This window comes from Carcharodon carcharias, chromosome 5 (genome assembly GCF_017639515.1).
Source record: "Carcharodon carcharias isolate sCarCar2 chromosome 5, sCarCar2.pri, whole genome shotgun sequence".
NCBI classification, from domain to species: domain Eukaryota; kingdom Metazoa; phylum Chordata; class Chondrichthyes; order Lamniformes; family Lamnidae; genus Carcharodon; species Carcharodon carcharias.
In genome coordinates, this window is record NC_054471.1 from 104,544,916 (window position 1) to 104,833,273 (window position 288,358).

Here is a 288,358-nt window from a genome sequence, read left to right on the forward strand (position 1 = left end):
CTGACTAAATTCATACCTGAAGAATGGCTACTATTGAGATTGGGGAGAAACTTGAAGGGGTAAAAAACCCAATCACATGAAAAACTTAGAAGGATTCCCAATAAATCACACATGTGAAAAATGTGAATATAATGTGAATTGTACACTATCCTTCATTTCTTTCATTCTGGGATATTTTTACCCTTTTAATATTTCACCAATGTTGAATGTTTTTTTTCTTTCTTTCAATAAAATGACCACCCAAAACGAGTCTGCCTTTTGCATGAAGTCATTTGGAAATGATTTGTTTTCTCCAGTTAGGCTATGATAGATCTCCCTGCCATCTGTACAATAAACTCCTCTCCAACAGAGCTGACAAAGATCTGTGCACAGAGTTTATTGCGGCAGTGGACGCTGTATGGTTTGTGATTTTAAAATAAAGAAGGTAAACAGGAAATGTGTTGCAGACCAGGTAAGGACGGTAGATTTCCTTCTCTAAAGGACATTAATGCAACAGATGGGTTTTTATAATAATCAGCAATGGTTTCATGGTCATCATCAGGCTTTTAATTCCAGATTATTTTATATTGAATTCAAATTCCACCATCTGCCATGGTGGGATTCAAACCCGGGTCCCCAGAGCATTACCCTGGGTCTCTGGATTACTAGTCCAGTGGCAGTACCACTATGCCATCGTCTTCCCTAAAGGGCATGAGATTGTAAACTAAGGACTCCACAAGCAAGATTGAACTGAGTAGAGTCTGTGCACTTGCACCACAACCACTGATTAGATTGAAGCATTTAGGAGGAAACTGGATTCATTCCTCTTTCGTCTGGTTGTGGGATAGGGGAAAGATGAAAAATGAGTCAGCTCAAATCCTGAAACAGGAGCTGGAGGAAGGAGCAAAGTGGATGGATTGAATTAGCCTTTCTCATTCCACTGCCCTTATGTTATGGTTTAAATCCAGCTAGTAACCAACCATGTGTACTCAAACAGATGTTGGCAGCATTAAATAGCTCACCAGATTTTTCTTTTATAGTTCAGAGAATCGTTTCTCATCACATGTAGAATGCCATGAAATAACTGAGAATAAAGGCAAAGCAATTACCATCCTTCCCTGCTGATACTGTACAAGCCTGAGGTGGTACTCAGCCATGCTGAACAGAGAGAACCACAGTTCATCCTCCAGTCAGTATTGATTTAGCTGATATCAGAGGAGGCCATTAGTCACAGTGCCAGTGAAGGAGGAAATGAACTAGGCTACCTGCTCTTTTGAATGCCACCCACTGGTTCCTGATGAAATGTGCATGTGTGCAAATGGATTTTGGGGGAGGGCAGAGTTGGGCTCAGTTATGACACTGCACCATCAGATAGCCTGTGACTTTTACTATAGGCAAGGACAGCTGTGGGGCTGTACACCGGCAGAAGTCACTTTGGACTGCAGAATAATTTAGTCAATTGTATTCATTTAAAAAAAATGAAAGCATAAGAACAAACTTTAACAGAAAACCTGCTGACTCGATCCTGATCTTTAAATTGATGTTCAAAAAATGAATAATTTTACTCTCGGTTGTAAAGGCCAGTTGTATAATTAGTACATATGTGTCTTTGTCCTGGGTTTGGGCAGTTATACTGAGTACTGCGTCTTATCCCCTCTTTCTGTCATTCTGAGATTTTACCCTATCATGTTTCACCTAAAATGTTTTGAATAAAATATAAACATCAAAAACAATCATGCTGTCATTTTGTAAACGAATATTTAAAATTATCGCCCCTTCCTCTTCGTTTTGTATTAGTTCTCTCCACAGACCATGTGATAACCTCTTTTCTCATAGAGAGTGTGGGGGCCGCAAGGGGCTGCCAAGGGTGTTGTGCAATCTAGAATAATGGATTGAGTCACTAACATGCAGGAAAGAAGTAAAATTCACAAGATCAGGGCAGAAGAATCAAGGAATGAGGTTATAATCTAAAGATGCCACAAGCTAAATTCAGCATTGAGACTTCGTTTCATACTTAGATTTGTTGGTTTGTGTGATTAGTAGTGATTAGGTTGCAATACTTAGATAGGAACTTGATTCATTCCGAAATCATCAGGAATATGAGTGTGGGATAGGGGAGAGAAGGAAAATAGTCAGTTCAGGCCTAGAAACAGGAGCTGGAGGCAAGAAAAAAGCTGCTGTTATGTTATAGCTTAAATCCAACTCATAACCAACAAGCAGGTGTTGGCAGCACTAAAGAGCTCATTAAATTTTTCTTTTATGAGTTCTCAGAATAGTTTTTCATTGCACGAAGAATGACATGGAGTAACTGAGAACAAAGGCAAGGCAACCGTCTTTCCCTGATGGTAAATGTGCAGGCCTGATGTGGAACTCTGTCGTACAGAAAGGCCCACAGTTCAGCCTCCAGTCTGTGCCAAGTTAGCTGATGTCAGAGGGACCAATTGGCTGCAGTGCCACTGGAGGGGGCGAATGAACCAGACTACCTGCTCTTTTGAACACCAAATCCTAATTTCGGCTGAAATCTGTACGTACCTGTGTAGATTTCGGGTGAATTCAGAACTGGGATCAGTAGTGGCATCCCATGCTTGGATAGTCTGCAGCCTTTACAGTGGAGCCTCACGCATTGACAGTGGCCACTTGAGCAAAGTAGGTGAGGGTTGCCACCCCGGAGGGGATTGTAAACCTGCACAAGTCACTTAGGATGACCGAATAATCTTGATAATTGCTGTTATTAAAATTGTGGAAATCAAAAGCAAACTTTGGGCAAATAGAAAATTTACAAATATTCACAAAACAGCACTTTTGCTTCTGAGTCATTAGGTTAACTGAGCTCCCAAGTACTGAAGGAGTACTGCACTGTTACAGGAGCTGTGTTTTGGATGGATGTTAAATCGAGGCCTCGTCTGTCCTCTCAGATGACCGCAAAAGATCCTGTCGCACTATTCCGAAGAATAATAGGAGAGCCATCCCTGGTGTCCTGGCCAATGTTTATCCCTCAACCAATGTCACTAAAACATGTTATCTGGTCATCATCACTTTGTGGGAGCTTGCTGTGTGCAAATTGGCTGCCGGATTTCCAACATTACAACAATGGCTACACTTTTGAAGCATTTCAATGTCTGTAAAGCACTTTGGGATATCTGAGGTCTTGAAAGGTGTTAGTTATTTTTTCAATTTTGCTTTCAGGCTTGTAAAGGTCAGCTATGTAAACTGATGTGAATTTAGCTCTTGATAAATTTGGACAGTTACAGTGAGAACTGTGTACTATCTTCCTTTCCTGTCATTCTGAGATTTTTTTTTACCCTTTTAATATTCCACCTAAATAATAATTAATAATATATAACCATCTAAAAGTATTGATGTGACTTTTATATAAACATATTTTAAACAATTTCCTTCCCCTTGTTTAAAAGTTCTTTCTACAGCTTCTTGCAAGAGCTGGCAGACGGTGTGGTATTCAAGATTTTAAAATAATGAAATGAATTATTAGCAGTGGGTAAGCAGGTATATTTTGCAAATTCCAGATAGGAGAATCATGGAATGAGATTATAAACTAAAAGAGCTACAAGATAATTAAATTTGGTCCAGTAATTTTTCCTTTTAAATTCTATAACACCAAGAAATAAAAACTATCGCATCAAAAAAAAGTGCTAACCCAGATGTAAAAAAAGTTAAGCATTTCTGACTTGTTTCACCTTTTCCTGTAACTCCAAAAATATATTTCAGCGTTATCAGTTTTAGGTGAGGAGGACATTTGGGAATAGTGCTTGAAAGTTGGAACAGTCAGCCACAAAAAGTGGACATTGATATAGAAATAGGAATTGCTAAATGACCGAGGGCCCATCTAATTTGCCTTCTACCATCCTGGTAGTCGCATGATCCTTTTTTTTATTGCTGTCCCTCAGCACAACACCAGCTGTAACTCTTTCGAGTACAAACACGTTTCCATCTGTTTCAGCTGAAGTTACATTGTTTCATAGTTTGCCATTGTGAGATTTAAACTCTTGATCTTGGGGTTACAAACCCAGTACCATAACCACTTGGCTATTTAGGCCAAGCCTAGTTGCATGATAATGGAGCTGTTGACTAATCGTAGCAATCAATCTCTCTTAATTAGTCTGGAACAGAGCCAAAAATGACATGAGGAAAGCCCTAGTGTTGGGGAACTTTGGGAACCATGGGTCCAAAGTCACCTCTCACAAGCATACCATGGTTTGCCACAGGTCAGGTTCCAATTTACCCATATATTGTTATGTAAACCATTGTGACTTTCAGATCAAATTCACCTAAGCCCTAACAGATTTGTCAACCGACAAAAAAGTTGGGGCACCTCCAGTACGTGAATGAGGAAACACAGGGAAGAAATTAATATCTCAAAATGCAGAGTCATTCTTCAGGAAATTAGGCCCTTAAATTTTTAGCAACGGCTTAATGAGAAATCTTCTCTCAAAACAAAGGCCTGTGGTGGCCTGAAAATGCGAATACTTCAAAACACTGGTCCCCTTCCAACTGATTTGAGCAAAGCCTAAACTATTCTTCTTGGAGTTTTTCTGCCAATGCAGGATTGACTCATGAAAACATCATGCAAAAATATTTCCACCATATACTGTCGGTTAAAGTGTCTGCAATTAATGAAGCCTTTGTGAGTTATTTGGTTGAAATATATAACAGGTTAGATGCAGTCTTTCACTGGAGCATCATGATGATTTCAGTCCAGAATGTAGTTTGCAAAGAAATGAGGTTTCAGTATGGTTTGTTTGGAAAGTTAAAAGGACCAGTGGTTAGTAAGAGAATTACCTTGAACCTGAGGGTTACCTAGAACTGATTAACCCTGAATTAACTCTGGGAAAAGAAAGGAGTTTAGCTAAATAGCAAGAGGAGGAAAAAGAGATTTGTAAGTAGCACATTAGAAGTCTCTGATAAAGACTGTCCTGGCTTTGTACATATGGTTCAAGTTACTAGTACCTGGCTACAACTTTACCTTCACCCTGTTAGCCCTCTGTCCCTCCCCTACAGCATATACAGAGTCAGTGCTGGCAGACAAAAAGACTGACAGCACCAGCTGGACCAAGAATGTGAACTGTGGCTCCGTCATGGAATAACATCACAACTCAGGATCTGGTTTCACTCCAGCGGTAAGCAAACCAAGAAAATGCATGGGTCAAGTTCAAATTACATGGGATGGTGTTCAATCACAATAATAGTGCTCTTTGAACAAACTGCCATCATCTGGACCTCTGAGCATGGAGGGCTTATAGAAATTCATAATAAAAAAAAATGTGGGGTTGATTTTAGCTCTACTTGCTCAGTAGAAACTGGATGGTGGGCACTTTTAAAATCAAACTTACTCACTTGGAACACAACTCTTTCCCACCATTTCTGATTTTAACTTACAGGCAGATGAAGCATCCAGGCAAGAGCTGCAAATCAGGGACCCATTATGTCAATGCCATTCCGATTGCATAGTCACTAAGTTCTGAGAAGAGATGCTGAGGATTTCTGGCCAGGTTGAAGCAGGTCGGCAGATAGAAAAGGCCCTCTAAGGTAAGTGTGAAACTTTCCTTTGTCTGCCAGGAAGAGCAGGAGAGTTCCTCTAGATCCCACAAGTCAAGTCCCAATGTCCCCCCTGCCCCAACTCTCTTCTCCTCCTTTCCCTCCTAAAATCTTCTCCCCGCCACATAGCTACTAACCAGCCAAGGGTTTCCCAATCTTTCACTGATGCTGGCAGTCTCTTTGTGCCCTCTTCTTATTTTCTCTGGCTGGAAAGTGGCCCAACGCAATTTAATTGTCTAGGTAGAAAGTACCTGGGACTAGAAACATTTCCCCCCTCAATGAAAAATTTGAATAAAATTGGAGACCAGCCATTTGTAGACCAGTGCTGCAAGTGACTGTTTTGAGGGGTGGCAGTTTAATTCGCAAATTGTATTTCCTTTTCCAACCCCGGGCCTGATTTTAGCTGTGGGCCAGTTTTGGGCGGGCAAATAGCAGCGTGAGTTAAAGTCTCTTATGCTGCTACTGAAATGAGGGGCAGGGCATCTCGACTCCCTGCCCCCTTTTAAATCTCACCGGCCGACTCCCCGCCCATTCCAGAAAGTCGGCAGAAAGGGACAGAAAACCGCACGGCTTGGAGGCACTCCTGCTCCTCCTGGCCTCGCAGGAAAGCAAAAACACTCACTTGTTTGGGCCTCTTCTGGCTCCGAACCCTTTTCCTGCTGCCTTGACCTGGCTGGAAAGGCACAGTGGCTTCCCGCACCATCTGCCCATTTAAAATGAAGTCATCGGGACATGACAGGTATCCATTCACACAGGACCCCGACGCCTTTCGGAAATGTACTTGAATCCTGTATAAACTGTTTACTGGGATATTCTGTTCCCTTTACTCAGCTTAACTTTTCCGCAAGTGCCAAATACAGTATCAAATGCAATATGTTCACTAGTGTTTGAAATTAAATGGCACTTTGAATAGTCTCTGTTCAGTGCCTTGATGGGAATAGATATTCTGTTACTAAACTAACTCAATGTTGAGTGAAATTTTAAATTAGACAGACAGAAGTCCTTTAGAGTTTTGATTAATGGGAGTCGAGCCCAATAACAATGACTGCTGGCTCTTAACAACAAAATATCAGTATAGCAGAATTTCAAAACCAGGTGTATTTCAAAAGTTGGCACATTGGGCACATTAAGAAATGGATGATGTACAGGTATACCTTCTCAATTCTGGCAACCTGAAAACCTGGAGATGTCCGAAAGCCGGACATTTATATTAACTGCCATATATCGGTTTTAATTCTTATTAAATGAGTAAAATATCTCAGCGGCTTATTCGACTAGGTGCTGCATTGTCATGCTGGACTAGTTATTGGCTTCTCACGCCGGTCATCTTCTGCGCTCTGAGTGGCCCGAGCGACCCGTGATCCCACCCAACCCGACCCGACCCGGCTCGATCCCCCTGACCTGACCCAGCTCGAACTGCTTGGCCCGAACTGCCCGATCCGAAATATGGCAAGATCCAAAATACGGCATGGACTTGGTCACGAGGTTGTTGGTTTTGAGACACTGCCTGTAGTAATCGCAAGTTGAAATACAGTCAAAAGCTCAGCTTCCAATTACAGTAGCTTTGATTAAAAACAGAAGGAGCTTGAAATACTCTGCTGGTCAGACAGCATCTGTGGAGGGAGAAACAGAGTTAACATTTTAGGGTGGTGATGTTTCTTCAGGCTGTTTTTATTTTATTTTCCAGTATCCCCAGTATTTTGCCTTTGTGTTGCTGTATTCTAGATGTTGATTCAGTTTCCTCTTTCGAGGCGGGAATTGGTGGCACACACCCAACATTGAGGAACATGAAGAAATGTGTAATTTCAACAAGGATGCCTCCTTAACATTTTATGTCTTCGCTGTGCACCCGGAGAACCCAGGTTACATGATTTCCCATTCTATTTAAAGGCTCAATTCCCTTGCAGTGGTAGAGGAGGCTTGGAGTTTTGAACATTATCTTGCATGAAACAGAAGCAGAGTAATGGAAGGGAGGAGAGCAAAGCCTGTTCCCAGGTTCAGCAAAGTGCCCTTGGATGTACAGTTGAGTGCAGTAGGAAGGTCCTGTTTCCCAGTACTGAGAAAAAGAAATTTGAAGTCACTACAGAAGGCATGGTCGGATGTGGTGCAAGTGGTCAGCTGTGGATCTGTCATCATTTGGACCTAATGCAGGAAACGTTTCAAAGATATGATCATGTCAGGACAAGTGAGCAAAGTTGCAGATTCAGCTATATCCCGTAGTGCACCCACATCTCTCTGTCTTGTCAACTGTACTTCATTTACATCACTCCTCATATGCACTCCACTTTCAGCAACACCCATCAGTCCATTTTTCAACGTACTTTCTTATCCACCCCTTCATCTATCAGCCTCTACCAGTCAGCCCAATATTCATCCAATTTGATAACACTTCAGTGCTCCCCCTTAATTCTTATTAGACAGTTCAAGTGGCACTCGACATGTTCCCCAAGTGCATGCCAGTGTCACTCGTGATGAGTCTGTCTGATTGTCTCCCATACCAGATAATTACCTTACAGGCACTGCAGCAACTTGTTAGGAAATAGAGATAGTTTAAGTTGTATTGGTATTTGTGGGTGTTAGGAATGAGTTTTAGCTTTAAAGTTTAAGTTTGATTTGTGTTTCTGTATTTGTGTGTTAAGAAAAGGTCAAATTGAGTTTTAGTTTCACTTTAAAATTTCTAATGAGAGTTTTACGACTGTTGCATCTAAGTTAAACAAACAAGAGTAGAGAAACTGTGCTGTTGCCTAACAATAGGGGTCCAGAGAAGCAGGTCCCTCTCATAGACACAAACACAAGAAACTAGAAACAGCAGTTTGATTTGAAAGCTGTTTGAGTTCAGTTGGTTTTGAAGACAACTGCCAGGAGAGAATGAAGCAAAGGGGGAAGATAGTCGGTCCTAAGCTAAAGAAAAGACTCCAAAATCCAGGGGAGTAGAACAGGAGAAAGTCTCAAGCAGACCTTGTGGTCAAAAGAAGGACAGGAACCTGGAAAAGGTTATGTTATGTCAAGTTAAGAGTGAAGGGCAAAGAGAAAAGCTCCAAGCTTCAGATTTAAAGAAACAAAAGCTGCAGAAAAACAGATTTAAAGTGAGAACAGCTTGTAAGAGGCAAGAAGGTCCAAAGAGACAACCAAAGGTCTGTAATTCTTTGCAGTGGGCATGTGAAGCAGTGTACTGTTGATGGCTGAGTCGGTGAGAGAGAGTGCATGAAGACAGCTTGAATGCATGTGGTGACCCAGGGAAGAGGAACATCGGGAGGAGAATTCGAAACCTTGGAAGTGTGGCCCCTTTCAGAAGGTTTCTGAGAGAAAACATCAGTTTGGGAGAAAATTCCAGAGTGAGTTCTTGGAGAGTGGAGGTTGGAAACCCCCGTGTGAAAGGTAGAGTCCAGTGAGACTGGTTGGCTAATGCTGTAACAAACATCTGGGGGGCTGGGGGGAGTTGATGAGAGATCCATAGCATCTGGTTGAGGTGGCATCTGTCACTTGGTTTCAGAGAGTGGTGTGTCTGACTACAGTTTGCCTTTTGGTAAACATGGACGGTGTACTTACTGTGAATATTAGAGTATAAAATAGCTTCTGTAACTTGTTTTATCCTTATAAATCTGTATATATCTGTAAAGGTTTAGCTGTGGGTGAAGGAGAATTGTAATACAGGTTAACAAAAGGGTAAAACATTTATTAAAAAGTTCAGTCATGATGACTCTGTTCAGTAGCCCCTTTCCATGTATCTAAACAAACAAATTAAAAATTAGGATCTATCAGGCTGGGTTCCACCCTGGAATCAGGCTTGTCCAGTGCTAACCTCAGCTGGGGATCTTAGCAAACTCACCAAGTCTCCAATGACAGCGCTTCCCAAACCAATAACCTCTGCCACCTAGAAGGGCAACAGCAGCAGGTGCATGGCAACACCACCACCTGCAAGTACCCCTCCAAGTCACATGCTGTCCTGACTTGGAAATCTATTACTGTTGCTTCATTGTCACTGAGTCAGTATCCTGGAATGCACTACTAGTGTTCCTTCTAAGCTGAGCGGCCACACAGCAACCCAGAAGTTTATGCACAGGCCAAGCACAAGTTGTTCCCTTTTGTATTTTAAGGGTATCTGGCATATAATGAGCTAATGTGGGACTGGGAAACAGTACTGCCCACCGTATGATGTAAAGGGAGACATGACCTGAGACGAGGGTAACTTATAGGCTGGACAGGGAGCTATGTAGAAGCAAGCATGGAGTTAGCTCATAACTTGGGTGATATCCTGTATATATGTACATAGTATTATGCTATCAATAAATAGTTAATATTCAACCATACTAGCCTCAGAGCCACTTTGTGAGACCTACTGAATGGACATAACAGATACAACACCTTTAAGTTACTGTGTGTGCCCAACCAGGCAAAAATAAATTAAAGGGCCTGTGCTCTCAGATGAATAGGTTGCACACAACAACAAAATAAATTAATGGGAATGTTGCTCACTACCTATCAACACTCTGGGAGTATCTGCACCACATGGACTGCAGCGGTTCAAGAAAGCAGCTCACCACCACCTTCTTGAGGGCAATTAGGGATAGACAATAAACGCTGGCCTAGCCAGTGACACCCACATCCTTGAAGAATGAAGAAAAGCCTCTCTCTATCTCTGCTGAAGCGACAGGAATGCACCACATAGGAATGCTAGTGGGAGAGAGAGAATGAGTTTCACTGAAGGTACCTTGCATGAATATTTTTGAAAATGTGTTAATATATTTAATTTATTAAGTCATATTAAAGTTATTACTTCACGACACTTTCCCGTGTTCCTCCATTCATGACAGGCAATTGTCAGCTCTGCTTTTCATGTGTTTATTGAAGGCATGAATTGACTGACAGCAATTAGTGAATGTGGAAAGAATAGATGGATGAAACTGCCTCAGAAGGCAGTGGAGGGAGGGGGTGAGGCTCATTGAATATTTTTCAAATGGACTTGGATAGATTCTTGTTAGGCAAGGCAACCAAAGGTTACTGATCAGAATGTGAAACACCAACAGATCAGCCATGATCTTATTGAATGGTGGAGCAGGCTCGAGGGGCTGAATGGCCTACTTCTGCTCCTATTTCATATGTTGGTATGTACAGGACTGATTGTGTAATTGGGGACGTGTGAGAATTGGGGAGGCAGAGGAAGGGATGTGGCAGATATTTTGCTCCAGTGCGTGTCCAATTGAACCTTTGAGTTATTGGAGGATCTGTGGTAGTTCAAGTAGCAAAGAGATCAGATGTTCTGGCATTGGGAATCTCATCTTCCTCCTCCTCCTCCTCCTCCACCTCTCCATTGGCATCCTCATCAGATGAACTGTGATCAATGACTTGTTCCTCCTGCACCTCCAGTCCTCACTGCTGCACTATGTTGTTCAGAACACAGCACACCATTATTATCCTCAAGACTCTTGCTGATGAGTACTCAAGGATGCTTCCTGATCTTTCCAGGACCTGAAGCACACTTTTGTATGTAATAGCTTGTTTGGTGGTACCTGGTTGTTGTTTGGCTTATGTTATAGCACTGTGGTGTTTTTCGGTTACCAGACCGCAACCAGGTTTGCAGGGGGAGGGTATCCTTTGTTTCCTAGCAACCACCCTCAAGACTGGTTCCAGGCCTGACCGCGTCAGGGATGTTGAACTGTTGCAATCTGAAAGCAGCATGGTCCACCTGAATGAACCTTTCTTGTGATTAGACGGCAGCTGAACATTGCTGGGATGAAACCCCTTGCCGTTGACAAATTCTCCTGTTTGATCTGGGGTGCTCAGATTGTCGTGTGTGCAAGTGATGGCACCCTGACTTTGGGAACTCAGCCAGAGACTCAAATCCCAGTGTTTGCTCATTCTGGCTACTGTTATCAGAAGGAAAGTTTACATACCTCCAACCCTGGCAAGCAATCCCTCCACCTTTTACATTTTATGTACACCTGTCCTATATATACATGTGAGTCGACTGCGGGACCCTTGCTATCTCTTCAATACCACCCTGGAAGGAGTTGGAGCTAAAGAAATTGGTGGTGACTTTCACAGCCACTGTTAAATGTGTGTCCACCAGGTCCAGCGGGGAGCAGATCATCTTCTGTGAGGCATTAGATGAATACCTGATGTGACAATCTCTACCTTCAGAAAAACATCTCCTTTGAAAGGTCAAGGAAGCTAAACCTCTGCCTGTGAGCCCTATTATATGGGTCTCCTTCGAGCTTCACTTTTCTGTTGTCCCCTCTCTGCTGGCTATGTGCAGCTCTGCTCACAGCGTGGCCTTGCTGCTGCTGACCCACATTCTCTTCCTAGTTCCAAATCAAAAACAGCCATAGTGTCAGCCATCATGAGTTTCTCTGTTTGAACAACTGTACTCTCTCCCAACCACTCCCTCCCACCAAGTATTGTCACCAAACCATGTCCCAGAGGGAACTGAGAAAGCAGTTACGAGCACTTATTAATCTCAGGACTCTGATCATTTACAATTTTGACAAAGAGTACCCAAGACCCAAGACTGCCCAACTTTGTCTCCATTTCCTGAAATCTATGCAGTAAGCTCATCAGCACCTTCTCAAGGGCAACAAGGGATTGGCAATAAATGCTGGCCCAGCCAGTGAAGCCCACATCTCGTGAATGAATTTTTAAAAAAGTAGCTATTTGTTCCATATACTCCTGGCCACACTATAGGAGCTCTATTTAAATAGGTTAATGAGCATCCCGCTTCTCTACTCTGGGGTTCTCTGACACTCCCAATATCTGTCACTGTTTTAAAAGAATGTACCTGGGTGCATTTTTCATATTTGATAGTTCAACCCCTCTTCCACTTTCCCATTTGTTGTGGGAGGGTTAATACCAAGGCCATCATAACTGTGAGGCAGACTGTTTGCCGCTGCCAAAATAAAGCATTACGTAAACTAATAGTCACTCCCAGCATGTTGGCAGAACAAGTGCTTGAGTCTGATGGTGTTGGATTTTCTGAAATGGTGGATATCGAGTTCTATGGCAAGTGTACTGCTGTCTTGGATGATTTTGATCTTTATAAGGACACTTGGACAGGCACCCTGACAAGAATATTCATCAAATATGCCAGAAGAATCTTTAACTCCCTGTCAAATAACCATGTGGGCTTTAAGCACCCATTCTATACCTAGAAGCGAATGATGCCTAAGTTTGGGTCACTGAACTGTTTTACATCCAGTAGTTTGGATTAGCCACCACTGGTATCCACATAAATTACTAAGCAAATAAATTACCGAATCTTCAAGGAAGAAAGCAGACAGTCAAGCCGTGAACTAACAATTGTTTATTAATCTTATGATTATAATTAATAGACTTAAACTTTAGTGTTCAGTTTGTTAGTCGATAGGGTTAACTCTTGGAATGAATAGAGAGATTACAAAGGCATTTAGGTTATTTTATGATATTTAGTGCTTGGTGATTATAAATTAGCATTTGCGATTTGTGTCTGAGGTTGTTGCACATTGGTCAGATTAATTTAGAATTAGACTCATTACATGGCTGAAAAGTTAACAGACTTTAATATAATTTAATACTATTTGCTTGTAGTTAGCAATGTTTTTAGAATTTATGACCATATCCATCAGGTGCCAGAGCACATGATCCTCGCCTTCCTCCAGAGGGTGTTGCTAACACTTTTCAGATGTCAGACTGATGAATGGTGTCTGTAGGGGAGCTTTCCATTTCTGCTGGACCCTCTGCTGCTGGGTAAATCTGTTATACATACTGATAGAAGTATCTGGATTAATTGCCTTAAATCTCTCCCCATCAAATTTGTGAATCATGTGCACTTCAGTGATACATTCTCTGTATCTGACTATTGCAGCTTTTATTTGTTTTTAGCTTCAGCAATCTCTTTCGCTGCACTCAGTGAGATGAGCTCTTTGATATCCTTTTTCAGGTAAAGAATAACATTTGTATCTCCTAATAAATCATCTCTGACACTATGACCTTGGTAGTCAATGAATTCTAGAATTTACAGGAACACGTTGTTCACATGAGTCTTTGTGACTTTTATTGGAATTTGCTCCTCTTGATTTCCCAGCATTCAGTCTAACTACTGACTCCATTCTGACGATACATGTAAGGTAACTCTTGGGGCATTTTGTCGACAGCTGCTTGACAGCTGTTGTGCCTGAACCCATTTTGGTGAGTATTCTGTCACACCCCTGCCTTGAGCATTGTTGAGTGTGAAGAGGCTTTGGGGGGAACCAGTCATCACAGAGGAACCAAGTCTCTCTTGTAGCGACAGTGTCGATATGGGTGATCCGGTTAATCTTCTGGCATATAGTGACCAGTAGGATGTTGACAGCGGTGGGAGTTGGTGGCGGTTGGAGGGGTGGGGGTGGCAGTGCTAAGTGCTGGTAGTGCTGTTGAAGCTCAGGGAGATGTTTGTTTGCTTTTTGGAGATAGGCACTTGTGTGCTTGTTGGTAGAGCTGAACTTACCACAAAGGGGTGTTTATGGTGGGTACTGAACTTCCAGTTAAAAATAACCCCATTACTCAGGACATTGTCTATACCCTATGGAGCTAGATATGATGCTGTCCAGCATTTTAATATAATCAGGAGTCCCCTAATGGTGCTAAAATGGCATGTCAGGAACCTTACCTTCACTGACAGAAATGTCCCTTGTGGGATGTGCAGGGCAATAAATCATCTTAAATTACTGGTTTAAAACTGTAGATGGAGATAAAATCTGGCAAAGTTGATTTTCTATTATAGAATAATAGAATTACACAACACAGAAAGAAGCCATTTGGTCTACCGAGTCTATACTGACTCTTTGAAACACCATCCAGTTTGAAGCACTATCCAGTTTGAAACGCTATCCAGTAACCCTGCAAATTTTTTTCTTTTTAAGTAAGTGTATATACATCATATATGTATATAGAAAATATCTACCCAGCTCCCTTTTGAAAGCTACCATTAAATTTGCTTCAACCATTCTGTCAGGTAGTGGATTCCAGATCATCACAACTCTGAGTTTGAGTTTTAAAAAATTCTCCACTAATTTCTTTGTGATTATATTAAACCTGTGTCTTAGAGTTACTGATCCACGTTGCTAGTGGAAAAAAATCCTCCTTTTGCATTATGTGTATTATGTTCATACTGTGAATGGTTTTATACTGGAATTTTCAAACATGGATGGATCTTATCACAATTGTTTTGAAGGACTGAGAGGGTCAGTCGGAGAACACTTTCCAGCCCTTGATCCATAGTTCTCTAGGTTCCGATACGTCAAGTGCATACCCAAATACTTTTTAAATGCTTATCTGAGGAAGAATGTTCTTGCTATAGAGGGAGTGCAGTGAAGGTTTACCAGACTGATTCCTGGGATGGCGGGATTGACATATGAGGAGGGATTGAGTTGGTTAGGCTTATATTCGCTGGAGTTCAGAAGAATGATGGAGGATCTCATAGAAACCTATAAAATTCTAACAGGACTAGACGGTGTAGATGCAGGAAGGATGTTCCTGATGGTGGGTGAGTCCAGAACCAAGGATCACGGTCTGAGGATATGGGGTAGACCATTTAGGACTGAGATGAGGAGAAATTTCTTCAACCAGAGTGGTGAGCCTGTGGAATTCGCTACCACAGAAAGTAGTTGAGGCCAAAACATTGCATGTTTTGAAGAAAGAGTTAGATATAGCTCTTGGGGTGAAAGGGATCAAAAGATATGGGGAGAAAGCGGAAGCAAGCTATTGAGTTAGATGAGTAGCAATGATCATAATGAATGGCAGAGCAGGCTCGAAGGGCCGAATGGCTTACTCCTGCTCCTAGTTTCTATGTTTCTATGTTTCAGTGATGGTTTCTGCCTCTGCCACCCTTTCAGGCAGAGAGTTCCAGACCCTCACCACCCTCTGGGTGAAAAAAATTCCTCAATTCCCCCCTAATCCTATGTCCCCTGGTTATTGTCTGTGAATGGAAATACATCCTTCCTACTCTATCTAGATCTCTTATAATTTCATACACCTGAATTAAATCTCCTCACAGTCGAACTCTGTTCCAAGGAAAACAGCCTCAGCCTTTCCAATCTTTCCTCATTTCTAAAACTTTTCCAAACTGGCAGCATTCTCAAGCCTCTATCCCCTTTCCATACAGTCACTGAGATTGTAGTTACACAGATCCTGGGCACTATGCAATGCGAAGACTTTGGCACTCACTGCTTTGCAGACGGGGATTGAAGCTTTGCTGATGTCTCGGGCATTGCAGTAGCTTTGGAATGGTGGCCATATCATCCGAACTATAATTGGAAGAAAATTGTAAGCAGCATTCAGGAAAGTAGCAAGGCTCCAAGATTTGAAGGTGAGTAATATTAACTTAATGTGTAATCTATGTACTGGTGAGATGAAATTTTATTTTGTTTCTTATTCTATTTCCATGTTTTATTCCTATTTTAAACTTGTTCCTTATTTAATTATCCCTCTTCCTGCCTTTTGTAAATTTTTCTTCTTACCTCTTCCCATCTTATTATAATCCATTTCTCCCAGTTTCTCCTTACTGTTTCCTCTGATGTTAACACCCAACCTAATCCATTTTGCCTCTCATCCACAGGGATCAGTGCATGTGGTTCAGTCTGTTCTATTAAGTGCAAACCAATGGCGAACAGGTATAGCTGCACATGCTGATCCCTGTGGAGAAGATGGTGCTGGTGATAATTGGAGTGGCCATCACTGAGGGAGTGGTTAGTTGCATCACTGAACCATCCAAAATGACTATATGTTCCTACCTAGTGCACCCTCTCAAATCTTATGTCACCATCATCCCACACCAGCTATGACTTCCAAGCTGCCAGGTAAGTGTAGCAGCTGAGTGTAACCATGCACCTCTTTCTCCCCCCATATCCCTCCACCCAAACCTCCCTTTTGCGTTTATGTTTTCACTTACCCAAGGACTGCCATGAGTGGTAACTGAGGCTGAAGATTTGGAGGAAGGGCCGACCTCCGAGCAAGAAGCACCAACATGTGATCTGACACTCGCAGCCACCAGGTCAGAAACCGTAGCACAGCTCGTGACTGGTGGGCAGTACAGAGTTTGGATCTGTGTGTGCTGAGTCACTGAGCATGAATGGACTAGTGACAGGCCAGGAGGAAAGGTCAGTGCGTGTGCCAGCTCAGCATAGGGCAAGGTCACAGACAGGTTCTGCTGCACAGGACTCGGATGAGGACTTTGTTACGACGTGGGCAAGGAGGAATCCAGCACAGGACTTGGTACAGATCTTGGAGCCCATCCTTTTCAGTGTTGAGAAGTGATGGCCAACTTTACGAGAACACTTGTGGACCCAAACGTTATGCAGCTCCTGAAGGCCAATGTCTCGACTTCCACTCAGCACAGTTCGAAGCTGCGCGGATTCTCAGTGCTGCATTGGCAGCTCAAGCTGAAGTCATGAGATTCATGCTTGTAGCCATGTGGACTTAGACTGCTGCCATCATGGCTGCAATACCGGTGCTCATAGCGACTTTCAGGATCTCAACAGTGCAGAAACCTGTGCACAAGCAGATTGCAGCATCCCCAAGGGGAATGGCAGTGACTCTGTGAACCACAAATCTGCTGTTCTTTCTCGGGATGATACCACTATTTGCCACAGCTCTGCTGCTGCCGCGAAGCCAACCATCCTAGACTGCTGCTGCAAATGCCAAAGTGGCACAGTCCAAAGCCAGGCCCAGAGTTGTTGGAGGGTGTCCTGTAAGGGCATCTGCTGATTCTCCCATTGCAAGTCAGTAGCCTTCCAGCAGCCATGCTACAACTGCTGGAACACTGGATGGGTGAAGGCCAAGGTTGGCATGGATTAAATGCACAAGGGTGATTGGTTGAGTATTGTCTGGAGCATTGGACATGCTGTTGGATAAAGTTGGCTTGGAATGGTTTTTTTTTTTGGTGTCTTTTATTCCTGGATTGTGGCCAAGAGGATGCTGTGTCTGTAACAGTGAATTGGGGAGGTGTTGAGCAACAGGGATTTGGAGATTCATTCAGGGGGGACTGGAGTCTGATGGTACCTTCACAAACAGCCCATCTAGAATATGGGTGTGCCAACTGCCTCCTCTCTCCATTCTCCTCCTCCCATTCCTCTTATGGTGGTAACCGAAGCCCTGGTGGTAAGATGTGTGCTCACATGATGCTCACAGGTACCTTAATGGCCATCCTTGCTTTGTACTAAGGCTGCCTGTTCAGCTCAATTCGGGAACCACCTCCTTGACGGTGCACCTGGCTTGGGTGGAGGTGGGAGAAATGATTGCTGAAGACCCAAAGGGGGTAAGACCTGCCTCTGTGACCAGTTTGTCCTTTGCAATCAAAAGGGGACTCCAACTATCACCCCCATGACTAAGAGCAAGAGGTGTACTCAGCACCCTTTCAGAATCTCTCAATTCCTTCCAAATATCCAGCACCACTCCCCGCAGACTTAAAAACCTTATCACAACTCCTCCAACAATGCAGTATTTCCAATAACTCTCCATCAGCGAGTAGATTGTCAAAACACCTCACTTCCAGATTGGATGATGATGCCTTGAGATAGACTTGGTGGTGAGGTCTCTCGTGCTGCAGAACACATGTTCAGCTGTGCATTTCTAGGAGAGGGCATTAACAGGAGTGGCAAGATCCTAAACAGCAAGTTAAAGTATCAGATTAGTGTTAGGCATTGACTGATGTCATGACCTATCTACTCAACATACGTTGCCACACGCATGGGATGCCTTTCACAACATCGTGATTGACACAGGGTTCATGCCAGAAGTTGGCACAAGGAGTCTTGTTTTTTTTTAACCTCAACTGGCTCCCATAGCACCAAAATCACAGGCATTACGGTCAAATTTTCCAGCCTCCATCACTGATTAACCCTGTAATTCTGCTGCCTTTGGACTGGCTGCGGGCTTCATGTGATGCTATCCAAGATATAGCTCCAAGTTCCTTTAATTTCATCCCAGAATAAAAGGCCTTAAAACTATTTTTTTATATAACCACCTTATAGTTAGTCAGACATTCTCAAGATTCAAAACAGTATTTGGTCACACAAATACAGTTGTCAAACAAGCAAAAGTGCAATGGCTTGATCCATTGGTAAGAATGTGGTTCCCCACCCAAGGATAGAGGAAACAAGCACATCAAATCTCCCAATCAATCAGGAGTAAAAAGGACATTTCCTGTAGTTTATAGTAATGAATTCTAATCCCATATGTGTGCTGTGATTAGCAAAAGAAAACCCATCATATTCTGAAATGATTAATTTTATCACTGTTTGTTATAGTACCAGTTTAGTATGAGAGCCGTAACAGAACCTCAAATTTATTATCATTTATCATTACTACTTGATTTGGCTCATATTATTTTTCTCTTTCCAACCTTGCAGGCATCTCATGTTATAGCACTTGGACCTTCAGTTAACAAAACATAGCTCTTGCATCTGCAGATGGAAATTATTGATGGAAATTTTCTATTTTATTCCTTGATCTGTTTTAATTGAAATAAATGTTTCAGCTTCACTGATAGCTGAGTCCTTTCACAACCAAGCTGTGTAGATCAAAAGGTCCTAGATCTGATTACCAATCAGTGAGGTTACATTTGGGCTTATTGTGTCGTATGTTCGGATTCCTGGTATCGACTGCTGTTCAGTGAACCCTATTTCAATACTGGGTGGAAACAAGATTGGGCTTTGCTGTGATTTCCCCCTGCACCCACCCCACCCCCTCCCCCTCCCACCATCTCCTTTCACTCCACGATCTGTTAGCTTGCTGATACTGATTATCAGGCTAATACATGAAGAACAATAAAACTAACTTGCATTTATATAGCACCTTTAATGCAAGTAAAAATTCCCTAGATGCCCCACAGTGATCATCAAACACAATTGACACGGTGTCACATAATGTTTTAGGACAGGTGATTAAAGTTTGGGAAAGAGCTGGTTTTAAAGAGCATCTTAAAGGACAAAATCAGAGTAGAGAGGTAGAACAGTTTAAAGAAATAATTCCAGAGTTTAGGCACCACACAGTTGAAGTCATGGCTGCCATTGGTGGAGTGATTAAAATCGGGGATGTGCAAGAGGTTGGAAGTAGAAAGGCACAAAGGGATGGAAGAGCTTCCAGAAAGAGAGAGGTGTGAGGCCGTGGAGGAATTTGAAAACAAGGATGAGAATTTTAATATTAAGGTGTTGCTTTGCCAAGGTCACCAAGCACAATAGAGATATATGAAAAGGACTAGCTGTGAATTAAGGATACCAGTCACGATGATGATGCACTGGACAATTACCCAAGTGTGGATCCATATCCTTGTGTGAATCATTGTCCTCAGCAGAGGAGGGAGGAAAAATGTAAATAGAATGAAAGACTGACCTATCTCTACTGCAGACCTGGAAAGTTAAAATCAAAACAATGGCCATTATAATCAGTGGCTTAGTGCCTCCATCTATTTGTAGCTTTGGTAACTATATAAATAGAAAGTCAGTCTACACGGCCGTTATCAGTTCAGCTGCCTGAAAGTTCTGCTGAAGAACTTTCAGTGTTGCAAATTCCAACATGTAGATGACTTTTTAAAGATAACACACTGATGCAGCTGAACAGTAAATGTCTTGGAAAAGCACAGAGGGAAAAACAGCCAGGAGGCAGAAACTTCAATTAGTAAGACATTTCTGAAACACTGACGGTAAGAAAATAAAAATTAGTCATGTTCTATTTGTAAGTAGGGTTGGGTGGAAGCGCAGCTGTTGTTAAGTAAAAAAAAAAATCTGGCTTTGAGTAACAAAGCTGTGCCCTTATGGGTATCATTCATCTTTAGCCTGTGCCCTTGAAGATTCCCGGCTTTTTCTGTTTGGGCTGTTTAGATTTTTGTCATCTTAAAAAGGTAAGTCTGCATTATTGAAAGCTACTAGATGTTTTTAATAGAATTAATTCATGTTTGGAAAACAATTTCAACAACTTCACAGCTCAACTGTTTCCTTTCCAACATTGGCTGTTTAATGGAGACGGTTCTCATTGCTTTGTACACAAAACTACATTTACATGGATTGTAATTGCCACCTGGGACAGGTGACCTATGCAATGTCCCTGAATTTGATGTGTTAGCAGCTTGGCACCTATGGCGCAACACTTAAAACACTAAAACAGTTGCGATATTTAAGCAGAACCAGTAATCATGAAGTGTTGCAGAATTCTGTTTGTTTATTTCTCTGAAGCAGCTTGCCATAGTGGCCAACAATCAGGTAAACCTCTGGAATGTTTTGTATTTCCTTTGAAAGTAAGTTTCTTGAAAGCTGTTAATGGATTAAGCCGAGAAACTTCACCTTTACGTAGGAAAGAATTGGGGAATTGTAGCATTGGAGGGGTTGTAAATTGCGTTGGGGTTTGTTCCTGTGCGTTTCCCCCTTTTGATAGCACCTCAAATCACAATGGTGGATGCTTTTCAGCTTGCCATCCCCATCCTGAAGTCAATTTTGGGGTTTGCATCAGGGGAGGGCAATTTATTTGGGGTCCTTCCGTGAAAAACTTGGATATGTACCTCAGTGCAGGAGGTAAACAGATGTAATGTAAAGGTTGCATGGCGGTCATATAGAGAAGTAAGCAAATGGCAACTGACCCTGGAGGAATTGACTGACATCATTGTGTGGGCTTCCCGTTAAGGGAGTAGCATTTTCTTGGTTGGGGAATCCATATCACCATTGGCCAACCTAACCTGTGCCTGCTCCCATAGTCTCCAAATATGTCCATTCCTCTATAGCAGTGGCACTGATTTGAGTGCCCACCCTTAATATATGAATAACCTGAGTGCTTAGGTTTAGGATGAGCCATGGTGGAGATGATATGGAAGATGGGAGATCCTTTAATATGTTGCAGAACATGACTAATACTTTCTAAGTTTCTTTGTTAAATGGAAACACATTGATAATGAAGCAACTTGTTGAATTTTTCCTCTAACATTTCAAACAAAGCTGAGGAGGCTCTTACTGCTTCATGAATGATGGATTTATCCTGTTAGGCAAAAAGGAAAATTCAGGGAAACTACATGGGTAAGTCAACGTCTCAAAGTGAAAGGTTTTTGGTGAAATCTTTTGTCAGAATCTATATCCAAGTTGGAGGAGTTACTTCCCAGGATCTAGCAAAACAAAGGGGAAGGGGAACAGTCAAAAGTTCACATTTCTAGAGTACTTTCATCAAAAAGCAGCTAATGGGTTAAAAATAGCTTGTAAATGCTGAAGAGGTGCAAAACCTTGAATGCTATATCAAAATAACCTTAGCTTCCTAAAGCAAAGAGAAAGGATGAGTCAGACATGGCTCCAAAATGAAAGGTGAAGCAGCAGAATTTGAGAACCCTAGCAATAAAAGTGGAGAAATAGCTAAGATTTATATTTAAAAACTTAAGTTTGATGTGTCGTGCCGTATTTGCTGTTATATACAGTCAGTCTGTTTGTAACCTTTTTGTTATCATATTTGAGGAATTGTTTGCATGTTTTTGAAGCATGTTCTTGCATCCACTGAGCTTATGCAAAACCATGGCTTGATGAGTGGATGTAAAATTAGAATTGATTTAGATACTCCATTCTTTGTGTAATTGTGAGGTTGAGTTATTAAATCTCTGGTGGTCCATTTCTAGAACCTTGGCCAACTATGGGCTATTCAAACATATATTAAATTTTGACACATGCACATGAATTTTCACCTTTATTTGGTGACCAATGGTAAATGTTACGAGTTGATTCCTGATATAGTGTAACAAAAAAAAACTCTTAATGGGTTGCACTGCAGCTATGATGTGGGCTAATATGTTCCATCTAGCTACTTTATTTATAATGAGTTCAGCTTTATTTTTAGAAGTGTTGTAAAGCTCCATAGTATGCTCTCCCCACCCCACCCCCCATATGGTTTCCTTTCTGTCCCCTTGGTCCTGTTCCTGCATTGAGTTGTATTGAATTCTCTGGAATCATTTGAGAATAGTTTCTCAATGCCACATTTAGAGTGAGATAGCTAAACAAAATACTTATACTCCCTGAATCTTTGCCATCTGCAACATTTTAAGAATAGTTGTTAATATAACATTAATATTGTATAGGACCATTAATATTTAATAGGACCTTTGAGGTATTCTGCAGGGCAGATATGTCTGAAATTTGACTGGTCATTTTATATCATACTTCATGATGTGTTGTTACATAGAGATGATTTTAAAGCTGAATATATAAGCAAGGGGCTGCAGGCCCTGATGATACACACCTTAGGTTGCTAAACCACATGGAAGATGTGTTATGCAGGTCAGTAACGCATACATTTTAAGGGCTGGGATTATTTCCATTGACTAGAAAGAGGTCCATGTGATGCTGATATTTAAAGGGTCCGAACATTGACATTGGATCATGACTTTTGTTTTGGGCTCTTCTCTGATAATGCACATCTCCCTAGCCCTGATTTGCTGAAATTAACAACCTTGCTGTTTTTCCAAAGCTTGGTCCAACATGCATATTTGCAATCATTGATAGTCGGGGTGGAGGGAAGAGTTGGTGGGGTGGAAGGAGAGAACCTAATGGAGGTATCAGGATGGAGAAGGAGAGCACAATGCCCTAGCCCTGAACGCTCACATTTTTCTCTTCTGTTTATCCTCAGGCCTTCTCTGAGATTATTTAACCATTAGACCAAACTCCTCTTCCCTCAATTTTACTCTGACTAAACTACTGACCACCCAATGTCCCTTCCTGGCTGCCATGTAGCTGATATTATTGTTGGATTTCTCTCCACAGGTACTGTCTCCATCCCATTCAAATCTGCTGTCATCACCTATCTCTTCCAAAAACCAGCCCTTGACACCCTCTGTCTTTGCATCTCCAATCTCCCTTCCTTCTTCAAAGTCCTTGAATGAGCTGTCACCTCCCAATTTGTGTTTACCTTTCTCAGAACTCAATATTTGGATCCCTTTGAACTGGTTTCTGCCCAACCATAGTACTGAAACGGGTCTTACCGAAGTCAGAAATTATATCCTATGTGACTATGACACTGCTAAACAGTCCATCCTCATCCTTCCTGACCTGTCTGCAGCCTTCCTAACATCTTCCAATATTTAGATAAAAGCAAAATACTGTGGATGCTGAAGAAGAGTCATAAGGACTCGAAATGTTAATGTTGTCTTTCTCTCCACAGATGCTGTCAGACCTGCTGAGTTTTTCCAGCATTTTGTGTTTTTGTTATCTTCCAACATTTAATTGGCTGTAAAGCAGCTTGGAAAGTCCTGTGGTTGTGAAAGGTGCTATATAAATGAAAGACTTTTTTTTTGGCATAGTTAACTACACCATTTCTCCTCCAATGCTTCATTTGTGCTCTTCAGCTAGTTGCTTGGTTCCATCATCATCTACCCAGTCATAGCCAGAGTGTTGGACTGTATAGCTAGGACAATTAAATAGAAATCTGGAAGCAGGATTCCTACCTTGTTTCAACATTGCTTCGATCCCAGCTAGAATACTGTGCCACTTTTGGTTAAGGAAAAATGTAAGATAATTCGAAGAGCTATAGTTTGGTGATGTCAAGCATTTGTTTCAAAAATCTTTAGATTTTAAGTGAGAAGAAAGATTTAAAAAGGGAAAGAATGTGACAACTTTTAACACCCTGGGAAAGAGCAAGTCAAAGTACGTGCAATGACTTGACATCAGTGTAGGGAAGGTTCGGGCGAATGGAAAAGTGTGTGAGGTGGTGTTTTGCAGCTTTGGAGAAGAAGAGATGGAAGTTCAGAGGAACACTGATCATTGCATTATTGATAAAATTGAGAAAATATGAAAGGTAGTGATGAGGGGAGATAGAATCATAGTATCATTACTGCATAGAAGGAAGCCAATCAGCCTGTAGAGCCCTTGCTAGCTCTCAGCTAATCCCATTGTTTGGCCCTTTACCTCTATTCCTGAAAATTATCTCCCTTCAGGTTCTTACCAAATTGGCTTTTGAAAACTTCGATTGAATCTACCCCCACCACCCTTTCAGGCAATGCATTCTGGATCCTAGCTACTCACTGCAAAAATAAGATTTTCCTCATGTCACCTTTGGTTTTTTTGCCAATCACCTTAAATCAGTGCCTTCTGGTTCTTGATTCTTCTGTTAATGGGCACAGATTCTCCCACCTGTTCTGTTCAGACTCCTCATGATTTTGAAGATCTCTATCAAATCTCTTCTCAACCTACTGTGCTCTCAGGTGAACAGTCCCAACTTCTCCAACATATCCATATAGCTGATGTCCCTCAATTTTGGAATCGTTCTTATAAATCTTTTCTGAGCCCTCTTTAAAGCCACCACATCCTTCCAAAGGTGTGATACTCAGAATTGGACAAACCAGTGTTTTATAAAGGCTCATCATAACTTCCTTGCTTTTGTACTCTATGGGTGAAATTGTCCCAGATTCACACAATGTGTATTTTAGCGGGCGTGAAAAAAGACATTTTACCTGCCGGCTACAATGGTGGATTTTCACACTGTATCGTCCTCTTCTTGCCTCATTAATTATGCAGCCACAGGAAACACGCTGTCTGCTGATAGGTGGCCTCTGGATCACCCACCACGCTGTTACCTCACCATTTCCTCACTCCGGGTCCATTATCTAAACTGCAGCTGGCCCAGGACTGCTGCAGTGAAGACATGGCCCTGAAAGCCAAGAAGAGCTCAGAGACTTGTCACTGGAATGCCTTTTTGAGGCCCACCGTGCCCTCCACCCCCACTCTGGCTTGGAAGGTGGTGGCGTTGGTGGTCAGTGCCAATGCTGCTCACTGCCAGCTCAAGGGACATCACCACTCACTCTCTCACACACATACTCACATCTCCATCTGGTCCCATCTCCTCTGGAGACTGCCTCCTCAGGCATCACCATTTTGAGGCCACTTGCACTTGCCAGGTGCACATCACTTATGTACAGTTGTGAAACACGCTGCCGTGCTCGGATGATCCAGCACAGGGGGATGATTCCGGTGAGCAGGGCTTATAATGAGATGCTAATGTATTGAAATTAGGTTCCTGACATGCGACAGCAGGAAACGTGGCCTACCGTTGATTGGTGGAGCAGCTGATCGCAAACTGGTTTCACGATAGCATAAAGGTGACTTTTGGCCTTCTCGCCATATTGCCCGCTCATGCCCGCCATGACGCCCTCCGCCAATGGGAGCAGTCGATTCCGCTCTATGTCTCTATAAAGCTCAGGATTCCGTATGCGTTCTTAACCACTTTCTCAATCTGTCCTGCTATCTTCAACGATTTGTGGATATGTACTCGAGGTATGTCACAATAGAATGTTTGCAGTCATCAATTAGTCCAATGGCTAAATAATATGGAGTGTGAACATTACAAAAAGTGCTGTGATTCATGAAATGAATTAATGCTAAAGAACCAATCTAAATTTGAGTCACAGAAGAATTATATGCATGTGCATGTTGGTTCAGTCAGTATGATGGTTTAGTTGAGGTCAGTTCCTAGTGCTGTATAGAAACTGCATTGTTGTAAACTGCCTTTTTGCGTGGATTGCCAATGTTTTTTAAGTACTGCCGATGCAATGTCATTTACTAATAAACACGTGTTCTTAATTTGTCAACAAATATGCACTGTTGCTCCAGAATGGCCCAGAATTTTTTTGTGTGAGAACAATGCATATGTAGAGTTCATAGTGTCTGTGCAGGAGGTATCTGGGTCTTAAATCCTGTGGAGTAGGATGTGATTACAATTCTCCTTCTTTGATTTATCCCTTTCCCTGAGATAGGTTGGTACTTTTCCCATCTCCAACCTCAAGTTGAAAAGTTTCTAGCTTTCATCTCTGTTTCTTTATTACTCTGGTATTTTGCTTTCTTCTATCAGCAACTAGTAGCATTAAGTTTTTATTCTTCCTAACTTAACCCTTCTTTGCCATACCCCCATTGTTTACCAGTATAACTGGAAACAACTACATTAAGTCATTTTAAAATTTTAATTCACTGTTTCCTCATCGATCTTTAGATACTTCTGATTCTTTCACTTGGGTTTTGCCTACATTCCGACAGTGTCTATACTTCAAAGTGTTTAATTGTATATGAAGTACTTTGGGATACCCTGAGGTCATGAACAGCACAATATTAAATACAAGTTATTTTCACCCTTCGTTTCCTTATCATTTCCCAGCTCATTGATCAGATTTTTTTCTTTATTTAAACAGATGTGCCATTTGTAAATATTTAGATTTTCCTTTTATTCAAAGCACTTCTGCAGTTTTTCCACTTCAGTATCCAAGTCTGTTTCTGCAGAGATCTTCCCGTACAGCTCTCCCAGTGGAGCTGTCCCAGCAGAGCCCTTCCTATTGAAATTTCTCCTTTAGTTCTCTGCTTCAGCCCTTTGTTTTTTTTATTTCTTAAGGCCTTTCTTTCTGTTTTGTAGCCGCCTTATTATCCATTCTGCTCCTTATCCCTCGGTTCCCCATGCTCTGACTGTAGTCATTAGTTATTATGTAGTACCTTTCTGAAGGCCTTTTGAAAACCCAAATATGACTGTGTCAACTGTGATTCAGCTGGTAGCTCTTTTGTTTCTGAACCAGAGTTCACTTCAGAGACTTCTTCAAACAATCAAGGCTGATACTGCAGTATGGTATTGAGAGAATGTTACACTGTTGAAGGTGCCATGAGATGTTAAACGCAGACCCATCTGTTGTCTCAGGTGGAAGTAGAAGATCCCATGGCACTATTTCAAAGAGCAGAAAGGTATCCTTGGTGTCTTGGCCAATATGTATTCCCCTATTCAATGTCACTTTAAAAAAAAAGTTATTTGGTGGTTATCATGTCGCTGTTTGTGGGAGCTTGCTGTGTACAAATGGCTACTGCGTTTCCTGAATTACAGCAGTGACCATACTTCAAAATTACATTTTTGGTTGTAAAGGGCTTCAGCACATAGAGGTTGTGAAAAATGCTATATAAATGTAAGTCTTTTTTTCTTACCTGTTTTGTTTTCTGTTACCTTTTCAAAAAAATTCAGGAAGGTTGGTCAAGCCTGAACTTCTCTTCTAAAATCTGTGCTGACTGCACATTATATTTTTGGTTTCTATTCCATTTCTGAGTGAAAATTCCTTTTTTTTCCTATCACCAACATTACATAACTGGCCTGTGGCTCCTTGGACTTGTACTACTTCCCTTTTTAAATATAGAAAAAAACATTAGCTGTCTGCCAGTCTTCTGGCACTATTTCTTTGTCTAAGGAGCTTTTAGCATTATTCCCTATATAAATAATGCTTTGGTATCTCTCCCCTTGCTTCTTTTCATATGCATGGATGTATTTATCCAGACCGGGGATTTTACTATTTCTTTGTCTAAGGAGCTTTTAGCATTAACCCTATGTAAATAATGCTTTGCTATCTCTCCCCTTGCTTCTTTTCATATGCATGGATGTATTTATCCAGACCAGGGATTTTATCTTTTCTAATTTTGACTAGTTTATCAATGATCTAGCCATTTTCTATCTTTGAAGTTTTTTTAAAGATTTATTCTTCTAATGTCATGTCAATTCTTCTAATGTCATGTCAATTCTGCTGAGGCAAAGTAACTATTAAATATTTCTGCCATTTCACTCTCATTACCTGTGAGTTTACCCTGTATATCCATTAGCAGCACTATTCTAACTTTCCTTTTGTTATTTATGTGCCTGCAGAATATGGTTTCTTTAGTTAAAACTTGATAGTTTAATTTTGTGGTTTCTTTTTTCTTCCTAATTGTTTTTGACTGATTTCGTGACCTCTTCATATTCCCTTTTTTAATATTTAAGTTCATTATTCATGCATTCGTGAATGCCCTTTTCTTTAGTTTAAAGTAAATGCTTATCTCTTTATTCATCTATAGTGTTTCATTATTGGTTAGTTTATTCTTACGTTTTAGCAGAATAAGTTTCTCCTGAACGCTCCTGATCAACTTTATAAATATTTCCCCCTGTTGTCTTATCTTTGACTAAATTTCAATTTATCTAGTTTCCTAGTTCCTTCTCATCCGCTGAAAATTAGTTTTTTTGCAATCTATTCCTTTGGTCATCCATAGCTTATTTCTTTCATAGCGTTACTGGTAAACTTCCATATGCTATGATTGCTATTGCCGGGATGGTTATCCACCAGATATCTCCTCCCGCCTTTCCGGTTTAAAGTCTTAGCCCTGGCCCTATTTACCATCTCTCTCTGTGGCTACCATTTTTTAATGGATCCCAAGCTTTTACAGCCTTTGGCACTTCTTGCCAATCCTGAATAGCCCGAGATTTGTGTGTGCACACTTGACATTTTGGCAATATCACTGGTTCTTAGATGGTTCTTCAGGCTGTTCTTGATTAGTGTTTTATCAAATATTTCAAAGTATGTTAAGGCCTTGGAGGAGATTTACTCAAATCATGTCAAGGATGAGGGGCTTCAGTTGGGTGGAGATATTACAGAAGCTGGTGTCATTCCCCTTAGATTAAGTACCGGTAGATTAAATACCTCAAATTCGGTCAGTGGTCAGGGTCAGCAGGGTGTGACTGCAAGTGAAGCAGGTAGAGGGATCCTGTGTTCAGGAATAGAGGAGCCTCAGCTCTTGACCTTGTCCAACAGGTACTTGCTCCCTGTGTAGATGAGGAACATGGCAGTAGGGAGGATGAGCCAGCTGACCACGGCACCGTGGCACAGGAGGCCATTCAAGAGGGGGGAGCAAAAAGACAAGTGGTAGTTGTAGGGGATTCTATAATTAGGGGAAATTGATAGCTTCCTTTGCAAGCAGGATCGAGAGTCCCGCATGGTATTTTGCCTGCCCGGTGCCAGGGTGACCGGCTTGAAAGGATATTGGAGAGGGAGGGGGAGGATCCAGTTGCTGTGGTCCACGTTGGGACAAATAACATAGGTAAGACTAGGAAAGAGGACCTGTTTGGGGATTATCAGGAACTAGGAACTAAATTAAAGAACAGATCCTCAAGGGTTATAGTCTCCGGATTACTACCCGAGCCATGTGCAAATTGGCATAGGGACGCGAGAACAAGGGAAGTAAACACGTGGCTAAAGGAGTGGTGCAGGAAAGAGGGGTTCCATTTTGTGGGGCACTGGCATCAGTATTGGAACAGGAGGGGTCTGTACCATTGGGACGGTCTCCACCTGAACCGATCTGGGACCAATGTTCTAGCGAAAAGGGTAGAACTCCAAGAAGTATGACTAATGGGAAACAAAGCAGCAGGTTAGCGTGTGGGTGGGGAGAGGGGGGGTAGTGGGGGGTGGATTCAACTTCATGGAAAATTATGAAAAAACTGAAAAGAAAAGAGAGCCCAGGAGAGTCTATTAAAGTCTCCAGAACACAAAATAGGACAGAGTGTTTGGAAAGGGCCAGGAATCTAACTTCTAACATCGGATAAAGGGACAACAATGAGAAAGGGTCGGGAAATACAGGACTGAAGGTGTTGTATCTGAACGCACACAGAACACGAAATAAGGTAAATGAGCTTGTGGCGTAGATTGAAATTGGCAGGTATGATGTGGTGGGCATCACGGAGACATGGCTGCAAAGGGATCAGGACTGGGAGCTAAATATCCAAGGATATACATTCCATCAAAAAGGTAGGCAGGTTGGCAGAGGGGGTGGGGTTGCTTTGTTAGTAAGAAATTAAATTAAATCGATAGCAAGAAATGATGTAGGGTCAGATGATGTAGAATCTGTGTGGGTAGAGTTGAGGAACCGCAAAGGTAAAAAAAACCATAATGGGAGTTATGTACAGGCTTCCAAACAATAGTCAGGATGTGGGGCACAAGGTACACCAGGAGATAGAAAAGGTGTGTAAGAAAGGCAAGGTTACAGTGGTCAGGGGTGATTTCAATATGCAGGTAAACTGGGAAAATCAGGTTGGTAGTGGATCCCAAGAAAAGTAATTTGTGAAATGTCTATGAGATGGCTTTGTGGAGCAGCTTGTGGTGGAGCCCACTAGGGAACAGGCAATTCTAGATTTAGTGATGTGTAATGAGGCAGATTTGATAAGGGAGCTTAAGGTGAAGGAACCCTTAGGAGGAAGAAACCATAATATGATAGAATTTACCCTGCAATTTGAGAGGAAAAAGCTGGAATTAGATGTAATGGTATTACAGTTGAATAAAGGCAACTACAGAGGCATGAAGGAGGAGCTGGCCAGAATTGACTGGGAGATGAGCCTAGCAGGAAAGACAGTGGAAGAGCAATGGCAGGAGTTTCTGGGAGGAATTTGGGAGAGACAGCAAAGATTCATCCCTAGGAAGAAGAAGCATACTAAAGGGAGGACGAGGCAACCATGGCTGACAAGGGAAGTCAGGGACAGCATAAAAGCTAAAGAGAAAGCATACAATGCGGCAAAGAGCAGTGGGAAGCCAGGGGATTGGGAAGCCTACAAAGACCAACAGAGGACAACTAAAAAAGAACTAAGGAGGGAGAAGATTAAATATGAGGATAAACTAGCCAGTAATATAAAAGAAGATTGCAAGAGTTTTTTTAGATATATAAAGGGTAAGAGAGAGGCAAAAGTGGACATTGGGTCGCTGGAAAATGATGCTGGAGAAGTAGTAGTGGGGAACGAAGAAATGATGGAGGAACTGAATAGGTACTTTGCGCCAGTCTTCACAGTGGAAGACCTGAATGACATCCCCAAAGTTCAAGAGAGTTGTGGGGCAGAGGTGAGTATGGTGGCCATTATCAAGGAGAAGGTGCTAGGAAAACTGAAAGGTCTGAAGGTTGATTAATCACCTGGACCAGATGGATTACACCCCAGAGTTCTGAAGGAGATAGCTGAAGAGATAGTGGAGGCGTTAGTGGTGATCTTTCAGGAATCACTGGAGTCAGGGAGGGTCCCAGAGGACTGGAAAATCGCTAATGTAACTGCCCTAGTTGAGAAAGGAGTGAGGCAAAAGATGGGAAATTACAGGTCTATTAGCCTGATCTCAGTCGTTGGTAAGATTTTAGAGTCCATTATTAAGGATGAGATTTCAGAATACTTGGAAGTGCATGGTAAAATTGGGCAAAGTCGGCATGGTTTCATCAATGGGAGATCATGCCTGACAAATCTGTTAGAATTCTTTGAGGAGGTAACAGGTAGGTTAGACAAAGGAGAGCCAATGGATGTTATCTATTTGGACTTCCAGAAGACCTTTGACAAGGTGCCGCACAGGAGGCTGCTCAGTAAGATAAGAGCCCATGGTGTTAGAGGCAAGATACTAGCATGGATAGAAGATTGGCTGTCTGGCAGGAGGCAGAGAGTGGGGATAAGGGGGTCCTTCTCAGGATGGCGCCCGGTGACTAGTGGAGTTCCACAGGGGTCAGTGTTGGGACCACAACTTTTCACTTTATACGTTAATGATCCAGATGAAGGAACTGAGGGCATCCTGGCTAAGTTTGCAGATGATACAGAGATAGGTGGAGGGACAGGTAGTATTGAGGAGGCGGGGAGGCTGCAGAAGGATTTGGACAGGTTAGGAGAATGGGCAAAGAAGTGGCAGATGGAATACAATGTGGGGAAGTGTGAGGTCATGCACTTTGGTAGGAAAAATAGAGGCATAGACTATTTTTTAAATGGGGAGAGAATTCAGAAATCTGGAGTGCAAAGGGACTTGGGAGTCCTAGTCCAGGATTCTCTTAAGGTTAACTTGCAGGTTGAATTGGTAGTTAGGAAGGCAAATGCAATGTTGGCATTTATTTCAAGAGGACTAGAGTATAAAAGCAGCTGCTGAGGCTTTATAAGGCTCTGGTCAGACCACATTTAGAATATTGTGAGCAATTTTGGGCCCCCGTATCTCAGGAAGGATAAGCTGGCCCTGGAGAGGATCCAGAGGAGGTTCACGAGAATGGTATCAAGAGTGAAAGGCTTAACGTATGAGGAACTTTTGAGGACTCAGGATCTGTACTCGATGGAGTTTAGAAGGATGAGGGGCGATCTGATTGAAACTTACAGACTACTGAAAGGCCTGGATAGAGTGGACGTGGGGACGATATTTCCATTAGTAGGAGAGATTAGGACTCATGGGCACAGCCTCAGAGTAAAGAACAGAGATGAGGAGAAACTTTTTTCGCCAGAGAGTGGTGAATCTATGGAATTCATTGCCCCAGAAGACTGTGGAGGCCAGGTCATTGAGTGTATTTAAGACCGAGATGGATAGGTTCTTGATTGGAGAAGGCAGGAGGATGGGGTTGAGAAACTTATCAGCCATGATTGAATGGTGGAGCAGACTTGATGGGCCGAATGGCCTAATTTCTGCTCCCATGTCTTATGATCGTAGAACGGTGCAGTTTTAAAAAATTCATTCACGGGATGTGGGCTTCGCTGGCTGGACCAGCATTTATTGCCCATCCCTAGTTACCCTTGAGAAGGTGGTGGTGAGCTGCCTTCTTGAACCGCTGCAGTCCACGTGGTGTAGGTACACCCACAGTGCTATTCGGAAGGGAGTTCCAGGATTTTGACCCAGCGACAGTGAAGGAATGTCAATATATTTCCAAGTCAGTGTGGTGAGTGGCTTGGATGGGAACTTCCAGGTAGTGATGTTCCCATCTATCTGTTGCCCTTATCCTTCTAGATGGTAGTGGTCGTGGGTTTGGAAGGTCCTGTTTTAGGAGCCTCGGTGAATTCCTGCAGTGCATCTTGTGGATGGTACAAACTGCTGCTACTGTGAGTCAGTGGTGGAGGGAGTGAATGTTTATGGATGTGGTGCCAATCAAGCAGACTGCTTTGTCCTGGACGGTGTCCGGTTTCTTCAGTGTTGTAGGAGCTGCACTTATCCAGGCAAGCGGGGAGTATTCCATCACACTCCTGACTTGTGCTTTGTAGATGGTGGACAGGCTTTGGGGAATCAGGAGGTGAGTTATTTGTCGCACAATTCCTAGCCTCTGACCTGCTCTTGCAACCACAGTATTTATATGGCTAGTCCAGTTCAGTTTCTGGTCAATGGTAATCCCCAGGATGTTGCTAGTGGGGGATTCAGTGATGGTAATGCCATTGAACATCAAGGGGCGATGGTTGGATTCTCTTTTGTTGTAGATGGTCATTGCCTGACACTTGTGTGGTGCGAATGTTACTTGCCACTTATCAACCCAAGCCTGGATATTGTCCAGGCCTTGCTGCATTTGGACATGGACATGCTTCAGTATCTGAGGAGTCGCGAATGGTGCTGAACATTGTGCAATCATCAGCGAACTTCTGACCTTATGATGGAAGGAAGGTCATTGATGAAGCAGCTGAAGATGGCTGGGCAGAGGACACTACCCTGAGGAAACCCTGCAGTGATGTCCTGGAGCTGAGATGACTGACCTCCGACAACCACAACTGTCTTCCTTTGTGCTTGGTATGACTCCAACCAGTGGAGAGCTTCCCCCCTGAATCAAATTGACTCCAGTTTTGCTAGTTTAAGCAACAGAAAATTATATTTATATAGCTAAATGTCCCAAGGCACTTCACAGGAGCACTGTAAAGCAAACTATGATACTAGTCCAAATTGGAGATATTAGGGCACATGACTGAAAGCTCGATCAAAGAGGTAGGTTTTAAGGAGTTTCTTAAAGGGGGAAGTGAGGTAAAGCAGTAGAAAGGTGTAGGGAGAGAATTACACAGCTGGGGCCTAGGCAATTATAGGTCTGGCTAACAATGTTGGAGCAATCAAAATTGGGGATGCTCAAGAGGCTGAAATTAGATGAGCATAGCTATCTTGGAGGGTTGTGGGGCTAGAAGAGATTACAGAAATAAGCAGGGGCAAGGCCATTGAGGGGTTTAAAAACATGGGTGGAAACTTTAAAATCAGGACATTGCTTGATTGGAAGACAATGCAGGTCAGCGAACACATAGGTGATGGGTGAAAGGGACTTGGTGCAACTTAGGGCACAGGCAGCAGAGTTTTGGACCACCTCAACTTTATGGAGGGGAGAATGTGGGAGGCCAGCTGGAAGTGTGTTGGAATAGTCAAGTCTAGCGGGAGCAAAGGCATGAATGAGGATTTCAGCAGCAGAAGAACTGAGACAAGGGTGAAGTTAGGTGAGGTTACGGAGATGGAAATCGGTGGTCTTCATGATGTGCGAATATGTGATTGGAAACTCATCTTGTGGTCAAATATGATACCAAGTTGTGAATAGCCTGGTTTAGTCTCAAAACAGTTGCCAGGGAGAGTGATGGAGTTATGGCTGAGGAACAGAGTTCGGAGTGCGAGGGAGGGATGAAAAACAATGGCTTTGGTCATATCAAAATTTAATTGGAGGAAATTCCTGCTGATCCAATACTGGATGCCTGATATGCAGTCCAATAACTTAGCAACAGTTGAGATGTTGGTGAGGTAGAACTGGGTGTTGTCAGCATACGTGTCAAAACTAATGCTGTACTTTCTGGTGATGTCGCCTAGCGGCGGCATGTAAATGAGAAGTAGGAGGGGGCGAAGGATAGAGCTTTGGGGGATGCCAGAGGTAATAGTGCTCTATCTTCCAGACTCATGTTAGTGTGGCTTAGAGATCAAAGGTGTAAATAACTTGAGAACTTAACCCAGGATTTAGCTTTCACTGAGGAAATTATCCCTTTGCAGCATCCAACACAAAATGGGGTTACACTTTTATTTCATTAGTAGTCGAAAATCAGCATGCTGGCCTGCATTAACCTGCTCCAAGCACCTTTACTTTTATTGGGAGATGAATGATGAATTGAGCTAGGATACCATCTTCACTCTATTTTTCACCTTTACAACCTTGATTCAGATCGATTGAATCAAAGTCTAGAGAACACAATAAACTGATTTTTGTTGACCATATTAAGCCCTATTCGATGCTGACTGCAACCAATCATCTAATTGTTTGGACTGATACCTGATGGAAACATCAGAAAACAATCTGTCGAGATGAATACAAAGTTACTTTTAAGGTAAATATAATAAGTAACAAGTCATGAAATGTGGTCATGTGCTTAGATGATTTGACATTCATATGATCTGTTATGTACTGCAGGACAGCAAATGACCTTGGGCAGAGGCACTACCACTTTAATCATCTTTGTTTTTAAATTCTTCCATGGCTTCTCAGTAGCCACCTCCAGCTATACAACCCTTTGAGATAGCTGTGCTTCTCCAATTCTGATCTCTTGCACATTCCTGATTTTAATGATTCCATTTTTGGTGTCCATGCCTTCAGCTGCCTAGTCACTAAGTTTTGGATTCTCCTCCCTAAACCTTTCCCCCCGTGAATTCCCTTTGCTCCTTTAAGGTACACCTTACTGACATCTTAGACCAAGCTTTCTGTCATCTGTCTTACTATGTACAGTGTTTTTGTTTAATAATGTTTCTGCAAGTTGTTCTATTAATCCTGATTGTAAATAAATAACTTAAGGCTATAAATTAATACTTGGAAACTTGGAAGATTATAATGAAGTGTGAGACTGGTTTTGCTGTTAGTCATGCTCACTGCAATCTAAATGGCATTTAGCATTTGTCAGTCAGAAGTCATTATCAATGATAACTGCAATATTATTCCATTTCAGTGAAGCCTAATAAGATGCGGAAGATTGTCTACTCTTCACTTCTCAGCTAACAGTTGCTCTGATGTAGCAGTGACACTGTTTTCTTTCACTATGGTTATATCATTTCATATTCCCATGCTCCTTATTGTTTTGTGCTATTACTTGGCAACCATGCCCCTCATTATAGTGTGGCTTGACTTAATACATCTCTCCCCCCACTTCAATGTTACCCTAAAACCTGCCTTTTGGATTGTGCTGTATGGCACCTCTCCTACCCTCCTCCACTTACCCACCCACCTTACTTTTATGTGGGTCTGATACCCAACTATGAATTAGAGGCATTATGTAATTGCAAGTGATTGCAGTTAAGAAGCTTTGTTTGAGGCATTAGCTTGGATTACCTCCCGATGAGGGGAAAGTCCAGCCAAGTTCACTTCTTCAATAACCATATATCAGCATCCACCTTAGAGTTGTGCTGACCCAGTGAGGTCAGGTTTATGGTGCTGGTGCCTGGAAATTAGAGTTCTATTTCCTGCTCTGAGACTCTGTACTGCCAGCATTGACAGTTAGGGTTCTCACTTGTGAATATTCCACAGAAACAAAGGGAAATCAGAGGGAAATGCACAAAGAGGGAAGAGTGTATCCTCCATGCACCTGCCAGTGTTGTTGCAAGTGGCAAATAATATTTGTACCTTTTGCTCAGATATCAGCCAGCACTGCCTGCCTTATTCATTGGCTGCATGCCTGTTTGGAGGGAACTGGGAATCTGGAATCTCTGAGCCTACTTCAAAGGCAGCCAAAACCTCGTAATGGAGAGCTGTATTCTGAGTTCCCACAACAGGAAGACATGGGAAAAGAGAAATAGCAGCAACAAGTACTGAGAAGATACAAAAGTTTTCATTTACTGCCTTGGAGGCCCAGGTGCAGGCAGTGGACAGGTGGAAGGAGATCCTTGTGCGCAGGGGACAGAAAGTCTTCCAGCCAACCTCTCTGCTTTCAGTGGGAAGGCGTCACAGAGAAGGCCAATGCCAGACTCTTAGCTCCCAGGACATGGCTGGAGTGTGATGGCACTTGTTAAGGTAACAGTGTTGCTCTCTTACTCCCCTCCAGCCTCATGCACAATAAGTTTTTTCCCAGGGTGGAAGAGTCAGTTTTTAGGGGACATAGATTTAAGGTGGGAGGAGAAAACTTTAGAGGAGATGTGCGGGGCAAGTTTTTTATGCAGAGTAGTGAGTGTCTGGAATTTGTTGCCAGAGGAGGTAGTGGAAGCAGGTTCGATAGTGATGTTTAAGTGGCAGCTTGACAAATACATGAATAGGATGGGACTAGAGGGATACAGACCTCTAGTTTTAGTTTGACAGGCAATATGATCGGCGCAGGCTTGGAGGGCCGAAGGGCCTGTTCCTGTGCTGTACTTTTCTTCGTTCTTTGTTCTTTGAATCCAGCTCTAACCTGTGTCAAGGATTTGTGCAGAATGTGGAATGGTGCACTTTTGTCCAACATGGAACAAGTAATCAGCTCTACAAACATGACAAAGCTGCCCACTGTCATGGAGCTTCACCTGACCACTGCCATGGAGCTTAGACAGTTTCCATTCTTGCTTTTGGACTCCCTGTTAACAGGAGCGCTCAGACTGTCATGTCACTCCAGCACTGCATTCTCACACAGTCATGGGAGTGCTAATGCCCATTCTAAGAGAGTTGCCTTGGCTGCATGGCAGAAACACCTCTTGTCCTCTGATGGGTGACAGCATGCCTGCATCCCCAGTATGCCCCATGTCAGTGCTGTAGTTAATGCTAACCAGACAGTCAGTGCAGACTGTCCCATCCCACACTGAGATGCTGCAGTCTACAGCTGAGCCTTTGACCCAGGGCTGTTCAAGGTCAGCCATCACAGCCATCTGAAGTGTCCTCAATGGAAACTCAGCAAACTTCCAGCTCCTAAACAGTAGTCAGTGGGAAAAGCACTTTGTTAGATTCATAATTATTCATGTTACCTGTTGGATAGAGATTGAATTGAGTTGTTTGAATTTGTTTTTTTTTACATAGATTGGATTTTATTGTTTGTTCGTAGTGAAGTAAAGAGACGATGTATAAGACTGGCCTAAGTTGGGTAATCAGATGGTATTTACATGAACAATGGTGATGAAGATTCCAGTACTGTTAATGTATTAGGCAATAAGGTTTCGGGGAAACACTCTCCAATGGAATGCCATCTGAGAGCTCTGGCAACCAGGGGCACTACTCTTCAATGCCTGCCACGAGGTCTATATGAAGTTGTATTTCTGCTTCCCACCAGATCTCAGCCTCTTAGTCATGTGGCATTGCATCATAGTTATAACAATAGTTATGTCAGTAACATTACTCTACATCTCCCTGCAAGTCTTTATCCCAACTATACACATCTTCCTACACCACACTGTCAAGACCCTTCAGAACTTTGCATGTCTCAATGGGATCAGCTCTCATTCTAAACTCCAGAAAGTGTTATGACCGGCCCCCGGGCGAGGTTTTCCCAATTTGTTATGATCTTGGCTGAGATACCCAAATTGTTTTGTTCCTGGGTGAGGAGGGATGAACTGGCTCCCCTAGATTGGTTGCAACAAGGTTAATTTAAAAAGGACCCTTTCCCCCCTGGATACCTTTTCCCAGTGCAAATGCATTTATGTTTTAGCAGGAGCCAATTTAACCAGGATTTCTTGAGTCAAAGAAAAAGTAAGTTTAATAGTTATTACAACCTGAGAAAAAATAATAAAAATGCAACACACATACACACAGATCAGAAATGAGAAGTTGAGACCAAAAATCAAAGTTAAAAAAGATATACGAATCAGTCTTTAACTTGTCCGTAAGGAGTAGATGGCGAAAAGTTGTGACCATTAATTTGGGTGATTCTGGTAGAGCTGACTTTGGTAGTTGAGCAGTTAGTTTGGAGACACTTGGTTCTATGGGTTAGCTGAAGGAGCTGTTCTATTTCCTTTTTGATTGTGGCTTTGCTGACTTGCTTCCAGCAACAGAGAAATACTTTTTTTTTTCTTACCTGCAAGCTGCAGGCATGCCTGGTTGATGTTCTTCAGCTGTGATCTTCATAGCACATGAGCACACCAGAACTCGCGTGCACAGACCAGATTTGCAGCTGGATTTTTAACCCCTTTCCTTGTGTATTCCTGGAAGGGAAAATAGCAAGCTTGTCTTTTGCCCAGAATCTGCTTTCTTTCAACTCAGACCATTTCCACATTCTGAGATATAACTCAACAGGAGATGGTTTCTGCTGAGATCTGGTAATCAGTCTCCATTGTCTCTGGAACCACAGGAGATTAGAGTCTTTTGCATTGCATCTCTCCCTTTCAAGTGTCTCTGAGTGAAGTAGGCCTTGACCCCTTTTAGGTGCCACATTCTGTTCTCTGGACTAATCGGTCAAGTGTAATCCATGTAGAAATTTTCCAGAAAGTGGTTACTTTACAGTCTCAGCCAAATTTTGCTTGCATGTGCTTTCTAAAAAACATATCTTCCTTTAAAAGTTCAGTATGCCCATAAGTAACTTAGGGCTGTGATCCACTGTCATGACAAAGTATAGGCCAAATTTACTCAGCCTCTCATCGTAGGACAGACCTCTCATCCCAGGGGATCTTCACTGTTCAACCTTCGATGCAAATATATCTTTTCCTAAATATGGGGACCAAAACTGTGCACAGTACTCTAGGCGTGGTCTCGCCAAAGCCCTGTACAATTGTAACAAGACTTCTTTATTATTGTACTCCAATCCCCTTGCAATAAAGGCCAACATGACATATACTTGCTTATTGTACCTGCATCTAACTTTGTATGTCTCGTGCAAGTACATCCAGGTCCTTCTGAACATCGCCTACAAGTTGCCGGCTGACTTGTACATTAATAATGGTGTGCGTCATTCACACACCATCACTTTTTCAGCAAAATCTGGGTGAAAAAGGTTCTTAGTCACAATCTAAAGTTGAGTCCATTTTGTAGTCTGCTTAATGAATGCTGTAAATCTTAACTATACTCCGCTCGGATAAAGTTGGAAAGGGCAGTAAGCAAATTTGAAGACAGGCTAAAAGGTCTTGAATTATTGTCTTGGGAAAGAAAAGGTTAATTGTGGAATAATCTCAATTCAAATGTATTGTTGAATGAACAGCTGAAATAAGTGCTAATGCAAGATAATTTCACAATAAAAACCAGCTGGAATTTGATATGAGACATGGAATCACTGGTAAAATGCAGATTAAAAAGAAATTCAATTTTCAAATTATTTTTGGGCTCTGAGTGGCTGGATGCTTAACATGGTCATATATTCGAGCTGATTTCCTATGGTATTGGTCAATGGTTTGGAGACTGTTCTGATGTTTAAATGCGAGTAATAGCCATGTTTAACCTGCACTGGCCTTTTGAGGTATCTGCTTAGTTACTTCCAGTAGGGAATTGGCACAAACAGGCAGAACTTGCCATCAATAGAAACTAATCACCATGGGAAGTTTCTGCAGACTGGTAGCCATTGTAAATCTCTGGCTGATCCACTTGGGGAAAGGTCATGCTGTCAAAATCAGAAAACCCATTAGGAACTCACTTCCTTTCTTCTTAGAATGTATTGCTAGCATTTTCAGATGGAAACAAAAAGAGGATGAGGTAGAGCAAGTCATGCTGAAACTGTATGTAGTGTTCTGGTATGAGTCTACTTTGAGAACTGTGCCCACTGCTGGTTACTGAGGCATGGAAGAGAGAGATTCAAGCATTAGAGGCAATTCAGAGAAGGGTCCAGAGGCTGATCTCTTATATAAGGTTTATGATATCAGGAAAGATGTGAAACCTTTTTAATGCCTCCCCAAATGAAACAGCTGAAGGTAATTTTATAGAGAAAGTATAAACAGTATAGAAAAGACTGGTCTAGACAATTCCTTCAAACTAAATTGCCAGATCAGGGCAAGGAAACATGATTTAAAATGAGAGAAATGTTTCCTCGAGGCCCCCATACCTGCTTAATTACAGATCAAACTAACTGGACTGTTTTCCTGCAGATTGACTTAGCATCCATGTTAAATTTGATAAGGAAAGAAACTTCCATTTTAACCCCAGGTATTTTTAAAATACTGTGTGGATATGAAGGTAGAAATGTTCCTTATTTCACATGGGATAAAATCTCTTATTTTGTCACACGAAGCAAGGAGCTGCCTGAGCCAAATGAGTTCTTTCATGAAATGCTTCTCTCATTTCCATTCTGTTATTCTGTTCTGTTTACACTATCTCACTCCATGCACAATTCTTTGAAGAGGACTGACCCATTTTCAGGTCCATTCACTGGAAGCTATGGTAAAGCAGTATTTCCTAACTTATCCTTTAAATTTCTTGCTCTCCTTCCCTCATGGGATGTGTGCACGTGCGGTGTGCGGTGTACGGTGAGCTAGATCAAGCTCAGTGTGATTCAACTCCCCAGATGATTAACCTGCTAACACTCGGGTGCTGAAATTCCTTTTCTCCCACCGTAACTCTGGGAGATCAGCAGAACCCCAAAATCAACGCTGGAGACCCAGCATAACCAGTGTCTCGCCAACCCAGTTTACCCTGAATAAAGACCATTTAGTCAAGGTCCTGGGATGATGTGGGCTTGAATACCCAGCACCTGAATACAATTAAACACCCAATTGGTATATACAATTAATTTTCACAATTGTGCAACTGACTTATTTATGACTTAATGCCCTCAGAAAAGAAAGTTCAGATAATTGGAATAAAATAAAACTGCAGTTTGGAGAGACAAAAGGATTTGGATTACTTGGACACAGTTGTTAAATGTAGAGATCTTAGCCAATGCAATACCTGTTGCTTCTGCTAAATTCTGAACTCTAGACATGTCATATTACTGAATGTGGGCAAGGAAAAATGCCTACGGAGTTTGGAACCAGCATTTGATGAGAAAATAATGGCGAGCTAAATGGGCACACCATTATTCGTGTGTAAATATTTGTGGTGAGGAAGAGTTACACCATTTGTTGCAAAGTGCTTGCCTTAGCCCTGCACTAACAGAAGCTCAGCATAAACCTTTGAGTTTCAAGAAGTTTCTGCATTTGCATTATTAAATTGAGGTAAACTCATCACAGAAAGTTAGTGTTGATATTTAATGACTTAAGAACCCTTTTAATGAGATTATTGTTCCAGCAATGCTGCTCAACTTCTTTGGTCAAGAAAGGCAACAACTGTGAATAGTTCTTGGAGGTTTTCAAAATTTAAATTTTTCTTTCTTACTTTTTCCCTGTTACATTTTTTTCTGTCTCTCTCAATCCAATCTTTCTTTGCCTCAGTTTCACTTACAGTATCTAATTTGACTTTAATTTGCCCGATTTCTTTTTCTAGTATCCCTCTGCTTCATTCTCTATCCTTCAATGTCAACGCTTAAGGAGATGTAGACGTGTATTTTTATCCGAGAGTAGGGTGCACAGTTGGGAGAAATCCCGGCTCTGTGACCCCAACTTTTTAAATATAGCTGCCTGGATGTCAGATGTTCAGTCTGGTGGTAGGTGGGTGTTGGGGGAGGGGTGTGGGAGTGTCAGGGATTGAAGAGGCTGCAGACTATATTAGAAGTCAGGTCAGGTGACCACAGAAGTAATGAGGAGGAGGCCAGGTGAGGAGGCTGGCTGGGTGAAAGGCCTGTCTTGGGGCTTCGACAATGTATCCTAAATCTTTTAAAGAAGAATAAAACAAGGAACATCCCTCCAGCCCTCAACCCCTTACCTCCTCTCCTCATAGGCTCCCCATGCCAACTCATGCCCTTACCCTCCCCATAACCCCTTGTACCCTCCATGCCAACTATGCCCCCTGTATCCACCACCATGATCCTTTACAGCCCCAAGGCTAACTTCATGCCCCACCCACACACTTTGTCCTTACCATGCCAACTCAACCAGTATACACCATGGGCAGACCTCTGGACACATGCAGAGATGCGATAAAATAAACTTCTAAATGTCTACTACAAACTTTAATATATAGAAAAACACACTCATTCATAAAAAAAATTTACTACATTTATATTCCTTCAGCAACATAAGCCTTACAGCAACAAACATTTCATTCAAGTGCACAATGGCTTATAACAACCAGGATTGAAATTCATAGCAACAACAAAAATACCTGGAAAAATTCAGCAGGTCTGGCAGCATCTGCGGAGAGGAATACAGTTAATGTTTCGAGTCCAAATGACCCCTCAACAGAACTAAGTAAAAATAGAAGAGAGGTGAAATATAAACTGGTTTAAGGGGAGGGTGGGACAAGTAGAGCTGGATAGAGGACCAGTGATAGGTGGAGATAACCAAACCATGTCATAGACAAAAGAACAAAGAGGTGTTGAAGGTGGTGTTGAAGAATGTGCTAATTAAGGATAGAAAGCAGGACAAGCAAGGTACAGATAGCCCTAGTGGGGATGGGGTGGGATGAAGGAATCGAAAAAGGCTAAAAGGTAGAGATAAAACAATGGATGGAAATACATTTAAAAATAATGGAAATAGGTGGGAAAAGAATAATCTATATAAATTATTGGAAAAAAAAGGGGGGATCGGAAAGGGGATGGGGATGGAGGAGAGAGTTCATGATCTAAAATTGTTGAACTCAATATTCAGTCCGGAAGGCTGTTAAGTGTCTGGCCGGAAGATGAGGTGCTGTTCCTCCAGTTTGCGTTGAGCTTTACTGGAACAATGCAGCAGGCCAAGGACGGACATGTGGGAATAAGAGCAGGGTGGAGTGTTGAAATGGCAAGCGACAGGGAGGTCTGGGTAATGCTTGCGGACAGACCGAAGGTGTTCTGCAAAGTGGTCACCCAGTCTGTGTTTGGTCTCTCCAATGTAGAGGAAACCACATTGGGAGCAACAAATGCAGTAGACTAAATTGAGGGAAGTGCAAGTGAAATGCTGCTTCACTTGAAAGGAGTGTTTGGGCCCTTGGACAGTGAGGAGAGGGGAAGTAAAGTAAGGGACAGGTGGTTGCATGGGAAGATGCCGTGGGAGGGGGTTGAGGTGTAGGTGGTGATGGAGGAGTGGACGATCCCTGTGGAATGCCGCCGGGGGGTGAAGGGAAGATGTGTTTGGTGGTAGCATTATGCTGGAGTTGGCGGAAGTAGCAGAGGATGATCCTTTGAATGCGGAGGCTGGTGGAGTGATAAGTGAGGACAAGGGGGACCTTATCATGTTTCTGGGAGGGAGAAGAAGGTGTGAGGGCGGAAGCGTGGGAGATGGGCCGGACATGGTTGAGGGCCCTGTCAACCACGGTGGGTGGAAAACCTCGGTTAAGGAAGAAGGAGGACATGTTAGAGGAACTGTTTTTGAAAGTGGCATCATCAGAACAGATGTGACGGAGGTGAAGGAAATGAGAGAATAGGATTTAGTCCTTAGAGGAAGCGGGGTGTGAGGAGCTGTAGTCAAGGTAGCTGTGGGAGTGGGTAGGCTTGTAATGGATATTGGTAGACAGTCTATCACCAGAAATTGAGACAGAGAGTTCAAAGAAGGGAAGGGAAGTGTCATAGATGTACCAAGTAAAAATGATGGAGGGGTGGAAATTGGAAGCAAAATTAATAAATTTTTCCAGGTCCAGACGAGAGCATGAAGCAGCACCGAAGTAATCATTGATGTACTGGAGAAAGATTTGTGGGAGAGGGCTGGAGTAGGACTGGAACAAGGAATGTACCACATACCCCATAAAGAAACAGGCATAGCTGGGGCCCATGCGGGTACCCATAGCCACACCTTTTATTTGGAGGAAGTGAGACGAGTTGAAGAAGAAATTGTTCAGTGTGAGAACGAGTTCAGCCAGCCAGAGGAGAGTAGTGGTGGATGGGGATTGTTTGGGCTTCTGTTCAAGGAAGAAGCGGAAAGCCATCGGACTATCTTGGTGGGGGATGGAGGTGTAGAGGGATTGGACGTCCATGGTGAAGAGGAAGTGGTTGGGGCCAGGGAACTGGAAATTGTTGATGTGATGTAAGGTGTCACAGCAATCACGGATGTAGGTGGGAAGGGACTGGGCAAGAGGAGAGAGAATGGAGTCAAGATAGCAAGAAATGAGTTCCGTGGGGCAGGAACAGGCTGACACGATCGGTCTGCCAGGACAGTCCTGTTTGTGGATTTTGGGTAGGAGGTAGAAGCGGGCCGTCTGAAGTTGGGAGCTGTGGAAGGAAGATCTTCAGAGGAGATGAGGTCAGTAACAGTCCTGGAAACAATGGCTTGATGTTGAGTGATGGGGTCATGATCCAGGGGGAGGTAGGAGGAAGTGTCTGCGAGTTGACGCTCAGCCTCTGCGAGGTAGAGGTCAGTGCACCAGACAACAACAGCACCACTCTTATCAGTGGGTTTGATGACAATGTGAGGGTTGGAGCGCAGCAAGTTCAGAGAGAGATAGGTTAGAGTGAGTGAGAGGAGCAGAGATATTGAAACAACTCTCAACATGCCAACAATTCTCAATGAAAAGATCAAGAGAAGATAAGAATCCAGAGGGAGGGGTCCAGGTGGAGGGAGAATATTGGAGGTGGGTAAAAGGATCCGTTGAACGGGAAGAGGACTCCTGCCCAAAGAAGTGAGCACGGAGACGAAGGCGGTGGAAGAAGAGTTTAGCAGCGTGCCGAGCCTGAAATTCATTGAGATGAGGGCGTAAGGGTATGAAAATGCGTCCTTTGCTGAGCACTGAACATTTAGCTTTGGAGAGGGGAAGGTCAGGGGGTATAGTGAATACATGGCCAGGGCTGGGATTGGAAGACGGGATGGGGACAGAGGGACAGGTAGGGGTGGAGGGTCCTGGATGGGTGTTGGTGCCGATGAGTTGTTGGAGCTTGCGTTCCTTAGCACTTGAGAGAAAGAGAAAAGGTTTCTTGTTGAGGTGTCGGATGAGACGAAGAATAAAATGAAACTGGGGGCCTGCGCAGCTTTGAAAAAGGTTGCGGCGGTGCTGCTGGAGGGAGAGGTCGAGTGTCTTTATATGGTGGTGAATGGCACTGAGTGTGGATCTCAGAATGCGACGAGAACAGCAGTCTGAGGAGTGTTGTATGTGCCGGAGATACCTGTAATCCTGGGTGGGTTCGAAACATGAAAGATGGAACGTCAGTTGGAACCCACGTGGGGTAAGTCAGAGACGGAGACAGTCACTGAGAAAGGAGATATGGTTGTGAAAGCGAGTTTTAGTAAACACCTTATCAAACACCAGGAGAGAAATAGAAAGCAACGAAGGTGAACAAGGCAAAAGAGAGATACGAAAATCCTGATGGAGAGAAGCGCAATACTTCAAGGTAGGCATTCCTTGAAGAGAAGTGGCGGTCAATTAAACACTAAGATAAAAGCAAAAAAACTGTGGATGCTGGAAATCCAAAACAACAACAAAAGTACCTGAAAAACGCAGCAGGTCTGGCAGCATCTGCGGAGTGGAATACAGTTAACGTTTCAAGTCCGAATGACCCTTCAACAGAACTAAGTAAAAATAGAAGAGAGGTGAAATATAAGCTGGTTTAAGGGGAGGGTGGGACAAGTAGAGCTGGATAGAGGGCCAGTGATAGGTGGAGATAACCAAAAGATGTCACAGACAAAAGGACAAAGTCATTGAAATTCATAGTCCCATTTCAAAGAGTCTATAACAACTTGTGGCTGTCAATCAAACTGTAAACTGCAGACACCCTACTGTGATAATGGATGGTTGTAAAATCAGTCATGCAGCAGTAATACAATAATGGAAGCCCTCAGGCTTGTGTCAATAGACAGAGTGCAATAGCAAACAATTATTTTTGTTTAACACTCCAGACATTTTTTTCAAAGATTTAATGGGCAGGAACTTTAAATGCCTTGACTACTTGACAGCTCCCTTTGACAGGTGCTTTTGAAAGTTCCTCTTGACACTTTTGATAGGTCCTCTTGACAGTGGCGTTTGATAGTTTTGACATTAATTTGACACATCTGTTGACAGTTCCAATGAGCTTGACAGTAAATGAGTTTATGCACTTTTTATACACGTTTTTACCTACTTTTAACAATTGCAAAGGGCACATGACACCCCTCCCCTCTCACCCCCAAAGGTTGTCCTGGGACCATGTCCAAATGGGTCATCCTAGCTATCTAAAAAAAAATGCAAAATGCTCAGACCTGCTCTTACCTGGCCAACTCGGCACACTTTGGGTTTCACACACCTGCCCTACCAAAATTCAACTTGAGTTGAGGCAGCTGCTGACTTAAATGGCCAGTTTCTTCTGTGAACCATGCACGTAAACCACCCCCGCAGAAAGGGTAAGTGCAGTACCGGGGGTGGGATTCCGATTTCTGTGCATGTCTGCCCTTTTTGCCACGTTGGCGAGGTGCTCTATTGTGGCAAAAATCCAGGCCGTACTATTCCTATTGTTCACTTAGATCCCAGATGCCGTGTTGCATTTACACTGCCAGCAATTTGCAATGCAAACTTTTTATCAGATGAAGGGTGAGGAGAAAATAAATCCAAAACTTAAGACATGTGGTGAGATGCACCACTCCAGCATGACCAGGACTAAAGTCTTAGTCTGCATTTTGTCTCCCTAGCGAAGGACCATTGAGCAACAAGCACTTTAGCTCTCTCTGAAGCAGCATTGAGTGGTATTGCTCAGAAACTGCAATAGAAAAATGGCAGTTAATGAACAATGAAGCCAAATTGTACTTTGTAAGAGAAAAAAACCTGACGAATGGTAACCACTGCCTAAGTGGCTTTCTATAGCCACCTGAGATGTGATGTGCAATGTGGAGGCTGGAGTGTTGCTAATAAAATAAGAGGAATATTTTACATGCAAATTGTTAGGCCAAACATATGTGACACAGGGCATGCAATATTACTTAACATAGTTATCATTTTGGCAACATTAGCAAAATAGATTTTTTTTTATTTAGCGTGTTTTTTAAAGATATTTATAAGTGTGACTATGCACTTGGATGTGTATGCGAAGGTTTGGGGATGCATTATTATCAGTAGCAGTGTTGCCTAGTTGTTTTGCAGAAAAAATGCCATGGTTCCACCAAAGATCTTGCTACTTAACTGGACAGCTTGGAAGCGTGAATCTTTTCCCTGGCTTAGCTCCCACCTCTCTCCTCTGAAATATGATCTCTGGCAGTTACTATGAAATTCAATGCAATAAAACATCCCACAGGGCAATAACAACTGGTGCGTCGGAAATTCCAGGCATAGTCATTCCTTACTTTGAACATTATGTTTGTTTGTCACCTTATAGGATCCTATAATTTATAAGAAGCGAGCCCAGCAGTGTTCTGCAATGAAGTCAGCGGTAAGTATTAATGAGAATCTACTTCAACCAACATTAATATTTTTAAATATCAAATACTGTGGAGGCACAGATCTAGATAATATTGAGTGTGATGCAAATCTTTCTGCAGCCAAACTCTGAGAGTGCAGCTGTTGACTACTCCATAAATGCCATTGATCCTCCTGTGTCGGCTTATGGTATTCCAGATAAATAATATTGTAGAGTTGCTGCAAATAAGTTCATCCTTGATGGAAGATATTTCTAATGCATTAAAGTATAGGCAACTGAATCTCCCAACAGCATACAGCTATATCTAATGTTGAATTCTAGAAATAAATTCAAACTATGCATTTCTGCCATGAGGCTTTGTAAAAACCTTTTATAAAGAATTGTAGTTGATTTAACCCAAAGGATTCCTTTTCCTAGTTAAGTTCATTGTGATGTGTGTCTTACCCAACTAGCACAGACCAGGTCTGCAAGTCAGTTTAATTAATGATAGAGCTAGGGTTCAGTTATTGTTGACTGTGTTATGGAAGTTAGGATTGTGTACAAATTGAATACATGAAGAGGGACTATCCGATCAGCAGACCATTATTGCTACAGTTAAGATATGGTATTAGCCACCTTGGAATTGATTATTGAAACATCTTTCAACGTGTGAGAGGAATTGGGAATATAAATAGCAGCTGAAGAAATTCTAAACATATCCATTTAAATATAAATGATAGAAAAGCCTATAACTATTTTATATATATGAAAATCTATAACTTTTAAGTGGATTTTAAAAAGAGAACACAAAGGCTTGTGTTTTCAAGTCATTGTTATTACCGGTAGATTTTGGTGCGGTTGCAGATGGTTTTCTATATTTTGGGCTAACACCTCTCTCCATTGTGGATTCTGGTGGACACTTTTCAGTGTTAATAGTTTAGATTTCAACCCAGTAGCCAAAGTTACCCAGTATTGCAGTCTAAGTGAAGCCTGTCACCTCCTGTGAGCTTTGCTCTTCAATTGAATGTCTTGTAAGAGTAGCTGATGAATGGAAGCAGGATTTAGATACACTTGGCTACTTACATTACCTGCAATTTCTTTTCTCACCATTTGAATGTCATGGCCTTAATTAATGCAAACCGCAGTTTCGTAAAATAATTGCTGCACAGTCTAGTTCGCAACACTAAATAAATACTGGACTGAGACTTTACCATCCAAACCTGCTTGGTTTTGGCTGCTGCTTTGCCACCTTATTTTATTTAAAACTTTCTTAAAGCTCATCTTTTTGGCCAAACACCTGGGCACTCATGCTTACCTCCCTGCCTCAGTTGTGGTCTACGAAGCTCCTTGGGATGTTTTATTACATTGAAAGCAGGGGATAAGTTTAAGTTATTGTAGCAGGTTTTTAATGGGGAGATCAACATTCTTAACATCAGATATGAAAGATGTAGAATGTACATGCAGTCGGGATGTGCACTGATTGGCAGAAATCACTGCCCAAAGCTAAATAGCCCACCGTGTACAAATAAAGCGGTATACATAATATTTGATTTAAAAAAGCATATGCTATAGGCTGCAATAAAAGCTGTAATTTGTCTTTGTGTTCAGAGAACAGTTATAAGCTCATCTGGCTTCTCACTCTTACTAGCGTCTTGGACCCCTTGATTAGATTCCGAGCTGTGCATGACTCGGAACATTTACCATGCTCCAATTTTCTCTTCTTGTGAGGCTGGGAGATACTGTCAAAGTAAACTCGGAGAGTTGCTGCAGTGCATTGTGTAGATAATAATGCTATCAGCACATAATGTTTGTTGGCTATGAAAGGACAGATATTGACTAAAGCAGCAGCAGCATTGGCAAAGCAGACTGTTCTGGGCGAAATATAGCTTCTTGAGTTTTGTTGCAATTGTACCCATCCAGGTGAGTGGCCAGTATCCCAATCCACTTCTCACTTGACCCCTATAAATGGTGGAGAAGCTGTGTCAGGTCAGGAGGTGAGCCACATACCACAATGTCCAAGCTTTGTCTTGCTCTTGTAGCCATACAGTTGCTGTGGCTGATACAGTTTAATCATGACTGATTCCCAGATAATTGTGCAGTGAAGATAATGGAAAAATGGTTGGAATTTCTCTCACTGGAGATGGTCGTCACCTGACAGTTGTGTAGTATAAATGTTACATACCAGTACAAAATGTTGTTTAAGTTGTGGTGTAGGCTGGCATTTGTGCTTCATTATCTAAGGAATGGTGCATGAAACTTGACACTGTGGAATCATCAGTTCTATTCTAAACTTGATGGAGTGTGATGGAGAGCAAGTCATTGATGAGCCAGTTGAAGGTGGTTGGACCCAGGATGCTACCTCAGGATGTCTGGCATTGATTCCCCCAGAGCTGTGATGATTGTTTTCCAAAAACCCCAACTATTTCCCTGCATAGCAGGGTTTAACTATAATCACTGTGGAGATAGGTACAATCTTTAGGCTGTTGTGGCTTTTAGAAAGGGGCAGAAAAAATTGGAAGGCAAGAGTGACTCTTGGTTCTACTTAATGGGAAGTTCAAAAGGCTATGGTGGCAGCCTGGAAGAATGTCATGAACTCTCCCTCCTCACTGCAGGTGCCAGGCATCTCCAAGGAGATGACAGAAGTACAACAGAGTAAAAAGGGAAGTGGACCCAAATATTCCCACAAAACCAAAGCTACAAAAAAAACTAACAAAATTCAAAAGTCAGCTGATTGAAATGACATGTTCTAACCTCAGATAGGTTCAAAAGTCAGAATGGTGGCTGCGGAATAGTTTGTTTGCATTAGAATACTAGAATATTAATTTATAGCTTGACCCATACCTTTTGGTTAGCATAGAGGCAGATCATCTACATATTCTATCTTTTGACACTATACAGTGGTGGATTTGAGAGCTATTGACCAGGGCTCATCTTCTGACTAGGCACTTTACAGCCTTCCGGACTGAATATTGAGTTCAACAACTTTAGATCTTAAACTCCTTCCTCCATCCCCACCCCCATTCTGTTTCTTCCCCCTCCCTTTTGTTTTTTCCAAAAATTTATATAGATTTTTCTTTTCCTACCTATTTCCATTATTTTTAAATGTATTCCATCCATGGTTTATTTCACCCCACCCCCACTAGAGCTACCTTGCTTGTCCTGCTCTCCACTCTTAATTAGCACATTCTTTTGGATAATATCAGCACCTTCAACACCTCTTTGTTCTTTTGTCTGTGACATCTTTTGGTTATCTCCTCCGATCACTGCTTGCTTGTCCCAACAACCCCCCACCCCCTTAAACCAGTTTATATTTCACCCCTTTCCCATTTCTACTTAGTTCGGTTGAAGGGTCATGAGGACTCGAACTTTGCTCTTCTCCGCCGATGCTGCCAGACCTGCTGAGTTTTTCCAAGTATTTCTATTTTTGCTTTGTTCAGGCTGACCTAATCAGAAAATTGGCCATAGGGGATTTCATTCAAGCATAGTCCATACAAGGGACCTCCTACCCTACTGCTTTAAACAGGGTTTGGGGGGACACCCAAGTTAGTGATTGGAAATTTGACAAAGTAGAAATTGCAATACTCCCTCCCACATCATTGCTGAGGTACTCCTAGTTTCCCTACATTAAAACAATGACCACGCTTCAAAAGAAAATAATTTCATTGGCTGTGAAGCACTTTTCAATGTCCTGTAGTCATGAAAGGTGCTACATAAATGCAAACTCTTTCTGTCTGGATTGGATGCATATCTCAACCAGTAGACTTTCCACTCCCATGAGGGAAAACAGGTAGGACTGATACATGTTCTAGTAATCAAATGTGTTGTCTCCCCCATTACACCCACCAGACTAAAAGGATGTGACATATGTCTTTATTGCTCCATTCCCACCTCTGGTTGCCATGTTGCCTTGTCCATAAGACCATAAGACATAGGAGCAGAAATCAGGCCATTCAGCCCATCGAGTCTGCTCTGCCATTCAATCATGGCTGATAAGTTTCTCAACCCCATTCTCCTGCCTTCTCCCCGTAACCTTTGATCCCCTTACCAATCAAGAACCTATCTATCTCGGTCTTAAATACACTCAATGACCTGGCCTCCACAGCCTTCTGTGGCAATGAATTCCATAGATTCACCACTCTCTGGCTAAAGAAGTTTCTCCTCATCTCTGTTCTAAAAGGTCTGCCCTTTACATTGAGGCTGTGCCCTCGGGTCCTAGTCTCTCCTACTAATGGAAACATCTTCCCCACATCCACTCTATCCAGGCCTTTCAGTATTCTGTAAGTTTCAATCAGATCCCCCCTCATCCTTCTAAACTCCATCGAGTATAGACCCAGAGTCCTCAAACGTTCCTCATATGTTAAGCCTTTCATTCCTGGGATTGTTCTCGTGAACCTCCTTTGGACCCTTTCCAGGGCCAAAACATCCTTCCTGAGATACGGGGCTCAAAATTGCTCTCAATATTCTAAATGTGGTCTGACCAGAGCCTTATAAAGCCTCAGCAGCACATCCTTGCTTTTATGTTCTAGTCCTCTCAAAATAAATGCCAACATTGCATTTGCCTTCCTAACTACTGACTCAACCTGCAAGATAACCTTAAGAGAATCCTGGACTAGGACTCCCAAGTCCCTTTGCACTCCAGATTTCTGAATTCTCTCCCCATTTAGAAAATAGTCTATGCCTCTATTCTTCCTACCAAAGTGCATGACCTCAAACTCCCCCCACGTTGTATTCCATTTGCCACTACTTTGCCCATTCTCCTAACCTGTCCAAATCCTTCTGCAGCCTCCCCGCCTCCTCAATACTAACTGACCCTCCACCTATCTTTGTGTCATCTGCAAATTTAGCCAGGATGCCCTCAGTTCCTTCATTTAGATAATTAATGTATAAAGTGAAAAGTTGTGGTCCCAACACTGACCCCTGCAGAACTCTACTAGTCACTACTCGCCCTCCTGAGAAGGACCCCCTTATCACCACTCTCTGCCTCCTGCCAGACAGCCAATCTTCTATCCATGCTAGTACCTTGCCTCTAACACCATGGGCTCTTATCTTACTGAGCAGCCTCCTGTGCGGCACCTTATCAAAGGCCTTCTGGAAGTCCAAGTAGATAACATCCATTGGCTCTCCTTTGTCTAACCTACTCATTACCTCCTCAAAGAATTCTAACAGATTTGTCAGGCATGACCTCCCCTTGATGAAACCATGCTGACTTTGCCCTATTTTACCATGCACTTCCAAGTATTCTGAAATCTCATCCTTAATAATGGACTCTCAAATCTTACCAACGACCAAGGTCAGGCTAATAGACCTGTAATTTCCCGTCTTTTGCCTCACTCCCTTCTTAAACAAGGGGGTTACATTAGCAATTTTCCAGTCCTCTGGGACCCTCCCTGACTCGTGTGATTCCTGAAAGGTCACTACTTACGCCTCCACTATCTCTTCAGCTATCTCCTTCAGAACTCTGGGGTGTAATCCATCTGGTTCAGGTGATTTATCCACCTTCAGAGTTTTCAGTTTTCCTAGCACCTTCTCCTTGGTAATGGCCACCGTACTCACCTCTGTCCCCCGACTCTCTTGAACTTTGGGGATGTTACTCGTGTCTTCCACCGTGAAGACTGACGCTAAGTACCTATTCAGTTCCTCCACCATTTCTTTGTTCCCCACTTCTCCTTCTCCAGCGTCATCTTCCAGCGGCCCAATGTCCACTTTTGCCTCTCTCTTACCCTTTATATATCTAAAAAAACTCTTGAAATCTTCTTTTATATTACTGGGTAGTTTACCCTCATATTTAATCTTCTCCCTCCTTATTTCTTTTTTAGTTGTCCTCTGTTGGTCTTTGTAGGCTTCCCAATCCCCTGGTTTCCTACTGCTCTTCGCCCCTTCGTCAGGGGTTACATACTTCTCCTTTCCACAATACCACTGAGACTGAGTTATCAGATATATATTACCAGAAAAACTAATTAAACATTTATTGCATAATGTGATTAAATTTTCAGAACTGGATGCAAAACTTCTCTTTTTTTCCCCCATACATGGGAATGTAAGAAAACATTGAATAGAATGTGACTGTTTAGCTCATGGAGGTTGCTGGACCATGAATAATCAGTTCCATCATGCCCCCAAGACCCCCTCACCACACTTCAAACTCCTAAAGTTCTGCTGTGGAGTATTTGATCTTCTCTGTTTATATTTACCCTTGTAATTGTCAATTCAATTCCTAACTATTTACTCATTTAACTGAGTTTTTTGAAGGAATTAGTCAACATGATATTAAGAACGTTTGCTGGGATTCTGTTCCACACATTTGCTCTGGAGAAAAATCTCTAGCCTTGCTGAAGCTCATTGATTGACACACATTTGAATGCCGAGGAAAAGATGTATACCTCTGCATTTGTCCGCTAATGGCTTGATGCATAACTCCTCTCCCATGCATTACACAGCAGGGATCAGATGCATAACTCTACATTTAACTGCAAAAACATTACCTCCTCACTAAACCACAAGGGATCCCTAATACCTGTTGCTGGATTTGAATTCACAGGATCTCCCTTAGGCCTCTAATGGCTGTACATATGCCCTATTCCTTTCAACTATTGACTATCAGCAAACAATTACAATCTGACCATTTGATACTGGGATTTAGATGCATAATGGTGGACCATTATAAATCAAATATACACACTCAGGATCGTGTCCTAGGCCCAACCATCTTCAGCTGCTTCATCAATGGCCTTCCTTCCATCATAAGGTCAGAAGGGGGGATGTTCACTGATGATTGCACAACGTACAGCACCATTCGCAACTCCTCAGATACTAAAGCAGTCCATGTCCAAATACAGCAAGACCGGGACAATATCCAGGAATGAGCTGATAGTGGGAAGTTACATTTGTGTCACACTAGTGCCAGGCAATGACCATCTCCAACAAGAGAGAATTCAACCATCTCCCCTTGACATTCAATGGCATTACCATTGCTGAATCCCCCACTATTAACATTCTGGGGTTATCATTGGACAGAAACTGAGCTGGACCAGCCGTAAAATACTGTGGCTACAAGAGCAGGTCAGAGGCTGGGAATTCTGCAGTGCATAATTCACTACCTGAACTCCCTCAAGCCTGTCCAACAGCTACAAGGCATCTAAAATAAATACAGAAAATGTTGGAAAACTCTCAGCAGGTCAGGCAGCAGCATCTCTGGAGAGCTAACTGAAGTAATCTCAACCCCAAAAACAGGTGGGTTTGGGTCAGTGAGCAGTTAAAATTTTACAAATTTCAAACTCTCACTAAAGCAGCCTGAAATTCGCCCACTTCTACTTATAAGAGAGGCGTGGGAATGCAATAGTTATAGGGGATTCATTTGTAAGTGGAATAGATGTGGCCGCAAACGAGACTCCAGGATGGTATGTTGCCTCCCTGGTGCTAGAGTCAAGGATGTCTCAGAGCGGCTGCAGGATATTCTAAAGGGGGAGGGGGAGCAGCCAGTGGTCGTGGTACACATTGGTACAAACGACATGGGTTAAAAAAAGGGATGAGGTCCTAAAAGCAGAATACAGGGAGTTAGGAAGTAAGTTGTAAAGTAGGACCTCAAAGGTAGTGATCTCAGGATTACTACCAGTGCCACATGCCAGTCAGAGTAGAAATAGCAGGATATGTCGGATTAATACGTGGCTGAAGAGATGAAGTGATGGGGAGAGTTTCAGATTCCTGGGACATTGGGGCTGGTTCTGGGGGAGGTGGGACCAGTACAAACTGGATGGGTTACACCTGGGCAGGACCAGGACTGATGTCCTAGGGTGAACATTTGCTAGAGTGGAGACTTTAAACAAAAATGGCAGGGGTATGGGAACCTATGCAAAGTGTCAAAGGAAGGGGAATCAAAGACAAGAACAAAAGACAGAAAGCGGAATAAGAAACGTGATAGAGAAATCAAGGGCAAGAATCAAACAGGGCCTCAGTGAAAAATAGTGGGAATGGGACAAGTAATGTTAAAAAGACGAGCCTTAAGGCTTTGTGCCTTAACGCGAGGAGCATTCGCAGTAAAGTGGATGAATTAACTGCGCTAATAGATGTAAACAGCTATGATTTGGTCGGGATTACGGAGACATGTCTGCAGGATGACCAGGGATGGGAACTGAATATCCAGGGGTATTCAGTATTTAGGAAGGACAGACAAAAAGGAAAAGGTGGTGGAGTTGCGTTGCTGGTTAAAGAGGAAATTAACGCAATAGTGAGGAAAGATATTAGCTCCGACGATGTGGAATCTGTATGGGCAAAGCTGAGAAACACTAATGGGTAAAAAACGTTAGTGGGGGTGGTATATAGATCCCCAAACTGTAGTGGTGATGTTGGGAATAGCATTAAACAGGAAATTAGAGACGCATGTAATAAAGGAACATCTGTGATTATGGGTGACTTTAATTGTATATGGATTGGTTAAATCAAATTAGTAACAATACCATAGAGGAGGAATTCCTGGAGTGTATACGGAATGTTTTTCTGGACCAATACTTGAGGAACCAACGAGAGAACAGGCTATCCTCGATTGGGTATTGTGTAATGAGAAAGGAATAATTGGAAATCTGAAACAAAAATAAAAATAGCTGGAAAAACTCAGCAGGTCTGACAACATCTGCGGAGAGGAAGACGGAGTTAACATTTCGAGTCTGTATGACTCTTCATCAAAACTGAGGAAATATAGAAATGAGCTGAAATATAAGCTGGATGAGGGGGGTGGGACAGGTAGAGCTGGATAGAGGGCCAGTGATAGGTGGAGGCAAAGAAGAGATTGCCAAAGGTGTCAGAGACAAAAGGACAAAGGGGTGTTGATGGTGGTGATATTATCTAAGGAATATGCTAATGGTGACATTAAGGGTAGAAAGCAGGATGACCAAGTGACGGACAGCCCTAGTGGGGGTGGGGTGGGGGGAAGGGATCGTAATAAGCTAAAAGGTGGAGATGAGAAAATGGATGGAAATACATTTAAAAATAATGGAAATAGGTGGGAAAAGAAAAATATATATTTAAAAAATATAAATTATTGGAAAAAGAGAGATCAGAAAGGGGATGGAGGAGAGAGTTCATGATCTGAAGTTGTTGAACTCAATGTTAAGTCTGGCAGGCTGTAAAGTGCCTAGTCAGAAGTTGAGGTGCTGTTCCTCCAGTTTGCGTTGAGCTTCACTAGAACAATGCAGCAAGCCAAGGACAGACATGTGGGCATGGGAGCAGGGTGGTGTGTCGAAATGGCAAGCAACAGGGACATCTGGTCATGTTTGTGAACAGATCAAAGGAGTTCCGCAAAGCAGTCAGCCAGTCTGCGTTTGGTCTCAGCAATGTAGAGGAGACCGCATTGGGAGCAGCGAATGCAGTAGAATAAATTGAGGGAAGTGCAAGTGAAATGCTGCTTCTCTTGAACGGAGTGTTTGGGCACTTGGACGGTGAGGATGAGGGAAGTAAAGGGACAGGTGTTGCACCTTCTGTGGTTGCATGGGAAGGTGCTGTGGGAGGGGGCTGAGGTGTAGGGGGTGATTGGAGGAGTGGACCAGGGTGTCCTGGAGGGAATGATCCCTGTGGAGTGCCATCGGGGGTGAAGAGAAGATGTGTTTGGTGGTGGCATCATGCTGGAGTTGGTGGAAATGGCGGAGGATGATCCTTTGAATGCGGAGACTAGTGGGGTGATAAGTGAGGACCGGGGGACCCTATCATGTTTCGGGGAGTGAGAAGCAGGTGTGAGGGCAGATGCGGGTGGAGATGGGCCGGACACAGCTGAGGGCCCTGTCAACCATCGTGAGTGAAAAACCACAGTTAAGGAAGAAGGGAAGACATGTCAGAGGAATTGTCAGAACAGATGCGAAGGAGGCAAAGGAACTGAGAGAATGGGATGGAGTCCTTACAGGAAGCAGGATGTGAGGAGCTGGAGTCGAGGCAGCTGTGGGAGTCGGTAGGCTTGAAATGAACATTGGTGAACAGTCTATCACCAGAAATTGAGATATAGAGGTCAAGGAAGGGAAGGGAAGTTTCAGTGATGGTTATATAATTACCTAGTTATGTGAGGCCCCTTGGGGATGAGCGACCATAATATGATAGAATTCTTCATTAAGATGGAGAGTGACGTAGTTGATTCTGAGACTTGGGTCCTGAATCTTAATAAAGGAGACTACGATGGTATGAGGCATGATGGAGTTAGCTATGATGGATTGGGAAATATTACTTAAAGGGATGACGGTGGATAGGCAACAGCAAACATTCAAAGAGCGGATGGGTGAACTGCAACAATTGTTTATTCCTGTCTGACGCAAAAGTAAAACAGGAAAGGTGGCCAAACCATGGCTTACAAGAGAAATTAGAGATAGTATTAGATGCAAAGAAGAGGCATACAAATTGGCCAGAAAAAACAACAGACCTGAAGATTGGGAGCACTTTAGAATTCAGCAAACGAGGACCAAGGGATTGATTAAGAAGGGGAAAATAGAATACGAGAGTAAGCTTGTGGGGAACACAAAAACTGACTAAAAGTTTCTATAGGTATTTGAAGAGAAAAAGATTGGTGAAGACAATTGTAGGTCCCTTAAAGTCAGAAACAGGGGAATTTATAATGGGGAACAAAGAAATGGCTGACCAACTAAATACATACTTTGGTTCTGTCTTCACAAAGGAGGACACTAATAACATACCGGAAATGTTGGGGAGCACAGGGTTTAGTGAGAGGGTGGAACTAAAAGAAATCAGTATTAGTAGGGAAATGGTGTTGGGGAAATTGATAGGATTAAAGGCTGTTAAATCCCTGGGGCCTGATAATCTACATCCCAGAGTACTTAAGGAAGTGAGCCTAGAAAAAGTGGATGCATTGGTGGTCATTTTCTGCGATTCTATAGACTCTGGAACAGTTCTTACAGATTGTAGGGTAGCTAATGTAACCCCACTTTAAAAAGGGAAGTAGAGAGAAAACGGGGAATTATAGACCAGTCAGCCTGACGTCGGTAGTGGGGAAAATTCCAGAGTCCATTCTAAAAGATTTAATAGCTGAGCACTTGGAAAACAGTGACAAAATCGGACAGAGTCAGCATGGATTTATGAAAGGGAAATCATGCTTGACAAATCTACTGGAATTTTCTGAGGATGTAACTAGTAGAGTTGATGAGGGGGAGCCAGTGGATATGGTTTACTTGGACTTTCAGAAGGCTTTTGACAAGGCCCTGCATAAGAGATTAATGCATGGGATTAGGGGTAGTGTATTGAGATGGATAGAAAACTGGTTGGCAGACAGGAAACAAAGAGTAGGAATAAATGGGTCTTTTTCCAAATGTCAGGCAGTGACTAGTGGGGTACCACAGGGATTGGTGCTGGGACCCCAGTTACTCACTATATATATAAATGATTTAGATGAAGGAACTAAATTTAATATCTCCAAATTTGCAGATGACAGAAAGCTGGGTGGGAGGGTGAGCTGTGAGGATGATGCAGAAATGCTTCAGTGTGATTTGGACAAGCTGATTGAGTGGGCAAATGCATGGCAGATGCAGTATAATGTGGATAAATGTGAGGTTATCCACTTTGGTAGCAAAAACAGGAAGGCAGATTATTATCTGAATGGCTTTAAATTGAGAGAGGGGAATGTGCAACGCGACCTGGGTGTCCTTGTACACCAGTCGCTGAAGGTAAGCATGCAGGTGCAGCAGGCGGTAAAGAAGGCAGGTGGTATGTTGGCCTTCATAGCCAGAGGATTCGAGTACAGGAACAGGGATGCCTTGCTGCAATTGTACAGGGCCTTAGTGAGACCACACCTGGAATATTGTGTGCAGTTTTGGTCTCCTTATCTGAGGAAGGATGTACTTGCTATAAAGTGAGTGCAGCGAATGTTTACCCGACTGATTTCTGGGATGGTGGGACTGACATATGAGGAGAGATTGAGTCGATTAAGATTTTCTTCACTGGAGTTCAGAAGAATGAGGGGGAGGGATCTCATAGAAACCTATAAAATTCTAACAGGACCAGACAGGGTAGATGCAGGAAGGATGTTCCTGATGTTGGGGGAGTCTAGAACCAGGGGTCATAGTCTGAGGATATGGGGTAGACCATTTAGGACTGAGATGAGGAGAAACTTCTTCACCCAGAGAGTGGTGAGCCTGTGGAATTTGCTACCACAGAAAGTAGTTGAGACCAATACATTGTATGTTTTGAAGAAGGAGTTAGATTTAGCTCTTGGGGTGAAAGGGATCAAAGGGTATGGGGAGAAAGCGAGAGCAGGCTATTTAGTTGGATGATCATAATGAATGACGGAGCAGGTCCGAAGGGCTGACTGGCCTACTCCTGCTCCTAGTTTCTATGTTTCCATAGCTAATTCAATGTCAGGAGGTGGATCGGTGGGTAAAAGTTTTATGGAGGCTGCGTGCTGTCACATTAGCATATGTTTAATTAATGTTGACCAGGAAACCCAACAGGAGGAAAGCAGGCAAGAATAGCTTGATTCATAAGGGAAGTGCCTATCAAGCACTGCTCGTGGGCTGGGGGAGCAGGAGTGTTTCTTCAAAAGCCAATGAGCAAGCTAGGCCTTGACTTCCTTCCCCAACCCCCAGGGATCCTGACTCCCCCCTCCTTGCCCCAGGGGACTCAACTTCCTTCACCTCATCTCTGGGATCTTTACTCCCTCCCCGCTGCCGCCATGAACCCAACTACCTACCTCTCACCCCCAAGGTCCTGACAACCCACCCCCCCACCCCATATCATCCCTGGGAGCCCTACTCTCATCCCCCCCGCCTTAGCTCTGGGATCTTGACTCCTAAACGCCATCTCTACCTCGCACCCATTAGAAGCTCCCATCACTGATTTCTCCTCCCCTGTTGCTTAGGTGCCTTCTACTGCTGTGGCCTTTTCCCATCGCCTGACAGGCAATCAGCCTGTTAATAACATTGGCTGTTGGGCATGGAACCTGAAGAAAAAGTGCAAAAGGTGAATAACATTAGGGAAGTCTGCATTTTCCATCCCTTAACCCTTCCCCCCAAGGCCCCATAAATATAAATATGCTTTCCCCAGCCACAATGGAAGGAACTTTCGATGCAAAATGATTTGGTGCCAGGAAAATGAACAGGAAGATTTTTGCTGAATTTGAAACATAATGGCTCTGAGTTGAACCGATGGGTTGAAATTTCTCCACCTCGATTTCTAACGATGAACACTCCGCCTCTACTTAAATGTCCTTCATTTCCTCACAGGTTGAACTTGGTCAACAGGCCGAATAAGAGGTTCAGTGCGACTGTTGATAGTTGAGCGGGATGTTTCATTTCTGTCATGATGAGAACCACAGTTGCAATTGCAGGATACGACAGTTTCATTTTTTTCACTGAGCTAACAAAGGCCCTTTGCCTACACTTCCATAATCCACCTTGTGGGCAAATATCCAATCTCACGCTTGTGACGGCGCTGAATGGAGGAAAGGTGCATTTTACACACATGAAGGGAAGGTCATTGGAAGCGCCCACCTATATTTAACTCTTGGCTGACCTCACAGAATTATGGCCAACACCTGCCATCAGACCCATGGACAATACCCTGCTAAAATGTTGCTGGCATTTTGACCCTAAAGGAAGATGGGAAGAAAATAAATTTAAATAACAGAGAAGAAATAAATCCAAAACCCAGCTCTGTAGCATTTATCAGTCCAGTGAACAAATTAAGCTGTTATCTTGCAAGTGCCGCTGTCATTCACACCAGGACTTTAGGTACACTTGAGCTGTTTACAAAGACAAGATATAAATAGAGGGGTAGTAATATTATAAATAGTCACACAAGTGAAACGAGCTGATTATTTACAAGGGACAACATTTCAAGTGAGTCTTTTCTCAAGACCATGTTATATTACACTCATATGACATTTATTTATTCCACCCATTTTCAAAAAAATGAAGAATATATATTTAAAATATTGTTCTTCAGAGACAGATCCCTTAAATATAATGCTAATGTGAAAGCAGCTATCCTTCCATAGCAAAATAATATTGTTGTAGAATTATAAATGATGAAGTGCAGGAGACTATTTGGCTCATTGTGTCTGGGCCGGCTCTTTGAAAGGACTATCCAATTAGTCCAACTATCCTGCCCTTCCCCCACACCCCCTGCAAATGTATCTAAATCTCTTTTGAAAGTAATTATTGAATCCGCTTCCACCACCCTTTCAGGCACAGCGTTCCAAATTGGCATAACACACTATGCCACATGAATTCTCCTCATCCCATTTCTGCCATGTTGCATTGTGGCATTGTCACTGGACTAGTAATCCTGAGACCCAGGGTAATGCTCTGGGAACGCAGGTTCGAATCCCACCACAGCAGATGGTGAAATTTGAATCCAATAAAAATCTGGAATTAAAAGTCTGATGACCACAAAACCATTGCTGATTGTCATAAAAACTGATCTGGTTTACTAATGCCACAGGGAAGGAAATCTGCTGTCCTTACCTACTCTGGATTACATGACAATGTGGTTGACTCTTAAATGGCCTCTGAAGAAAGGTAATTAGGGATAAAGTAGGGATAAATGTTGGCCTAGCCAGTGATGCCCACATCCCATGAATGAATGAAAAAAAGTCGGAGCAGGAAGAAGCTGGGAATCGAACACACATAGTGGAGCAAGCAGCTGAGAACACTCTAAAATCTACAACATCCCACACTCACAAACATTCCCTTCCCATAGCGATAAGTTTTTCTGTTGTTGCAGGACCTGACTTGTGGAAATACAAACATTGGACAGTGGTAATAGAAGGCAGGCCAGAACTTCTGATGTGATATTGTATTTATGCATGAGTAATACATATGTGATAAGAAAATAAAATCTTGAATTTATATATATTGCCTTTTACCTCATCAGAATGTTCTAATGTGTTTTGCTAATGACTAGCTGTTGAAGTCACTATTGACCTTTATTGCAAGGGGGATGGACAAATATACAGTGTGTTGGTGAGACCACACCTGGGGTACCTCATACAGCTTTGATCTTATTACTTAAGAAGGGATACACTTGCATTGGAGGCAGTTCAGAGATGGTTCACCAGGTTGATTCCTCTGATGGTGGGCTTGTCTTATGAGGAAAGGTTGAGCAAGTTGGGCCGATACTCATTGGAATTTCGAGGAAGGAGAGGTGATCTCATTGAAAAAGGTAAGATTCTGAAGGGTCTTGACAGGGTCCATGCTGAGAGGATGTTTCCCTTTGTGGGGAATATAGAACCAGAGGGCACCATTTCAAAACAAGGGGTTTCCTATTTATGACTAAGATGAGGAATTTCATGTCTGAGTGTCATTAGTATTTGGAATTCTTTCCCCCAGAGAGGAGTGGAGGCTGGGTCTGTGGATATATTCAGGGCTGAGTTGGACAGATTTCTGATCTACAAGGGAGTCAAAGGTTTGGGGGGGGGGGGGGGGGCAGGCCGGGGGGGGCAGGAGATTGGGTTAAGTGGCACAATCAGACCAGCTATTATCTTATTGAATGGTAGAGCAGGCTCGAAGGACTAAATGGCCTACTCCTGCTCCTGTTTCTTATGTTCTTATATGTCAGTCCTGGATTTCGTAAAACTTCTTCTACTCTTTGATTAGGGCTGTATAAGACCATAAGACATAGGAGCAGAAATTAGGCCATTCGGCCCATCGAGTCTGCTCCGCCATTTAATCATGGCTAATAAGTTTCTCAACCCCATTCTCCCACCTTCGCCCCGTAACCTTTGATCCCCTTACCAATCAAAAAACTATCTATCTTGGTCTTAAATACACTCAATGACTTGGCCTCCACAGCCTTCTGTGGCAATGAATTCCATAGATTCACCACTCTCTGGCTAAAGAAGTTTCTCCTCATCTCTTTTCTAAAAGGTCTTCCCTTTACTCTGAGGGTGTGCCCTCAGGTCCTAGTCTCTCCTATTAATGGAAACATCTTCCCCACGTCCACTCTATCCAGGCCTTTCAGTATTCTGTAAGTTTCAATTAGATCCCCCCTCATCCTTCTAAACTCCATCGAGTATGGACTCAGAGTCCTTAAACGTTCCTCATATGTTAAGCCTTTCATTCCTGGGATTGTTCTCGTGAACCTCCTCTGGACCCTCTCCAGGGCCAAAACATCCTTCCTGAGATACGGGGCTCAAAATTGCTCACAATATCCTAAATGTGGTCTGACCAGAGCTTTATAAAGCCTCAGCAGCACATCCCTGCTTTTATGTTCTAGTTCTCGCAAAATAAATGCCAATATTGCATTTGCCTTCCTAACTGCTGCGTCAGCCTGCAAGTTAACCGTTAGAGAATCCTGGACTAGGACTCCCAAGTCCCTTTGCACTCCAGATTTCTGAATTCTCTCCCCATTTAGAAAATAGTCTATGCCTCTATTCTTCCTACCAAAGTGCATGACCTTACACTTCCCCATGTTGTGTTACATCTGCCACTACTTTGCCCATTCTCCTAACCTGTCCAAATCCTCTGTAGCCTCCCCGCCTCCTCAATACTACTTGTCCCTCCAACTATCTTTGTAATCATCTGCAAACTTAGCCAGGATGCCCTCAGCTCCTTCATCTAGATCACTAATGTATAAAGTGAAAAGTTGTGGTCCCAACACTAACCCCTGCGGAACTCCACTAGTCACCGGCGCCATCCTGAGAAGGACCTTCTTATCCCCACTCTCTGCCTCCTGCCAGATAACCAATTTTCTATCTATGCTAGTACCTTGCCTCTAACACCATGGGCTCTTATCTTACTGAGCAGCCTCCTGTGTGGCACCTTATCAAAGGTCTTCTGGAAGTCCAAATAGATAACATCCATTGGCTCTCCTTTGTCTAAACTACTTGTGACCTCCTCAAAGAATTCTAACAGATTTGTCAGGCATGACCTCCCCTTGATGAAACTATGCTGACTTTGCCCAATTTTACCATGCACTTCCAAGTATTCTGAAATCTCATCCTTAATAATGGACTCTAAAATCTTACCAACGACCAAGGTCAGGCTAATCGGCCTGTAATTTCCCATCTTTTGCCTCACTCCCTTCTTAAATAGGGGGGTTAGGTTAACGATTTTCCAGTCCTCTGGGACCCTCCCTTACTCGAGTGATTCCTGAAAGATCACCACTAACGCCTCATATGAACTTTTACTTCCATCTGACCAGGCAAGTAGGGCTTAACTTTAATGTTTGGAGTGGTTGGTGGTGGAGTGAGGGCTGTAATTAGTCTTCAGCAGTAGCTTGATTTGGAGAAAGTGAATCAGCAGCCTGTTTTATAATATGCCTGATATTCTTTTCCACTGAAATCAGTGAGTGGAACAACTGTTGATCCATTATCACCCATTTTTACTACAGGCAAAGATCATTTTCACCCTCATTATCTAATCTAAGAAGTGGCACCTCCAATAATGCAGAAAGTCCCTCAGAATTGCCTTGAAGTGTGACCTTAGTTTATGTTCTTCAGCGTGGGGTTTGAACCTACAATCTTCCAATTCAGAGCTGCACCAACAGTGCCAGAAAAAAAGTCTTCCCAAACTTTTTGGTATCATTTGAAGCCAGGAGCGGTGCAGGGGGTGACAAAGTTGAACTGGGGAAATTGTTCAGGATTGGGAAGTGTCAAAATACAGAAAACACAAATTAAAAATGAAGAAAACTAAGAACAGAAGTCAGGCAGAGAGCCTTCACCTCAAACAGTGAGATAATAGTGAAATAATTTACTTAGGATAGCCATTAAACCATTCAGGAGATATTTCGATGTGTTTTTGGAAAGCAAAAAGATGGAATTGTATAGTTTAAAATTAATTGTTCATAGAATGTGGATGGTGAAGGCCGAGCTGCATTGTACCCTGTCTGGGTACAACAAGAAACAGCTTACATTTATCTAGTGCTTTTAATGTAGAATGCTTCATAAAGATGCAATGACAATGGAGACCAATTCAAGTAAGGAAAAACTAGGATCAAAGACTAATTCAAAAAAGTGTTTTTATTAAGGTTGGTTCTAAAGGAGGACAAGAAGGTGGAGGGGCTTAGGAATTTGATTGCAGAAGTTAGGGCTCAGGTGCCAATTTGGGGGCAAAGGAAAGGAATGTACAAGATAAAAGCAAAAAACTGCAGATGCTGGAAATCCAAAACAAAAACAAAAATACCTGGAAAAACTCAGCAGGTCTGGCAGCATCTGCGGAGAGGGACACAGTTAACGTTTCGAGTCCGAATGACCCTTCAACAGAACTAAGTAAAAGTAGAAGAGAGGTGAAATATAAGCTGGTTTAAAGGGGGGTGGGACAAGTAGAGCTGGATAGAGGGCCAGTGATAGTTCGAGATTGCCAAAAGATGTCACAGACAAAAGGACAAAGAGGTGTTGACGGTGGTGATATTATGTAAAGGAATGTGCTAATTAAGGGTAGAAAGCAGGACAAGCAAGGTACAGATAGCCCTAGGGGGGGTGGAGTTGGGTGAAGGAATCAAAAAAGGCTACAAGGTTGAGATAAAACAATGGATGGAAATACATTTAAAAATAATGGAAATAGGTGGGAAAAGAAAAATCTATATAAATTATTGGAATAAAAAGGGGGGGATCGGAAAGGGGGTGGGGATGGAGGCGAGAGTTCATGATCTAAAATTGTTGAACTCAATATTCAGTCCGGAAGGCTGTAAAGTGCCTAGTCGGAAGATGAGGTGCTGCTCCTCCAGTTTGCGTTGAGCTTCACTGGAGCAATGCAGCAGGCCAAGGACGGACATGTGGGCATGAGAGCGGGTGGAGTGTTGAAATGGCCAGCGACAGGGAGGTCTGGGTAATACTTGCGGACAGACCGAAGGTGTTCTGCAAACTGGTCACCCAGTCTGCGTTTGGTCTCTCCAATGTAGAGGAAACCGCATTGGGAGCAATGAATGCAGTAGACTAAATTGAGGGAAGTGCAAGTGAAATGCTGCTTCACTTGAAAGGAGTGTTTGGGCCCTTGGATGGTGAGGAGAGGGGAAGTAAAAGGGCAGATGTTGCACCTTCTGTGGTTGCATGGGAAAGTGCCGTGGGAGTGGGTTGAGGTGTAGGGGGTGATGGAGGAGTGGACCAGGGTGTCCCGGAGGGAACAATCCCTGCGGAATGCCGCCGGTGGGGTGAATGGAAGATGTGTTTGGTGGTGGCATCATGCTGGAGTTGGCAGAAATGGTGGAGGATGATCCTTTGAATGCGGAGGCTGGTGGAGTGATAAGTGAGGACAAGGGGGACACTATCGTGTTTCTGGGAGGGAGAGGAAGGTGTGAGAGCGGATGCACGAGATATGGGCTGGACACGGTTGAGGACCCTGTCAACCACGGTGGGTGGAAAACCTTGGTTAAGGAAGAAGGAAGACATGTCAGAGGAACTCTTTTTGAAAGTGGCATCATCAGAACAGATGCAAAGGAGGCGAAGGAACTGAGAGAATGGGATGGAGTCCTTACAGGAAGCGGGGTGTTAGGAGCTGTAGTCGAGGTAGCTGTGGGAGTTGGTATGCTTGTAATGAATATTGGTGGACGGTCTATCACCAGAAATTGAGACAGAGAGGTCAAGGAAGGGAAGGGAAGTGTCAGAGATGAACCATGTGAAAATGATGGAGGGTGGGAATTGGAAGCAAAATTAATCAATTTTTCCAGGTCCAGATGAGAGCATGAAGCAGCACCGAAGTAATCATCGATGTACCGGAGAAAGAGTTGTGCGAGGGGGCCAGAGTAGGACTGGAACAAGGAATGTTCCACATACCCCATAAAGAGACAGGCATAGCTGGGGCCCATGCGGGTACCCATAGCCACACCTTTTATTTGGAGGAAGTGGGAGGAGTTGAAGGAGAAATTGTTCGGTGTGAGAACAAGTTCAGCCAGCCGGAGGAGAGTAGTGGTGGATGGGAATTGTTCGGGCCTCGGTTCGAGGAAGAAGCTGAAAGCCCTCAGACCATCCTGCTGAGGGATGGAGGCATAGAGGGATTGGGCGTCCATGGTGAAGAGGAAGCGGTTGGGGCCAGGGAACTGGAAATTGTTGATATGATGTAGGGTGTCAGAGAAATCACGGATGTAGGTAGGAAGGGACTGGACAAGGGGAGAGAATGGAGTCAAGATAGCAAGAAATGAGTTCCGTGGGGCAGGAACAGGCTGACATGATCGGTCTGCCAGGACAGTCCTGTTTGTGGATTTTGGGTAGGAGGTAGAAGCGGACCGCCCGAGGTTGGGAGACTATCAGGTTGGAAGCTATAGAAGGAAGATCTCCAGAGGAGATGAGGTCAGTAACAGTCCTGGAAACAATGGCTTGATATTCAGTGGTGGGGTCATGATCCAGGGGGAGGTAGGAGGAAGTGTCTGCGAGTTGATGCTCAGCCTTTGCAAGGTAGAGGTCAATGTGCCAGACAACAACAGCGCCACTCTTGTCAGCGGGTTTGATGACAATGTCAGTGTTGGACCTGAGAGAACGGAGTGCAGCAAGTTCAGAGAGAGACAGATTTGAATGGGTGAGAGGAGCAGAGAAATTGAGACGACTAATGTCACGCCGACAGTTCTCAATGAAAAGATCAAGAGAAGATAAGAATCCAGAGGGAGGGGTCCAGGTGGAGGGAGAATATTGGAGGTGGGTAAAAGGATCCGTTGAACGGGTAGAGGACTCCTGCTCAAAGAAGTGAGCACGGAGATGAAGGCGGTGGAAGAAGAGTTTAGCAGCGTGCCGAGCCCGAAGTTCATTGAGGTGAGGGCGTAAGGGTATGAAACTAAGTCCTTTGCTGAGCACTGAACATTTAGCTTCGGAGAGGGGAAGGTCAGGGGGTATAGTGAATACACGGCCAGGGTTGGGATTGGAAGACAGGATGGTGACAGAGGGGCAGGTAGGGGTGGAGGGTCCTGGATGGGTTTTGGTGCTGATGAGTTGTTGGAGCTTGCGTTCCTTTGCACCTGAAAGAAAGAGAGAAAGTTTCTTGTTGAGGAATCAGATGAGACGAAGAATAAAATGAAACTGGGAGCCCACGCAGCTTTGAAAAAGGGTGCAGCGGTGCTGCTGGAGGGAAAGGTCGAGTGCATGGCGGTGCATGGCACTGAGTGTGGATCTCAGAATGCAATGAGAATGGCAGTCTGAGGAGCGTTGTATGTCCCGGAGATACCTGTAATCCTGGATGGGTTCGAAACATGAGGGATGGAACTTCAGTTGAAATGCATGTGGGATAAGTCGGAGATGGAGACAGTCACTGAGGAAGGAAATATGGTTGTGAAAGCGGGTTTTAGTAAACACCTTGTCAAACACCAGGGGAGAAATGGAAAGCAATGTACAAGATGTCTGAGTCAGCAGAATGGAGAACATGGCGTATGTTGGAGGATTGGAGTTGGCTCCAGCTGTTAGAAGAGATGAGACAATGGCAAGTTCAAACACAAGAATGAGGATTTTAACATTAAGGCTTTGAGGAAGTGGGAACCAATGCAGGTCACTGAGGAAAGAAATGATTGGCAAGTGGGACTTGTTACGAGATACAAGCAATAAAGTTTACAGAAGATGGAAATGAGCCAGCCAGCAGGGTATTGAAGTAGAGTCTGGAAGTGACAAAGGCATGGATGAAGGTAAAGCAGCAGATGGACTTTGGTGGTGGGGAGGTGGAGTCTAAATCTTAGGGTATTGAAATCATGATCAATCTGTTTCAACCTTAGATTGTGGCCAGGGAATGTGATAGTGTTTGTGGTGAAGGTATTAAGATGGACAATTGAGACTGGGACAATATTGAGAACTGCAGAGAGGACAAGGAGCAATATGATTAAAGAAAATGTTGTTTGTGTCTTGGTTAGGGCAGTTTTGCTGGTTTTGGAAGAATAGAAATGTGGTAGGACGGTTCTAACAGGGAACTTCAGAAAAATAACATATTAGGTATGTTTAGAGATGGAGCATTGGTAAGGGAGGACAGATAAATCAGTAGTCCTCTTTTTCAGGAAGGTGTAACAGTGAAAAATATGGAATTAAACGTCTGATGACCACAAAACTATTTCCGATTGTCATAAAAAACCCATCTAGTTCACTAATGCCCTTTAGGGAAGGAAATCTGCCATCCTTACCTGGTCCGGCCTACATGTGACTCCAGACCCACAGCAATGTGGTTAACTTTTAAATGCCCTTTGAACGAGGGCAATTAGGAATGGGCAATAAACGCTGGCCTAGCCAGTGATACCCACATCCCATGAATGAATGAATTTAAAAAAAAAAGTGGGTTTTGCAAGAAAAGAGGACGGTGACGAAGAAAAGGAGTTATTTACGTACTAGTTTGGGGATGAGGAAAGAATGTTGCTTTTTCAGAGTTTAGTGGGAATGGAGTTGACGGAACAGAAGGTCAATCACATAGATCCAATGAGTATTGAAGATGCATGGGGAAGATGGCGATAAACTAATGAGAACCAGGGCTTCAGGGCTAGGGTAGATGGGACCTTGAGAGAGGTTTTTCTTGGTGTGCCAAGCAAAATGTAGGATACTGCTGAGTGGCCCCTATTTGATAACAGAATAATCCATGAGCTCCATGCACTTGTTAGATGTATTTGGTGCACTATTTTTTTCAACTGATGCAGTACTTCTGTTGATAGTTCTCCTATGATGGCATTAGGTAGGCATTTGCAGGATTTTACCTACTGGTGATGAAGGAACGGCAGATATATCCTTATGTCCAACTCAAATGATGGGTAAAATCCAGGGATCGTATTGTTATTTATTATTTTATTATTACAATATTCCTGTCCTTCTCAATGGTGGATGTTGCTAGATGGAGAGGTGCTAATTAAGCTTGGTGATTTACTGCATTGCAACCAGTAGGTGATACATACTAGACCACAGCACATCAGTAATGGACCAATAGTTATTGAGTTCAGTGGCTGGCTACCAATCAGGTCGACCTCTTTGTCCTGACTGGTGATGAGAGTCTTGAGTATTGTTGCTGCTGTTCCTATCCAGAGTGAGTATTCCATGTTGCTCATGACTTGAGCCTTATCGATAACGGCGAACCTTTGAGGAGTTAGGTGAGGCACTTGATGCCAAATACCCAGTCTCTGCCCTTCTGCTGTATTGGTGGTATTGAAATCTGGTGCAGGGAGAAAAGGTGATATCTGAAAAAGAGATGGGTATTTTTGAGACATTAATGTCTTCCAAAATATTCATGTGTTCTTAAACTGCAGATGACTAAAGTCTGGCCAGATCCATGAGTTATATAAATGTAACTTAGCTTTTTATTGTGCCCTATTTAGTTAAAACTACTGGGAATTGTCAGGAATTTTATTATTGCTATTTAGTTTGCAAAACATCAGCTTAGGCCAACTTTTAGTGTGTGTTTATGGAGTAACATCTATTAGAATGCAGTGACTGGAGTTTAATACTTATTTTCCTTCTCTTCCTGTTCTAAAGGCCTTGACCTCTTACTGGAGCAAGGTTCCTTGGAGGCTGGGTGCCCTCCAATATCATCCCCTATCAGCCATTGCTCATATATGAACCTTAACAAAACTCAGCAGACATTTGACTACAATTGGGGGAACACAATCACCCTTTTCCTGTCCTCACCTGATTACCATACATATGCGTTTGCAGTAGGGGCCATTGAACAATGATCAGGAACAGGAATCCTGGCCAGTGTTACCCTCCCAAATTCGGGGCACTGACATCCCTTGTCCTCCCAAATTCGGGGCACTGACATCTCTTGTCCTAGCTGAGATTAACTAGAAAATGGGGATTGAACCTAGGATCTTTTGATTTGTATAATTAAGCTACTCTCCGAGCCATCACTGGAGTTTCAGGAACACCATTTTTCTATAACCACATGTGGTTCTCCAGCACTCTTGGTGCAGATCTTCATGCCCCAGGGATGTTTATTGGGAATTTGGACAAAGACCCTCTACAATTGTCTGTCCATCTAAACTCATATGCTAAGACAGAAACATATCCAATGATATCAAATGGAAAGTGCATACTCTCAAATGGATTCTAAGCAGCATTTCCAATGTATAACTAATGTAGCAAGTGATGTCTGAAGGCTCGAGTAATGTTACTGGAAGGCCCTTTTATAGATTATGGCCAATTCAGTGTCCTTACAGCCTTTCACTAATTCATTTTTTGCAGGAGCTTCTTTGGTATAACTTGTATTCAGCATTACAGTCCAACACTTGTAATCATTAGTTTTATGCAGCTACATTTTCTGTTAATGGAAAATCTGTACTTATTGTATTCTACTCTCAAACCACTGGTCATACAAAGGATTGGCAGTGTAGATTTATGTCTGTAGCCTTAAGTCTCTTTATCACATTGAATACATGCCTTGTTTAAAATGGGGTTGAAGTCTGTGAGGTTAAGTATAGATATAGATGACAGACATTCTGTGGAAGATAATGGTTCCCATAGTAGTGGGACTATGGAAAGGTGATAAAAGGAGTAAAGTTAGTCAAGATTGAATCAAGTAAATTGCAATGTTGAGATAATCCTTTGCAGCCTTTGATGGAAAGTCAAATAGAAATTTAACAGAGTCATTTACCTCTGTCACCAGATTCTAGATTGGGCAGAGGATGTGTTGGTGGAAATCTGCACATGATCTATTAGAAAGAATGAGCTTAGATACTGAATGACCTTATTCATATTCTGTAGTTTCTTAAATTCTGTTGTGACTAAAAACATATGGGCAGAATTTTTAGGTCGGCGGGCGGGTGCAGTTGGCGGGTCCTGGATCAGCTGGGGAACGGACTGCTGACCGCAATCAGCCCCCGACAGTGATTTTACACTGGCTGGCCAATTAACGGCCAGCCAGTGTGAAGTACATGCTGAAATGCTTGACACTACGGGGTGGGAGCGGGAGGTGGATGCTGACGTGGGCATGGATGAGCACTGAATGAAAGCTCCCTGAAGGCAGAGAGTTGCCTCAGGGAGCTGAAGACTGCAAAACAATTAAATAAAGTTTTTAAAATCAGGAGAAAAATGTCCAAGCATCACAATCAGTCACCTGAACATAGAGATGATAAAAATGCTGCCTATAGATTTTTATTTAATAATGGAAACCTCATCGTGCCCTTGAACGTCGGGGGTGGGGGTGTTGGGGTCTGAGCTTGGTGGGTGGGGGAGGATGTGCAGTTGTAGGATGTCGGGGGAAGGGGGGGGGGGGTGCAGAGGTGTGGGGGAGTCCCGTTGGGTTGTTCTGGCTCTTTACAATAGTTACCCAGAGGTTAGGAGAGGTTTTAATTCTTCTAACTTTTTCTGGGTAACTATTGGTATAATCCTGGTGGAACCATCTGAAGTTTGCGAGTTAGATCGCATTTTCAGATGGTTCCTAGCAGCGCAATTGTCCAGAGGAAGTTAGCATTTCTGGGCAATTGCTGTGCAAACCCTTACTTGGTAACTTGCCAGAGGGATTCTCCAGCGCATCTTTGGGGTACCCCCAAATTCGGCGCTTGGGAATGTGGAAGTTAGGGGCCATTATTTAAATAGAGAGAGATTGCTGAACTCTAAGGCACAGAGGGATTTGGGTGTCCTGATGCATGAATCAGAAAAGGTTAGAATGTAGGTACAGCAAGCAATTAGGAAGGCAAATGGAATATTGCCATATATTGCATGGGGAATTGAATATAAAAGTAGAGATAAAAACAAAAATTGCTGTAAAAACTCAGCAGGTCTGAGAGCATCTGTGGAGAGAAAGACAGAGTTAATGTTTTGAGTCTGTATGACTCTTCAGTCCTGAAGAAGAGTCATACGGACGCGAAACGTTAACTGTCTTTCTCTCCACAGATGCTGTCAGACCCGCTGAGTTTTTACAGCAATTTTTGTTTTTGTTTCAGATTTCCAGCATCCACAGTGTTTTGCTTTTATAAAAGTAAGGATGTTTTGCTACAGTTGTATAGTATGTTGCTGAGACCACATCTCGAGTACTGTGTACAGTTCTGGTCTCTTTATGCAAGAAAGGATATAAATGTGTTAGAAGCCATTCAGAGAAGGTTCACTCGACTGATACCTGGGATGGAGGTACTGACTTATGAGGAAAGGTTGGACAGGCTGGCCCTGTATCCATTGACGTTTAGAAGAATGAGAGGTGATCTTAGTAAAACATCTAAGATCCTGAGGGGACTTGACAGGGTGGATGCTGGAATTCTCCTTGTGGGAGAGACTAGAACAAGGGGACAACGTTTAAAAATATGGGGCCTTACATTTAAGATGGAGGTGAGAAGGAATTTTTTCTCTATAAAGATTGTAAATCTTTGGAACTCTCTTCTCCAGAGAGTGGTGAAGGAAGGGTCAATGTATAATTTTAGGGCAGAGGTGGATAGATTTGTGACTAACAAGGGAGTCAAACATTATCAGGGATAAACAGAATGTGGAGTTGAGGCCACAAGCAGATCAGCCATGATCTTATTGAATGGCAGAGCAGGCCTAAGGGTCCAAATGGCCTACTCCTGCTCCGAATTCATACGTTCATGTTAAGGTAAAACAATATGGTTACAACTTATAATTATCACAGTCTCTTTTGTGGCAGACCTGTAGTTTCTTAGATGAAGTTGATGCTTTAGTTGAAGTGAAAGTCTTGTAAAGACAAGGACTCTGTTTAAACTACAAAGATTCTTGTAGTTGAATTTCCAAGAAGTTGGTTCTCAGATGAAGCTGAAGTTAGAACAGGATGGAGGGTGTTCTTCTGCAACTTTCAAGATATTGCTATTTATTACCTTGGCTACTTGGATGACTTGTAGCTGGTTTGATGACTTTTGGTGGAGCTTTCCAAGAAGCAAGCAGCTTCTTCCAGTTTAACAGCAGACAACCAAAATGGTTTCCTCATCATGTAACTTCCAGCAGTGCAAGCAAAGGGCGATTTGTCTGCTTAACCCAATCATCCTATGCTGTCGTTTGACACCTTGAGAGTTTGAGACAGCCAGTGTCTTTATGTGTGAATGACCCATTCAATTTGAAATTACCCTTTTGAATTAATTTCAGGAAAGGGGGCATTGATACAGCATCAGTTTGGAAGGTTTCTTTTGTTCCCACTTGAGACAGGGGAATATTTTCAGCCCACAAGAGAATCAGGTGATTCTCTGGCAGCATCTTTTGCAGTCTTTGTTCAGTTTTTAAAAATATAAAGTATTGATTGAAAGTCCAGAATATGCTGGAACATGACAGTTCTATTTCACAATTGCTTTTTCAAGAACATTAAGGAGCCACCTCAATTGTGTTGCTGATGCTAGATAACTGGGATAAAAAACGCAAGGATGAAGCAACTTTAAAGATGTCAATACATCAGAATGTTCTGTAGATCACTGAGTTCTGTATTTGTATTATGGTAACTCCTGATCATAAAATTCCCATTTCTACCTTCCAGATGCCTATTTATTATATAAGTAATATTGATACTTTAAGCAGATTTATGCATTTCAACTCCAAACCTCTTCAAACAACATTTGGCTGTACCTCATTGGTTGTCTTCCTACATTGTCTATGTCAGCAACAAGCCTAGAGATCCTGTTTTCAGTCATTCTTCAGTCAAAGCTGTGTATAACAGTGATGCAAGCTCTTCCTTTGTGCAGATATCCTTAACAGCTAAATCATATGTTAAGATACAATGGTCCCTTATATAATTAGTGCAACAAAATGCCAATTTGGAGCCACCAGTATTCAAGCCCACACTGTGACATTTTAAGACCAGGAATTCTTCAGGGCTTACATAAAGCCCACTCAGTAGTTTACAAAAATAGAACTCGTCAACACAGTCCTCTCACGCAGCCTCAGCGTTACTTGTACACAAATTATTATTCCTTGCACTCCACGTGTTTTTTTTTTCCTTTCCGCTCACTGTACTACTTCCATTCAGCTGGGAAATGAAGACTGTGCTATAAGTTTAACACCGAGTCTCCAAGCTACAAAGCAGCTGAGAGTTTGAGTAAGTCATTACTTTGATGTGATTTGCTTCTTCACTAATACTTTGACCATTGGTATCTTGAGTGGCGAAAGTAAGCTGCTTTCTGTTTATTCAGTTTGTTTATCCTGTCTTCTGTAAAAAGTGAAATGAAATGTCACATACCCAAGCCATAAATTGTAACGTTCCACTTTTACCCATTAACAGTAACTATTTAATGACTGGCAACAGTCTGCATGCAACATATCTGTACACTGACCACTTTGGGGAGCTTTGTGTAAAAGTTTGTTGAACAATAATGCTAGAGCTGAAAAGAATTGCAAATGTCTGAAATAAAGACAGAAATTGCTGGAAAAGCACAGCACATCTGCTGGCAAATGAAAGAGAGATTTTCTGGTTGGAATCATTCATGATGTTCGAGTTGTTGACCCACCTACTGTCTTATTTCCAGAAATTTTTGTTTTATTTTGATTTGTCGTCATTGAATTTCAGGAGTTCAGATCAACATAATTTTAACTTGTGGTGATGGCAGAAAATGAATGGTAGCGATATCTTCTTGTTCGAGTTAGGGAGCAAGGGTTGAAAGTGGAGATGTGCCTTGTAAGCCGTCGAAACTTTAATTGGTGGCAAGATCCTTACCTGACTTTGGGTAGTGGTTGTTGCTGTTCTGCTTTCTCTGTCTAAGAGAGATTTGGGAGAGAGAATCGTGATGAGTAAGCCCTCTAAAAGTAGAACTCAGACTGCTTGGAGGTTCTCTAACTCTAGACCCAGGACCAATATTGTTTGGGTTAGGTGTGTTCCATGGGTGTTTCAACCACATGGCTATTGAACTTTTCCATAAGCAGGAGGAACAATGTATCCTTTTGTTCATCTGTGTGCTGCACGCAATGCTCTGTCCCCAGTGGGTAGGTCCACTATGCATTAGGATGGTTTTTTTGGAGATCAAAGTCTTGTCATGATTCTTATGGCTTCCTGGCTGGAATGGTCAGAATAGGAGGAGGCTCCCCTGGCCATTGCCTCTGTAGCAGTCATGCAGACTGGAGGGATTAAGCTTGTGAAATTTATATACACATTGCCAATATTTCATGAGAAAGTTTAGGACAGAATGTTCCCAACTTGATGGGTTCCGTGCTTACAGACTGGGGAATTGACAGTCAAATTTCAATGTCTTCTCACCCTCATCCACTTTTCCTTGCGGTGGGATTAAAGTCGAGCAGGGAACCCCCTTGGATCTGTCAAGTCAGTAATTAAGAAGTGGCTGTGGAAGCTAATAAAGCAAGTAAGATCTGTTTTAGCTCTGAATCCTGGATCCTCCAGCCAGAGGATCTGTTTCTTGACCTGCCAGCAACTCACCAGTGTCACTAAGCTGAGTGCACAGCAGGAGTAGCTTTTTCAGTGAAACTAACAAGCTGAGCAGGCTTTGATCAGTTATACTGAAGAGCTCCAGCCATGACCATTGAGAGGCTGCTGTTGAAAGCACTTCTTTTCTTAGAGAGTGCTTTTATTACTTGACAAGTGATTTCTAACTCCTTGGAAGGCACTTCATCAATCCAGAATGTCCCACACCTTTAGGTGCACTTCCTTGCTTGCCAGCCTTCCCCATGGCATGGGAACAGCCTATACGGCACTACTTTTCACCTCTACTGAGGGCAAGACAGAGGCTCCACCAGCACTAACAGTCTCATCAGCAATAGGAGCAACCCGAGCAGCAGCACCAGCTTTTTATTATTCATTCACGGCATGTGGGTGTCGCTGGCAAGGCCAGCATTTATTGCGCATCCCTAATTGCCCTTGAGAAGGTGGTGGTGAGCATCCTTCTTGAACCGCTGCAATCCATGTGGTGTAGGTACATCCACAGTGCTATTTGGGAGGGAGTTGCAGGATTTTGACCCAGAGACAGTGAAGGAACGGCGATGTAGTTCCAAGTCAGGATGGTGAGTGGATCAGCAGGGAATTTGGATGTGGTGGTTTTCCCAAACACTTGCTGTCTGCCATTGCTGTTCTAGGCTGTAGAGGTCGCGGTTATGAATCGTGCTGTCAAAGGAGCCTTGGCAAATTGCTGCAGCACATCACTCTGCACCACTTAGGAGGGAGTGAGTATTTATGGTGGTGGATGGAGTAACAATCAAAGAGAGGTTTTTTGTCCTGGATGGTGCTGAGCTTCTTGTGTTGTTAAAGTTGCACTCATCCAGGCAAGTGGAGAGTATTCCATCACATTCCTGACTTGTGCCTTGAAATGGTGGTCAGGCTTTGGGGAGTCAGGAGGCAAGTTACTTGCTGCAGAATTCACCGACTCTGACCTACTCTTGTAGCTACATTATTTACAAGGCTGGTCTAGTTAAGTTTCTGGCCAATAATAATCTCAAGGCTGTAGAGAGTGGGGGATTCAGCAGTGGTAATGCCATTGAATGTCCAGGGGATATAGTTTGCTTCTCTCTTGTTGGAGATGGTCATTGCCTGGCACTTGTGCGGCGAGAATATTACTTGCCACTTATCAGCCTAAGCCTGAATTTGTCCAGGTCTTGCTGCCACCGCCAATTGTCCACCACATGGACACAGACTGCCTCAGTATCTGAGGAGTCACAAATAATATTGGACACTGTACAGTCATCAGTCAGTATCCCCATGCCTGACCTTATAGTGGGAAGGTCATAGATCAAACAACTGAAGATTGTTGAACCTAGGACACTATTCTGAGGAACTCCTGCAGAGATATTCTGGGGCTGAGTTGATTGACTTCCAACAACCACAATCAACTTCGCTTGTGCTAGGTATGACTCCAACCAGTGAAGAGTTTTCCCCTGATTCCCATTGGCTTCATTTACATGAAGGCTCCTTGATGCCACCCTTGCAGAATTGCTGCTTTGGTGTCAAGAGCAGTTACTCTCAGCTCACGTCTGGAATTCAACTCTTTTTCCATGTTTGGAACAAAATCTGGAGCCAAGTGGCTGTGGTGGAACCTAAACTGAGCATCAGTGGGCAGGTTATCTCTGTGTAAGTGTCACTTCCTAGCACTGTCAATGACACCTTCCATAACTTTGCTAAGGATGGGAATGGGCCGATGGGGCAGTAATTGAAAAGATTGGATTTGTCCTGCATTTTGTGGACAGGACTCACCTGAGTAACTTTACACATCGTTGGATAGATGCCAGTGTTGAAGCTGTACTGGAAGAGCTTGACTAGGGACGGCTAGTTCTGGAGCACAAGTCTTCAGTACTATTGCCAGAATGTTGTCAGGGCCCATAGCCTTTGTTGTATCCAATGCGTTGAGTGTTTTGTGATATCATGTGGAGTGAATTGAATTGGCTGCAGACTTGCATCTGTGATGCTGGGGACTCAAGATGAGGCCAAGATGGATCATCCACTTGTGGTTGAAGATGGTTGTATGTGCTTCAGTCTTATCTTTTGCGTTGATGAAGGGATCTCCATCGTTGAAAATGGGGATGTTTGTGGAGCTTCCTCCTCTAGTTAGCTACTTAAGTGTCCACCACCATTCACGACTGGATGTGCTAGGACTCAGCGAGCTTTGATTCATTGCTTGGAATTTCCGTACCCGCCACCTCAGGTGTGATCGGTGGTGTGAGCAGACAATATGACGCGATTGGTTTCATGTTGGCATGAAACCAGTTTGTGATCATCCGCTCAGCCCACCACACCACGTTTCCTGCCATCAGATGTTGGGAACCTCATTGTAATACATCTGTATATCATTATTAGGCTAGCTCACTGGAATTGTACCCCCCTGCTGGACCATTCGTCCACATCGGTAAGAAAGCAGATGGATGTGTTTCACAACAGCACGCAAAAGTGCATTTGGCGGGCTGCACTTTGAGGGGAACTCAGAGGTGAGTACACAGCAATGATGTACAGTGCTCACCAGAGTCACCTGTTGAACTTCAAGTTTGAGGCGTGTTGGGTGGTTGGGAAAGCAAGGGCTGCCTTGTGGTTGAGGCAACTTGTGGGTGGGGGGAAGGGGGGTGTGGGGGGGTGGTGGTGGTGGTGACGGGCAAGGGCAGACCAGCCACTGTGACTTGTGGGGGTGAGATGCAGGGCAAGGGGTGCCTTGTGATTGAATATAGCATGCAAGCATTCTGGGTGGGGGGTAGGGTGGGTAAGGGAAGCTTAGGGAAACCTGTATAAAGTGACCATTCCTCTGCAACTGAGACAGTTCAGGCACAGCTACATTGGTATGATTGGAGTCAGGCTTCTAGCTTCACTACCCACTCAGGTAACATAGAGGCATCAAATTGCCACAAAGTGCTCCAGAGCTTTTCACCCCCTTCACCGGCACAGAATGCAAACTAATGAGCATTTTAGTGGACTGCAGAACAGTTGGATGACTGCACGCGATGTACAATCTCCTTGCTAAAGCTGGCTGTGGAGCAGTCAGTGGTGGAGGTGCTTACAGTCCCTTGCAATGTCATCATTCGGGTTTGGACCAGTCTCATCCATGGTGCAAGGAAGAACGGGTGGCTGGGGCTCCCGCACACACTGCCGAAGAGCCACAGTGAGCCATTGCTGGTCAACACCTAGCGACAGCCAGGGTCTATAGTCGCCGCTTTTCATTCCTGCAGATGACTGAGAACCAGTGTCACCAAAGACTGCGTATCTCTAGGGAACTGATCGCTCACATCTGCCAGCTACTGCAGGATTTGGTGCCAAGGGGACATGGAAGGCATCCACTGCCAGTGGCCGTGAAAGTGATCGCGGCACTCAATTTCTGCATGAGTGGCTCCTTTCAGGGCTCCACAGGTGACCTCTGTGGGATCTCTCAAGCCTTCACCCACAAATGCATCCATATGGTCATGGCTGCCAACTTTGCGAGGGCACACAAATTTGTGCATTTCACCCAGGACTAGGATAGCTAGGATGCAAGGGCTATTGGATTTGCATAGATCTCGGGTTTCCCACAGATGCACGGTGCCATCGGCTGCCCTCACATGGCGCTCAGATCTCTGCCGCAACACAGTGTGAACTACATCAACCAGAAGGGATTCCATTCGCTGAATGTACAGCTGGTGTGCAACCACCAGAAATGCATCCTGCAGGTGTGTGCACGGTTTCCAGGGAGTGCCCATGACTCCTCAGTTGGTCACAGATCCCTGAAGTCTTCCAGGGTCCACAGAAGCTGCAGGGTTGGCTCCTCGGGGACAAGGGCTACCCATAGAGGCCGTGGCTGTGACATCCGTGCGGCGGTCTCACACTGCAGAAGAGCGACGGTATAATGAAGCTCATGCTGCATCTTACAACTTGGTGGAGCAAACCATCAGGATGCTGAAGATAAGGTTCCAGTGCCTGGGCCGGTCTGGTGGAGCCCTGTAATACAGTCCACAGAGGGTGTCATGCATCATCATCATCTGCTGCGCCCTTTACAACCTGGTGCTGCAACAGGGAGATGAACTGGCTGAAGTGGAGATGGATGAGCTGGAGGTCTACTCCGATGAGGAGGACGTTGACAGGGATGAGGGTGAAGGAGGTCCTTGAAGGCGATGATGATGGGGATGAGGCCCTCTCACTGGCTAGACGAGGTTGGGGTGCTCGGGAGGCCATCATAGCTGCTAGATTTGTGGAGGATGATGACGACGACATGCAGCGAGGTGACACCATAGATCCTCACATCGCGTCTGTGAATGTTTGACTCCAGTCTGGCTTATGGCAGCGTGAATACCCTCTTGTGAGAATGGTCCTGTCATGGAGACAAAGTGGAGGCCCTAATAGTTACTTGATCACAGGCGGATGATGACATCATGCAGTGAGGGCATGCTGTAGATCTTCACATTGTCTCTGATAATGTCTGACTCCTGCCTGGCTGAGGGCAGCTCACTTGCGTTCTGTGATCAGGGTCATATCATAGAGACGCAGCCATGAAACTTTAGAAGCATCTGATCCTTTGTCCGCCTTCAGCACTTGACCCCTTCAGGAGAACAGCATCACTGGTCACCGATGCTGAGGAGATGGGGGCCAGCTCCACATTAAAGGTGCTGAGAGAACACAGGAGGATGATGGAACTCCATGATGCCTGCCCACGACATTCTGGCAACAATGACAAGCACCGCCGAGGTGCAGGCATCAATAATGTGTCCAATTAATCCATTAATGAGGCCGGACCAACACTTTGGTCTGAAGGCCGCACAGAGCACAGGGAAGAGGCCCTGGACTGAGACACCTCCCTTTATCTTGTGCAGAAATGTTTCACATCTGAGTGACACAAACACTGCTCTTCAGAACAAGGAGGCAGGGAGACATTCTTGGGAGTTTATTGACAAAAGTGAACAGTAAGTACAAGTGATTAACACCTGTGGCCAGGCTATGCAACTAATTCTTCTTAACTTTCCTAACCCTGCCACTACATTTTGGTGCTCCCTGGACATCCACAGTGGAGGTGGAGGCAACCTGCTGACTGCTACGCCCTGTCTGTGATGACTTTGGTGGGTGTCCACTGGAGGGCCGAGAACTGGAGGGTTCTGCCTGCTTTTGGGGTCCTGCTGTGTGGCAGTGGCACTCTCTTCAGCCTGTGAAGCTGCAGCTGCTGAGGTCACAGGAAGAGGGGGTTTGGATGAACCGGGCACTCTTGGAGTCACGTGGATGGCCCCGGGGTGTGCACCTGCTGATCCTCCTCCCTATGGGTGCCCAAGGACCCTGGGCTGACTCCTTGAAGAGAGAGGGTAGCTGAAGTGAGATCAAGCTGCCCAGCACCCCTCCCGAGTAAACACATTTGGAGGCCAACTATGGCATCAGTGATGGAGTTCAACTGTGCAGCAGTGCAGGAGCAACATCCTGGACCAAGGTCTCCATGGCGGCCACCATCCCACTGGTGTTGACCTCAGTGCGTTGCCTTGTTGGTGCTAATGCCTCAGACTGAAGGCGGATGGATTCCACCATCATGTCTTGCAATCTGAGGAGTGCAGCAGATATCTCTTCCTGCTGTTCCCTAGCTTTCTTTTGCAGTTCCAGCAACCGTGACATGACCAAGTCCAGAGGCTCATCGTCTGACTCTGACTCTGACTCAGCAAATTTCTGGCCTCCAGTAGTTCTCCTAGTACTGGACACCTGGGAAGTCACTGCTGCTGATGGTGTGTGTCTCTGCGCTGATGGAGGGTGTGGGTGAATGCTGTGATGCTACTTCAAGGAGGATGCCTCCAGATTCTTCTTCAGAGCTTGATTGGAGGTCTTAGGTCATGGACTCCATCAGCTGTTTCCCAAAATCAGCCTGTGGAAGCAAGGGGAGATAATTAGTGCATGGCAGTGGCCTATGAAACAGGACACATCACTCACAGCATGGTTTTCTGATGGATGTTGCACTGCTGGATCCTCACTTGGTAGAGCACCGCCGACCTCACCGTCAGCACTGGAATGGTCCCGGTCATCGCCGGCCAGCTGGATGGCTCTGTTTTGAAAGTCTGTGAGGACCTTGATTTCAGGCATTCCTCCACTGGTTTGTGACCCCTCCCTCTTGCTGTGTGCCAGCTTGTCCTGCCCGAATAGAGATAGAGAAAGTGTAAGCAGGATGCTGGCCAGGCCAGATGATAAGTATGCTTGGCTTGTATAGTTGGTGAGTAGTCCCGTGGATGGGATGAGCACAATGAAGGTGTGTATGATAGAGTGAATGGTGATGTCTCTTGAGCTGGCAGTAAGTGAGGGCCCTGTGGATGTGTGATGGGTTCGTGAGTGTGTGAGTTGAGAGCAATGAGAAGAGTGACTTACCCTGGCAGAACGGTGGAGATCATTCCTCTTCTTGCAGCACTGGGTGGCTGTCTTCTTTTGAAGGGCATTGGCGCTGACCACTGCTGCCACCGCCTCCCAAGCCTGCTTGGTCACACCACTGCCCAGCCTGCAGCCAGAGCAGGGGCAGAGGACATCCTAGCAGGCCTCCACGTGCTCCACCAAAAGACGTTCCCTGTGACATGTCACTAAATCTGTGCTGCAGTCTTTTTGCTTTTCATGGACAACTTCCCTGCAGCACTCGTGGGCTGAAGCTCTGAGGTCTGGTGTGTGCGCTGGACTTTAAATATGGCGCCTGGCATGATGAAGCGGTGAGGTAAATGAGAGCCCGCCCGCCATTGAAATGGCATGTTTCCCGGGAATGCATAAATAATGCAACGGGTTTTGGATGAAAAGGCGTGAAAACCTGCCATTGTGGCCGGTGGGTAAAATGTTGTTTTACCTGCCCACTACTGTACTTAGTGCAAACCTGGGATGATTCCGCCCACTGTCTTCTCCTCAGCCTTACCTCCCTCCACCGGACAGAGGTGATGGAAACCGAGATCCAGCCGGAAGGAGGCAAGATCCCCAACACAGGGCTTATAGGCAGAGGACCAGTTTTCTTGGCACATGTCTGAACACCAGTACCTCAGTAGGCCCAGGCTCTCATGGCTAGCTGAGTATCATATGCGAAGAGTATCAAATCCAGGGGCAATGGTATTAGTTGATTTTTCTTTTTGCTAGCATGTAATAAAATAATGTAAACACAGAACCACCTCAGGTAACATGTTGATGACTGCATTTAGGAAAAACAGGATGGTTCCCCATTCTTCCATGTAAAGCTAGCATCTCTTTCATACAATATATATAAAACACACGCCTGATGCAATTGCTTTCCTGTATTTTAACATCAAGAAACAATTTTCTCAGTCTGTTACAAAATGTTTAAAATACATTTCTGTAAATTATTCTTTGTTTCATATTTGAACTAGTTTTTTTTGTACTCATTGAAATGAGGGCACACTAGCTAGCTTATGCCAATTTTACCTTTCCCAATTGTCGGTTCCATTGTAAATCACACTCTAATTCTTAGCTCACCAGTTAGCTAGGTCACTGTACTCAACAGTTCTCACATGATGAGATTGTAGTAAGTATGAACCTACAGTGGAAAGCAGCACATTAGCAAATTGTTACACTATACTCTTTGCCAGTTGCCTGAGCACTTTCGATTCTGAAGTTTAGAAAGCAGCAAGAGTTATGAGCAATGTTGCAAACACTTAGGCTGAAGTTTCTCTAAAAATTCTAATCTGAACGGTTTGTTTTTTTTTTGGGATAGAAATTCTACTAAGGGTTCAAAAGGTGGACCTTAAATAGCAAATGTAGTAAAATAAAAGGCAAGGAACAAGAAAACAGTTTTTGTTTTTAAGCATCTGCCGGATTTAGTGCTGTATGAGAAGATTATACTATCTTCCATGGGCTGAAAGTATTGAGGACTTTGTTATATCTGAGCCAATTTGGTAGGTGCTTTTTTACTGCTGACTTATGGTATTCTGTTCCCAACCTACATCTTAGGGAAGGCCAAATGTAGCCTGATCCAGTTCCTTCCAGACACAACCTGATCTGACACAACTATGAGCCAGGCCAATTAGAAACAAGGTCAGTTCTAGGATATCACAGCAGGAACTTTGTACCAGTGACTGGCTTTCCTATATTTGACCTAGATCTGCTCAATAGTTTAGTGTTAAAGTAGGATAAATGTCCTTTTCCTTTTACTTTCACAGATAAATCCTATGAAGACCAATTCTAAAGAGCTACTAAAAGTTATGTAAAGGTGGCTGAATTTGTAAAGATAAAGTCAGCCATATCCAGTTGGAGCAAGGTGTTGCTCTGAAAAGAAGCTGGTGCTATAAAGCATTAATTGTAGTTCTGTTTTCAACCTGCACTCCCATCGAGCATAGGCTCCACTGGGATTGCAAGATCATTAACTTCAGTCTGAAATGAAGAGTTTAGTGTGTGAAAGAATGGCTGGAGCATCTAACACTTAAATTCTTTCATGGGATGTGGGTATCACTGGCAAGGCCAGCATTTGTTGCCCATCCCTAATTGCCCTTGAACTCAGTGGTTTGCAAGGCCATTTCAGAGGGCAGTTAAGAGTCAACTGCATTGCTGTGAGTCTGAAGCCACAAGTAGGCCAGACTGGGTAACGACAGCAGACTTCCTTCTCTAAAGGACATTAGCGAGCAATTGATGGAAGTTTTATGGTCAGTTTTACTGAGGCTAGCTTCTCAATTCCAGAATTATTAATTGAATTTAAATTCTGCCACCTACCTTGGTGGGATTTGAACCCATGTCCTCCTGGGCCTCTGGATTGCTAGTCAAGTGACATTATCATTATGTCACCATCTCCCACTTCTATGAAAATTACTTAGATGTGATTGAACTTACAGAAAGTACATCTCATTCCTTAGAAAGGGGAATGTCTGTGAAAAGAGAACAGTGCCAACAAATGAGGAGGATTGAAGTAGGTGTTGCAATTTTAGAAATTGGAACTCTTCAAATAGTGTGAGACACATGCATGTATGTGTAGTGTAAATATATATGTATATAATTGCAAACTTTAAAACCAAAAGCAATGGCTGAGGAACATTAACATCTTCTGGCAGCAGAGATGCTTACTTTTTCTGCTCTAAGTCAAACAGTATTACAAAGTGTATAGCATGCTACATAGTACCTTTAGACATTGAAAGTTGGTGTTTGGAAATGTTTTCTGGATTCTGTACAGGAATTGTGAAATGCCTGATAACTTTTATAAGTTACTAAAAGGGCTGTGCACTTGTCACAGAATTTATTGAGGGATATTTCATCTCATAACGACCAAAGCTTGCCATCCAAATCAAGCTTGAGGCTGTCAGAATACAATAAAGAGCCATTGGGGCTGCCAAGAGAGGGATCATAGCTGTCAAGAAATTTGAATTAAAGATCAATAGCCCAGGAAGAGAGTTTAAAGTTCACCGTCCTTGCGACACATTCCTGCTGCTACACTGGTGAGAGAAAAGTGGATGGGCTGGAAAACAGACTTAGTTGCAGTCTATGCTGCAGGGGCAAATAAGGGTTGTTGGGTTTGTCTGTGTCAGATGGGGTGGAGCTGGGAGTGTTCCTGCATCCTATGCATCAAAGGGAACTGGTGTTATTTTGGGGAGTGCCAAGGTCAGGAGCTGTTCGAGAGCTTTTGAAAGGCAGGTGTATGGACCATCATAGGGGTGCAGGTCAAGGAAGTTCCCTTTACCCCTGAGGTAAAATTGGTCATTTGGGTGTATGTATATTAGTGGGATCATTAACGATGCAGGAGCTGCATTGCTGATGGCAGAAAGAAACACCATTTGATACTGGTCATCTTTAGCAGACATCCGAACATGCCGTATGTTTTTTCAAACAAGACAGAGATGAGTGGTACAAATCGCTGGTAGAATTTATTCTGGCAGATGGACCAAGTTGCAGAGAACACTATAACTGAGAAGCAATTGAGGAACACTGTAATCAGAATTCACCACTTTGAACCATAGAGAAAGTTTTGAGAAAGGATTAAAATGGTTCTGGTTTTTCATTTTAAAAAATTAGCATGTTTTCATGGTGACTTGGATCTACAGCGTATAATTTCAAAATTTGCAGAGAGATGAAACTCAAAAGTAGTAAACATTGAGGTGGTTAAAAACAGACTTGAGGAGAACATGAACTGGTGAAATAGGCAAACACAAGGCAGATGAAATTCAATGCAGAGAAGTGTGAAATGATGTAAGTGAGTGGTTGGGATCTGGAATGCACTGCCTGAGAGTGTGGTGGATGCAGGTTCAATTGAGGCATTTAAGAGGAATTGGATTGTTATCTGAAAGGAAGAATGTGCAGGGTGACCGGGAGAAGATTAGGGAGTGACACTAAGTAAATTGCTCCTTTGGAAAGCCAGTACTGACATGATGGGCTGAATGGCATCCTTCTTCGTTGAAACCATTCTGTTATGCTGTGATTTTGGAAAGAAGATTGAGGAGAAGCAGTATAAAATAAATGATACAATTTTAAAAGGTGTGTAGGGGTATGTGTACACAAATCTTTGCAGGTGGCAGGAAAAATTAAGAAGCCTGTTTTTAAAAAAAATGGGCTCCTTAGTTGAGGAATAGAGGACAAAAGCAGTAGAACACTGGATAGACATAAGCTGGTGTATTGTGTTCAATACTGGACAGCACACTCCAGGAAAGCTGTCAAGACATTGCAGTGAGAGTGAAGAATAGATATACCAGGGCAGAGGGACTTCAGTTACGTGAAGAGATTGGAAAAGCTGGGGTTGGCCTCCTTAGAGCTGAGAAGGCTAAGTGCAATTTGATGGATGTGCTCAAGATCATACATGCCTTTAATAGAGTAAATAAGGAGAATTGGTTTCCAGAGGTTGAAGGACGGGTAATCAGAGCAGACAGACTTAAGTTGCTTGATGAAAGAAGCAGAGACCACACGAGGGAGCATTCTTTCACATGGTGAATTATTGTGATTTAAAATGCACTGCCTGAAAGGGTGATGGAAGCATATTCAGTAACAACATTTAAAAGAGAATTGGATAAATACTTTGAGGATAACATTTACTTGATTAAGGGAAAATAACTGGGGAATGGGATTAGCTGGATAGCTCAACCAAAGACCTGGCACAGGCCAGTGGGCTGAATGGACTTCTGTGCTGTATCATAGAACCATAGAAAAGTTGCAGTGCAGAAAGCGGCCATTCAGTCCATTCTGTCTGCTCTGGCCAAAAAAGAAACTAGCCACTCATTTTAATCACACTTTCCAGCACCTGGTCTGTAGCTTTGCAGGTTACAGCACTTCAGATGCAGATTCGGGTACCTTTTAAATGAGTTGAGCATTTCAGCCTCAGCCACCAACTTTAGGTAGTGAATTCCAGACGCCCTCTGGGTGAAAATATTTTTCTGCATGTCCCTTCTAATCATTCTACCTATTACCTTAAATCTAAGGCCCCTGGTAATTGACACCTCAGCTAAGGGAAACAGCTCTTTCCTGTCTACCCTATCTAGGCCCCTCATAGAGAAAAGCATTCCATATGCTTACTTGACCACCTTGTCCATCTGTGCTGCTAGCTTCAATGACCTGTGCACATGCACTCCAAGATCTCTCACTTTCCCAACCTCTCTCAATAACTTCCCATTTATTGTGTATTCCCTTACTTTGTTTTCCCTCCCCAAATGCATTACCTCACATTTTTCTGGGGAATTCCATTTGTCACTTTTCCGCTCACTCAACCAAACCATTGATATCATTCTGGAATCGACAGCTACCCTTTTCACTATCAAGTAAACGACCAATTTTTGTGTTATCTGCAAATTTTCCAATCATGCCTCCCACATTTAAATCTAAATCATTAATATTTACAACAGCAAAGGCCCCAACACTGAGCCCTGTGGAACACCACTAGAAACCACTTTTCCATTTGCAAAAACATCCATCGACAATTACCTTTTGTTTCCTGTCACTGAGCCAATTTTGGATCCAACCTGCCACCTTCTCCTGTATCCCATGAGATCTCACTTTCCTGACTAGTCTGCCATGTGGGACCTTGTCAAATGCCTTACTGAGATCTATGTAGACAACATCCACTGCACTACCCTCATCAATCCTCCTTGTTATTTCATCAAAATATTCTATTAAGTTAGTAAGACATGATCTTTTGACCTAACAAAACCATGCTGACTATCCCCGATCAATCTGTGCCTTTCTAAGTGATAGTTTATCCTGTCTCTCAGATTTGTTTCCAATAATTTGCCCACCACCGAGGTCAGACTGATTGGCCTATTACTTTCAGGCCTATCCCTTGCACCCTTTTTAAATAATGGTACAACATTTGCCAACCTCCAATCCTCTGGGACCTCGCCTGTATCCAGTGAGGATTGGAAAATGATCCTCGGAGCATCTGTTATTTCCTCCTTGGCTTCCTTCAACAGCCTAGGATGCAATCCATTTGTCCCTGGTGATTTATCCACCTTCAAGGATGTCAGTCACTCCCATAATTCCTCTCTCACTATGCTTATTGTATCTAATATTTCATACTCCTCCTCTTTAACTAGAAATGTGTGCATCAACTCTCTCCTTAGTGAAGACAGAGATAAAATACTCATTGAAAACCCTAACCACATCTTCTACATCCAACCCACAGGATAGCATGTACATCTCTGATAGACCCTACCCTTTTCTTAGTTATTCTCTTGCTCTTAATGTACTGCTAAAATATCTTAGGATTTTCCTTGATTTTACCTGCCAATATTTTTTGTATCCTCCCTTTACTTTCCTAATTTCCATTTTCACTTCACCCTGTACTTTCTATACTCCTCTAGGCTTTCTACAGTCTTTTGTGACGGTCATAAGTTTTCTTTTTTGGCTTTATTGTGGCCTGTATGCTTCTGGATAACCAAGGGCTCTAGATTTTGCAGTACCACCCTTTTTCTTTGTGGGGCCATGTCTTCACTGTATCTGTAGAATCTCGCCTTTGAATGTCTCCCACTGATTTGACATAGTTTTTCCTTCTAATAGCTGTATCCAGTCCATTCTCACCAGCTCACCTGTCGGCTTTGTAAAATTTGTCTTCCCCCAATTTAGAACTTTTACTCCTGTTCTATCTTTGTCCTTTTCCATAATGATACTAAATCTAACTGTATTATGGTCACTAGCTCCAAAATGGTCTCCCACTGCTACTTTACCCACTAGCCCAGCTTCAGTTCCTAAGAGTAAATCTAGAATTGTGCCCCCTGTCGTTGGGCTTGTCACGTACTGGCTAAAAAAAGTTCTCTTGTAAAGAGAGTTGTTTCTAAAGCATACAATATCATAGGCTTCATAGGGACATAGAGTTCAAGAGCAGGGAGGATATGATGAACTTTATATAAGACACTGATTAGACCTCAGCTGGAGTATTGTGTACAGTTCTGGGGGCATACTATAGGAAGGATGTGAATGCATTGGAGAGAGTGCAGATGAGGTTTATGAGAATGGTTCCAGGGATGAGACACTTCAGTTATGAGGAAAGATTGGAGAAGTTGGGACTGTTTTCCTTGGAGAGGAGAAGGCTAAGAGGAGACTAGATAGAAGTTTTCAAAATCATGAGTGGTCTGGACAGAGTAGACAGGGAGAAACTGTTCCCAGTTGTAAATGCATCGAGCACCAGAGGGCACAGTTTTAAAGTGTTTTGCAAAAGAAGCAAATGTGAGGTGATAAAGAACTTTGCTACACGGGAGTAGTTAGGGTTTGGAATGCACTGCCTGGAGGTATGGTGGAAGCAGGTTCAACTGAGGCATTCAAGAGGGCTTGGGATGATACTTTAAATAAAAACAATGTGCAGGGTTATGGGGAAAAGGCAGGAGATTGACACTAAGTTAAAATGCTCAAAGAGCCGGTGCAGACATGATGGGCTGAATGACCTCTTCTACGCTGTAACAATTCTGTGATTGTGAATGCTCACTCAAGAATTTTGCACCCTCTGTGTCCTTCACACTGTTCGTATCCCAGTTGGTGTTAGGGTAGTTGAAGTCCCCAATGATTACTGCCCTATTGGGTGGAATTGTCCCAGATTTGCACAAGTGCGATAGCCGGTAGGTAAAACACCGTTTTACCCCCTGGCCACAATGGTGGGTTTCCACGCTGTATCATCCCAAACCTGCCACGTTAGTTATGCATTCCTGGGAAACATGCTGTTTCCATGGCTGGCGGCTCTCATTTGCCTACCACGCCATTACCTCGCTGCTTCATCACGCTGGGCGTCATATTTAAAGTCCAGCTGCGTGCACACAGTTTAGTGTTTCCAGCCCACGACTACTGCAGGAAGATGTCCGCGAAAGGCAAGAAGACTGCAGCCCTCAGGATTAATGACACGTCTCTGGAATGCCATTTGGATGCCGTGGAGGCCCGCTGTGATGTCCTGTACCCCCGCAGGACAGGCAGCGGCATCACCAATCCAGCATGGCAGCTGGTGGCAGCTAGGGCAGTGTCAATGCCCGACAAGAAAGGACAGCCACCTGCTGCTGTTACAGGATGAATGGTCTCATCCATTCCACTAGAGTAATTCACTCTTCTTATCACTCTCAACTCTCATACTCTCAAACCCACCACACATCCACAGGGACCTCACACCACAAGGGACAACACCATTAACTCTCACACACACCCTCACGTCTCCATCAGGCTCATATCCTCTTGAGCTCACATCTTCAGTCCTGTCAATGGCACCGCTCACCACACAAACATTCCACACAGAGCCATGTGTTCTGCTCATGTCCTGCCATCTGTTTTCATGCAGGAGAAGCTGGCATACAGCAGCAGGGAGAGGTCCCAGACCGAGGGTGGAGTGGCCCACGTTAGGCCCCTCACTCGCTTTGAGGAGCGTATCATTGCGCTGACTGGTGAGGATGTGGACTGTGCCTGCGGCGATGCTGAGGTCGGCAGCGAAACTCACATTAGGATTCTGCACCACATCATCCCTCAACGCAACTGCGAATGTCCTGTCTCCTGCTTTTGATTCTGCTGCCATGCACTGGTGATCTCTATGTTAGTTCACAGGAAGCTCTGCCAAGGGACCGACACCCTCAGCCAGGCTGTCCCTCAGCTCCAGCCAGGTCCACACCTCCAGCCAAGAAGACACCCCCTCCAGTAAAGAGCTGGAAATAAGCAGCCTGGAAGACCCGTCAGTGCTAACCCACACCCTCTACCAGCTCAGAAGCACACACCTTGGTGGGACCTCGACCTAGAGCAGACTCAGGTTCACAATCTGGGGGGTCACCACATGGACATGCGTCCACAGCAGGAGGAGGCAGGTTCAGCCGAGCTCCCCGGCACTCGGAGGTCTGATGGGGAGGAGGAATCTGAGAGGTCCAAGTCAGATGATGCACCCCTGGATTTGGCCTTCTAGCTCATCCTGGAGAGTCAGCAGAAGGTGGGAGGACATCACACAGGGCTATTGGAAGCCCACAACAGAGTGACATACAAGTTGGAGGAGAGCATCTGCCTGCTCTCTGATGCAAAGGTGCCCTCATTGCACCTATGGAGGTCTCCATGGAGAGGATGGCAGATGCCTTGGGGACCCTGGTGCAGCAGAACATGGGGAAGTGCGCAGACCTGCACTCCATCACGGTAGCCATGGGTGAGTTCCTGCATTGGCAATGTTTGAGAGGAAAATGGAGCACCTCGACGTCCCTCCAGTTGCTCCTTCCCCTCAAAGAGTTGGGCCGGGGCCCCCTGGCACCCGAGAGGTGGAGGAGGAGCGACACTGGACACCCTGGGTCATCCAATCAGGAATCTCAGAGGCTATCCTCTCCCTCCAAGTCCCTTTGCCTGTGACCCCCTCAATCTTATCCTCTGTCACCACAGAGGGAGCAGCCGGCCCACAAGTGATTCTGGAGGGAGAAGTGTGTGTGTGTGGCGGGGCCTTTCGGAGCCTCGTGCAAGCACTCTCCCATGCATGCGGATCCTTCACGTTTCACACTCACCTCAATGTCCTGAGCATTTTCAATGCTGCCTGCTGGGGTTCACTTTCAGTTGTCCATCTGAGCTGACCTGCATCTCTGCCCACCCACTGATCACACTCCCAAGCAGCACCTGATCTCACCCACCACCACTCTCGTTTCACTTTTGATTTAGCAAGTATGGTCTGGTTTCACTACATTTTATGCCGCCCCCAGCTCCCCCCCCCCCCCCGCCCCGTCTTTTCCCCTCCCCCAGTCATTCATTTCCTCTCCCGCATCATAGTTGACCTGCCCCCCCCCACCTCCTGGCATTACCTTCCACCTCCCCTCTGTGACCTACCAGCCACAACCCTTTTCCTCCAGGGATGTCCAGGATAACGTGCACATTCCCTTCCTTCCTGAAAATGCCACCCTTATCCACATTCACCTTCCCACCCACAGGTTCCGTGTCTGCCTCCGAATCTCCACCAATCACCCTCGCCGTCCCTCCTACTACTCACCCTCCCCTCCCACCTGACCGCCTCACTCTGCCCTTGGTCATTCTCACCCTCCCTCCATACCATGCCCACCTTCAGTTCGGTCCCCAGGAGACAGACATGGACCTATCCGACTCCTCCCATGCACGTTCATCTGCACATCCTCTTCTTTGCACTCCTACTCCCTGAACCTCTTTCCCCCGAAACCCTTTCCCCCAGTCCTCTCACCACCCCAGACTGCCCTCACTTAGTCCCTCCCCCTTCCTGACTCCTTCCTCCAGCCTTACTCCTACCCCCTATCTGACTCCTTCCTCAACTCTTACCCATTCTCCATCCTTATTTCCTCCCCTCACCACATTCCTTCCTCCCCTGGATTCTATACCCTCTCTGCACCCCTTCCTCCCCTGGACACCTTCCCCTCTATCCACTCCTTCCCCTTTCCACACCCCTTCCCTTACACCTTCTGCTCCCTTTTCACCTACTCCCCCTTCTTCTCCCCCATTACCTCCTCCTTCACCGTTCTTCCTCCAAAACTCCCCTACGACACCTTCATGCCCTTCCTCCCAACCTTACCCCCCGATACCTTCATTCCCCCCTCAACCACAATTCCCCCGACAGCTTCAATCCCCCTCCCCAACCTCAACCCCGCCACCTCTTCCTCTCCCAGCTGATCCTAGACCTTCCTCTCCCACTCCCTTGACCAACATCTGTTGTTAGCATCAATGGTGACTTTCCAACTTCCGTGCGCTGCTGCTTGCGAAGCTGGGGGAGAGACGATTCCCATGGGTAGGCCTAATAATGATATGTTGATGTGTTAAGATGAGGTTCCCGATGTCCAATGGTGGAGAACACGGCCCGCCATCGGTGGACTGAGTGGACGATCATGAACTGGTTTCATACCGTTGTGAAACTGATTCCACCATATTGTCCACACTCATCGCTGAACACGCCAGACGCTGGTGGGCACAGAAAATTGTTTTTTCATTCAGAAATTTGCCTACATATTTGCTGTTCTAATACCCTTCTGCTATTTGGGTGTCCATAGTACACGTACACTCCTAGCAGGTGCGGCTGCTCCTTTTTTATTTCTGAGCTGAATCCATATGGTGCTTCATTTAGTATATCATCCCTCCTCACAGCTGTAATTGATCCTTTAATCAATAATTCTACAATCCCATCTTTTTTATCCAGTCCCCTATCCTGCCTGAAAACTCTATATCCAGGGATGTTGAGCTGTCATCTTGCCCCTCCTTAAGCCAAGTTTCTGTTATAGTGATAATATCATGCTGCCATGTGTCTATCTGTGCCCTCAGCTCATTGGCTTTATTTACTATGCTCCTTGCATTGACATAGATACCTTTTAGCACTCCAAATTCCTGTGCTGTAAACTTTTTAACCTGTGTTGCTACTGTCTTTCAGAGTCATCTCCATCTCCATCTCCCATTCCCTGCTCTGAATTTGCCCACAGGTTCCCATCCCCCTGCCAATCTAGTTTAAACCTTCTGCCAACAGCACTAATAAATCTCCCCGTGAGGATATTCGTTCCAGTCCTGTTCAGATGTGGACCATCTAGCTTATACAGGTCCCACCGCCTCAGAAATCTGATGCCCTCCCTCCTACACCAGCTTTCCATCTACGTAGTTATTTGCTTAGTTCTCCTATTTTTATACTCGATTGCACTTGGGACTGCGAGTAATCCTGAATTACTGCTTTAAAGGTCCTTTTCAATCTCCTTCCTAGCTCCCTAAAGTCTGCTTTCAGGACCTCACCCCCTTTCCTAACAAAGTCATTGGTACCAACGTGGACCATGACCTCTGGCTGATTACCCTTACCTAGAAGAATGCCCTGCAGCTGCTCCGTGACATCCTTGACCCTGGCACCAGGGAGGCAATTTCCCATCCTGGAGTCATGCCGATGGCCACGGCTGCCTGTTCCCCTAACTAAACTAACAAATCCCCTATTACAACTATTATTCTCCTCTTCTTTCTCCCCTCCTGTACAGCAGAGCTGCCTGAGGTGCCACCAACTTGGCTCTGACTGCACTCCTCCGAGGAACCAACGCCCCCACCGGTATCCAAAACGGAAAACCGATTGGTGAGCGGGACCCCAGGGAACTCCTGCAAAACTGTCTAATTCTCTTGGACTGCCTGGCAGTCACCCATTCCCTTTCTGCCTCCATTTCCTAAGCTGCGGTGTGAATACCTCTCAGAATGTGCTACCCACGTAGCTCTCAGCCTCACGGGTGTGCCAGTGACTCCAACTGCCACTTGAACTCTGAAACCTGGAACTCAAGGTTCTGCAGCTGGTGACACCTTACTGCACATGTGGTCGCCTATGACACTGGTAGTGCCCACAACTTTCCACATATTACAGGACACACATTCCACACAACCAAGCTGTCCTGCCATTTTACTTCCCTTGCATTAACTTTATTTTACTTTGGTTTACTTATGCAACTTTATTTTGCCTGGCCTTGACTTATCTTTATTTCCCTGTTGCTTTTGTTTCTTACTTATACTTAAGTAGCCCCTTATTTTAAAAAAAATGTGGTTAGGTCCTAGGTGCTGCTGACTGCCTGTTCCAAGGTCGTCCTCTCTCACATTCTATGATTATATGATTCTGTGAAATAGAATCCTTTGGCAACACTAAGAGCAAAAGTTGGTGATTTTTCATCAGCATCACCATCAGTCTTTTGATTTGTACTGGAACTTAAAAGTACGTTTCAATCTCTTTGACTATAATTTTATAGGTGTAACCAGAATGTCAGTTTGTCAGTTGAGGGATACTGCCTCAAATGGTAGTAACGTGAGCTGGAGTATCGGAGAAAAAGGTGCAGCATGAATTACATAACCAAGGACATGTCAGTGAGCTAAATCATTTAGAAACAGGAATTATGTTAGTAAAGATTGATGACCATTTAGTGTCATCATCGGTTCCTTTTGATTGAGGTGAGAGAAAGGCAGAAGTACGAGCACTACAACTGCTTGCACAAACTGTTTAATGTTATTGTCATTGAGTTTTTAGTATTTGTGGAAATAGTAAGCTAGCATAGTTCATATTGTGCAATATTTTCAGCTGCTAAAGATTCTGCCACCCAACAAAACCGTTTCAGGCTCCTGTACATACATAGCCAGAAAGCTGCCAATAGGTAACTACAAAAGAAAACATGCTTGATTAGTTTAGTGATAAGTGTTGACTCAAAGTAAGTAGAAACAGTTTACTTTGATGAGCACTTATGGCTGGTTTATTGCTGAGATTGTGGAGTCTAATACATTCTTATCAGCACTCTTGCACCCCTCTCTTTCTTGTTATATAATCTTCATCCATCCATCAAGATACTGATGCTGCTGATGACGAACTTTTGCATACATTATTGTTGTCACCAAAAGATTCCATTTTGTCACAAAAATCTATGGCATTTAGATAATGCCTCTCAATGTCTGCAAAGGTTTTTGTCTCTTGTCTAATACAAACCTACTTATATTAGATATGGAAAATTAATCTATTATGTTGGGCTTCATGAGAGTACTGTTAGAGGCTATCATCCTGTTCCTTTCTAGATGCTCTGCAACTTCTAAATTTGGATCTTTTCTTTGACTATTTATCCCTGTTTTTAATACCTGGCTTTTCTTTTGACGAGTATCTCCATTATGGTGAACTTGATGTTAGGTTGAGGAGGTTATATTGATTACATTTGCTTTCTCGTTAGGATAATGCCTTTACCTCTTGTCTGCCCTTTATTCAACATCGCATGTGATATTTTGGTGGCTTTTAACTAGGATGTGGGAGAATGCCACAATGCCTCCTAAAAAGGATTTGCAATCAGCACACAATGTACCTCTGATCTTTATTGTTATCAACAACACTGTTCCCATCAGTACCTTTGAGAGGACAAACAACAACTAAAGAGAAAATTATTTTCTAATTTACTATATTAATTACACAGGTCCATGTGAATGAAACAGCCAAGCCTTTGGCTTTCACATTTGTGCCAACTGTTAGAAGACTTCCTGTACACATTCAGGTAATTGATACCACGAGATCCTCACCCCAGCCTGGAAAACAGCAAAAGCCTGAAGCTAATTCTTCAATAATGAATGAGGTAACATCATCATTTTCAACATGATGCATTTTTCCCCATGAACAGATCCTTTTAATTGAGTAACTTCTTCCACCAGTAGAAAACAAACTCTATATAGTCCTAATACACACTGTTTGTACTGTCCTCCTAATATTAACAATTAATAAATATAGTCAATGAGTTTGTTTTAATGCCTCAGTTACCTTCCTGTTTTGATGTATGCTGATGACACTACACTTTGCAACTCCTTTTTCAAACATAAATCCCTGACTACATTTACTAATTTTTAAAATGGATTTACCATGTCGAAAAGTCTACACCCGACGGGGTGCTCTGTTACTATTATTGCATTATGTTCTCAGATGAGCTGTTGAGGTGACCTTTCACTAGAAATAGTGTTGAAACACTTTTGGCTGTAACTAATGGCTGTTTCAGTTCTCTGATATTATCTATATTTACAAATGGCCTTTTTAATATGATAGACTAACAACAATTTATGTAGGAGTCCGATTTCACATACAACCCGTAATGCAGTTATTTATAATGTGTAGCCTGGCAACTGGAAAATAAAGCTAAATATCCCCACAGTTGGTAAATCTCCAGTCATTCTGGCACATGAAACATTTTGAGCTTGCATACCTTCCAACACTCGTAAACTACTTCTCACCTTGGCACGGTTTACATCTCTATTCCCATCCCTCAGACCATCTATAGTACACAGTGATAATCTTTCCAAGGCTGCTTGATACTAACTGTAGCTGTTACCATCCTGTGGAGCTGCCTCCACATTTACTTGTCTTCATGCTTTTTGACATACTCCTCAATTATGTTGCACAGAACTAGAATGGCATCTGACGTCCCTTTGCTTGCGGTGAAACCAATTGTTTCTTACCCAAAATGAGAAGGGATTGTGGGTACTCTTTATAGACTACCCAAAGGTCTTTGACTCATCCGCCATGCAGAGGAATGGAAAAGCCTGAGCGGGTTTGGAGTCCCACATCACTTAATCATTAAGAGACTTTACACAGGCAAAAGATGTGGTGTGTGTGTTTGAAGTTAAGCCAAAGTCATTCAGTTTTGGCCAAGGAGTCAGACAAGGATGTCTGCTTTCACCACTGTTTATCAATGCCATTGGAGAAAAAGTCATGAGAGAAAGCCAGCTTTGCTTTTCTAGAAGATCTTGTGGCTAGAATTGGTGGTCATAGCATCCAGAACATTAGATACCCTGATGACACCACCTTAATGGTCAAAGACCAGCAAGAACTATCCATGATTGCTGAAGAGCTGAGAAGGTCAAGTCTGAAGTTTGTGTTGAGCATCAGCAACAAGACATCCTTGATGACAATTCATAGTGAGAACATTGTGGCATTTCAGTCTGTAACCATTGCAAGCATAGATTGGTTTCAATTTCCCGGATCAAAAGTGACCAGAAATAGCAGCACTGATATCGAGAGAAGGCAGGCCTGCTCTACAGTGTGCCAACTGAATGAAATACGGAGGGCATGCAACATCGGCCTGCACTTGAAAAAAAAACTTGCAAAATCCCTAATGTGGGGCTTTGTGCTGTATGGGTGCGAGAGTTGGACCCTCAAGACACATGACTGCCCCCACTCCCACCCCCAGCTGATAAATCTGTGCTGCTCCATGTTGAACACCATCTGGAGAAAGCACTGGGTGTGGCAAGGCCACAGAATGTACTCTGGGTGGGGACTTCAATCCATCATTAAGAGTGGCCCAGTAGCACCACTACAGTCATAGCTAGCCAAGCCCTAAAAGACATAGCTTCTAGACTGGGTCTGTGGTAGGTGGTGAGGGAGCCAACAAGAAGGAAAAACAAACTTGACCTCATTCTCACGAACCTGCTTGCTGCAGATGTATCTGGCTATGACAGTATCGATAGGAGTGACCACCGCACAGTCCTTGTGGAGAAAAGTCCCACCTTCTCCATCGTGTTGTGTGGCACTACCACCATGTTAGATGGGATAGGTTTCAAACAGATCTAGCAATTCGACTGGGCAACCATGAGGCACTATGGGCCATCAGTGACAGCAGAATTGTGCTCAACCACAATCGGTAGTCTCATGGACCAGCATATCACAGAATCACACAGTGCAGAAGAGGCCCTTCGGCCCATCGAATCTGCACCGACATGTGAGAAGGACCTGACCTACCTACCTAATCCCATTTACCAGCATTTAGTCCATAGCCTTGAATGTTATGCTGTGCCAAGTGCTCATCCAGGTACTTTGTGGATGTGAGGCAACCCGCCTCCACCACCCCCCAGGCAGCACATTCCAGACCGTCACCATCCTCTGGGTAGAAAGGTTTTTCCTCACATCCTCCCTAAACCTTCTGCCCCTCACCTTGAACTTATGTCCCCTCGTGACTGACCCTTCAACTAAAGGGAACAGCTGCTCCCTATCCACCCTGTCCATGCCCCTCAAAATCTTGTACACCTCGATCAGGTCACCCCTCAGTCTCCTCTGCTCCAACGAAAACAACCCAAGTCTATCCAAGGTCTCTTCATAATTTAAATGTTTCATCCCAGGCAACATCCTGGTGAATCTCCCCTGCACCCTCTCCAGTGCAATCACATCCTTCCTATAATGTGGCGACCAGAACTGCACACACTACTCCAGATATGGCCTCACTAAGGTTCTATACAACTCCAACATGACCTCCCTATTTTTGTAATTTATGCCTCGATTGATAAAGGCAAGTGTCCAATGTACTTTTTTCACCACCCCACTAACATGCCCCTCCACCTTCAGAGATGTATGGACAGACACGCCAAGGTCCCTTTGTCCCCAGAACTTCCTAGTGTCATGCCGTTCATTGAATACTTCCTTGTCAAATTACTCCTCCTAAAGTATATCAGCACATACTTTTCAGGGTTAAATTCCATCTGACACTCAATCTCACTGTTAACCACCTGGCCAATCTTTGTGTCATCCAAAATTACTAATCCTACCCCCCACATAGTCATCTATGTCATTTATATAAATGACGAATAATAGGGGACCCAGCACAGATCCCTGTGGTACGCCACTGGACACTGGCTTCCAGTCACTAAAGCATCCTTCTGTCATTACCCTCTGTCTCCTACAACTAAGCCAATTTTGAATCCACCTTCTCAAATTACCCTGTATCCCATGTGCATTTGCCTTCTTTATAAGTCTTCCATGTGGGACCTTGTCAAAGGCTTTGCTGAAATCCATATAAACTATATCAACTGCACTACCCTCATCTACACACCTGGTCACCTCCTCAAAAAATTCAGTCAAATTTGTTAGGCATGACCTCCCTCTTATTATGACATACTTGCCACACACACACAGAGTCACGCACACTAAGATTAGATACAGATGAAGGTAAAATTATATAATTACAACTTATGATTATCTCAGTCTCTTTCATGGCAGACCTGTAGTTTTTTTTAGATGAGTTGATGTTTTAGTTGAAGTGAAGATTTGTAAGGCAGAAGATTTTCAGTAAGCTGTGAGGCTTCTTGTAGTCAAATTTCCAGGAGGTTGGTTCTCAGGTGATCTCGAAGTTGGAGCAGGTTGGCGGAGTCCTCCTCCCACTTTTGAGCTTTTGCTGTTTATTACCTTGGCTGATTAGATGCCTCACAGCTGGTTCAATGCTTTGCTGATGGAACTGTGTCTCTAAAACAAATTCTGGCCATTTTAAAAGCAATTAGAAAATTTGGCTGTTTCATCATGTGACCTTTTTCAAGTCCAAAGTCCTTTTCCAAATAAACTGGGTGATTAGGTTAATATACATATTGTGTGGTGACTTTCACACCTTGAGAGTTTGCGACAGTTAGTGGTTTTATATCTGAATGACCCATTCAGGAAAAGACATTGAGTCAGCATCAGTCTGGACGGTTGCTTTATTCCCCTCGTGGAGCAAGGAGTGTTTCAATCCATAAAATCCTTGGGTGGCCATCTTTTTGCAATGTTTTTGTGTTTAGTTTTAAAACATAAAAATTATTTTCAAGCTCAGAGTATATTGGAACATGACAACCTGTAACATTTCAATTATCCGCACTGAGAGTGATCTTGGAGAATCTCCTTTGCGATGCACAGAAGGGAGGGCCAGTTGAGCCTACGAGGTCAGCCATGTCCCACAAAGTGGTGAGTACAGCACTAGACACTAACAGGAATATTCAATAAAGCATGAACAAAAAAAAACACAACATTGTTTCTTCCACAATAAAGGAATCTCCCCTTTAACCATCAATGCATACCGATCATGAGGGATTTCCAGCGTCCGCAGTTTTTTTGTTTTCGTCTCTGTGTTTAATTGACTGCCACTTCTCTTCAAGGCATACCAGTACATTTAGCTCTCTGACTAATCTACTCTCAACAAATAATGAGGATGCACACAAATAAAGTGAAACCAATGTAGTATGAAATATTTACAAGTGAAATTTAAATTTTAACAATATTTGTGCCACCTTTATGCTCTCAGTTACCCTTATGATAGTGGCAAAGGAGTTGGGCAGGAAAATTTTAGCCATGATGTAGAATCTCCCTGTTTGACCAGGCAGCTCTTTAATAGCCCACCCGTATTGTTAACTGATGGTGGGTTTCACCAACGAAAGCCTTCCCTGATGTGGAAATCCAAATGTCTCCCATGCAAGCTGTGGCACTTTAAATTTTAATTGTAATCACTTGGGAAATGGAAAAAAAATGTAAGAGAGTAGAAGTGGCGCACATTTCAGTTACGCCATCGGGACCGGTGTGCCACTGATAAAATTCTGCCCTATGTGTTTATAAAATGTTTTAGGGTTCAATTTAATGTTGCCTGCTGATCTTTTCTCATAATCTGTCTTTGTCTCCTGTTTTATTAAATATTTCAACTCCTTCTTGTATTTGCTATAATCTTCCTGGTTATTTTCTGAATCTTGCTCTTGATGTTTGTCATAAGCCTTCTTCTTCTGTTTTATTTCAATTTTATTTCCCTCATCATCTAGTGTTTTTTCTTATACATTCATGGGGTGTGGGCGTCGCTGGCTAGGCCAGCATTTATTGCCCATCTCTAATTGACCTTGTTCAGAGGGCAGTTAAGAGTCAACCACATTGCTGTGGGTCTGGAGTCACATGTAGGCCAAACCAGGTGAGGATGGCAGATTTCCTTCCCTAAAGGGCATTAGTGAACCAGATGGGTTTTTTCTACAGTCGACAGTGGTTTCATTGTCGTCATCAGACTTTTAATTCCAGATTTTTATTGCATTCAAATTTCGCCATCTGCCATGGTGGGATTCAAACCCTGGCACCCAGAGCATTACCCTGGGTCTCTGGAATACCAGGCCAGTGACAATACTACTATGCTACCAATTAGCTTTGGATACTCTATCTTTTCACTTCAAAGGAACATCTTTAGTTTGTACCTGAACTATCCCACACCCTTAATTTGTATCTTTTGTGCATTAATAATGTTGTGCACTTTGTAATCCTTGTCTAATAGACAATGTCGTCCGTATCTGGGAGAGAAAAACAAACCTGTTAAAACTTTCCTTGCAGCCTTTGCATATCACTGAAGAAATGCCCTCTGCAGATGTTAGAATGTCAGATACCATTGGTGGAGGAACTCCAAGGCAACACATGGAGATAGGCCAAAGTTGGTTGAATAAGGAGGGAGAGTATGTGCCTGCTGAAGAAGCTGCACCGGTCCAGGGGATTTTCAAAGCTGAGCTTGTGTTCTTAGCAGATTCATATGGAAGTGACAGTGATTGTTTGTCAAGAGGAACTGAAGCAGAAGTCAATCTTTCAGCAAAAACATTACCTTTGTTAAGTTTGTCTCCAAAAACTTTTGCGGATGACAAGAGTAGCTCTATTCGAGCAAAAGTAGTGGTGGGTGAATCAAAGGCCCCATTGTTACAAGATGCTGAGCAGAAGGTGGATGATGCTTTGCAAGAACCATTCTTTCAGGCAAGAGAAACTTTTTTATTCACTTATGTTCACTTACCTTTTTTCTTTTAAATTAATCTGATGTTCAAGAGCTTCATTCCAGAATTGAAAATTTTGACTATTTGGTTTCTAAGCACTGTGATTTGAATATTACATGTGAACAAAGCCTGAATTAATGAAGATTACCTGGGAACAGTACACAGTGTTAATGGACTATATTTGTGAACCGTGCACAGTGTCAATGAACATTGCTCAGTGAAGTTCCGTGAAGTTAAATCTGCCGAGTAAAATAATAGGCAGACACAGTCCTAATTTCTTGTCCCACCTTTATTTCAATGTCAGTGCAATTGACAGGCATTGCCAAACAGTACCATTGCTTTAAGTGAATCATCCATTTTTATGCGTTCAAATTTCCCATTTGTTTCCATCAACTCCATGATTGATTATCAGTTTATGCATTGTTTTTATGGTGCATCACACTGTTCTGTCTGTGCTACTTTCAGCTAACTTGAGCCCCCCACCCCCAAATGACCAACAGTAAACAAGTGCTTAAACTGCTAATTTAATCAATAGTTGAGATGATCAGAGTCTTTGTCTTGTGCTAATTTAAGCACAACATTATTGTGTATTCCAATTAACCTTTCTCTTCATTTTCAACTTAACTACTTCCTTCCCATGTCTCAACACTTAGGAGTTGGTTGCAGTGTTAATGAACATTGTTTGGGAAAAATCCACAGCATTTATGGCCCACAGGCTTAAACTATATTAATTGGAGACCATTCACATTATTAATAGACAGAGCATGTGAACAGCAGGCAGTGTTAATGGACAGAGCTTGTGAATAGCCAACGGTGTTAATGGTCAAAGCTTGGGAACTGTGCCAAGTGTTAATAGACCAGAGGTTGGGAACTGTGCACGGTGCTGATGGACAGAGCTTTGGAACTGCGGTAAGTGTTAATGACAGAGTTTGTACATTGTGCACAGCGTTGATAAACAGAGCTTGGGAACTGCGCACAATGTTTCAGGACAGAGCCTGAGAATTGTACACAGTGCTAATGGACAGAGCCTGGGAACTGTGCACAGTGCTAATGGACAGAGCCTGGGAACTGTGCACAGTGTTAATGGACAGAGCTTGGGAACTGTGCACAGTGTTAATGGACAGAGCCTGGGAACTGTGCACAGTGTTAATGGACAGAGCCTGGGAACTGTGCACAGCGTTAATGGACAGAGCCTGGGAACTGTGTATAGTGTTAATGGACAGGCTTGTGAACTGTGCACAGTGTTAATGGTCAAAGCCTGGGAACTGCGCATAGTGTTAATGGACAGAGCCTGGGAACTGTGCACAGCGTTAATGGACAGAACTTGGGAACTGTGTACAGTATTAGTGAACAGAGGCTGGTGACTGCACACAGTTTTAATGGACAGAGCCTGGGAACTGCGCACAATGTTAAGGGACAAAGCTTGTGAACAGCTGACGGTGTTAACGGACAAAGCTTGGGAACTGTGTCAAGTGTTAATAGACAGAGGTTGGGAACTGTGCATGGTGCTGATGGTCAGAGCTTTGGAACTGCGGAAAGTGTTAATGACAGAGTTTGTGCATTGTGCACAGTGTTGATAAACAGAGCTTGGGAACTGCGCACAATGTTTCAGGACAGAGCCTGGTGACTGCACACCGTGTTAATGGGCAGAGCCTGGGAACTGAGCACAGTGTTAATGGACAGAGCCTGGGAACTGAGCACAGTGTTAATGGACAGAGCCTGGGAACTGAGCACAGTGTTAATGGACAGAGCCTGGGAACTGCACATAGTGCTAATGGACGGAGCTTGGGAACTGTGCACACAGTGTTAATGGGCAGAGCTTGGGAACTGTGCACGTTGTTAGTTATTAGCTGAGATTTGAGAATAGTGCATAGCGTTAATAGCTCTTTGACTAATGGACAAAACAGAATTGTCATGGTTACCTTTTTCAGACTGGAGGAAAGTAGACAATGGTGTCTTCAAGTGGTCAGTATTAGGGCCTCTATTGCTGTAGTTATATATGATTGACCTGGACTTGGGTCTACCAAGCTTAATATCTAAGTTTACAAATGATACAAACTGGAAAAGTAGTTAACAGCATGAAGGAATTTGCAAACTTCAGAAATCCATAGACAGACTGATGAAATGAGCATACACACGGCAAATGAAATTTAATGGAGGAAATTGTAAAGTGATGTACTTTGGTAGGAACAATGAGAGGAATACAGAATTAATGGTACAATTTTAAAGAGGTACTTGAAATTAATACACAGAAATTTTGAAAGTGACAGGGCGAGTTTAGAAGGCTGTATTTTTTTTTAAAGTTTGGAGAATTCTTGGCATTAGAAGAATAGAGTGCAAAAGTAAATAAGTTATGTTAAACCTTTATAGGCCTCAGCTGGATATTGATTTCAGCTTTGAGCACCACATCTCCAGAAGAATTTTGAGGCCTTGCAGAGAATGCAGAAGAGATTCACTGGAATGGTATCTGGGATGAGGGACTTCCGTTGTGTGGAGAGACATGAGACCCTGGGATTGTTCCTGGTGCAAAGAAGGTTAAGGGGCAATTTAGTAGGTGTGTTCAAAACCATGAAGTGTGTGGATAGATTGAAGAACCTATGTTTAAGACTGGATATAGTATCTGTCTAGGCAACAATAAACCCACTGGTTTAACATCAGTAGGAGGATAGGCAATGGAATTCATACTAAAGAAGAAAACAGCAAAATCTCTATAAACCAAAACTATAATGAAGAATAGCAAGGGAGAATCTAGCTTGACAACCTCATTCAATTCTTTGGCAAGATAACAGAGCGAATGTAGACAAGGGTAATATAGTAAATGTAATACATTTAGATTTCCAAATGGCCTTTGATAAAGCATCACAACATAGACTAATCAATAAGGTCATAGCTTGAGGAGAAGGAACAGGGATCATGATGGACAACATATTGCTGCAAGACAGGAGGCAGAGATTATGGGCAAGTGGCAACTACTTGGCAAAGCAACAGAAAGTCCACAAAGATAAGTAATGAGACCACTGTTATTCACAATTTATATTAATGATTTAGCCATTGCAATTAAAGGTACAATTTCTAAATTTGTGGACAGTACCAAACTGAGGGATGGGGCAATAGTCAATACAGAGGAGGCCCGTAACAAATTATAAAAATACATCAATAACCTTTCAGAATATGTATATAATTGGCAAATAAATTTCAAAATTGATATCAGCATATTACATTTTGGTAAGAAAAATAAGGATGTCAGATCTTACCTGGAAAATAAGAATCTAAATTGAGTAAAGGAGCAAAAGGATTCAGACAAACAAATACACAAATTGCTAAAAGAATAACAAGACCATAAAAAAACAGTAAACCACTCATTTTTAGAGGGTGGGATTTGAAAAGTAGTGAAATTATGCTAAATTTGTATCGAACCTTGATTAGATCACATTTAGAGTACTGTGTACAGGTCTGATTGCCATGTTATGAAAAGGATATTGAGGCATTTGAGAGAGGGCAAAAAGATTTACAAGAATAATACAAAAACTGAGAGCTTATATCTATCAAGAAAGGATTAACAGGATCTCTTTTCTATTGAAATGAGAAGGCTGAGGGGTGATTTAATAGAGACCTTTAAAATTATGGATTGGATACAGAGGGGATTCATAGGGAAGGGCATGAATAAAGGCCATCAATACAAGGAAGTCAACAAGAAACCCTGGAGGAAACTCGAAAGAGATCTCTTTACTCAGGGATTTGTAAGGTTATGGAACTCCCTACAGGGAGTAGTTGGGGAGAGCAGTATAAATTCATTTAAGAGGAAGCTAGAAAAGGAAATGGGAGAGAAGAGAATAGAGAGTTATGCTGATAGAGTTAAAGATGAAAGGATGGGCGGAGGCTCAAGTGGAGCACAAACACCAGCATGAACTGGTTGTCTTGACTGGTCAGTTTGCGTGCTGTATGTTCTATGTAATTCTATGTAAGGGTCAATAACCAAAGATTCATATTTAAGGTAGTTGCAAAGAGCCAGAGGTGAGATGAAGGGTTTTTTGATTTAATCTCGTGTTGTTATGATTTGGAATGCATTCTGTGTAAAGATAGTGGAAGCTGATTCAATAGCAGCTTTCAGAGGGATTTGGGTAAATACTTGAAGTGGGAAAAATTGCAAGGAAATGGGGAAAAGCAGTGAAACATGACTAATTGCATAGCTCTTTTAAAGAGCTGGCATTGGCATGATGGACCCCCTGATGACCGACTGTTTTATAACATTCTGATGACTTGGGAACCTTGCATGGTGATAATGGCTATTACATGGAAGCTGAGCATAATATTAATGGGTATTACTTAGGAACCGTGCACAGTGTTGGATGTTATTGGGAACAGTGCAGTGTTTGTGGGCATTTTAATGGCCACGTTAATTGTTGGATAGGGCTTTACAGTGTTAAAGTGGAAGTTTGTGACTTTACATCTGTAGACCTTCGCACAGCTGATAATCACTGATCTAGACTCGGCCAAGGAGAGAAATTGTGTGCATCCACATGGAGAGAAAGGAGCATGGATTGGCAAGTCAGTCCAGGTTGCTCTCTCTGCCACCCTGTGCCACTCGACTATTTCAATATCCTCCTGCTGGCCTCTCACCTTGCATAAACTTAAGATCCTACAAAACTGCGGGTGTGCCTACACTACCTGGACTGGAGTGGTTCAAGGAGAGAGTTCACCACCACTTGTGATGGGAAATAAATGGGCATAAGTACTGGCCTTGCCAGCGAAACTCACATCCCATGAACAAATAAAAATCTCTGCCCTTTGCCCCCCTGCTCACTGAACTACATTATTTCCCAGTTCATCAACAACTCAATTTTAAAATACTCATCCCTGTTTTTAAATCCTTCCATGGCCTCAACTCTCCCTGTCTCTGCAACCCTCCCCCAGCCCTATAACCCTCCCGGGACTCCTCCAATTCTAGCCTCTTGAGTATCTTGATTTTCTACACTCTATCATTAGCAGTTGTGCCTTCAGGCATCCAAACCTTAAGCTTTGGAATTTGCTCCCTAACATTCTCTCCTTCTCTACTTCCCTCTCCTCCTTTAAGTCTTTTCTTAAAACCTATCTCATTGGCCCAGTTTTTGGCCTTCTACACTTATAGCTCCATACATGGCTTGTGTCAAATTTTGTTTGATAATGCTGCTGCTTTTGTTGATATTTTAAGCAGTGTTCATGCAGCATCATTTAATGGGTAATGATTAAACATGCAGCCATCCAATGAAATTATTTTTAAAAGAATTATTTTTGGGATGCGGGTACTGCTGACAAGGCTGACATTTATTGCCCATCTCTAGTTGCCCTTGAGATGTTGGTGATGAGCCTGCACCTTGAACCATTGCAGTTGTGTGGTGAAGGTACTCTTGCAGTGCTGTTAGGTCAGAAGTTTCAAGACTCAGTGATGAAGGAGCGTTGATTATATTTCCAATTCAGGATGGGGCTGCTGCCTTTGTCTTTCTAAGTGGTAGGGATTGTGGACTTTGGAGGTGCTGTTGAAGAACCCTTGGCAATTGCTGTAATGCAGCCTTGACATGTTATTGGAGGGGATTGGATGTTTAAGGTGGTGGATGGGTTGCTGATCTAATGAACAGTTTTTGACATGGATGATGCTATGCTGTCAAATGTTTGTCACTTTGCACATTTTGTAGTGCACGTGTGATAAAATTATTTGTAGAGATCCTATGATATGAGACTAGTTCAATATTCTCCTGCTGGCTTCCCACCTTGGTTGAACTTCCAGCACAAGGAAAATAAGATCATCCAGAACGATGGATTTTAATGTTTTCTTTATCTATGGACTCACTTCTCAATTCAGAATTGTAGAGCTTTGAGGGAAATAATATTGCTTGTAATATATATTTGACTACATTCAAACTGACAAAAATGCAGTCAACCGTTAAGGGCAAACTACTGTAAAACTTGACTGTGATCCAATATATCAATCATGATCTAATTGAATTATGGAACAGCTTAAGGGGCTGGATGGCTCACCTCTGTTCCTATGTTCCTATATAATTTAGATACAGTTTTTACACTACTTTTGGTTAACATTCAGCCTTGGCCTCATGATCTATTTTCTGTTCTATGAATGTCAAGACACTGTGAAATAATTTTGAATAGAATACTCTCCAGCTCTTATTTTCAAGCCAGCGACAGTGCAATGTGAAACTATTTCCAAATTGTATGTGATTATCGAGGTCACTCTCATTTTACTCTGTTTTCATTTCAGCCCAAATAGCAATTGGCAGAACACTGCAGATCATTTCCCAGTAAGAATGTCAATGGGGAGCAAAGAAAACATATATGAGTCCATCATTCTGAAAGATTATGTTTGGTTTTGTTGAATGTTCAGAAATCTGACTATCAGTCCCACGTCACTTTTTTATTTGTTCGTGGGATGTGGGTATCGGCCAGCATTTATTGCTCATCCCTAATTGCCAACAAATGCTGGCTTTGTCAGTGATGCCCACAACCTATGAATGAACAAAAACATTTTTTAAAGTCATATGATCTCTGCAAACAATGTTGTCTGAAATGCAATACCAAATGTGCCAGTGTCAGACACGAAGCAGGGCAATAAGCCAGCACATTTTGGAATTGTAGCACCTTTAATCGCTCCAGTTTGAATGGTTGGGAGTTATGTTGCAGGTATTTCCTGTACGCATCTATGATTTTCCTGTTGAACATGTTTCCCTCTCAGGTGTAGTTGGTTTAGTGCCAAGTCCTTGGAAGGAGACAGGTGGATATTTACCAAAACCATACCAGCTGTTCTAACCAGACATAAATGTATCTTCAAATATCTTCCATTCACTGTATAAAAAAGAAACATCTGGTTTCTCTAAATAAATTGAGTGACTTTATAGGTGACAGAAACATAAAGGCCCAGATCTTCTAGTCAGTGTAAATGTGTTTTTTTTAAATATTTAACTACAATGCTAAATCTTGCCAGCCAATTTCCATTAGAAGAATTTAGTTGAGATTTTCAAAGCCTTCTTTGGAATGACTGAGAAGGGTTCTTGCTAGTAACAGTTATTCGCACAGAATTTGCTGGAGAAATGGTGATGAGTTCGTGGCATTAAGTGCTCTGAACCAGTGAAATTTGGATGTCCTTTTGAGGGATATTCTAGCTGAAAAATATGGATTCTTACAGTGCAGATTTGTTTTGGGTGCACTGCAAAAACAAAAATAAATTCAAGCTTAGTAAATATTTCCATTACTGGATATTTCCCGAGCGCAGTTCGATCCAAGCAGTGTTTGTAATCAGTGTGCAGTTATATGCAGGATGAAGTGATTATACTGACTGCTATAATCACTGGCCATTCACAAAATAGGAAGCTGATTCTGTGGCTGCTGGTTTTGTTAGGTGACCTTAATCCAATTATTGAAAGAAAACCATGTCTATATTGAGTAGGATCATCACTAACCATTAATTGTTGATTGCATTTTTGTTAATTACACACTTATTGATTGAATTTTGTGAAGCATTTGCTGATTTAATTTTATGTAATTATTTGTATATATAGGGAAGTATTAATAGCAAAAATGAAGTTCATTTAGTTTAATTCAATTCTAATTTTAAAACTTAGAGTGCATTCACACTGCAGAAAATGGAATCAGATGGAAATTGCACTTCAATTTGCTTCAGGTTTAGAAAGCTGATTCATATTGGCTCCTCAGAATCTGGGCTTAAGTTACTATGAAGACTGTTGGTACCATTGTGTCATGATATGTGTGTGGAAACATCACAAAAAGTGCACAGGATTTTTGTATTATCTCTGAGAGCGACAATCAATGGTACAAAGTTGTCATCTTGCAATTTCTATTTTCTTGCCTTATCAAGTATCAACCACCTTCTCCCTCCACCCCCTTCCCACCACCCTTACACCCCATCCCTTGACACTTCTGAATCTTGTTAGGATCCTGGACCTGACCCCCAAATGTTTGTTATGATCCAGTTAGGGCACAATAACTTTTGTTTAAAATAGACAAAGCTTGAGATACTGGATGCCTGCTAACAGAATAAAGCCACAAGATTCCATGGGGCTTGAACAAACAAAAGTAAACTTTATTATACTAGGTCAGAAAGATAAAACAATTTACAACATTTGTCTTATACGCTAACATTCAGGGTTAATAAAAGGAACATGTGAATTAACAGATAAATGGTGGTCGAACACATCACACTGCACAATAAATGGCAGATGCGACCAAGGCAGATTCCATGGATTTCTCAATAACCCACCACGGCACTAGTAAGCAATGTGAGTCAACCAATCTCATTGAAACTCTGTCTCTCTCATGAGGGTTTCCAGTGTTCACTTTCAAAGATCTTGCCTTGGAATTCTCTCCAAATTTGCTCCAACTAGGCATTAAAAACAGACCACCTTGCAGGGTTTCAATCTCGTTCTCCAAGATTCTATTCCCCTGGATTCCCGAGTATGCATTCAAGCATCAAATTATAAGCACAACTTCAGTTCTTCTGTACTGAGCAGAATACTATTGCTCCAAAGGTTTACCTTCGCTCCAGTGGCCGGCAGAACGGAGTCACCAACCTTCTTCTTTTTTCTTGGATCTTCAGGGCTTCTCTGGCAGTCTCTTTGATCTCCAGGGCTTCTCCTGAGCCCTCATCACTCAAAGTCTGCCAACTACAACCCTTATTTTTCTGCTTTGAGCCTCTTTCTCTGCTCCTCTTTTTTTTTTCTTAACTGTGACCTCACCCTGTCCCCTCTCCCTTTTGGGACCTCTCTGTCCCCTGCCAGAGTCTTCCTTTCAGACCTCTCCCTCTCCCTTGCCTGGGGACCTCTTTATTATGGCGCCCTGTCCCAGTAACATGACTGGCGCGCTTGCACCATTTTTTTTCTCTTTTTAAGCAGGTGCACTGCTGTCAGGATGGCTGAGCCCTTTAACTGCTGGACTGCGCATATACAGCCCGCCCCCTGAGGCCTGTCATGACTTGAACCTCCTGGGCCCCTTCCACAAGAAGTTAAGTCAGATCTGATCACAATCTGAACTTCAAAACAGCAATGGTCTAGAATTCATGCTTCAGGACTCAAACCAAAAGATACTGGGGCTTCTGGTTCTGTTTCATTGCCTAGGCTGACACTTCAGTGCAGCATTGAAAGATTGCTGCACTGTTGGAGGTGTTGTGTTTTGGATGAAATGTTAAATTAAGGCTCACTCTGCCCTTTCAGGCAGTTGTAAAAGATTCCATAGCAATATTTGAAGAAGATCGGGGGGCGTTCTCCCAATCCTCCAGGACAATACTTATCCCTTAATCACTTTCACTAAAAAAAAGATTACCTGGTCACTATCACATTGTGTTTGGGACACTGGCTTGGTTAGCTGTTGCATTTCTTGCATACAGCAGTGATTACACTTCAAAAGTGGCTGAAAAGTGCTTTGTGATGTCCTGAAATTATAAAAGACACTATATAAATATAAATTCTTTCTTCTTTTTGTAGTTCTATGTGATCTGACATTGCCATTGTTTGCACACCATCTTTAGCATTGTCAATTTGCTGCAACACTGAAGAGGTGAGATCTCAAACAAAGTTCAGCTTAACTCAAATTCAGCTTAATTTCAAATGCTAATTTATGGTCAGGAAATTCCAGATCACATAACTTTGTTATGAAATCCCATTCTGTCCACGGCGGTCTTGCTATTCATTAAGATTTATCGTTTCAGAAATTCCTTTCAGGTTGCGCAATTTTTCTAAACACTGTTCCAGAAACTCCTGCAGGCCTGCAGCACAGCAACTTGAAATTCTCAATGTGCATAACATTTGCAAAGTATGGATCTGTAGATTTTAAAACCCATGGAGGAAATGTGATTGAATGGTATAATAAGTTTGTAACAGTAAACCTGGTTCTGCAGCATTTGACAAGATCCAAATTTGCAGGGGAGTGACTACTACCTGATGCCTGTGAGGATCCCAACTGAAACAAGTTTGAGTAGTCTTGATGGTCTCCTAATGGAAATCAAAGACACAAAGCTCCCTATAATGTGACACAAGATGAGGAGAGAACAATTATTAAACAATCTGAAAAAGAATGTATTATAGTTTTGTCCCACGAGCATTTTTGGCTGTAGAATTTCTGAAATTTGTGCTGGAGAACTTTCTCCTTCATTTTTTCAGCCCAGCGTGGAAGGAAGCAGTGTTGGCTCAGGGGAAATGAAATGGGGCAATTGAAGCATATTTCAGTGGGAGCGCAGTAATTATAATATCAGTAGGCTTAGTGTAGTTACACCAAAGGGCAAGGAACAAGCAAGCATAAGGGGAGGCCTAACTTCAGTGAGTTGAAAAAGTGGATTCACAGTATCACAGAATCTTTACAGTGCAGAAGGAGGCCATTTGACCCATTGAGTCTGCATTGGCTTTCTGAAAGAGCATTCCATCTAGTCCCACTCCCCTATCTTATCCCCGTAACCTTGCACTTTCTCTCTTCGGGTAGCAATCCAATTCCCTTTTGAATACCTCGATCGAACTTGCCTCCATCACCCTTTCAGGACGTTTGTTCCAGATTCCAAACACCCTCTGGGTGCAAAAATTTTTCCTCATATCACATTTACTCCTTTTGCCAATTATTTTGAATCTATGCCTTCTAGTTCTTGATGCTCTCTTGAGTGGGCACGGTTTCTCACTATTTATCCTGCCCATACCCATCAGGATCTTGAATACCTCTATCAAGTCTCCGCTCAGCTGCCTTTTCTCCAATGAAAACAGTCCCAACTTCTCTAATCTAACCTCATAGCTACAATTCTTCATCCCAGGAGCCATTGCTGTGAATCTACTCTCTTCAATGCTTCCACATCCTTCCTCAAGCATGGCATCCAAAACTGGACGCAGTACTTGAGATGAGGCCTTATGCAAGTTCAACATGGCCTCCTTATTCTTGCACTCAGCCTGATTCTTTATTGTATTTTCTACCTGACATCTGTCATAAGCGCACTTCTTCCTTTTCATCTTTACTTCTATCTCTCTCGTCATCCAGGGTGTTCTGGATTTATTTGTCCTACCTTTCCCTTCAAGGGAATATACCTTGACATTGCCTGCGATACTTTTTCTTTGAAGGTGGCCCATTGTTCAGCCTCTCTGTCTTTTCTGCCAACATTTGATTCCAACTCACTTGACTCAGATGCATTCTCACCCCATTGAAGTTGGCTTTCCGCCAATTAATTATCCCTGCTTTGGATTGTTCTCTGTCCTTTTCCATGATTAACATAAACCTTATGAACAATGGTCACTGTCCCCTAGAGGGTCTCCCATTGATACTTGATCCACTTGGACCAACTCATTCCCAGAACCAGGTCCAAAGGTGCATGTCCTCTTGTTGGACTGGAAACATGCTGCTGTAGAAAATTATCACAAGCACACTCCAGGAACCTTGTCCCCTCTTGTCCTTTTGTACTATTCCTATCCCAGTCTATATGTGTACAACTGAAGTCCCCCATTATAATTACTCTATAATTCTTGTATCCCTCTGTAATTCCTTTACAAATTTGTTTCTCCACCATCCCTTCCACTTGTTGGTGGTCTATATATTACACCAATCAATGTTATTGCATCTTTCCCATTCCTTACCTCTAGCCAGAGAGATTCTGTCCTTGACCCCTCTGGAATATCCTCTCTCTCCATTACTGTAATGCCAGCTTTGCCACTCTGCCCCCCCCTTCCCCCCTCACCCTTTTCTTCCTTTCCTGTTTCTCCTAAATACTTTGCACGCTGGAGTATTTAGCGCCCAGTCCTGCCCTTCTTTGTACCAGGTCTCTGTTATAGCAATAATATCATAACTCCATTGGTCAACGTGTGCCTGTACTTCAATTGGCATCAAAAATTGGTAAGCAATGTAGTTTTTGAACAAAGGGTGGCCTTCAAATAGGAGATGGTTCATGTGCAAAGTAAAAACATTCCCTTTAGGGGGCAAAGAAAGATGTTCAAAGTTAGAGCTCTGTGGATGACTGAATATATAGAGCTTAAAATGAGAGAGAAAAAGGAGACTTATAACAATTGTAAGGTTCATAATACATTAGAGAACCAAGCTTCATACAGAAGGTATAAGGAAGATCTTTAAAAAAAAGAGAATGAGGGACAAAGAAAGAGTATGAGAATAGGTTAACAGTTAACAAAGGGAACTCAAAAATCTTTTATAAATGCATAAATAGTAACAGCACAGTTAAAGGAAGGGTGGGGCCAATTAAGGACATAAATGATCTTCATGCGGAGGCAGAGGGGATGTGTGATGTACTGAATGAGCACTTTTCATTTGTCGTCACTAGAGAAGAGGATGCTCCCAATGTAGCGGTAAAAGAGGAGGCAGTAGCAATATTAGATATGATTTTAAAAATGAGGATCTATTTAAAAGTCTTTAGCAGTCTTCAAAATAGAAAAGTCAGCTCTTCTGGATGGTATATGTCCTAGGTTATGGAGAGAATTAAAGATGGATATTGCAGAGGCTCCGATCACAATCTTTCAATCCTCTTTGGATGTGGATTTAGGCCAGAGAACTGGATGATCGTAAATGTCACATGTCAGTTTAAAAAAAAAGGTGGAGAGAGGGATAACCCCAGCAACTATAAGCTATTCACCTAACGCAAAACTTTTAGGGCCATAATTCCTGACAAAATGAATTGGCATTTGGAGAAGTATGGGCTAATAAACGAAAGTTAGCGTTGGTTTATTAAAGGCAAATCATGTTGGACTAACTTGATTGAGTTCTTCGAAGTAACAGAAAAAGTTGTTGAGGGTAGTGTTGATGTTGCGTTTCGTACTAAAGATGTTTTTGACAACCTCATGGTAGACATGTTCATAAATTGAAGCCTATGGAATTAAAGGGGCAGTGGCAAGCATGGGTACAAAATTGGCTCAGGGACACTAAGTAGAGAGTAGTGAGTGATGTTGATTATTTTTCAGACTGGAGAGGAAGTGCTGTTTCCCAATTAAAGATCATTATTGATATCGTGGCTCTTCATGGTAGAAGTGACCTGGGCCTGGATACGCAGGGCATAATTTCAAACTTTGCAGATGATGCAGAACTTGGAAATATAGTAACCAACAAGGAGGATGGTAACAGACGTAGACAGATTGGTGAGATGGACAGACACGTTGTGGGTGAAATTTAATGAGGAAAAGGGTGAAGTGTTACATTTTCACAGGAAGAATGAGAAGGGGCAATCTGAACTAAATGGTTGCAATTGGTCAGATACTTGTGTTGACACAGAGCATTGGATCAACGGTAAAGAACATGACAAGGGTGTACTTAAAAGAAGTTGTCCGGGGTTTCATAGTTTTTGATGTACCTAGATGCTTGGCATTTTACTCTATTCTGAAATGGACAGAAGACTTGACGAAGCCTATCCCTGCCGTGCTCTTGGATTACAAAAGGGATCAGCAATGGGATGGTTTGGAGAATATAAATGTAACTGGAAAATGCTGGAATCACTCAGCAGGTTTTGCAGCTTCTGTGGAGAGAGAAACAATAATTACTGCATCAGGTCAGTGGCCTGCTGTCAGAACTAGAAAACATCACAGGTGCTACAGATTTTAAGCAAATACAGAGGCCAGGGAAGTGGGATGTGAGGAGATAACAAAAGGGAAGGACTGCTAGATTGGAAGGCAAGGATGGTTTAAAAGACAGAAGGTAATATGGTGCTGTGCAAACTCAGGTGTTAATGGGACAAGTGTAGAAATGAAAGATGAGGTGAGAGGAGCTGTAAATGACAGCAGGGATTTTAAATGACCAGCAATTGCTGTCTGAAGAAATGGGACCAATGGTTATAACCTGAAACTGTTGAGCTCAGTGTTGAGTCTGGAAGGATGAGGCTCTGTCTCTTGAGCTTTTGTTGAATTTTATTAGAACAGCAGCCCAATTGCAGAGAGGTCAGTGAGGGAGTGGGGCAAAGAATTAAAATGGTAAGTGATTGGAAGATTGCAGATTCCAGCAAGAAAGATTCTCACCACCTCCCTTTGACATCATTGGCATTACCATCACTATCAGCATCCTGGGGGTTACCATTGACCAGAAACTGAACTGGACCAGCCATATAAATACCGTGGCTACAAGAGTAGGAGAGAGACTGGGAATTCTGTGTCAAGTTTCTCAGAGGCTAGGAATCCTGCAGCAAGTAACTCACCTCCTGACTCCCCAAAGTCTGTTCACCATTTACAAGGCACAAGTCACTGAAGAAGCTCAATACCATTCAGGACAAAGCAACCCACATCATCGGCACATCATTCACCATCTTAAACATTCACTCCCTTCACCACCGACACACAGTGATAGTATATCTTATACGAGATGCACTGCAGCAACTTACCAAGGCTCCTTCGACTGGACTTTCCAAACACACAACCTCTAACACCTAGAAGGACAAGGGCAGTGGACAATTGGAAATACTAGCACCTGAAAGTTCCCTTCCAAGTCAAACACCATCCTGATTTGGAACTATATTGTCATTCCTTCACTGTCATGGGAACAAAATCCTGGAACTCCCTTCCCAGCAGCACTGCGGGTGAGCCTGCACCAGATATACTGCAACTGTTCAGGAAGGTAGCTCTTCTTCACCTTCTTAAAGGCAATTAGGGATGGCAATAAATACTGGCATTGCCAGTCATGCCTATGCCCCATGAAAGAATAAGACAAAAGATTGAATCAAAGTGTTCAGTAGAGCAATCACCTAGTCCTCTGGTTGTCCTATGATGAGAGGGTAAATAAATTGGGTCTTAATTCTCTGGAGTTTAGAAGAATGAGAGGTGATCTCATGGAAACATACAAGATTCTGAAGGGGCTTGACAGGGTAGATACTGAGAGGTTGTTTCCCTTAATACTGAAACCTAGAAGGGGGACACAGTGTCAGCATAGTGGGCCAATCATTTAAGACTGAGATGAGGAGAAATTTCTTCTTCAAAGGGTTATGATTCTTTGGAATTTTCTACTCCAGAGGGTTGTGGATGTTCCAGCACTTAATGTGTTTGAGGCTGAGATAGGCAGATTTTTGGTGTCTCAGGGAATTTAGGGACATGGAACATTGGACTTAGGAACTATGGGGCATGAGCAGGAAAGTGGGGTTGAAGCCAAAGCCAGCCACGATTGTATTAAATGCTGAACAGGCTCAACAGGCCATATGGTCTACTTGTCCTTCCAGTGTAGAGGAGACCACATCATGAACAGAAAAAGAGTACCAGTAAATCTCTTGGAATCACTGCTTGGGCTGAGGAGATAAAATGGCAGGTGTTGTATCTCTTCCATTTGTATGGGAAGCAGCTATGTGAAGGATGTTGGAGGTGATTGAAGTATGGACTAGGATGTCACAGAAAGCCTGGTCTCTTCAGATTGCTGATTTGGGCATGGGAGGGTAAGAAGTATTTGGTGGTGGCCTGGAGATGGCAGAAATAGCGTAGGATGATCCATTAAATATGTAAGCTATGGGGTTGGAAGGTGAAGACAAGGAAACCCTATCATGGTTCTAGGAAGGAGGGGAAGGTATAAGAGAAAATGTCTGGGAAATGAGACGGACAAGTTGAGGACCCTGCCTACCACAGTGCAGGGTAAAACTGGATGAAGAAAAGGAAGATATACCCTGACAATGAAGATAGCATCGTTAGAACAGATATGACAGAGAAACTGGGAGAATGGATTGAACTATTATTATAATGACTTAGAGACTTAGCTGACAACTTCTCAGAACAGCCATTCTGAAGTGGCTGCTTACTACACTAACTCATGGTAATGATCGGTGAGGAGATTGCAAGGACAGGTTAGAAAATGCAACCCACTGCCAAGTGCATACTTTCAGTTTCCTTGATCTTGAGCTCTGGGACTTCTTTCCCAAACATCTCCCACCTCCCTAATTCCTTCTCCTACTTTAGGATTCTCCATAAAAGCTACCTCATCTGTCTTAACTTTCATGCAGCTTGGCGTCAGATTTTGTTTGATAATGCCCCTTTGAAGCCCCTTAGGATGTTACTACATTAAAGACGTATGTAAATGCATATTGTTGCTAAAGTACATGCTGGTTCACTCCCCACCAAAAACCCAGCTGCCATCTGCTTTTTGGGTGGCAACTCAGTAAAGTTAATGAATTTCTGTTGGCAGCAAAAACCAGCAGCATGCTCCTAATGACAATTTTAGGAGAATATCAAGCTGCAAATGAGCAACTTGATTCAGGCACCTTGTCAAATGGCTCAACACATCAATAAACAGCAAGCCAAAGGCAAGATACCCCAAACTTAAACTTACTCAGAATGCATTAAAGATGATCATTCCAAGTGTGCTGATCCATCTAAATTCTCTAGTTGTGAAAGAGCTGGAAGTTTAGCAGGATATATCGGATGAATACATAGCTGAAGAGATGGTGTGAAGGAGAGGGTTTCAGATTTCTGGGACATTGGGACCGGTTCTGGGGGAGGTGGGACCAGTACAAACTGGACGGGTTACACCTGGGCAGGACCGGAACTGATGTCCCAGGGGGAATATTTGCTAGAGTGGTTGGGGAGAGTTTGAACTAAAGTGGCCGGGGGATGGGAACTTATGCAAGGAGTCAGAGGAGGGGGAATCAAGGACAAGAACAAAAGACAGAAAGGGGAATAAGAAAAGTGATAGGCAGAGAAATCAAGGGCAAGAATCAAACAGGGCTTCACTGAAAAATAGTGGGAACGGGACAAGTAATGTTAAAAAGACGAGCCTTAAGGCTTTGTGCCTTAAGTGAGGAGCATTCGTAATAAAGTTGATGAATTAATGACGCAAAAAGATGTAAACCGGTATGATATAGTTGGGATTATGGAGACATGGCCGCAGCGTGACCAGGGATGGGAACTGAACATTCAGGGGCATTCGGTATTTAGGAAGGACAGACAAAAAGGAAATTAACCCAATAGTGAGAAAAGATATTAGTTCTGAAGATGTGGAATCTGTATGGGTAGAGCTGAGAATCACTAAGGGGCAAAAAATGTTAGTGGGGGTTGTAGAGAGGCCTCCAAATTTAGTGGTGATGTTGGGAAAGGCATTAAACAGGAAATTAAAGAAGCATGCAATAAAGGAACATCTGTAACTTTAATCTGCATATAGATTGGTCAAATCAAATTAGTAACAATACTGAAGAGGAGGAATTTCTGGAGTGTATGTGGGATATTTTTCTGGACCAATACATTGAGGAGCCAACTAGAGAACAGGCCATCCTAGACTGGGTATTGTGTAATGTGAAAGGAATAATTGGCAATCTAATTGTGTGAAGCCTCTTGGAGATGAGTGACCATAATATGATAGAATTCTTCATCAAGATGGAGAGTGACATAGTTGATTCTGAGACTAGGGACCTGAATCTTAAAGGAAACTGCGATGGTATGGGGCGCGAGTTGGCTTTGATGGATTGGGAATTGTTACTTAAAGGGATGAGGGTGGATAGGCAATGGCAAACATTCAAAGAGCGCATGGATGAACTGCAACAATTGTTTATTTCTGTCTGGCGCAAAAGCAAAACAGGAAAGATGGTCAAACCATGGCTTACAAGGGAAATTAGAGATAATATTAGATGCAAGGAAGAGGCATACAAATTGGCCAGAAAAAACAACAGACCTGAGAATTAGGAGCAGTTTAGAATTCAGCAAAGGAAGACCAGGGGATTGATTAAGAAGGGGAAAATAGAGTACGAGAGCAAGCTTGTGGGGAACATGAAAACTGATGTAAAAGTTTCTATAGGTATGTGAAGAGAAAAAGATTGGTGAAGACAAATGGAGGTCCCTTACAGTCAGAAACAGGGGAATTTATAATGGGGAACAAAGAAATGGCTGACCAACTAAATACATACTTTGGTTCTGTCTTCACAAAGTTGGACACCAATAACATACTAGAAATGTTGGGGAACACAGGGTTTAGTGAGAGGGAGGAACTGAAAGAAATCAGTATGAGTAGGGAAATGGTGCTGGGGAAACTGATGGGATTGAAAGCCGATAAATCCCCAGGGCCTGATAATCTACATCCCAGAGTACTTAAGGAAGTGGCCCTAGAAATAGTGGATGCATTGGTGGTCATCTTCCGAGATTCTATAGATTCTGGAACAGTTCCTACAGATTGGAGGGTAACTAATATGACCCCACTATTTAAAAAGGTAAGTAGATAGAAAACAGGGAATTATAGACCAGTCAGCCTGACATCGGTAGTGGGGAAAATTCTAGAGTCCGTTATAGAAAATTTAATAGCTGAGCACTTGGAAAACAGTGGCAGAATCAGACAGAGTCAGTATGGATTTATGAAAGGGAAATCATGCTTGACAAATCTACTGGAATTTTTTGAGGATGTAAGTAGTAGAGTTGATGAGGGGGAGCCAGTGGATGTGATTTATTTGGACTTTCAGAAGGCTTTCGACAAAGCCCCACATAAGAGATTAGCGTGTAAAATTAAAGCGCGTGGGATTGGGGGTAGTGTACTGAGATGGATAGAAAACTGTTTGGCAGACAGGAAACAAAGAATAGGAATAAACAGGTCTTTTTCCAAATGGCACGCAGTGACTAGTGGGGTACCACAGGGATCGGTGCTGGGACCCCAGCTATTCACAATATATATTAATGATTTGGATGAGGGAACTAAATGTAATATCTCCAAATTTGCAGATAACACAAAGCTGGGTAGGAGGATGAGCTGTGAGGAGGATGCAGAGATGCTTCAATGTGATTTGGATAAGCTGAGTGAGTGGGCAAATGCATGGCAGATGCAGTACAATGTGGATAAATGTAAGGTTATTTGATTTGGTATCAAAAACAGGAAGGCAGATTATTATCTGAATGGCTATAAATTGAGAGAGGAGAATGTGCAATGAGACCTGGGTATCCTCGTACACCAGTCACTGAAGGTAAGCATGCAGGTGCAGCAGGCGGTAAAGAAGGCAAATGGTGTGTTGGCCTTCATAGACAGAGGATTTAAGTACAGGAGCAGGGATATCTTGCTGCAATTTTACAGGGCCTTGGTGAGACCACAGCTGGAATGTTGTGTGCAGTTTTGGTCTCCTTATCTGAGGAAGGATGCTCTTGTTATAGAGGAAGTGCAGCGAAGGTTTACGAGACTGATTCCTGGAATGGCAGGACTGACATATGAGGAGATATTGAGTCGGTTAGGATTATATTCGCTAGAGTTCAGAAGAATGAGGGGGGATCCCATAGAAACCTATAAAATTCTAACAGGACTAGACAGGATAGGTGTAGGAAGGATGTCTCCGATGGTGGGGGAGTCCAGAACCAGGGGTCACAATCTGAGGATATGGGGTAGGCCATTTAGGACTGAGATGAGGAGAAATTTCTTCACCCAGAGAGTGGTGAGCCTGTGGAATTCACTACCACGGAAAGTAGTTGAGGCCAAAACATTGTATGTTTTGAAGAAGGAGTTAGATTTAGCTCTTGGGGTGAAAGGGATCAAAGGATATGGGGAGAAAGCGGGAGCAGGCTATTGAGTTGGATGATCAGCCATAATGAATGGCGGAGCAGGCTAGAAGAGCCGAATGGCCTACTTCTGCTCCTATTTTCTATGTTTACATATATTAGAGGTAATTAAATAACACAATGTCGTTCAAAGAGAATGCTATATTCATAGGGCAATTCCAGTAATATTTGGCTATCTAATTGATCTTCATTCATGTCACTGTTGTAAGATTTTGGTCTGGGAATTTCAGATTACCCAAAAAGGGGATCAAGCTTTTAAATTGTCTTAAAGTAGTTTATTAAGGAAAAACAGTTTAAATAAGGCACATAAGCTAAATAGACATTAAAAAACATCTGACCTGTGAGAGGTGAGAATGGTTTAGTGGTTCTGGAGGACAAACAGATGGGAGACTCAGAGTGAGTGCTGATCTCCACAGCTGGTGGTGGCAGTCCCTTGTTATGACCGGTCCCCAGGCGAGGGTCCCCAATTTGCTAACTTCCTGAACAGGACCCCAATTTTGTTATGCTCCCGGGTGAGGAGGAATGATCTGGCTCCCCTTCTTTATTCAAGCTCCTCAGTTGGTTGCAACAATTTTAACCTAAGAGGGACCCCTTCTCCCATGGATACCTTTTCCCCATCCAAATGTATTTACTTTTTAGATGGAAGCAATTTAACTAGGCTTTCTTGAGTCAAAGAAAGGGTACATTTATTAATTGCTAAAAATTTGAGAAAAATAATAAAACACAACATGCATGCACACAGATCAGAAATGAGAAGTTAAGAGTCCAAATGAAAGTTTAAATAATAAATGAATCAGGCTTTAGCTTGTTCATGAGGCATAGATGGCGATACATTGCGGCCGTTAAGTTGGGTGATTCCAGTAGGGCTGACTTTGGCTGTTTTGCAGTTGGTTTGGAGACACTTTGCTTTGCAGGTTGGCTGAAGAATCTGTCCTATCCTTTTTGATTATGGCTTTGCTGAGTCTTGCCTCTGTCAACAGAGAAAGAGAGAGAAGGACTTTGCCTGAAGCATGCAGGGGACACTAGTTGGTGGTCTTGTGCTGTCACTGTCATAGCATACACTGCACTGCTCTGCAGCTAGCTTTACAACCCATTTTTCCCTGTGTATTTCTGTAAGGGGGATAAAAATCTTGTCTTGCGCCCAGAATCTGTTTTCTTTGATCTCGAACCATTTTACACATTCTGTGATATGAATCAACAGGAGATGGATTTTAGGTGCCTGCTGGGGTGTGGTAGTCACTCTTTTGTTTCTACAACAACAGTAGAGGTTGTTGAGCAGCTCTGAAGCACAGTCATACAGACTTGAAAGGTTAACTCTGTCTTTCTCTCCACAGATGCCGTCAGACCTGCCGAGCTTTTCCAGCATTTTTTGTTTTTGTAACAGTAGATTAAAGTTCAGTCTTTTGCATCTCTCCTTTTCCCCTTTAAATGTTGCTGCTTGAAGAAGGCCATGACACCTTTTGAGATGCGACATTCCATGTTCTCTCAGGGCAGGTCTGTCAGTATAATCCACATAGGAATTTTCCAGAAAGTGTTCACTTAACATTATTAGCCATGTGTGTTAGCTCAGTGTCCTTGATTGTATTTCTTTATAAACACACACCTCTTCTTAAAAAAAAGTTCAATGTGGTTCAAAGTTCTCTCTCTCTCTCTCACACACACACACACACACACACACACACACACACACACACACACACACACACACACACACACACACACATTAATTCTCCTAGCCTTAGTTATTATTATCTCTTCAGTTCTAACAGGGTCTCTCTAAGTTCTGGACAGGGCGTCTGCAATCACATTTGATTTAACTGCAGTGTAGGTGATTTTTAGGTGGTATGGCTGGAGAAACAAACTCCAGTGGAATAAGCTGACATTCTGTGTCTTAAACTTTTCCACAAAGGTTAACGAGTTGTGGTCAGTATAGACTGTGGTCTCTCTGTACCCATTTCGGACATACATCTCAAAGTGCTTGAGCACCAGTAATAAGCTGAGGGTTTCCTTCTGTACTGTGGAGTATTGTTTCTGACACTTGTTTAGTTTTTTGGAGAAGTGCCTCATTGGTCTCCCTATCCATGATTCACCTTCCCGGAGGAAGACAGCCCCTACCCCGATGTCTCTCGCGTTGATGGCTACACTAAATGCTTGGTTAAAGTTTGGAGCTGCAAGCACAGGCTCGCCTATTAAAATGGTCTTCAGCCTTTTGAAAGCTGTCTGACATTTCTCAGTCCATATTACCTTTGCCTTTTTCTGTAGTAGGTCTGTCAGTGGGGCGGCTGCTGTGCTGAAGTTTGGGACGCACTTGCGGTAGAGCCCATACGTAGCCAAGAACCTCATAATTTCCCATTTTATTGTGGGAATGGAGAACTGTGCTATTGCTTGTACCTTTGCAACCCTGAGCAGGACTTGTCCTTGACCCAATACATGCCTTCGATAGGTGACCTGAGCCTTAGCAATCTCACTCTTTACGAGATTGACCACCAGGTCAGCTAACTACTTCCTTGGAGACGACTTCCAGTTACTTTGAGTTTTCCAGGTGTCACTGTATACTAGGAGGTCAGCTAGGTACACTACGCCCACAACTCCCTGGTTCATCAGCCTTTGAAAAGTGGCTGGGACATTTTGGAGTCCAAATGGCATGACTCGACACTGATATAAACCATCAAGAGTTTTGAAGGCAGAGATTTCATGCGGGCCGTCAAGGGAACCTGCCAGTATCCCTTCAGTAAATCTACCTTTGAAACGTAAGTTGCTTTACCTACCCTATCTATGCAATCTTTCAGGCAGGGTTTGGGTAGGAGTTAACTCTGGCCACTACTTTTCGGTAGTCAATGCAGAGCCTTGTGGAGCTGTCTGGCTTGGGTACGAGCATAACTGGGGAACTCCAACTACTGTTGCTAGGCTCTATTAGTTGGTGCTCCAGCATGCAGTTAATCTCCTCCCAAACCTAGGCCAGCTTTTCTGGGCCTAGCCGATAGGGATGTTGCCTTATGGGAGGTGTCTCACCCACATGCACATCATGTGGAGCTAGCGTGGTGCAGCCTGGCTTGTCCCTGCATAAGCCTTTAAATGCAGTGAGCAGCCTTGTCAAGTCTGCTCATTGTTCTGCACTTAGATGGGTGAATAGGGAGTCTAAGTTTGCTAGTATCTCGCTGTTGGTTAGCCAGACAGTAGGGGATTCAATGTGGGCCTCACCCATGTCTCCCTCCAATTCATCCCCACTGCTGCCCTCTTCCTCTAGGAATAGCCTCTGGGAAACATGTAGCCATGTCCATGATGGTAAGGATATACTGGTGGCCCCTTTTGTTTTGGGCAGAGACCCCACACAGTCCACTAATACCTTGCTGAATGGTTCCCCAAATGGCACGGGAATCATAGGTGCAGGTTTTATTGCAGGTTGAGGTTTTCCCACAATGTGGCAGGTTCTGCAAAACCTTACTACGTCCCTGTAGAGGTGTGGTCAGTAAAAGTGCTGGCTGATGTGGGCTTGGGTTTTGCATATACCAAAATGCCCAACCATTGGATTTGTGTGTGCTATCCATAATATTTCCCTATGGTACCTCGGAGATTCTACTACCTGGTGGATCACTGGCAACTCCTCGTTTGCAGGTTTGTTAGGGGTTCTCCATTTCCTCATCAGCACCTCATTTTTAATGTGGTACCATTCAGGGATTGTCTCTGGCTCAGCTTCAGTGTGTGCAGTCTGAGCTAACTTTTTTAAACTGCGGATCAGCTTGCTGGGTTGCTACCAAGGAAGATCAATTTATTGCCTCCTTAGGGTCTTCTAGACTCTGGAAAAGATTTTCAGACAACTGGAATGTAGGGTCTTGTGTCTGTAGTGCCACTTCAGCCTCCGCTGACGGAGCTTGTCTGGCCATAGACCACATTACCACACAGTCAGGGATAATGCCAGGCACTTTCTCCTGCAGCTGTTCTGCCTCCCTGACCTCAGTGGGCTTCTCTGAGACCACTGGGTATGCTATTACTATTGACCCCCTCCAGGGCATTGCTGAGGCACAGATCGACCCTGCCCAGAGGCAAACTGGAGATGACTCTCACGGCCACTGGCCCTGATACAAGGTTGTGCTCCAGATGCACCCAGTATAAAGGGATGGGCATGTACCCTCCTTCAGTCCCCTTTACCAACACCTTGGCACTTGCTGCACACTCTGGTGGGAAGGTCATGCCTTTTCCCAGCCATAGAGTTTGGCTGGCCCCTGTATCCCTCAGCATTATTACGGGCTTACTTGCCTCGCCCTGGGGAAATGTGGCCACCCTTCCTTCAGATACAAAATCCTTGTAATTCTCCGGCATTTGTGAACCTTATCCGCACTCTCAGGAGTGCAACTGCAGGGATTTGCAGCCGCAGTCAGAGCCTTAGCCTGTTCCGCAATGCTCTCTGACTGACTCCCATTCTCTGCACAGGGTGTATGTGCCCTGATGAATCCATCTGGTTTTTCCTGTAACCTCCAGCAATTTGCCTGGACGTGCCCTACCTTTCAGCAGTTTAAACACACACTTGGCCTCACTTTTTATCTCAGCACCACCCTTTCTGTCCTGAGAAGGGTCCCAGCATTTCTCTCTCTCCCATGGGTGCTCAGTTTCCTATCATCTCTCCACCTCTATCCTTTCCAGTTGGTCAGGGGTGACTAGGGGAGGGTCTCTTCTGGAACAAGAGTTTGTGAATCAGCTCATAATCATCAGCCAGTGTGGCTGCCAGCCTGGCCCCTGTTACCCTCTGTTCCTCGAGGTGTGTTTTTATTGGGAAGGGTATGGACTTTTTAAACTCCTCAAGGAGAATTATTTCACAGAGGTTTTTGTAAGTGGCTTCTGTTTTAAGTGCCCATACCCACTGGTCAAAGCAAGTTGCCTAAGCCTTTCAAACTCCAGGTATGTCTGGTCAGGCTGTTTCCTGAGGATACGGAATTTCTGATGGTACATCCTTTGGCACTAACTGGCACATACTTAAAATATCCATTTTGCTGGCTCATAGCTTGTGGCACTTTCCTCAGGCAAGAGGGAGTAAACCTTGTGAACTTTCCTGAAAGCTTACTCTGCAATAGCAGGGACCAATGTTGGACTGGCCACTACCTGCTGTGCTGACCGCTCGGAAGAGATAAAAAAGGCTTCCAGTTCTGTTTCATCAAAATTAGGGATTAAAAGAGCAAATCGATTGCCTCAGCCCTTAAGTTTAAGCTAGTGGTGTCTTCAAGGGTGTTATGCCAAGCAGGTGGTATTTGCTGGGCTGACCAAATCCCAAAGAGAAACTTGGTCAGGTTATCATAACGATTTTGCAATTGGTATTTATTATGAGAAGGTATGTGTACTGAAGTCAGAAGTAGAGATTCCACTACCACTTTTGAAGATCTTAAATGTAAAATTAAAACATTTGTTAAGAAAAGAAAACTTAAGCACACAAGATTACAGTAACACAGTTAAATTTAGTCTTATAACATTTCCCAAAAGGTTTCTACTTAACTAGACTCACAAATATACATCCTTTTCCAGGCAACAGCCTCAATAGATTCTTAGTCTATAAAGCAGTAATATTACCGCAAGGTACCCACTGTTGCTTTAAGGGAGGTATTTCACAAGCTTCTCTCTCCCTCTCACTCAACACTAGAAATCCAAGGCTGTAACAAAATCTTGCTTTCTGGAACAATCAGACACTTATCTGGGGTGGCTAGAAACTGCTTCCTTCACAGGAATGTTCTTGCACAGTACACTCTTCAGTATCACATGGCCACACACCTCATACAGCTTTTGACCTTTCCTTAAAGATATTTGCCCCCTTGCATCTTTAAACCCATTGTTTTTAACTTTCTTTTGAATGTTACCTTTCCCAGAATCTAAAAATCTTTCATGTTTTCTTTATGGCCATCACTTTTGGGAAAAATAAACTTAAAAAGTTTGCTTTAGCCACTGCTGATCTTAGCCAGCTGCAAAACTTCCTTTGATTTCTCTTTGAAATTCAATAGCCAAAAATTCAACTCCTCACTCATCTAATGCAAATTCCTATTCATGCTGGATCTACTGTTATCCCATTGTTCATTTTCACTTCAAAATGTCTACTTTACACCTAACCCTTTGATGATTTAAATCTTGCAGTATGACTGTCTTCAGTCTAATTAAATTAGTCTCTCACACACACACCACACACCACACACACACACACACACACACACACACACACACACACACACACACACACACACACACGTCATACCATACACTCACACACCTCCCCCCCCATACCCACAATAATATTGGAAAAAATTATATTTCCTTTACAATGCACACAGTGGGATTCCTGCCCCTCAGCTTGAGCTGTTTTAGTTTAAACTCCATTTCCCTGTCTCTGTCCTGAAATTCCTTCTCTTCTCTCTGTGCCCTTTCCTGTCTTTCCTCTTTCCCTCTTTCACTTTTCCTTTCTTTTTCTTTTTTCTGAAATTATAATTTCCACTGCTCCAATTTTAATCTCTCTACTGTTACTCTACTCATTTCATCGTCCTCAATTTCCACCTATAGACCGTTGGCCACCCCTTTTAAAATTTTGGGTTTTCTGGCTTTCGGGTGAAATTCTAATCCTAAGTGCTAAATCTTTTAGCTGTTTAACTAACATCCCTTCTGCCTGTTAAAAATGCTGGCATCAAATGTGGACATTTTTGCACTTTAGTAGGGCAGAATCAAGAAAACATTTTTACGATTTTAAAAGAAAATTAGTTTCAAAGTAACAATTTACTTGCCCCACTCTAATTCTTTCATTTCATCTGTGGGAACAATTCTGGCACTGGGCTCCCAATTTGTTATGACTGGTCCCTGGGCGAGGCTCCCTACTTTATCTTGCTGAATGGGACCCCAATTTTGTAATGCTCCCAGGTGAGGAGGAATGAGCTGGCAAACCCCTCAGTTGGTGGCAACAAGATTAATTTAAAAGGGACCCGTTCCCCCTTGGATACTTTTTCCCAGTCCAAGGGTGGAATTTTCCATCCCTGATGGCACAGGCATCATGGCGGGTGTGAGTGGACAATATGGTGGGAAGGCCAAAAATCAGTTTCATACCATTGTGAAACCAATTTGCCATTGTCTGCTCTGCCTTTCAATGGCAGACAACGTTTCCTACTGCCACACGTCAGGAATGTCATTTTAATATACATGCATATAATTATAAGTCCACTTGTCAGAATCGTCCCCTCCAAGTTGGATCATCAGGCATGTTGGCATGCTTCACAACTGTACATAAGTGACATGCACCTGGCAAGATGCATTTCACTCAGGACTTTGAGGTTTTTTTGCCTTCCTTGCTACAGGTAGCACTCAAGGTCATCAGTGCCACATCACTTTTAGGGGTCTCAGCAGCAGGTCTCTACCTACCAGCTTAGACATAATGTGGGGCAGGCTTTCCAATGGCTGCAGGGCTAGAGCATGTTTGGGGAAGGGGGAGAAGTGGCCTCAGGCAAGGGAAGAGGCTGCAGGATGAGGGCTGTACTGGAGAAGGGGAGTATCCCAGGCTGTGTGTGGTGACACATGTCGACCTGTGCAAGTGGTCTCAAGATGGTGAGGGCTGAGGAAGCCATCTCCAGAGGTAATAAGGACAGATGGAGATGTGAAGGTGTGTATGAGAGAGTGAGTGATGTTGTCCTTTGAGCTGGCAGTGTGTGAGATGCCAGTGAATGTGTGATGGCCTTGTGAGTGTGGGAGTTTAGAGTGCTGAGATGGGTGCCTTATGCTGGTGCCATGGATGAGATCATTCATCCTCTTTCTGCACTGGATGGTCAACATCTTCTGTGTAGCTTTGGCACTGACCACCACTGCTACCACCTCCCAAGTTGGAGTGGTGAGTTTGCTGGATCTCCTGCAGCTAGAGCAGGGGTGGAGGACATCATGGTGGGCCTCCAAAAGGCCTTCCAGTGATGGGTCATTGAACTCTCCTTGGCTTTCAGGGCCATGCCTTTACTGGAGCAGCCCTGGGCAGAAAGCATTGAGAACTTAGCCCTGCAGCTGTTGAAAAGCCACTCCCGCATTATGGCTGGTCTGGCAAGAAGAGACCTATCCGTAAGATCCCTAAAAGTTACATGGTGCTGCCTGTGAAACCTGGCACTGATGACCGCGAGTGCTACCTGAGTTTAGATGTGACACCCGGAGTGAGGAAACGATGTGATAATGGCATGCCAGGCAATTCAGAGGTTGCCTGCCAACAAGACAGCCTGTTCCCTGTGGCTGCATAATTAATGAGGCAAGAAGGGGATGATACAGTGTGAAAAGCCACCATTATGGCTGGTGGATGTAACTTCCTTTTTCCCGCCTGCTACCACACTTAGTGCAAGTCTGGGACGATTCCGCCTCAAATGTATTTAAGTTTTAGAAGGAGCCAGTTTAATCAGGCTTTCTTGAGTCAAAGAAAGAGTAAGTTTATTAGTTAATATAAACCCAAGAAAAATAATAAAAATGCATCACGCATACACACAGATCAGAAATGAGAAGTTAAGAGTCGAAAAAAAAGTTTTAAAAAAAACGAATCAGCCTTTGGCTTGTCCATGAGGCGTAGATGGTGATACGTTGTGGCTGTTATGTTGGGTGATTCCAGTAGAACTGACTTTGACAGTTTAGCAGTTGCTTTGGAGATATTTGATTCTACAGGATAGCTGAAGAAGCTGTCCTATTTCCGTTTTGACTGTGGCTTTGCTGAATCCTGCCTCCGGCAACAGAGAGAGAACCTGAAGCCACTGGGGTGACTAGTTGGTCTTATGCTGTCACTTTCACAGCACACGAGTGCACACTGCACTGGCTCTGCAGTGAGCTTTTTAACTCTTTTCCCCGTACGTATTCCTGTAAGGGAAGAAAAAATCTTGCTCCCAGAGTTTGCTTTCTTTGACCTCCAACCATTTTACACATGCTGAGATATGAATCAATAGGAGATGGATGTTAGATGACTGCTGGGCCATGGCAATCAGTCTTTTGTCTCTGCAACAACAGTAGATTAAATTTCAGCCTTTTTGCATCTTTCCTATCTCCTATTTGAGTGTTTCTGCTTGAAGAAGGCCATGACATCTTTTCAGGTGCAACATTCCATGTTCTTTCAGGGATAGGTCTGTCTGTATAATCCACATAGGAATTTTGCAGAAAGAGGTCACTTTACATTATCAGCCATCTTTTGCTCAGTGTCCTTGCTTGTATTTCTTTAAAAACACACACATCTTCCTTAAAAAGCTCAATATGCCCTTAAGTAATTCATGGCTGTAATATGCTTTCCCTGACGCCCTTCTGCTTGCGGCCTCCTTGAGCTAACCAAAATGTTAGGAAGCTCTCCCCCAGTCTTCCTTCGCCTGAAGGAGGCTGAACATTTCCCTCCCAAGTATATACCTTGTTTCTAGAGGCTAGAGGTTAGCCCATGTCAATTACTTGTTTGATCCCATTTTTCCAATCACCATGGGACAGGTACCCAAGGTAAAACCTTCCCCTGATCATTACTTTGCCTTGAGATAATCTTTCAGCTTGCCTCATGCTTGATGCCATTTTTCAATTCCCTGCAGACAGTTGTACAGATAAGAGGGTACAAGGCTCCATCTTATTAACTCAGGAATGTCTACAGGAAGGCATGTATCAGGAGTGTCAAGTAACATCAGTAAAACCCTCTGGAGAATGTCACTCTCCTCGGCTATGTTTATGTCTATCTCTGGCTGCTAAGAAACTGATTTTGGAGAAAGAGGGAAAAAGAAAAACAACCTACTGCCAGGAGTTCACAACTCTATGTCTGCTAATGCTATAGGATTTTCAAAACTACAATTTCTTATGGTTCCATGACTGGAGATGGAAATATCCTTTTTGACTTCTCACAACTGATTTTTGGCTAATCTAGCTATTTCTAAGACATGAACTAATTTCCCTAATTTCTTACATACTGTAGGTAACATATTAGACCTCCTAGAATTATTGGAAACATCAATACAAACCGTGTTGAGCTGTCACTAAGAATAAACACCCTGTAAAATGTGATCACTATCTACGTGGATTAGTATTCCCCACCTACAGATCACCCCACAAAATTCTAAATTTTTGACATGTCATAAATACATATGCTTCAAACAAAAGTTTTCCATCTCTCAGTACATTTGTATCCATCTTGTGGATAATTCTTATAGGTATTATTTTTCCTTAGCCTTCAATTGTCCAATCCTAATGACTTTAACTTTACTCCTGAACATGAGCAGCGTGGTTAGTTTCTCTATGAACTATGTGCTTTGATGATTTAAAGAAAATAGTCTCAATCTAGTGGGCACATTAACCATTTCACGCTGTTCATCTATCAAATAGCTGAAAATGTCTGGGACCCCTTCAGTGTAAGTTCAGCATACATTTCTGTATGTTAATGTAATAAATCACATCTGCACGCTTACACCACTTTCCCAATATCACACCACATGTACCATCCAATACAATACACTTTCAGGGTGATCTTATCAAAAGATCAGGAGAATGCCTATCTCAAAAGCTTTGCTTATCTCCACCTGCATGCACCCAATGTCTCAAAGAGTGGCCAGACTAAAATCAAAAGCAGATATCTTAAAGTTCATAGGTAAAAGATACAAACATCTCCATGAGAAAGCTATCAATTTACTAGTCTCATCTACACTTTCCTTTCGCTAGAATATATATTGAAACCAGATTGACATATTCCATCACACTACACTGAAAGTGAATTATTCCAATTCCCATTTGATGATTTTTTTTTCCCCTTGTCTCTATCGCATACCTCCAATCATTTCCTTGCATTCAATTTTACATATCCCATTGGTTACCATCCTATCTCCTTCATGAGCCTTGGAGAACCTTTACTGACCAGTACAATATTCTCATATCTTTCAAACAGAAATCAAACATCCCCATTTGATTCCAGGTATTAACATATTTTGTTCTTTATTTGAGATGACCTTTAATTATTTAAGAATGACCTGTTAAATTTTGCCCATCATATTATCATTTCAAAATTATCCCAAATTCAAATAGCATTATTGTTGGGGAGACAGGTTTTATTAATGTTCAATTTATTCCTTCCCAAGAGAAACTTCCTTTTTTGATACTCGGGAACCACCTAGACTGCTTTTCATTAGTTTTTAACTTGAAAATTTGATTATCCCTTTAAACATCAGGTAAATAGCCCTTTGAGTGTTTGGAATAGCAACTCAAGCCAATTTATTTAATCAGTTCTAATTTCAGAAACACTTATGCTCAGGATTGGTGGTTTTAAATGGTGCTCTTACATCAGAGACAGAAGTGCTTGCAATCAGTTTAGAGGTAACTTCTACATTTCCTGTTCTTACATATTTGTCTTAGAAAATTACAAATGGCTTGAATGGTTCAGGCCAAGTTTTTGAAAGACAAAGCCTTTAGTTCAAATTGTTGCCATGCTGCGCTTTAATTCTGAAAACTGCTGGATTTCTTGCTGCAACATCAATATTCATGTGGACCTGAACAATGTTGTCACCTGTTTGAAAAAACATAAATATTCCATCGTGACACTGCCCAAGAGCCCAATGGGTTAATCTGCCCAATCACATCTGCTGATTTAGAAATTTAAAATTAATAATGCCCAATATATAAATTTACATTTAGCAACACCAAAGTTGTGTGATGAATAAAAAAAAACATGTCAGCAAAAATGGGTGACTTTGTTGTTTGTTTGTGGAGGTGGTGGTGGGGAGGAACTTCTCGCGCACACAATCGCATCACTTTTTTTGTTGTTTTTTTTTTAAAAAAACTCCCCATTTGAAAAGGAACCGAATGCCATGTTAAACTTCTCTTCCAAATGTTTTTGATTTTTTTTTCTTCAACTTTGCCTCAGGCTTTATCCTTAGGGATTGAAAACAACGAAAATTTTTATAAACAGTGTCAACATTGAAGGAAAACATTATCATATTCTAATTGGGGAAGGCATCATTTGTACGTGGAGTGAAGAAAAGCAACAAAATTTATGCGCACATATTTAAGTCTGACTGTGTTTTCAACCCTCCCCTCCCTTTCCCTTCCTTGTGTACCTTGTGCCTTGCACTATCTCTGGTTGAGAGAGCCTGTGTAATCTGCCCTCAGGCTTCTGTTGATGATCTGAAATGCCTGCTAGAGAGCAGTGTGGGAACATAAAACAAAAACAGAATTACCTGGAAAAACTCAGCAGGTCTGGCAGCATTGGCGGAGAAGAAAAGAGTTGATGTTCCGAGTCCTCATGACCCTTCGACAGAACTAATGTGGGAACATATCCCTCTCACTCTGTGAAGAAGGCTATGGACAGCTCCCTGCAGTATGATTGAGGTGGGGGATTCTATGAAGAGGACTGCACATGTGAACATGCCTGTTTCTCTCTGATGCATTTCTTTAAAGCTTCAATATGCTGCAAGCTTGCATTGTTTATTTGGGTAAACTTATATTGGCAACTGCTGTTTTCCACTGTAGCTAGCTCCCAGAGGCTTCCCAAACATCTCTACGCCTTGCTGGAAGACAATGCAGGCTCTAAATAACTCCTCGTGACTCAGATCAGAAACCAAGTGGTGCAGGGTTTGAATCACTTCATAGTACAGAACATGGAAATTGCTAATTAGTATTGTCGTATTGCCCTGAGAAGACTTGAATTTCTTTAAGTTTAGCAGCATGCTTAACAGGTGGTTGATTACTGCTGGCCACTACAGAAGTTTGTGTAGGGAAAGGAAAACATTGGAGAGAAAAGAGCTGATTGATGTACTTATGGGATCAGAGGCGAATAATTACAAAGTGACAATTTTCAATGAAGTAGGGAATTGCTCGTGGATGCCAACGAAGTATTGATTTTGTATTTAAAATATTGCTGAAGTTTTATTTCATGCTCTAGAAAGCAGGATGACAACTGATGTTTAATATTACCCTAAACAAAAACAGAATTACCTGGAAAACTCAGCAGGTCTGGCAGCATGGGCGGAGAAGAAAAGAGTTGACGTTTCGAGTCCTCATGACCCTTCGACAGAACTTGAGTTCGAGTCCAAGAAAGAGTTGAAATATAAGCTGGTTTAAGGTGTGTGGGGGAGGTGGGGAGAGAGAGAGAGAAGTGGAGGGGGAGGGGTGTGGTTGTAGGGACAAACAAGCAATGATAGAAGCAGATCATCAAAAGATGTCAACAACAATAATACAAAAGAACACATAGGTGTTAAAGTTAAAGTTGGTGATATTATCTAAATAAATGTGCTAATTAAGAATAGATGGTAGGGCACTCAAGGTATAGCTCTAGTGGGGGTGGGGGGAGCATAAAAGATTTAAAAATATTTAAAAATAATGGAAATAGGTGGGAAAAAGAAAAATCTATATAATTTATTGGAAAAAAACAAAAGGAAGGGGGAAGAAACAGAAAGGGGGTGGGGATGGAGGGGGGAGGTCAAGACCTAAAGTTGTTGAATTCAATATTCAGTCTGGAAGGCTGTAAAGTGCCTAGTTGGAAGATGAGGTGTCATTCCTCCAGTTTGCGTTGGGCTTCACTGGAACAATGCAGCAAGCCAAGGACAGACATGTGGGCAAGAGAGCAGGGTGGAGTGTTGAAATGGCAAGCGTCAGGGAGGTTTGGGTCATTCTTGCGGACAGACTGCAGGTGTTCTGCAAAGCGGTCGCCCAGTTTATGTTTGGTCTCTCCAATGTAGAGGAGACCGCGTTGGGAGCAACGAATGCAGTAGACTAAGTTGGGGGAAATGCAAGTGAAATGTTGCTTCACTTGAAAGGAGTGTTTGGGCCCTTGGACGGTGAGGAGAGTGGAAGTGAAGGTTCCTTCGCCTCCGTTGCATCTGTTCCGATGATGCTACCTTCAAAAACAATTCCTCTGACATGTCCTCCTTCTTCCTTAACCGAGGTTTTCCACCCACGGTCGTTGACGGGGCCCTCAACAGTGTCCGGCCCATCTCCCGCGCATCCACCCTCACGCCTTCTCCTCCCTCCCAGAAACATGATAGGGTCCCCCTTGTCCTCACTTATCACCCCACCAGCCTCCGCATATCATCCTCCGCCATTTCCGCCAACTCCAGCATGATGCCACCACCAAACACATCTTCCCTTCACCCCCACTGTCGGCATTCCGTAGGGATCGTTCCCTCCGGGACACCCTGGTCCACTCCTCCATCACCCCCTACTCCCCAACCCCCACCTATGGCACCACCCCATGCCCATGCAAAAGATGTAACACCTGCCCCTTCACTTCCACTCTCCTCACCGTCCAAGGGCCCAAACACTCCTTTCAAGTGAAGCAACATTTCACTCGCATTTCCCCCAACTTAGTCTACTGCATTTGTTGCTCCCAATGCGGTCTCCTCTACATTGGAGAGACCAAACGTAAACTGGGCGACCGCTTTGCAGAACACCTGCAGTCTGTCCGCAAGAATGACCCAAACCTCCCTGTCGCTTGCCATTTCAACACTCCACCCTGCTCTCTTGCTCACATGTCTGTCCTTGGCTTGCTGCATTGTTCCAGTGAATCCCAACGCAAACTGGAGGAACAACACCTCATCTTCCGACTAGGCACTTTACAGCCTTGCTGACTGAATATTGAATTCAACAACTTTCGGTCTTGACCTCCCCCCTCCATCATCACCCCCTTTCTGTTTCTTCCCCTTTCCTTTTGTTTTTTTCCAATAAATTATATAGATTTTTCTTTTTCCCACCTATTTCCATTATTTTAAAATATTTTTAAATCTTTTATGCTCCCCCCACCCCCACTAGAGCTATATCTTGAGTGCCCTACCATCTATTCTTAATTAGCACATTCGTTTAGATAATATCACCAACTTTGACACCTATGTGTTCTTTTGTTTTGCTGTCTGTGACATTTTTTGATGATCTGCTTCTATCACTGCTTTTGCCTACAACCACACCACCCCCTTCCACTTCTCTCCCCCCACCCAACCCCACCCCCCCACCACCTTAGAGCAGCTTATATTTCACCCCTTCCTGGGATTTGCCTAGTTCTGTCGAAGGGTCATGAGGACTTGAAACGTCAACTCTTTTCTTCTCCGCCCATGCTGCCAGACCTGCTGAGTTTTCCAGGTAATTCTGTTTTTGTTTTGGATTTCCAGCATCCGCTGTTTTTTGTTTTTAATATTACCCTGATTGACTGAAGATAACATGTTGATGAACATAATCTACAAGGCTTTCCTCTTACCACAGCATTCAGGAACTTTGAAATCTTGTTTTAACTGGGTACGCCTGTGCAGTATTTTTGCCGCTGGACTAGTAAACCAGTGGCTTGAAGCTGTAATCCAGAGAATGCATATTTAAATCCCATCAAAGCAGTATGAGACTTTGAATTCAGCTTAAAAAATAGAATCTGGAAGTAAAAGGCTGGTATGCAGAATCCTGACCATGAAGCTGTCAGATTCTTGTGAAAATCCAATTGGTTCATTAGTGTCCTTCAAGGAAGGAAGGAAGGCTGCTCTGCCCTATATGTATGTCCAGTCTGGCAGCAATGTGGTTGATGCTTAACAGCCTCTAATGTGCCCAAGGAAGCCACCTAGTTATATCACACCACTACTAAATGGTTCAAAAGGCCCATTACCACTTTCTTAGGAAAACTAAGAATGTGCTATAACTGCCAGCCTTGCCATAGATGCCCACATCTTAGGAATCGATTTTTAAAAAAATCGAACAACAATAAAAAGGAGTATTGGCAAAAAATCAAATTTAAAAAGAGAAACTCAGCTACAAATGATCTGATAATCCACAGTTTATGCTGTTAAGTTTTTGTTACCATATTGCTTTTACTCATTTTCTCCTTTTTTACTTCTTACAGTCAAGCACTTCTCGTACTCCTGATAACCTCACTATTCAACCACTAACTTCCACAACTGGGAATGGAGATTCCATCCCTGCTGACCTGCGACATGTTTGCACTTCATCCTTGTTAAATAAATCTTCACTCTGTTTTCCTGCCAAAACAAATTCAGAAAAGAAATCTTCTAGTTTACCCAGGTCCACTTTCTTGACTTCTTCCGAGACATCCTTCTTATCTTCCAGCTCCTTGCCCTCAGCCCTTAATAATAAATCCCTTTCCTTATCCAACTCTTCCCTCAAAAAGTCTAAAATTGCTTCACCTTCCTATCCCCCACCCCCATTACACTTCCTGAGCTGTAGTGATTTGCAGTCTTCTCCAGCCTGGTCCTCCTCATCTTTACCTTCTTCAAGATCCACCACGTGCTCTTCAACTCGTGTGCAGTCGTCACTTCATTCATCAAAACAGAATATACGTTCTCCCACTTGTTATTCTCCTAGAATTCTTAATGATTCCAGTCTGACCTTGACACACACTAATGCAGCAAAATCTGCTGTAGTATCTTCTCCTCCAACTCAGTTGTCATTATTGACTTCGATTCTAAGGTCTGGAAAACGGCCTCTTGTATCATCCAAATCCTCAGACCAATCAAAACTACTGTCCTCGACCACATCCCTGAGCACCATCGGTTCACAATCTTCTAGCAAATCTCCAAGTCCGACAACCCCACAAGCATCATCCTCCTGCCAAAAAGCCAGGACACTTTCCCCCACTCCAGGGAAGTCTCTGCTGGATTCTTCTGGAACACCTGGAGACGTTTCTTCAGTCTCATCAAGATCCATAATCTCTCCTTTGTCCCTAGAGCCAGGAAAACATTCTCTTCATTCCTCTCTTACATCTTTATCTCAAAGACATGGAAATGTTTCCACAGAGACAGCTCAAGCTTCATCAGGCCTGTCGCCCATAAAACATAATGTTGATCACTTGAATCCAGGCAATTCCACAGCTGCACTGACTTCATTACGTCATGGCTCAAAGCCCATTATATTGCCCCATTGTCCCTCCCCAAGGCATGGACTGCTTTCTCCTGGAACAGGACAGTTCACTTCACATCGTTTCTCACCAATCAGTTCATTCTCCCCAACGCAAGAACTAGCGTCTCCTTTATCAGACCGCATTTTAGATAATTTACCCTCTGAAAGAGCTAATAAAATTTCCCCCACCCCTCATTATTCGAATTTAAATTACTGCCCTGTAAAACTTGGCAGTCTGTCTCTTACTCCAACAAGTCCTCCCCTTTCTCATTCTACAAGGCTCTATAGTATTTCTCCCTTATCAGAACAGTCTCTTCCATCTTCCACAACCTCCATTTCTTCATCTCCTACTCCAGTTAACTGTTCCCCACAATCTGGTTCCATTACACCTACTCCTTTGAATATTAGTTCTCTCTTCTCTTCACTAAGATCAAGCTCTGTTTCTGCTAGCCAAAATCAGACCACCCCTCATTCCTCTTCGTTAAGACCGAGCTCGCGTTCCCCTACTCCAATTTATTCTTCCTCACCAAGACCTCCTACCCCAGGACGGTTACCTGTCCACCTTTCTCCTTTCCCTAGACCCAACGCTAGTGTCTCTACTCCAGCTCAATCTGCAGCACATTTCTCTAACCCAATACTCGATATAACATCACCTGGTCCAGTCCAGTCCCCTTCACTACCATCACATTTCTCAAGGCCTGGCACACAATCTCCACCACAATCTTTATTCTGTTCTTCTGAGAATGAGACTAAGAAACCAGAACAAAAGGTATTTTGCATCTCTTTCTTTTGCATGTTATAGATAGTGATGAATACTGTTCTCTTGGAATGGCCGTCTCACCCTTTGCTCGTATTAATTAACCTGCATGAAATAGTTGGTGTTTTTTGAATCTATTTAGTTGGTTAATCTTCCTCTTCTACTACTAATGAGAAAAATCCTGCATTTCCTTAGCTTTCCTGAGTTTGCCAGAATTGCTATCTCTGAGACTTGACGTGTATTTTTCATTACTTATAATGTTAAATACTGATTACTGAGGTTCAGAAATTGCTCAACGGAACTCGTGAAATGAGCATTTCAGTCTCTTTTAGCATAACTCTTTCGAGCCTTGGGACTAGATACCGAAAATTGCTCCTAAATTGGCCCTTTTTAAACATTGAAATATTATTTTGCAAATGGAAAGCAAAGTTAGTGGGCATTATTAGAGATGAATTTATTGCAGGATTACAAAAGATGGTTGTTACCACATCTACAACTCATTTTAATTGCAATTCTTTTCAAATTATAACCATAATCTTCAGTCATCTCTGTTCAGTAATAATTCTTTTTGCTATTTTTACTGCATCGCTCACTTTCACTGCTTGTTCCTTTTTTGATTATTTCCCTCACTTCTTCTGCAGTACAAGATCAAGTCAAGTTATAAGGCTTTTGCAGCAATACCAACAAACACACTGCTTTTGGAGCAGAAGGTCAGTGTCAGCCATAGGAAACTTTGCTTCAATGGTCCTGCTTTCCTCTTTGTACAAGTCAACAAGCCATAGACTTTTGCAATTCAATATTAATTAGACCACTAGTGAGCACTGGGGTTGTTGATGGTGGTTGGAGGAAGACTGAGTGAGGTGAATCCTTTCTGTCATACAGTAAAGGATCTCAAGCCGATATGTTTAATAATATTGCATATGTTGCTGCATGATGAATGCTTGTTGTGAGGTGGATATCTTGTTCTGTAGTACGATGTGGTTTTTATAATGTGTACTTCTTTTGTCATTGTAATGTCTTATGACAGCATTTTCTTCTTCCATTGAAAATGAAGGGAATGTGAATGCACATACTCCGTTAATTAACCAGAATACCTGTCTTGTCAAAGTAAGCATGCATTTTCATCTTGAAGAATGCTAATCTGCAAACCTGAGCTATTACCTTAATTAAGATCCTGCTGACCTGAACCTCTGGTCCTGGTGATCATGGACGTTAATTTAAAAAAAAAGAGCAAAAGCTGTCCAAAACCTGAGCTCTCCAAAAGGTGACAGTTCAAATTTAGTCATAATGAAGACAAATGTTTAAACTGAAAGCGCAAAGGCACAAGCTTGTCATCTGTTAAGTTTCAGGTTTATCCACCATTCAGTCACCTTTATTGCAGGAAAGCAAATCTCAAGTGCAGTTTGCAGCAGTGGTGAGTTTAAAAATTACTGAAATGAGTGCTGATGGCAGGAAATTTATTTTCTTGAGGAGTTGTGGAAATTGTGAAAATTTTAGATTTTTTGACATTTTTGGTGTTAGCCTTAGCTCAGTGTAGCCTTCTCACCTTTAAGTCAGAAGGTTGTGGGTTCAAGCTCCACTCCAAAAAAATTGAATACAAAAAATTTAGCCTGGCACTTAAGTGCAGTACTGGGGAAGTGCTGCACTGTCAGAGGTGTTGATTTTCAAAAGAGATGTCTTCCCCCTCAACTCAGCATCAATGGCAATATTGGAAAAAGAGAATGGGACTTATTCATATTGTGTTTAGTATTTATCCCTCGACTGACACCCAAAAACAGATGATCTAATCATTACCTCATTGCTGTTTGTGGGAGCTTACTGTGCACAAATTAGCTGCCATGTTTCCAAACAGCACAACAGTGACTACACTTCAAAAGTACTTAATTGGTTGATTCCCATTATTAAAAAAAAATTGCCCTCCCCCATCCACCCCACTTTACATGGGGTCTGAGAGGATCTGTATCTCATTCCTGCACAATCCTATGAGGTCTGAGCAACAAGAGTATAGTAGAAACCAGGGAATCAATGAGGTCATTAATCAACACAGCATAGGGATGCTCAAACAGAGGGTCAGGTGTATCAAGTGGTTAGAGAGCTTCCTACAATATGATCGCGATACAGTCTCCCACATCCTTGTGGGGTGCTGCATCCTGGATAATGTTGCATTACAGCAAGTCATGTGTTTGGGGCAGGCACAGTGGCTGTAGTAGTCCTCACCAGCTGGTGCAGACCTGGGAGGAGAGGAAACAGCAAAGGAAGGAGAAACAGCTCAGCAATGAACTTGATTGCAGAGTGCTGCACCTCAGCTGCTGCCAGGGCAGACTGACTCAGTTGACATGCTGGCTGCATGGTAGGCATTGGCTGAGGTCATAGACAGATTGGCAAAGAAGCAGCCATGCTGATATCCCAAGAGGGAGCATTATGTTCTGCTCCCATAACTGCAGCGTCACTCTTGTGGACCTGAAGCTGATCCATTCCATTGGTCTGCAGGAGAGCAGACTGCAGAAGGTGACTGATGCCTCAAAAGCTGCTGTCTATTTCATCCAGCATTCTGTTCAACTTGGCCACCTCTGTCTATAAGCCATAGCCCAGAATCTGCATGGCAGCCTTTTGACCTTCCACTAACCCTGCAAAGAGTGCAAACATTGCTTGTGAGGGCCCAGCTGCAGCATACCTGGAGGTGGCTACACTCCAGCAGGGGGTAGATTACAGAGTGCTGATGTTGAAAAAATCACATGTTGGTAGTGGACTCCTCCATACTTTCAACCATAGTTCGAAAACTATGGTGTATCCAGGACCTCGTATATCCTCTTGTGTGAGGTCAGCAGATTTCTTGTCTTGGCCAGGAGATATTCTTGAGAATGTAGTTTAAGATTGTGAAGCTTGCGGAATCTTTGCTGAGCTGAGTGTAGGGAACATGCAGATGCACTGGTCTGGTCAGTCATCAGCCTCTCCTTCCCTGAGGTGCTGGCTTTGCCTGGGTCTCTGATCTTGAGGGCATCCTGCTTTGCTTGAGTGAGGGCAATGATGCTGGGGAATCCTTCTATTCCCTTCCCCACCCTGCCCACTCCCCCAGACTACCACACCTCCCCCCCCCCCATTCCCCATTATTTTGTTCTTGACAGAAAAAAGGACTTGCATTGATATAACACTTTTGACAGCCACCCAACGTCTCAAAGCTCTTTACAGCCAATGAAGTGCTTCCGATGTGTGTTCACCTTTGCAATGTTGATCCTGTCTTGTCCTGCAGAGAGTGAGAACCGAAAAATGTCTGTTGATGAGGTAAAATGGAGATATGTGGTGTTTTTGCGTAAAGTCACTGAGATCTGAGGTGGGCAAGAAGCAAGGTAGAATGAGGAAGGAGAGATGATAAATGTAAATCCAAGTGTGTGGAATGTGAAGTGAGGAAGCAGAGCTGGGAGAAGTTGGTGGTGCAAATGCTAGGACTTGAAAACAGAATGATGCTAGTATGTGTTGTAAAAATAGGAAAAGAAGTGATCAGTGTGTTTGAAGTTAGAGAGAGATGTTGCACCTTACCCTTATGATTGTATGGTGAAGGAGAGGAAATTGTTGATTTGTGGTAATTGGGTGACCGGCGCATTGTTAGATGATATTGGGATGAAAAAAGCAGTGCTCATCTTAATCCTGAGATAATTGAAACTCTCTACATCGAACCCAGGACCCATTGTCAATTCTGTTCAGGTATGTTTCACTGTGGTATTGGAGAATCCTTTGTAGGTTTTGAGGAACTAAGGCTCCCTCTTTCCTCTCTTCCTTAAATAGGACCTCTGTGGAGGCCTCTGAAAAATGTGGGTTGGCCCTACAACTGCATATCTCTCTATTTTGCTTCTTATCTCCCTATACTCACAGCCAGAGGAAAGGTCTTCCAGCCACCCTCTGCTGAGTATTTAGGATCAAGGCTTGCCAACAAAATGAGTGGGAGGGGTTTATCCATTACCAAGACAGGCCAACAAGTTTCTTATTATTTACAATTTTAGAAAAGAACCTTTTATCTCAGTGCCTTTTTATAAACTTGTGCTTTACAACACAATTTTTAAGTATAAGTCTTTATTTGCCTTTTTATAGTTTAATATCTTTTTGATAAAGATTGAAGGCATTTAAAAAATATTAGCATAACTGAGTCCTTGTATCTGTGTTAACACTATCAGAATTCAGTACAGAAAATCTGCTGGAATGTCAAGACTAGATGATGCACACTGTGTAGTAATGGTATATGAAACTTTAAATTGGCGTTGAGTTGGCATTCTGACCCTGCAACTCTGAAATGTATACAAATAACATATGTAATGCATACATTATTTTTGATAATGTGTAGATGGTATATCTTTCTAAAGATCCTGGGACATTCAGCCCAACAAGCTCATCCAGTTGTTAAATCCACGTGCAATGTCTTTTGAATGTTCTTTTCCAAGTGCATTCATAAAGCTGCAAAGAACAGTAGTTGCAACAAAAGTAGTTCAAATGGAATACAAGAAAAAAACTTGTGAAGAATATCAAGGACAAACCAAAGGATTTTAGAAGTTTACTAAGAGACAGGGAAAGAGCAAGAGAAAATAGAGTAATGTGGGCCCATTAAAGACAGATGTAGGTTACAGTTTCATTGAAAATCAGGAAATGGCAGACTTGCTAAATTCTTACTTTTTATCGACTTCATGGTGAAGATTGAGAATAAAGTACCAGAGATACGTGGAAAACCAGAAATAAATAGGGGGTAGAAGCTAACTAGATTTAATATGAATAAAAAAAGGTAATGAAAAAATAAGTAGACGCAAGTTGGACAAATCTCAAGGCCTAAATCTTTCCATCCTAAGGTGTTTATAAAATACAGGTGAGGAATTTGTAGATATTCCGAATTCAGTAATTGTTCCTTAGGATTGGAAAATTGTCAATGTCTCCTCATTACTCAAGAAGGGTCAGAGAGACAAACTGGGAAATGATAGGTCGATGAGCCTAACGTCTTTTGTGGGGATGTTACTCGAGTCTGTTATTAGGGACAGAGTGACCGAGCACTTGGACAGTATGCACTGGTCAGAGCAAACCAGTAGGGATTTGTAAAGGATGAGTCATGCCAAATTAACCTAGTTGAATGTTTTGGGGAGGTAACTAATATGGTGGATAAGGGAATGTCTATGGATGTTATTTATTTGGCCTTCCAGAAAGCATTCAATAAGATTCCACATATGAGGCTGTTAACAAAAATAAAAGCACATGAAATTGGAGAAAATGTACTGACGTGAATAGGGTATTGGTTAGGAGGTGAGAAACAGAGAATATGAAAAATGGATATATAATTAAATTGGCAGGATGTAACTAGGCATGTCCTCCAGGGTTTTGAACTGCGGCTTTAATTTGTCCCTATGTTTACAAAGGAGTTAGACAAAGGAATAGATAGTACCAAGTTAGGTGGCACAATGAATAGTATTGGCAGAAAGTTAATAAAATGAATGGGCAAAATTGTGGCAGTGTGGGAAAGTGTGGTTAACTGCTTTGAACCTAAGAAAGCTAAACTGAAGTGTTTTCTAAATAGTGAGAATAGCAGAAAGGCTCCGGGATCAGGCACATAAAATAACTTTTAAAAAATGGAATGTTGGCCTTTAGCTCAACAGGAATGTGAACTATGCCACAGCTGTCCTGATCTTCGGTTAGACTCCATTTTGAGTACCACTTTCAGTACTGAGCACTAAACCTTGGGAAGGATAGCTTGACTCTCATAGCTTACGTTGGCCTCAAGAAGAACTTCCTGCTCCCTTGACCCTCTTCCGACGAAACTGCTGACCAGGCAACTTCTCTTCCTGGCCCCAGTATTAGTTTCTCAGGTACTCTTCCCCCTCATATTCAAATCACCAACCCCCCTCAAAAAACCCACCCTTGACCCTGTCATTGCCAACAATCAGCTCATCACTAATCTTTCCTCCTCCTCCAAAGTCCTGGAGCATGTCATTGCCAACTCTAAATTAGTGACCATTTTTCATGCAATTTCTTATTTGAACGTCCAATCAGGTTTCTGCCCCACCACAACACTGAAACAATCTTCATCTTAGTTACAAATGACAACCCTTTTGACTGTGAATGTGGTAAGATATCCTCCTTCTCAACCATTCTGCAGTCTTTGACATGGTTGGCCACACCTTCCGCCTCCAATGTTTCTCCTCTGTTAGGCAGCTGGGTGGGACTGCTCTCATCTGCATCCATTCCTATCTATCCAGTCGTAGCCAGAGAATTTCATGAAATAGATTCTCACACTGTTTACATCTAGAGTTCCTAAAGAATCCATCCCGCCCTTTGACAATATCATCTGAAAACACAATGTTCAATTTATTTTTCATTCCTTCATGGCACATGGCGTCACTGGCTAGGCCAGCTTTTGTTGCCCATTCCTTGTTGCCCTTGAGAAGGTGGTGGTGAGCTGCCTCCTTGAACTGCTGCAGTCTGTGCTGTAGGTACACCCACAGTACTGTTAGGGAGGGAGTTCCAAGATTTTGACCCAAAAGTTCCAGAAGTGCACTGATAACACACAACTCTACCTCATCACCACCTCGCTTGACCCCCTCAGCTACCTCTGATTTGTCACGCTGCTTTTCCAATATCCAGTATTGGATGAGCAGAAGTCTAGAGCCATTAAAAGCTGATATTTTTCTGACAACACTCCTGTGCAGTGCCTAAGATATTTGACCATGTTAAATGTACAATGTTGTTGGGATGTGTGGAACTCCACTCTACTGTCACAAGGTAATTACTTGGTCTGACCAGCAGGGGTAGCTGCAGCATACCAGATACTGATTGAAGTTTTAATCAAAAAAATGTCCTGCCCTTGAGTTTTGAAGTGTTGTTTGCATTACCATCTAGTAAGTGTTCCTTTTCCAATCACGTCAGTAAGAAGAATGGTTTTCTTGTACCCTTGTTAAAAAACAGACAATAGAGACCTGAACAGAGGCAAGTTGGTGACATTGACATACACTCTAGTTTAAATCAGTTATGATGATAAATATGATGAAATATAGACCTGTAATCTTACTGAGCAGATTCAAACGACCGCGTGAGTATTGGCTATTTGGTCTGCAAGCAATATAAAATTAGAGATGAGATTGCAGACTTGAGCCTGCTGCCATCCATGTTACCATTTTAATACACCAGCAATTGTGGAGTTTGCAGATGGTTTAATATGTGATGCTTTTTGCTATTAATGCTACAGCAGCATGTGTGCTCCATGCAATCATAAGATTATTGTATCATGGAAACCTAGAGCACAGGAGGAGACCATTTGGCCCATCATTCCTAGCTGGGCTCTTTGAAAGACTAATTGTGCCGCCCCTTTGAAATAGCAGTCATACTTAGCCTCACACCTGTGTTTGTGTTTTTACCCATTGCCTTGTAAGCTCCTCATTTTCAAATACCCATCCAAGAGCTCTTTTAAAATTATTGGTAGAATCCATTTCCACCACCTTTTCAGGTAGAGCATTCAGATCCCGACAACTGAGTGAAGAAAATTCCCAAGTCCACTCTAGATTTTTGGCATTGATTTTGAGTCCATAACCAAGCAGAGGGAATAATTTTTCTCTTTCAAAACTTCTCATCATCTTGATTGGCCCACCTCATGAGGTTCTCTGTTCCAAGCAGCACAGCCCTAACCTTTCCACCTCACCTCATAACTGAAGTCCCTCATCCCTGATTACATCCTCTGTACCATTTCTAAAGCCTTTACACCTTTCTTGAAGTGTGGTGCCCAGAATTGCCCACAATATTGCATCTGAGGCGTACCCAGTGATTTATAAAGCCCTAGCATGATCTCTTTGTTTTGATATTCCATTCCTCTATTTATAAACCCAAGTTACCCATATACTTTTTTAAATTAACCACCTGAAAACCTTGTCCTGCTACTTTTAAGGATTTACGTATATAGGCACCAAGGTGTCTCTGTTCATCTGCACTTTGCAAAATTGTGCCATTCATAGCGTACTGTTTTCCATATTCCCCCAAAGTGTACCACTTCACACTTCTCTGCATTGAATTCCATCTGCCCATTTTCACCAACCTGTCTGTAGCACTATGGGTTAATAGTTATGGTGATAAGATAGTGATGTGTATCATGTGTAACATATGTGCTATAGACTCTGTAGAAAGATGGAGTAGTCCACATGAGAGACGTACTTACTTAGAAATTTAATATGTACTTAGTGGAAATAAAGTTATTTTGGAAGAAACCTACCTGAGTCAAGCATGAATAAGGGGAACATATATTCTTAATATAGTTTAGGCCACAAGATACCCAAAAGAGAGTTCCAAACACTATTTAACCTGGAAACCAAATCACGAATCATATCAGCAATGGTGGTGACACCAATCTAACAATGTTTTGGTGCCATCGACAGAATACACACGGGGAGAAATCGGAACACTTCTTCAAAGAAAAAATCAGAAGACTTAGCTAGGTGGGAGGCACACTGAGAATTGGTAGCGATGTTAACACCAGTTTAGCAGTGGTTCTCCCTTCGCCCGCCATGCAGAAACCTTGAAGTTCCACAGAGAGGCTAGCGTTAGGAGTGGTGGAAAAAACACTTCCTGAGGTATTGAGCAGCGTTGGTTTTGCATGTCAAAGAGCAGAAGCACCTGGTTAATTCATTCCTCTACACAGCGTGGCCTGTTGCCAACGGTGTCATCCTGAGACGGGGGTAGAAGGGACCTCTGGAGACTTCAAAACTGTCCTAAAAGTGTTTGATGCATATTTCAGCCTAAAACAGAACGTCATAATCAAGCGAATGTGGTTCAGTCAGAGATGCCAAAGGCCAGAGGAATCAGTCAAATTGTTTCTTACAGACCTGTATAGCTTGCCAGTCGCTGCGGGTATGGTGCATTGAAAGATGAATTTATTCATGATCTCATTACATAGAAACATAGAAAATAGGAGCAGGAGTGAGGACCTTCTAATCCTAGGTTGACACTTTCCTGCAGAAGATTATGAGAAAGGAGCTGTGGTAGCAACAAGTGATCTGTTGGAAGATGAGGCCCTAGAGATTTGTACCATCTTTAAATCTACTGCCAAAGAATGTGAAATCTGTTGTTCTTTTTTATCGAGTCAGCTGTGTTTGCTGTCGAAGAGCAGAATAAGTATATTTGTTCCACTGAATCTACCAATGTGATGTATTGTAAATCGCTGGCTGATCATAGAGAGCTGTGCAGGGAGAACAAAATGCTTGATTCCACAGTGGATCACATTGCTAGAGTGTCAGTATAGCCTATTAGTTTGTGTAAAGGTAAGTTGATGCCCACACTTCAGTCGCATCAGAAAATCATCCTTCTGCTAAAGTTGCTCTTCAGTGCAGAAGCTGAGGCCATAACTACAGAGCTTCTATACTTGAAGAGTCCTGTACAGAAATTTCGTTTAGATTTAGTTCTGGAGATTCATTCTAGTGTTGAAATGATGTTGTCCTATCTTCTAATGCTGACACAGTTATCCTATTACTAACAATGAAGCAGCCTCATGCTAAAACAAGTGTGGCAATGTTACCACTACCTAGAGAAAGTGAAAGTCATTTCCAAAGTGCAGTGGGGAAGTCGTATTTTCTTTGTATCCTGCCATGCCTACAGGATTTTCGTCATTCTTCTTGTCTTCCAGATTTGCTCAAATCTCAGATGCTGAATATCTTTTTCGTCCTGTGCAATTCTTTGTCGAAATTGAAGATACTTCATCCCTTCAGGCCTTTCTCTGGTATGCTTAATGGGAGCAGAAGTTTCCTGAGAAAATGCTAGTTTACCTCTCCCCGTTCAAGAGAGTGTGATTGTCCACATCCTGAAGTCTTCTTTCTTGGATCAGTCTTTCATTGAAAAGGTTTCACGATCCTTTCCACTCAATCATCGTAGAGATCATATCCCAGTGAGCAGCAATTGTGGCAAGCTGTGGTCCCACTCCACCAATATTATTTTCTTCTGGGGAAAGGATGAGTGACCGCGTATGTCCACAACATCCTCCCAGATAGCCGAGAACAATGTGGGAGATTGAAGCTCTTTATAACAGTGACTTGGAGGGAAGAATAGGAGTTGGATATAATCTGTAACTGTAAAGGAGGTTACATAAGTTTGAGAAAGTAATGTAAATAATTTAAGGAAATGGTTTAAGATTGTTATTAAAAAGGTTGAGATTATACTGGTAGGGCAATGCAGCATAATGGTTTAATAGTTATGGTAATGAGATAATGATGTGTATCATGCTGTAACAGTGACATCAGCAGACATGTGCTAGAGACTGTAGAAAGATGGAATAGTCTATACGCAAGAGAGATGTACTTACCTAAAAGCTGATTATGTATATAGAGTAAATAAAATAGTTTGGCAAGAAACCTACCTGAGTCACTCATGAGTAGAGGGAATCCTCCTTAATATAGATGAGGTCACAAGTTATCCGAAAAGAGATCTGAACACTCTTTAACGTGGAAACCAAACCACGAGAAACTGTCTGTAATCCCGAAGCCTCTGACCAACCTCATCACTATCTACTACATTGCAACATTTTGTAACATCTTCAAACTTTCTAGTTCTGCTCCGTACACTGCTCCAAGTTTAGGTCATTTGTTAAATTGCAAAGAGTAATGAAGACCAAAACTGAGCCTTGGGAAACATCACTAAATCCACCTCCTAGTCTCAAAAACGTCCATCCACCACCACGTTTTGCTTCCTATCAGCATACCAATTTTGTAAACATACTGCCATTTCCTCTTAATTTCATGAGCTTCCACATTCCTAATAAGCCTTTTATGTGGCATTTTGTCAAATGCCTTCCAAAATCCATATATCCAATATGTACAGCTATAGCACTATCTTGATCAGCTTTGCCTGTTACCTTATCCACTCATTAAAAAATTCAATTAAATTAGTCAGACAGGATTTGCCTTAAAAATACTTCTGTGCTCTCCTTGATTAACCCATGCCTTTCCAAATGAAAGGTTATTTTGCCCCCGAGAATGGCTTCCTGTAGTTTCCACAGCGCTGATGTTAGGGTGACTGACCTGTGGTTTCTTGGTTCATTCTCTATCCTTTCTTGAATAGTGGTATAACAGTAGCTACCCTCCTGTCCTCTGGCATGATTCCTGTATCCAGTAATGATTGTAAGGTTCGGACCAATTTCAACCTTTGCTTCTGAGGATGTATTCCATTGAGATTAGGTGACTTACAAATGTTCAGTAATGCTAATCTCTTTAGTATATCTTCAGTATACCATTCGTGAATCATGTTTACCATTACTGAAATGTCTGTCTAAATCCAAAACTATTGATTCCCCATGGCTTACTATATTTCTACTTTGTTTTTTTTGCTCATAACATCATAAGAAATAGGAGCAGATGTAGGCCATTTGGCCCATCAAGCCTGCTCCATTATTCAGTAACATTATGGCTGATCTGATTGTGGCCTTAACTCAACTTTCTTGTCTACACCAACAGCCCCCCATAACCCTGGACTGCCTTGTCAATCAAAAATCTCTCTAACTCAGCCTTGAATGTATTCAATGATCTAGCTTCCCCTTTTCTCTATGGAAGGGAATTCCAGAGATTAAAGATCCTCTGAGAAAATAAAATCCTCCTCATTTCCTTCTTAAATGGGTGTCTTGTTATTTTGAACCTCCACCCCCTAGTTCTAGATTCACCCCCTAGTTCTAGATTCATCCATGTGGGGAAACATCCACTCAGCATCTACCCTGTCAAGCCCCCTCAGAGTCTTATATGTTTCAATAAGATCATCTCTCATTCTTCTAAACTCCAATGAGTATAGGCTGTGTGCGGTAAAATCTCCCATGGCACTAGGGATTTGATTCTTCTTGCATTCTTCCAAGGTATTGTCACCTTCTCCGGCATTCAAAGCTGAAAACTGGTTAGTGAGTGCCAATGTCTGGGGGATTTCTGTGCTGCCTGTGTCTTTCTCCTGTCCTGTCTGCTCATCACCCATCCCTCACCTGTTGTGGCTGTGGGGTGATCATATCCTGGACCAAATAGAAGGGGAAGGTCAGACGCCTGCATTCACTGCAGTGACTCCAGGCACTCTTCAGAGTTTGTCCTCAAGCAACTTGCTGCACACATTATCCAGGAATCATGAACTGCCCTGAGCAGGGATTTTCTGTGCCCGCCAGTGTCGAGCATGTTCAGTGGTGTGAAACCAGTTTGCGATTGTCCGCGCTTCCCGACATTGGACCTCAGGAACCTCATTGTAATACATCAGCATATCATTATTAGGCCAGCCCGCTGGAATCATTCACACCTCCCACCGCTGGATCGCTTGTCCATGTCAGTGGAAAAGCACACCGATGTGTTTCACAACAGGACATAAAAGGCATGTACTTAGTGGGCTGCACTTTGAGGGGAACTTGGAGGTGAGTACACAGCAACGATGTGCAGCGAGCGCTTGGGTCGCTTGTTGGACTTCAAACTTGAGGAGTGTTGGCGGGAGGGTGGGGTTAAGGTGACTTCTGGCAGGGTGGGGGGCAAGGGCTGTCTTGCGGTTGAGGTGACTTGGGAGAGGGGGTGCAAGGGGTTGAATATAGCACACAAGCATTCAGGGTGGGGGATAGGGTGGGTGAGGGAAGCGGCCACGCTGTTTAAAGTCACCATTCCTCTGCAACTGAGACAGTTCAGGTGCAGCTACATTGACATGATTGGAGTCGGGCCTCTGGTTTATCTGCCCACTCTCCCAAGTCACCTCAACCGCAAGACAGCCCTTGCCCCCCACCCTGCCAGAAGTCACCTTAACCCCACCCTCCCGCCAACACTCCTCAAGTTTGAAGTCCAACAAGCGACCCAAGCGCTCGCTGCACATCGTTGCTGTGTACTCACCTCCAAGTTCCCCTCAAAGTGCAGCCCACTAAGTACATGCCTTTTATGTCCTGTTGTGAAACACATCGGTGTGCTTTTCCACTGACATGGACAAGCGATGGAGAGGCATCAAAGCTCCAAAACTTGCACCATCCCCCCCAACCACCCCGGCACTGACTGCAAAGTCATAAGCGTTTTAGTGGACCACAGAACATTTGGATGACAGCACGCGATGTACAATCTCCTTGCTAAAGCTGGCCATGGAGCAGTCACTGCTGGAGGTGCTCACAGCCCCTTGCAATGTCATCATGCCGGTTTGGACCAGTCTCCCCCATGGTTCAAGCTAACAGTGCAGCCTTGCAGTGCGGGTTAGGAGAATGCCTGCGCCTGAGCTGAGGGCACAGCATGCAGCCCAGTGGGCAAAGCTGCCGCCAATTGGTCAGGTGGAGTGGGGCAGAGGTGGGTGTGGTTTCGGGCAGCCATGGAGTGCACTAATCTCTGGCCATCCAAGTGGTGGCCAGCACTCTTTGGGAAGAGTTAAGGGGCCTTTGCACTTAACCAGGACAGGTTCTTAACTCATACTAACTACGTGTCTCTCTCTTTCATCCTGCAAGAGGAGTACATCAGGGTCATGGAGCCTGGTGAACTAGCTGTATAACTGATGGCATACAGAGAGTGAAGGCGTTGGAGGAGAGAGCGACTGAGGCGCTTGGCTATGCAGTGGCAGGAGTGGCAACCTCAGGAAGAAGGGGCTGCTGGGGCTTCTGGAAGAGCCACAGCGAGCCATCGCTGGTCAGCGCCTAGCGACACCCAGGGTCTACTGTCCACAGAGGGCATCTCGCATCGTCGTCACCTGCTGTGCCCTTTACAACCTGGCACTGCAACGGGGAGAGGAGCTAGCTGAGGAGGAGTTGGATGAGCTGGAGGTCTCCTCCAATGAGGTGGACGCGGACAGGGATGAGGGTGAGGGGGTCCTCGGTGGTGACGATGACGGGGATGAGGTGCTTCTACCGGCCAGATGAGGCAGGTGCTTGGGAGGCCCTCATAGCTGCCAGATTTGTGGAGGATGATGACAACATGCAGGGAGGAGACACCATAGATCCTCATTGCATCTGTGAACGTTTGGTTCCAGTTGGCTTATGGCAATGTGAATACCCTCTGTGATGATGCCCCTGTCATGGAGACACAGTGGAGGCCCTAATAATTGCTCGATTGCAGGAGGATGATGACGACATGGAATGAGGACACTCCATAGATCTTCACACAGCCTCTGAGAATGTCTGACTCCTGACTGGCTGAAGGCAGCTCACTTGCACTCTGTGATCAGGGTCATAGAGACGCAGCCATGAAGCATCTGATCCATTGTCTGCCTTCAGCACCTGAGCCCTTCAGGAGCACAGTGTCACTTGCCACAGAAGCTGATGAGATGGGGGCCGGCCCCACCTTAAAGGTGCTGAGAGCACAGAGAGAATGATGGAACTCTGTGACACCTGCCCACGACATTCTGGCATCAATGACCAGCACCACGGAGGTGCAGGCATCAGTAAGGTTGCAGGGAGTGTGAGGCTGGACCATCACTTTGGTCTGAAGGCTGCACAGAGCACAGGGACGAGGCCCTGGACTGTGACACCTGCCTTTATCCTGTCCGGAAAAGTTTCACATCTGAGTGACTTGAACACTGCTCATCAGAACAAGGACCCACAGGCAGGGAGACATTCTTGGGAGTGTATTGACAATAGTGAACAGTATGTACAAGTGCTTAACACCCGTCCCCAGGCTGTGCAAGGGGCCTCGGTGGCTCCTTGCAGGCGTTGCCCGTCTTTTACCAGGACCTGATCAAAGTCTGGAATATGGTCACCTCGCGACGCAGCTCTCCCCCGTCAGGAGTAGCGGCTATCGTCAGAGAGCCGCTGCTCAGGAATCCGCCCCTCCGTCCTTTTCAATGGTTGGCGGAGAGGAGGGCTGTGGCCGCAGGGGGGACTAGGATCGGGGACGTGCTGGGTTGCGGAGGACTGGGCTGGATGCTCCCGCAGGAGTTGGTGCGTCGCTCGTCTGTGAGTGTCCAGCTCGCAGCTGATGCCATCCAAGACCTGAGAACGGCCGTGCTTGGACCCAATGTAATTTTAGGTCTTGAGGTGGCCCAGGTGCGCGGTGGTCTTCCGTCTGAGCGTTCCTCTGTTCGGACGGAATTCCACATTGGCCCCAAGCCCCGAACCCTCCCTCGGGTGCTGGTGCCCCGCAATATGAGCCACCTCGGGGACATGCCCTCTGTGCCTTTTGGCACGGCAAAGAGGAGCTTTTTGTACGGACTGCTGCTGCACACCTTACATTTTCTCGCCCTTGTCCGCCGCCCGGACACGCCCTGGCGTGCCTTGTTGCCGTTCGGCGGCGGAGGCCCCCAACGGGAGGCCCTCTACGGAGGTGTCCTCCCCCTTTCTATCAGGGACCTGGGTTGGAGCGTGTTACATGCAGCAGTCCCCTATAATAGGAGAACGCATAGGTTCACGGACTCTCAGGACACATGCCCTTTTTGCGGTCTTGTGGAGTCCATGGACCATGCTTATATAGGGTGTGGTAGGCTGCACTCCCTTTCTAGTTATTTGAAAAACCTTTTATTGATGTTTTGTTTGCACTTCAGCCCCACGCTCCTGATCTATGGGCACCCGGTGCGGAAGCGGGTCGGGAAGGAGGAGGACCTCCTCGTGAACCTGCTCCTGGGCCTGGCCAAGTTGGCCATTAACAGGTCCAGGCAGTGGGCGATCGACGGGGGAGTCCCACCCGATTGTTTATCCCTCTTCCACGGCTACGTTCGTGGCCGGATGTCCCTGGAGAGGGAGCACGCGGTGTCTGCTGGCACTCTCGAGGCCTTCCGTGCCCGGTGGGCACCACGGGGACTGGGGTGTTTTGTTGACCCCTTTAATTACATTTTGATTTAAAGTTTGTAAGTTTCCTTTAAACTTTGTTCTTGGTTTTACAGCTGACCTGAATTAGGGGCTGTGCCTGATTTATCCCAATTTTGTTAATTTGGTTTTATTGGTTTTAACTCAAAAGAGTTACATCATTTTAACTTTCCTAACCCTGCTGCTATGTCTTGGTGCTCTCCGGGCATCCACAGCGGAGGCAGAGGCAGCCAACTGACTGCAACACCCTGCCTGTGATGATCTTAGCGGGTGTTCCCTGGAGAGCCAAGACCTGGAGGGCTCCGGCCTGCTTTCAGGGTCCTGCTGTGTGGCAGTAGCATCCTCCTTGGGCTGTGGAGCTGGAGCTGCTGAGGACACAGGAAGTGGGGACTCAGATAGGCCAGACATTCCCAGAATCACCTGGATGGATGCACCTGCTGATCCTCCTCCCTATTTGTGCCCGAGGTCCCCTGGCTGACTCCATGAGGAGAAGGGATCGCTGGAGTGAAATCGAGCTGCCCAACACCCCTCTCATGTACACACTTTTGGAGGCCAAGTATGAGATCAGCAATGGATTTGAGCCTGTGCAGCAGTGCAGGATCAATTTCCTGGATCTAGGTCTCCATGGCGGCTGACATCCTGCCAGTGTTGACCTCGGTGCATTGGCATTCAGGCGCTATCACCTCAGCCTGAAGGCTGACAGACTCCTCCATCGTGCCTTGCAATCTGAGGAGTACAGCGGACATTCCTTCCTGATGTTCCTGAGCTTACATTTGCAGCTTCAGCAACTGTGACATGACCGAGTCCAGGGGCTCGTCATCTGACACGGACTCAGCAATGTTCTAGCCTCCAGCTGTCCTCCGAGTGCTGAACATCATGGGAAGTCCCTGCTGCCACCTATTGTGGATCAGACAGTGCGATGTGCTCACCAGATTGTGATCCCAAGGCTATTCTAAAGCTAGATCCCACCAAGGTGTGTGTCTCTGTGCTGGTGGAGGGTATGGGTGAGCACTGTGACGGGAGTTCAAGGAGGGTGCCTCCAGATTCCTCTTCAGAGGTATCTACAGGGCTCGATTGGAGGTCCTGGGTCATGGACTCTGCCGGCTGTTTGGCAGATATGTCTGTGAAAGCAAAGGGAGATAATTAGTGCATGGCAGTGGACTGTGAAACAGGACACATCACTCACAGCATGGTTGCTTGATGGATGTTGCACTGCTGGATCCTCATTTGGTAGAGCAGCGCTGACCTCACCATCAGCACAGGACTGATCCATTTCCCCACCAGCCAGCTGGATGGCTCTGTTTTCAAAGTCCACGAGGACCTTGATTTCAGGTATTCCTCCACTGCTCTGCAACCTCTCCCTCTTGTTGTGTGGGAGCTTATCCTGCATGAATAGAGATGGAGAGAGCATAAGCAGGAAGTCTGCCAGGCCAGATGATAAGTATAAAAGCAAAAAATTGTGGATGCTGGAAATCCAAAACAAAATCAAAAATACCTGGAAAAATTCAGCAGTTCTGGCAGCATCTGCGGAGAGGAACACAGTTAACGTTTCGAGTCTGAATGACCTTCAACAGAACTAAGTAAAAATAAAAAAGAGCTGAAATATAGTATTAATATAATATAATATTTCATATAAAACATTGTTTTACCCACCCGCTATCGCACTTAGTGCAAATCTGGGACGATTCCGCCCCTGGAGTTCCCATATAGGAGGATGTAGTGGGTCCCAATTAGTCTGCCATTGTAGTCTTGGAATAGTTGACATGGCAACATTTAGTAATGCTAATCTCTTTAGTATATCTTCAGTGTACCATTTGTGAATCATACTTACTGTTACAGAAATGCTTGTCTATATCCATAATCTATTGATTCCCCATGGCTACTATATTTCTACTCTTTGTCTGCTCATAACATCATAAGAAGTAGGAGCAGGAATAGGTCATTCAGCCCATCGAGCCTGCTCCGCCATGCAATAACATCATGGCTGATCTGACTATAGCCTTAACTTCACCGACCTCTGAATCTCTAGGACCCTGACCATTAAAACACTTGATACTGAACTCTAAATACCTAAGAAACTGATATCTAAGACACAGAGATAGTGACCTATAAAACTCTCCCTGAAAGACTGTGCAATACTTAAATAGTAAAAAGTTAGCTAAATGTACTGTAAATTATATCTATAAATCTAAAACACAATGGAAACTACCATCAAGTGAATTTCAACCATGAAAAAATGAGCAATTTAATAAAAGAACCTAAAACTTACCTGTTACCCACCAATCCACCTGCTCCCTGACAGTAACTTTACTTTTGAATTATTTTGCCACTTTTCCATTCTTAGCTCATGTTCTGACTCTAACTTTACCCCTTGTAACATTTCCCCTAAGACACGCTCTCTGGGCTCTCACTGATTTTCATGAAGTTGTTGTATTTGCACCATTTGGCCATTAATCTCACCACAGGAAGTTAGAGTTGGAATTTAACAGCTTTATGTGCCTTGTTAATGATGAAATTAATGTTCCAGCAATACCACTCAACCCCTCTGGCCCCAAAAGGGAACAATTTAAGCTGCAGTATCACTCCTACAGCTGGTAAATTGTTAGGGATTTTAAAAATGATTTTCTTTTCTTTCTTTTTTCATTTAATCCAATCTTTCCTCCTTGTTGTTTCTCTTTCTAAACCTGAATTAACTCTAATTCTCCTTCTCTCCTTTTTTGTCATTCCTCCACTCCCTTCTCCAAGCATTAAAACCCATTGATTAAGGCGATAGACTGTTGCACCCATTGTTCACTAAGGTGCCGGATGCTCGGTCATTCTGTTATTAACTCACATCCAGGCAATTTACAGGTTACAGGGCAAAACACTTTTGAGCTGAAGGACGAGGAAAAATGTCTAACTGTAATCTGACATGATGCAAGATGTCCTGCTCCAACAAATTTCTGGGATATTATTTCAACACTGGAACATCCATCATGTCAAATACGCATTGGAGAATTGTAACTCCTGGACATCCAAAGATTAGGAAGTTGTGGAATGTGTTTCTGGAGAAGGACTGAAGGGGTCAGTTGAAGAGAACACTCAAGTGAAGAAGTAGTTCTCATGGTGGTGGAGGAGGAAAAATAGTTAGTGAAAATCATCAAGAAGAGGCAACAAGTTTGGAGTGACCATTTTCTAAGGCATGAGAATTTGCTGAAGGAGGTGACTGAAGGAAGATGAGAAGGATGTCAACCAAGAGGGTAAAAAGAGAATGGAAAAGTTAGATAACTTGAAATTGAAATGAGAGGCTTCTACAAGAAACTGAAGAGGGAAGTGCAACATGCAAGACATGGAGAAATGAGCAGAGGATCTGCCCTTAGGGAGATCATTATTATATTAGCCCTGGTACTATCTCAGTTAACAAGCTTCTCTCTCTTTGCCCCTTCTATATTTTGCATTCATTTTTTTTTGTTAAATCTTTGATATTTTTGTGTTATTTATTCCCTTTTAAGTTTTTTTCTTCTAGATCTTTCCAATATACTTGGTTTTATTTTTGCTCAACTTGATTTCCCTTTTACCTTTGTTCTTCTATTTAATTTAATTTGTTTCCATTTGCTCATTTTCTTCAATTTCTCATGTTTTTAAATTTTCAAACTTGAATTCTTAATTTTCTGAATAAAGTTGGGGCCTTTTTTCTCAAGGATTAGACTTTTCATAGTTTGAACTCTTACTGTGACGGTGGTGTGTTGTGTTTCAGTTCATTCAGGGAGTCCGCATTGCTGTGGCAATTTGCACTTTTACATGTTGTAGCCTGGAGCAATGGATAGTGATGGTTGGGGCTCCAATGTGCTTTCCACCACATGGCTGAGCAGGAATCTCTCTTGCTCTTACCACCTACCATTGGCGTATGTTGAAAGGAATTACAAGTTGATACTTGACCTGTTTGGCCACATAATGAACACACCTTCCTTGGCCATTTGGTCCTGCATGGATCTCAAACTTACAGCTTCTGGCTGAGAGGCAGGGACATTGCCCACTGCGCCACAAGACTTAACTCCTGACTGTAACACCTTTCAAATATTTAGTTCAGAAACAGATTGGAGATTATATGAAAGAGTACAAACAGAGCTAATCAAATGCTCTGCGAAACATTATGGTTGTAGGGTGGCTGAGCCCTGGACATTCCTTTCGTCAGTCAGAGGTGAATGATGAAGATTGCTGTGTTCAATTGATATTTAATAATCTTGCTCAACTCTGTGTGCCTGAGAGATGAGTGAAACTATAGAATGTCAATGTATCATTTGTACCTCTTGAAATTCTTATTGCCACTGAACAAGTTTTTTAATAGCAGTAGTAAATCTACAGTTAAATGCCTTCTTTTATTAGCTCAAGGCAATGCCCAAGAATGTGAGGAAAGAATGAGAAAGATCACTGAGTCCATCCAGGCTACCCCTTTGGTTAATACCACATATGCAGACCATGTATTCCACTTTTAGGAAAGAAGGCCTCATTCGTATTCAGTCTTAAAGCTTCTGGCTGAGAGGCAGGGACACTACCCACTGCGCCACAAGACTTAACTCCCAACTGTAACACCTTTCAAATATTTAGTTCAGAAACAGATTGGAGACTATATTACTGGATGGATATTTTCACTGGCTGTGTTATAGTGTATTTTCTCATGATGCAGGAACACAGGATAAAAAAATCTCAGCTGCTGGGGGGAAGGGGCTTTTTGTGAGTAATTGATTGAGATGCACTCTTTTTAATCAAGGTAGATCCTAAGGTCCATATGACTATTTTTGGTGGTTGTTTGTGAAAGGTTTTTCCTTTCCTTTTAATAGGCCATTGATGAAGCAATCAGTGACTTGGATGAATCTGCAGCAGCCAACACATCTGAGAAAACCCATTCACAAGTAAGCTTTACAGACACAGCATTAATTATTATTGCCGGTGTTGTGATAGGTGATTGTACAATTAACATGTCTAACATTGTTTACCTTCACACAGTTCCTATTTGAATCTGAGAGTCTCAGGCAGCAGTCTGAGGAACTGTATGCTACAATTGAACAATTGCTAGAGGATCCACTGCCAACGGTAATAAAATAATTGAGCAAACATTTAAATTTTCTTTCCTGTTTCCATCTTTCTCCCTCCTCCCACCGAACATGCCTTTAACCATGTTCCTCACATTTCACCCTCCCCTCTTCTAGTGTTGCTCAAGTTCTGCTCCCAAGTCCTTGCAGAAGCCGCAGGATGCAAAAGCACATAAAGTACGTGAGTAATATTGCATGAACTGTCGAACTTGCATGTACTTGGAAGGTGTGCTGTTTCTGCTGAATCTGATCATTTAGACAACATTGATTTGCAAAAATAGGCACAAGTTTTGGTACGGTTTTGCACCAATTAATGCCAATTTTAATCAACCTGCAATAAGGACATGATCATATGCTGATTCGCTGTTTAAACATTTTCAGTCTCACTGGCAAATCTCTGTGGAATAAAATGTTTCTTTTACAATTGCAATGCAATTCCTTGGTTCATCAAAATTCTGTTGTTGACACACATTATTATTCCAGGCTTGTGAATCTTTTGATTCTGATGTCCTATAACTGATTGTCGTATAACTTGATGTTGAAAATTAATTATTATTCTTATTTTTAGTGATGTGGCTTTATTTTTTTGTTGATGCCATGGCTGTTATTATTAAATAAACTTTGTTACAATCTTCATGGATGACCCCCAAATGAAGGAATTATGAACAAGATTTCACTGTTTGTAACTTTTACTTTAACAAAAGTCAGAATCAATGCACATTAACAGGCAAATAATACTCCAAATAAAAAGGTAAATTTCACCTTCAATAGATGATACAGCAAAGATACGTCTTACACAGCCACAACCACCTACATCATTCCCTGCAGACGTGGCACTACGTAGCTATACAGTTCCATAATATGCTGTTCTTTATTCATGTAGGGTAGGTCAGGTTCCTATCCGACGACGGATTTCATCTCTGAGTTTCACAAATACAATTATCATCAACAAGGCATACTTCTCAAAAGCCCCCTCTTCCTCGGTTCACACCACTCCTGATGGTGTAGCTTTCCGGAGTTATTTTTCAACTAATCAACCAATAACACCTTGATTCACAGTTTTGCCACTTAAGTTAAAACCATGCAGCTCTTCAGCATCTCCAAGGTATTTGTACTGCCTTCCAAGCTTTAAACCTTTTTAGCTAGCTTTCATGTTGCCTCCAGGAGCTCCTGTCTCCTTTTCTGCCAAAATAGAAAAACTGACCTCCTCCTAAGAGTCATTTTCTTCTCCTCACAAGAATTCAACGTGTTTCCTCTTTCTGCCTTTGTCTGCTTTCTCTTTCTGTCTGCACCTGTGTGCTGGTCACCTTTACCCTCCAGCTGTCCTAATATTGTTACAGCAGTAGTCTTTTTTTGTCTATCTTCTCTGTGTCATGCCACATGGCTTTTGTCTAACTTCCCTCCTGATGGTACTGCTTCTAGATTAAGGGTCACGAGGTCACATGGACCAGTATTTCTTATTATCCAAAGAAAATTACAATCAATCCCTTTACAATTGAAGCAGCCTCTTAAGAGTCCTTTAAAACACTCTTTTTAAAAAAAACAATTAGATTCCCTAAACGTTTAAAAAAGTTATGATTGTTTCATACTCTACTGCTTCTGCGAAAAAGATGGTCACACCTGTCCTTCCAATTTAAAAGCTTAGATGATCAACCGCTGCCAAGTTATTTCTTGTACCTTTTAAAAAAAAAACTGCTAGATTTTAAATCCACTGGGCGGGTTACAGAATTCTACACAATAACTACTACACAGGTAAATGGCATGGTGCCAATTACAATGATAGGAAGTCATGTAATGCCCCTAGTTAAAAATGCAGCTCAATCCTGCATTTTCATACATGTTTCTGTGCACTTTGTTCAGGAGATGACACTGCAGAAATCTGTGTCCTTGAGGCAAAAACTCTGCTCAACACCCTCATCGCTAATCATGTTTTTGAAGGGTGAGGAATTTCATAATTAATAAGACAACAATGCATATAGTGAGCAATGTAGGTTGAAGCATAAAATAACAAAGAGATATTGATAGATCAAGCAAATGGATGAAACTGTGGCAAATGGATTTCAATGTAGGCAAATGTGAGGTCATCCACTTTGGATCTAAGAAGAACAAAATATGTTCCAAACTGTGGAAAGCTAATAACAGTGGAGGTCCTTAGATTGTCTTTTGAAGTTTAATTCTAGGCCTCTAATAAATTGCAATTCTTATGAAAAGCTTTTCAGCCTTTGCTATGTTTTGCTGACCTATTTTGAAGTCAATTGTTTTTGGAGATTCTTAAATAATTGCTTCAAGTGCCACTAAAGAAGAATGCTACCCTTCCCCTCCATTTCAGCTGAGAGGTAATCCTTCAATATTTTTCCTTTCCAGCATGTTAGTCCCACACTAAAGTCAGTTGGGAGAGAAACCAAATATGTAAGTATTTTTTTTTGTTGTGATAAATGTTGAGTGTAATCAGATTTTCTGACTTGCTAGAGAGGATATATTGAGTATTCAGTACTCAAAATGAAACTCTGTAGGATTACAGTTGTTCTACTTTTGCTGTGGGATGCCAAAAATAGTAACCTTGCTAATGATTACCTAGAAAAGTTTAATTCTCCTCTCAAATAACTTGTGCTTTATGCAAAACATATGTCTCATTGTAATCAACACCCACTGATGGCTGGTTATTCAGGATCACCATCAAGTATGACTTGGATGGATGGGGTTGGGGTGCCGAGGCAGGGTGGGTGACATTTTTTTACGTCTTCATCTCTTGTATCCATGCAGGGCCATAAACTCCAAGGTTCAGATTTCTTTGGATAGCATTTAAGAAACACAAACCTCATTCATGCATAGTGACATTTACTTCCAACTTTATAGTCTTCAAGTTCCTGCTGATCCAACAGTCCAACCAACATTAGCTGGCTTTTATCAGAAAAGACAAATTAGAAATTGAAAATAAATTAGAAATTAAGAGTAAAAAGGGAAGTTGCTTTTTAAGTACAAATAGGGTTCAATTCCCACTCCAGGGACTTCACACAATCAAGGCTTCACTCAAGTATGGTACCAGGTTAGTGCTGCATTGTCAGAGGTGCTAGTTGTCTTTCGGATGAAACACCAAGCTGAGGTCCTATCTCTTCTCTAAGGTAGATGTAAAAGATCCCACAGAACTACAGGGGACTTTTCATTATTTGTATACTTTGATGGTAGAACTGTCATTGGGTACGTTTTCATTTTGTTTGCTGTTTCCATTGTTAGTACAAATTTTGTTTCAAGGTATATAAGGACTGCACGCCTTGTTTTGTACTGGATGGGACATCAGCATCTTGGTCATACCACTCCTTTCTGACTTGTGGTTAACTATCCCTCATTTCAGAGGAAAATGCTGATGGTACAGATCCACAGATCAACAAAGTCCTCCAACTTCATGAACGAATTGATGAACAACTTTTGTTAAAACAGAGAACAGAATAATTTCACTTGAACATGTTCATCAGTTTAAGACTAGCACACAGGAATTTCTCCCAAGTGTTATTTAGCATAGGACCAGAGATCCAAGAGGTCTCAATAACTTTAAGTGTGTTTTCCTCCAACCATTGAGGAAAGCAACCTGTTTACTTTTAGTGAGACCACCTCCACCCTGAGATAATGTGCTCAATAATGTATCATTGAAGTATTTATTAGAGACACCACTGATCAGAAATGGATCGAAAAAGGTTTGAATGTTAAGGACATGGAGATATTAAATAATAAAACAAACATGTTTACAGGGCTGGATGGTAGATATATGAGTCTATTAAGGGAGAGACATGATAAATGTCTCATGACACATGATCATTTGTGGTCTAGTGATGATCATGTTGTGGGTGTTGAATGCTGAGGAGGCAGTAGCTTAGCTGTGGAAAAGTTTCACACTCAAGCAGTGTCGGGTGCACTTGTGATGTGGGTACACATTCTTGGGACAGGTTAGAAGTATCTACACATCACATGTAATTGTGCTGTACCTGAGCTGCGAGCGCTTGTCTCTGTCAAGTAGGTGACCGAAATGGAAAAAGTTCCCAAATCCATTATTAACATCTCTTGCCTCATGAAAACAATATTTTGAAAAGAAAACTTACCAATTATATAACTTTAAGTTTTAGTGTATGAAAAGTTGTATTACTGCTGTGAAGTAATTGCATTTTGAATGTTTTTACACTATGGTGGACAGGTCAAACATACAATATAAGGACTTTGAAAGGACAGTATACTGTTTGACAATGGTTATGCGTGCTTTTTGTACAAAAGTGGGTCTGCAAACAATTTGAGAGTTTGACCTGTTATTGGTCAATAAAAGTTCTTTCTATAGATCAATGTAGAGCCTTTTCTGTCACCAGCATGTCCAAGACTTCTCTTAGCTAATGGACTACTTTTGAAATTTAGTCACTGTTTTGTAGGTAAACAATGACAGATGTTTTGTATGCAGCCTCCCAGTAGGTAAACAATGACAGATGTTTTGCATGCAGCCTCCCATAAAAAGCAATGAAACAATTAACCTGTAAATCTACTTTATCCAATGGTGTTGTTTGGGGAAAGCTTTCTGCCAAGGATGCTTGCAGAACACCACTACCTTTCAAATAGATGCCATGGGACTTTATATATTCCCCTGAACATTGGCTTCAGTGGGAAGGGAAATTGGATGGGACGTATGTAACAGTCAGCATATCTGCTATCATGCACTTTGCAGTCTACCTGAGGTTGTATTTCATTCCCACTATCTCTGGTACTCACTCAGTTCTGTCGTGAAGTATCAGCCGGAGTCCCAGAGTGGAATTTGAATTTCCAGACTCCTGACTCAGATGCTAGCCCACTATCACTTAGCCAAGCTATAATGGATCTGTGCTCTATTTTTAAAGATCAGGATTGGAGTTTCCACTTTGGGCACAATCTGTATTCTGGTGCAAATAGTGCTATTTTTCTGAAATGAAGTTATGGTTCAAGTTTCTGCTGAAACTCATTTATTTGCATAGCCAAAAATGCAAATTCTTCAATGAACTCTCACCATCGGGCAGTGGAATAGAACGTAATTGCTTATGTTTTATTTTGAATTTATTTTACCAACTTTAAAAATGTTCCTTGATTATATTTAAGGGTAGAAGCCTGATACAATTTTATGACTACAACAACAACATTTTACATTTGTATAGCATCTGTAACATATTAAAATGTTAACGTACACAATTTGACACCAAGTCAGATACGATAATAGGGCAAATGGCCATAGTTTGTCAAAGAGATGGGTTTTAAGGGGCATCTTAAAGGAGAAAAGTGAGGTTGAGGGAGGGATTTCCAGAGCTTAGCGCCTTGGCAGCTGATGGAGCCATTAAAACCGGGAATGCTTATGAGGCCGGAATTGGAGGAGTTTAGAGCTGGAGGGGTTTACAGAAGAAGGGAGGGGTGAGGCCATGGTAGGATTTGAAAACAAGGATGGGAATTTTAAAATTGAGACTTTGCTTAACTGGGAGCCAGTGTAGGTCAGCGAGCAGAAAGATGATGGCTGAAGCTGGATTTGGATTTGTCACAAGAAATCATTTTACAAAGAGTACCTGTCTTCCACTTGTAAATAACATGACTTTAAATAATTGAAACTGACTTTAAAAGATTTATAAATTTGTACCTAAAACTACAGCTTCATTTGAAAAGCCTCCTCGAAGGCCTACAATGGCTGCAGTCAGTAGTAAGTTGCCATTCCGAGCTTTTTGATGGAGAGGTGTGGCCAGATTTATGAATGGGACCAGCTTCCTGTTCAATGTTTTTATAAACTGGTGGCCTGAAATTCATGTTCCCCCACTGGCAGAATTTTAGACAGGGGGTGGTGGGGAGCGTGAAATTGAAGAAACGAGATTCCCTCTGGGGTCCCGCCCGCCGCGACCTCACAGTGATTTTATGCTGGAGTGGGCAAGGACTTGAATGGGCTGCCCGCTCTTGCCCCATTATTGGCCACTTAAGGGCCATTTCCCACCCAGCCTCAATTTTTAGGCTGGCGGGAGGACTTACCTGGCATAGGGGAAGCTTTAAAACGAACAGGCTTAAATCTCGGGCCGGGAGTGGGGGTGTGTGTGTGGGGGGGGAGGCGGCTGCGCCTTCATTGGGAGCCCCCTTCTGATTTCAGGCACCACCCTCCCCCTACCATCCCATTAAGATCCATTGGCCGCTGGACCTCCCTCCCCCACCGGGGTCTCTCCCGACCCCAATCACCACTTTCCACCCTACCCAGGCCTTCCCTGCCCTGGGACCCCTGAAACCTACCTTGCAGTCCGGTCCCGGGACATAGGCTGTGACATGATGAAGCATTTCCTTTTCTGTCCACTTCAGCTCCTGTCGCTGCAGGGACTAGAGAGCTGACGGCCAATCAGATTGGCTGGCAACTCTCTAAGGCGGGATTTCTTTCCAGGCGAGGAGCGAAAGTCCCACCTGCAGCCAACTGATGCTCATTTGATTGTGAAATGGCTGCAGGGCAGTCAGAGTTGGGGGTGGGGGGATGGGGGGATGTATTTCCCACCGACTCTTCGGATGATGGGAAGGGAAACACCATCCAAAATATTCAGGTGGAAATGCAATTTACATTCTACATAACTTGCGCTTAAAATTCAGTGATCTTCTATGCCAAATTGACCAAATTCTGGTGGGACGTGCTGGTTTTGCCTAGCAGGAACTATAGGCTCAGATGTAATAAGTAATGAAAGCAAACATAAAAAGATGTTTTCAAGCCATGTTGTCAGGACACATCACATTTATAAGATATGTGTTTCTGCCACTAAGGTGCATGCTGGGGCAGGGTCCGTTAGAGAAGTTTTTTGATTTAATAGATAATGGGCTGGAGTGTTGATTCACATGGGCTGCGGGGCTCAGAGTAAAGAACTAGTCCTGAGGCTGCACTGTAATCAATATAATGCATTTTTTGATGGTCTTGTAATTAAATAGCAAGAAAAATATAGGATGGAATTGTTTGGCCCCGTTGGTGCCTGGCATCATGGCGTGCAGGGCGGGGGTGGGGGGGGTTGACACAGTTTGGCATGAGGGGCAGAACTCGGTTTTACCCCAGCGTCATATCATCAGATGGTGCACGCGAATCCCGCTGGAGGCCGGCGTGAACCCGATTTGAATCCCGGTAATGGGATGCAAAGTATGGATCGACTAGAATCATTCCCCCATGCCAGATTTACTGTTACAACGGCGGGAAAACACGCCACACCAGGATACATCTGGACAAGTGATGGGAGGTCTCCTTTGGTGCTTCGGGCCTTCTTTGGAACATCATGGTCTTGGCCATGGGCTGCTATGGTTGATCGAGGGAGAGGACGGTCCAGCTGAGAGTGGAGAGGAAGGTGTACCGGGCCGGGCTGAGCTTGGGAGAGGGGGGACAAAAGTGTTTGGTGGGGGCAGGGGGGGCAGGGGGTGCGGTGGTTGAGTTTGGGAGTGGGGGGACGATGGTGTCAGGGGGATGAGAGGTTGCAGGGATGGTGTATGGGCGGTGGGATGATGTAATGGGGGAGAATGCTGCAAGTGAGGAGGTAGGCGCAAGGGGGAGGAAGGTGTAAGAAGGGGAGCTCGGATGGGGAGAGGTGACCGGGGCAGGGCAGAAGGAGGGCGTTTGGAGAGAGAAAGGTGTCTGGGGCAGGAGCAGGGCGTTCAGAGAGGCAGAAATGTCTGGGGTGGAACGGGGAGGGGGGGGGTGCGGGGGGAAGGAGCGACTTCAGAGAGGGCAAGGTGTCCAGGGGGGAGGAGGGAGTTTGGAGAGGGGAAGCTGTCCGGGGGGAGGTAAGAGTAAGACTGGAGGAGTGAGTAACGAGGGGAGGATGTCCAGGTGAATCTGCAGGGAAGGGGCCTGTGAAGTCGATGGCTGCCTCCTGGGCAGCAAACTGAGGGTGGGTGTGCTAGGAAAGAGTGTGAGAGGGGCAGAGGGAGCTAGCGGGCTGGGAGGGTGAGGGTGTTTTGGTTAACGATAAAAGGGATGGCGAGGATGGTTGGTGGGAAAGATGAGGCCGGGGAGGTCAATATGGGTGGGGGTGGGATTCTCAGGAAGGTGCGGAATGTGCACATTCACCTGGATATTCTGGAATGGCAAAGGTTCGGGCTGATGGGTGACAGTGGGGAGGTTGGAGGTGATTCCTGGTGCTGTCCACAGTGATGGGGGAAAGGGCATGGGTGACTGGGGGAGGGGAAAGGATGGGGAGGCTGATGAGATACTTAGTCACGATTGTGGTTGCCGAAATTGAAAGTGAGTGGAGCCTCATGTTGGACGGGCACAGGTGCTGCATGGGACTGTGATCAGTAGGTGGGCGGAGCTGCAGGTTAGCTCATATGGACAACGGAAAGAGAACCCCAGCAGACAGCATTGAAAATGATCGGGACAGTGAGATGAGTGTGATGTAGGGAGGCTCCACGTTCATGGGAGATTGCTTGCACGAAGCTCAAAAAGGCCCTGGCACACAAGCACTTCTCCCATCAGAATCACTTCTGGTCCGGCTGCGAGCAGCTGAGCTGCTAGTAAGGAGGGGAAAACAGTGGGAGGACTCACAAAGCCTGTCAATGAAGCTGAAGGAAAACATCACACATTATTCAGTGAAAGTGAATATATTTTCAGATTATAGAGTGAGGTGATGGTGTAGTGGTATTGTCACTAGGGGTATTGGACTAGTAATCCAGAGACCCAGGGTAATGCTTTGGGTACCTGGGTTCAAATCCCACCATGGCAGATGGTAGAATTTGAATTCAATAAAGATCTGGAATTAAAAGTCTAATGATGACATGAAACCATTGACAATTGTTGAACCCATCTGGTTCACTGATGCCCTTTAGGGAAGGAAATCTATCTTCCTTACGTGGTCTGGCCTACATATGACTCCAGACCCACAGAAATGTGATTGACTCTGGAATGGCCTAGCAAACCACTCAGTTGTAACAAACTGCTACAAAGTCTCAAAAAAGTAATGAAACCAGACAGACCCCCCTGGCATCGACCTAGGCACCGGAAAAGACAACGGCAATCTCAGCCCTGTCGACCCAGCAAAATCCTCCTTACTAACACCTGTGGGCTAGTGCCAAAATTGGGAGAGCTGTCTCACAGACTAGTTAAGCAACAGCCTGACATAGTCATACTCACAGAATCATATCTTACAGATAATGTCCCAGTCATCACCATCACCATCCCTGTTTATGCCCTGTTCCACCAGCATGACTGACCCATCAGATGTGGCGGCACAGTGGTATACAGTCGAAAGGGAGTTGCCCAGGGAGCCCTCAACATCCATGAAGTCTCATGGCATCAGGTCAAAAATGGGCAAGGAAACTTCCTGCTGGTTACCACATACATCCCTCCCTCAGCTGATGAATCATTGCTCCTCCATGTTGAACACCACTTGGAGGAAGCACTGAGGGTGGCAATGGTGCAGAATGTACTCTGGGTGGGGGGGCTTCAATGTCCATCACCAAGAGTGGCTCGATAGCACCACTACTGACCGAGCTGGCCAAATCCCAAATTACATAGCTGCTAGACTGGGTCTGTTGCAGGTGGTGAGGGAACCAACAAGAGGGAAAAACATACTTGACCTTATCCTCACCAACCTGCCTGCCGCAGATGCATCTGTCCATGACAGTATCGGTAGGCGTGACCACCACACAGTCATTGTGGAGACGAAGTCCCGCCTTCACATTGAGGATACTGTCCACCATGTTATGTGGCTAAATGGGATAGATTTTGAACAGATCTAGCAACTCAAGAATGGGCATCCATGAGAGTCTGTGGGCCATCAGCAGCAGAACTGTACTCAAACACAATCTGTAATCTCATGCCCCGGTGTATACCCAACTCTACCATTACCATCAAACCAGGGAATCAACCCTGGTTCAATGAAGAGTGCAGGAGGGCATGCCACTAGGCATACCTAAATGTGAGGTGTCAATCTGGTGAAGCTATAACACAGGACTACTTGCTAAGAGCTAAGTGATCCCATAACCAACGGATCAGATCTAAGCTCTGCAGTCCTTCCACATCCTGTTGTTAATGGTGGTGAACAATTAAACAACTCACTGGAAGAGGAGGCTGCATAAACATCCCCATCCTCAATGATGGAGGAACCCAGCACATCAATAGAAAAAATAAGACTGAAGCATTTGCTATTATCTTCAACCAGAAGTGTCGAGTGGATGATCCATCTCGGCCTCTTCTGGAGGTCCCCAGCATCTTCAGCCAATTCGATTCATTCCATGTGATATCAAAAGATGGCTGAAGCCATTGGATACTGCAAAGGCTATGGGTCCTGACAAAATTCCGGCAATAGTACTGAAGACTTGTGCTCCAGAACTTGCTGCATCCCTAGCCAAGCTCTTCCAGTATAGCTACAACACTAGAATCTACCTGGCGATGTGGAAAATTGCCTAGGTATGTCCCGTAAACAAAAAGCAGGACAAATCCAACCCGGCCAATTACCTCCCCATCAGTCTACTCTCGGTCATCAGTAAAGTAATGGAAGGGGTCACCAACAATGTTATCAAGCAGCACCTGCTTAGCCATAACCTGCTCACTGATGCTCAGTTTGCGTTCCACTCAGCTCCTGACCTCATTACAGCCTTGGTTCAAACATGGACAAAAGAGCTGAACTCCTGAGGTGAGGTAAGAGTGATTGCCCTTAACATCAAGGCCACATTTGACCGAGTGTGGCATCAAGGAGCCCTAGCAAAACTGGAGTCAATGGGAATCAGGGGGAAAACTCTCTGTTGGTTGGAGTCATACCTAGCACAAAGGAAGATGGTTGTGGTTGTTGGAGGTCAGCCATCTCAGCTCCAGGGAATCACTGCAGGAGTTGCTCAGGGTAGTGTCCTAGGCCCAACCTCAGCTGCTTCATCAAAGACCTTACTTCCATCATAAGGTCAGAAGTGGGGATGTTTGCTGATGATTAAACAATGTTCAGCACCATGTGCAACTCCACAGATACTGAAATAGTCCATGTCCAAATGCAGCAAGACCTCAGTGGCATTACCATCACTGAACCCTCCCCACCATCAACCTTCTGGGGTTTACCATTGACCAGAAACTGAACTGGACTAGCCATATAAATACTGGGGCTACAAGACCAGGTCAAAAGCAAGGAATCATGCGATGAGTAACCCACCTCCTGATTCCCCAGAGGCTGTCCACCTTATACAAGGCACAAATCAGGAGTGTGGTGGAATGCTCCCCACTTGCCTGGATGAGTGCAGCTCCCACAGCACCCAAGAAGCTTGACACCGTCCAGGACAAAGCACTTGCTTGGCACCACATCCACTGATGCACAGTAGCAGCAGTGTGTACCATCTACAAGATGCACTGTTCAAATTCACCTAGGGTACTTTGACAGCACCTTCTAAACGCACGACCGGTACCATCTAGAAGGACAAGGGCAGCAGATAGATGGGAACATCACCACCTGGAAGTTCTTCTCCAAGCCACTTACCATCCTGACTTGGAAATATATCGCCGTTCCGTCACTGTCGCTGGGTCAAAATCCTGGAACTCCCTCCCTAACAGCACTGTGCGTACACCACATGGGCTTCAGCAGTTCAAGAAGGCAGTTCACCACCACCTTCTCAAGGGCAACTGGGGATGGGCAATAAATACTGGCCCAGCCAGCGAAGCCCACATTACGTGAATGAATAAAAAAAATGTGTTCACCCGTGCAACCACTTGTGATCAGATTTTCTTAACTTTTCTAGGCCTACCCCTTCTTCTAGGTGCTGCCTTGACATCCACAGTAGGGATGGGGACAGCCTGTGCAATGGTTGGCCCTGTTGCCCCTGATGACTTTGGCATGTGTTTCCCTGGAGAGCTGAGACCTTGATAGCCCCAGAATGCTTTGGCTGCCCTCCTGTGGGCCTCTGTAGTGATGGAGGATGAGGTCGAGTAAATCACAAGCAAAGGGGACTCAGAGGGAGCGGACAGCCACCGACATTCCTGAGAGGATGACCCAGGGGTGTCCAGCTGCCACTCCCCCTCACTTCAGGTGGCTGACAGCTCTGGCCTGACTCCTTGAAGGGAAGGAGTACCTGCAGGGACATGAGGTGCCCCATTTCCCCCTCATGATGCCACTGCAGGAACTCACCAATGGCTACCGCAATGGAGTGTGGGTCTGTGCACATCTCTGCGTTCTGCTGGACTTGGGTCTCCTTGGCATCTGCCATCCTTCCCGTTGAGACCTCCATATGTGCATATCTGGGCACCTGTTCATCAGACAGCAGGCGGATGCACTCCTCTAACTCGTATGCCACTCTGTTGAGGGCTTCCAACAGTTGTGTGTGATGTTTCCCCACCTTCTGCTGACTCTCCAGGATGAGGTGGAAGGCCGAATCCAGAGGCTTGTTATCTGACTCAGACCTCACAGATGCCTCTTCCCCAGCAGTCCTCTGAGTGCCAGGGAGCTTGGCTGAACCTGCCTCCTCCTGCGGACACATATCCATGTGTTGACCACCAGATTATGAACCCGAGTCTGCTCTAGACCTAGGTCCCACCAAGGTGTGTGTCTCTGAGCTGGTGGAGGGTGTGGGTAAGCACTGATGGGTCTTCCAGGCTGCTTATTTCCAGCTCTTCAATGGAGGAAGAGTCCTCTTGGCTGGAGGTGAGGATGTGAATGGAGCTGAGGGACTGGCTGGCTGAGGGCATCAGTCATTTGGCAGAGCTCCCTGTGAACCAGTGTAGAGATATGTTGTGCACGGCAGGAGAGAGAGCACTCAGTTGCGTTGAGAGAGGGATGATGTGGTGTAGGATCCTCACGTGGCTGTTCACCGCTGACCTCACCGTCGCTGAAGGCAGCGTCCACGTCCTCACCAGTCAACATAACGGCACACTCCTCAAGGTGAGTGAGGGGCCTAATGTGGGCCACTCCACCCCCCCGGTCTGGGGGTGATCTGCTGATGTGAGCCAGCTTCTCCTGCATGAAAACAGGTGGAGAGAGTGTGAACGGGTCACATGGCACTGTGTAGAATGTTTGTATGGTGAATGGAGCCATGGACAGGATGAGGACACGACATATGAGCCTGATGGAGATGTGAGGGTGTGTGTGAGAGTTAGTGGTGTTTTCCCTTGAGGTGTGAGATCCCTGTGGATGCGTGAGTTGAGAGTGATGAGGTGGTTGACTTATCCTGGTGGAATGGATAAGAGCATTCATCCTCTTGCCGCACTGGATGGCTGACCCCCTCTGTGCTCTGGTGGTGCTGACCATCACTGCCACCGCCTGCCAGACTGAATTGGTGACGCTGCTGGTCCTCTTCTGGCTAGAGCTGGGGTTAGAGGACATCACAGCAGCCCTTCACTGCGTCCAGCAGGCGCCCCAGAGAGGCATCACTAAATTTGGGGGCTGTCGTCGTCTTTCGAGGTCATCTGTCTCTTGGAGCAGTCCTGGTCTGTGGACATGAATTAGGGCTGCGCTCTAGTGCATTTTAAATATGGCGCCCGGAGCGAGGAAGCGCTGAGGTCACAGGGTGGGGCAAACCTGAGCCCGCCTGCCAGCAATCTAGCGTGTTTCCCGAGAATGCGTTATTAATGAGGCTGGGAAGGGGACGATACAGCACAAAAATCCGCCATTGCGGCCGGTGGGTAAAACGTCGTTTTCCATGCCTAGCAGGGCACTTAGGCGGAAATCTGGGACGATTCTACCCAGAGGGTGAAATTGTGATCCTTGGCATTGGAGCAAAGTAAGCAGTAGCAGATCAGCCTTATTCTGCACCATCTCCTGCACTTCAAAATCCAAAGTGAACAATGCACTTAATTGGAACATTAGAATTTTCTCCTTTTTAATACGAAGGATTAACCACCGCTTGTAGCACCATGGTTACTGGAGATTCTGGTAGATTGTTGGAATGCTGCTGGTTGCCTGTTGTCATCCCAGAATATATTCTTACATGCTGTCAGCAACCACTGGAGTTAGGTTATCTGGTCTATTTGTTTCCTACAACATCCTTTTGCTCTCTGCAATCCATTGTTCTAAAGTGCCTGCTGCTTTGTAATGTCCTTTTGTATTTTTTTTTAACAGGCTAATCTCCATCTGTCAGTATTGGAGTCCACAGAGAATAGGCCTGTAAGTACTCCCTGAAACTGTTCCTCCTGGCTTGTTAAGGTTACCGTTTACTGAGTGGGTCTTAAGCTGTCGGTGACACTGAAGAAATGCTCATCATCAGCAGCAGCATTTCATATTGTCTTTCACCATCTGGTTTTCTCTTCCTGAACGGGCACGTATAGGGGGCAAAATGGCAAAAACTTTAGCCTTGGCTGTGGACATTTTGGGGTGGCCTTTCCTCCACTATTGTGGTGGTGAAAATGAGGTTGTGAAGTCTACCACCGCCCCCTCAACCCAAACTGCATTTGCTTCACTTTCTCCTGCCCTTTCTGTTATGTGTAAATATCAGCACTGTACGGGTCTCGGGCTCAATTCCCTTCTATTAGCCTTTATCCTGCCACTTCCCAACACCACAGTGCTTTGGATGGTAGGGGCTGGGCCATAGCAGGAAGGCCCATAAATTCTTATTGCAGGGAGAGGGCCTTCCATTTCTATCCAATCTGCGTATCTCAGCCTTGGCTGAGATGTTACAAAATATCCCTTTTTATTTCTGGCACCATCTGCTTCTTTGAAGCCCCTTGTCCCATACCCAGGTGCTGCACTGATGGTCTGACCTGTAGCGCTCTCCGATTTCTCCTTGTTGGCACTAGTAGGCTCCCTCTTGATGGTGGGAATCTCACTGGGAGCCCTGCATGCATGGGAAATTGTACTGAAAGTTGATAAATCCCCAGGGCCCGATAAACTACATCCCAGGGCACTAAAGGAGATGGCCCTGGAAATAGTATATGCGTTGGTTTCAAAATTCTGTGGATTCTGGTTTAGTCTTGGCAGATTGAAGGGTGGCAAATATAACCCTACTATTTAAAAAGGAGGAAGGGAGATAACAGTGAATTACAGACAGGTTAGCCTAACCTCAGTAGTAGGGAAAATGCTAGAGTCCATTATAAAGGATGTGATAACAGGACACTTAGAAAATATCAACGGGATTGGACAAGCTCAACATGGATTGATGAAGGGGAAATCATGTTTGACAAACCTACTGGCATTCTTTGAGGACATAACTTAGCAGAATAGATAAGGGAGAACCAGTGGATGTGGTGTATTTGGATTTTCAGAAAGCTTTTGATAAAATCCCACAAGAGGTTAGTGTGTAAAATTAAAGCACATGGGATTGGGGATAATATATTGGCATGGATTGAAAATTGGTTACCAGACAGGAAACAGAGAGTAGGAACAAATGGGTCTTTTTTGGAGTGGCAGGTGGTGACTAGTGGGGTACTGCAGGGATCGATGCTTGGGCCCCAGCTATATATATGCCAATGACTTGGATGTGGGAACCAAATGTAATACTTCCAAGTTTGCTACGCCACAAAACTTGGTGTGAATGTGAGCAGTGAGGAAGGTGTTAAGAGGCTTCCAGGCGATTTAGACTGGTTGAGTGAGTGGGCAAATACATGGCAGATGCAGTATAAATTGGGAAATTGTGAAGTTATCCAGCCATGATCATAATAAATGGCGGAGGTGGCTTGAAAGGCCAAATGACCTACTCCTGCTCCTATTTTCTATGTTTCTATGAAACTGACCAAAATAATGGTTAAAAGTATTCCTTTCAAACAAAATAACATGCAATTGCTTCATTTCACCTGCAATTCAGTAATTCCCACAGATGTAATCGTTAATGCGATTTCTGCTGGAGATTGGAAGAGCGGAGCCAATGATGAACAGTAATTGCCTTCTATTCTCTTATACCTTTTTTATGTAAAAATCATTGGCTCCAAGATGTGTATTGGGAAGTTTTAGAAAATTGCAGAGATTTTCCAATACATACATTTAATTTGTGGGTTGTAGATTAAGTGGTTATGTAACTGATGTTTTTCTCTATGGGATAATTGTCAGTGATAATTAAAATTCTTGCAATGCCTTGAAAGCAATCTACATAAGTATGAGCCGTTGTATATCGTTACACAAACCCAGAGTAAAGCTCAAATGATGTACACAGGACTGGTGCTTCAATATATTCTATGAATGAAAATTGGAATAAAATGAGTGGATGGATGAGTCAGTGTGGTTCATACTGAATAATTGGAAGTCTAATTTTAATGAATGCTTCTCCTGGTTTGTGCTAAATTAGCTGCTGATCTCAGTCAAACTTTCGGTAAGACTGGTAATTTCCAGCACCCCCAAGCTCGCAAGTAGAAAAATCAGCCAAAGCTTCCATTCCTGACTCCCAAATTTTGATCCCTGCTGGAAATTGGCCATGCATGTATGCCGACTGAGGGCCACATCAATCTTGGCTGTGCACATCCCCAAACTCAATGGTCCAACAGCTTTGTGGTGCTCATAGTCAAGGTTGTGAAGAATGATCCCTTGGCTCAGGTAATCAAGCTACTGGCACCCACTGGCTCTCTGTACAGTTTTCATTGTCCTTACAGGGTACATTGACCTCACAACGTGTGGAGTGATACCATGAGGAATGTGCAGATTTAATATTTTTATTGCACATAGAATAGTGCAAATTTTACAAACTAATGGACACTATTTCAGTCTGGGAAGGAGGTGCCTGAGGGACCAGCTTTTGTTATAAGGTTAAAGGATTGGAAAAGATGAAATCTGAACTTGCTTAATTGTGAGAATAGGACAATGGGGTTAGGTTCAAACAGTTGAAAGGTATTTTAAGGCCGATATCACAAAGTTCTCATTTACAGTGTTCAGATTCCAGTGCAGACCAACATATCAAAGAACCAAGTTTTCCAATCGACACTACAGCGAGAAAACCCGATGAACAAGGTTTCACTTTTTATAACTTTTACTTTAACAATTAAACCAAAAATCATTATAAATTAAACATAAATTAACAAGAAAATTGCAGTCAATGTCAGCTATACGTTACATATTAAATATCAAATACCTCAAAAATAGATGTCATGGATTTACTGGGCAGTCCACTGAGCATATGTGGCACTAATTTCAGGTTCTAAAATCCTTTAAAGATACAAACATCCTCAGGCAGAATCCCAGCTCCTTTCCCGCAAGTATTTAGCCACCAACTCTCATCTGACAGCAGCTCCTGACCAACCTGAGTTCCAGGGGCACCAAAGTGGCACATTTCTAGAGAACCTCCTCAACCCTGCTCACAATAGCATTGATGGCGTGGATCCCCCTTTACAAAGGAACACCTTTATCCGAAATCTCAGTAACAACTCTGTGCACTGTGTGGCAGGCTTTGGTCAATCAGTTCTTTTAACATAACTGAAATGGCGGCAATAACCTTATTTTCCTTTATTCCTGCTCCCAGTTCCAGCCTTGGTGTTCCTTCAGCCTTCCTGCACTTCATCTCTGGGTTCTCGGAGCTCATGTGGCTCTGTGTATTTTACTGGGTTTCGATAAGCTTCGGATTACCTTTCCGTTTTAATTTCACTAGAAACATGAAGGTTCCGTTTCCTTTTCAGTTAGGGTTAGTGCACCAAGCAGAACACTTGAGCACTCATCTGTCCAGGCAACAGCTCACACTCACTCCCCCCACTGGCCCTGCAAGCTGTGGATACCAGCACAGCAGAAAGGAGTGAGCAATGTATGGAGCGGACTCCCAGATCAAGCTGCGTTTATCTGCTCTGGGGATGTGGATGACACTGAGACTAAAGGATTGTTGTCACCCATCCCTACTTGCCCTGAAAGCATAAACGGCCAAACATGTGGTGTGCTACTAGAATCACCAAAGGCCAAGCCAGGTAAGGGCTGCAGATTTGGTTTCTTGATGAACATTATCAAACAAGTTGCGTTTTCACAACAATAGAGGAGTTTTCATAATAATTTTCAGGTGCTAACCTACAAACTACCATTATTGGGGGCAAGATTGGATAATCCCCCCAGTCTGGGAATTGAGAATGCGATTAAAACGCACTCGTTGCACTGCAGGCAGGGTGCCAACTTCATGCTGCCTGTTCATTGCCAGGACTCTACGTGCAACCAGCACTCCCCATACTGTTAGATGGCTGGACAGATCCACAGGTACCTAGTGTTACTTAAAGCCAACACCTTTTGAAGGGGGGGTGCATTGTGGTTGCTAGTGGTGCTCAGATTATTCTGGAAATTGTGCTCTGGAAGAATTAGCAATGAGTGTGGGAGAGAGCATGCACCAAGGTTTTTGGATGCTGGACTGGAGGACTTGAAAGAAGAGGTGAAAAGCAGAGTATCTGTATCCTGTGTGGGCTGGGGTAGGAGGACATCAAGTTACATCCACAGAAGGGAGTGTCAAGAATTAATACTGAAGGTCAATGCCAGGAGTCCAGCCCCAAAATCTAGATGCCATGTAAAACCAAAATTAATGATCTCAGAAGAGATGTCAAGATCAGTTCATGCAACTTAAAATGCCATACCCTACAAATTACTCAGCTGGTCTCATCCACTGTTAATTCACTAAACCCATCACTCACCTACCAATAATCTCTATCAATCAGGTCTCTATGGTAAGAATTTTCCCGTCAGCGAGCAGGGACGGGGCCCACTCACCGATGCATAAAATGATGTGGGGTGACGTCGGGCGAGTGACCTGACATCACCGTGTGTCATTTAGACTGTCAGTTCGGTGGGCGAACAGCCGGTGCACCGATCTGTCAAAGGCTTATTAAGGCCACTAACAAAGTAATTAAAGTTGTTCACAATGCTGCCCGTCCAACTTTAAGGTTGGCGGGCAGGCAAAGAGCCCAGGTGGACTTCGCATTTTTCATGAAACCTCATCCAAGGGCTGGATGAGGTTTCATGAAGGGTTTATTAATTAAATAAAAAATTTTGAAAAATTAATGGGCATGTCCCAGCTCATGTGACAGTTTCACATGAGGGGACATGTCCTTAAATTTTTTTTCACATTTATTAAATATCCCAGAACTTAAACTGATCTCCCTGAGGCACCTCTATGCCTCAGGGAGATTTCTGTGCTCTTTTGCGTGCATGTGCGAAACAGCGCAGGCCCCGACTCAGGGAATCCCCCCGCATGCATAGGGAGCGAGCGCTCAGTGCTTCCGGGTGAGCGTCATGCTGGGCAGGCCTTAATTGGCCCGCACACGTACAATGGCGGTGCACGCACAATCGGGGGCGCCGATCGGGCTCGCGCTCCACCTGCCTGTCCCCGCACAAACGCCCCGACAGGGGGAAAATTCAGCGCTATATAACACTCAGATGCTCCACCTCATCCCACGCACTTAGCACTGCTTCAAGTTTCACCCACATGTCACAACTTGCACACACTGGCAGCTATTCAGCCATGACCATATCACCCAAAGGTTTGCATGACACTCACTGACAAATTTCCCACTTCCTTGCAGGAGCAGGTGGCAGAAATTAATGGGAGGGGAAGAGACTGTGCTGGCCATTACTGGAAGGGCCATTGCTGAGACTGAGGCCATTAATGGGATTGAAGGTGAGAGTATCTACATACCTCATCCTCCTCCTCTTATCCTACTTGCCCCTCATGCAAAGTCTATTCTGATTTACAAACTGCAGATGAACTTCATCATTTCTCCTCTCCCTTCACCACGAGCTAACTCTCATCCCTTTTTTCCAAGTTCTGGAAGCTATGGAAGATATCTAGGCAATGGAAGGAGAGTAAGAAGAAAGTGAGGATGAAGACACTGACACTCTATTTCATCGTCGTGACTATCAGTTCAGATACTGACAATGTACATAATTTAGAGGATGGCATAGAGACAGATTGATGTATGGTGAGACCAGACACAAAGGCGCTGCAGCCAGGGCGGGGGAAAGGATAGCCCAGGTACCGGCTCGTCGGAGGGTGAGGTTACACATGGGCTTTGCTGCAGAGTACTCAGATAAGATCTTCGATGGGCCAGACTACAGAAGAACTCCGATGAACGTACACATACAAATGCAAATGCTCGGAGTGCTGGAAAACCTGTGCTTAATGCTGACTTATGTGTTCAGATGAAACTTGTCGTGTCAGCCATGGCTCAGTTGGTAGCAGTCTCACCTGATTCCAGATTCAAGTCCCCCTCTAGGGCTTGAGTACAAAAATCAAAACTGACATTCCACTGCAGCTTTGAGGGAGCACTATCAAAAGTGCTGTCCTTTGGATGAGATGTTAAACTGAGGCCCCATCTGCTTGCTCAGGTAGATGAAAGATCCCATGGAACTACTTTGAAGAAGAGCGGGGGAGTTATCCTGACCAATATTTATCCCTCAATCAACATCACAAAAACAGATTACCAGCGATTATCACATTGCTCTTTATGGGAGCTTGCTGTCCACAAATTGGCTGCTGTGTTTCCAACATTACAACAGTGACTACACCTCAAAATGTACTTCATTGGTGGTAAAGTGCTTTGAAATATCCAGTAGTTGTGGAAAGCTCCCTACAAATGCAAGTGTCCCTCCCCCCACCTCCTTCCTCGCCCTCCCCGCCACCACTTTCCTTGTTGATTGAACAGATGTTTATGCATTTATTTTGTACCCTGTTTTTGTTAAATGATAGTTAATGCCATAACAGAGCAAGGAATTTCAAAGATGCTAATCTTTACCGCCAGTATCTCATAGTGTAATTTTGAAACTAATGAGATAATTCGTGTAATTATTATCGCTGTTGACTAGTTGCTGCATGTAGCACACTACCATGTTTTATCTGTGTTATTTTCCTTCCAACCTTTGAATCTAGACTAGACCTGGTGTGATCCGTCCAGTTGCCATTGTTCAGAAAACACCTGCAACCCCAAAGATGGAAGAGAGCGGTCTCAATCCTTTCAGGCAATGTCTTGAAGAAACCAGTGATACTGAAATCAAAGAGGTAGGCATCTGAAACTGCTGGGGTTGGTGCATGTTGAACAAAACCATCAGACATTCTCCTTGGAAGATATACAATATTGTTGGAATATTGTCTGCTTGCTGCTTCTTCCCATTCATGTATAACTCAACCCAAATGTCAGCTTTATAGTGATCTAAAGCTAATTGAAGCAGGCTGTTAAAAATGATGATTATGTTGTTGATGGTGTCGTTCACTGAACAGTGATAGTATTGAGCTCAGCCACATGCGTTTCATTGTACCATCAATAGTAAACATTGAAATTGTTTTCATTAAGTTAACATCATCTCGATGTTGAGGTAGTGGTACCTGTATCTGCTGTTTCTATGGCACTGGCTATATTTAAACCCAGTGTTAAAAAAAAGGCTAGCGTTGCCTGGAAAAGCACTTAGATTTGGTTCCAAGTGTACAATGCAACACCATGGTGACAGATGATGGAATGATATCATTGCAGCATTAATTTCATCTGCTGCTGTAATCAAAAACTATAATGCATAACATTAGAATCCCAGAACTGCTACTTCCTGAGTTTAATAGCCTTAATGTTATTTGAATGGTAGCCTCTTCAATGAAGGTTCATACACTTTGGGGAAAGCATAGTGAAAAATCAATGGCGATCTGTTATACCTAAAAGATAATGAACTGAAAACAAAACATGTCATTTAAAAATTGTTTTGATCCATTTCTCCTTTAACCACTTCTCAAAAATGGTGTTTTCCAAACTTAAGCTCTGATGTTAAATGCGGTTACAAATGTCTCTTCACTCCTTGGTACGAAGGATCTGCTGTAGAGAAACAATTTCTCAGTTGAGCATCATTTTAGCTGAAAATCTTTTTCTGCAATTTTAATGGTGTTCATTTTTGACTCTGATACTGATTGTGAGTGAAGCATTGTATGGGTGTACACAATGTTCTTTGGTGCACAGATCAAATTATTGTGATCAAACTTTATATTTGTATTTGCTATTAGAATTACACAATAGGTCATCATTTTTATTGATTGTTACTGATGTGTGTACGGCACAATAATCTTTTATAGAGCAAAATTCCTATTGACAGTTTTAATAAGAAATTTGACCTGAGTTTTAAAAAAGAGAAATCTTTTAATATATTTGCACTGACTTTTTTGCTAAAATTATCTCCATTAAAAAATGCACCTCCAAAATGCTATTGAGCGCAGGAGTTAATTCAGTGTTGTTCCATCTGTTTTATTATCTGCTCTTCTTCAACAGTGGCTGTTCCCATTATCCACCATCCTAACTTCTGTCTCATATCCCACTTTGTGCCACGAAACGTACCAGACCATGCTGTGCTCTCAGGACATGTCCCAGTCAATTCCACTGTCTCTCTCACCTGTCACTTGTCTAACCTCTGGATCACATATTCGTTTCTCTCCCATTGCCCCATGTAACTACTACATGACCTCTAACCTCTCTCGCAGCCTCCACTCCCTGTACATTAAGGTGAGAAGCTGGTCAGTAATGCTTTGATATGTTTTTTTCTGTCTGACTGTATTTGTTGCACTCAACAGAGCTTGTGTTTTGCATGGATATTACTAAGTGAAAGAACAACATGCATTTTTTTTTCATTCATCCTCGGGATGTGAGTATCACTGGCAAGGCCAGCATTTATTGCCAATTCTGAATTGCCCTTAATAAGATGGTGGTGAGCTGTTGTCTTGAATACAACTTGGCAGCTTGCTAGGACATTTCAAAAGGCAGTTGCTGTGCATCTAGAGTCAGACCATGGTAAGGTTTGCTTCCCTAAAGGACATTAGTGAACCAGTTTGGTTTTTAACAACAATTCGGCAGTTTTACGAGTACCATTACTGAACCTATTTAACTAATTACTTTTAAGTTCGCCATTTGAAGGATTTGAACTCATGACTATATGTCATTTGTCCATTACATGTCCAGTGATGTAACCACTTTGCTATTGTACCCTCACTAATTTCTTACTTGCAATTACATTACAAGAAACCTCATGATGGGTTTAATTTCTATTACTCTGAAAAACCCCTGCCGTTGGTATACAATTGTAAATGGTGCTGAATATTTCATTTTTCGGCATTATGTATCCAGGTTATGGGTTTGAGGGCATGAGGACAAGAGATGATACTTGAAAAGCAAGATTTTTCCTCTATGTGCCGATGATAGCAAAATAGACAGTGCGAGTGTAAAGCTCAGAGTAAACAGAGAATATGCACCGCTATTTAGCGTGTTTTACTTCCGGGTTTTGTATCATGTTTGTTATGGTCCTGTTAGGGACTATTAACATTTAAAAAAGGAAATCCGAACATCCTGTGATCAATGGAAAGAACTACGTCACAAGAGTTCACGTTTTTAAACAAAAACAAACTTTAATGTATATAAATCAGAAATGAAACAACCACTACTTCACTATAGCTTATAAAGGCCCAAGTATAAATCCAGTTCCACTTTTTATTTCACCACCCCCAACAATTCCCTTATATGTTACAAGGATCTTGACTTCTTCTCTGGGACCAAATAAAAGGTATATCACAGATCCCTGATTTCTCTTCAATGTTCCAGCTATTCTCCAAGTTACAAGATTTCATGGGGGTTAAGTGCCCCGCAACTTACCTTAAAACCTCTCAATTCTGAATTTCATAGCTCAAGCACTATGACTCCTGTGCAGTGGCTTCAAACATCAGAAAACACCCCATTGGTTTTCAATAGCCCGCTGCCATGGTTTCAAACTGCAACCAAGCTGATTACTCTCAGGACTTCAACCGCAACAAGGTTAACTTCCTTCTCTTGAGGGTTACTGTAGGTTTCTTCCTTCCAGCTAAACAATTCTTCCAGTTATTTTCTCCCTTACCAACTTTGTCTTATACTGAATATTAGCTCCCATCTGTAGACTGTATCATGGATGAGAGATCTAGCATTTACTGTACTTCAGGTGTTGACCTGGCTTTGTCTCTCGACTTCCAAGGAATGACAAGCTACATAAGAACCTGAGCTGACACACTCTCTTAGCTGCCTTCCAAACATCAACTAGTTTTCCTGTTGGTGAATAAATTCACAGAGATAAACTCAAAACAAAGAATCGTACTTAGCTCCACCCATCTCCATGGCAATATGACTAAGGCTTCTTTCCAAGTAGGAATGCAAATTAACTACCTTTTAATTTCAAAGCTCTCCTTAATTCTGGGAAACCACATGAATAACTTATATCCTTTACTGGAATAACTGCAGACATTATGTCTCCAATTCTTTTAGCTCAGTAAACCCACCTGCCATTTTATGACTCTCACCATTTTACTTGGACCTTATCCAGTTACCTTTTGAATTGTAATTAGTTTAAGTCTGTGTGGTTTTTCAGCCTCTAGATGTTTGCCAGGGGGTTTTCCCACTGAACTTAACATTTAAAATTCAATTACTAAAACTAAAAATCTATCGCTCTAAAACATATGAACTATGATATGAGGCATATGTAACCTATTGTAGCAATTCAGCAATCTCTGTCATGCTGTATTCATACCCGATGTTGGACGGATTCTTTATCCCGCTCAACCTTGTGCTATCAAATCTATGAGAGAGACATTCATTGCAGTGGGCTTAACACTTTTACTACACTTAAATCTGTGAATTAAAAAAAAATCATTAATTGTGGCTGTAGCATATTTAGATACAGCGCCATAACTGTAATCTAAAAGTCCACCTATCATCCTCTTGTGAAAATAACCCAGACCGTTTAAATGGCCCATTTGACTTATTGCTTTAGAAAATCTTCAGTTGAAACAGTAGAGACAAATAAAAGGCAATTCAACATATCATAGGGAATGGTGAGATATACAATGTTCTCCAATGATAAGTTTTGTGAGACTTCATTCTTGAAGAATCAAACATGGAGATCAATACAATCAATTTTCTCCGCAAGTTTTCCAGTGACCAGCATGAAATTGCCATAAATATGCTGGAAGTCTGAAATAAAAACAGAAAACGCTGAACCTGTGGAGAGAGAAAAGGAGTTAATGTTTCAAGTCCAATATGACTCTTCTTCAGAACTATAAAATTGTGATGCTGTGAATTGAATTTGCTGGCCTCTGCACCCAATTATTCGACCCAGGATTTGTGTTGGGAGCCGTGCCTCATTAAAATCTATTGTTATGAGTCAGAAAGGCCCCACCATCTATATCATTGATTGCCATCAAGCTTCTTCATTGTCAGTGGGTCAAGATGCTGAACACCCTACCTTTTTCTTTACTGTTCCATGGGATTGAGAGTCATTGGAAAGGCAAGCATTTATTGCTCTTCCCTAATTGCCCTTGGGAAATTGGTGGTGAGCCACCTTCTTGAACCACTGCAGTCCATGTGGCCTAGGAACATCCACAGTGCTGTCGGAACTATCCAGTTTCATTCCTTTTGTTTAGACTTCATAGCACTTTGATACAACTGATTGGCTTTCTAGGGCATTTCAGAGGGCAGTTAAAAGTCAGCACATTGCTGTGGGTCTGGAGTCACATGTAGGCCAGACCAGGTAAGGATGACAGATTTCCTTCCCTAAAGGATATTAGTGAACCAGATGGGCTTTTACGACAATTGATGATTGTTGTGACCATTACTGAGACTAGCTTTATATAATTGAATTTAAATTCCCTCACCTGCCACGATGGGATTTGAACCCATGTCCCCAGAAAATTAGGATGGGCTTCTGGGTTACTAGTCCAATGATATTACCATTATAACACCATCTTCCCCTCACCTGACACTGTTGTGGGAGTAGCTTCATCACTATAACTGAAGCAGTTTAAGAAGAAGTTGACGCCACACCTTCTCAAGTCAGCAAGGGTGGGGGAAAAAATGCAGGTCCTTCCAGCAATGTCCACATGCCGAAGAATGATATTTTTTTAATGAAGTTTATTATGGTCTGTCTCATATAGAATAAAATAGACATTACACTGTGAGAAACCACTAATGAAATACAACATTTTTTAACCTGTTTCCCATTAGGATTGTTAATCATGGATACTGCCAATGAATATCTCCCGTGTAGTCAATTTTTGAATATTTGTTCACGGGATGTGGTGTCACTGCAAGAGGACAGGAGGCAAAGGGAGAAGCTGGGGAAATTATCTCAATGTGGCACCAAATGAAGTAAAAATAAAGATGATATTGCAGAAAATCAGAAATAAAAACAGAAAATGCTGGAAAGATGCAAGCTAGCGAGCATTTGAAAAATAAAAGATAATATTGTGGGCCCAATTCTGAAACAGAACCTAACTGAAAGCACAAAGCCATCTCTCTCCCACAAATGCTGGTCCATCCGTACAGTTCCAACAATTTTGATTTCGGACATGATAAGAGAGCATTTGCAGCACTTAAGCTGCACTTTACTACTGAGTTTTCTCCAGCTGGCAATAAGCTGTTTGGTTATGCAAATAGATTCTCATTTCACAGGACAGGTTTAGGAAAGCTCGCACAATGATAACAGTTTTGCTATTTCAGTGTTTAGTTTCCCTCCAAGTAACCATGGGATTATTTGGGAACTTTATCAATAAGTGCAGTATCCACATTGTGGTATTGAAAACTATCTATCTTGCACAGTAATTGGCTGAAAGGATTAACTTCTGATTGAGGATGAAAAAATAAAATCCTAAAAGCAATAAATTCTACTGTTACTATGCAGGACAGAAGAGTATGAGCTTATCCCATATTCCAAAACCTGGTTACAGATAACCTCCAGAAGTGGATTGCTGGTCATGTCCTGTTTATCTTTGTAGTTTTCCAATGCTTTCTCCCCCCCCCTCCCTCCCTGATTGTTAACTCATTGAAAGCTGCAATCCTTCCTTACTTTGACAATCTTCTGACTTTTAAATGGCAATTTTTGACAACATTGGACCACTATTTCTTCACTTAACTCATCAGACATGAATCCAACTGTTACCGTTGCAACAAAACAAAATGCAGAACCTTTCAGTGCTTGTAAATCGAGGAGCCAGCAATCTGATCTAAAAATCTGTAACTATTGAGAATCAAGAAATGCAGCCAGCAGTGAGTAAAGAATACGTTAGAGTCAGCTTGAAATACATCAATTTTATCCCATCAATTGATTCATTTTGAGTTATTTTTTGTTCCAATTTTCTCACCCTCTTTTTTTGTGCTGTATGTCAGTGTGATGCTGTGGTATGTTTCTGCAGCATTAGGTCATCACCTGAGCAAAGTACTCATTCTTCACGTGTGAGCTTAAACATTGAGTGTTGGCAGGCCAGTCACTGCTACGTGGGGCTGGGGACAGGTGGGATGTCACAGGCAGGTGGGTGTCATGACCATGCCCAAGGCCACTCTCATCTCAGCCTTGGAGAACTCTAAAGATAACAGTGAGGGAGTGGGAAGAGAAGCCATTGGAGGTGATTCTCTGACTATGGTTAGATAGATAAGAATGGATCCAAACTAGGGCAGTTCCGCTAAGTGGATGATGGAGGAAAGGCATTAGAGGAGGATGATGTGGTCAGCCATGTCAAAGGCTGCAGATAGGTCAAGAAGGATGAAAAGGGGTAGTTTAGTCACAGTCACAAATAATGTCATTTTTAACTTCAACAAATTCCGTTTCAATGCTGTGGCCAGACTGAAAACCCGACTGGACGGATTTAAGTATGGAATTGTGGGAAAAATGAGCACTGATTTGGGAAGTGACAACACATTCAAGGAATGTGGAGAGAAATGGGGTGATAGTTTTCAGCTACGGGGGGAGGGGGGCAGTCAAGAGTTAGACTTTTGAGGAGGGGTTGATGAAAGAAGATTTGAATGGAGGAGCACAGTATCCGAGGAGAGAGAACTATCAACAAGCCCAATTAACATGGGGCTCAGTAAGTAAAGTTGGGTGGTGTTCTGTGTCAGTTCCTGCCCACTTACTGCTGGCTCTGTGTTCTGCTTTTGCACGGGTGGCTATGTGTTCCTTCCTGCACACACTGATGGCAGCTCTCACCATTAGTTCTGTCTTGGTCCCAGCAGCTCCCAGTGCCAGCTGCCTTATCCATTCTGTATCATTCCAGTTGAACATTTCTATCTCCTTGATAATATGGCCCTTCTTGAATTTTTAAAACTGGTGATGCATATGAACAGTATGTTCACACATGAGCATTAAGCACAATAACAGTGATTTCCATGTTTGATTCCATTGATATATAATATGGAGTACAATTTATTTTCTGCCAAACCCTGCTCAAGCAAACAGACAACAGAAACAACAATCATTATTGCTACAGTACAAATTTTATGATGCTACAAACCAGATCTCTCCTAACCATCACCTTTATTAACCCTTCATCTATGATGTGCAACCTTTACCTTTACCTGTTGCATTTCACTGAGTGATTAAGACAAATTTTTAAATTCATTGAAAAATTATGAGTAATTAATAGTTGGCAGTGGGTTATGAAATCTTTAGATTATATATTTTCATAATTCACTAATTTTGTTTGTGAGGATTACAATTTTACTGACTTGGATTGCTGTCTTACAACTCACTTTCAGCCTGTTTAAAAAGGATTCTCAGTGAAAACAGCTTGAAAGCAGCCTCACTTTCATATGAAAAGATTTCCATCAATCTTACCTTGATAGCTTCTTAAGTTGTTGTTCTATATTTCACCCAATCTTTCACTGTTTAGTTTCTCCCTGTTATTCCTCAACTTCTGGAACAAACTGTTTCCTTCATGGCTTGATCATTAATTGTAATACCCATTGTGTCCCACACTGATCAGCATGGTCCTGAGTCTAATCCCTCTTTGTTGTTAAACATCAAGGCAGTACTAAGGGAAATGCAATTATTGAGTCATAGAATGATATAGCGCATATCGTGCCCCTATGAAAGAGCAATCCAATTAGTCCCACTCCCCTATTCTATTCCCATAGCCCTGCAAAGTTTTCCCCCTCAGGTATTTATCCAACTCCCCTTTGAAAGTTACGTTGAATTTGCATCCATCCCCATTTCTGACAGTGCACTGCATACCATCATAACTTACTGCATAAAAAACATTCTCCTCATCTCGCCTCTGGTTTTTTCACAATTCCCTCCATTCTGTATCTCCTAATTACTGACTCTCCTGCCAGTGGAAACAGTTTCTCTCTTAGTTACTTTATCAAAACCATTCATGATTTTGAATGCCACTATTAAATCTCCCCCTAACCTCCCCTGCTCTAAGGAGAACACTCACTGCTTCTCTACCCTCTCCATGTGCCTTTAGTACCATATCCTTGGTACCATTCTAGTCAATCTTCACCCTTTCGAATTAGCCTCAATGTCTTGAGTTGGGAAAGGGAGAATTATCCAAAGTTACTGTCCCTTGATATCTCATTATTACTGTTGGAAAGCATATGTGGATATGCCACACTAATTGGGACAAGGTCAGTGCTTCCCATCATTTTTGAATACTTCACTGCTATCAATTTTCAGACGACTAAATGAGAAATGAGAAATTGTGCAAAGAATTGATAGGTGATTGATGCTGTGATCAAACTTGGGCATCAAGCTGAGAGAGGGGGAGAAAGCTGAAGGTGGGAAAAGAAACGACTGACAAAGTAAATTTCTCTGCCTGTACCCTTTGTCCCCACTGAAGATTTCTGTTCACTGGAACCGCAAGTCCAAAATATTGGTGAACAATTAATTTACTGAATTGATTTGTGTTTGGTGTGATTCTAAATATCTACGTATTTTTATTGGGGAATGAGATTTTTAAGTACTGCACTCACTCACTTACTCACTCACCCAATGTGAAGGATATCTGTGCTTTGTATTGCAGGACTAGGGAAATCTCTGACTGTAGTGTAACCCTGCACTCTTGAAAATGGTCAGCAATTCAGCTTGTTACATCTAAAGACAAAATAGCATGTACAATTGTTATTTACTTTCAATTTACTCTAACTGTATAATGTAACTGAGGATGCATTATAGAGACTCATCATGAGATATGATTTATATTCTACGAAAGGGTGTGACTGCAGACAGAAATTATGCTGACTTTTGTTGTATATTTTCTCTTTTAATGGGATTGACTTATTTTGGTTGTCTTCACTTAGTCAATGACTCTTTTGTTGTTGTTTCAACTTAAAGGAGTGAATTATAACAAAAAATCATACCATCCCTAGAACAAGCACAAAACATAGCCGGCAGTAATGTGTCACTGTGCTCTAGTGTTTGAACAGCAAGTATTGAATTCCACACTTTCATTTTTCTTGTTTTCTCCATTTGTATGTTTTGAAGCCACGTCACTCAATAATGACAATCCATGAAAACGAAGCTCTGGGCATCAATGAGGTAAATGAGTTAATCTGCATTCATAGAAACTTAACTTTAATTAGTTGCATGTAATTTGCCAGAATGCAACCCAAAGAATGTTATGTTTTCAGATAGTTTTTGAAGCTTTGATTTTTCTGTTGTGAAAGATTTAATGTGAAGTGTTAGGACACTGACCTGGAGTTTCTGCTAGGTTCTGCTGGTTTATCAGCGCAATTTGCCTAAACTGGTCAAGCCAATGTACACAATTACACAGATTATGTGCAGCGTAAATTGAGTTCCTGCAATCTTTAATGCTGACTTAGAAAGCTAGAAGCTGGCCATACCCCGACTGAATTAATATTTGTGGAAGCACTTAAGCTTTAATTTTAGGTACAAGGACACTAGGCATTCAAAATTGGCAATGACAGGAAGAAAAGGATGGTGTTGTATATTGCAGACATTTTGAAGCACTGGATGAAACTGTTGTAAGTAAAATTCCTGCACATGCACAAGCTGGGATGCCACCTCTGCATAGCTCTGAGATATCTGAAGTATACAACAGCTGGTGGTGAATCGATATTTTTCAGTCTGAGAGATACTTTGCAGTGATGCTTGCTAAGGTTCAATTCTGGATTCATTACTCTTCTCCAGTTTTATAAATGAACCAGACTCAGGTGTAAGGGACAGCATTCTAAAGTTTGCACATGATGGTGCAACTTGCCATAGTAGATAACTATGATGGTGGTTATGGGTTTCAGGCTGACAGGGAGAACAGTAAAATGGGCAGAAGCGTGGCTGATGGAATTCAATGTGGAAAATTGTGAAGTGGCACACTTTAACTGAATTAATATAGAAAGACATTATACCATAAATTACAGAGCTTTGTAAAGTACAAATGAGCAAAAAGATCTTGGTCCATATACACTAATCCTTAAAGGCACCAAGGCAAGTTGATAAGTGGTTGAAAAAAGTATATGAGATACTTGGGTTTATAAATAGAATGGTAGAATATGCAAAGAGATCAATCTAGAACTTTGTAAATCACTGGTCAGGCCTCAGATGGAATATTGTGAACAATTCTGTGCATCACACTTCAGAAAAGATGTAAAGGCTTTAGAAAGGGTTGAAAGAATGTTTACCAGGATGTTACCAGGAATGAGGGACTTCAGTTATGAGGCGAGGTTGGAGGAGCTGGGACTATTCTACCTGGAACAGGGTACTGATTTCCAAAAGGCATTTGATAAGGTGCCACATTAAAGGTTATTGTGAAGGGAATTAATTACAAAAGTAGGGAAGTTATGCTTCACTTATACAGGCCATTGGTGTGACCTCATCTGGAGTATTGTGTACAGTATTGGTCTCCTTATTTAAGGAAGGATGTAAATCCATTGGAAACAGTTCAGAGAAGGTTTACTAGACTAATACCTGGAATGGGTGGGTTGTCTTATGAAGAGAGGTTGGACGGGCTAAGCTTGTATCTGCTGGAATTTAAAAAAGTAAGAGGCAACTTGACGGAAATATACAAGATCCTGAGGGTCTTGACAGGGCGGATGTGGAGAGGATGTTTTCTCTTGTGGGAGAATCTAGCACTAGGGGTCACTGTTTAAAAATAAGGGGCTGCCCTTTTAAGACAGAGGAAGAGAATTTTTTTCTCTGAGGGTCGTGAGTCTTTGGAACTCTCTCCCTCAAAAGGCAGTGGAAGCAGAGTCTTTGAATATTTTTATGGCAGAGGTGGATAGATTCTTGAAAAACAAGGGGGTGAAAGGTTATTGAGGGTCGGTGGAAATGTGGGGTTGAGGTTACAATCAGGTCAGCCATGATCTTATTGATTGGCGGAGCAGTCTCGAGGGGCCTAATGGCCTACTCCTGCTCCTAATTCACATGTTCGTATGTAGCGTTAGGAGATGACCTAATAGAGATTTTGATGGTTTTTCTCTATCTATTCTATTCTCTCTGGTGAGTGGTCCATAATGAGAGGTCATATATTTAAAATCATTGGCAAAATGTCTAGAGGGCAAATGAGAAAAAATGTTATTCACTCAGTGGTTGGGATCTGAAATGATGTACCAGAAAAATGGTGGAAGCTGATTTCACAAATAACATTAAAACAGAGTTGGACAGGTTCTTGAGGATGAGGAGCTTCGAGTTACAGACAAAAAGTATGTGGGTCTAAGCATGACTGCTCTTCCAAAGGGAGAGAACAGGTGTGATTGGCCAAATGGTCGTCTTCTGTGTTGTAAGTTCCTATGATTCTATGATTATTTTTAAGTTACTAAGAAACTGACTACTGTATACCAATGTAACCAGTAAATGGTTCTGTATAGCTTTTTAAAAAAAATAATTTTCAGTGATTTTTAAATCAGGTTACTTGCAGGTGGTGGACTGGTCACTTTTATCAAAAATGTATATGTTCTGTGATGAACCCATTTTCTGCTATGTTACTATCGCTGTACCAAATTACTATATGTATCGATGTATTAATGCAAGCATTTCTTTAAAAAATATCACATTCCAAAAAACTCCCCAAATTGCACTGCTTTATGGAAGATGTGACATTCAGTGATTATGCAAATGAGTTTGAGCAGATACTGGAGATCTTGTCTGGAAACTTGTGCATTTTGTGTCCAGATTTCTAATTGTGCCTACAGTGGGAACTCTTGGTCATGGTCTGTATTCTGGGACTAACAGCACATTTTAATTCTTCATAATCTTGATGTAAATAGGAAACTAATCGTACAATGATTGGCATCTTGAAAGTGAAAGGTAAGTACTGGAATAACTGTGCCCTGTGTAGCGTGGGCAATCACAATTATTATTCCATTTTCATCGAGATTGAGGAGCTCCTCATATCAGTGCCAATACAGATTTCTCTAGGTGGTTAATATTTTCACAGAAATTCTAACAAAATTACTTTTCTGTTAAAGGCAGAGCAGAATAGTTTTGGCTGTTTAGAATTGCAGCCAGCAACATTTTGAGAGATTTGAGTTTCCTGCTGCATCGGCTCAACTCTGAATTTTACATTCATTGAACAATTCTGCTTTTTACAATTTGAAGTAAATCACTGCGTCAGATTAAACTTTTTACACCATCTGGTTAGTGAGTTTGGCCACAAATGTGCAACCCTAAAGCTGCGAGCTGACATGGAGCATGGTGGGTGATGTTCATCTCACTACCACCTGGTTTGTGTAGCGGAAGCAATACTGAGTCTCAACTCTTGTCAGGCTGACTTCCTGCTGTGTTGTTGGTAAATTTTGATTTTTGGTGGCCAGAGCTACTACCTTTAACCAACAGGGTGTGGTGCATAAAAGAAAATAAGAGAGGGCATGTGACACCCCATTATTATGTTTGGACACCTGGCGCCTGCCAGTTCCCACACTCACCCAACAACCATGGGCAGTACTGGCAATATTTTCCGGGATGCTAAGGTGTTGCCAACTAATCTGCATTGGCTATTGGAAGCTTTTTCTGTTGCTCACTTGTGGGTCTCCTGTTTTAACAGATCTGAAAACTTATGGAAGCTCTGCAATCGTGCTGTCTGCTGCTCCTTTCTGGTTCCAAGGCTTTATATGACTCCCTGCTGCTGCAGGGCCTTGTCATGTGACTGTACTGCTAGAGTTCCCAATTCCCCATGAGGAATGTGTTTTGTGCCGACAGCTCGCCGGGCTGATTAAAATGAGAGCCAACAATGGAAATTGCACAGGTCCCCAAGTCTGTCTCCTCTGGGTGTGATCCACCCATCACCTGCCTGTTTACTGTTTGCTCACAAAACCTGCTTCCCACACCCCCGCAAACTCTGTCCTATCTTATTGGATTCCATTTTGGGTGTGGTTTAGGGGTTTGATTTTCCAGGAGTCAGTGCTTGTGCATTCACTTGCAGTAGTTTTTTGTGGAACTTGTACAGTACTGTACAGTATTTGGGGAAGCTGAGCTTTGCTGCCATAGACTGGTTGACAGTAACATACGCAACCAATGCAGCTTTGGACAATGGCAGCGTCCCCTGCAGCTGCTTCTCAATTGCATTTCAAAACAAAATTGCTTATCCCAGCATGGTGACAGTTTGAATAGAAGTTATTTACGCTGTAGGGTAGATTTGAAACTGTGGAGGAGCTTTGTAAACAGTGAAGCAACAGAGCATTAGTTGGTCCACTGGATTTTACATCTATTGAAATGAATAGCAGAAAATCCTGTAGGATCTACTGACCTCCATGTCTGAATTCATGATGTGCACTTTTGGTTGAAATGAAATCATCAGTTTAAAATAAAGTACATAGAACTCAATCGCACATAGATCACATTCAGTTGCCAGGCTGATGCTGGCTGAGTTAGTGAGAAGGATGTTACAATTGGTCTCAGTGCTTGGCCTAAATAGCCAAGTGGTTATGGTACTGGGCTTGTAACCCCAAGATCAAGAGTTCAAATCTCACAATGGCAAACTATGAAACAATGTAACTTCAACTGAAACAGATGGAAATGGGTTTGTACTCGAAAGAGTTACAATTGGTCTCAGTGAATCTGGGCTAGGTGAGGCAAACGTTAACTAAGGTTTCACTATCCAGTGAACCCTCCAGTAATGTGGGTGTTTGTGGATATAGTGCTATAATGCACTGCCTTCGGGAATTGGCCAGCCCATGTGGGTCTGTGCCTGGGTGAGAGTCAGCACTCCCACCCCCACCCTTCCCCACTACCCCCCAGGAGTGTGGAGGAGGTAATTGGAAGAGAAAGGGAAAACTATACTTTAATTTCTGCGACAATATACAAGTTTAGCGTCATCTGCTGATTCACCAGTTTTTATACGTTTCCAGAGAGGGCATTCTGTCTGTGATGGTCCTGTCCAGAACATTTGAAGCTTGGGCCACTGGACAGAAGATCACACATAATGCACATGTTTACTGGAAGCAGCTGTGTAACATGGAAAGGAATGACTATGATGAAATGGCCACTGTGAAATGCAGGACAAGTTGGTGTCAGCTGCATGTTTTTCAACTTGATTCCGTGCCATAAGCAGGAAATTTTGTCTCTGGCCTTGTGTTGTTCAGATAGCTTGGGTTTAAAATAGAGACTGTTCTTTTTACTCAACGTTAAATGTTAGATGAGAGACATTCCACTTGGTTGAGTCAGACTGGATAGTTGTGCTGTCGACAAGTAATGATCTTCGATGGGATGGATGCAGTGATAATGTCAATGGACACAGAATTTGCTGTACGAGGATAATTGGAAGTGGTGGAAAATGTCAGCTAGTTAAGAACTATTGGTTCCATTGTCCACAACAGTGCTAAGATTGTTAACTATTTGTTTGCCTGACACTTTTGGTGGGGTAAATATCTGCTTTTGAGTTTTTAATCTGGCGCTGAGATTTGTGGCGTTTAAGATTCACTGGAAGGTGGGATTGGTGCCAGATGAACAGAAAGAGCAAAAGCTGGCAGTGTCCAAGGCATGGAGAGTTTCTAGCTCCTCGTCCTCATTCTCAGAATGTAGCTTGGACTGCTACCCAGGGTTGGTGCGAATAACTCCCTGGCCAGCAAGCAGGAGTATTCGAGTGACAGGAGGCCATTATCAGCCAACCAATGGAACAGTCCCCAGCAGTCAGGTGACTCAATCGACGAAAGTAGATCATAATGGTGGTCGTGGAAAGGAGTGGGTAAATCCCAGGGCAGGGCAGGCCTAAGGTTTCCTTGTGAGGCAGAGAAGTTCACACCTCCTCCTGGCCCAGAGGCAACCTTTTAAAAAATAAATTAAACTTACCTGAGCCTCTCCTGACCCTTTATCCAGCCCATCTACCCACTATCTACCAAACTCCTAATTTAAGATTATATCGCTGATAGTTGAAAGTTTTGACAATGCACACTGGCAGCTCAATGATAAATGATGGGTACTTGGATGGGGTACAGGCAGTAAATGATACCTTAGATCCATGTTCCAAGTAAATTAAGTAACGCCTTCAGGGGATGAGTAATGGCAATTCACCTATAGGCTATTAACCCTCAGCAGTATCTTATCCTCTCCTCATCTGAAATCTGCAGATGCTCACTTGCAACATTGGGTGTTGGATAACAGCCAGGAGCAGGAATTGTAGCTTATTTTCCTTTCTTCACCCATGAGCATTGAAGCTAATTGCAGCACCACTACCTCCCTGCCCACTCCCACTCCCCAACCTCCCACTCCCCAACCTCTCACTCCCCAACCTCTCACTCCCCAACCTCTCACTCCCCAACCTCCCACTCTCCAACCTCCCACTCTCCAACCTCCCACTCCCCAACCTCAGCCCTAACCTCCAACACCCCCACCTCCCAACCCCCCCCACCCCCAAACCCCCCACCTCCCACCCTTCAACCTCCAAACCCCCAACCCCTTCCCCCCCCACCTCCCACCCTCAACCCCTTCCAACCTGAGATCAGTAAACTCGTGAACAAAACAACACAGTTCTGGTATAAGTAAACTGATTGCACAGGCGTAATGCACCTGTTTCACAGCATACATTGTTGTTGTGCATATTTCCAGAGGCCAGGAAATTCAGCAGTGAATGTTTCACTCTTAATGACTTTGAATTGATATTTTGGGGGAAAAAGATAACTTTCACTTTCCTTGTTTTTGACTGTTGCAGCTCACTCATGTGACAACAAAACTGAACAGGGATCAGCACCAAAGCCAAGGCAGGCGAAGGGAATCTGAGAGGTCACTACTGCCAAACACTGATTCTAACCAGGAAGTCCTGATGATAATGGAAGAGGAGTTAGAGCAAGCTGTCAAAACATGAGCAAAGGTGAGCAGCACACTTCCTCGATGCAAAGCCCAGTAACGAAACATTTGAGATTGCAACAATACAACACATGATGTGACATTAGCAAAAGTTGCTGCTGTGCATAAAAAGAAATTAAGTTAGGAAAGGGCTATTTGCATTCATTAAGCCCAGTTCTTTCATGGGATTTGTAACCTGGATACTGTCTGGTTAATTCAGCACATAACCTGCCTATTTGCTGAGCAAAGCCAAAGAAACATCCCACTTTCTTTAACCCTTGGCTTGCTCTCCACAAATGATATTAAAAGAGTTATTCATCTGCTTTTGGTTGAAATCTGAGGTAGATATCCACTCTGCTACTGTGGGGAGTGTGGTTGGCGGGGGATGGGGTGGGGTGGGGGGTGGTGGGGAGCAGGTGGATTATTATAATCACTAGTCTGACATGAACTTATTAAATTTGTACCCTTATTCTTTTACTGCTCATCACTGTGGTTAAATATTCTCTTTGCATTCACATTATTTGTGGTTTTTCGACATTTCAAAGACTTGGCCACCATAAGCTTCCTCCCAGCACTACAGTCTCAATTAATCCCTGCTTCCCACTGCCTCCCCTGACCCCATAATGGCAGGAGAAGGTCTGGAGATTAAAGAGTTAAATATGGGGACGGTGGCAGCAATCTGCCTTTTTTATGGTGGTAGATTGGGGGTGCGCTTAATTAACAATTAAATGGGCTCTTAGGGTGCAATTAAGTGCCTGATTTAAAATACATTGTTGCTGTGCACATTTCCAGAAGCCAGGAAATTCAACAGTGAAAGCGAGGCAGATGCTGCTGGCTCTTTAAGACAAGGGCCTATTTCAGCACTCCTTGTGGGCGCTGGAGAAATGGAAACTCTTCCCTGGCCCCTCAAGGAAGCCTTCGGAGCTAAAAAGAAAATGTTAATGTAGCTCCTTAGGACCTTGCGCCCTCAGCCTTGCTGGGCTCTTTGGCTGATTTTTGGCTTCGCCTGCACCCTATGTGCCCTCCACTTTCCCCAGTAAATATTTTGTGCTCACAGCAAAAAGATGGTTTTTGTAGCCAGGACGAGTGAGTCTCTGCACTGAAACCTGTATTCCTCATTTCTCAGACAGTAAGTCCACGATCGGCAACCTGTATCTGGGTTACTGGCCCTGGCAACAACTGGGTTCCCTGAAGTGATCTCCTGTCTTTTTCCCACGTCAAGTCATTGGGCTGTGTTTTCATTCTGCGAAGGCAGTATGCTTGAAGGTGGGTGTACAGACAATTTTTGCATAACCAGCTGGTCTGCCGGCATTTTCCTGACTCCGGCTTAATTTGAGGGAGGCTGCTTCTGGGGTGGGATGGGGTGGCGGGGGACTGCCTTGTGCCTGCCAGTGTTGGCTAACTAGTTAGGCTAATTAAAGTGCACTCTTCACATGCTGTTTGGAAATTTCCAGACTGCAGATGGACCCCCAGCTGAGGCCAAAGTCAAGCAGATGGGTGGAGACGGACTCCTGGCAGCAGGCTGGGGTGGCCACCAATGCCTTATTTAAATACCCCCACCTCCCTCAGCCACGAGTGCCAGTGGGTCACAACTGCAGCTGCAGGCTTTCCTGTGGTGGGATTGCCCCTCCACAATGCTGGCCTGGTAGCTGTGGCCATATTTCATTTTTAAACATTGAAAATATTTTGGACGGTGCCTCTATCTTATCGTTCTCCCAGCTTTGCAGGTGCGGCTGCTGATACCCAGAGACTCGCCTTAATTGGATAGGGCTCCCAGTACTGGCCTTTTAATTGGCCACCTTGTCCAAAATCTACCTTGGGGTCCCTTCATCAGCAAATCCGGGTTCCCGAATTGACAATTGGAGGTGGGATCAAAACCCTGGAACAAAAATTCAGATCAGTGTGTCTGGGCTAATACTAGTGTACTTATTTACAGATAAATCAACAAACAGTAAATCACAGCAGGATGCTTACAGTATAATACTATAATATATTAAGGGTAGAATCAATGGGCAAGGAATTAGAATGCTCTTTATTAGAAGCATATTTTGTTAACTTGTTTTGTAACGTGGCAAAGTTTAGAGTAAAAGTCTTTGTAGACCTTCATGATGTGATCGTATAGATGGTCAGAACAAGCTTCCTGATCATTTAACAGAATCTGAAGGCCCATTCAGAGTTGAGCAAGTGTTGAGCAGCTAATACAGTCATTTATTCTGAACACTAGTTTTTCATGCCTGTTTACACTTGGAGGACTAGCAGTGACCTAAAATTTCAGCAGTATCCTATACACTGTGAGGCAAGCTGTTAATATCGAGAGATTAGGGATGATTATCTGGGTACATCAGCCTTTAATTGATATGTTTGGAGCTGAGTGCAGCCGTCAATGATGTATGTTCCAAAGGGACAATGTTCCTTAGTGCATACCCTGAAAATCGGCTCTATTAATTATCTTTCAAACAATTTCCTTTATAAGAGATAATGGGAGTCATTTTCCAGCTTCACTTTTCAGGCAGAAATGGAAGATTGATAAATTACTTCTAATGGTTTCATTGAGTCTGTGGGCTTAGATATGTTAACACTTTAAAGAGAAACAGCCCATGCCACTGAACATTCTTTGAATTAATTAATCTCTGAATCCAGGCACCATGGGGCAGCTCTCAGATTTGACCAGGACAAGTTTGGCTGGTTACCTTACTGCCAGTGACTTTCAGGTAAATCATGGAAACCTGGGGAGGTGAGGGCATAGTGATATTGTGGCTGGACAGTAATCCAGAGACCCAGGGTAATGCTCTGGGGATCCAGGTTCGAATCCCACCACGGCAGATGGTGGAATTTGAAATTAAATGAAATTTGGAATTAAAATTCTAATGATGACCATTGTCGATTGTTGTAAAAACCCATCCCTAACGCCCTTTAGGGAAGGAAATCTGTCGTCCTTACCTGGTCTGGCCTACATGTGACTCTAGACCAGGCCTAACACATATCAAAACGTGACAAAGTCACAGCGACAAACTCAGCCCTGTCGATCCTGCAAAGTCCTTCATACTACGCTACTTGCCGCACATCTGGGGGCTACTGCCATGGACTAGTCAAGCAACAGCCTGACATAGTTGCCCTCATGGAATCATATCTTATAGATAATATCCCAGACACCACCATCACCATCCCTGGGTATGTCCTGTCCCACTGGCAGGACAGATCTAACAGAGGTGGCGACACAGTGGTATACAGTCAGGAGGGAGTTGCCCTGGGAGACCTCAACATCGACTCCAGAAGTCTCATGGCATCAGGTCAAACATGGGCAAGGAAGCATCCTGCTGATTACCACACGCTGCCTCCCTCAGCTGATGAATCAGTGATCCTCATTGAACACGATTTGGAGGAAGCACTGAGGGTGGCAAGGGCACAGATGCATCTGTTCATGACAGTATCGGTGGGAGTGACCACTGCACAGTTGTTGTGGAGATGAAGTCCTAACTTCACATTGAAGATACCCTCCATCATCTTGTGTGGCACTACCACCGTGCTAAATTGGGATAGATTGTGAACAGATCTAGCAACTCAAGACTGGACATCCATGTGGGTCCATCAGCAGCAGCAGAATTGTACTCGAATCTGTAACCTTATGGCCCGGCATATCCCCCATTCTACCATTACCATCAAGCCGGGGATAAACCCTGGTTCAATGAAGAGTGCAGGAGGGCATGCCAGGAGCAGCACCAGGCATACCTAAAAATGAGATGTCAACCTGGTGAAGCTATAACACAAGACTATTTGCGTGCCAAATAGCATAAGCAGCAAGTGATAGCCAGTGCTAAGTGATCCCATAACCAATAGATCAGATCTAAGCTCTGCAGTCCTGCCACATCCAGTCATGAATGGTGGTGGACACCAACAACTCACTGGAGGAGGAGGCTCCACAAATATCCCCATCCTTAATGGTGGAGGAGCCCAGCACAGCAGTGCAAAGAAAAGTTTGAAGCATTTGCGACAATCTTCAGCCAGAAGCACCGAGTGGATGATCCATCTTGGCCTCCTCCGGAGGTCCTCAGCATCACAGATGCCAGTCATTAGCCAATGCGATTCATTCCACGTGATATCAAGAAATGGCTGAAGGCACTGGATACTGAAAAGGCTATTTACCCGGACAATATTCCAACAATAGTACTGAGAAGACCTATGCTCTAGAACTTGTTGCACCTCTAGCCAAGCTGTTCCAGTACAGCTACAACACTGGCATCTACCTGGTTATGTGGAAAATTGCCTAGGTATGTCCTTTACACAAAAAGCAGGACAAATCCAACCCGGCCAATTGCCACCCGATTAGTCTATTCTCCATCATCAGTGAAGTGATGGACGGGGTCATCAACAGTGCTATCAAGTGGCACTTGCTTAGCAATAACCTGCTCACTGATGCCCAGTTTGGGTTCTGCCAGGGCCACTCAGCGCCTGACCTCATTACAGCATTGTCCAAACATGGACAAAAGAGTTGAACTCCCGAGGTGAGGTGACTACCCTTGACATCAAGGCCACGTTTGACCATGTGTGGCTTCAAGGAGCCCTAGCAAAATTGGACTCAGTGAGAATCAGGGGGGAAAACTCTCCACTGGTTGGAGTCATACCTGGCACAAAGGAAAATGGTTGTGGTTGTTGGGTGTCATTCATCTCAGTTCCAGGACATCACTTCAGGAGTTCCTCAGAGTAGTTCCTTGGCCCAACCAACTTCAGCTGCTGCATCAATGACCTTCCTTCCATCATAAGGTCAGAAGTGGGGACGTTCGCTGATGATTGCATAAAATTCAGCACCATTCGCAGCTCCTCAGATACTGAAGAAGTCTATGTCCAAATGCAGCAAGACCTGGACAATATCCAGGCTTGGGCTGACAAGTAGCAAGTAACACTTGTGCCACACAAGTGCCAGACAATGACCATCTCCAACAAGAGAGAATTTAACCACCGGCCCTTGATTTTCAATGGCATTAACATCACTGAATCCCCCACTATCAACATCCTGGGGTTTACCATTGACCAGAAACTGAACTGGACTAGCTATATAAATACTGTGGCTACAGTAGCAGGTCAGGGGCTAAGAATCCTGCGGTGAGTAACTCACCTGACTCCCCAAAGCCTTTCCATCATCTACAAGACACAAGTTAGGAGTGTGATGGAATACTCCCCACTTGCCTGGATGAGTGCAGCTCCCACAACACTCAAGACGCTTGACACTGTCCAGAACAAAGTAGCCCACTTAATTGGCACCACATCCACAAACATTCACTCCCTCACCACCGAAGCACAGTACCAACAGTGTGTACCATCTACAAGATGCACTGCAGAAATTCACCAAGACTCCTTCGACAGCACCTTCCAAACCCACAACCACTACCATCTAGAAGGACAAGGGCAGCAGGTAGATGGGAACACCACCACCTAGAAGTTCCCCTCCAAGTCACTCACCATCCTGACTTCAAAATATATCACAGGAATCCTTGTCCAGTTTAGTCATTCTGACCTCTGCTCAGGGTCCCTTTAATTAGAAATCCTTCCTTCGACAGCATTCATACGTCGTTCTGTCCACTGTGTCTGATTGGTTGGGGTACGTGGAACACAAGTGCTTATGCCATGGCTCATTCCCGACCCACTACAGGTCCCATCATTTCGGCTGGGATGATCAACTGAAAATTGCACCCAATATCTTATTTAATTTGAATACTGTAAGTGGTGGTGTCGGGGATAGGGGGAGTGGTGAGGTAGCAATGTACTTTTTTATAAAAGTACACTTTTATAAAAGTGTACTGTCTCAGGAGATCTGATATCAAGTCATTTTCTTTCAAATGCACCATTTGGCAAGGGAGCTGCTGCTCGTATCTTGCAATGAGGTGGTTGTTTCCATACACGGGAATGTTGTTTGTTTGGAAATTACAGTCACAATTAAAGATCAGCCATTAGCTTTATGCCCATTGTTCAATTGAAGTGGAAGTCGAGCATTGAATTTATAATCAAAGAATCATAGAGGGGCCTGGACAGAGTAGATAGGGAGAAACAGTTCCCGCTTGTAAATGGATCGAGAACCATAGGGCATAGTTTTAAAGCATTTTGCAGAAGAAGCAAATGTGAGGTGAGAAAATGCTTTTTCACACAGCGAGTAGTTAGGGTCTGGAATGCATTGCCTGGAAGTGAAGTGCAGGCAGGTTCAATTGAGGCATTCAAGAAGGCATTGAATGATTATTTAAATAGAAACAGCATGCAGGGTTAAGGGGAAAAGGCAGGAGATTGGCACTAAATTATAATGCTCAGAGAGCCATTGCAGGCATGATGGGATGAATGGCCTCCTTCTACACCGTAACAACTCTGTGATTCTGTGAATCCTACAGCGCAGAAGGAGGCCATTTGGCCCATTGTGCCTGAGCCAGAATTCTAATGGGGAAACAGAAATAGAGTCCAAGGGTAATTCGACCAGGGTATGAAGACACTATTCAGTCCCCATAGTAAATGGACAGAAAGGAGTTTAAAGATTCCTTACCTCAGTTTCTCTTGGGTGGGTAAAAATCAGAAAGATTCCACCTGGTACTGATTGCATATCTCAGCCACTCTGTTGGACAGTGTCTTTTTGTGGGAATAAGTTAGGAATGGGATCATGTTTGACTTGAATCCTCATCCCCACACAGTAGCCGAATGGTGCTTCTGGACACCAGTTGTTTCCACGCTCAGAAATTCTGCTTCCCCAACCTTGTCAAGTCCCTGCCAGTACAATGGGTATGGTTTCACAAAGCAATGCAAAGGCAAATATTTGATTTATTCAATGAATCCAATATCTAAAGCACAACAAGCAAAGTATAAATTGTTTGACAGCTGTTGGACTTGCTGTATATGAGGAACTTAACACCTGTTAAATGATCTCTTGGCAAAATTGGCTGGGGCTGGGCTTCAGGTTTTTCAACGGTTGCTGCAGCTTCATCAAAAAGGTGAGTTTTTATTTTCCTTTCATGAGGAGGAGCAATGTTCCTTCCCATTCCACAGTACTTAGGATGGTTGCTGCATATCAGTGCACCTCACTTTCCCTCCCGTTCACCTCACCACACCAGCCCACCAACCCCCCCAACCCTATCCCACCGCATCTCCCACATTTACCTGAGATTCAGTGAGGGAGTCGTCAAGATTATCCTGGTAAAATCTCTGAGTTGTCTCGGGTGAGGAGAGCAGGTGGGGTCCCCGTCACATTCCCACCCCCACACCAGTTAACACCATGGCAGGAAGGCCCATGGACAGCCTTCCCATCCTGCGAGGCCCTTAAGTGGACATTTAATGTATACTTAAGGGCCTCATCCAGCCACAGCTGGTATTAACTCAGTGGCAGGAGCGGGTGGGGGAGGTGGGAACTTGCCAAACAGGAGCACAACAAGCAAACCCATATGGAGTTGCTTACCAGCACCTGGAGGGGGTGGGGGGGTGGGGTTCAAAGGCATTCAATACCTGATCGAGGGTCCCAGCATCAGGAAGGGGGAGGTGCTAAGAGCTGCCCCCTTGCACTTGCTGCTGACCACCCCTCCCCATGACCCCACCCCAAGACCTGCTATCACGTACCTGTGGCCTGAGTCTTGGACCTTGGGTGAGTGCATTACCGGCAGCAGCCACTGCCTTCCCAGTAGAGCTGCTGAACAATGCAAGCTGCCAGCCTCTGGCCACCACCTCCTGGTGGGCGGGACTTCTTCCCACCAGTGTCCTTGCACCCAGGGAAGGCTGCTGCTGCTCAATTAAGTCACAGAGTGGCACTTAATTTGGTGGGCCCTCCTCAGAAGATATGACAGGGTCTCTTGCCTTCTCCTCAGCCTGGGGGTGAGACTGCTGTTGCATCCATTAAATACTGCCCTCTGTGTGCACTCTCAGATATGTGCAATAGATCCCGTGGTGCCATTTCAAGAAGAGCAGAAGACTTCCCCCATTGACTTGCCCAATATTCATTCCTCAATCAACATCACTTGCAAACAGATTATCTGCTTATTTATTACATTGCTGTTTGCCAACATTACTACAGTGACTACACTTCAAAAAGAATTTCATTTTGGCTGTGGCACCCTGAGGTTGTGACGGATGCTGTATAAATGCGCAGTCTTTCTTCTCTCTCTGTTGACTTTTGAAAATTTAAATAGACACCCTTTTACAAGATCATGAAGGAATTCTTTATTACAATTCAAGCCTAGTCAATCTCCCAAGGCTTTGCTTATGGTTGGCCAGAGAAAATGACAAGTCTTTTAACTGTGCTTATTCTAACAATCTAAGGGGTTATGGTGGCATTTCTAGAGCAAGCAAGAATAACAGTTTTACCTGCTATTATTTATTTGTGGTAATTGAACCACCTGTAGAGACAGTAAGAATAGCATGCACCACTGCTGCAGTTTTACCTGTAGGGCTGGCTTTCATAGTCAGCAGTGACACAACTGCACTTGGCACTGACCTTGGAGAAAACTTCCCACAGAGGCCAAGCAATCTCTGTGGTATGGATTTTTCCTTTCCTAACCTCAGTTTGAATCTGGTGCCAAACCAAGGGAACCACCAAGGATTCAGCAGTAGTGATGTCATCAAACAGGGTAAGCAGTTAGCCGCATTGAAATATTCTCATAGTCTGCAAATCAGAAAATAAAAACACTAAATCCCATCACTTTTAATTTTACATTTTACATAGGGTGCAATAAATGATTGGGACATACAAAAGGTTTCAAGCTGAAATATCATGAACAATGTTTACTTTAAAAAGTAGTTTAGTAATTTGTGGAACTTATCATAATGGAGAAATTTGACATTCCACAAATATAAAATTACTCTTTCAAGGCCTGTGAGGCTGTTCAATAGTAATTATGAACTTAGCACATTGTTAAAAACCCAATTACGGCTCATTCAACGAGGTGTAGCTTTTCAAGTGTTTTTACTGCATGACTAACAGTGTAAGAGTGGAGGTTTTCAACAACTCAATGATTTTTAATGATTGCAACCTGAGAGTAACTAAACAGCATATCCTCTGGACAAATGTGGAATCACTGACAACAGTTTCTGCATTTTCCCATTTAACTCCATGGGCAGAATTTTAGATCAGCGGGCGCGATTGACGGGTCCAATTTCAGCCGGGGAACTGACCGCTGACCGCGATTTCATGCTGGCCGGCATCATCGTGCATGACTTTGTGGCTGATTGGGTTGGGCACACACCCACCCGATCAGCGCAAGATTCTGCCCCATGTGTACGGACTCCACAAGTAGCTTATAGTTTCAGAGGAGGCAAAGACAGTGAACACTGACAGTTTTGCTGCCATTATCACCACAAATTCTAGGCCATTCTTTCAATGGCCTACTGTCACAATCATAACAATGCAAAAATCTCAAGGATTTTAATGTATTGTATGGATGATTATGGCTTTGTAGATTGGAGAACACTTCTATGAATTACAATAGCTTCCCACCTTCCCTCCAGTGATCTGGCAAAACTTCAATGACTTTGCAAGAAATATGTACTTCATGCAAAATGCAGAGCCCCATACACAAGTGTCAAGTGAGCATCATCAAAGAAAAACTTGATCCTGACCTCACCCAGAATCCTCACAAACATTTCCAATACAGGCAACTATAAAGTGATCAAGAGCGGAAATCTTGGTTGATAGCCCCTGCATCAAAGAGGGAACTATGAGGCAATTAGGGCACCTCTATTGTTACTCTGGTTAAAATCAGCTGACTCAGCACAGAATGAATCTGAGATCTCCCTGTTTTATGCGGTGAAGTGATTTACAGGGTAAATTCATTGATCCGTCTGTCAATCCCTTAGTAATAATAAATGTAATTAACATAAGAATTAAGAAATGAATATATCGATCAACCCTGTAAGGAGAAGTGACTGAACGCTTGATTAAGGAGATGGGTTTTGAGCCCAGTAGTGTCTCAGAGGAGGAGTGCAGGGTGAAGAGGTGGAAGGGTTTAGGTTGGCAACTTGCCCTCTACTTTTAACTTTGCCATTTACATCTGACTTTCAGGCTGTATAGAATGGAATTTAGCCTCGCAGTGTGAAGCTGGATATAGGCTTCCTAGACACCAGCTGCTGTTAGGATTAGCGTTATGAGTCATGTATCATGATTTGTACTGACAAACTGAGCTTGCAGCAAATGTCTCAATTCACAGCAAGAATCAAAGGTATTTTATTACATGAAGCACCATTCCTTTTAATGTGCAATGACTAATTTTTGCAAGTTTTAAGAAACTGAAAATTCAAATTGTGCACAATTTCCTGTCTTTTAGAACAGGTGAACATTGTAAATTAGAGAACTTTTCAGGATTAGAAATATTCATTGAATAAACTATTTTTTTAAACTGAAGCACAAAAGCATAGGTGAAGAGTTCAAAGGTCAAATAATGTGTCCACCTTGGTCAACCTCATCACAGGAATCTCACACTTTGAATGCCGGATTATCAGAGAATTGGCCACCATCCCTCTTCATCAATTAATACATTTGGAATAGCCTTTTAGACTTAGACTTAGAAAGTTCCCATGTCTAATGATGCATGAGGTGGACAAAGCACCTGGCTATATCTGTTTCTGTAGCCAGTTTTTCCTGGAACAGGGCACTAGCTTGAAGCCAGCGACTATGGCTTGAGGGGTACCACTTCGCATCAAATGTGGCTGACCATGTGACACTTCACATCAGGCATGGCTCCTGATCTTACTGTCTGCCATAGCTGTATTGGAAGGATTTACCGGTTGATAGTCATCTTGTTTGGCCACATTACCCATGGTCATCAAGTCCTGAAGTGGGACTCAAACGTGGAGTTTCTGGCTCAGAGGTGCAGATGCTACCCACTGCACCACAAGGCCACCAAATAGCCCTTTACAATAAAATCAGTGAACTTCCTCACTGTTTCAGGCATATCAGAGGAGCTGGAACAGCATAGGGAATTTATTTTCCAGGGAGGAAATCCATGTTGTAGATAATTCTAGCACTAATGCCCCTTTAAGTAGCTTCCCCTATGTTCTCTTATGTAATGTAGCCATCCTGTGAAACACCATTGGCCTTATATACAGACAACTACCTGTTGTCCAGGGGTATTGTAGATGAAAGTTGGCTGGATTTATCCCGCCATTGCTTTTGAAGTAAGTAAGTTTTGAAGTCAGTAAGGTTGAAATTGCTGCCAGGATATACTGGTGGAATTGAGGAGTTTCTGACCGAGAATAGTCTATACATTTCTTTTTTTAAAGATTTACAAACTTAGAAAACTTTAAAATAAAGTGTTTAAAATGCCTCCCGACAATTGCATTTGCTTCTGATTGCTTTTCAGAGGATCAGAGCAGCAACATATTTTTGTTCTACTAGACACTGTCAAATGTTAGGGTTTCTCAAGAGCAGGTAGAGGAATAATCTTGTATACCATTTATCACAGATAGGTAATGACAGGTAACAACACCAGATGAGGGAACAAAGGGAACTCACACCACATTTACTAAATAAATGTTACAGAATGTTGCAGCACTGGAGTCTCCTCTTTTGTGGAACATGTCTATCATTGACATCTTAGTCCATGTTTTCTACCTTAGCCCTCAAACCATTGCCACCTACCATATGTCAACACAATAGCTTTTCTTTGTCCCCGAATGACTGTTCTCATCATCATCAAATCAGTGAGGATATAAGTCACCTTTATGACTGTAACCTGCATAAGAAATAAAGCGGCGTACACTTAACTTTATTACAGTCAATTTCAAAGTGCAATCATGCTGCTCGCTGTTCACACTGTGCTTCCCCTGGGTGGTGATCTCTCCTCGTGCTTCTTCTAGGTGCCACCTGAGGTCAGGAATGCAGGAGGTAGTTAACTGCTCAATGCTCACACTCTACAAAAGGTGCATGGGGCTAATGTGAAATTTGTACCATGGCTGCATACTTGGTCATCTTGGTGTCACCTCCCACATTCCACTGGTACAGTGCTAAGAGGAGGAAGGCAAGAGAGCTGGGCATTTGCTGCTGTCCAGAGAGGTGCCAGTATCATGCTTCTGTGACTGCTGGGCAACTTGCTCCTCATTCTTTTCTTCACCATAATCTTCCTCCTCCTGTACTGCCAATTGCTGTGATGGATGTTTTTATGCCTTGAGTCCATTGCACGCCTTCATATACACTTGTTAGTTGATGCTCGCTAACAATGATGGAGAGAGACCAACATAAGGATCAAACTGTGATTGTTTATTGCAACAGAGGGCAGAGCACTAAATCCTTGCATGCTCCCACAACCACCTCCAGCTCTAGACTTACAGGTAACCAACAGCTCGTGCTGTACAGTGATTGGTCAGTATTGTCACGTGGTTAGTCCACTTGCATTCTCTTAAAGGTATATAGTACTCCACTTTACCACAGATGTGCAAGGGGAGTGGGTAGAAACCAAGAACGAGTGGCGAGACAGGGAAGCAGTGAAGTTGAAGATTGTGGCTATGTGGTGCTTCACAGAAAATGCTGGGGCACCAGAGCTCAACTGGAAACCTGGTGCTAGCAAAATGCTGCTGATTTGCTGCTGCCCAGAGCTGAATACCTCCCAGAGCTCCATTGTTTTCCCCTCAAAGTGGATGAAGCACTACAGGCTACGCAAGCCCCCTCTGATGGTCTGCCTGAGGTGGATATTGTGTGCCAATTTCTCCTGCAAGATAACAGAATGAACGAAAGTAAGGCAAGCGGTTACTAGCAAGCAGTATGGAGGAAGTGAAGTAATGGATATGGGTATATATGAGTCTATTACAATGGAAGAACCGTGTTTGGGGTTGTACATGTAAGTAATTGTTGTGTAGTCATAGTGTCAAGAGACCAAGATGCTGAATGTCAAGTCACGATAGACTCCCTTTCTAGTATTTAATGTGAGCAACACTGGTAGATGCCTACATTCACCTGAGAAACTAACTATGGATCTGAGAAACTGCAAGATGGCAAAATGTTTATTGTGGAGAGATAAGCCAAATACAAGGGGATAGTTTTTTTTCTGTTTTTGTAAGAAATTCAATAAGCTGCTGATTTTGATGTTGAATGACTAAGCATTTTTTCTTCCTTCTCCAGGTATAAGACTGCAACTCGCCATGTCATTTCATGAAGTAACATCACCTCACTGCATTTATAAGGGCTTCTTTATTGTAAATTTGTATTTCTTAAAACGCTAATATTATATGAAAACTGTTGAGTGAGTACGCAACACCATCTGAAGTAAAACTCTCTGATGATCATTACATTATTTTTTTTGTATTTTGAAACCTTTCAAAATATGCGCCTGAGTTGTCACTTATGCACAATGTAATCATTCAATATTGTCAGTTACCAATAATCAGTCACATGTTTCTGTAACTACAGTAATCGATAAACAGCTGAGACATTTCTGCTTATGTACCTGGCGATTATTTCTAATGGATGCCATTTTGTACGTCTGCTAATCTTGGGAAGAGCAGGTATATGGAAAATTATTTGAGTGTGCAACATTTACATGTCACATGTTCCCAATGTATTTGCTTTTGATGTTTTTCAGCCAGATTCAAAGACGTTTTGAAAAAACAAAGTTAATTTTCACACCAACTCATCAGCAAAGCTATCTACAGATGACTTCAATAGATGTCACTTCATATTTTCTGTATGAATGTATCAATTTTTGGATGCTTTTTGGAAAAATAAAGAAACGTCAAATTTTATTGATACTATTTTAAAACAAGCTATCTTGAGTTTCAAATTGTTACTTTCTTCACACCTTAGAGTTACCAGTTTATCACTCTGCGTCATATAAACACAATTAGAATAGCAACTATACATTTCAAAAGAAGATAAAATATAATGCTTTAATTAAGTAGAATGAAAATACAAAATGAATCTTGCTAAATCAAATGAAACAGGCTTTTTACATATATTGAATTTATATATAGCAAACTGTTCAAAACTACAGCATCTCCTATAATGGCCTCCATGCACAAGAGTAATGCAGATTTAGAAGGTGAGTAAGCAGGTTTACCTGGGATGTTCATTATCTAAAATCAAATATTGGAATCAACATACTGGAAGAGGTAAGGAAGTGTTACTGACTCCATCAAAGGGATTGAAAGCTACCTATAATCCAGTCCTGCAGAAGACTTGAAGCTGTAGTTTACATACCTAGAGGTATAGTTTTGTTAAAGGGTGGCCAAGTTGCACTATTAGTGCTAGAATTGAACAGCAGACACTTCTTGGGTGGAAACATTAAGATTATTTACAATATACTCAGCAGCAACTACACGTATGCTTTCACTCCAACTCTATCTCTACACTGATTGCTGAGAGAGCCTGCACTACTCTCTTATTGGTTACTACAGATCATGTGATCTTCCCTAACACATTCTTAAAGGTACATTATACACTAAATAAAACCATAATTACTACACTCCTCCCCCTTTAATTCAGCTATACATGGGTAAGGAATTTACAAGTTCCGTCTTTCAGGTGGTTTCCTGGTACGTGTGGAACGTCGCAGCTCCACAACTTCAGATTCTTTGCCAGGATTCTCCTTTTCTGGTGTTGCCTGAATATCAGGTGCTTTGGTGAGCACTTGCAGTTCTGTATCCTCCACTCTTACAGGAACATCAGATATGTCTGTCCTGGGTTGAGCATCCTCAACAGGAAACGCAAATTCGGTCATGGTCACTGGTGGAACCATATTTTGATGATTTGTCTCTCTTTTCCTTAAATCGCCCACATGTCTCCGTATGACTTGGCCTTCCACCTCCACGTGGTAAGATAGAGGTCCAGTCACCACACTTACTTCACCCAGAAACCACTCTGGTCCCTCCCTGAAGTTTTTCACGTATACCTGCTCTCCTACGGTTAATTTCCTCTTGTGACTATGCCAGCCATGTCTAGCTTCGTTGTGAGGGGTAGTCCTGTAATGAAAAAGAAAGCATGCTAATTTGATTGCCAAGGAATCACCAGTTAGCTTTCTCATGCCTGCCTTGAATGTTTGAACCACGCTCTCAGCCAGTCCATTTGAGGAAGGGTGGTACAGTGCAGTTTTCACATGAGTGATACCATTGAGGCTGATAAACAGTTGAAACTCAGCACTTGTAAATGTTGTGCCGTTATCGAAAATGACTACAGGTGTCCCATGAATGACAAAACTCTGATGAAGTTTCTCAATTGTAGTGACTGAATTTGGTGACTTCATCTCATATACGTCCAGCCATTTTGATGGTCATCGATAATAAGCATAAACATTATTCCCAGGCAAGGACCAATGTAGTCAATGTGTAACGGCAGCCTGGGTCTACCTGGCCACTCCCATGGGTGTAATGGAGCTGTTACTGGAAACTTTTGCAGTTGCTGACATTGCACACAGTGCTTTACTAACCTCTCTATTTCGCCATCCATCCCAGGCCTCCATAGATAGCTGCGTGCTATGGTCTTCATTTGGAAAATTGCTGTGCACTGTGTAGTTCAATTAAAAGTGGCTCCCTTCCCTTTGGAGGAACTATCACTTGTGTTCCCCACAATAAGATGTCATCCTGCCTGGTTATTTCATGTCTTCTGTTGAAGTAGTTTCATTTAATCAGATACAGGCTCCTGCGACCAACCATGAAGCACTTGTTCTCGTACTTGAGATAGGACTGGCTCCTGACTTGTCCAGTCTGATCTGTCAATTGCATACCAGCGAGGAATCTAAGAAATTTAACAGTAAGACAAGTTCTTGTGGAACTTGGATGTGCTCATTATTTTCTTGTAAGGCAAATGACGAAGAGCTTTGGTGTTTGCGATTTGATTGCCAGGCCTATGTATGAACGAGTATTCGTATGCTGCCAAAATTAAGGCCCATCGCTGTATTCTTGCTGAGGCAATGGGCGGTATAGCTTTTTCCTCACTAAACAATCCTAGCAATGGTTTGTGATCTGATATGATAGTAAAATGGTGTCCGTGTACATACTGGTGAAATTTCTTGACACCAAAGATGATGGACAGACCTTTTTCTATTGGTGAATATCCCTTTTCCACTGTGGTGAGTGTCCTTGATACATAGCCTATTGACCATTCTGTGCTGTTGTCCATCCACTTAGAGAGCACTGCTCCCACTCCATAGGGAGATGCATCACATAGAACAAAGAACAAAGAAAAGTACAGCACAGGAACAAGCCCTTCAGCCCTCCAAGCCTGCGCCAATCATATTGCCTGTCAAACTACAATATTTTGCAGTTCCGGGGTCCGTATCCCTCTACTCCCATCCTATTCATGTATTTGTCAAGCTGCCTCTTAAACACCACTATTGTATCTGCTTCCACCAACTGCTCTGGCAGCGAATTCCAGACACTCACTACCCTCTGTGTAAAAAAACCTAACCCGCACATCTCCTCTAAAGTTTTCTCCTCTCACCTTAAATCTATGTCCCCTAGTAATTGACCCTTCCACCCTGGGAAAAAGCTTCTGACTATCTACTCTGTCCATGCCACTCATAATTTTGTAAACTTCTATCAAGTCGCCCCTCAATCTCCATCGCTCTAGTGAGAACAATCCGAGTTTCTCCAACCTTTCCTCATAGCTAATAATCTCCAGACCAGGCAGCATCCTGGTAAACCTCCTCTGCACCCTCTCCAATGCCTCCATATCCTTCTGGTAATGTGACGACCAGAATTGCACGCAATATTCCAAGTGTGGCCTAACCAAGGTTCTATACAGCTCCAGCATGACTTCCCAGCTTTTATACCCAATACCCCTGCCGATGAAGGCAATCATGCCATATGCCTTCCTGACTACCTTATCCACCTGCGTTGCCACTTTCATTGACCTGTGGACCTGTACACCCAGATCTCTCTGCTCGTCGATGCACTTAAGGGTTCTGCCATTTACTGTATAATTCCTACCTGTATTAGACCTCCAAACTGCATTACCTCGCATTTGTCCGGATTAAACTCCATCTGCCATTTCTCCGCCCAAGTCTCCAACCGATCCATATCCCGTTGTATCCTTTGGCAATCCTTTTCACTATCTGCAGCTCCTCCAACCTTAGTGTTATCTGCAAACTTACTAATTAGCCCAGTTACATTTTCCCCCAACTCATTTACATATACTACAAACAGCAAAGGTCCCAGTACTGTTCCCTGCGGAACACCACTAGTCACAGCTCTCCATTCAGAAAAGCACCCTTCGATTGCTACCCCCTGTCTTCTATGACCAAGCCAATTCTGTATCCATCTTGCCAGCTCATCTCTGATCCCGTGTGACTTTACCTTCTGTACAAGTCTGCCATGAGGGACCTTATCAAAAGGCCTTACTGAAATCCATGTAGATAACATCCACGGCCCTTCCATATTCGATCATCTTTGTCACTTCCTCGAAAAACTTGATCAAGTTAGTGAGACACTTGTCAGCACCAAATCTTTCATCTGTTCATAATGCACTAATAGATAGCACGAGTGCAACAATTGTTTCACCTTTATGAAAGCTTCTTTCTGGGGCACCTCCCAAGATCAACGTTTATTCTTTTTGAGTAGAGAATGCATGGGGGCCAGCACTGTAGACAAATTGGGTAAGAACTGCCATAATAGTTGATCATTCCTAGGAATGATTTGAGCTCTGAGGCGTACTTTGGCGCAGGTGCCTCACTTCTGGCTCTCACCTTTTCCTCAGCCGGGTGGAGGCCCCATGAATCTACCCGGTGACCCACATAGATTACCTCCCTTACTTGGACATGCACTTTTTTTTTAGATGCACTCTAGCTTGCAGGAAACATTTTAAGATAAATTCTAAGTTTGCCAAATGATCTTTTTCAGTGGACCCTGTCACCAAAACATTGTCTAAATAGACTACAACCTGAGGCAGTCCCTGCAGTAAGCTTTCCATTGTTCTTTGAAAGATGGCATAAGCTGAGGAGACACCGAAAGGCAATCATGTATATTGGTACACCCTTTGTGGGTATTAATTGTGACAAGTTCCTGGGAGGCATTATCTAACTGTAGCTGTTGATAAGCTTGACTCATGTCAAACTTTGTGTATGTAGTCCCTCCTGCCAGCTTGGCATACAGGTCTTCGATTTTTGGAGTGGGGTACCTATCCAATTTGGCTACTTTGTTAACCGTCAGTTTGTAATCCCCACAAATTCAGACGCTTTCATCAAGTTTAAGGACGGGTACTATGGGCGCTGCCCATTCTGAGAACTGAACATGTTGTATTATGTCCAGTTTCTCTAGCTCAATGCTGAATCTTTCTCTCAGGGTGTATGGCGCCAGTCTCGTCTTCATGAAGCAAGGGGTTGTTTAAAGGTATGTTACACACTAAGTAAAACCATAATTACTACAAAAACAGAATTACCTGGAAAAACTCAGCAGGTCTGGCAGCATCGGACAGACCGCAAGAATGACCCAAACCTCCCTGTCGCTTGCCATTTCAACACTTCACCCTGCTCTCTTGCCCACATGTCTGTCCTTGGCTTGCTGCATTGTTCCAGTGAAGCCCAATGCAAACTGGAGGAACAACACCTCATCTTCTGACTAGGCACTTTACAGCCTTCCGGACTGAATATTGAATTCAACAACTTTAGGTCTTGACCTCCCTCCACCATCCCCACCCCCCCTTCTGTTTCTTCCCCCTTCCTTTTGTTTTTTTCCAATAAATTATATAGATTTTTCTTTTTCCCTCCTATTTCCATTATTTTTAAATATTTTTAAATCTTTTATGCTCCCCCCACCCCCACTAGAGCTATACCTTGAGTGCCCTACCATCCATTCTTAATTAGCACATTTGTTTAGATAATATCACCAACTTCGACACCTATGTGTTCTTTTGTTCTGCCGTCTGTGACATCTTTTGATGATCTGCTTCCATCACTGCTTTTGCCTACAACCACACCACCCCCTCCACTTCTCTCCCCCCACCACCTTAAACCAGTTTATATTTCAACCCTTCCTGGGATTCACCTAGTTCTGTCAAAGGGTCATGAGGACTCGAAACGTCAACTCTTTTCTTCTCCAGCTGCCAGACCTGCTGAGTTTTTCCAGGTAATTCTGTTTTTGTTTTGGATTTCCAGCATCCGCAGTTTTTTGTTTTTGTTTTTATCTCATAATTACTACAAGTTTGTTCAGTGAAATAAGTCTTTTTTTAAACTAAAGAATTTTCTTTTGCATTTAGTCACACAGTGTGATATACCCATGTGTCTTTTTGGATTAAAAAGATAGAGGTTTATTTAAACTTGTTTTCATTAATCGAACAATTGAAGCCTTGTTTGCGTATTCTTGAACATTATCTCACCCCCAATTACTTCACAGTGGGAAAAATAAAAAAACACTGTGGAAACCTTGAAATAAAATGAGACAGTGCTAGGAACCACTGAGTGATCGCACCAAAATAATCTAATGCTAACTGTCCTGCAGTTTGTCTTTACAATCACCCAAAAAACATGAATAACTTCCAGAGCTTGATAGAATTTTGCACTAGACCTGAGAGAAGTTGACCTTTTTTATTGTAATTACCTCTTGCTAATCCCTTTCAGAACTAAGTGATTTCTGAATGAGAGTAATCACTGCAGGTCATTATTATTTATTTCTGACAGGCACCTTTTTGCTGGATAAAATGTGAGTAGACAGCCACAAGATCCTGTGTTCCTAAGAAGTCACATTGGACTCGAAATGTTAACTTTGTTTCTCTCTGCACAGATCCTGTCAGACCTGCTGATTTTTTTCCAGCCTATTTTTATAACAAGAACTTGCACTTGCATAGTGCCTTTAGTATTGCAAGAGGAGGGGACATGGGGGAACAGAGAATGCAAACCAAACAGAAGTTGAGGATGTCGTCTAAAGAAGCTGGGAAGAAGGCTTCAACAAATTACAGGGAATGATGGCTGACAATTCTGCACAATGGTGATGCAAAGGGATGGAGTGGTGTGCAGTAGCTGAGAATTGGAACCCTTATGCAGCACATTTCAGCTCTAAATGCATGTTTTTCCATTGTAATTTTGAGTGGTGGCTCCTCAATCATCCAAATATTTCCTCTGTTGAAGTGACCTAAAGTGCATCAATGACTATTGTCCAAGTTACACCTAGCAGTAAAGGCTTTTTCACCAGGGCCCTGTTCACATTCATTGCTCTCCACTTCCCTCTGGTGTTTGACAAGGTGCTTACTCCATTCCCTCAGTTCCTTCATCTCCGTCGCATCAGTTCTGATGATGCCACTTTCCAAAACAGTGCTTCTCACATGTCTTCCTTCTTTCTTAACCAAGGTTTCCCACACATGGTGGTTGAGAGGACCCTCAACCGTGTCCGAACCATCTCTCGCACCTCTGCCCTCACACCTTCCTGTCCCTCCCAGAACCATGATAGGATCCCCATTGTCCTCACTTATCACCCCACCAGCCTCTACATTCAAAGGATCATCCTCCACCATTTCAGCCAACTCCAGCATGATGCCACCACCAAACACATCTTCCCTTCATCCCCACTGTTGGCATTCCATAGGGACCGTTCCCTCCGGGACACCCTGGTCTACTCCTCCATCATCCCCAACACCTCAAACCCCTCTCACAGCACCTTCCCATGCAATCGCAGAAGGTGCAGCATCTGCCCCTTTACTTCACACCCCCCCACCCCACTCCACTTCACTGTCCAAGGGCCAAAACTCCTTTCAAGTGAAGCAGCCCTTCACTTGCACCTTCGGTCTGTCCATAAGCATGACCCAGACTTCCCTGTTGCTTGCCATTTCAACACTCCATCCTGCTCTCATGCCCACATGTCCATCCTTGGCCTGCTGCAATGTTCCACTGAAGCTCAACGCAAACTGGAGGAACAGCACCTCATCTTCCGATTAGGCACTTTTACAGCTTTCCAGACTTAACATTGAGTTCAACAACTTCAGACCATGAAATATCTCCTCCTACTCCACCTCCCTTTTTCATCCCCCTTTTATCCATATTAATTTTTATTTTTAAAATTTTTATTAATTCTTTTTCCCACTTATTTTCATTATTATTATTTTAAAAATTTATTTCCATTTTCATTCATTGTTTTATCTCCAGCTTTTAGCCTATTTTCGATCTTTCTTCTCACCACCGTCCCCTCCCCCCACCCCACCACCATTAGGGCCATCTGTCACTTTCCAGAGTGCTTACCCTGGTCCGGCCATTATCACATTTTGCTTTCTTAATGCCACCATTAGCACCTCATTTAGCCAGTGCCATCACCAATAACAACTCTTTGACCTTTTGTACATGACATCTTTTGCCATCTTTCCTTTGCCTCCACATATCGCTGGCCTTCTATCCAGCTTCACCTGTTCCATCCCCTTTAATCAGTATATATTTCACCACATCTCCCTTTAGATCTGTAGAAGAGTCATACAGACTCGAAATGTTATCTCTGTCTCTCTCTCTCTCTCCACAGATGTTGTCAGTCCTGCTGATTTTTTCCAACATTTTTGTTTTTGTTTTAAATTCTCTTAAACCCTACACTGCAAGCAAGGATTCAGTGCAGATTAAAAGCTTCCTGACCCACTTCACATGATTTTCTGATATGCACTGGCTATATGCAAGGCCCCACAGTCTGTGTTTGTAGAATTTATCTTCTTGCATTTTTGTAATTGAGCGATTAATGAAAACCATGAACAATTTGCCTAGGATCTGCCTACTGCCTCCAATCAAACATGCAAAAATGTCCCTAGTTGTACTTGCAGCAAAAGCAGCATAGAAAATGAACCATTGGGACTTGCTGTTATGAAAACCAAAGCATTAGTACCACACATGAATCAGCTCCCTGTTTGTAAGGAGCAGTGTATCTGGAGGATCATTGAATGTTTCTGGTGATATACAGATCTGTCACCTCAGTGCAATCAAGGTGCAATCACATCCAGGTGATAATGCCAGTGAAAGTGAAATGTGAGCACTCATTAAACAGCTCAGCTATTGGCTCCTGTCAAGCCAAAGCATGAAAAGTTAAGCGGCTCACCCAAAACTGCACATGATTGCTGTATCATGTAGCAAACAGATACCCTATTTTGTCTTGGCCCCACATAGTTCAGCAAAGTAATGCAGAAACAACAGAAGAGGCAATAGGCATTTTATTCAGATTTGTAACATTCCCTGGTACAAGGTGTCATCTATCACACTTGCATTACTCATTCACCTTTAGGAATATACTTTTTTATGAGCAGAAGGGCTCCCATTGTATAGGATGCAAATGGTATCCAAAGTGTGATGGCCCATGGGCTTTTAGGGGAAGAAAACTATATTTTATGTGATGTGACGGCCCCTTTAAGAATTAGGATCTGGTTTCTGGTTTAAAAAAAACTTCAGTTCCTGTAGATGATCATGGGACCATGTTGCCTGGGAGATGAATAATAATTTAAAAAGGGTCAACAAGTTAATTATAGGGATGAGTAGGTTCCTAGGGGTGGTTCTCAATTCAAGCAGTTTAGTTTGAAAGTTTAAAACAAGCTGGAGTGAAAGAAACATCTCTTTCAGCAGAATTCAGTTGAAATTATGTGTTGACAAAACAGATTAAAATTTATGTTAATTGAAGGACTCTATTAACATTGAGTTGAATTTCTGGTATGGCCAAGCTGAGAAGTGAGAGTTTTAGATACAAAGTTCAATAGTAGAAGAATATTAGAACCAGGAGAGTTCTGACCTAATGTGGCTATGCTTAAGATGCCAGAGATGCCTATGTTGAATGGGGTGTTTGCAACTTTAGGATGGTCGGAGGAAATTGAGGGGGCAAGCTTTCCAAAAGTAGAAGGAAGGTCCAAGAAATCACAGCCTGTATATGAATCGTTGACACAGTCTTGAGACCTAGTGGTTAATCTTCCAAGTTTTGATAAGTGTCTGACTTGAGTATTCTGGCATGTATGGGTATAGAAGGAAAGTCGGATTAAGACATTTGATTTGGAGTATAAGTCATTATGCTTTGATTTTTATTATCTTTAATGTAACTGACTATTTAAGATAGTGTAATTATTACAGTTCACGCTTTTTGATTCTTGTGTAGTAAAATTCTTTCGCTAAGTCGTGAACATTTTGGCTTAGTTCTTTTGGTTAATACCTGGGCTATCAGATTCTAAAACATATTAAAAACGTTACTGTTCTCTACTGAGAGCATCATAAAGCAGCAGGAAATATAACTTTAGCTGATAGATTTCTGAGGAGAGTTCACGACACACACAGCTCCATGCAATCAAACATTATCCAACCGTTCAAGGGCGAAAACAATATGGAGTTGTTCCAAAGAAGAGTCATACTGGTTTCACAACATCATGAAACTGACTTTTGGCCTTCTCGCCATATTGTCCGCTCACGCCACTGAGCATGCCCAATGCTAGAGGGCACGAAAAATTTTGCCGATTAACTCTGTTTCTCTCTGCACAAATGCTGCCCGACCTGTCAAGCTTTACCAACATTTTCTGTTTTTATTTCAAATTTCCAGCATCTGAAAAATTTGCTTTGCGATAAAGTTGCTTACTGGGAAATATGGGTTCTCTGCTCCAGCGCCAACGATTTTTGCAAGTGCAGGATAAGGATGTGGGTAGCAAGCGCACACACGCTGTACTCCTGAACTGGTCTGCTCCATTGCAGGAGTAGGCATCTCCTAGCCATTCAGCCTGCCTGTAATTTTCATGGAGTCATGCCAGCCATGGCCCCTCAGAGGAGTTGTGAGCCATATTCAGGATTCCAGAACATTTTGAAAGGTAAGTTTAAAATTTCTTATCCATGCCTGTAGCCACTCATATCCTCCATGCTAACTCAATGCCAACTCATGTCCCCTAGCCATTCCCCATGGTCCCTCATACTCTACATGCCAACTCAATGCCTTCTTAGACTCACTCAAGTTCTGTTGAAGGGTCATGAGGACTCGAAACGTCAACTCTTTTCTTCTCCGCCGATGCTGCCAGACCTGCTGAGTTTTTCCAGGTAATTCTGTTTTTGCAATGCCAACTCATGTTTCTTAGATACTTTCCATGGCCCCTCATGGAAAGTCTCTGTGTCAACTCAATGCCCTAATCATGCCTACTTGACAGAGAGCCCAGAGCAATAAAAGCAGTAGCTCACGCTAAGTAGCCCACGCTATTCTACTATTGGATACTACATGTGATCTTCCTTTATAACATTCTTCTTAAAGGTATATTACACATCAAATAAAACCATAATTACCATAGAGATGTTGTCTGCCTTTGAGTGGCATCAGTGTTTGGGTTTGAAATACAATCAGTTCTACATGTCCCATCTGGCTTTCCACAAGTCAGGTGACCTCTGCCGTGAGGCAGTCTCTGTAAGCAGCCATCTTGTGTTCAGTTCAATAAAGACCTACAAAGGGAAAGCACTGAGAAGCTCTGCTGTCTTTAAACACAAAACAATCAGGAATGCTTGATGTCCAGCTCTCTGACAGGAGTCCAGTCAAAAGTACAGGTTGTGCAGTCTGCATGCCTGATAGATTAAAATAATCAGGTAGTATGGATATTACATCCTTCCTGAGTCAGTGCTAACAGACATGAGAAAGGTGTGCCCCATCTGCTGTGCTCCCACCCCTGTGTATTCCAGCAGCTGTACGCTCCTCCCCTTCTGCGTCCCTACTGTGTATGTCACCCCTTGCACATCCCATCCAATCTGTTCCCTATCCCTGTGCACCCTGGCCCTGTGTGCCCCATCCCCAATGTGTCCTGCATGTCTCACCTCACATGCCTGTTATGAGCATAATGGATTTCTAGGCCCTGGTTTTCACTTTTGCTTCTTTCACGCTTGATGGCATGTCATGCACTGAGTGTCTTGAAATTCTACCAGGTTTCATAATGGAAGAAATCTCTTTAACAATAATTTTATTTTCCTTTTGTTTTGTTGGAACAAGGGTAATGTGCATAATTTAAAGGGAAACAAATTGTTTGTTAGATTCTGAGCATGTGATCAAAAAGAATGTTTAAAATAGCTCAAATGGGAGGTATCCTGAGAATTCATGAATAAAGATATATGTCCCTTATGATGCTTGACATGAATAATACAGAGCAGCAATGCTTCAGTTCTATACATGGCACTTGGTCTGTGTAAGCATCATGCAGCACGGGTAATTGACTAGACACCAGCTCCAGAGAGACGTTCACTGTTATCTTCACAAGTTTTTCTCATGTTACTGAATAGGAAAAATGTGACTGATTACAGTAACTATAGATATTTGGCTGATACACAGAAAGATACATATGTCATTGTCTCTCAGGATCCCATAAGAACAATTTAAATATGTAAAAGCATTCAATTTAAGTATACTGCGAATGCTGGAAATCTGAAATAAACACACAAAATGCTGGAAATATGCAGCAGGTCAGGCAGCAGCAGTGGAGGGAGAAACAAAGTTAACGTTTCAGGTAGATAATCTTTCATCAGAACAATTTTAAGTATTACAGTTTAGATAACACAAGAACAATTAATGTACATAGTTTAAAATGCAAAGGAGGAAAAATAAGCTGAGGAGTTAAAATTATACTGTTAGCACTAGATATGTGGAACTCTGCTGCCTGTGAATTTGAAAGTGCTAAGCCATTTATTTAAAATTGATTACATCTGGTGCCAGCTGTGTCTCAGTTGGTAGCCCTCTCACTACTAGGTGTAAAAAGCTTGTGGGTTCAAGACCAACTAGAGGGAAATGAACATAAAATTGAGGCTGGCACTCCAGTGTAATACTGAGGGGGTGCTGCACTGTCACTGATGTTGTTTTCTGGATGAGATGTTCAACTGAACACTGGTCTCCCTCTTTGCTGGATTGAACAGATCCCATGACACTGTTCAAAGAAGAGCAGGGGAGTCATCCCTGGCTCCCTAACCATATATCCTTTAATCAATGTCAATAAAAAAAACAGATTGCCTGGTCATTACCATGTTGCTGTTTCTGGGGGACTTGGTGTGTTCAAATTAGTTGCTGCATTTCCTAAATTACAACAATGACCGTGCTTTAAAAGGAACACACATCGTAAAGCACTTTGGGAAGTCCTGCACTCATGAAAGGCAACATTTAAGTTCAAATCTTTCTTCTATTGCTTCATTAAAATAATGGACAGCAAAATTTCACATTAATGCAGTAACATTTTCTCCACTGATATCACACACTGGAATTTCAAGTATAATTAATACGACTTCACCCTAATAACACACTTAATTGCGTGGCGGATAGACTTGTTATTTATTATGGCATGATGCCTTGTCAATTCTTGTTCATAGCAGAAAGTAATTCAATATATGGGAATGATGTTCCATTGATGTCTGGTTGCTAAGACAAGAGCAGCCTCAGGAGTAATTTAGTGTTGGTGCTCATCCTGTAGTATTAAATTTCAAATTGGGGTATTAATAATTTTTATTCTGGAATGTGTTGGGAGATAATGTTAATTCTCTGGAACACATATCTGCATTATTGCTCCAAATACAGAACATTCCCATGCATTTAGAAAGTTTTGGTGATAAAAACACTCTTCCTCCAAATTGATTTTACTATTGGATATTGTAGATTTGAAAACTATTCATTTGTAAATGTTGTTTAATAGAAGATCTCGGCCCCTGAAACTACTCGACGGCATGCTACTGTACAATGAAATTCCTTAACGTATTACTTTAGCAGATTTGAGCTCCTATCCAGATTTCTTTGTTTATAGAGCTAGCCTGATTCTGTTACAATAGTGAGGGAAAGAGATTCATTCAGACAGACATGGTAAGCTTTCATGCGTCAGTATTCTCCAGGTTAAATTTTAAGACACTAGGATGCCCTTACATACTTTGGAAGATATCTACTTCGTATATCGTTTCTCTGCCAGAGGCTGTTCAGAAAAATATAGCTGCAAAGAAACAGATTCTGGTTATATTTTCCTGGTGAAGATATCAAATCCTAAACCTCTCTATTTTCCCTCCAGTCTTTCCAGGCGAATAATAGCTTGCATCAGAGAGGCTACTGAAGTAATCTGTTTCAAGGTACCCAATAGCCCTGCCACTGAAAGGCAAGTGATAGCAAATTTTGCTCTCCACTCCCCCTGCCTCTGGGTTCTGGTTGGTACCTCACAATTCAGGCACACTTTGGACACTTCTTAACTTATACAATATAACAGCCACTTTCCATATGCAAGCAAATGATTCCTATGAGGTAAAATTTGACCCTATCTACAAAGAAGGCCCCTGGGTGAACAGTGAACGCTTACACAGTTGAGGTACGTTGGGAGATAGTATGAGCTATTGCCATTTATGTTCAATTTTGGATAGGGGTTAGTTTAGTGGGGCAGTAGTGGGGAGGAGGCCTAACAGCTGTTTAAGGCAGCCACTAGGGTTGCCTGAATACTGTCAGTGCTAATTGTGCTTCAGGCATATGTTTAATGCTGAAATTGGGCATATTTGCCTTCCACCCTTACACCCTCCCACATTCGCTTTGCATCTAAGAATCAGGCTAAACAAAGTCTATATTCATCCTCCCTTTTGCTTCATATGTGTTTTTTAAGATAGTTATATTCTAAGTAAATGGTTATTAAAAAAACCCGTAGCTTAGAAAATTCTTGAAAACTGAATGCAGCAGCTGAGTGCGTCCATTACTCAAACAATTATCTGGGTAAGTTCAGTGGAGTGAAAGGATTTGCAATAAATGTTCAAGATTCAGATTGTGCCAATATTGATTTGAATTATTATTACAGCTAGGGCTAAGCTATTTGCTTCTGAAGTTTGATTCACCACAATGAAGGCATTCACCTTCAACCCCAGGTATTGTTAAACAGACATGTGTAAAATTAAAGTATGATTTGAAAGATAATGATTGTTCGTATGCATTAATTGTGTCATAAACTTATTGTGCATCCACTGGATTAAATGGGACTGGTTAGAAATGTTAAAACACATGATTTTGTAGGTGGCTTTGTTTTAAGTGCTCAAGCCTTAATATTCAAGAGTGAGTTTCTGTGTTCCAAATGGTCTCATCTCTGCTTAAGTGCCCTCCAATGTGAACTGTAAGTGTTAATACAAAAAAAAACAAATTGCTGCAGATGCTGATTTTTAAAAATTCTTTCATGGGATGTGGGCATTGCTGGCTAGACCACCATTTTTATTGCCCATCCCTAATTGCTCTTGAGAAGGTGGTGGTGAGCTGCCTTCTTGAACCGCTGCACTCCATGTGGTGTAGGTACACCCACAGTGCTATTAGGGAGGGAGTTCAAGGATTTTGACCCAGCGACAGTGAAGGAATGGCGATATATTTCCAAGTCAGGATGGTGTGTGGCTTGCAGGAGAACTTGCAGGTGATGATGTTCCCATGCACCTGCTGCCCTTGATCTTCTGTTTGGTAGAGATCACGGGTTTGGAAGGTGCTGTTGAAGGACCCTTGATGGGTTGCTGCAGAGCATCTTGTAGGTGGTACACACTGCTGCCATTGCGTGTTGGTGGTGGATGGAGTGAACGTTTGTGGATGGCATGATAATCAAGTGGGCTGCTTTGTCCTGGATGGTGTCAAGCTTCTTGAGTGTTGTTGGAGCCGCACTCATCCAGGCAAGTGGAGAGTATTCCATTAAACTCCTGACTTGTGCCTTGTAGATGGTGGACAGGTTTTGGGGAGTCAGGAGGTGAGTTACTTGCTGCATAATTCTCAGCCTCTGACCTTCTCTTGTAGCTGGTCCAGTTCAGTTTCTGGTCCAAGTTAACACCAGAATGTTGTTAGTGGTGGATTCAGTGATGGTAATGCCATTGAATGTCAAGGGGCAATGGTTAGATTCTCTCTTGTTGGAGATGGTCATTGCCTGGCACTTGTGTGGTGTGAATGTTACTTGCCACTTGTCAGCCGAAGCCTGGATATTGTCCAGGTCTTGCTGCATTTGGATATAGACCACTTCAGTATCTGAGGAGTCGTGAATGGTGCTGAACGTTGTGCAATTATCAGCACACATCCCACTTCTGACCTTATGATGGAAGGAAGGTGGTTGATGAAGCAGCTGAAGATGGGGGATCTAGGGCACTACCCCGAGGAATTCCTGCAGCGATGTCCTGCAGCTGAGGTGATTGACTCTAACAATCACAACCATCTTCCTTTGTGAAATAAAAATAGAAAAACACTCAGGTCAGGTTGCATCTATGGAGAGAGGAAAGTAGGGCTAATATTTCAGGTCTACCATTTGGCAGTACTGTTATTATTTGTAAATTTTAATGTTTCAATGCAGTGAATGTGATGTGCCACCAGTTGGCACAATGTAGCAATGTGCACCTTTTGGACTGCTCCTGTTCATCAATTGATACACAGACATTCGAGACAAAAGGAGAAAAAATCCGATTTATATTTTTATGCTTATAAAAAAGTTTATTAACTTTATTAAAGTTTAATTAACACATCTTCCCTTTCAACATTCTGGAGATTCATTCCTCATTCAGCCCCAACACCCTTTCCTTTTTCCTATGGCACCTTCCCATGCAAGTGCAGGATATACAATGCCTGCTCTTTTACCTCCTCCTTTCTCACTGTCCAAGGTACAAACACTCCCTCCACGTCACATAGTGATTTACTTGGTAGAGGCAGGGTCACTGAATATTTTTAAGGTAGAGGTAGATAGACTCTTGACTAATAAGGGAGTCAAAGATTATCGGGAATAGGCAGGATAGTGCTGTTGAGGCCACAGCCAGATCATCAATGATTTTATTGAATGGTGGACCAGGCTTGAGGGGCTGAGTGGCCTACTCCTGCTCCTAATTCATATATTTGTTTTTATGTCCTTTCAATTTAGTATAATGTAATCGCTGCTCATGATGAGGTCTCTTCCACATTGGGGAGACCAAACACAGATGGTGATAACTTTATGGAATATCTCCATTCAGTCCACAAGCATGGCCCTGAGCTTCCTTGTCATTTTAATTCTCGACCTTGCTTGCACTCTGACCTTCCTGTCCTTGGCCTGTTGCAGTGCCCCAATAAAGCTCAATACAAGCTCGAGAAACAGCACCTCATCTTTTGATTAGCCACTTTACAGCCTCAGGACTCAACTTTGGGTTCAACAACTATAAATTTTAACCACTCCCCCATTTTGTTTGATTTTTATTTACTGTTTTGCTTTTGTTTTTTATTCCTCCCTAGTTTCCCTCAATTCCTTTTCTTTCGGTGGAATCTTCCAGTCAAGTGGGATTTATCACTGCCACCAAAGTCAATGGAACCGCTGTGGTCCCACTATGGAAAATCCCAGCCTTTGATTTTGGTTGGCAGCTATTCACAACAGATCCTGCCATTCACATCTCCTCGAGTGGCATCTTTTGTTTCTTTACTTGTCCTCTCACCCCTCCCTTTGGTCTTGCACCATGAAATATTTGGTCATTTCATCTTCCCTGCCCTCCACCCTGCCTTTGACCTTCCCTTTTCTTCTTCTTCCCTGCCCTCTCCGTTTTCACTTGCTCAAACCTATTACATTTCTAACTTACCCCAGTTTTGATGAAAGGTCACAAATCCAAAACGTTAGCTCTTTTTCTCCCTCTACAGATGCTGCCAGAAGTGCTGAGTTTTTCTGGATTTAGTTGTCTCTGAGAGGGTGTAAGAGAGGTCATTGTTGCAGTGTCAGCCGTGGTTCAGTTGGTCCTGCAGTTGCTGATACTAAGTGCAAGGAAACCGCCTGCTCCTGTGAGTGATGAATTGCTTTAGAAATTATTATTTCCATGAAATTGTGATACTTTTTCTCAGAGAACAGATTTTGTCTATAATTTGTAAATGTTTAATTTTTGTATATTTTACTCTTTCACGCTGGTTTACATTTCCTTTAGGTTATTTTAAGGAGCCCTTACACATGGCGAGATACTTGAATATTTGAACGTGGGTCAGAGTGATACTCTGCAAAATTTGGCTAACTTGCGCTGAACAATTTGACATCTGGTTTAAATGAATATCTGTATGAATTATTTTAAAATGATTTCAATCAAGACAATCATTAATAAACAGACAGGTCACCAATTGCCACTGACTAATGGTCAAGTTGAAAATCTTTTTTTTTGCAAGAGACAAACCATTGATGGTATAAAAGAGTAATTTGATTATTTTCCACACCATTACCACAGTTCCACACACAACCAACTGAGCTTGTAAAATTGGAAACCTGCTTTGTTGATGTTTTATTTTATGAGAAAAAGGAAAAAAAAAAAATGTACCTATGTAATGACTTTCATGATCCTAGGATGTCCCAAAATGCTTTATAGTCAATTAAGTACTTTTGAAGTGTAATCATGTTCTAATTCAGGAAATCCAGCAGCCAATTTGTGTGCAGCAAGTTCCCACAAACAATAATGTAATAATGAACTGATACTCTGTTTTGGTGACAGATTGAGAGATAAATATTAACCATGACACCAGGGAGAACTATCCTGCTCCTCTTCAAGATAGTGCCATGGGATATCCTTTATATTCACTTGAGGGCAGACAGAGCCTCGGTTTGATGTCTCATTCAAAAGCCCTGTCTCTGACAGGGCAGCTCTCCCTCGGTTCCGTTCTGGAGGGGTCAGCCTATACTGTTGCGCTCAAATCGTGCAGTGGGACTTGAACCCACAACTCCTGACTCAGAGGCAGGAGAACTACAAAATAGGGACAAATAGTAAGGTAGCATGAGTGGCCTCACTGAAATATTAACATCCCACCCTAAACAATGATCTTCTGAATTACCTGTGTTAAACATTAGTCTTGCCCATTGAAACTGGGAGCATGGGAGCTGATCTACTTGAGTAGCCCCCTTCAAAGGGCAAGGCAGGTTTTTGGCAGGTTCTTATTTTGTGGTTTCATGTTTCCTTTGCTCAACCATTGGTTGATTTGGCCGGGAAGTACTGTCTTTGTATTGTGAAGCTTTCTTTTCCGCCTGTGATTGTCTTCACTATCTTTCCTTGCTGCTAGCTTTGTCATACACTTGAGAGTGGGGAGAGAATGGGCATTCCTGTGGGGGTCCCATACTCACTGCATGACAGGGTGCATGGAGAAGAGAAGTCCATGAAGGGCTGACAGATGAATGTGAGGTAATCCCATGTGATGGTTTGGCCACATCCACAGCACAAGGGAATCTGTATCTGGACAAAGCAGAGGAGCCTTGGCTTTGCTGCTCCCACCTCACAAAATAGCACCCCAGAGTGTGGATGATCACTAAAAAAATGAAGAGTGCTGTCCATGTCACAAATCTCAACACTCCCAGCCTGAAACCTCCGTAATGGTTATAGGGAAAGGGCTTTCTCTATTATGTTCCAATCACAGTACATAGGCACCTGCTGAAGATCATCTCCTTAAGCAGAGAAAAGGACAGGAGGTATTGTTGAGATGTCATTTTGCAAACAGAAGCCACATCTATGCAATAGTTCATGTATTCCCAGATTATCTGAAGTGAGTTCTTGAGGGTAGTCAGTTTCATCTCTGCCGGAGGAAAATAAGCCTGAAATTCTCAGCATTCTCGGCTTTTGACGCAACTGTGCTTTTCAACCTAGAAATTGGGACAGTGTCACTTCTCCCGGTTCTCTCCCTCTATATTGATGTCCCCAGTCTCCTGTTTGCCGTCTGGACATTCATGCAGAACTTATTGAAATAAATTAAATCGAGGGCCAGTGGTGCTGGCTGACCAAAATTCTGGAACTAGTACTTGTAGTGTGCTCAGGGTAATTTAGAAGGGACATTATAAGATGGATCTGTTGCTAGGATCAGCTGTGGCTTGCAAAAGTGAGGGATAGAAACTTTTACTACAGATTATTAGACCTGGAAATGAGATTTTTCAGAGTTGTTTTTTGCTGTTTCTTCCTGAGCAGCATTGGAGTTGTCTCTGATTGTCAGAAACCTGAGATATTTTTTGCCCTTCTTTATGGTGACAGGGGTAGGAGGGGGAAGTTAGTGTGATGGAGAGGGGTGGTTATTGAGGGATAGCCCTCCAGGGTGTGGCTCTGGGACACAGGGGGTGTGGTATGGTTGCCATTGCGGCACCCCGGGGAGGGGTAGGGAGAGGAGGAATGGGGCCTGATGGGAAGGTGGCCAACCCAGAAATGGCCCATGTGAATGGTCCGGGCTGCAGGTTTCACCCCTTAACCTGGGGCAGGGTACACTTAACATAGAGGAAGTGCAACCAGGATGGTCCAGATTGATTTCTGGGAGGAGGGGCTGGGAACCGAGATTGAGGAGAGCAGGTCAACATTCCCTGGCATTTATAAGATGGAAGATCATTGAAGCAGCACAAATCCTCAGAGAACTTGCTAAGTGAAATGCTGGGAGGATGTTTCCCCTGGCTGGAGGGTCCAGAATTAGGGATCGCAGGCCTGAATTTTTGTAAAGGCGCAAGGGCACCACACCTTAGCCAAAATGGAGCCGAAGCCCAAATTCTGGAAGTCCTGCACCCAAAGCTGACACCCACCATTTTTGCTGGGTTTGGGGTGGGGGTTGTATTTTGTGTGGTTCGAGAGGCAGCTGCATATTTAAACATGCAGCTGCCTTCAGTTAGATGTGACTTTTATCACCCAGGAACCTGAAAGTTGACTTGTGGTCCTTACACATGTGAGGAGAAAGTCTAAATTTACCAGAGTTCTTTGAAGAGGTCAGGTCTCCTTTTGGAGAGTTCATGTGTCCTTTTAGAAAGGTTATGTGTCCTTTTGGGGAGGTCATGTCTCCTTTTGGAGAGGAAACGGAAAATGGTGGAAAAACTCAGCAGGTCTGACAGCATCTGTGGAGAGAGAGAGACAGAGATAACATTTTGAGTCTGTATGACTCCCTTCTTCAGATCTAAAGGCAGCTGGAGATGTGGTGAAATCTATACTGATTAAAGTGGGTAGGCAGGTGAAGCTGGATAGATGGAGGCAAAGAAGAGATTGCAAAAGAGGTCATGAACAAAAGGTCAAAGAGTTGTTAATGGTGGTGGCACTGGCTAAATGAGGTGCTAATAGTGACATTAAGAAAGCAAAATGTGATAATGACCGGATCAGGGTAAGGACTCTGGAAAGTGACAGATGGAACTAGTGGGGGAGGAGACAGTGGTGGGAAAAAAGATCGAAAATAGGCTAAAAGCTGGGGATAAAACAATAAATGAAAATGGAAATAAATTTAAAAAATAATAATAATGAAAATAAGTGGGAAAAATTAGTAAAAATTAAAAAAAACATAAAAATAAATAAAAATGAATATTGAAAAAAGGGGATCAAAAAGGGATGAGGATGGAAGGGAGATTTCTTGTTCTGAAGTTGTTGAACTCAATGTTAAGTCCAGAAGGCTGTAAAGTGCCTAGTCAGAAGATGAGGTGCTGTTCCTCCAGTTTGCATTGAGCGTCACTGGAACATTGCAGCAGGCCAAGGATGGACATGTAGGCATGAGAGCAGGGTGGTGTGTTGAAATGGCAAGCGACAGGGAGGTCTGGGTCATGCTTGTGGACAAGCCGAAGGTATTCCGCAAAGCAGTCACCCGCTCTGTCTCTCCAATGTAGAGGAGACCACATTGGGAGCAGTGAATGCAATAGACCAAATTGAGGGAAGTGCAAGTGAAGCACTGCTTTACCTGAAAGGAGTGTTTGGGCCCTTGGACAGTGAGGTGGGGGAAGTAAAGGGGCAGGTGTTGCACTTCTGCGATTGCATAGGAAGGTGCCATGGGAGGGGGTTGAGGTCTTGGCGTTGATGGAGGAGTAGACCAGGGTATCCCAGAGGGAATGGTCCCTATGGAATGCCAACGTGGGGTGGGGGGGGGCTGGTGAAAGAGAGATGTATTTGGTGGTGGCATCATGCTAGAGTTGACAGAAATGGCGGAAGATGATCCTTTCAGTGTGGAGATTGGTGGGGTGAAAAGTGAGGACAAGGGAAACCCTATCGTGTTTCTGGGGGGGAGAGGAAGGGCAGAGGCACAGGAGATGGGTCGGACACGGTTGAGGGCCCTGTCAACCGCCGTGGGTGGGAAATCTCAGTTAAGGATGAAGGAGGACATGTCAGAAACATTGTTTTGGAAAGTGGCATCATCGGGACAGATGCAACGGAGGTGAAGGAACTGAGAGAATGCGATGGAGTCCTTACCGGAAGCAGGGTGTGAGGAGCTGTAGTTGAGGTAGCTGTGGGAGTCAGTGGGCTTGTAATAAATTTTGGTGGACAGTCTATCACCAGAAACTGACACAGAGAGATCAAGGAAGGGTAGGGAAGTATCAGACATAGACCATGTGAAAGTGATGGAGGGGTAGAAATTGGAAGCAAAATTGATAAATTTTTCCAGGTCCTGGCGAGAGAATGAAGCGGCACCGAAGCAGTCATCGGTGTACTGGAGAAAGAGTTGTGGAAGGGGACCTGAGTAGGACTGGAACAAGGAATATTCCACATACCCATAAAGAGACAGGCATAACTGGAGCCCATGCAGGTACCCATAGCCATACTTTTTATTTGGAGGAAGTGAGAGGAGTTTAAGGAGAAATTGTTCAGTGAGAGAACAAGTTCAGCCAGATGGAGGAGAGTAGTGGTGGATGGGGATTGTTCGGGCCTCTGTTCAAGGAAGAAGCGGAGAGCCCTCAGACCATCCTGGTGGGGGATGGAGGTGTAGGGGGATTGGACATCCATGGTGAAGAGGAGGCGGTTAGGGCCAGGGAACTGGAAATTGTTGATATGATGTAGGACATCAGAGGAATCACAGATGTAAGTGGGAAGAGACTGGACAAGGGGAGAGAGAATGGAGTTAAGATAGGAAGAAATGAGTTCTGTGGGGCAGGAACAGGCTGACACGATTGGTCTACCGGGACAATCCTGTTTGTGGGTTTTGGGGAGGAGGTAGAAGTGGGCTGTCCGATGTTGGGAGACTATGAGGTTGGAAGCTATGGAGGGAAGATCTCCAGATGAGATGAGGTCAATGACAGTCCTGGAAACAATGGCTTGACGTTCGGTGGTGGGGTCATTGTCCTGGGGGAGGTAGGAGGAAGTGTCTGAGTGTTGGAGCTCAGCCTCTGTGAGCTAGAGGTCAGTGCGCCAGACAACAACAGCACCACCCTTACCGCCAGGTTTGATAACAAAGTCAGGGTTGGACCTGAGAGAATGGAGTGCGGCATATTCAGAAAGAGAGAGGTTAGAGTGGGTGAGAGGAGCAGAAAATTGAGACAGCTGATGTCAAGCTGATAGTTCTCAATGAAAACATCAAGGGCAGGTAAGAAGCCAGAGGGAGGGGTCCAGGTGCAGGGAGAATACTGAAGGCAGATGAAAGGATCCGTTGAATGGGGAGGAGGACCTCTGCCCAAAGAAGTGAGCACGGAGACGAAGGCGGCGGAAGAAGAGTTCAGCATCATGCCGATTGTTGAGATGAGTGTGTAAGGGTGTGAAACTGAGTCCTTTGCTGAGTACTGAACATTCAGCATCAGAGAGGGGAAGGTCAGAGGGTATGGTGAATACATGGTCCGGTCTGGGATTAGAAGACGGGATGGGGTCAGAGGGACGGGAAGGAGTGGAGGGGCTTGGATGGGCGTTGGTATCAATGAATTGTTCCTTAGCACCTGAAAGAAAGAAGTAAAGTTTCTTGTTAAGGCTTCAGGTGAGACGAAGAATAAAATGGAACTGGGGGCAATGTCAGCTTAGAGATAGGGTGAGTCAGTGCTGCTGGAGGGAGAGGTCGAATATGTTCATATAGCAGTGCATGGCACTGAGTGTGGATCTCAGGATGCTGTGAGAACAGCAGTCCGAGGAGCCTTGTATGTCCCGGAGATACCTGTAATTCTGGGTGGATTTGAAACATGAGTGGTGGAACTTCAGTTGGAATCCACGTGGTTGTTTTAGTCTTTATTTTAGTGTGTAATTGACTGCCACTTCTCTTCCACGAATGCCTACCTTGAAGAAGTAGTGCTCTTTTCTCCGACAGGATTTCCTCTTGTCTCTTTTGCCCTGTTCACCTTCATTGCTTTCTGTTTCCCTCCTGGTGTTTGACAACGTGTTTACCAAAACTCGCTTTCAGAGCCAGGCATCTCTGGTGCAGAGGGCCATGGAGCTTACAGACTTCCCTCAGTGGCAGGGGGCTTTTGACTGTACCACATCATCATAAGGGTACCAACACATCAACCTGACACCTACGTGAACAGCCTGAATGACCACACACCAAGGCTTTCCTGCACGTATATGCACGGTACTCTAGAAGCTATGATTCATTCATCCTGAGGAATTCCCAACTGCCTCAGCTTTTTCAAACACTGACACAGATCTGTGGTTGGCTTCTGGGGAAGAAGGAGTGCCCCTTAAGCAGGTGGCTAATGACCCCCCTTTAGGTGGCCGCAAACCGAGCCTGAATGGATCAATAACAACAAACATGTGGTGACCAGCAGTACAATAGAGCAGGCTATTGACATTCTTAAAATGTGCCTCGGGTGCTTTGACCATTCTGGAGGAGCTCTACAGTCTCCTGAAAGGTCTCCTGAACAGTAGTGGTGTGCTGCATGGTACACAATATGGTGCAGCGGAGCGACCTACACTCGAGGAGGCAGAGGCCTGTGCTGACTCAAACCATGCCCACTAAACTGAGAGTGGCAGTAGGAAGCAGGTCTCCATGCCCAATACTTACAGATATGATTATACATGTTAATGTACTGTAGCTAATGCACATTCTGCAGGTTGAGGCCAAAACTGTTGGAACATCTTCTTTAATTATTGTCCACCTTAACCACCCTCCACTGGTATCCTGTTTCTGGAGGATGTGACATCTGCAACATGCAATGCCTCAGCTCCCTTAGAAACCACAGCCTGTGCCACCTAGAGAACAAAGGCTCCCACTGTTGTGGGGCATTCACACAAGCAGATTTCCCTGGAGCACACATGGCATCTTGACATGCAGAACATCCACGTAAGTGGCTGTGTAACACTCATGTGCAGATGATGGCCTTTGATAGAGCATTCTTGCTTGAAGTGCACCTGATAAACTCTATCTGATATTTGAGTATGAACAATGATCCTCCCTTATAGTCAATCATTGATGAACAAGAGATGCTGCAAGGAGTATGTCAATCCACAACCCTTGGTACACTTCTACCTTACCTGAAGGTCTGGAGAAGGAACCAGCCTTCCTCTGTTGTCCATGCATAACAGAGGCATTTTAACTATAGTGAAATGTATTACAAAAGTGCTTATTTGTGATAGGTACAAAGTTATAGTGTTACCACGGTGAACCCATTAGTAATCAAGGAGAAATGGCACTTTGCACTCGTGATCATCCCTAAGATGTGCCTCCCATGTAGCCTCAGAGGAGGTGGAGGCAAGATGCTCAACACTCTTTCTATATGGCATTGAGGAGCATGTTGGCTGGCCTCACTGTGCAGAGACCTGGTGGGGACCTGCTTCAGACTGCAGAGGCAACCTTGTCACTGGAATTCTGGCTCTGCAAACATCGACCTTTAAAAATGGGTGCTCACAGTTCCAATTGTCATTCCGGGAGGCAGGCCCACCATCCCTGGAATGAATGCAGAGGCTGCTGCATGCAGAGGTGGGCTGAATGAAAGGATTGCCTCTGTGCTCCAACACTTTGTTGAATTCAATAAAAAATGATTAAAACAAAAAAAAACACCCTTCGCTCCTTTTTCTTATTCATTCAAGGGATGTGGGCATTGTTGGCTAGGCCAGCATTTATTGCCCATCCCCAATTGCCCTTGCTCAGATGACACTGGTGTGGATCTGGAGTTACATGTGGACCAGACTAGGTAAGGATGGTAGATTTCCTTCAGTAATGACCCAGATGGGTTTTTACGACAAACAACAATGATTTCCTATTCATCATCAGACTTTTAATTGCAGGTTTTTTTACTGAATTCAAATTTTACCATCTGCCATAGTGGGATTCAAACCCAGGTCCCCAGAGCATTGCCCTGGATCTCTGGAATACTAGTTCATTGACAACACCACTATACCACCATCTCCCCCAAAAAACACCCCATATCCTATCAATGCCAGCCTATGACATCTCATGCCCCCATCTAGACCCCCCATGGGCCCTGATGCCCCCTTTTCCAACACATGCTGCTCTACCCAACTCCATGGCACCTCATACCTCCTGTGCCAACCCTTGCTCCTCTACCCACCCACCATGACCCTTCAAACCCCCTATGACCCTCACATCTCCATAGCCCTTTATAGCCCCATGCCAACAGTACAAACTCATGCCAACACATATGCCCACCCACCACACGTTGCCCTTACCCCCTCCCTGCTAACTCACTTGGCATCCACAATGGGCAAACCTCAGGACCCATGCTGGCATAAAATAAATTTATGTGCCAATTAATGACATCACTATTTAAACAAAAACCCTCTGATAAAAAGGCTATTCAATACATAGACATTCCTTCGACTAATCTCTCATGAAAACAAACATTTCTATTTTATAACCACATGGAGATGTCAATTAATCTGCTCAGTTAACCGGCACCCAACTGTGAAAATGTTAGTTTGTAAAACCAGTCATTGCAGCAAAAATCCTATTATGACATCTCTCAGGTTTATGTCAACAGACAGAATGAAATATCAAGTACTTATTTTTGTATTGAACTCTGGACTTTTTTTTAATTTAAAGCCCAGCAGAGTTAAATCCATTTACAGCTTTGACAGTTCCAATGAGTTTTTTCAATTCCAATGAGTTTTGACAGTTTTTTGACAGTTTGACAATCCTTTGACAGCTTTGACAGTTCTAATGAGTTTATGCACTTTTTACACTCAATCATTTTTGCTTTTAACAATTCCTTACCTATCACAAAGACTGCCTCACCTCTCCCAAAGGTGTCTTGGGACCATATCCAAAGAGGTACCTTACTTCTACAAGGCGGGTGGGGGGTGGGGTACCATGGCTATCCAAACAAATCCCCCAAGTTCAGATCTGCTCTTACCTTGCCTAATCTGCACATGCCAGGTTTCACCCTTCTGGGCTACTAAAATTCCACTTCAGTGGAGGAAGCTGCCTCTGTAAAACACGTATGCACGATCCTGGCCCAAATCCAGTCCTGTCCCCTGTGAAAACTTGAAATGCCATGTTTGGAAGGGGGAGGGGTTCCCTAGGAATTTCAGTCATTTCCGCTATTTTTGCCACGATGGAGAGAGGCTCTCCATTTTGTGGTGAAAATCTGGGCCACACTGTTTTGCAATGACAGTGTGCATCTGTCAGGGTCCTGGTCAAGGGCCCATTGCATGGGCGGCCCTGAGACATGGGTGCAAAGAGGGTAGGTGGAAGGGCAAAGGATTGTGGCAATTGTGGCATCAATCAGTCATCCCCTGAGGCATTATAGTAACCTGAGTCAATAAAGAATATTGTGAACAGCTGATAGTGCCAAAATGTTGCCATGTGTCTTATGACGCTTTTCCAGTGTTATCTTGCTTGTGTGTATTCCTTCATCACAATGTGAATAGGTAGCAGCAATAACTATATTTTCTTATGGAAAGTCCATGATGGGACACTTTTTCAGTGTCAGCAACCAGTTGATCAATTATTACAGTTTGCACTCACCTGACAGTTGAATGATGTTTCCTCTAAGCAAAAGCCTCGTAGAAAGAACTCTCTACCGGCCCACCTTTATCCCTGATCAAGTTGTGTAAGTCACACTGGGCCCGCCTCTGCCTCTCTACTACTTCTGGGATTGGCGGGCCCGACTCCCATTATCCACCCCGCCCCCCCCACCCCCCACCTAACCAGAATGAAAATTGGAACAGTCTGGGCTGTTTTTCCCAAGCAGAGTCAGGAGTTTTCCAACTTTGTGAATAGATCCTGCTAACTCTGCATTCAAATCTTGAGAAGGACGTAGTGGATACTGCTCATCATCAACTGCCTAGTTGATTGTAACTTTGTAGTCCCCTCATAATCTCATGGTTTTGTTTGACTTGTGCACTACCACAATTGAGGTTGCTCAGTCAGTGTAGTCAGTTTTCACTAGCACACCATTTCTCTCTGGCATTTTTAGTTCCTCCTCAACCTGGGTTTTGAGATACCGACCTAGCCTTGTATTCAGCCTGACCTGGGTATCTGCTTTCACTGTGATTATACCTTCATAACTGTCTTTGAAAATGTTATTATAGGTATTCAATAGCTGATCAAGTTTCTTGATCATCTCAGCTTGGAATACATGCTTCCAGTCTAACTTCAGCTTACGAAGCCAGCCTTTAATCATTAATGTTGGCTTGTTGACATATCTTGCTACAACACGAGGGTCTTGCATATTAGACATTTCCCTGCATTTGTCCACACATTTCCAGCCTCTTAACTGTGGGTTTTCAACTGAACTGTGTTTTCAGTTAGATGTACATCACTAAATTTGCTCTTGTACATGCCTCTACTAATAAATGAGCAATCTGCACATATCGATGCGCATGTTAATGTACTGTTGATTTAGCAACACCTTAGTGTAAGGGTCTCTGTTATTTGCCTGTTTGCTAGTGGCATAAAAGCTGCATAACCCTTGCTCCTCTTCGCTTAATCACTCAGGATTCACTTCAATAAGTGAATTCCACCCTTGTGACATCGCTGCTTTCTGTTACCACTGGAAAGGGTTATCTTTCCTGTTGGCCTTTTCTCGGCAAGCAGTTGCAAAGTGGTCCATCTGTTGGCAATTAAAGAATTTGGCATTTCAGTACTCACATGCCTGTGCTATGAGGTTAACATTACAGCGATAACCAGTCACAAAGCCTCTATGAACAACACTCTTCTGATCATGTCCCCCAACTTTAGACTGGGTGGAAGCTGTCTGACAGTGGAAGCTGTACTAGTCACTTAGCACGAGTCACAAGTCACAGGAAGAAGTTCCAGAGCATTCTTTGATGCCACTCCCATGTTAAAAGCAATCTTACATACTGGTAGATTTTGTCTGTTTGGTAACTTTTGGTAACTGGATTCTTTCATCCACCAATCCACACACAAATCTATTTTGTAATGCACAGCCATTTTATTCCTTTTTCAAATATAACAGTGACCCAGTAAACTGCCTGTAACAGGAATCAGAAGCTAAGTCAGCCTAATTAGAACCAACTCACCAAGGCCATTATTAGTTAGTCATTGGACAATATGAACACAAGGACCCGGCAGCAGCCTATTCACCTGTCACCTCACGATTCCAGAAACAATGAGACTCAACACAATCTAGTGGAAACTCTTCAACCTCCTAGCAGGTAGGTCACCAGGAGCTGGTTTATTTTGTTCATAACAGTCTCGATCTGTTTGTGGCAAATATTTTGCACTTTAATCCCATTTCCCTTAGATATTGTTATATGTAAACGCAACATCAGTTAGTGATCAATCAGAGGCTTGAGCAGTTGTTATAAAGGGAGATAGGCATCAGGATGCTAAATGATGATCACGTTTAATGTCATCACGCACTGGACATGTTCATAATATATGAATTCTTAAACCTTGTAATCCAAAAAGGTCTTTTATATTGACATCTTTTATATTGACACAGAAGGTGGAATCGTACCAGATTTGCACTAAGTATGGTAGTGGGCGGGTAAAACAGTTTTTTACCTGCTGGCCGCGATGGTGGGTTTTCACGCCGTATCATCATAAACCCGCTTCATTATTTATGCATTCCCAGGAGACACACCGTTTCCATGGTGGACGGGTTCTCATTTGCCCACCCACTATAACCTCGCCGCTTCATCACACCGGGCGCCATATTTAAAGTCCAGCCTAGTGCACACAACTCAGTGCTTCCAGCCTGCTACTGCTGCAGGGAGAGGTCCATGAAAGGGAAAAAGACTGCAGCCCTCAGGTTAAGCGACGTGTCACTGAAACACCTTTTGGATGTTGTGGAGTCTCACCGGGTTGCCCTCCAACCCCGCTCTGGCCGCAGGATGGGCAGCGGTGTGACCAATCTGGTTTGGGAGGCAGTGTCAGCGGTGGTCAGTGCAAACGCCCTGCAAAAGAGGACAGCCACCTAGTGTCGCACAAGGATGAATGATCTCCTCAGTTCTGCCAGGGTAAGTCACTCTTCTCATCACTCTCAGCTCATACACTCACAAACCCATCACACATCCACAGGGCCCTCACTCACTGCCAGTGCAAGGGACATCACCATTCACTCTCTCACACACACAGTCATTGTCCCCATCCCGTCTATGGGACCACTCACCACCCACACATGCCAGGCATGCTTATCATCTGGCTTGGCCGGTGTCCTGCTTACACTCTCTCCATCTCCTATTTGCAGTTTAAGCTGGCACAAGAGAGAGAGGTCGCTGACTGGTGGAGGAAATCAAAGTCCTCACGGACTTTGAAATCAGAGCCATCCAGCTGGCTGGCGAGGATCTGGACCATTCCTCTGCTGATGGTGAGGTCGGCACTGCTCTACCAAGTGAGGATCCAGCAGTGCAACATCCATCAGACAACCATGCTGTGGGTGATGTGTCCTGTTTCACAGGCCACTGCCATACACTAATTATCTCCCCTTGCTTTTGCAGGCACATCTGGGAAATAGCCAGGGCTTCCAATCAAGCTCTGAAGAAACCCCTGAAGAGGAATCTGGAGGCACCCTCCCTGAAGTCCCGTCACAGCGCTCACCCACACCCTCCACCCGCGCAGAGACACACACCTCGGTGGGACCGAGCTTTAGAGGAGCCTTTGGATTACAATCTGGTGAGCACATCGCACTGTCTGATTCACAGCAGGTGGAGGCAGGGACTTCCCTGGTGTCCATCACTTGGAGGACTGCTGGAGGCCAGGAATTATCTGAGTCTGAGTCAGATGATGAGCCTCTGGACTTGGTCAAGTCAGAGTTGCTGGAGATGCAAAGGCAAGCTAGGGAATATCAGGAAGGGATGTCCGCTGCATTCCATGGAATGCACAATGGAGGAGTCCGTCTAGCTTCAGTCTGAGGTGATAGCGCCGGGCCAACGCACCGAGGTCAACACTAGTAGGATGGCGGTTGCCATGGAGACCTTGCTCCTGCGTGGGGTCAACCCCATTGCTGACACCATTGTTGGCCTCCAACTGGGTGCACACAAGAGGGGTGTGGGGCAGCTCGATTTCACTCCATCTACCCCTTCTCCCCAAGGAGTCAGCATGGGGCCTTTGGGCACCCATAGGGAGGAGGATCAGCAGGTGCACACTCTGAGACCATCCACCCAGGTGACTCCGGTAGCGTCTGGCCCATCCAAGTACTCTCTTCCTGTGACCCCAGCAGCTCCAGCTCCACAGGCTGAGGAGGGTGCCACTGCCACACAGCAGGACCCCGAAAGCTGGAGGGGGCTCTCAATGTTTGGCCCTCCAGAGGACGCCCACCAAGGTCATCACAGACATGGTGTTACAGTCAGCCAGCTGCCTCCACCTCCGCTGTGGATGTCTGGGAAGCACCAAGATGTAGCAGCAGGGTTAGGAAAGTTAAGAAGAATTATATCTTTCAGCAATCATTTTCAACAAATGGACCCAGCATTTTTCAGAGATTGACAAAATAATCTGTCAACAGTCTGATAAAGTTAACCGTCCTGGTGGATGGCATTGTAATGCTGGGCTGTTCAACAGGAGCAATATTCCAGGAGATGGAAAGCACCATGCAGTACGGAATTTGCACAGCCTGGGCATGGGTGTTAGTCACTTGTACATAATGTTTACTATTGTCAATTAACTCCCAAGAATGTCTCCCTGCTTGTGGCTCCTTGTTCTGCTGAGCCGTGATCTTGAAACTCAGATGTGAAACCTTTCTGCACAAGGTAAAGGCAGGTGTCCCAGTCCAAGGCCTCTTCCCTGTGCTCTGTGCAGCCTTCAGACCAAAGTGATGGTCCAGCCTCACACTCCCTGGACACATTACTGTGGCTGCACCTTGGTGGTTCTGGTCATTGTTGCCAGAATGTCGTGGGCAGGCGTCACAGAGTTCCCTCATTCTCTCTGAGTGCTCTCAGCACCTTTAAGGTGGGGCTGGACCCATCACACCAGCATCTGTGACCAGTGATGCTGTGCTCCTGAAGGGGTCACGTGCAGATGGCGGACAAAGGATGGGATGCTTCTAAAGTTTTATGGCTGCATCTCCATGATATGACCCTGATCACAGAGTGCAAGCGAGCTGCCCTTAGCCAGACAGGAGTCAGATATTCTCAGAGGCTATGTGAAGATCTATCTAGTATCCTCACTGCATGTTGTCATTATCCTCCTGCAATCGAGCGACTATTAGGCCCTCCACTGCATCTCCATGACAGGAGGATTCTTATATAGGGTATTCATGCTGCCATAAGCCAGACTGGAGTCAAGCATTCACAACTGCGATGTGAGGATCGATGGGCCTCACTGCATGTCATCATCATCCTCCACAAATCTAACGGCTATGAGGGCCTCATGAGCCCAACTGCCTCATCTGGCCAGTGCAAGGTCCTCATCCCCATATTTGTCCCACCAAGGAGCTCCTCACCCTCATCCCCATTGGCGTCCTCCTCATCAGAGGAGACGTGCAGCTCATCCATCTCCACCTCAGCCAGCTCCTCTCCCCATTGCAGCACCAGTTTGTAAAGGGTGCAGCAGATGACAATGATGTGTGACACCCTCTGTGGACTGTGTTGCAGGCTCCACCAGACCAGTCCAGGCACCAAAACCTCATCGTCAGCATCCTGATGGTTTGCTCCACCAAGTTGTGAGCTGCAGCATGAGATTCATTATAGCGTTGCTCTGCTGCAGTCTGAGGCCACCGCACGGGTGTCATCAGCCACGGCCTCTGCGGGCAGCCCTTGCCCCTCAGGAATCATCCCTGCAGCTTCTGTGGATCTGTGACCAACTGAGGATGTAGGAGTCGTGCACACTCCCTGGAAACTGTGCGCAGACCTGCAAGATGAGTTTCTGGTGGTCGCACACCAGCTGCACATTCAGCAAATGGAAGCCCTTGTGGTTGATGTAGTTCACAATGTATTGCGACGTGAGTGCAGTGAATCACATCCTGCACCTGTGGGAAACCCGAGATCTGGGCAAATCCAATCGCTCTTGCATCCTGGCTTTCCTGGTCCTGGGTGAAATGCACAAAGTTGTGAGCCCTCACAAAGATGGTATCTGTAACCTCATGGATGCATTTGTGGGTGGCAGATTGTGATATCCCACAGAGGTCACCTATGGAGCCCTGAAAAGAGCCACTGGCATTGAAATTGAGCGCCGCCATCACTGTCACAGCCACTGGCAGTGGACACACTCCATGTCCCCGTGGCACCAAATCCGGCAGCAGTTGGCAGATGTGACCGACCAGTTCCCTAGATATGTGCAGTCTTTGAAGACACTGGTTCTCGATCATCTGCAGGAATGAAAGGCGCCATCTATAGACCTTGGGTGTTGCTAGTTGCCGACCAGCGATGGCTCACTGTGGCTCTTCAGCAGCGTGAGCGGGAGCCCCAGCTGACATTTCTTCCTGAGGTTGCTGCTCCTGCCTCTCTGCAGCTAAGAACCTCAGTCGCTGTCTCCTCCATTGTCTTTGTAGTCTGCAAGCCACGAGGCATACAGCTGGTTCATCAGACTCCATGATCCTGATATACTCCTGCTGCAGGATGAAAGAGAGAGACATGTGGTTAGGATGGGTGTACTAAGAACCTGTTCTGGTTAAGTGTGAAGGCCTTTTAATGCATCCCAGGGAGTGCTGGCCACCATTTGGATGGCCAGAGTTTAGTGCACTGCATGGCTGCCCGAAACCACACCCACCTCTGCCCCACTTCACCTGACCAATTGGCAGCAGCTTTTCTCATTGGACTGCATGCTGTACCCTCAGCTCAGGCACAGGCATTCTCCTAACCCGCACTGTAAGGCTGCACTGTTAGCTTGAACTATGGGGGAGACTGGTCCAAACCAGGTTGATGTCATTGCAAGGGGCTGTGAGCACCTCCACCAGTGACTGCTCCATGGCCAGCTTTAGCGAGGAGATTGTACAATGTGCACTGTTGTCCAGCTGTTCTGCAGGCCACTATAACACTCATTAGTTTTCAGCTTGTCCAGGAAGGGTGAGAGGCTTTGGAGCACCTGGTGTCACTTTGATGTCTCTGCATTGCTTGAGTGGGCAGATAAGCTAAGAGGCCTGACTCCAATCATATCAATGTGGCTGCGCCTGAACTGTCTGAGCTGCAGAGGAATGGTCACTTTATATAGGTTTCCCTAATGTGTAGCCGCTTCACTCATCCACCCCACCCCCCAACCCGGAATGCTCGAGTGCTTTTTCAATGACAGGTCTGCCCTTGCCACCCCCCACAAACCTCCCCCCCCGACAGCCCCCCCCCCCCCCCCCCCCCCCCACCCCCGCCCCGCCAACACCGCCCTGCAGGTTTCCTCAAAGGCAAGCTGTTGGACACAGCCTGAAAAACACAACATTAGTTAGAGATCAATCAAAGGCATTAACAAATGTTGTTACAAGCTTTAATTGCATTTAACTCTTTATAGCTCTCAGAATATTCTGGGAAAAGTTTTGTCTTGCTACCTCCCTGTTCTTGCTGGGATGGTGGTGGCACTGGGGTTTGTTTTTATTCATTCATGGGATCTGGGTGTCGCTGGCTGGGCCAGCATTTATCACCCATCCCTAGTTGCCCTTGAGAAGGTGGTGGTGAGCTGCCTTCATGAACCGCTGCAGTCCATGTGGTGTAGGTACACCCACAATGCTGTTAGGGAGGGAGTTCCAGGATTTTGACCCAGTGACAGTGAAGGAATGGCAATATATTTCCAAGTCAGGATGGTGCGTGACTTGGAAGGTAACTTCCAGGTGGTGGTGTTCCCATCTATCTGCTGGCCTTGTCCTTCTAGATGGTAGTGATTGTGGGTTTGGAAGGTGCTGTCTAAGGACCCTTGGTGAGTTCCTGCAGTGCATCTTGTAGATGGTACACACTACTGTGTGTCGGTGGTGGAGGGAGTGAATATTTGTGGATGTGGTGCCAGTCAGCTTTGTCCTGGTGTCAAGCTTCTTGAGTGTTTTGGGAGCTGCACTCATCCAGGCAAGTGGAGAGTATTCCATCAGGCTCCTGACTTGTGCCCTGAAGATGGTGGACAGGCTTTGGGGAGTCAGGAGGTGAGTTACTCGTCGCATGATTCCTAGCCTCAGAACTGCTCTTGTAGCCACAGTGTTTATATGGCTAGTCCAGTTCAGTTTCTGGTCAATGGTAATCCCAAGGATGTTGATAGTGGGGGATTCAGTGATGGTAATACTCCCACAGCTTGTCACTGGAAGCCCACTGGTTTGAATTTTTGCGTGTTTTGATCAATGTTGAATCAGTTAGTAGTCTTAGACACCCGAGGTTACTTCCTTTATTAAGCTCAGCATGAAGAGAAGTTAGCCAAGCAGAGAACAATCAAGCATGGTCACACAGTCTTCAGATTCGGATATCCTGTAGCTATTGCATGAGGCCCCTATTTGGCTTTTGTACAACTAAAAACTAAACATCATAGTCTAGGTATATGTTAATGAGTACTGCCCATGTCCTTGGTTCTCCCCTGTTGGTTTCCTTTTGTCACATGATGGCATATGTTTTTTTCATTGTGCCTGGACTTTTCTTTGATCATAAGTAATTTCCTTATCCAGTCCATTGTTGCTAAACTAACTCTCTGCACCCTTCTTCCCAGCTTCCATTTTTTAGCTCATGGGCATTGATTTAGGCGACCAGAACCCAGGCTGGAAAAGAGGGCCTCCCACCCACCCCTTTACCTCCAGGTCCTTAGTGCATCGGGAGGTAGACTTTTCTAAATTCGGTCCTGGGACATATTTTGCTTGTATTTGTTGTGACAACAGTGAATTCTACCTCTCCCCAACTCTCTTGACTCCTTCACAGCCTATTGCTTGAGTGGGCAGATAAGCTAGAGGCCCGACTCCAATCATATCAATGTGGCTGAGCCTGAACTGTCTGAGCTGCAGAGGAATCGTCACTTTATACAGGTTTCCCTAATGTGTGGTTGCTTCCCTCACCCGCCCTACCCCCCCACCCCAAATGCTTGTGCACTATGTTCAATGGCAGGGCTGTCCTTGCCCCCCACCCTCCCCTGCAAATCTCCCCCCTAACCCCGCAAGTTGCCTCAAAGGCAAGCTGTTGGATACTTCCCCTTGTAATGTCTTTCAGACTTGGCCCTGCAGTAGCACTGGTGCCTCTCAGTTAGACAGGTGTGACCTCAAACACATAACCTGGGTTGACACTTTGGTTAACAACTGAGGGTATGCTGCACTGACCGAGGTGCTGCTTTTTGGATCATTCATTCAACTGAGGCTCTCTATCTGCTTTCTCAGGCCGAAGTGAAAGATCCCAAAAGCTGTATTTGAAAAAGATCAGTGGTTTCTCTTGGTTTATTCCTGAAAGATTATCTCTTCATTTAGTTATTTCTGATTGTTGTGCACAGATTGACTGCTGTATTTATCTACACTATGGCTGGGATTTTCCAGCCCCGCTGTGGGCGGGGATGCGGCGGACCAGCTAAACGTTAATTGACTTTCAGCGGGGCTGGAAGATCCCGTCCTACAGCTGTGAATCCAAATCCAAAATATTTGAACAGCTGAATCATGCTTTGGAGCATCCTGAAATAGATTATATATTTGCAGAACAAAAACAGAATTACCTGGAAAAACTCAGCAGGTCTGGCAGCATCGGCGGAGAAGAAAAGAGTTGACGTTTCGAGTCCTCATGGCCCTTCGACAGAGAAGGTTCTTTCTTTACCACACAGACATAGTGGGGCCACTATGCAGCACAGCACCCATAATGAGGAAAATTAAGGATGCAAATTACGTTTTTGCTTGTTACTTTATAACCTGCAGAGTTAGGGGTCACTTTGGCAAGCACTAATTGGAAAGGCTGCAGTTTTGACCTTCAAAATATTAATTAATGTAATAAATGAAGAGAAACATTCAAATCTAATTTAATAGGGACCAATTCTGTTATTCTGTCTGGGAGAGTTTAAAGATGTGAAAGAACTGGCCTGAAAATCTATTAAAGTGATATGGATGATTCCTCAAGGGCTTAGTTAATGTTGTTCAGCAATGTGTCTGCTGAGATAGAGAAACTGACTTGCGATACCTGTTGTGTTTGTTTACTGATGGCTTTGAAATGATACTGGCATGATATCTACTTCCCAGGGGAGTAAATTGCCTGTGTGCGCAGGATATAAGAAATTCACATCACTGGCTGGCTCATTTTTCAAGAATCAGACTTGACATGCAAATCTTCTAAATTAACAGTTATAGCTAATAAAAAAAACCTGTGTTATTTGTCATTACTAAGTGCAATTGACTTTTTTTCACCAACACCCTCCCTGCAAAATCTACTGCTGTTCAATTTGATTTTGTAGAATCAGCTTTGAGGGCATGTCCACATTAAAGCAGGAAACAATTGAGCAGCATGTCTCTATTCATGAATTGGAAATTAGTCCTGGTCTCAAGACTTTACTATCCGACTCTCATAGTGCTGGCCCCGATTCACCTTCATTCTCAAATTTGGATGGAACCCTGGACATAGGTGGATATATAAAGTGGGAAACAAACTATCAGTTGTACAGCCAGGGTACATGTCATTCTAGAAGCAATCTAATCAATAGCCATAATTATGTGAGTTTCAGCTAGTGCCATTCTGCGAGCAGCAAGGTGAAGTAACTTGAAACCTCCCATTTAGTGAAGAATTACATTTTAATTTACTATCTGGAAACTACTGAAACTGGGAAGTTGCAAGTATCTACCAACTGCTAGAGGGCTAGGCAAAGAAGGGAGAACATTTGTTTGAGCTATGGGTCAGAACTAGAGAGAGAGAGACATTCCATTGCTAGTTTATTCACAGCATGTGGGGGATATATGACAACTTGTCAGTCAAATTCTGTCAGCACAGCCTCATAGGCCATTGTTCTGGAGAGAGTTGGCGTTGTTTGCAGGGCTGCTGCTTGACTACATATCCTGCGAATGGGCTATTGAATAGTATTAATGATACTCTGATTTATATCACATAATAATTAGAGATGGAAGCTAGGTCTTGGTTCACCTATCCAGAAAGATCCAAAAAAATCCCCTATTGCAACAATCAATTAATGCTGAAGTCATTCCAGGGTTTTGACCTCCATGACTTTATTCAATCTAAATACTGATCAATCTTTGTGTGATTTTATTCCTTAACTTTATCTTTGCTGGAGTGAACCTATGTGTCCTTGCTCTATTCTCACAAATAAAAGTAATTTCCAGGGTCTGCCTTTCCCATGCTTTTTACTATACTACCTACATGCATAAGATCACCTTTCAGAGAGCCACTTTCTTGTAACTCCTTGTGGTTACTTTGCACTACTTCCAAATCCTGAAAGCCTGCCTTGTGTCAGACCAGAACCAAACAAGACACTTATACAATCAGGACACTCTGATTTGTGTTCAACAATTTTCCCTATGTAATTAAACATTCTTTACTGATCGCTGCTCTGCATTGATTTGGATGTTAAATGTTGAGTTTACTAAGGCTGATAGGTCTTCTACTTCATCTGTAGCAATTTCAACACCAGCTGTCAAGTATGTTTACAGCAGATTATCTACATTCCTACATTCCTTGTTAGCAAAATTGAAGTCCATGGGATTAACAGGGAAGTAGCTGCATGGATATGAAATTAGTTAACAGAGGATAAAGGGTAGTTGTGAATGGTTGTTTATTGGCCTGGAGGGAAATATACAGTGATTTATTTTTATTCACTCATGGGATGTGCGTGTTGCTTGCTAGACTGACATTTATTGCCCATCCCTAAATGCTCTTGAGAAGGTGTTGGTGAGCTGCCTTCTTGAACTGCTGCAGTCCATGTGGTGTGGGTAGACCCACAGTGCTGTTAGGGAGGGAGTTCCAGGATTTTGACCCAGCGACATTGAAGGTACGGTGATATATTTCCAAGTCAGGGTTGTGTGTTGCTTGGATGTCTCCCAAGGATCAGCATTAGGACCACTAATCTGTTTGATACACATTAATGATCTGGACTTCAAAGCTTACAGATTACACAAACCTTGTCAATGGTGAGAAGGATAATAACAGGGAGGATGTGGAGAGTCTGGTGAAATAGGCAGATACATGGCAGATGACCTTTAAGGTAGAGAAGTAGGAAGTGACTCATTTTTGAAGGAAAAATGGGGAGATGCAATAGTAATTAAATGGTATAATTTTAAAGGGGTTTAATGAGGGTTCAAATACACAAATCTTTGAAGGGCATGTTGATACGGCTTTCAAAAGATTCTATGGGACCTTTGGCTCTAAAAGTAGGGGCATAGGGCACAGCAGCTCCATAGCGAAAACATTATGCTAAACCTTTATAAATCACTGGATAGGCCTCAGCGAGAGTAATGTGTCCAATTATTGGGATCATACTTTAGGAAAAATGTCAAGACTTTGGAGATGATGCAGAGAATTACCAAAATAGTACCAGGGAAGAGGGATTTCAGTTATGTGAAGAGACTGGAGAAGCTGGGATTATCCCTTCAAAGCAGAGAAGTATCAGGGAGATTTAATAGAGGCATTCAAAATTATGAGAGGTCTTGACAGAGTAAATAAGGAGAAACTGTTTCCACTAGCACATGGATCCATAACTAGAGGATGAAAATTTAAGAAAATTGACAAAAGAACCAGAGAGGAGATGAGGACGCTTTTTTCTTTATGCAGTGAGTTTCAATGATCTGCAATGTGCTGTCTGAAAGATAAGTTCAAAAGGTCCTCTTCATGCCCTCCATGCCAAGGTATGAAAATCCACCCCATTTGCCTGGGAAAGTACTTAAAAATACAGCCAGGTTTTCTGGGTGAAAATTGACTACACCTCACCATTTCAATTGAAGAGATTTTAAGGTCAATAGATAGCAGGCCTGTCAGCCCATGAAGATGAATGTCAAACAAAGTCTTTCAGTGAGGTAATCATTCCTGGAATATTGATAGGATATCACTCATTACTAACGCCTCTCCTAGCACCTCCGCCACATTGTGTTTGAATTACATCAATTCCAACCTATGGTATGGACAATGGAATGCCTTGAAGTTGCCATCACATGATTGAAACTTGCTGGAGAGAGGGCAGATACTTTAATAATCCATGAAGGAATCCAACAAGACAGTCTCAGACAGCAGCACAGAGAGTTCACATCCAGAAAAGAGTTTTACCTGGAATATTACTTTTCTTCTCTACAGGAGCTTGGCCACAGTTTTGGCTGAGAAAGCCAGAACCATCCAACCTCTATTTGTCTTCAAAGAACCAAGAGAGAGAATCCTTCACATCTGTAATGCTGCTCAACCTTTATTTTAACAGACAGGTTAAAAATAAGTGCCACTGCTCTTCAAGAAATGCCTACCTCCTTGAAGAAGTTCTGTTCCTCTCTGCGACAAGATTTCCGTATCTCTCTGTTGTCTTGCTCACCTTCCTTGCTTTCCATTTCCCTCCTAGTGTTTGACAAGGTGTTTACTAAAACCCGCTTCCACAGCCATATCTCCTTTCTCAGTGACTGTCTCCGTCTCCGACTTACCCCACGTGGATTTCAACTGAAATTCCACCCCTCATGTTTCGAACCCACCCAGGATTACAGGTATCTCCGGGACATAAAACGTTTCTCGGACTGCTGTTCCCTTCACATTCTGAAATCCACACTCAGTGCCATGCGCCGCCATATGAACACACTCGACCTCTCCCTCCAACGGCACCGCCGTACCCTTTTTCAAAGCTGCGCGTGCCCCCAGTTTCATTTTATCCTTCGGCTCATCCGACGCCTCAACAAGAAGCTTTTTCTCTTTCGCTCAAGTGCTAAGGAACGCAAGCTCCAACAACTCATCGACACCAACACCCATCTAGGACTCTCCACCCCTGCCTGTCCCTCCGTCCCCACCCCATCTTCCAATCCCAACCCCAGCCGTGTATTCACTATACCCCCTGACCTTCCCCTCTCCGATGCTGAACGTTCAGTGCTCAGCAAAGGACTTAGTTTCATACCCTTACGCCCTCACCTCAATGAATTTCGGGCTCGGCATGATACTGAACTCTTCATCTGCCGTCTTCGTCTCCGGGCTCACTTCTTTGGGCAGGAGTCCTCTCCCAGTTCAACGGATCCTTTTACCCATCTCCAATATTCTCCCTCCACCTGGACCCCTCCCTTTGGATTCTTACCTTCTCTCGATCTTTTCATTGAGAACTGTCGGCGCGACATTAGTCGTCTCAATTTCTCTGCTCCTCTCACCCATTCTAACCTGTCTCTCTCTGAACTTACTGCACTCCATTCTCTCAGGTCCAACCCTGACATTGTCATCAAACCCGCTGACAAGGGTGGTGCTGTTGTTGTCTGGCGCACTGACCTCTACCTCGCGGAGGCTGAGCGTCAACTCGCAGACACTTCCTCCTACCTCTCCCTGGACCATGACCCCACCTCTGAACATCAAGCCATTGTTTCCAGGACTGTCACTGACCTCATCTCCTCTGGGGATCTCCCTCCCACAGCTTCCAACCTGATAGTCGCCCAACCTCGGATGGCCCGCTTCTATCTCCTACCCAAAATCCACGAACAGAACTGCCCCGGTAGACCGATCGTCTCAGCTTGCTCCTGCCCCACGGAACTCATTTCTCGTTATCTTGACTCCCTTCTTTCTCCCCTTGTCCAGTCCCTTCCCACCTACATCCGTGATTCCTCTGACACCTTACGTCACATCAACAATTTCCAGTTCCCTGGCCCCAACCGCTTCCTCTTCACCATGGACGTCCAATCCCTCTACAGCTCCATCCCCCACCAGGATGGTCTGAGGGCCCTTAGCTTCTTCCTCGAACAGAGGCCCGAACAATCCCCATCCACCACTACTCTGCTCCGTCTGGCTGAACTTGTTCTCACGTTGAACAATTTCTCCTTCAACTCCTCTCACTTCCTCCAAATAAAAGGTGTGGCTATGGGTACCCGCATGGGCCCCAGCTATGCCTGTCTCTTTATGGGGTATGTGGAACATTCCTTGTTGCAGTCCTACTCCGGCCCCTTTCCACAACTCTTTCTCTGGTACATCGATGATTACTTCGGTGCCGCTTCATGCTCTCGTCGGGACTTGGAAAAATTTATTAATTTTGCTTCCAATCTCCACCCCTCCATCATTTTCACATGTTCCATCTCTGACACTTCCCTTCCCTTCCTTGACCTCTCTGTTTCAATCTCTGGTGATAGACTGTCCACCAATATCCATTACAAACCCACCGACTCCCACAGCTATCTCGACTACAGCTCCTCACACCCCGCTTCCTGTAAGGACTCCATCCCATTCTCTCAGTTCCTTCGCCTCCGTCGCATCTGTTCCGATGATGTTACATTCAAAAACAGTTCCTCTGACATGTCCTCCTTCTTCCTTAACCGAAGTTTTCCACCCACGGTCGTTGACAGGGCACTCAACCGTGTCCGGCCCATCTCCCGCGCATCCGCCCTCACGCCTTCTCCTCCCTCCCAGAAACATGATAGGGTTCCTCTTGTCCTCACTTATCACCCCACCAGCCTCCACATTCAAAGGATCAGCCTCCGCCATTTCCGCCAACTCCAGCATGATGCCACCACCAAACACATCTTCCCTTCACCCCCCCCCTTATCAGCATTCCATAGGGATCGCTCCCTCCGGGACACCCTGGTCCACTCCTCCATCACCCCCTACTCCTCAACCCCCTCCTATGGCACCACCCCATGCCCACGCAAAAGATGCAACACCTGCCCCTTCACTTCCTCTCTCCTCACTGTCCAAGGACCCAAACACTCCTTTCAAGTGAAGCAGCATTTCACTTGCATTTCCCCCAACTTAGTCTACTGCATTCGTTGCTCCCAATGTGGTCTCCTCTACATTGGAGAGACCAAACGTAAACTGGGCGACCGCTTTGCAGAACACCTGCAGTCTGTCCGCAAGAATGACCCAAACCTCCCTGTCGCTTGCCATTTTAACACTCCACCCTGCTCTCTTGCCCACATGTCTGTCCTTGGCTTGCTGCATTGTTCCAGTGAAGCCCAACGCAAACTGGAGGAACAACACCTCATTTTCCGACTAGGGACTTTACAGCCTTCCGGACTGAATATTGAATTCAACAACTTTAGGTCGTGAGCTCCATCCCCCATCCCCACCCCCTTTCTGTTTCCCCCTTCCCTTTTTTTTTCTTCCAATAAATTATAAAGATTTTCCTTTTCCCACCTATTTGCATTATATAAAAAAAAACCCCACTAGAGCTATACCTTGAGTGCCCTACGATCCATTCTTAATTAGCACATTCGTTTAGATAATATCACCAACTTTAACTTTAACACCTATGTGTTCTATTGTACTATTGTCGTTGACATCTTTTGATGATCTGCTTGTTTGTCCCTACAACCACACCCACCCCCCCCCACCTCTCTGTCTCTCTATCTCTCCGCCCTCCACACACACACTTTAAACCAGCTTATATTTCAACTCTTTCTTGGACTCGAACTCAAGTTCTGTCGAAGGGTCATGAGGACTCGAAACGTCAACTCTTTTCTTCTCCGCCGATGCTGCCAGACCTGCTGAGTTTTTCCAGGTAATTCTGTTTTTGTTTTAAAAATAAGTGACTTGCTTCTTGTTACTCTGTTAGTAATATAAGTGCATGTTATATCTCTAGACCTCAATATTCTCATGTGTATGTGTGTCTGCATGTTTGGGGCGATTAGGTGTTTGTTGCATTTGCATTTTGGGTGTTGTGGGAATAAACATTTATCATTTCTTTTGATTTGAACCTACAAGAAAGCTTGTTTGTATCTGTTCTTCAATAATACAGCATTGAAAGGAGCTGAAACACTCCTCCTCAAAGGTACCTCTTGTTGCAGTCAGCTAAGAGGTGAGAGAAAAGGGGAAAAGATGTCCCACCAGCTCTCTTCCGTCCATCATAACAGTGAGAACACTTTAGCAGTGCTCCTTAACAGGCTTACCCACTACATACAAATTAGATGCTGGTTTGTCCTTTTAGGCTTCTGGTTAAATTTTGCCCATTCCTGGTTTATTTTCTGATTTCTGCATTAGATTTCTGGTAAGATCTTTTATTGGTGCTGTTTGGGTTCTTTCAAAACAGTCTTATTGCGGTTATGGTCCATCTGCCTCTGGGGCTGGAAGTTGAAGAGAGCAGCCAAGAAGACTGTAGGCAGCATGATCAGCTTGGAGTGTATCTAAGATGACGAGGGCACTGTGCAGAAGGAGGTGTTCAGGGAGTACTTTTCCTGCATAGGCTTCACTGAGGAGTAATGTTTTAGACCCCTTTGTTTCACAGAGGAGGCTGTCAGAAAGCTCTGTCACCACCTGCAGCTGCAGTCACTATGGCCTTCATCTTTATACAGAGGCTCCTTTCACACTGCAGCAAGTGACACCAGTGACCGCTCCCACTTTGCAGTCCACCACCATGTAAAGGAAATCACTGTGGTTCTCCACACCAAGAGAAACACTTACATCTCATCCCTATTGGTCGAGGCGAAGCAACACAAAAAGCTTTGCCATTATTCCAGGCTTTCCCAGACTGTACTCACATTGCCCTATGTGCTCCCCATCACCACGTGGTACCTTTATGAATAGACAGGGATTTCACTCCCTCAATATCCAGCTTGTATGTGGCTGCACACAGTGCACCATTCGGGTCTGGTGTCTGGTTTCCAGGCAGCAGTCATTATTCAATCATCCTGCACCAGTTGTCTGTGCTGTCTTTATTCCAAGCATGTCATCAGGCCATAGACTGCACACTGGGCATGGACAGCTATCCCTCCCGGACAAGGCTCATGAGTCCTTTTAGGAGCCTCTGCACAGCTGCAGAAATGGCCTACATCAAGTGCTACACTGTTGATATTTGATTTAAGCAAAATTGTTGTTCTCGTCATTCAATAAATTAATCAGGATTGACTGCAACTGATATGGGTAGGTATGTTGAGTTTAATTAGAGTGGGATTCAGAAAAAGATGGGATGTATTGAGCTGATTACACAGATAAACCATACAACCATGACAAGCAGTGACTACTGGTCCCAGTTGGACAGGACGGCGGACATACACCAGCAGCTCTTCTCTTTTGTCCTTCTTTTGCTTTTCTTCTTGGTGCCTTGCTTCTTCTCAAAGCCTTCTGAACGAGCCAAGAGTGTTAGACTGAAGTCAGTATGGATCCACTCTTGGTAGTTTCTCTTCACTGTCTATTGCAACTTAAACTATTCGAAACCTTAACCTTTATACCCTTTTTTTTGGAGTGCACCTGGCTGTTATATTGACAGAAGTTAAGTGTGCTGTAAAAGTTCTTCTTAACATAAAATGTCCAATGGCATGTTGAGTTCTTTATTTAAACCATGGAGTAAAAGCCTGTCCTTCAATTACCTTCTGCTTTTCAGGGGTCTCTACAGCCATTGCATGTAGTTTCTGTTCTTAACAAACCATATAGTTGCAACATCCTCAGGATGCTTTCCTTATTTGATTTGGTTGTGTTTCCCATGATCAACCACATAACTCCTTTGAATACCATTCTTGGTCTTCAAGCCTACTTTTAGGGGCTTTAGTGTTTGTATTTGCCTATTGTCAATTGTTTATGCTCTGAACTGTTTGTAAAAAATAATTCACTAAAGTAACTTCTATTCTACTTCCATACATTAATTTACTTCTACATTTCAGCAGGCACCTTAATTAAACAAGGTTAACTGAAAATCCTAACACGGCTTTGGATGAAGGTTATTTATTCTTGCATTTATCTAGCTATGCTCCTGTTAGGCTGGTTGTCATCATCCAAGGATAATCATTTCACCAGTTTATTTCTGGAGAAAGGAAACTTAAGCAGTTTTCAGTAAAACTAAATTTACAGCATTAACCTAATTCTTTACCTATTCCAAACTAATTATATGTATGTACTAGGTATATTGCTAATTTCTAACAACACTATAACCAGAAACATCATTGATCAAACAATTGGAGTTCTCAAGCAGTACTTTTGCCGCTGGGACCTTTCCAGAGGAGCTTTTACTGGATATGAAGTTTTGTGAGCATGTACTGAATGCTTCACCAATTTGCTATCATGAGGGACCAGCCATTACCACCACCCGCAGGAGAAAGTGCAGAGGAATAAGAAGGGTCAGAAGGAGGAGGAAGAGCAGGAACCCCATTGACCACAAGTGACCCGAGCTGTCTGAGCTCTTGGAGAGCAGCTCAGTGAAGTGTGCTTCACCTGAACATCCCTTCCATCCTCAGTACACCAATGGCACCTCAATTTTTATCACCAGCATTCCCATTACCACAATCAATTGCTTTCTTTCAGTCCAGCCTTATAGATCTTGTTCTTAACACTGCTACAAATATAAACACGAACTGTAACAAAAAAGGACAGCAAAAAACAGAATTATCCAACAACTTGATTTAACGTTGTCTAACATTTTGCAAGAATATGAATCACACTTGTGATTGCCTTTTGTGTTTGTCTTTAGTGCTGACATCAGTCGTAGGAAAAATGCTAGAACCTATAATAAAGGATGTGATAACTGGACAATTCAAAAATAATGGTAGAATTGGGCAGAGTCAACATTGACTTATGAAAGGGAAATCATGTTTAACAAATCTGTTGGAGTTTTTTGAGAAAGTTACAAGCAGAATGGATAAGGGGGAACCAATGGATGTTGTATATTTAGATATTCAGAAAGTGCTTGATAAGGTCTCCCACAAAAGGTTGGTAACAAAATTAGGGCACATGGGGCAGAATCTTATGATCATTGCGCACCATCGCGATATTTCATTTGGAGTCGGCTGCGCGCCCACTGAAATGTTAAGGGCTTATTAAGGCCATTAAGAAACTAATTAAAGTCCTTAAGAACGCTGCCTGTTCAACCTTAAGATTGGTGGGTAGGCGAAGAGCCCAAGCAGCCTTCACGTTTTTCAGGAAACCTCATCCACGGGTGAGATGAGGTTTCATGAACGTTCTTGAAGTGTTTGAGAATTTTTTAACAAAATGACTGGACGTGTCCCAGATCATGTGATAGTTCACATGAGGGGACATGTCCTTAAAATTTTTTTATACCTTTATTCAAGTTTTGTAAGTGAAAGTAATGGGTGCCTCAGGGAGATTTCTGCGCTCTTTCATGCACATGTGCAAAAAAGCACACTCCCCGATTCAGGCAACACTCCACCCCCCTGCCTGCACAGGGAGCACTCAGTGCTTCTGGGCGCACGTCACGCTGGACAGGCTTTAATTGGCCAGCCCGCATAAAGTGGCGGCACCCAGCCGATTGGGGGTGCCGATTCTCCACATTAGTTCCTTGGGGATGTGTGCGTTCTACTGCAAGTTCGGCGCAGCAGCTGGCCTGCTGATAGACCTACTACAGAAAAAAGCAAAGGTAATATAGACTGAGAAATGCCAGACAGCTTTCAAAAGACTGAAGGCCATTTTAATAGATGAGCCTGTGCTTGCAGCTCCAAACGTTAATCAAACATTTAATGTAGCCATCGATGCAAGTGACATCGGGGTAGGGGCTATCCTCCTCCAGGAAGGTGAATCAGGGATAGAGCGACCAATCAGGTACTTCTCCAAAAAGCTAAACAAGCATCAGAAATGGTACTCCACAGTAGAGAAGGATACCCTCAGTTTGTTACTGGCTCTCATATACTTTGAGATATATGTCTGAAATGGGTGCAGAGAGACCACAGTCTATACTGACCACAACTCGTTAACCTTTGTGGAGAAGTTTAAGACACAGAATGCCAGGTTATTCCACTGGAGTTTGTTTCTCCAGCTATACCACCTAAAAATCACCCACATTGCCAGGAAATCAAATGTGATTGCAGACGTCCTATCCAGGACTTAGAGTGACCCAGTTAGAACTGAAAAGACAATATTGGCCAAGGCTAGAATGAATGTACGTGCGAGTGTGTTTGTTCTTTTATATTTGATTTTATTCTCCTTTTGTAATGAAATGAGAATGAATTTCATTTCATTCGTCATGTGGGAACATGTTATGACCATGGATCTTATCCCCGAATTACTTATGGACATATTGAACTTTTAAGTAAGGCATGTGTTGTGGCAGGTGGATGGTAAATGCCAAGCTGCTCAAATCCCAAAGGGGAACTTGAAACAACTGCCACAACTATTTTGCAATTTGTATATTTATTTCGAGATGTATGCCTTGAATTCTATAAAAACAAGGTCACCAAGGCTTAGAGGGTTTTTTTCAAAACTAAATTAAACATTTATTAATAAAAGAAATAATGTTAAGCACATAGATAGGTCTACAAATTACTACTATGATAACTCATTGCTCCCCTAAATAATCTAACTCATGGTTACACCTTTGTTAAGGCAACAGGAAAACACATAGGGAAGAATTTTCCCCCGTTGGGGGGGTTGTGTGGGAGCAGGCGAGATCCCGATAGGCGCCATTTTATGTGGGTAGGCCAGTTAAGGCCCGCCCAGAGTGAAGTGCACCAGGAAGCACAATGTGCTCCCTATGCGGGTGGGGGGAGCATTCCCTGATCCGGGAGTACGCTCTTTCACCCGAGCGCACAGATCTCCCTGAGGCAAATTGCTGCCTCAGAGAGATCACTATTACTTTTAAAAAGATAATAAATGATGAGAAATATTTTAATGACATGTCTGCTCATGTGACACTGTAAAAATGCAACACAAATTTTAAATCCCTCATGAAACCTCATCCCACCCGTGGATGAGGTTTCATGTATTTTCTGAAGGCCGCCTAGGCTCTTCGCCTGCCCACCAACCTTAAGGTTGGATGAGCAGCATTCTAAACAATTTTAGTTAGTTTAATATTGACCTTAATAAGCCTTTGACAGTTTGGTGGGCGCGCAGCCGACGCGGCTGCATGCTCGCCAAACTGACAATCTAAATGACGCACGGTGACGTTGGGACACCCGCCCACCCGACATCACTGCATGTCATTTTACGTGTCGGCAAGCGAGCCCCGAAGGGAGAGTTCTGCCCACAGATTTAAAAGACCCAGGTGAAGTAAGATGATACCCTGAACAGTTGAATTCAAAGTGAATTTTCTTAACTTCAGTTCTTGCATACAGCAGTTTGGGCACAGAGGCTGGGGGCTTTTTCACATTTGTTAGATCTTAGAATGCCTGCCCTTGCACACAGCTTTCCCTCCTTTATACATTTTCCCCCTTGAATACAAATTCCCATTGTTTCACTATATCTTTGAACTTTACCTCTTTAATAATAAAAATCTATCAGTACCAAATTTACCAGTAATTGTTGGGAAAAATAAACACAGGGCAGAATGGCCTTGGATGGCAGGCAAGCCCCACCGGCTTGGCGGCGGGCGTGCAGCCGACCCCCGCCACTGTAACGGAGCCTGCCATCATTTTAAGTGGGCGGGCCAATTAAGGCCTGCCCAGCGGCATCCCCTATGCGCTTCCTGTTCCGAGGGGGGAGGGAATCCCCATCTGTCAAAGTGCGCTCTTTCGTGCATGTGTGCGAAAGAGCACACTTTTCCCTGAGGCAAAGTCCTGTCTCAGGGAGAATACTGACTGTGGTAAAAACTTTAAAAATAGAAACATTAAACAATTATTAATGTGTTCCCTTCATGCGACAATGGCAAATGAGATGGGACATGTTAATAAAGAACACATAAACTTTATTATTTTTGTACAAAATGGACATGAAACTTCATCCCGCCAGTGGATGCCTTAAGGTTGGCCGGGCAGGTTGATTTCGCTGTCCGCTCGCCTTCCTAAAAATTTAAATGGCCTGGGGTGACATCAGGGATTCCTCCTGACATCATCCTGTGTCATTTTCCCCCCGGTTACCAGGCCCTGCCCCCAAATCGCCGAGGGGAAAATCCTGGCTACAATGTTTCTTAACTTCTCCTGGCTAGGTGAAACATTTCACTTCCTCTTTTGAGTTCCAGCTACTCTGGTTTATTTAAAAATGCAGATGTTCCCTTTATGCCTCATATTGTAAAGCTTCACCCATGTTTACCTATTTAGCATTTCAAGCCTAGCTTCTCTTCTATCAAAGCCTTTAGACCAGCTGCCTATAATTCAATTAAATCACACACAGATACACAAGCATATATAGACATAGACTCCACTCTTACTCTACTTTACAATAAATTCCAAATAACTTATGAGAATTATTCTATCTTCCTGACACGTTTTTTAAAAGAGGACATACAAACAAAAACTGGCTGAGACTATAAGGTAACAACTTGCTGGAAAATTCCGATGTGGATCATTTGACCAACTAGTTCAGAGAGAATGGAATGTGACACTGAAAATGTGTGACATGGCCTACTTCAGACAGAGGCAATTCAAAGGAAAAGATACAATGGAAACTGAACTGTAATCTCCAGCAGTTGCAGAGATAATGGAAAATGATTACCATCTCAGCCAAAACCACCTCCTGCTGAGTTATATCCCAGACTGTGAACATGAACTGAATTGAAAAGAAAACTGATCTGAGCAAAAGACATATTTGTTGTTCCCTTCCAGGAATACACAAGAAAAGGTGTTTTAAAAAGCCAAGTGCAACCCTAGTTCTGTGTGCTAGTCTAGTATTCTGTTCTGGTGTGTGTGTGCTGTGAAGGTAACAGCTGAAGAACACAGGATCGCAAATTGTTACGGTGTAGAAGGAGGGCATTCGGCCCATTGTGTTTGCACCAGCTCTCTGAGTATTTTAACTTAGTGCCAATCTCCTGTCTTTACCCCGTAACCCTGCACATTGTTTCTATTTAAATAATCATCCAATGCCCTCTTGAATGCCTCAGTTGAACCTGCTTCCACCACACTTCCAGGCAGTGCACTGCAAACATCAACTGAGCATCCGTGTGCTTGCAGGTGAAAAAAAACTCTTTCTTTCTGGTCGCTGGAAGCAAGTCACAAGTCGAAAAGGAAACAGGACAACTCCTTTCAGCTGATCCAAGCTGTTGGGTACTGTTATGAAGTTAAGGACTGACGTTTTCTCTCACCCTCAGAATCGAGATCGATTCTTCCTACACTGAAAGTTGTAATGGTGTAACAGTCATTTTCTTCTGTGTGCTGCATTCTCAACAGCCACTCAGCAATGTAGATTTCATGACAATTAAAATATATCAAATCTATTCTTAATATTATTTCATTGCGCTTTAAAAGTTATTAATTATTTGTAACATGCTTTAGGACATTTTGAGGATGCAGTAAGGGGCTTCAGAAATTGAAGCTGTTTTTTGTTCCTAATCCACTTGCAATTATCTAAACATCATAATAAGTCAAATCCAATGAAAGCATAGACATGGTTTCTTGCAGCATTTTCCAACACATTGAAACATAGGTTCGTATGATCGGTCCACACTGCAAGGGCAGAGATTACTTTAGCGGTCAAAGACACACCATTAAGTAGGTTGAAGTGGATAACATTATGATTTTTCATGTATTTTCCATTTGGATGTGTCATGTGTTAAAATTGTTTGCAAGTAGAGTGATGGAGGACTGGCTGATAGTGCTGTGTTTAAACACTTTTGCAAACCATTCTTTAAGTCAAACACCTTAGCGATAAACTGATTTTAAAAATGAAAAACAGGAAATACTATGCAGCCATCATAATGACACCATAATTTTCATTCAGCTTTTTAAGTGGCAAAAAAAAACAGATAAATGACAGGGCACTTAAGTTGTTGAATTCTAGTTGCAAATTCCACCAACTGTCTGATTTGTCTGTTACAGTCTGACTCAGGTTCTACTAAACGCAGATATAATTTTAGTGCCAGATGCTATGGGCAGGATTTTCCAGTCCCCCTCATGGTGGGTTTCATGGTGGGTGGTGGGTGGTGGGGGGTTGGTGGGGAGTGGGGGGGTGGAGGGGGGTGGGGGGGGGGAATTTGGCGGAAGCTGAAAATTCAGCTTCCTGCTGGTGTAAAATGATGGTGGGAACTTGCGCTCCCACCCACTATGGTGGGTCGCCATTCCTGCCAGAGGTCGGCAATAAGTCGGTTTGCATCCTGTTTATGGGATACAGGTGAAGGCCCACCATGCCGCCCGTGGGGTATTAGGCCCATCCAGAACACATCTGGACCAACATGGCATAGAGATGTCAGGGCTTACCTGAAAAAGGCAGACCCCAGAGAGTTTAGGGTAGAAGAAGGAGGCCTCCAGTGACCAAAACCTGCAACACCACGTGCAGCAGTGGGTGGGTAGTGCATCAACCACATGGATCTTCAAGCAGCAGTTTCTGCCAAGTGGTGGATCTTCAAGCAACAGATGGGCGCCTGTAGGAGGCAAGGACCTGTGCTGGGGATTTGGGGGGGGGGGGTGGTTGTGTGGGGGGGGGCAGTGAATTAGACAGGGAGGGGAGGAATGAAGAGGGGGTGTGAAGGCCTTGAGGGGGATGGGGGTGGTTGGAGGTGGCAGGAGAAAGAGATTGATGCTGCAGGGTCATTGAATGGGTGAGGTGGTATGGAGTGGGAAGTTGGGGAGGGCTGCGCTGGAATGCTGGCAGGGGGTTGGGTTTGCAGATGGTGGAAGGAAAGAGAGAAAGGGGGTTCAGAGGGAGGGGTCTGTGCTGTCAATAGGTGTGTCCTGATGAGCATACTCAGGGAATCAGTGATAGGGAGGGATGGTGAGGGTTACAGGGGGCAGTGGGAGCTGGTAGGGTAGGAGGAAGAGGGTCCTGCAATGTCGATGATGGAGTGCTGAGGGTTGTTGGAGGGGAGGTGATATGAGAAGTGGATTCTGGGAGTTGGCAGAATGGGGGTGGCAGAATCCACGGTAATGGGTTGGGCTCCTTGGTAAGGTGGGAGACTTCTACAATCACCTGCACAGGATGGATGGATCAGGGGGAAGGTTGTAATGTAATCTTGGGGAAGTCAAAAGTAATTCCCATGAGGTCAATAGTTATGCAGGAGAGGGTGTGGGTGACAGGAGGAGGGGAAAGGCATTAGACTCAACTTCAAAGGTGACGACATGCAAGGAACTATGCAGAGCCTTGTGGTGGAGATCTCAAGAGGTTGCATGGGAGTTGGTTCATCAGGGGTGGCAGGATATGCCGGTCAGCTCAACTGGACAACTGAAGGGGAACACCAGCATGTTGTACTTACAATGCTAGGGCCTTGGGACAGATGAGTCCGTGAAGGGCAAAGGCTTAGAGTGTGCAGGAGGCTTCCTGTACATGGCTTTCAAGGGCCCTGACAAAGACCTTTGCCTCCCTGCAGATGTCTGATTCCAGGGACATAGTCCCAGCCTGGTGTGTCCTTCAGAAGATGGTAGGGTGGGGTGCGGGGTGTGGTGTGGGGCATACAGGCTTAAGGACTACATATCAAATTAACCACATCAGACCTCAGTAAAGTGCAAGTGAACTATATTTACAGAAGTGTCATAAGATTAACAATCATAATGCACTCGTGCAGCCATATGTGAATTCAGAACTTCTTAATTTTTCATTTCCTATCACTTCTTCTAAGTGCTTCCCTGGCATTCACAGTAGGGGCGGAGGAGGCAGCCTGCTGACCTGTTCGGCCTGTTACCTCTGGAGACCTAAGGCCTGGAGGGCCCTGGCTTACTTTGGCTGTCCTGCTGCTCCCTCTGCCATCAACGAGGACAAGGCTGAAGGGATCACAGGCAAAGGGGGATTCAGAAAGGCTGAACAGCCTCAGAGGGTCCTAAGTGGAGGTCCCAGGGGTGTCCAAATGCCACTCCTCCTCCTTTCAGGGCACCTAAGGGCCCCTGCCTGACTCCTTGAGGGGAAGGGGCACTTGGCGGGAATTTGAGGTGCCTTGACCCCATCTCTTGTAGCTGCTATGAAAGTTACAACAGTGGAATAGAGGTCTGCAAGCATCTCTGGCAGAATCTGCTGGACCAGGTTCTCCATGGCACCTGCCATCTCCCCATGGAGACCTCCATGCATGCACAGGTTGGAACCATCTCATCAGAGAGCAGGTGAATAAACTCCTCTGCTGCACATGCTACTCTGTTCAGGGTCTCTGCCACCTCTGCCTGATGCTCCCCTGCCTCACCAGCATCTTGTGAGCAGCCAATTACAGAGGCTTATCATTTGCCTTGGATATCACAGATATCTCTTCTCCAGCAGTCATTTGGAGTGCTGATGAGCTTGGCTGACTCTGTGCAGTGACCACCAGAATGTGAGACCCTGCCTGAGCTACATCTAGTACCCACCAAGGCATGTGTCTCTGCACTGGTGGAGAGTGCAGGTGACTGCTGTGATGTCTCTACAGGTGCACGTTTATTTCTCCCTGATGTCCTCAGTCCGCTGTGGGCTTGTGTGAATGCTGGCCAAGGCTTTGTCCTCTCACCTTGGCCTCTTCCTGCTGGCACCTGTAAGCGAAAGAGGGAGTGGCTGTATGAGCTGCCTCCAACATGGAGGAACACATGATTCTTAGGTCTCAATGTGACTACATTATTCATGGATCCTTACTGGATGGAGGCCAGCCGCTGACCTCTCCATCATTGCTGGGGTCTGGAGTCACATGTAGTTAAGGACAGATTTCCTTCCCTAAAGGGGCATTAGTGAACCAGGTGGGTTTTTACGACAATCGGGTTTCATGGTCACCATTAGACTTTTAATTCCAGGTTTTTATTGAATTCATATTCCACCATCTTGCCATGGCAGGATTCGAACCTGGGTCCCCACAGCATTACCCAGGGACGCTAGATTGCTAGTCCAGTGACAATACCACTATGCCATGTCCCATTCCAGCTACTATCATTCAGTGAGGTGAGTGTGAGCAGTTGAGGGTTCACTTACCCTGGCAGAGTGGGTGAGGTCATTCATCCATTTCCTGCACTACAGGATAGTCCTCCAGTGGATGCTGTGGGCACTGACCACGACCACCCTAGAGACTTCCTCCCATGCCGGGTTCGTCTGCCGACTCAGCCTCCTCCTCCCGTCCTTGGGTAGAGGATGTCCCTCCTGGCTTCCACTTTATTCACCAGGACTCCCAGGGAGGCATCACTGAATTTGGGGGTCGGAGCTCACTATTACCTGAGGGCCATCTCCTCCTTGAACGATTGGCTGCTGTCTCGGTGCCTTTTAAATATGGCGCCTGGATATGATGGTGGGGAACATGCCATTCAGCCTGCCCTGACACGCAAAGTGTTGGGAAATAGTCCGCTGCATAATTAATGAGGCCAGCATCGTGCGATAGAGCATGAATTCCAGATGACCTCCGCAGCGGGAAACACTCCCCGTTCTTCTCCAGCCATGGGACTTAGTCCTGGAATGGAAAATTCCGCCCTATAGTTTCTAACACATCACGTGGCATATTTGCAGTTCACTGTTTTGGTTCAGATGTTAGAATGAGGCTGTTAGAGCATCTGCTGTCATGGGTGGACATAAATGATCCAGTGGCACTATTTCAAAGATGTGCAGGGGAGTTCTCCACAGTCTCCTGGTCAATTTTCATCCCTGAACCAACATTTATTAAAACAGACAATATGGCACCACTGTTTATGGGACCTTGCTGTGCATGAATTGGATATTGTGTTTCCTGCAGCAAACTTGCAATGTACTTCATTGGCTATAAAATCAATGAGGTAGTGAAAGGTAGTATTCAAATACCAGTCTTTCTTACTTGTTCCAAAGCCAAATAATGGGAAACACTTATTTTCCATAGCCTGTTCAGACAAATGGCCATTTGGGCATGCGAGAAGTTGTGCAGTAATTCTTCAATTACTATCCAGATGGGAAGTCAGGTTTGCCATTCAATCTTTTCTGTATTTCCTCAGCATTGCAGCTGCCTCCTTCGTGCTCATTTTTGTCAGTGGGTCTAGAAGTTTTCAAGTTTGGAAAAACATAGAACTTCTATTCACAGATTATAGGAAACTGTTCCCTGTATATCAGAAAACAGAGCAAGTGCAAGTAACGATTCTACAGCACATAAATAACCCTGTGCGATATTAAGAGGAAAAGGTGAAAAGCCAGCAATTGCTGCAAATCTGTAAAACTGCTGGAACTGCAAAATAAAGGTGGAACATTCAGATTTGCATGGCATGGTCAGTCAGCACTTGGATACCAAAATGACTGAATGAATACTTAGGCCATTAGGAATTTTGAGTTCGGCAGGCGGGAGTGGTCGGCAGGCCCAGGAGTGACTAGGAAACAGCCCGCTGCCTGTGATCGGCCCCAGACTGCGATTTCACACTGGCGGACCAATTAAGGCCCACTAAGCGTGAATGGCAGCTCCCCAATGGCTGGGAAGGGGCAGACGGGGGCGGGGACCTGTCGGCCACCGGGTCCAATGGTGACCTAGCGTCCAGTTTGAAACTGGCACGGTCAGACCCTGGATGGCTACTGGTGACAAAGACATATTCGGTGTTGTCAGCAGGAGATTAAAAATTATGGGGCAGAATATTGCTCTCGTCAGGGGGACATGTGCCCTGCCCAAAAGAGCATAAAATGACGGGCAATGAGGTTGGGCGAGTGTCCCGTCGTCTTTGCACGACATTTCGGTTGAAGGGCACACGCGGGAGTCAGCAGTGCGCCCGCCGTCAATTAAATAGCCTATTAAGGCCCTTAAGGAACTAATTGACTTGAATTTTTTGCTGCCTGTTCAGTTGGCGGGTGAGTGAAAAAGCCAAGCGGCCTTTGCACTTTTGGCAAAACCTCACTCACGGATGCGATGAAGTTTCATCCATGATGAAAAAGAATAAAAACTTTTGCACTCATATTTTACATGTCCCTGCTCATAGACGGAATTTCCCTGTTGGTGTGCAGGGGTGGGCCCTGCACGTCCGTGCGTAAAATGACATGTGCAGATGTTGGGCGAGCATCCCGATGTCACCATGGGCTATTGCAACATTTTGCTGGGCGGGCGCGCGATGATGTTCAACGCGCGCCAGCCATTATTTAATGGGCCACTTAAGGCCCTTGGGGCTCCAATCGACACCAATTTTTTGGCGCCCGTGCAGTCTTCGGGTCGATGCATGGGCGCAATGGGCAGGCGGGTAGAACACATTTGTATTAACCTCATCCATGGGTGGGATAAGAGGGGTCACTGGGGTCACGAGTGTGCACGGTCAAGTATTTATTTTTGAAAGTTTTTCAAACTTGCCTGTATGATCTGCAATACTTCAAACCGCATTCCAATTGCTTTTTCTGGACTCATAGCCTTCAGGTCAGCACTCTGCAGTGAAGAATCGGTTTTGGGCCTGTAGGTTTCAGGAAGCCTTCCCTTAGCCTTGGAATAAGAGCTGAACTGTCCACTGGAGGCAGCTCCTCTGAGGAGGAAGGGAGGGCTAGAAGGGGGTTCCACATTCAGCCTCCAAGGGAGCTACCTTTGGAAGGACAGGTGCAGGCACAAGGGGTGCAGGGTCAAGAGGCAGTCCAAGGTGGAAGGTGCCATGGAAGATGCCACTATCCTGCTGCCAGGGTATACAGGCGGCGAAGCAGCTATCTCAATATGTTTAAGGTGCAGTGCCGAAGGACGCTCCATCTCTCAAGGGTGACAGTCAACTATATCTGTCAGATGTTTGGACCTGAGATCTCCACTAAGTGTGTGGGTGGACACCCAATGCCAGTGGCTCTAAAGGCCACAGCTGCCCTCAATTTCTATGCCTCTGGCTCCTTTCAGAGGTTTGTGGGAGATCTTTGTGGTGTGTCTCAATCAGCTGTCCACATTTGTGTCAAGCAGGCCACAGACACTATGTTTAGGTGTGCATTGACCTTCATCCACTACCATTGGGACAAGGCAAACCAGACACTGCGAGCCTGAGGCTTCGTGGCCATTGCTGGCTTCCCCCGCATCCAGGGTGCTATAGACTGCACACATGTGGCTATCAAGGCACCAGCAGGTGAGCCCGGTGCCTTTGTCAACAGGAAGGGCTTCCACACCATGAACGTGCAGATAGTGTGTGATCACAGGATGCAGATTCTGCAAGTCTGTGCAAGGTACCCAGGCAGCCCCCATGACGCTTACATCCTGAGACACTCCCAGGTGCCGGGGCTCTTCAGTGCTCCTGCCCGACTGGATGGATGGCTGCTGGGTGACAAGGGCTATCCCCTCAGAAGGTGGCTCATGACACCTCTCTGCCATCCAAGAACTGAGGCTGAGCAGTGGTACAATAGGAGCCACGCCTCCACAAGGGCTGTGGTGGAGAGAGCCATTGGTCTTCTCAAGATACTCTTCCAATGCCTGGACTGCTCAGCTGGCGCCCTCCAGTACCCCCCAGATCATGTGTTGCTGATAGTGGTTGCATGTTTCGCTCTCCACAATCTTGAGCTGGAATGGGGGGAAGCAGTGGACGATGAAGACGTCAACGTAATGGCTGCGGCTGCACACGATGAGTCCGGCAGTGAGTCCAAGGATGAGCATGCACAGGGAAATGCTGAGGGGGTAGACGCTGACCTGGGCATACTCCAGGGAGGCAGAGACACTCGGGAGGCTTTAATCCAATGAACATTCAGCTAGCACACCACAGATGGACCTCCAGGAGAAGCCTGGGCTGTAGGCTCGATACTCGACACATAAGTGCAAAATCTGCCAGGTTAGTAACAGTAACTATGGGCCTTGTTAATAAAGTTGAATGTCCAAGCAAGCACTCATTACAGTTTTGGAAACTATACAGATGTAGAAGAAAAGCGGCATCCTCAGCCTGGTGACATAGCTGATTTTAATGTATCAAGCAAGTAACCTATTACAAGAGAAGACAATAGTGTTACAAATCAAATAAAATCATAAGGACCTCATCTTGGGCCAATGCAAAAGCACCAGTGAAAAACCCGTGGTGTGCCTAAGGTGCATTATACCAAGGGCACTTCAGTCAAATGATCCACCAGAGAATCTTAATAAAATTGATGCCGTCTTCCTTAGTTTATTACTATGGTAAGGAAAGGACAGTTCTTGGTGTGAATTGGAATCAGTATTTTGTATTAGTAGGTTTCCTGTTAAGTTGAATGGGTTTAAATGATAATATTGTGACTTTGCTTGGCAACAGAAACAACAACAACTTTATTTATACAGTCCCTGTAAATGGAGCAAAATGTCCCAAGGCGCTTCACATGAGCATTATCAAACAATACTTGGCACAGAACCACAAGAGGAGATATTAGGATAGGTGACCAAAAGTCTCGTCAAAGAGGTAGGTTCTAAGGAGCACCTTAAAGGGGGAGAGGTAGAGAGGCAGAGGGGTTTAGGGTGGGAATTCCAGAACTTAGGGCCTAAGCAGCTGAAGGCACAGGTGACAATGGCATTTGGAAATGTGCAACATACTAAAAAGAGCATAGTACCTGAGGGAGCTGTAGGGTTAGATGGGTTCACAGATAGGGAGGGGCGAGGTCATGAAGGAAGTTGAAAACAGGAATGAAAATTTTAAAAACCTTACCTGTTTTGGAAATATGAATATCTTTTAAACACTATTTCCAGACCATTTGACCCTAGAAAGCCACACAGTGTACTTCGTCAAATTTCTGATAAATAGTTCCAAGAGTTGAGACTTGCTACTGAACATGCAATGTCAGAAAATCTTCCCTCATACACCTGTCTTGGAGAAGACAGCAGAGCAAAAGAATAAGCAGAACTGGATGCACAACAAACCAGTAGCCAGCGCAGGCCTGTGCAAATAAGCATTTACTAAAGAAATGTCTTAATGTTGTTATGTGGCAATTTCTTTAGTTTTGGAAAATCCACAATCACAAAAGATTAAATTTGTTCATGCTTTTCTTTGAAGGAGTATGCACTGGTGTGTTTTTGACTGCTTTTAGATATATTGAACTATTAAAGATAAAGTAGTGGATGACTACTCTTGCACACTGAAAGAGTGATTCACTACCTAATTTGGGAGGAAGATGAAAATGAAAAATAGAACCAGGTTCAAATTAGGTATTTTCTGTAAAAAGAATAGATTTAGGACAAGCTTCACCAATGATTATGAATTTATGGTGGTAAAAAGTGAATTCTCCTGTAACAATATAAGTGGACAAATGACCAAATAAACATTCTTTACAATGGAATCTATATGTGTACTTCCTTCTCTAAAAAATTCACTGCATCCATGTAATTCACCCACTTATCCGAGGGAAGATAACAGGGAGAAAGTCTAGTCAACTGGCTTTCTCGCAGTCTTGCTCCTACAAATGGAGCAGACTAATTCATCTACCTAAAAATTGAGAGGAGTGGACTTTAATACTTCTGTATTCTATCCCTGCAAGGACTCTCTCCAGTTGAAAAAGCAGGATCAGCATGTCCCTCCTCCACTGCCAGATTGAACAAAAAAACTTCAGGACAAGTGTCCAGACAAGGAAAATACCAATCCATCATTGTGACTTCTGATAAAGAAAGGAGGAGTGAATGTGGCTCAGTACATTTATAATATTGCACTGTTTGTGGATCTGAAGTTGGTCATCCACAATAACCAACATCCACTCATAGAGAATTCCATTATTTGGGGGGGGTGGTGATGCGGCAGCAGAGTTGGGGGGTTGTCAGCTGAATCAGTGGCACTGAAACCTACACACCCATCAAAATAGATTGTTGTAAATTCCAGAGTCAGATCTAAAAAGGATACCAAATGTGTAACAAATCCTCAACCATCCCTAGCAAGCTGTGCAACAAAATACAATGTTGTTCTGAAACATCTCAATCCAGTATCCAGGGAACATAGTGTTTCATTCTTACCAGCTCTATACGTTAACATTCATTGACATAATGTGCTGCTAAACTGAAAACACAATTAGATCAATTAAATCCATGCTAATAAAAATAGATTTACTCTGCCTTATACTTGAATGGGGATGCTCAGGAACTCATGAGAAAGGATGCAAATATTTTTGGGTTTAATTACTTTAGTGAAGCTTAATCAGAACTGTAAATGTGAAAGAATGAACAAAAGCAATGTGATACCTTGTCATACACTTCACAAGAGCTGAGGTCTCTCATCTTGGTGTTACTACATTGTTCCTGAAGCCAGACCCATTGAATAATGGCTATTAAAACCTGGAGTTGTTAGATATTCATATGTATAAATGGAACAAGTTCAAGAATAGTTAAAGAAAGTACACAGGAAAACAGAACAGAACTGTGGTCCATCTGATCAGTCCCAGTATCTTCTCCAACAACAAGTTATATTTATATAGCACCTTTGACACAATGAAATGTCCCGAAGTACTTCACTGGAGCATTATAAAACAAAGTGTGACACTGAATCACACAAGGGGCTATCGGGTCAGAAGACTTAAAGCTTGCTCAAAGAGGGAGGTTTTAAGAAGTGACTGAAAGGAGGAAAGCGAGTTAGAGAGGCAGCAAGATGTAGGTAGGGAATTCCACAGCTTAGGGTCTAGGCAACTGAAGACGGAGCTACCCATTATGGAGCAATTACGATTGGGAGTGCACAAGATGCCAGACTTGGAGGAGTGCAAATATTTTGGAGGATTGTGGGGGTGGACGAGATTACAGAGATAGGGAGGGGCAAGGTCATGGAGAGATTTGAAAACAAGGATAGGAATTTTAAAACTGTGATGTTGCTTGGCCAAGATACAATGTAGGTTAGTGAGCACAGGAGTGATAGGGCAACTGGACTTGCTGTGAATTAAGACACTGGCAGTAGAGTTTTGTTTGACCTCAAATTTATAAAGGGAAGGGTGTGGCAGACCAGCAGGAGTGCATTGGAATAGTCAAGCCAGGAAGAAACCAGGCCATCTAGGAAATAATGTATACCACGGCACTATTCATGTCCCTCTGTTACATATTCAAATCTGCTGTAGATACCTTCTTGGGTAGTAGAATCAGATATAAATGCAGTTTACTGATAACACAACATTTGGAAATGTAACAAACAATGAGGAGGAGAGTAGCAAACTTCAGGAGGATGTAGATAGACTGGTGAAATGGGCAGACACATGTGCCAGAGTTTTCCTATCCCCTGTGCCAGGGCTGGCAAGCCATTGAAATCTTCATTCGCATTGGCAGGACCGGAAGATCCCATTGGTGTGAGGGGCTGGAAAATTCCCGCCATGGCTGATTAAAATTAATGTAGAGCTGTGGTTAAGTGATGCATTTTGGAAAGAAAAATGGAAAAAATGCAATATAAATTAAGTGGTTAAATTTTAAAAGGGGTGCAGGAAGAACTGAGTGTTCACATAAATATTTGAAGGTGATAGGACAAGTTGATAAATCTGTCATAAAGCATACCGGTTCTTGGATTTTATAAATAGAGACAAAGAGTGCAAAACAAGGAAACAATTCTGAGCATCACACTTTTGGAAGGATGTCAAGCCCTTGGAAAGGTGCAGAGAAAATTTACTAGAATAGTATCAAGGATGAGGGAATTCAGTCATGTGGAGAGACTAGAGAAGCTGGGTTTGTTCTGTTTAGAGCAGATATGGCTAAGAGGAGATTTATAGAGTTGTTTAGTAAATTATGAAGCACTTTGATAGAGTAGACGAGGTGAAACAGTTTTATTTAGCACAATGGTTGGTAACCAGAAGACACTGATGGATTCTCCTGTTACTTAGATGGAAGAGTATTCAACAAGGAAACCAGTTATTCAATGTTTTTATGTTTTTAGTTATCAGGTTCGCTTTGTTCAGTGAACACTAGCTGTCTCTTGATATTAACACATTAGTTGGTGCTCAAAACAATATAGGCAGAGAGCAAACACTTGTGTTTATTGGAACCAAGAACAGAGCACTAACACCATGTGTGCTTCTTCAATCACCTCCAGCTCTAGACTTCCTGCTACCCAAGAAGCCTGCGCTGTGGTCAATACAGTCACATGGTCAACTAACTACATTCTCTTAAAGGTTAATAGCACTCCACTTTACCACATCCCTCCTCCTTTACTTGAAAGTACAATTGACAAGAATCACAACATCCCAATTATTTACATGAATAACTATTTACAAGTCAAGCCTCTCAGGAGGCTTCCTTAGATATGTCGAGCATCGTAGCTCAACAACTGCAGTTTTTCCGAGACCCCCTCCTTAGGGGTCAACTGTCCACCAGGCCTTTCGGTGGAGGTGGGCAAGTTTGTGTCTTCGAACCTCTCAGGTCTAACAGGCCCCACCGGTTCTTCCAAATTATGTGACATTTCTTCCACGTGTGGTACAGACTCAAACGCAAATGATGACAGCATTCCTTCTTGTAGGCCTGTCTCTTTTCTCCGGAGATGATCCACGTGTCGTCTAATTATTTGGCCACTTATCAACACATTTATAAGAGAGAGGTCCTGTAACGGCACTCACTTCACCTAAAGCCAATTGGGCCCATCTCTAAAGTTCTTCCCAAGAACTGTGTCTCCCACCATGAAATTTCTTTCATGATTAATGCCATTGTGTCTGGTTTTCTGGGCCTCTTGGCTTCTCTCCCACCTCCCTCCTAAATTCAGCCTGATAAGAGTTAGATGGGTGTGGAGACATCTCTGCATTAGTAATTCAGCAGGGGCAATACCAGTGGTCGTGTGTGGCGTTGTCTGGTATGCGAACAGCAGCCATGACAATCTGATGCTGATAGAATCTCAGTTTAGCTTTTTCATCCCGGGCTTAAAAGTTTGGACTGCCTGTTCAGCCAAACCATTAGAGGCGGGGTGGTAAGGCAAGGCTTTGATATGGGTTATTCTGTTGAGGGTTGTAAACCTGTGTAACTCCCCACTGGTAAATGCAGTCCCGTTGTCTGACACAAGCACCTCTAGTAACCTGTGCACTGCAAAACTCTGTCACAAACGGTCTATAGTGGCAGCAGATGTGGGTGTCCGAACTTCGTAGACATCCATCCACTTGGAGTGGGTGTCTATTAGTAAAAGGAGCATTGTGCCCAGGAAGGGCCTCATGTAGTTGACGTGGAGGCGAACCCATGGCTGCTCCAGCCATTCCCAGGGGTGCAATGAAGCTAAGGGGGGAGCTTTTGTACCTGCTGACATTGAAGACAACTTTTGATCAGGGTTTCGATGTCCATGACCATCCCTGGCCACCACAAGTAGCTGCGCATGAGCATCTTCATCTTACTAATGCCAGGATGAGCATGATATAATTCGGCCAGTAATGGCCTTCGCCCTCTCGGGGGCCATGATAACCCTTGCTCCCCAGAGCAATATGCCGCTGGCAGGTGAGCTCTTATCTGCAATTGAAATAAGGCTTCATGTCAACAATTTTTGGCTCTCCTGACGATCTATTCAAGACATGCTCCCAGATGTGAGATATAAGTGGATCTTGGCTTGTCCACTTATGGATTTGTTTGGCCTGGGCAGGGGTGGAATCCAAAAAAATTAATACAAAGACAAGTTCCTGGGGAATTGGAACCTGAATGTTTTTATGTGGCAGGGGGAGGTGGCTCAGCGTGTCACCAAGTCCAAACTGGCTTCTCGATTGGTGAATAAAAGTTGTTCGTAAGCAGCCAATAGTTTCCACCTCTGGATGCGAGCAGATGTGATGGGGGGTATCGCCTTATCCTCTCCACATAATCCCAGCAGGAGCTTGTGGTTGGATATAATGTGAAAATGGTGACCGTGGTGGTATTGATGGAATTTCCAAACACCAAACATGACAGGCAAGCCATCTTTCTCAATTTGAGAATATCGTCGCTCTGCAGCACTGAGTGTGCGAGATCTATAACCAATGGGTTGTTTGGAGCCATCCGCCATCCGATATGAAAGTACAGGCCTGACTCTGTAAGGGGATGTGTCGCAAGTTATAATCAATTCTTTCTTTGGGTCAAAGTGGACCAGTAGGGCCAATGATCTTAATAATTGCTTTACCTTCAGAAAAGTATCCTGGTGTGGAGCTTGCCAAATCCATTTATGGCTTTTCTTAAGCAATGCGCATTACAGAGTCAGTACGGTTGATAGATTTGGGAGAAATCGCCCATTTTATCAAGCCTAAGAAGACCTTTAGTTCTGTAGTGTTCTTCGGTGCAGGTGCCACACAAATAGCCTTGACCTTTTCTTCCACTGGATGCAGACTCTGTGCGCGACCTTATGGCCCAAGTAAACTACCTCTTTGTCTTGGAAAAGACATTTTTCTCACTTCAAGCGTACTCCTGCTTGTGAGGAGCATTTCAGCACCTCCCCCAAAGTAGCTAAGTGTTATTCATCACTTCGTCCAGTGACTAAGACATCAGCTAGATAACAACATGGGGCAGTCCCTGAAGCAGATTTTCCATGGTACACTGGAAAATAGCACATGCCAATGAGACCCCAAAGGGTAGTCGAGTATATTGATACAATCCTCGATGTATATTGATGGTCACAAATTCCCTGGAGCCTTCTTCCAACTCTGCCCACTGGTAGGCGTGACTCATGTCGAGTTTTGAATATATGATGCTCCCTGCCAATTTCGAATATAATTCATCAATCTCCGGTATTGGGTGTATATCAAGTTTGGCCACTCTGTTTACAGTTAATTTATAGTCACCGCATAAGCGAACACTTTCGTCTGGTTTCAGTATGGGTACTATGGGTGCCGCCCACTTGGAAAATTGCACCGGTTGTAAGATACCCAACTTTTTCTGGGAATGACCAGGGCGCCCATGGGTACTATTCCATGTCGACTAAGTGAGGCCCTTCTGGGGCACGATTTTCATTTTACCAATAGACACCCAATCCAAGTGGATGGATGTCTACGAGGGCCACGTTACCCACGTCTGCTGCCACCACATACTGTTTGTGGCAGAGTTTTTATCTCGACCTGGTCCCATAGAGCATAAAGGTGTAGCCTGGCTCTGATGAATCTATGGGATGTGTTAGGGTCTATGCGGATTTTGGATTGTAGCCCAGAAATCCTTCCTAGTGCATCATTGAAAATGGAAGCATACTTTTGTAACAATTCCTCTAAGTTTCTTGTTCTCATTTGAAAAATCTCGGTCCATTGTAATTTAATCTTTTTGAACCAGTTGCGACCAATTAAACTGGCTTCACTAAGCAACAGGCTGTGCGATCTCCACAAACACACACTGACTGAAACTCAACATGGTTACCAATCATAGGCTTACATAGAATTGGACCACAAGAAAAGACTGGCTTTCAAGCCTCTGTAATAATTAATTCTAACACCAGAACCGCTAAGCTTTTCAATCAAAGATCAGAAAACTAAACCTGTTTTAGAACATGCTACAAATTAAATGAAAAATGCTTCAGTGACTGTTTATATGACCTTGTGAAATAATTAAATTTGAAAGCTTCAGGTGTCAAGCCTGTCAGCATCAAAGAAGAAGGGGTTATTTTCCTTGGAACAAAGAAGGCTGAGAGGTGACTTGATTGAGGTGTACAAAATTATGAGAGGAATAGATAGAGCGGACAGGATAAAATCATTTCCCTTAGTGGAGAATTCTAGAACCGGGGACATAGATTCAAGATAAGTGGCAGAAGGTGTGGGGGGGACATGAGGAAGAACTTTTTTACGCAGAGGGTAGTGGGTGTCTGGGATTTGCTGCCCAAGTTGGTGGTAGAGGCAGAAACTCTAAACTCTTTTAAAAAGTACCTGGATCTGCACCTTAAGTGCTGTAAGCTGCAGGGCTATGGGCCGGGTGCAGGAAGGTGGGATTAGAAAGGTGGGATTAGAATGGCCTCCTTCTGTGCTGCAACTTTTCTATGGTTCTATAGTTCTGAGAAAATAAAGGCTTGCATTTATATCGGGCTTTTCACAACCACCAGATGCCTCAAATGCTTTACAGCCAATGAAGTACCTTTGAAGTGTAGTCACTGTTATAGTGTAGGAAACACGGCAGCTAATTTATGCACAGCAAAGCCCCCATAAACAGCATCACCGTCATCGGCAGCTGTCCCGTGATTTGAGGATGACATCTACTCAGGGTCGCAAGTTACTGCCATGGGTCTTCATGTGACCGATTCTCAACTTGCAGGTCTTTGGTCACATGGGGCACAATGTCCCATAAGGTAGTTGGATCCGGAGTACAGGATTTGCTTCTTTTTCTTTCTTTCCCTGCTGCTGCTGCTCTGTCTCATCATTAAGACATTGGGACTCAAAGCATGATGCAGCTTGATGGACAAGTTGGGGGCAAGGACAGCTTAGAGATAGGGTGAGTCGGTGCTGCTGGAGGGAGAGGTCAAGTGTGTTCATATGGCGGTGCATGGCACTGAGTGTGGATCTCAGGATGTGGTGAGAACAATAGTCTGAGGAGCGCTGTATGTCCCGGAGATACCTGTAATCCTGGGTGGCGTTCGAAACATGAGGGATTTAAAAAATATATTTTCCTTTTCCCACCTATTTTTAAATTTATTTCGATCTATCATTTTATCTCCACCTTTTATTCCATTTTGATCCCTTCCCCCCACCCCATCCCCATTAAGGCCATCTGCCACTTGTTTGTCCTGCTTTCTACCCTTAATGTCGCCATTAGCACATTCCTTAAATAATATCACCACTGTCCACACCCCTTTGTCCTTTTGGCTATGACACCTTTGGCAATCTCTTCTTTGCCTCCACCTATCACTGGCCCTCTATCCAGCTCTACTTGTCCCATCGCCCTCAACCAGCTTATATTTCACCATGTTTCTATATTTCTTTAGTTCTGATGATGAGTCATTCGGGCTCGAAACATTAGCTGTGTTCCACTCCGCAGATGCTGTCAGACTGTTGTGTTTTTCCAGCTATTTTTGTTTTTGTGTCAGATTTCCAGCATCCGCAGTACTTTGCTTTCATCTTAATGGTTATACATACTTATTTTAATCAGTACAGCTTGTCTTGGCATAATAACACAAGAATATTGAGCACTCTAAGCTTCTCAGCATCTGTGGGACATCTTTCTTGATTCAAACAAAATAATTCCCAACTCCCTACATGTTCTTATTCTGAGAAACACCCTTGCAGCCCTCTGTTTAAAACCTTACTGACTTTGAGGTCTTTGCCAGATGGGACTATCAGTGAATGTTTCTTTCTCTGTTTTTAATCTCCCTCTGTTCACAGACACAGGAAGATCTGACAGACAGCCCCTAATGAGCACGTAGAACTGGGACGTTCCAACACAATGGGTGTAAGGTGTTTACCATGCTGAAAAATTACATATTGTTTACTCTTTCAGAAAAAAAAACTTCAAAGTCTAATCTATTGGAGCATTAACCATCTTTTATCCATATTAGACATTTGAATGAATATACTTAGTATTACGCATATGCTTTCTCTAAATTCCCTCTATGGAAAATGGTCAAAGAATCCTGAAATGTGACAACATCCATTGCTTATTCAACTGCCTTTTGAGTACAATTAGATCCACTATCTCTCCAGGGAATCCATTCCATTGGTTCAGCATCCTTTGGAGAAGCTGGAAATAGCAGTTGTCTCCAAGCTAGATGTCATTGTGGAGCTGTTCTCTATAGTTACCCATGTTTATAGGCTCCAGATAGTGTGCATTTCACCCAGCAATCTCTCCACTGCCTCTTCCTGCTCTCTTCTAACAAGCTTCTATTCCTCAATCATCTCAAATCCAAAGTGACCTTCCCTTCTTCTGCATCTTGTCAGCTAATTGCCTGATCCTTTCTTTCTCTCTTGCCCCAATATCCTGAGAATTTAATACCCCATCAAAGTCTCTCAAATGCCACCATTCATTTGCCATTTCTCCCAGCTCCCCAACTCATCACTTCCCATTTCCCAGATCATGACCCTGTCTTGGATCCCACTCTTTAGGATCATTCTCCCAGTAGTCCTATACTCAAAACCCCTCTGCTGCCTTCTCTTACCATCTCAAGCTTGCAACATTTCAAGAGCACCCATCCACAAATATCACACCTCTGAACCTGCATCCCACCATCTCCATCGTTCCAACATACTACTTCTAGCACTTTCAAGTCAAGTATAGTACCACACCCCAACATCTTCTGATCGCTCAGGTTCATCACCCTTGGCACTGTTTGCAGATTCCTGGACCACCCTAACTCAATACATGTCTCCTAACTACCTTCCACCTGATGTACCTTCCAGTTCATTTGAAAGCAGAATTTTAAAAAAGGGACGACATAAAATTCATCACATACTTCAACAACGTTGGATAATGATGCCTAGAAGACACTGAGGCTGGTGCAAGTCCCAGAGTTATATGTGTTTCCTGACCCTGTTTCCTGGTACAAGGCTCTGCCAGGATTGTATTCAGAAGTGGGGTTGCAATTGTGCCATGCTAATGAGTGTGTCCACTAAATGCAAGTGCTGAGGTTCGGGTGAGCACAGTGCAATGTGGATTCACGATGCTTCTCCAATGCCTGGACAAAGGGAGGAAGGGTTATCGGGGCCACAATCTCTGGCCTGTATCAAAAATCAGGTTCTAAAATCGGCCCTGCAGCCAAAGACCACCATCCATATAGATTAACAACATCATAGCAACACATTTTCCCAGATGCACGGCTACCTAAATCCAGTTTCTATGGACAAGTACGGGTTTATGTATTAGGAGTTTAACCCTTCCTAGAGGAATAGGCATTGGCAGAGATTTTGCAGCTGAGGCAGGCTATCACCAATTAATATTTCCTTTTGAACAACTGTGCTCAGTGCTTTTGAAAACAGAAAGGCAGAAACTATTCAATTATAAATGTAATATTTATGATCTACAATTCCTGTTATCTGACAGAATAATATCAGAAATAAATAGCATACGAATGCAATGCTCCGAACTCCTTTTCATCTCAGTGAGGTTGCGTGTGTAGATAAATTGTTCGGCGTCACTTTGCAGACATTACGTATGTGGGTGTTGTTTATGACTCATCTTCAATGGGGTCCTCCTAGTGAAAGGGACAGAGGAGGTGAATTCTTGAGAGATGCTTTGAAGATCTACTTGTGATTCTGCTACCTTCATATCTCCACATGATGGGGATCCGAATCTTTCTACCTCTTTGTGAGGAATAGTCTTTCCCATTCCTGCTGTGTTGGGCCTGCATCTTTGCTGCATCTTCTCCCTTTACTTACTGAAGGAATAGTGGCCTCTTCAGAGCTGAGCCTGTCTACAGAATGCAGGGCAGAATTACCCAGAACTGCACTAAGTGCGGTAGCGGGTGGGTAAAATGGAGTCCTACCTGCCGACTGAAAACAGTGGGTTTTCACACCGTATCTTTCCGAGCCCGCCTCATTATTTATTCATTCCCGGGAAACACGCAGTTTCCATAGCGGGTGGGCTCTCATTCACCAGCTTGCCATTACCCCGCTGTTGCTTGACGCCAGCCACCATCTTTAAAAGGCAGCTGTCAGCAAAGCACCGCTGAAACCAGCAGTTATTGTGTGGTGGACCATTAACCTCAATATCTGACCAACGTCCGTACAATAATAACTTGCTTAACATTGATCCGTTCAAGCACCGCTGCCTGGAAGACATGGCCAGCAAAGAAAAAAAGGCTGCAGCTCCCCAACTTCAACGACGGGTCCATCAAGCGACTGCTGGATGCCATGGAGGCTCACCGGGATGTGCTCTACCCCTGCTCTGACCGCAAGGTGGGCAGCAAAGTCACCAACCTGGCTTGGGAGGCGGTGGCAGCTCTGGTCAGCGCGAAAACCCTGCAGGGAAGGACAGCCACCCAGCGCCGCAAGAGGAGGAATGATCTCTCCCATTCCACCAGGGTAAGTCACTCTTCATCACTCCCAACTCACACACTCACAAACCCACCACACGTACACAGAGCCCTCACTCACTGCCAGTGCAAGGGACATGACCAGTTATTCTTTCACACACACCTTCATTGTTCTCATCCTGTCCATGGGGCCACTCACCACCCACACAGGACAGGCATACTTATCATCTGGCCCATCAGGCGTCCTGATACACTCTCCCCATCTCTATCCATGCAGGACAAACTGGCTCACAACAGGAGGGAAAGGTTGCAGACAGGTGGAGGAATGCCAGAGATCAAAGTTCTGACAGAATTTGAAAACAGAGCCATCCAGCTGGCCAGCGATGACCGGGACCAGTCCTGTGCTGATGGTGAAGTAAGTGCTGTTCTACCAAGTGAGGATCCAGCAGTGCAACATCCATCAGACAACCATGCTGTGAGTGATGTGTCCTGTTTCACAGGCCACTGCCATGCACTAATTATTTCCCCCTGCTTTCGCAGGTACATCTGTCAAACAACTGACAGAGTCCATGACCCAGGGCCTCCAATCAAGACCCAAAAAAACCTCTGAAGAGGAATCTGGAGGCACCCTCCCTGAAGTCCCGTTACAGCGCTCATCCACACCCTCCACCAGTGCAGAGACACAGACCTCGGTGGGACCTAGCTTTAGAGTGGCCTCAGGATCACAATATGGTGAGCACATTGCACTGTTTGATCCACAGCAGGTGGTGGCAGGGACTTCCCAGGTCCCCAACACTTGGAGGACTGCTGGCAGCCAGAACATTGCTGAGTCCAAGTCAGATGACCAGCCTCTGGACTCGGTCATGTCACAGTTTCTGGAGCTGCCAAGGAAAGCTTGGGAACATTGGGAAGGGATGTCCGCTGCGCTCCTCAGATTGCAAGGCACGATGGAGGAATCTGTCTGTCTTCAGGCTGAGGTGATGGCGAAGGCATTGCAACACACTGAGGTTAATTCTGCTAGGATGGCGGCCTCCATGGAGACCTTGGTCCAGGACTTTGCTCCTGCACTGCTGCGCGGGCTCAACGCCATTTCTGATGTCATAGTTGGCCTCCAACAGTGTGTACGCGAGAGGGGTGCTGGGCAGCTCGATCTCACTCCAGCTACCCCTTCCACTCATGGAGTCAGCCAGGGGCCCTCAGGGAGGAGGATCAGCAGGTGCATGCTCTGGGGCCATCCACCCAGGTGACTCTGGGAATGAATGGTCCATCTGAATCCCCTCTTCCTGTGACCTCAGCAGTTCCAGCTCCACAGGCCGAGGAGGGTGCCACTGCCACACATCAGGACCCCGAAAGCAGGCCAGGGTCCTCCAGGTCTCAGCCCTCCAGAAGACATACGCTAAAGTCATCACAGACAGGGTGTAGCAGTCAGCAGGCTGCCTCCACCTCTGCTGTTGATGTCTGGTGGGCACCAAGAAGTAGCGGCAGTGTTAAGAAGGTTAGGTAAATGTCATTGCACAGCCTGGGCATGGATGTTGTCAATTGTACAGACTGTTCACTGTTGTCAATAAACTCCCAAGAATGTCTCCCTGCCTGTGGCTCCTTGTTTTGATGAGCAGTGTTCTTGTCACTCAGATGTGAAACGTTTCTGTAAAAGATAAAGGCAGGTGTCTCAGTCCAGGGCCTCTTCTCTGTGCTCCGTGTGGCCTTCAGACCACAGTGATGGTCCGGTCTCACACTCCCTGGAAACATTACTGATGCCTGCACCTCGACGATGCTGGTCATTGCTGCCAGAACGTAGTAGGCAGGTGTCACAGAGTTCCCTCATTCTCTCTGTGTGCTCTCAGCACCTTTAAGGAGGGGCTGGCCCCCTCACACCAGCATCTGTGACCATTGATACTGTGCACCAGCTCCTGAAGGGCTGAGGTGCTGAAGGCGAAGACGACATCAGGTGCATCTAAAGTTTCATGGCTGCGTCTCTGAGATGGCCCTGATCATGGAGAGCAAGTGCCAGACAGGAGTCAGACATTCTGAGACTTTGTGAAGATGTATGGATGTCCTCATTGCATGTCATCATCATCCTCCTGCAGTCCAGCGACTATTAGGGCCTCCACCGCATCTCCATGACAGGAACATTCTCACAGAGTGTATTGGCGCTGCCATAAGCCAGGCTGGAGTCAAATGTTAACAATTGTGATGTGAGGATCTATGGTGCCTCCACACTGCATGTTGTCATCATCCTCTACAAATCTGGCAGCTATAAGGGCCTCCTGAGCATGCCTGCCTTGTCTAGCCAGTGTGAGAGACTCATTCCTGTCATCGTCACCACCAAGGACCCCCTCACCCTTATCCCCATCGGTGTCCTCCTCATCCGAGGAGACGTGCTGCTCCTCCATCTCCTCCTCAGTCAGCTCCTCTCCCTGTTGCAGTGCCAGGTTGTAAAGGGCGCAGCAGACGATGATGATGCATGACACCCTCTGTGGACTGTATTGCAGGGCTCCACCAGACCGGTCCAGGCACAGGAACCTCGTATTCAACATCCCAATGGTCTGCTTCACCAAGTTGCGAGCTGCAGCATGAGCCTCATTATACCGTCACTCTGCTGCAGTTTGAGGCCGCCGCACGGGTGTCATCAGCCACGGCCTCTGCGGGTAGCCTTTGTCCCTGAGGAGCCATTCCTGCAGCCTCTGTTGAGCCTGGAAAATGTCAGGGATCTGTGAGCGGCTCAGGATGTAGGCGTCGTGCATACTCCCTGGAAACCGTGCACACCTGCAGGATGTGTTTCTGGTGGTCACCTACCAGCTGCACATTCAGTGAGTGGAAGCTTTTGCGGTTGATGAAGACCAATGAGTGTAGCGATGGAGGCCTGAGCGCCAATGAGTGCAGTCAATCACACCCTGCACCTGTGGGAATCCCGAGATCTGGGCGAATCCAATCGCTCTTGCACCCTGGCTCTCCTGGTCCCGGGTGAAATACACCAAGTTGTGTGTCATGGAGAAGATGGCAGCCGTGACCTCATGGATGCGTTTGTTGGTGGCGGATTTTGATATCCCACCTAGAGGTCACCTGGGGAGCCCTGAAAGGAGCCACTGGCATAGAAATTGAGCACCGCAGTCACTTTCACAGCTCCTGGCAGTGGATGCCCTCCACGTACCCTTGGCACCAAGTCCTGCAGTAAGTGGCAGATGTGAGCCGCCAGGTCCCTAGACATTTGCAGTCGTCGGTGGCACTGGTTCTTGGTCATCTGCAGAAATGACAGGCGGGGCCTTTAGACCCTGGATGTCACTAGGCACCGACCAGCCACGGCTCGCAGTCGCTCCTGGGCAGTGTGTGCTGGAGCCCCAGCTGCCCATTCTTCATGAGTTTGTTGCACAGGTTGCTGCCTTTGTGCGGCCAGGAGCCTCAGTCGTTCTCTCTCCTCAATCTTCTCCATTCTTTGTAGGCCATTTGACATACAGCTAGGTCACCAGGATCCATGACCCTGACGTGGTCCTGCAGCATGAAAGAGAGAGAGATAGAGATGTGGTTATCATGGCTGTACTTAGCACCTTTCCTGGCTCTGTATGACTGCCGCTTAATACCTCCCGGAGAGTGCTGGTCGCCTCTCAGTTGGCCAGTGATGAGTGCGCTGCATGGCTGCCTGGTCAACCTGCAACACGGAGGAGACTGCTCCTAACCAGGATGCTGAGATTGCAAGGGGCTGTGAGCGCCTCCAGCAGTGACTGCTACATCGTCAGCATTGGCAAGGAGATTGTATAACGTGTGCAGTCCAACTGCTCCACGGTCCAGTAAAGTGGTGGCAGACTCGAAGTCTGTGTTGGGAGGTTTGGTTGGGGTGGGTGGGGGGGGGGGGGCATGCAGGGAGGGTGCTGGGTAAGGTATGGAGCACTTGGTGGCTCTTTGGTGCCTCCATGATGCTTGCATGGGTGGGCAGGCTACAGGACCAACCCCAATCACATCACTGTAGCTGCTCCTGATCTGCCTCAGTGGCAGAGGCCTGGTCATTTTAGGCAGGTGTCCCTAATGCTTGGCCAAGTCCCTCGCTTACCCTGCCCCACTACCTCAATTGCCTGTGCAAGGGATGCAGCGCTAGGGCAGTCCTTGACCCCTCCCCACTCCCCTTCAACAACCGTCGCCTCCAAGGCTGGCCAACATTTGCCCCTTAACCACCGCCCCCTACCTCAGCAGTTGTCTCCGGGGCCAGGCATTGATTGCCTCCACCCTCCGGTGCCCCTGAGGCCTGTAAATAACCGTTGGGCTGTGGAGAATGCTGCTGCTCACTCGCCTCAGTTCCCCCAAAGTGAAGGCCACCAAGTGCATGTCACCTGCGTGCTGTTGTGAAACACGTCGACATGCTTTCCCACTGACATGGACGGATGATCTGGCGGAGTTCCAAGAGCCTGGCGGGATGGCTGTTTAATTATATGCTAATGTATTACAATTAGCTCCCCGCCGACTGATGGTGGGAAACCTGGCCCGCAGCTGGCGGGCTGAGCGGATGATCGTGACCTGCCTTCACACTGTTGTGAAGCAGGTCCCACCATAACTTTCGCACATGCCACCTATCACGCACGCTGCTAGTGGGCATGGAAAATTCCGTCCCATGTTGCTAATAGAGGCTGAGTACTCAGGTTGGAACTGGCCTGAACTAGCACTTCCATGATGTCTCTGAATCCCTCATTTTTGGCTGTCCAGCTTGCTGAAACCAGCAGTTATTGTGTGGTGGACCGTTAACCTCAATATCTGGCCAACCTCCGTACAGTAATAAATTGCTTAACATTGATCCATTCAATTACTTTTCCTTATAATATCACCAATGTAATTCAGGGATTATATCTTTTTAAAGTCGCAATGTTTGGTATTATGTCACTCCTGCCCTCCTCAGCGACCAGATCACTGCTCCATTTGCTCCTCTGCTTGCTACATCAATCTCGCCTCACTCACCACCTCGCTCCAGATGCTTGCTGGAATTGGGGAGAGACTGGTTTAGGATTGGGGAAGAGATTCGCTGGGGATCAAGGAGACAAGGGATCAACCTAACTCCAGTCTATATATTAATTCTTCTGGAAAAATCTGATTCGCTTAATATTGTCTAGCTTAAAGTTGCATTTTAAAGGATGGAACTTGGATGTTAAGCGAGGAATTACTGCAAAAGAATTCTTCAATGGAAAGTCACATGGCTCTGGGCTCAAACCCCACTGCAGGGCTTGAGAACAAACATCAAGGCAGACATTCCAGCGCAGTACTGAGGGAGTCCTGCACTGCTGGAGATGCCATCTTTGGATGAGATGTTAAACCGAGGCTCCATCTGCGAAAAAGTAAAAGTTCTCATGGCATTTTTTTCAAAGAAGAGCGGTGTCCTGGCAAATATTTGTCCCTCAATAAACATCTCAAAAAAGCAGATTACCTGCTCATTATCACATTTCTGTCACCAGGCCCTGTTTCTCAATTGTCAAATGGCCCCAACATTCCAGAGGAAAACAAAGAAACTCTGAAGCTCTCCTTAAAGCATGACAGCATTCACATAAATGACTGCAGAGAGCTTTACTTTCTTTATTCTTTCATGGGATGTAGGCATCACTAGCAAGGCCAGCATTTGTTGCCCATTCCTAATTGCCCTTGAACTGAGTGGCTCACTAGGCCATTTCAAGGGCAGTTAAGAGTAAACTACATTGTTGTGGGTCTGGAGCCACATGTAGGCCAGACCAGGGAAGGACAGCATATTTCCTACTCAAAGGATGAACTAGATGAGTTTTACAACAATCAATAACAGTTGTCATGGTCACCGTTACTGAGACCTGTTTAATGTTCCATATTCGTTAACTGATTTCAAATTCCACCAGCTGCTACAGCAGGATTTGAACCCATGTCCCCAGAACATTAGCCTGGGTCTCTAGATTACTAGTGGAGCAACATCACCACTATGCCACTGCCTCCCCTTGTTACTAATTGTTCAGAATGGCGACAACTTGTCCATCAAGTTACATCATGCTTTGAGTCCCAATATCTTAATGATGAGACAGAGCAGCAGCAGGGAAGGAAAGAAAAGGAAGCAAATCCTGTACTCCGGATCCAATTACCTTATGGGACATTGTGCCCCACGTGACCAAAGACCTGCAAGTTGAGAATCGGTCACATGAAGACCCATGGCAGTAACTTGCGACGCTGAGTAGATGTCATCCTCAAATCACGGGACAGCTGCCGATGACGGTGATGCTGTTTATGGGGGCTTTGCTGTGCATAAATTAGCTGCCGTGTTTCCTACACTATAACAGTGACTACACTTCAAAGGTACTACATTGGCTGTAAAGCATTTGAGGCATCTGGTGGCTGTGAAAAGCCCGATATAAATGGAAGCCTTTATTTTCTTCTATGATGATGACAGGCTTGACATCTGAAGCTTTCAAATTTAATTGCACAAGGTCGCTGAGGCATTTTTCGTTTAATTTGCAGCTCGTTCTAAAACACGTTTAGTTTTCTGACATAAAAATAAAAACAAAAAGATAAAAGCAAAAAACTGTGGATGCTGGAAATCCAAAACAAAAACAGAATTACCTGGAAAAACTCAGCAGGTCTGGCAGCATCGGCGGAGAAGAAAAGAGATGACGTTTCGAGTCCTCATGACCCTTCAACAGAACTGAGTGAATATTAGGAGAGGGGTGAAATATAAGTTGGTTTAAGGTGGCGGGGCGGGGTGGAGTTTTTCTCTTTCTCTCAAGTGCTAAGGAATGCAAGCTCCAACAACTCATCGACACCAACACCCATCTAGGACCCTCCACCCCTGCCTGTCCCTCCGTCCCCACCCCATCTTCCAATCCCAGCCCCAGCCATGTATTCAC

The 288,358-nt window shown here is 43.8% G+C and overlaps 1 protein-coding gene across 4 annotated transcripts; it reads left to right on the top strand.

Annotated features, from left to right (window-relative positions):
* Positions 1-19,998: 19,998 nt before the first annotated feature.
* On the top strand, positions 19,999-212,026 carry LOC121277627 (muscular LMNA-interacting protein). 4 transcript variants are annotated; one of them, XM_041187190.1, is made up of 14 exons: positions 19,999-20,182; positions 48,169-48,222; positions 97,619-97,774; positions 103,282-103,689; positions 141,365-141,433; positions 161,259-161,330; positions 161,425-161,511; positions 161,628-161,687; positions 163,875-163,919; positions 175,532-175,576; positions 182,220-182,348; positions 191,588-191,641; positions 198,204-198,362; positions 211,407-212,026. In XM_041187190.1, the coding sequence occupies exons 2-13, from the start codon at positions 48,211-48,213 to the stop codon at positions 198,354-198,356; spliced, it is 1,290 nt and encodes a 429-aa protein (XP_041043124.1). In that variant the 5' UTR covers positions 19,999-20,182; positions 48,169-48,210; the 3' UTR covers positions 198,357-198,362; positions 211,407-212,026. The 4 variants fall into 4 exon arrangements, with proteins under 4 accessions (XP_041043124.1, XP_041043125.1, XP_041043127.1 ...); XM_041187191.1 differs by lacking the exon at positions 141,365-141,433; XM_041187193.1 differs by lacking the exon at positions 103,282-103,689.
* The last annotated feature ends 76,332 nt before the right edge of the window (positions 212,027-288,358 follow it).

Excerpts from the sequence above, each read along its gene's own strand:
- LOC121277627 (XM_041187190.1), top strand. Across the intron at positions 141,434-161,258 it reads CACTGCTTTTGGAGCAGAAG|GCCATTGATGAAGCAATCAG; the intron begins GTCAGTGTCAGC and ends TCCTTTTAATAG. Across the intron at positions 182,349-191,587 it reads GTGATACTGAAATCAAAGAG|CCACGTCACTCAATAATGAC; the intron begins GTAGGCATCTGA and ends TATGTTTTGAAG.